Genomic DNA, 229,884 nt, shown 5'->3' with positions numbered 1-229,884 from the left:
CCACTGCTCCTCTGACGGCCATAACATCCCCTTGGACAATGGTTACCACACTGTATGTGGCAGTTACATCTGTTCAGACAGAGAAAATACATGACTATTTGTAGAAAAGAAGCACCATTGGATGATAGAAACACAATAAAAACCTTTGGCCGCTGGAAATAGCCCTCTCATCTCAAAGAGATTTGCCCCCTAGGGTCTTCGCAGAGGAGAGAGACAGGCGCTGGGTTGGTTTCTGGTTTAACCCCCTCAACAAAAAAAAAGAAAAGGCCTAAAAATGGCCAAAAATGCAGTAAATTTCCATAATAAATAAATAAATAAAAGCTAACAAACATGTGAGGAACAAGCATTTAGAAGCTGACATATGCCTTTTTGTCATGTAAGGGGGCATCGCATTTTGATGACAAAAATACTATAGTATATTATGGCACAAAATCCCATCATCCTCATTGTACAGTACACTTGTAGTCTTATTGATTAAGGAAGCTGTAGTATTTTTGGCATTACTATAGTACTTTTTGAAGAGGATTTGATAACTAAGAGAAGTGAGGTTGGCATAAAATATAAATATTACATACCAGTAATCACCAAGGTTTTGATTCAGTGCAAATTTGTGTTTAAAAAGTATTTAAGGTTGTAGCAGCTTCTTGTGTAATTGTTCTTGGTTTATATATCGTCACCTTCCTAAAATAATGTCCTAAGTCATTTTTTTTTTTTTTTTGCCTAAATCATCTCATGATGCTGGCCACCTCTGGTAACATTTCTGAAAAAAATTACTTAGGACATTATTTTAGGAAGGTGGCAATATGTTTATTTAGAAGTTACACAATTTTATGAAATGTTTCATGTTTCTCTAATAGTTGCAATACAATCCCCTGTCTCTCCCTGTACTGCAGCTTTAAGAGATACATAACTCATTGTGCTTTGTAAAAGTAATCATATTTTAGAGGGAGTAAATCGACAGTCTTAATATGTGAGTAGATACATAATCTAATACAAATCTATAGTATACTATAATCTATAGAAATAGTAATAATATAATCTGTATTGTAGTATTTCATGAAAAACCAAACACCCATGATGTCTTTAAAGGTCTGAAACTTCACTTTACTAATGCAAATTCATACCTTGCTCCACCTCAATCAAATCAAAATAATTTATTGCATGGTAAGCTAATATGAAATTTCCATTGTGGAACAAAATACGTCAAAATACAAGAAAGCTTGAAATGGTAACATTACTGTATTTGTCCGTACAACAGTATCAAGCAGATGAGCTTGAGGTGACTCTGAGGTATTTCTGGTCTAACTGGGGAAACCCTGTGATCTAATGAAAGGTATAGTAGCGAGGCTGAAACTCGAGAGTCTTAAAAGAATGGTTCACCCAAACATAAACATTCTTTTCCTCACCCACAGGTCATCCCAGATGTTTATGATGTTCTTTCTTTTACAGAACAAAAACACAAACTAAAATTTTCTTGAAGAATATCTCAGCTCTGTAGGTCCATAAAATGCAAGTGAATGGTGAACACAACTTTTACGTTTCTAAATGCACATAAAGGCAGCATAAATACAATCCATACCACTCCAGTGGTTAAATCCATGTCTTCAGAATTGAATAGGTGAAGGTGACAAACAAGTCTTTTTTACTATAAATCTCCACTTTCACATCGACATTCTTCTTCTTTATTTGGCAATTCATATTCTTCATGCATATCGCCACCTACTGGTCAGTCAAATATTTACAGAAAAAATTACTTAAATATCGATTCCACACCTATCATAGCAATTCTGAAGACATGGATTTAACCACTTGAATCATATTCATTATTTTTTGCTGCCTTTATGTGTTTTTTGGAACTTTAAAGTTCTGGCCACCATTTGTTTTGTATGGCCCTACAGAGTGGAGATATTCTTATGCAAATATTAATTTGTGTGCTGCAGAAGAAAGAAAGTCATACACATCTGGGATGTAATGAGGGTGAGTAAATAAGGAGAAAAAATAATTTTTGGGTGAACTATTCCTTTAAGAGTTGCTGATGCACTATCTGATAAATAAACTACCTGCCAAAGACAAGATAAAGCAATATTCTTTTGAAACTGCCAAAGATGACCAATCGTTGTGAATAGATGGTAAATGCACTGGAGCAAAACCTTGGAACACTTACAAACAGCATTACCTGTCTATTAAATACCCAGCTGAAAAGACCAGCATATATTGTGTTTTGGATGCTGGTCCCCAGGCCTCTTAATTAGCTTAACCATTGAGAAAACCTTGGTCAAGCTTGGACCAGCTTCATCAGAGATGTATTACTGGTGAACAGAAAGGATATGCTGGTCCATCAGCTAGACCAGCATCAAACAAGTTCTAAACAGCATAAATTAATGCTGGACTAAGCTGGACTTTCAGGGTAGTAAGTGTAAAAAAACAAGGAGGAGGAATAAACCATTGAAGTCAGGTGTGGACGTGAAGACGTTGGCTGGCTGAGCAACGGTGGAATGAGCTCAGAGTTTTGGGAGATTGTGGCCTGTTCTCTGGGACTTCAGATGAATGTGGCATGGTCTGGGTCTGCTGTGTCCATACTAGCCAAAATGGCTTTCTGGTCTTCTCGCAGTTGGCGACGGTAAAGGAGAGCGGAGAAGCGGGTGTACGGGTCCTGGCGGGTCAACTTTTTCTTCTTCTTGCGGAGGTAGAGTGCTTCTTCTAGCTGGAGGACCTGAGAGGTGTGGGGTTGCTGGGTCTGAGAGGCGGGCACACCTGTATACACAGAGCAAACGGAGGAACAGAGGCAAAGGTCAGATGATAGAACAGATGGTCCATTAAACAACTTCCTTAAAAGTATAGATCACCCCCGAAAAAATCTCTCATCATTTACTCACCCTCATGCCATCCTAAATGTGTATGACTTTCTTCTGGTTAACACACAAAAAAAAGATTATTAGAAAAAATATCTAAATTCCATTTAATACAAGTGAATGGTGACCCAGAATTGTAGCTCCAAAAAGCACATAAAGGCAGCATAAAAGCTATCCATACAAATCCAGTGGTTAAATTCATGTCTTCACAAGGTTTATAGGTGTGGGTAAGAAACAGATCAATATTGAAATCCTTTTTTATTATAAATTCTCCTCCCTGCCAAGTAGTTGGGTAGAATGGTAGAATGCAAATTTTCAAAAACAAAATAAAATGAATGTGAAAATTAAAGTGGACATTTATAGTAAATAAGGACTTAAATATTTATCTGTTTCTCACCCACACATATCATATTGCTTCTGAAGACATGGATTTAACAACTGGAGTTGTATGGATTACTTTTATGCTGACTTTATGTGCTTTTTTAAGCTTCAATGTTCTGGCCACCATTCACTTGCATTGTATGGACCAACAGAACTGGAATATTTCTCGAAAAATCTTTGTTTGCGTTCAGCAGAAGAAAGAAAGTCATACACCTCTGGGATGGCATGAGGAATGGTGTGAGAAAATGATGAGAGAATTGTAATTTTTGGGTGAACTATCCCTTTAATTTGAACTGTTTTCATTATTTATTTAATTAAATAATTTTAATCAGGTCTTTGACACTTAAACGTGTCACTAGTAACTGAACTTAAAAACTGTCCTTAAAGCTGATATTTTTTTAATTGGGAATTTGACATGGCAAAATTGGCTCAATCAATGGTGTGAGTTTAAAGCAGGAATATCAGTTTCTGACCAATGGCAGACAGAGGGACTGTTTGGGAAACCTGCCCAAAAATAATACAAGGTTAATGATACACTATGGTTTGTGATTAGTAACATGCTGGTGACCATTGTTATTGTAGAAAGTGTTTCATAGCATTACAGAGCACTCAGTGAGTATAGCTATTGTTATAAAGAGTCTCTCAAAATTACCATCTCACACTTCAGTGCTGTATAAACAGGATGTGGCCTGTTAAATGCCTCTAATAATATATTTTGAAAGATACTCGAGAGGATAAAATGGCTCATACTTGAATATGATGTTCACAGAACACAGTAAATTCAGAAATGCACATAAAAGCTCTGTTTTAAAACTTGAGCTCCCTTGCTGTCTACTGCCTACTAAGGCCTTCTACTCTAAGTCAGCATGCTAACTGAAATGGAACCTCATAAGTGATTGATTTGGAATGCTTTACATAGGCAGCAACTCATAACATCTTTACAGATTTGCCTTCATTTGAATTCATATTTTTTTTATTTAATTTTTAATTGCTAAAGAAGATGTACAAGCATCACACAAATCGAGCTCCTCACCTGAACAATACAAGACTCGAGTCACAATTAATTTCAATAGAGTTTAACGTTAGCATATCGCTGCGCTAATGCCGCAATATTTTAAAAGCACAAAAATACATAGCACACACATTAATATTGGGTAAAACAATTAATATTTAATTGCACTAACATATTGTTAGTCAAAAATTAACTGTAACTCTGTTGAGAAAAACAAGTTGAATGTAGCTGTTTTTTTCTTAAATGCCTGACCAGTTTAAAAGTGCCAAAAATCCTGACCAGTCTGCGAGACCAGCTAAAACCAGCCAATCAGCAGGATGTTTATAATCGTCATTTCTCTTGCCTCATCCACCATCTTGAATAATTTTTTTTCAGCTCATCACACTGCATTATTGCCTTCCTACATGAAGAATACATGATTAAGTGTAATTTAGTTTCCTACCTTTTGGAACAATGCTTATGGCTCCTTAAAATTCTACCTCCATTGTCAGTGTTTTATTTTTTAAAACAAATTTTATGTGTACAAATATATTCACCATATATTTTATATAGTATATACAGTACTGTGCAAAAGTCACAAGCATATTAGATGTTTCACAAATGTATGCTTTAAGATGGTTATTTTATATCGTCTGCTTTAGAGTGTCAAAAAGAAATATACATTTTACAGTGGACATCTAAACTTTCTTTTGCAATAGAATAGGAAAACATCAAGGAGTCCTGCAACAGATGTTATGGCCCACACAGAGCCCAAATCTCAACATCACTGAGTCAGTCTGGGATTACATAAAGAGACAGAGGCAATTAGGATGGCTTAAATCCATAGAAGAACTATGACAAGTTCTCCAAAAGCTTGGAACAACATATCTGCCTAAAACCAAGAAAAACTGTGAGCAAGTGTACCTTGGAGAATTGGTGCTGTTTTAAAGGCAAAGAGTGGTCACAACAGATATTCCTTTATTTTATTTTTTTATTATGTTTACTGCACTTTGTGTGCAGTTAGTTGATAAATAACTATTAATGGCATTATTTCTGAAAATATATCTACTTAACAGGTTTTTTTCCCCAAGTGCCTAAAACGTTTGCCCAGTACTGTGGCTTGTGAATTTGTCCTCACCCGTCTTTCGTCTGGTCTTCGAGTTGTTATTGTTGATACCAACTCTCTTTGCTTTTTTCACTTGTTGATATTTGAGTGCTTCTATCCTCTCAGACCCTGCAGAACCACTTGGTGCACCTCGATGTTTTCTGTGCAGGCAAAGAGAGGCAAAACCATTACACAGGGGAAGGGTGGTGTGATGGCTCACCATGTGTGTTAAACTGGTCATATTAATGACCACATGGCTGTGCTGCAGCTAGTGCAGGCCTGCTGATGCAGATGACCTATAAATGCATTACACTCAAATGTTCTGGACTAGACAGTCTGTTAAGCATTATAAGTATGGTGCAAAGCGTTTATTTGAGTCGAAAGAGGGGTTTACTCTGAACTTTTCAGGTCTTACGATTACAAGTTTTAATTGATTAGAGATTAAATCAACACCATCAGAACTCAAGCTTACACATCAGAAATCAAAATGCAAATGCGTGTAAGATTTCATAATATATTAGTAGTAAATTATGTTTTAAAATGTATACAGTACCTCGTATGGCAACATATTATATCTGTTTAAAGAGAATTTTTGAGAAATCATGACATAGATTGAGATAATTCCAATGGTTAAGCATACTGTACTTTAACACATGTTAAAATAATACTGTAGTGGTAATTTTCTAAATATACGATTGATTTAAATAAATGCATTCTTAGACAGTTAATTTAAATATAAAGTCTTCCCTTCCAAATAAAGTTCATTATAGAGGCCTTTAAACCGGCAACCCACATATTCTGTCTACCAGCCCCACCCACCCCACCCCAACACACACGTATATCAAAACTCTCATGAGGCACAGTAAAATAACAGAAATTGCATTATAGAGGGGCCGTCCTTCTGCTGAGGCTGCTGAGAGAAATTAAAGGCCATTAGTAGAGGGGAAAAATCACAGATCAGTGACAAAGCATTGTCAGAAATGTGCTCATAGACATGAATACTGCCTACAATGGGCTTCACCATGCTGACAGGGAGAGAGATGGCGGGAGGGAAAATGGCTTCTTGGGAACAGTCACATAATGAAAAATCAAACAAAGCACTTGGACAACAAATGCAACAATAATTTATTAAGAGATTTGATTGTTTTTCAACTGAAGAGCAATATTTAGCAATGGCATGCATGGCATTTTGCACATGGAACAGAACTTTAAAGGGGAATACTCTGAACAAGCACATCATTGGGTGAAATCCACAACTTAGAAAGGAGTGTTTTCTGGTGCCAACAGTACTTTCAACAGGAAGTGCATTAATGTTTTGGAAGAAAACTTGCTTCACATGATTGTGAAAAGTGTTCTGCTGTCCAAACTTATAAGTGCAGTGTTTACATTAGATCAATGCTGTTTACCTAAAAAAGTGCTGAAATGTTTTTTTTATGTTGTATTTTGATCATACAGCATGTTCTCATATGGTTCATGGGTTTTAAAAAACTTGAATTGTTTTCAAAAATAAAAAATAAATCTACACAAAATGAGTATTTTATGCAACTCAGTCTCCTGCTTGAGATGGTTTCTAAAGAATGGACAGCAATTTTCTGACCAAGTTAAAATTCACAGCCTCTGTGAGTTGAGTTAGTGTTGTCATTTATTATAAAACTTGACTTAGGAGCACATTTTTATTTCATAAACAGGAAGTTCTACGTAATCTTAAATCATGATAAGCAGTCCAATCAAGTTCATTAAAGCTGAAGTATGTCATTTCTGCGCCATTAATGGCACCAAATGGAACTGCAAAATGTAACATTGTTTTAAAACAACTTTCTCCCCCTGTCTGCAGTTGACTGCACAATAGGTTTGGGAACCGAGAACCCTCATTGGTTCTTGACCATAAGGCTAATCTTGACCTTATTCACGCTTGCGCCATCTTTGATTTTTAATGGGAATGACAACGAGGCTGTGAGGGATAGACTTATCATATATTCAACGGCACAAATGGTATAAAGCTGTGTAAAGCTTCTAGATCACATCTGATTTTCCTCAACTCATGTTGTCTTGAGTTCTTTGTTTACTGAATGTTCTTGGAAAGATATTTTATCAATGTTTTGTCTGTGGAATGATCCAAAAACACTTTAAACAGCTGTACGTCCCATTGAAGAGATGGTACGTCTATCCCTCAAAGCCTCGTTGTCATTTCCATTAAAAATCAAAGATGGCACTAGTGTGAATAAGGTCAATACTCTGACTCTGGTTTCCTGCTACTACTCAGTGACAGTGCAACACTGCTATTAAACTGATATTGACAAAATGTAATTTACAGCATGAAACATACAGGGAAACCAATATAATCTAATCACTGAACATGTTATTGTGTTGGTTCTTTTGAATCTACATCCAAAAAAAAAAAATAAAAAAAAATAAAAAATCCTATCGAACTAATGACTTTTATCAGCCATTCTTGATATTGAATCAAAAATGTATGAACTGCAAGTCATTTGTTTCATCGTGCCTGACTTAAAATAAACCAAGAATTCAAAGTAATTACTGAATGGTTGTTCATATTTCTAAAAAGTCTGCATAAACACACCATTTGCATGAATTTGTTCTGATAAAATATTAAATGATCTAAGGGGAACTGGTTAAGGGGAATCTGAACCGGAATCATTAAATTACTAACAATTACCATCCTTATTAATCAAACAGATTGTTGGGCACTCAGGACAAATATTTTTAAATCGTCACAGAGACAAAAAGTTAACAGTTTTCTAAAAAAATCTTTCTTATAATTTTCTCAACATATTAATCTGAATAAGATCATGCATTTTAACATTGAAATACACTCAGCTTGAAGTTACACACTCCAGCTTTAAATGTCCAATCCTCACTTAATCAATATTCAAACTAGATTTTGCATGTTGTTGACATATTCCATCTTCTTCAGGTCTCAAGCATGAGGTTGTGTTGAACAAATTATACATGCTGGTGTTCTTAGTCAATAACTGGGAAACTTACATATGCATACAAGAACAGAATGCATACTGGCTTCAAGACTGCTGATCTAAAATGTTCTCAAAATAAATGTCAAAATGCAAAAGAAAAATCAGTTTCAAACTAAAGGAAAGCAAGACCCAAAGACTTGTATTCCCCTTTAAAGGACAAGGTGAATAAAAGCCCCACCTGCTGCCCCCCCTCCTTTCAGACATGGATCCAACCCTTACCTATTGTGGTGTAGAAGACCTGGTCACAACAACGCTGCCCAGATAGCTGAGATCAATCAAAAACAAAGCAGGTAAGACTCCAGGAGTCATCAAGAATTACCAAATGCCCTAATTAAGATGATGACGACATTGCAACAGATGAGAGCAGACAGTCCCTGCAACACGATTCGCCCAACAAGCCTCCCCCTGGCAGTCAGAGCTGGGGTGACCTGGGTGACAGGAGGCGGGAGAGAGGGGGGGGAGTGTGGAAAAGGCAATCATGCGGTTTAGGTTACTTTGAAACAGGAGAGGAGCCCTGTGTCTGTTGTGCTGGACACACCAACCTCAGCCTCCACATCATATATTCTGTGAGTCGTCCTAAAAAGCCTGGAGTTGGTCAAAACATTGGGCTTCATTTGGACTAGGATTGATCAATTGTATTGCACATGTGGGGTTCCTCCTGTTGGGTGAAAGGCAGGGTAAAGCATGACAGTGATGGAAATGCTGAACTCCAGTAGTGGTGTCCCTCTGATTCCAGGCTTTTTAGGGGCTTTGTTATTGCATATTAAATTCTTCAAATGGAACTTCTTCACACATGTAGCCCTAAAAGGTCTGTCACCATGTCTGTGAAGCAGATAATTCATCAAGTCTTGACTTAGAAACTGTTACCCCAGAACCACATTTGATTAAATTCTTTCACTTTTGATCTAAGACAAGTGCCTTAAAGTGCTTCACAGACTTTATGAATGAAATTGGATGTTTGACATGAAAAGCAGCATTAGTGGCACAGAATACTTGAGCACAACTCATCTATGAAGAAAATGGTTTTGAATGGTTTTAAATAATGCAAGGCATCTAGGACAGTTTATTTAGGAAAGCATGAGTTTTAACATCGTTCAAACTAGCTGTAAGGTAAGCAGCAAAATGATTTATTGTGCCCTGGACAACACGTGAGCTAATTTAACTTTAGACAAAAATTCAATAAAGTCAAATAGATTTGTGAGTGTTTTTGCAGTACTGAAACCCCAGAAAGATCGTAGATGTTACACTTAGGCCATATGGTGCATGGTTTATCAGTCCACACACTATAAGCCTCGTGCACCTACCCTGAAGCTGATAACTGTGGTGGAGAAGGTTCTGAAGGAAGGATCTCCTCCTCAGTCCTCCTCTGGGTTGGCATCTGCCCAAAAATGTTGCCACTTTCTAACGGAGGTGAAGGGGATTGTGACGGATAGCTTGCTACGGAGGTGGAAAACGCCATGTGGGATCGGTAGCTGGGACTTGCCCTTCGGCTGCCTTGGCCTTGAGCAGGAGAGGAGGAGGGGGAAGACCTCTTAGAGAAGCTAACAGAAGAAGGGGGTTGGAGGGTGATCTCCGAAATCTCAGGGGGAATTGGGGGTTGAATGATGCTTGGGCGTGGCCTGGGGCGCACTACAATCTCAGGTGAGCCTTCGTGAGAGCTAATGGGGCTCTGAGTTAGAGGTGAGAGACGGGACGGCTGCAGAACAACCATGCTAGGTTCCATCCTACGGTGCTGCCTGGGGCTAAGCCTGGGTGTCAGCTCATACCATCGGGTGTCCAGGCTTCTGAATGAGCTCGGGCCAACCAGGTGAGACATTGGGTCAGGGTAAGGCAATACCGGTACACCCATACTGTGGCTTGTGTGTCTTAGCTGCCCTAGACTCTGTGCCTCTTGCATAGGTAAACGCTTGGCTGGAAGGCCCTGAGGCTTGACCTTGCTGGGGGACTTGCCTGGGCGGCTCTTTGGGGCCTCCAGCTGCAGGATACCAGGGTAAGGAGAAACCTGGAGGGCACTAGGAGGAAGAACAAGGGGGGGAGAAAAGGGAGATTCATGATGAAGATGCAAAGGGTGTGGGGGAGGAAAAATAAAGTGAGGACCCTCAATTGTAGCAAAGGAGAAATCGGGTCGCTGCCAGATGTCTGGAGAGCGCGAAGAGGAGGGGTGTGCCAAGGGAAGGGTGTAGCCAGAGACTGCATAATGCTGAATCTCTCCCTCACCAACTTCCTCGGGGATGGTGGGATGACCAAAAGACCCCTCCAGGTGGTAAGGGGGCGAAGACATTACAGAGCTGAGAGGGCTGGTGTCTGCCATGTAGAAGGGGGGTGGAGGCTCAGGTTCCCCTGGACTTCCCAAATAGCTGTAGAACTGGCCATGGGAAAAGGCTCGAAAGTGAGGAGCACCACGGATCTGCCCTGTAGCCTTTAGTCGACTAGTCTCCATGATGGTCATACCTTCCATGGGCCGCTGGAAACGGGGACTGTAGGCTGGGGGCTGCAAATAAGATTCCTGGCTAGAGGAGATGGGGGAGATCTGATGGGGTCTGAGGGTAGCCATCACTGGTGGCAGGGGGCCCGGATCATCATTCTCTTCATCTGACTGTCGAAATTCAGGATACAGGTCAGACTCTTCAACGAAGGGGAAGCCTTCAATGCGTCGTGCCTTAACTGGAGTCTCCATTTCTGAAGGATCCATGACAAAGCGCCCATCTGGGCCCCGGCTGATCAATTCAATAGGTGTGGTAGCCTCTGCCTCATGCTTGGAGACGTTGTATTTCTTGCTAATTATTGCTCTCTTGGTCTTCTTGTATAAGGACAGCTCCTTCTCCTTGGCTGGACTTTGAGGAAACCTCTTGGCTTGTAAACCATCCTCTGAAGACTCTAATGGAGGTCCCATGGAGTGCACACTTTCTGGACTTATTTTTCCAGAAGATGACCTAGAACAATGAGAAAGAAAGAAGAATACAGTTAATGTTATTCCCTATCCTTGTTTTTGCTAATTCAGGTCATTGTTGTGACACGCAGAATAAAAACTGGAATTGTTTATAAATTGTATGATGTTTCACCACTAATCTGAGAGGCCTTGTCCATTATCTAATGGTAAGGAACACCTGACAGTCAAACATATTTACAAGTACACCACAATAGTCCACTCCTCGGATGGACCATGGACCCAAGTTACTTTAAATACCAGAATGTAAATGTAGTTAAATGTAGTGCACAATAATGTGTGAATATGATGCACCAAGTTAATTTGTTGTTTAGTTGAAGCTTTCATACAAAGCACATCACAGTTCACTAATAACAAGGAACAGGCCACTGGAGCAACTTAAGGTGTTTTTCTCAAGGACATAATAATGATAGCTCAGGAATCACCCCTTATGAGGTTTGAACCATCAACTTTGTGGTTACCTGCACAGATTTTCAACTAATAGGCAACATCACCCTCCACAACCTCCCAAAGTGGCTATTAGCACTTTGCTCAGTACAATGGCCAATACAGTCCAACAGTGCATTTAGCACAGTCAGTCAGCAACTTTTTATTTTATACACTGGTGTCTAAAAGTTTGGAATATTGTAAATATTTTGCTGTTTCGGAAGGAAGTTGGTACTATGATTCACCAATGTAGCATTCAACTGATCACAAAGTATAGTCAGGACATTACTGATGTAAAAAACAGCACCATCACTATTTGAAAAAAAGTAATTTTTGATAAAATCTAGACAGGCCCCATTCCCAGCAGCCATCACTCCAACAACTTATCATTGAGTAGTCAGGCTAAATTGCTAATTTGGTACTAGAAAATCACTTGCCATTATATCAAACATAGCTGAAAGCTATTTTGTTTGTTAAATTAAGCTTAACATTATATTTGTGTTTATTTTTGAGTTGCCACAGTATGCAATATACTGGCATGTCTTAAGTTAGGTAAAAAAAAAACAGCTTTCTCAAGAAACTCATTAGTCAATCATTGTTTTGGGGAATGAAGGCTATGCAATTCTTGAAATTGCCAAAAAACTGAAGATTCCATACAAGGTTGTACAATACAGTCTTCAAAAACAAAGGACAACTGGCTCAAACAAGGACAGAAAGAGATGTGGAAGGCCCAGATACAACTAAACAAGAGGACAAGTACATCAGAGTCTCTAGTTTGAGAAATAGATGCCTCACATGTCCTCAGCTGACAGCTTAAATTAATTATATCTGTTCAACACCAGTTTCATGTACAACAGTAAAGAGAACACTCAGGGGTGCAGGCCTTATGGGAACAATTTCAAAGAAAAAGCCACTTTTGAAACAGAAAAAAAAGAAAAGGTTAGAGTGGCCAAAGAAACACAAACACTGGACAACAGATAATTGAAAAGCATGTTATGGACCTGAACCCCATTGAACTTTTGTGGGATCAGTTAGACTGTAAGGTGCGTGAGTAGTGCCCGACAAGACACATCTATGGCAAGTGCTACAGGAAGCGTGGGGTGAAATGTCACCTCAGTATCTGGACAAACTGACAGCTAGAATGCCAAGGATCTGCAAAGCTGTTATTGCTGCACATGGAGGATTTATTTGAGAACACTTTGAAGTTCTGACATTTTTTTTTCAAATTGTAATAGTAATTTTTCACATTATTAATGTCCTGACTGTACATTGTGATCAGTTGAATGCTACTTTGGTGAATAAAATTAACAATTTCTTTCCATAAGAGCAAAATCTGTACATTATTCTAAACTTTTGGCCGCCAGTGTATACTCTGTTAAAGAAATTTTTAAAAGCTGACAACAAGTTAAGCTTTATCGACAGCATTTGTGCCATACATATAGTATGTTAACATACAGTATAGTATCATAAAATTGCTTACTAAAATTGTCTGCAAAGTTATATCCATTATTACTATTTCCAACCCTGTCATCCTGGTATGTTGTTTGTAAAAGTATATCAAGAGAGAAGTAACTTTCTTGTTTCCACGGAGCTGACCGTGTATTTAGTCAAACTGCTTTTACACAAAATTATGCAACAAATGCTGTTGATTGAGCTCAACTTGAACCTTTATTAGTTAAGTACCTTTACTTAAGATCACTCAAGATCATCATAATGTCATAATGTTTTAAGTGAATCTTTCAAGAATTTTCACTCTTCTTTCTGGAGATATCTTGTCATAACTCATTCTTTTTAAGGCCTTATACTCTCTAGTCACCATTGTTTGAACATCATAACTAATTCATAAAAAATATTTTGTCAAGGAATTAATATATAATGTATGTGTGTGGTCTAAACATATATCAAAGTATTTACTACTTATTTAACATTGTGACATTTTCCATGACTTTCAAGTGAATTTTGTGTGGGATGAAGAGAGTATTAATTTGACCAAACAACGAGAAATAACAAATGTAGTCCAGAACAAAAGAGAGAAAATCAGTAGATGTTAGAGCCAAAATATTTTATTCAGTAACAAATGTACATGAAATGGCTGAAGCTTTGCTTTTGCTAAATCATTACAGCATTCACTTTCGCCTGTAATGACTGCTGTGATGGAGCTAGGTTTCCACGGGAACTACCTACTGATGACCATCATTCATGTGCTGATGTTATGCCTGCTCCAAGCAACAATACAGTGCACCATAAAGCAGGCCTGTCCCCAGAAACACACAATGCAGATTCATTGGCATAGAAACTACAAACTCGTCACAATTATTCTCACAAATATTTAAAGGCAGTACAACAGATATGTTAAAAATAAAAACAAAAATATTGAACTACATGTACAGATTTGAGCACCACTTTGAAGCTGATGAGATATTGACTTGCTTGTCAATAAGGCTGTGCTTTCATTTTGCAAGAACATTTTTATATTAAAATATTGATAAAACATCAGAGATTCAGTGTTGTGTTAGCTGTAAATATCCTTATCAGCTGGTTAAGTAGTTGTCTTGCTGAACATTGTGATTAATATTTCATTAAAAGCATATACTGAAAAGGTAATTCCAAATAACAAAAAGTATATAAGCTTAACCTTTGACTAAACTATAAGATTTCACACATTTACCATTTCTATTACAAAACAATAACTAACAAACAATAAGCATTTTGCAAGCAGGAATGGCAGTCACTGCAAGTTAACCTCTGGTGTGCATGGGTGTGTTGGCCACAAACAGGCAGTGGTTCAGAGGATGCTTGCGAGGGAGAAATCTGAAACAAATATTATGGAGTGATTAAGACACATGAAAGAGAGGTCAAAGCCACCTCACGGCAACCTGCATGCTGACTGTTTGCATCATTTTTTTAAGCAGCTTACAAATAAAAATATAATTATAATTACAGTATAAAGTTTGTATTTGTAGAATCCATAAAGTTAAAATTCAATAAAATAAGATTCATACAATGTTTAAAATACAGCAGGAAAGAAAATATTTTATAATTTTTAATGTTACCCTAAAACATAACACTAAAGCCATCATTATATGAATAGTGAATGTTAGAACGTCATTGTTGTATTTATCAGCTCATGTCACAGCGTGGTGAACAAGCTATACTTAAATATAGATATATTGTTAGGTTAGGGTTGTTTAGAAATAACTACTCGCTGCAAATACGGACAGGGCCGGCTCCTGCCAGATATGCTAGGGTGGGCTGAGGGGTATTATAGGTGTGTATTTAGGGACGGGGGCTGACATGGTTAATTGTCAAGATCATAAGGCCCAATATAACAATATTTTACACTTATTCCCCATATTAAAAAATATATTTAAATAAACTGATAAACTCTGTACATAATCATAAGATTGAAGTGGGCCCTTTCAGAGTAATTAGAATTACAGCCTTTGAGCAAATTACAAAGACAAATCATAGTCCCCACGAATGCAAGGATGGAGTGGAGAGAAATAATATCAAGGAGGAAAATAAGGATGGAGTGAAAGGAAATATATTTAATGGAGAGAACCTAAAATTTGATACAAATGGGAACCGCTTAAAGAAGTAATTATATAATATTAAATTATCATGATTCTTTCTGTTTGACAGAAATGTAATAAACAATGATCCTGCCCCACAAAGGCAAAATACAAAATAGAGTTTTGAATGAAACAGGTCTCTTATGACCTGTCCCGTGACAGATGAGTTTGTCTCGTCTGCTTGTGTGAAAATGCAGTAAGTACAAAATCCACATAAAAATAATTTAAGACATTTTTCTCAGTTTCAGTGTTATTTAATGAGTATGGCCTTTGCAGGGTAGTAAAGGGTATATATATATATTTTTTACCAGTGAAATGTGCAAAGTCATTTAGGGAATAAAGGAATTTGGATGGATGTAAAATATCTCTTATTACCATTCCTGATCGCGTGATGTCTCAGACTCTCTGGTTTGCAGAAGCCACTTCTTGAGTGTGTCGTTGCTTTTTGGCCAATGACATTTTTTTTAAAACACTACACATTTCTTGTGCTGTTTTTTTGATTGGTTGGGCAGTCTACAGCCCACCCTTACTGTTTGCAACACACAGCCCACCCCCATATTGCTTTTAACCAATACAAAAATTTGAATAAATATATTTTTTATTTATTTAAAACCATGTTTCCAAAATGTTTGATTGGGTGGGCTCAGCCCACCCTTGCCCATGCCTATATCCAGCCCCAAATACAGACCTGTGGCAAAAATGTTTAGCCGGAGTGAGTAAAAGCAGCAGACCACCCAGTGAGACTAAAGTAACAGGGTTGATTTACAAGAAAGTCAAAACTCTTCTTAAGAGTTTTCTTAAGTTTGATTCGGAGATATGTCTAAAACAGTTTATAATAAAATAAAATAAAAATTATTTGATGTTAAGCTGCTTACTTTATTAAAGATAAAGCAAGTGTTACGAAAAGCTTTCCTGGCCAACTTGACAGGGTTTTATGCCACATGGACACCATGGTTTTCAATTTGTTCCCTCAAAATTAAATCAAAGTGTTGCCCTCTGGTGGACATATTGAAAAAAGAAAATATTTTAAATTAAAAGGTATATTACAGATTATGGTCAACCATAAATCTATGGACAGACTGTAAATTACCACAGAAATAATTCTGAAAAATCTGTCAATTTATAAAGGTAACAGGCAGCACATTTGCAATAAATACACTTATAATTGAAGTCTCGCAGGCAAACAGGCAGCACCGGGAATAAATGTAACATAACAACTGTCATACTACTTTGAAGTAAAACCATAACCAAACCAAAAACCATTCTAAACATAACACATGTTAGCATGTGCACATGCCGGCAACCATTTCACCCTGTAGCTCGAGAATGGTTGCCCACTGAAGTTAAACAGGGCTGCGCCTGGTCAGAACCTGGATAGCAGACTTCCTGGGGAAAACTAAGGTTGCTGCTGGATGAGGTGTTAGAAGGGGATGCTCACCCTTCTGCCCGTGTGGGTCCTAACGCCCAGTATACTGCCCTGCAAAAGCAAAAGACCTTAACTCACTAGAGTGTGAAACTGAGAAAAATGACTTTGTCTGTATTGTCCAGACAAAAGTATTATAGGTAGGACTCCCAAAATTTCACAACTAGTTGCTATACTGAAGAAATGTTTGTATGCAAAAAATCTTGAGCTCAAAATTGACCTTTGACCCTTGTTTGGCAGTTACTGTACTCTGCCTTTGTATCATGTGCCAAAAATCAGGAGTCATGCAAAGGCAAAAGGCCGTAACTGACATATAATCAATATTTACTTGCTGTTCACCATACTTACATCCATTATAAGAACACCTAACCAAGGTCTAGTCATCATGGTATTTGTTTTAAATTATATAGAAGACCTTTGGTTGTTCCTATTTAGTGCTATAATGATCAGGATAGTGCGGCAACACTAACACAGTTAAACAGTATGACAGATAAGTTACTTTGCAGTACAGTATGTACAGTATGAATAAATACAATACATATTTTCACAATAAAGATAATTTAATTATAATTGAATACAAAGGTATATGTATTTAAATGCAAGATATAGAGTAATAATTAATTAAACATTGGACCAATACATTAGAGATTAGAGACTGCTCATTCCAAGTTTTTTACTGCGCCCAAATAAAATCTTACTGAAAGCTCATTTTTTGAGATATCAACCTAAAATTTGGAACACAACTTGTCCATAGGTATATATGACAAAGCATTCTTGAAATACAACCATTTAAGTTTGGATAGTGATTTTCATGTCTATGCGAAAAAAGGGGAAGGGGTGACAGTTAAGGGTTAAGGGCCACCAAACTGCTCAAGATGCTCAGTCAACGAACTCGACTTGGATTACTACTTTTTAATTCTGAGATAATATAGACAGAGTATACCGAAAAAACATTGGAATTACTTTTACTATTTAGGTTAGCCTACTTTGTACGGACGTTAGCGATAACCAGCTGTAAAATCTGACGTGAACACCTGCAAGAAGGAAATATGGCTCAAACACGTATGGATTGTTGTGGATACAGCAGATGACGTGCATTGCTATAGATTATATCTTCTATGGATTATATCGGATTGCATGGAAAGGTAGGATGCCTCTATATTTAATATTTGGTTTTCAGCATCTGATGTGAGGCGAGTGTCAGCTTCAACGTTAGCGCTAATTTACGTGACACAGATTAAATTTAGCTAGCTCCGGGCTGTCACTGACATCGACAGATCTGAACCATCGCCCTACCACATCGCTATCACACAGTAATAATACAGACAAGCAGTCGGCAGTCTACACTTTATTTCAAAGATGTGTCGTGTGTATGTTACGCGGTTTGGTGACAATAAAAGAGCGGTAATCTTTGACAGTATGACAAAGCCAGAGTACAGTAACATCACAGCGGCACCGTAACATCTCTCTTGATGCCAGGCGAAACAAAGTCAGAACACCTTAAACTCAAATTCAGCGTGCCAGAACAAAGGCTAAGAGCCGTAACAACTGTTACAGCGTTCTGCTGTGGTTTCTCGTATGGTTTTGGATGTTACGGTTGTCATAGCCCTTTAGTTTCTCGTTAAAACAATCAAACTGACTCACGATATTTATTCACATGATAAAGGAGGTCTTGAATACCCCAAAAATGACATTAACTCATTTTTTACCAAAATGAGTTACCGATGATACTGCGTTTTGCCTTTGTAGGGCAGTATAGTGATGGGGACACGATACTGTAAAAAGGCACAATCTTTCGGATGATAATTTACATAGAGATCCTTTCTGTGGTCATCAACAATCCTAGGGCACTTCTCGTAAAGAGTAGGAGTATAACCCGTGTGTCCTGGCCAATTTCCCCCCATTGGTCCTTATCAACCATAGCTTCCTAATAATCTCCATCCATGTATTGGCTCTATAACTGTTCTCTCTCCTCTCCACCAATAGCTAGTGTGTGGTGAGCATACTGGTGCACTATGGCTGCCGTCACATCATCCAGGTGGATTCTGCACAGTGGTGGTGGTTGAGGAGACCCCCCGTTCAATATGTAAAGCGCTTTGAGTGTAGTGTCAGAAAATTACTATGCAAGTGTAACATTCATTCATTCATTTATTCATATGACTAGTGTAAAATAATTGTTTACCAATACTGACTGTGCAAAGTTGTTTTCAATCTTTCACCTCATACTTAAAGAATTAAAGGTGCTGTAATAGATTTTTTTGTATTTAATGACATGCAGAAAACATCCTTATTACCTGTCAGATAACACTGAAAAATGTGCAATGAAATATCACCAGTTCTAGGCTTGGTAAACGGTGGTGAAAAAGATTTTCACAGGCTAGGTCAGATCGCTTTTTTAGCCAATCAGAGGACTTTCTGCCTGTCAATCGTGTGCGTTCACAGGGCAGCCTAGATATTATATGCTTGTGTAAGTGCCAGTATGGTGTCCTGCTCCAGCAAAATGTTTAGCTAAAACAGAAACACACGCTTCACATTTCTACTTCTACATTATTTGCTAGCTTGTTTGCCTGGCTTCCATTATAAATGAATACTGTAAACTTGACAGGGACATCCCTGAAACAGACGTTAAGTTAATAATAACCATTGCTTTTAGGAGTTTTAGTTTGTCTAGGTCTAGGCATAAATATGTGAGTCAGGCAGGATGCCAAAGGTGGCAAAGTCTTTAGATTTGGGTCTCCTGTGTGTACAGCACATGGGTCAACAGCCGGCAAAAATAACCATGCCCAGCAGCGCACATGAGATGTATGTGACAAACGGCAATGCACACTGCTGAACAAGGTGCAGGCACTCACAGAGGACTGGAGGGCGGAGGCCTGTAGATGCTCCTCTCCTGCCCTTCCCAGAAGGGTTCAATGCCAGGCAGTGGCGCTAGAGGACTTCTGCGGCAGGAAACACAAACGAGATGGGAGGGACGGGGAGGAGAGGTGTCACGTTGGCCAATGATGCTACGTTCCATTTAACCAACATAGAAGAAAAAACAGTGAAAGGACAGACAGAAATGAGAGAATGAAAAAGCCTGAGGACAAAAGAATTTATAATGATTGAGGGCACTGAATAGTTCCAGTTTATGACATTACATAGTTAATCAGTTGCATACACAGTATCTCACAAAAGTGAGTACACCTCTCACATTTTTGTAAATATTTGATTATATCTTTTCATGTGACAACACTGAAGAAATGACACTTTGCTACAATGTAAAGTAGTGAGTGTACAGCTTGTATAACAGCATAAATTTGCTGTCCCCTCAAAATAACTCAACACACAGCCATTAATGTCTAAACCGCTAGCAACAAACGTGAGTACACCCCTAAGTGAAAATGTCCAAATTGGGCCCAAAGTGTCAATATTTTGTGTGGCCACCATTATTTTACAGCACTTCTTTAACCCTCTTGGGCATGGAGTTCACCAGAGCGTCACAGGTTGCCACTGGAGTCCTCTTCCACCCCTCCATGATGACATCACGGAGCTGGTGGATGTTAGAGACCTTGTGCTCCTCCACCTTCCATTTGAGGATGCCCCACACATACTCAATAGGGTTTAGGTCTGGAGACATGCTTGGCCAGTCCATCACCTTCACCCTCAGCATCTTTAGCAAGGCAGTGGTCGTCTTGGAGGTGTGTTTGGGGTCGTTATCATGCTGGAATACTGCCCTGCACCCCAGTCTCTGAAGGGAGGGGATCATGCTCTGCTTCAGTATGTCACAGTACATGTTGGCATTCATGGTTCCCTCAATGAACTGTAGCTCCCCAGTGCTAGCAGCACTCATGCAGCCCCAGACCATGACACTCCCACCACCATGCTTGACTGTAGGCAAGACACACTTGTCTTTGTACTCCTCACCTGGTTTCCGCCACACGCTTAACACCATCTGAACCAAATAAGTTTATATTGGTCTCATCAGACCACAGGACATGGTTCCAGTAATCCATGTCCTTAGTCTGCTTGTCTTCAGCAAACTGTTTGTGGGCTTTCTTGTGCATCATCTTTAGAAGAGGCTTCCTTCTGGGACGACAGCCATGCAGACCAATTTGAAGTGTTCGGCGTATGGTCTGAGCACTGACAGGCTGACCCCCCACCCCTTCAACCTCTGCAGCAATGCTGGCAGCACTCATACGTCTATTTCCCAAAGACAACCTCTGGATATGACGCTGAGCACGTGCACTCAACTTCTTTGGTAGACCATGGTGAGGCCTGTTCTGAGTGGAACCTGTCCTGTTAAACCGCTGTATGGTCTTGACCACCGTGCTGCAGCTTAGTGTCAGGGTCTTGGCAATCTTCTTATAGCCTAGGCCATCTTTATGTAGAGCAACAATTCTTTTTTTCAGTTCCAGTTTCAGTGACCAGTTTGAGGGAGTGTGAGAGCGATGACACCAAATTTAACACACCTGCTCCCCATTCACACCTGAGATCTTGTAATACTAACGAGTCACATGACACCAGGGAGGAAAAATGGCTAATTGGGTCAAATTTGGACATTTTCACTTAGGGGTGTACTCACTGTGTATTCAGTTATTTTGAGGGGACAGCAAATTTACACTGTTATACAATCTGTAAACTCAATACTTTACATTGTAGCAAAGTATCAATTCTTTAGTGTTGTCACATAAAAATATATAATCAAATATTTAAAAATATGTGAGGGGTGTACTCACTTTTGTGAGATACTGTACATGGTTGTCATGGCCAGGTATGTAGCTTTTTTCTGCAGGCTCCTTGTTTTGGTATACCCAGTACCGCTCCCTATAAGCAGATTATGCAGTCTGCGTAGGGCATCAACTCCCTAGGGGGGCACCAATTCTTACCCTGGGAGGGCACCAGAAAGTCCACCGGCTGCCCTTACTTGCACGTTATATGTTATTCGAGGACCCAAAAGCAGTTGCGGAACACAGATGATCGCTTCACACTCATATCACCCGAACCTCCCCCGTCCCCCCGTCCATCTGGAACTCTGAGTAGGGCATCAATTTGGCCAGCGGCGGCCCTGAGTATACCAGTAGATCTTCAGTGGATTATTTTCATAATAAGAGTCCTAGTAATGTTTAAATGTTTGAATAAAAAGCAGCTTATAACACTAACCCACAAAAGTCTATGGCACTAACCCACAAAATCTATGTTGGGAAAACAAATTCATCCAAATGACCAATTAAGTCAAAGTCAGATCACTCTGCAGCCATTTAGGTAATTCCCCCAGGCAGCTGTATTTACCTTACAAGGTAAATGTAAGCTAAGGTATGTAGGCATAAAATTACTAACTACTTGCCTGGGGAAAGACCGAACTCTCCAAAAGTATTTGTCAAGATGGCGTTTCAGCAATAACGTTTAAAATGGTCTCAAAAATATTAAATAACTACTGTAATAACTTATATAGCTCAAATCAAATTACACTAAAAGGCTGTTGGTCCAGCTAATGCAAATGCATTAAAATAACAGGGGATGTTTATGTTTTAAAAAAGGCAATTGGCTCTTTTAACTGAAAGGCTGGACTTCCTCATATTGAGTTGCAATTTCTCCCATTAATTTTATGGAAGTGGCACATAACTGTCCCATAGTTATGTCAGTGTTTTAGTACAAAACTGTTGACTAAGAGGATGGATGGATGGATGGATGGATGGATAGATAGATAAATAAACACATAAATAAATAAAAGGTTAAAGCAATAGAGAAAAAGCTGAGGTTAGTTTTTCCCCCCATAACATTTCCCAGCATTGTGATAGCAGAATGTTTTTAACTGTCAGGACTATGAAAGTTTTGACATCACATCATATCAAAGCTAACCCACTTAGCTCAGATTGTTGAATCTAAGATTACAATTTACAATTGTCAAATTGTTAATTTTCTGCTCAAAACCCCATTTTGTTAATTAAATACCAAATCTATATTTCAAAATGCAAAAGAAAATTCTCTACATAGACAAACTCTATCAATATCTAATCATTCTGTCAAAACACTAGCACATTTTCTATCCAACAGGGACATGGTTAATCACAGTACAACGACTTTCAAAATACTAACAGTTGATGGCCTTACAAAATCTGCATTACTTGTCATGTTTCAGTTCTACCTGCATACAATAGACAATATGAAATCCATTGTTTCTTATAATTCAGTTTCCTTTTACTGTAAACAACTCTATATTTTTGGTTGAGTGTCGAATGTGTGCATTCTTGGCAACATACAATCTAAAAGTGAATGAGTCATCATTACTTTATAGAATACACAGTAGAAAAAATAGTAGGTGACAGAATTTCTGCAGTAAAAGCTTTACGTATTACAGTAGCAACATGAAATTGCTGCCAGTGATCAACAACAAATCCAACATACATGGCCTTTGGTTCCAAATATGTAAAAGTAAAACACAATTACAATAAATAAACTATTTCTCAATGTTTTAATGATCTGTTCATTCAAATATACTTATCAGCTGTTTCAATATAGCTTTTGAGCTGCTGTTGTTGCAGAAGTTGAGGCATTATACTATATTTACAATAAGGTTTGGAACATAAGGTCTTCATTTCTGGCATGCAGTGTGCAAGCATTTGTAAATAAGACAAAGATTTTGGTATTGGGTAAGCATGTATGCGAAGAAAATGTAATACTTTTAAAAACGTATTAATTGACTGCATATTCTGTGAAAACAACATGAATTGTGTTAATGGTATGGTCCACAACAGACGTATGTTGTGCTAAATGAGCACCGTTTTATGCTCTACCTTTTGTTTGCTCCTCTACAGCATTACATGACATCCATCAGATGTATCAAGTAAAATAGCTTCATAATATTTGATTGAAGACCCCATGAAATCACTTAATGAGTTCAGGTATCTGTCCTGTGTTGACAAATTTCATATTGAATTAAATGTATATGTTTCATATTGAAAGAAATAAGGGGTGACATGTTGTTCTGGATAAATGTGCGAGTACACCATTGTTAGCGCTCTCAGAGCGGTTCTTGTTAGAGATCCTCCGGGTTTGGGTCAGTTTTTTCAAGTAGGGATTTTAGTTTGGGTTTATAATTTCTGAAAAAATATAAACAGAACTTCTTTCACCCACGCGCTCTCACTCACAGATACGTGCGAATGGATGAGTTAGGGGCTGTTCACACCAAATGTGTTTTTGTGTGTATCTGCTCTGTTTTTCCTTTGTTTTTTGTATGTAAACATGCTGGATGAGGGTCCCGTCTCTCACTGGACCAGCACATTTTTAGACACTGTGTCAAGTTAAAAAGACCTTCAGCACTCAAAAAATGCATGTCGAGACACCTGCATTCTGTTTTATTCGTTGTGCTGGGTCTAGATTGTTCTTAGCACATGTGTCACAAAGATTTAACGTTCAGGTTGCAAAGAGGTGACTGTTACATTGTTTGTTCTGCACCAAGCAAAGATTCAGCGCTTGATAAACGGCAATGTTTTTTCCTTCTGCTCTAGTGTGCTGAGGGGCCGCTGAACTTGCCTTCTGTGTTCACTGTTTCAATACTGTTACTAATGTTGCCTACGATGCTTACATAAAATACAGCCTTTTGCAACATGGTGAACAATACGCTGCAGCATCAGAATATAAGCTCCAGGTGAAAGTAAACAAGATGGAAATATATTACTACTGTATATATTATATTGTATTATTACATCAAAGTAATAATAATAATACTGTATAATGACAAACTGAACAACAATAAATAATTGTTGTGTTATAATAATAAATAACAAATAAATTCCAGTTTTGTAAATTTTGATTTGTGTTTAATAAAAATATATGTAGGTAAATATATATATATATATATATTTATCACTGTTCTGTGGGAAACTGGAACACATGCATAGGCTATCCTTAACTAGATTTTTATTTCAGTAAACATATTGAATGTACTTTTCTACCATGGCTGATTTTAACAATATGATTTCAAATCAATTTTATGTTTCGAAATGGGGCCCTGGCTTGGTTGGATGCTTGGGGCCTCAGACCCGCCCCTGGTAGTTTGGTATTGTGAGGACAGACATTCATCCTCATTCTAGAAAATATTTGATTGGACAAAATGAGCTCAAGATTATTGAACAATATTTCTGGTCCATTATTCCAAAAGATAAAGACAATGTATTTCAAATGTGCCATCTGTTAAGTTTGTAAACTTTTAGAAGAACAAATGCATATAGATGGCCTTAAAGCTAATAGTCATGGACTATTTTTTGGAATCCAATTATAATTAGCAAGCCTGAACGGCAATAAAAAATATTAAATTCTTACAAACCTGTTTCGATGGTTATTATATTGCATTCAAGACTGTCTTTCTCCGTCACTTTATAACATATTATTAGATTCTGTTATCATTAAGTGTTCCATCTGCTTAATAAAACATCTAATTATATTTTTAAATGCAATTTAATTCATTATTCCTATTATAATGATGATCATTGAGTTTGTTATACGGATGTGGGTCAATTTAGGAAAGTCGGCTGTTCAGACCAGTATCTGATATGGGCTACATTTAAAATGTCATGTGAACAACCTAGAATAAATCAGATTTGAGCAGAAAATCAGATTTGGGTCACATTCAGCTGCAGTGTGAATGTAGCTCATAAGACTCAAAACACCCATTTTTATTTCACTACTTTAAAGTAGTATGTAATAATGTGATAGGATAAAACTTGGGGAAATTGCACATTACATTTTCAACATTGAATAAATTCTATGTAAATATCCAATAGATAACTAATATTTAATTAAATATCCAAGTCACCAAAGTCCATTGTTATTAGCACTAGGGAAGAAAGACAAGCAAAAGAGTTAGTGGAGAGTGTAAATGAACAATTAAAATAATAAAAAAAGAAAAGTAAATATGCTGTTTGAAAAACGAATTTAAATATTGGTGGAAAGTAACTCACAGTTGTGTAGCAGCACATTCAAATACCATGGTAAATGCAAGGTACAACACAGAAAGGTTTCAAATAAATGTGGCAAATTCTTGGTAGGTATCTTGGAAGCACAGAGAACACAGTGTGTCCATTTACCGTGGTAGAGAGTTAATAAATATTGCTGTTATTAAGGCTTAATGCAATTCCATAATTGCATTATTGATCAATAAACATCTTCACACATTTAAAATCACTGTGTGTTTGGACAAAAACAAACAAATGTATTATAAAAAGAACACCGTGATGTCTCCAAAGATGAACATGAACCATTGCCTACGCATGGACTGCCTTTGATCCTTCAGAATGTGGGAGTTTAAGTATAATTGTTGGACCCAGTGAACTTTATGCTCATTTAGTTGTTTAGAAAGTTCCACATCACGAGTACTCTGTCCTAATTGAATAATGCATTTCATTTATAGACCAGTATTTATCATTTAAAATGCTTGTATGAGCAATCTGTTTTAAAATCTCTCTTCTTTGCTGCTTGTTGCCTTGGTAACTCACAAGTTGAAGGTTTAATTAAAGGGCCACTTTGCATTCCTTCTCACTCTGACAGGGTCTGCACCATCATGTTCAGAGATTGACTTCTTTTAGGACTTCTAGTTTATTTACTGGGGGACAATGTTTTTAGCCACCTAGCAGTCTGAGATCCTCCAAACTTGAAATTTAGGACACGTCAACACTTTTCAATTGAACACTCTATATAACGTCATAATTTTCAATCTAGACGAGAGGCAGGGCTGGACTGGTAATCTGGCATAACGGGCATTTTCCCAGTGGGTTGACGCACTTTAGGGCCGATCAGGGACATAATGGCATAATGGAGAACCGAGCGGGTCGGTGGTTCAAATGCAGAACGGACCACAAAATGGTGCCGCAATATGACCCCAACCCCCACAGCCAATCAACAGATGGGCCATTTGCCATGTAAAATCCCAGGCCAATTTCTCTTCCCAGTTCAGCCCTGACGAGAGGCATAAACGTACCAAATTACTGTATTTTCTACCTAAATGTAATAGTTTGGATGTGGCCCTAGTCAGTAAAATGCTTGCAAGTGTCATCACATACAGTACATTAATTCATTTACAACATACATTCATTTACAACAGGTGAACATCAAATTCCATTCAGCTGCATAATTAGGATTTCACAAATAAAAAAGCACAAATAAATGAACAGCCTTTTTTACAAATAAGTATTATCTCAATCTCCCTGCAAAAACACAACAGGGAAGTGGAGATAAACTCAGCATCAAACCCCATCAATGCATGCTCTGAGGCACCAATGAAAATGCTGTAAATATTTAAAGAAGTGGCCTGGCAGGTAGCGCACAACATGTGGCACAGTGTTACTTATGTGCAGGTTACTGAAATCTGAATCTGTTTTAGGTCATTTGAATGGTCTTTAGGTCCTTAGTCCTAAGGTCATACATATATTATCTTCTTTGATTTATGATTGCTGGTACTTCTAAATGACTAACATTAAATCATCTTTATTCTTGGAACTAATTAAATCATCGCTACAGAGTTTAATTAGAATGAACGCAGTTAAAATGCACATAGATTCTAATACTACTGTACTCACTAGCAAACAGTTATACATGGTTATTATATGGTTACTACATGGTTATTACACTGTATTACAAACGTTATTACATGGATGCTATGTTTAGAAATATCTTAGTCCATTTATTATGTTGTGCCCATGATAAGCTGTTCTCCATGAATATCTTTAAATTTGCAAGCCATGTTGGAAGACGATAGTGACAACAGAGAAAACTGACATCAATATAATTGAAATTAAAACAATTATCATATATTATCGAGCCTATCATTTAACTCTTGTCTTACAACACTATAAAATATAAAAATGACTCATTTGAATAAATATATTGAATTATTCTGATTTGGAAGGTATTCATGTAGGGATTCTTGGGGAGTCATGTGTGCATATGATGTAATAATAAACAGTAGCTTTAGCGGCTACCAAAACCTTTTTTCTGCTGCCCTGAACTCTTTCCTACCATGATACCATCATCTTTTCATCATCATTTTATTAATGCATTAGAGTGGCCAAGTGCCACTGCAGTGACACTGTGAAAGGGAATGGAGCAGGGATAATATAGCGAGTTACAGCAGATAAATTATTTAAAACGTTGGGCATCTCCATCACAAAAACTCTGCTGAACCAGGTAAACTATGTTTGTGATATTTGTGGCCAGGTAAACATGTGATGCCCTGTTGTTTTGTTAGAAAAACCCAAGAGAAAGGAGATAACAGTGGGGGGGTGGGGGTTCGTTGTAAGGGGACTCTACAAGAGCTCTGACTCAATTCGAACATTATTACATACTAATGGAAAAATTAAGAAAACTGGTACTTGATGAAATTAACTTTGACTGGCCACTTCATGATCACTCTACAGTATGTTCATGAATTAATGGCCTATCGCTGAGCTATAATTAATGGTCTTTCTACTAGGAGAGGGCGTGACTGTCTGATGCCATGATTTATACAGCACATTCCACTCTCTGGTCTTGAGTGAACTGAGGTGCAAGGAGTAAGTTGCTAAAAGAGATAACTTACGGAGTCTCCACGCTTTTTCTGCAGTGTGTTATGGACAGAGGGGGATCTATCAAAGAGAAACCAGGAGAGAATGAACGTCATTAAACATTTAAGACAAAAATATGGTTTCCATACTTTCTGACCAATTAATTTACATAATTCTACTATGACCTTTCAAGTCTATCTTGAATACTCATTTTATAAAGATTGGTGGGTGTATTTTCATTGTTTTTCGGATACCAATCCTTGGAATTAATAGTATGAAAACAATTATACTTATTTAGTGTACAAATGTCTGTAATAAGACCCTCAACAGACAACCTGATTGTTCATGTTGCCTTGCAGAGAAGTTTTACTTAACAAAAGCACATATAGAGAGCAATATTTATCCAATTAAACATTTTGCAGCACAGTAAAACAACAAAATTGACTATTCACTGTAAACATTTCTATTACTTTTTAAGATTTTACTCATTTACTGGCATAATTCATCATGCACCAGACTTATTTTCAACTAATACACTCAAGTTATTACCACTTGACTCCATCCGTCCCATTTTTCTGCATATTGAAATTGCACACTGCCTAATTAAATTTATATTGCACTTTCACCTGGCACCATTACACACCCTGTGTGTGTACTGTATTGTATATTGTGATTGTATATCACAAACTATGTGTATTTATTGTATATGCAAGTATTGTATATTGTGATTTGTTTTAAAACAACCAACCAAGGCAAATTCCTAGTGAGTGTTTTAAAATTCCTTGAATAAGGTTCAGGTCTGGGCTTTGTGCAGGCCAACCAAGCAGTTTCCACAACAAACTCAATAAACCATATTTTTAAGGACATCGTTTTGTGCCCAGGGGACTGGCTGCATCTGAAACCAGGAAAATGCTGTATACAGAGGTAGGAAGGGATCAAGGCATGTCCGAATCCAATGTTCATGTCACATCCTGTCTACAGAGATACCTTCATCTGACCGATTTTTGATAGCAGCATAGATGTTTCCTTCGCTGCCTATGAAATCCCACAATCCTGTGAGCGCAGTTACACAACGGTTGAGCTGAAGAAAAAAATGATGGCTGAACAGGCAGTTGACAGCCAATTTGTGTATAATGTATGTTTTTTCCAACATTTTATTCCATTTCTAGCGAGAAAATAATATTGTAGTTATCATTAATTAGAAGAGGATGTGCACATACATTTGGCCATGTTGTGTCTCAACAGGGAGTTAATGGAGGTTTATTGGGTTTGGATGAGATACAGAAAGACATTTTGCCTGTGAGGGCACCACTGACCTCGTCTCCTCTTGAGCTTGCGCCGTCTCTGTTTGTTGACGAACCAGGCTGCCAGCGTGCTGAAGAGGATGGCTGCTGCTAGGAAACAGATGGTGGCCACAATGCCTGCCACCACCGGCCGCGCCAGACCCTCGTCTGCAACCTCAGGTGGTGGGAAGTAGTCTAAAATATGCAAACAACATTGTGTTACAGCAAACACACACAAGGTCTCTTTGTGCCCACAAATCCAACCTATTCTGGAGAATTTAATTGCTCTAGTATATTCGTTCTGTATGTGGAATGAAACAGAATAAAGACTTTCAAAATAAGATTCAAAATCACAGTTGGGTGTTCTTTGAGAAATGAAAGCAAGTATTAAATGCCAGCATCATGTTTATTTGGACTTCAAGCAGTGATTGAATTCTGATTGTAGTTGATCTATTAAGCAGGCTTGTAAAAACATTAGTAAATTAACTAATCTTAGGATTGAATTCTGAAAAGCATTAACAAAAATGTGCTTTGTGCTTCCCACAAATTTTGACCAATTCATTTATTTTTTAATGCGTTTTTCAGTCATTCATGAATACTGAGTTAAAAAAAAAAAACATTGCACATTCATTTATAAAAACGCTGATAAACACTGATTTCTTTTTTTTTTTTTAAAAGCTGATCATAATTAACAAAATGTGTATTTATACTCTAGAATGTTCCATGGCTTTTAAAAAATGTATAACATTTTCATGACAGTAAATCACAATTTTACAATTCCCTGATATTTCCAGGTTTGTCTGAAAGAGGACAGGACATGACTTGACTAGACTTGAATAGATTGTTTAGCATGAAAACTCTACTTAGACTAAAAGCCTAAATAAAGTTACTAAAGTACCAAAAACTATAAGAAACAAATAATTGTACAGTTACGTAACTGGATGACACATTCCCAAAAAATATTTACTGTAGGTATTTTAAGACCAAAATATGACTTTTAGTTATGTTATGCAATTTATGTTAATTCCTATAGTGAAGCAAAACTCATTTGGTGTATGTCACATTAAATTCAACAGATGGCAGCAGAACCTAATCAAAACCATTTAAACCCAGATTTAATTTATGTTTGTCTGTGACATATTCATTGAAAAGAGAATGTCACAGTACCATTTGAAATTATGTGTAGTAAATTTCACAGTACAGAAACAAAACCCATGATTACAATAAATATCCCCAGTAGGAAAAAGTATAAGCCATTTTGTACCAGGTTGTTTCCACTGACCTGTGCTAGAGACTCCCACTACATTACTGGGCTCGCTGATGAGGTCTTCCATTACCGCCATAACTCTGAACTCATACCAGGCCTCCTGTGGAAACAGGCATAGACATGTAAAGCTCATTAATAGCCACTAGTCAGTAGAAAATCAATCAATTGGCATGTTAAAGGTGATGTGTGTGTGATTTTTGATACTGAAATACTTTATTCCATCCCTGGATAGACAATTACGAGTAAGCCATTTGTAGGTTGCTTTCTCTAAAAAAGGTTGCTTTCTCTAATCACTGAGATGCTATAAAACATAAAAACTGTTTGCCTGAGCATCAAGACCATACAAAAGTAAAACTTTGGCTCAATAAATTGCGTTGGGACAGATCTATTTGTTTGCCCAACATCTGGAAGGCCTATGGTCTTTATTTTTGCAATTCCGTTTGGTGCCGCTAGTGGACAGAAACCAGGTATTTTTGTATTTGAGACCATTTGTATTTACAATTTTTAAGCAAGACACATTTAAGTGACATCATATGCTCTATAATATGGCTGTTAGTGAGGATAATTAATTAACAATAATCTAAAGAAAATTAATAATCTACATATTTAGATACAATTTGCCTCCACATACAAACTCTGTCAAACATCCAAAAAAATAAGCCTTAGGTAAAAAAGCATCATTGATTATTCAAACCCACCATAACCCACAGAGGCAGACAAATCTGCATTGCCTATCACTACAATGGAACAACCTGCAGGGAAATGTTCCAGTCACTTGCCTTTTTCCTTTAACTTCATACCTTAGCAAATGTTATGAAAATGTAACTGGCAAAAACTTAGGGAGAATGAGAATGACTTTTCAGTTATAGCTTTCACACTGTGCACTTCCTCACCAGGAGGACAGTCAACATAAAGTTAGTGTCAAACTTTAAAATAATCGGTTAATATCATTCATCACAGGCATACCTGAAGCAGGTCTCTAGCCAAAAGCTCAGTCTCTCCAGCAGGGATTGCATCATCAAGAACATCCCACTTCTCCCCGAGGCGGAACTCCATGATGTAATGATCAATTGGAGATGTGTGATTGGCTGGAGGGATCCATGTGAGTAGGACTCCCTGCTGTGTCCGGTTGGCTGTGAGGCACCGTGGTGTGGTAAGCAGCACAAGTGGTTCTGGGGTACTTATAGGAAATACTAGAGTAAAAAATGAGAAGTGTACATCACTTTACAGGCAATCGCCATGTTGCAAGTCATTCAGTCACTCAATCAGTCAGCATTTCTTTTACACCTTTTTCACAGAAATGGTGGTGGTTCTCATGCTAAAGGAGGTTGGCAGCTGGTGCTCAGCCTAATGATCTTTGAACTGCTCTTAGAACCACGTTTCCACTGATTTGAGAGCCCAATTGTGATGTAACTGACTGTTACAGCATCACATTCACATGTCTTAATGTCAACAGGAGCTGGCTTTAAAGTAACAGTCAGAAGTTATTTAAACATATAATTAATACAATTATTAGCAATCAATGCATATATATTTATTCTGATTAACCTAATTTTATTGTATATCTATAAGGAATATAGAAATAAAGTGGATATGCACTGTGCAACGTGACATACTTTATTTAGTAACAGGATGTCCATCAACAAAATGTGAAGTTTTCCGTTGTATGGATTACAATAGGAACAATTTAGTTTTCATTTGTGAGTTTTGCGAGTTGTTGTTCTAAAACCTTATTGGTGCTGACGATATACCACCCCACAGCTTTTGATGCTAGCAGCAGGGATTCGAAATGGTTCAAGAAACTTTAACCGAAACTGAACTAAATTTCTTTGCAGAGTGGAACAGAAAACACAAAGTGAGAATGTTATTTTTAAATGCTGGTAACCGGTTAATGTTACTATTTGCCTGAGTTTACTGGCGGAAAAGGGGTTATACACTATCAGGTATCAAGTGCTGAAATGATCTTGTAAATGTATAATGGATCACATTGGTAGCCAACCTAGTGTGTTCACAGTGACGACCTCGCTGAAAGGGCCCGTCCCCAGCTTGTTCTGGGCCAGGACGCTGAATTGGTAGGCCGTCTCAGGCTCAAGGCCTTGCACCAGGAGCCAGTGCTGCCCGCTGGGCGCAGACATGGACAGCCAGTCATGCGGTCCTAACATCTCCCTCTTCACCCTGCAGGAGGAGTCACAGGCACAGTTGGAAAGAGCTCAGGACAGCCACACACACACACACACACACACACACACACACACACACACACTCCAATAATGATTACCATGTCACTCACAATACTGATGAGAGCACTGCCTGCAGCTAGGCGAAAGAAAAGATAGCTTGTTTGGTTCAGCGTGAGTGCTCGATGATGTCCAATAATATAGAACTGTCTTCCGAATTGGAAGTTCCTAGTGGAACCAGAGAATTGTGCAATTGCAATTGCAACTGCCAATCCCGACAAAAAGATCTTCATATATAGTCTGCCTTGAATGCCTATAGCCCTTTTCAAATTCTCTTTGTAAAGCTGAGACTTTCTCTCTTGGAAATGACCTATGGATTGATGTACAATGTGTACAAGTACTGCTACAATACTAAACAAGAAGTGTAAGTGTGAAAGGGAAAAAAGACAATTAAATACAAATAAAATAAATTTGGACTTACACTTCTGCTCTAGCATTATAGTTTCATTTGGAAATTGTAAAATGTAGCACCACTTGTATTGTGTTATCCTTTGGATTGATTGTTTCTTCTTGTATTATTCGTAATTCGCTTCAGATAAAGTGTCTGCTAAATTAATAAATATAAATGTAAATGTGTGCATGCTCTTATAAAGAGCAGCCAGAATAAATAGAATGACATGAAATAGGATGGGCATAAGCCCAGGTTTCATAATCCACAGAGTTACAGACAATGGCATGTAAGCAAAGGTGTAATTCCAGAAGGAAAACATGCGTGGAGATTGTGGAGATTGTGTATGGAATAGGACGAAGGAACGTGGGGGGTCGTAACTCACTGTAAACTAATAGCCAGCATGCTCTGGTATACAACTGCCCATGGCATGAATGGACCTGATTCTCTGTAGATATGTTTTATCTGTGCTCAAAAACGTAAAACGTAGTTATAGCACATTGTGTTAGTATGACAGAGCTACTGACTTCAACTGTGTGTGTGTGTGTGTGTGTGTGTGTGTGTGTGTGTGTGTGTGGCAGGTTTCTGATTGGACGAGAGACGTTCCATGAGCACTGATGGTCTGACAGCATCAGCACTCGGATACTTCACTGTGTGTGTATCACTCCGCTTGTGTTTGTGCTGTTCCAAACTAAAGTGTAGGAGTAGTGCATATCTGTTAGGAGATACTGTCTTTATTTTTGAAATTACATATGCTAGCCAGCAGGTGGTGGCAAAAGATAATTTTTGTGTGTAATATGAGCCAGTTGGTGACATAAAGTGAATCAGTTAGTCATTGTTTACATAGAATAGCGTTCCGTGATCACTGGTATTACCACTACATTACTTAAGCTAGGACATTGTTTTAAACTGCTTTAAATGAACAATTTCAGGATTAAGGCTCATCGCAGCTGAGAGACACAACAGACTGTTTGATTTCAGAAATAGAGGCACTTACCGCATTTCCACATTGGATACACACTGTTTAAAATGGCGGAGGACATCGCTGTTTATATAGTGAATGACTCTTGCGTGGCTACCACGAAATAGGGAGAAATACCCCCGCTTGGATGCTATTTTTCCACGGAGAATGCTTCCACTGTCTTGTTCGAAACAACACAAGCTGTGAAACTATTTCTGAAGTTAACTTTTTGAAATACTAATGAAGGCTTGAACGCATCATTTGTTTTGAACCAGCAACGGCAGATTCTGATCCGTCACGTAAGAAAGTAGTTCCATGCACAAAAGCGTTTTTATGACCATACTCGTTTTTTCCCTAATTTTAAATTTACTTGTTCATTGAACTGTTGTATATAAGCAATATCACACTCGCAATCGTGCTATATGGCCCTACATCAGCACTGCTGTAATTAGCTATGGCACTTGGCCTGCGGCCTTGTGCCTACGGCCGAATCACAGCAGTGCTGATGTAGGGCCATATCAATGAACCAAGAACGTGACTAATATTCTTAAATTCAAAGAAAACAGTGAGGAATGAGATCTATATGTTTATTGCCCCATTTAATATTGGTGTGAGTCATATTTAGGTATAATTGATCTTGAACTTCACTACAATGGAACTTCCTCAGTGCCTTTACTGGATAAAAGTTCACAGGCTCTATAGATGTGTTATTCACAGAGTCTCAGCAGTCACCCAGAACCTCTCCTGCATAACACTGGAAGTATCAGGAACACGCCACATGTATCTACGTCAATGCAGCTGACTAGCTGTTGTTTAATCTCACATGGGGCACCTTTAAAGGCCATTCATACACAACCTTTGAAGCATGAGTCACACAAGCCAATCAGTCAATTAGTCAGCTCTTGGCAACCTAGTGGATACTTCAGGCCAGCGGATAATGATGATCTGTCAACTATGTTGATGGCAAGCCTATCCTCTGGGGGGTGGGGGTGTTTGCCATGAGTGATGCTTGTGGCCCTTTCATGTTTGTTGCTGCTAAGTTGAAGGAGTCAGGATAGGGCTCAATATAGGCTGTGACCAAAGGCATACTGCATATAGACAGTTTTTTACCAGCCTGCCACTCTGAGATGCAATATATCAAGTCAAGTCAAGTGGTTTTGATTGTAATTCTACCAAATTCAGTTAGTACAGTATACAGCGAAACGAGACAACATTCCTCCAGGACCATGGTGCTACATAAAACAACATAGGACAAACACAGAACCACATGAGACTACACACACTAGATAACATTTCTATATAATATTTCTACATAAAGTGCACGTGCAAACGTGTGCAAAAAAGTAAGGGACAGTACAATACATTACTTAAAGGAACAGGACAATAGACACAGTAAGAGACAGTGCAGCGCCGACCAGTAAACATTAGTAATGAATAGTGCAAAAAGATGACACTTTCTAAAAATGCCAAATGTAAACATAACATACTATAAAATAGTGTTCTATGGACATAGCAGTTATTGAGGTAGTTATGTGCAAACGTTGGATGGTGTACAGGTGTGTGTGTCAGTCCAGTCTCTGGGTATTGAGGAGCCTGATGCTTGGGGGAAGGAGCTGTTACACAGTCTGGCCGTGAGGGCCCGAATGCTTCAGTACCTCTTGCGAGATGGCAGGAGGGAGAAGAGTTTTTGAGAGGGGTGTGTGGGGTCATGCACAATGCTGGTTGCTTTTCGGATGCAGTGTTTTGTGTAAATGTCTTTGATGGAGGGAAGAGAGACCCAGATGATCTTCTCAGCTGTCCTGACTATCCTCTGAAGGGCTTTGCCAGGATACCAGGCAGTGATGCAGCTGCTCAGGATGCTCTCCCTCTATAGTCCCTCTATAGAATGTAGTGAGGATGGGGGGTGGGAGATGTGCTTTCCTCAGCCTTTGAAGAAAGTAGAGACACTGCTGGGCTTTCTTGGTAATAGAGCTGGTGTTGAGGGACCAGGTGAGGTTCTTCGCTAGGTGAACACCAAGGAATTTGGTGCTCTTGACGATCTCCACAGAGGAGCCGTCGATGTTCAGTGGAGAGTGGTCACTCTGTGCTCTCCTAAAGTCAACAACCATCTATTTTGTTTTGTCCACATTCAGAGACAGGTTGTTGGCTCTACACCAGTCCGTTAGCCGCTGCACCTCCTCTATGTATGCTGACTTGTCGTTCTTGCTGATGAGACCCACCACGGTAGTGTCATTGGCGAACCTGATGATGTGGTTCAAGCTGAGAACACAGCCTTGGGGGGCCCCAGTGGTCAGTGTGGTGGTGGTGGAGATGCTGTTCCAGATCCGGAATGACTGAGGTCTCCAAGACAGGAAGTCCAGAATTCAGTTGCAGAGGGAGGTGTCCAGGCCCAGTAGGTTCAGCTTTCCAATCAGGTGCTGAGGAATTATTGTGTTGAATGCTGAGCTGAAGTCTATGAACAGCATTTGAACGTATGAGTCCTTTTTAACTAGGTGGGTGAGTGCCAGATGGAGGGTGGTGGCGATGGCATCGTCTGTTGAATGGTTTGGACAATACACAAACTGCAGTGGGACTAGTGAGGGGGGCAGCTGGGACATAACGTGCCTCATGATGTGTCTCTCAAAGCACTTCATGATGATGGGACGGTAGTCGTTGAGGCAGGACACTGAAGACTTCTTTGGCATGGGGAAGATGGTGGTGGCCTTGAAGCACGTTGGATCGACGGCGCAGCTCAGAGAAATGTTGAAGATGTCGGTAAGAACATCTACCAGCTGGTCTGCACATCCTCTGAGCACTCTGCCAGGAATGTTGTCTGGTCCAGCCGCCTTCCGTGAGTTGACTCTATGTAGAGTTTTCCTCACATCAGCCAAGCCCCAGCGAAGAGTGCCTAGATTTCGGTTCGGAGGAATCTCACGTGATCCTGAGACCCCAACCGGGCTACGTGCCCAAGGTTCCCACGACCCCTTTTAGGGATCAAGTGGTGAGCCTACAAGCGCTGTCCCCAGAGGAGGCAGACCCAGCCTTATCATTGCTGTGTCCGGTGCGCACTTTGCACATCTATGTGGATTGCATGCAGAGCTTTAGACGCTCTGAGCAGCTCTTTGTCTGCTTTTGTGGATAGTGGAAAGGGAACACCTTTCTTTGCCTGCTGGCCTCCCTTTTATACCCGTATGTAGGGGGGAGTGCTGACTGCTGACCGCGAGCGGGGAGGGGCTCACTGCTGACCGCCTGGAGTGGGAGAACCACTGCCAGGGGCGAGGGAGACCCATTCTGTTCCCCGAGAACATAGCGGGGTGTTCCATTTGCCAGAGGCTGGAGGACGGCCTCCGATTTGTCCGGGAAGGCATGGCTGTTGTCCGTTAGAGGGTGGAGGAGTGGCCGAGTACCAAGCAACTGTGTATCGGAGACCCGGCGAGTAAGTGTTTTTTTTCTTTCTCTCTCTCTCTCTCTCTCTCTCTCCCACTGCCGCTCCGTGTTGGCCTTTTCCCTCTCTTTTAAATTTTACAGTGTTTTTTTGTTGGGGGGGTACTGCACTGTTACAGGAAGTACCGTTCCTTTTATTGTATTGTAGTATTGTTTCCCTCCCCCTGTCCCCTCCTAGATTCAGGAAGGCGGGGATGACCTGCCGGCAGATGGGGCATAAGGCATGCCTTCCCCCAGGGAAAGGGGGGGGGGTGTACGTCATGCCGTGGGGCTTCCCGGCCTGAGAGAACAAGGGAGGAATATGACAGGGCAGAGGGCTAATCAAGACTCCGAGAGGAATAAAGGTCGACTGCGGACGTTGGTGCGACATAGAGAGAATGTTTACGTGCAGATGTCCGTCCTATGTGTGTGTTTGTGTAATTTGGTTTCAGTTTTACATTAAAATATTATATATATTGTCAAGCTGGTTCTCGCCTCCTTCTTTCCATTGTTTCCTTTACAGGAGGTTATGACAGTAACCAAGACGTTTTATTGCTAATGCCAATTTTATGACTACAATTCGTGTTTTTCACATACTACATGTGGTAACCATGGTATAAGCTGACTTTGCACATTTAATTATTGAAAATACATTCACATCGGGAAGGTATTAAGGCAGAATCACCAAGCAACTCTGTGTGAATTAATTTTGTACAAAAATCAGTGGTCCAACCATCATCGTTGTCAAACTCAAGAGGTTCAAAGTTTAGATTATTTTTTTAAAGAATAAACTAAAAGCACCAACTTAAGCTATTTTAATGATTCAAGAATAGCAAATTATCTGCACAACTGTGCAGAATTAGCAGCAAAAGTAAAGGATATTTTGTTGTGGCTTGCTTCTATTTCACAAATTTGTTCAGTTCCATTAATTGATTAGTTCAGTGACCACTTCTGGAGATGCCTCTGGGTGGCAACAAATCCTCTTATGTGCATGAGTTCACGACCAAAATCTGCAGAGAGACTATAATATTTAAGCATTATAAGAACAAAGCATGTCTATAATTTCGCGTCAATTTTGTGAACTAGTGTTACGTTCCCCACGTGTATATGTTTTTGTTTTCATTATTCCCTCCCTCTTTGGTACGCTCTCTATCTGCTCTTAGGTGGCCGTGATTGGCTGTGTCAGATGTCCATCATCATTAAGGCGGTTCTTCGACGTCCATTCTGATGGAGCGCGTGTCTGTTCGGTGTCTTGAGAGGTGTACGTGTATGCAGTTTATTATGTGTAATCTAGCAATTCATTGCTTAGCCCTTTTTGTGTCTTGCAATACTGTTCGGAGTCTAATGGTTGTTACGCTAATGGGAAAGGAGTACAGGTTAGTATATTGCGATATACACTGTGCCCGTAGTATGTATAAGTGTCAGACACACTAGGGAAGAATTGTGCGCCACTCTTTGTATTTTTGCTTTTCTTAGTTTAGGTTTATCTGGGCGTCGGATGCGCTGAAGAACTCGGTTTATTTTCTACATTTTACTTTGGCAGATTAGGAGTAGATTTAGGGGATTGTTTTGGTTATATTTGTTTTGTTCCTTTGGCGCCACTTAAGTTCCTTTTCCCATTTATTTATCCATTTATTGTATTGTTTTCTCATGAGTATTGTCATCATTGTACATAGCGCATTTACTGGATCTAGTGGCTCCAGCTTTTTTGTAATAAATTATCCAGTTGATTCCACTTCAAACAGTTTGTCATGTGTCTTTCTGCTGCGGCCCATTTACCAGTGGTGATATAATATCTAAATGTTGCGGTACATCCCTTAGACCTTTATTTATCGTAACATTTAATGGGGGCTCGTCCGGGATCGCAGTTATATTTTTCCCGTGATATTGATTACTGCTGGTATGGGTAGTAGAAGGACCATGTTTGATATTTTTCTTGAAGTATTTTAGTGTTGCGAGAGGCAGTGAATATCGGATGGGCTGGTGGGTCGTATGGTTAGTTAGCTTGTGACTGGTGTAAGCATGGCTGATTTTGATTTAGAAATTTTTGTTAATGCACCTACAGCTGAGCAGCTTGTGAATTGTAGGAAAGATGATTTGCTGCGTATCGCTGCTCATTACCAGATTGCTGTTTCGAGGCAGCGGCTTAAAAGGGAGATTAGGTTTACTATGTCCCAAAGGTTGGCGGAATTGGGTGTTCTGGTTCTGCCTGCAGTAGTCGGTGAAGGTTCTCTTGGGGCTGACGGTCGCCCTGGTGAAGAGGAGCAGGGTGGAATGGCTGAGGCGGAGGGTTCTGAGGCCAAGGTCGTTTTGCCGCCCTTCGATCCTTATTCTGCAGCATTGGCCAAAGGGACACCGGTTCCAGTTGAGCAACCCTCGCAGCCCGCTGTTGCTCCGATGGGGGCCGGGTCGGTGGGAACCACCTTTGAGGTCAGTAAACATATATCCCTTGTACCGCAGTTTCAAGAAGCGGAAGTCGATTCATATTTTAGTGTGTCTGAGCGTATTGCCTCCGCACTCCATTGGCCTAGAGAAGTATGGCGTTTGCTGTTGCAGTGCAAGTTAACTGGTAAGGCTCAGGATGTTTGCGCTACGTTGTCCTTAGAGGATAGCTTGAATTATGAGGTAGTGAAAGCTGCAATTTTGCGGGCGTACGAGTTGGTACCAGAAGCCTATAGGCAGCGGTTTAGGGGCCATAAAAAAAATTCAAGCCAGACCTTCGTTGAATTTGCTAGGGAGAAGGGCATTTTGTTCGAAAAGTGGTGCATGTCGAGTAAGGTAGGCGATTTTAAAACCTTGCGAGAATTAATTCTCTTGGAAGAGTTTAAGATCTGTATACCTGAACGTGTGGTCGTTTATTTAAACGAGCAGAAAGTGACATCCTTGACTCAAGCTTCTGTTTTCGCAGATGAAGTTGCACTGACACATAAAAATGTATTTACACCTGCGCGTCCTGAGAGAGCTGCGTCTTTTCAAGTGAACTCGAATGAGCCGCCACGACCGAAGCCAACTAACTTAAAGTCAAAGGAAGGTCAAGAATGTTTTTATTGCCACAAGCCTGGCCACTTAATTGCTGACTGTCTCGTGTTGAAACGAAAACAGTCGGGTTCTGCACCTAAAAGTGTGGGATTTGTGAAACGGGTTGATGTGGTTAAAGTTGAGCATCGTGACAAGCTCGATTCTGGCTATGAACCTTTTCTAATGGAAGGGTTCATTTCCGTTACTGGAAGGTTTACGGAACAGAGAAAGGTTAAAATGCTCCGTGATACTGGAGCAATGCAATCTTTCATAGTTGCAGATGTACTGCCGTTCTGCGGCAGTAATGTGTTAGTACAGGGCATAGAGATGGGCCTTGTTGAAGTTCCGTTACATCAGATTTACTTAAAATCAGAATTGTGTACAGGACTTGTGAAAGTAGGTGTTCGTGAGCGTTTGCCTGTGAATGGGGTAGAATTTATCCTTGGCAATGATTTAGCTGGTGGGAAGGTCATGCCTTTGTTGGAAGTCTTTGATAACCCAGTTTTGTTAGATCAGCCCGATGAATTATCAAAGTCTTATCCTGAAACTTTTTCGGTCTGTGTGATTACGCGGGCTCAGGCTCGTAAAACGGATGCTGCTGATGATTTGGCTACATCTTTTATGGCACCTATATTTGTCAATGATGTTCTATCTGACGAGAGTAAGACCGTTGAAAAATCGCTGGTTCCTTGTCAATGATGTTCTATCTGACGAGAGTAAGACCGTTGAAAAATCGCTGGTTCCGGGTACCACGAGTGTAAAGCTGCGTGTGACACGTGAGAGAATTATTTCTGCACAAAAGGAGGATAAAAGTTTGCAAAAGTGTTGGGCTGCTGTTGTTTCCTCCGATAGAGCCCAAGAGAGAAAAGCTGTCTATTATGTTGAGAATGGGTAACTGATGCGTAAATGGTGCCCTGATATTGCAGATGATTCTGAATGGTGTGTGGTGTATCAGATTGTTATTCCTTCGTGTTACCGACAGCAGGTTTTATCCTTAGCTCATGATCCCGATTTGTCGGGACATCTAGGGATTCAAAAAACCTATCACTGAATTTTGAGACACTTTTTTTGGCCTAGATTAAAAACTGACGTCACAAAATTTTGTCGCACCTGCTACACCTGTCAGATTATGGGTAAACCGAATCAGGTAATTCCATATGCTCCACTTGTTCCCATCCCAGTCTTAGGGGAACCGTTCGAACATGTTATCGTTGATTGTGTTGGTCCTCTGCCCAAGTCTAAGGCCGGGAATCAATTTTTGTTGACTGGTATGTGCACTGCTACACGATTTCCTGAGGCGATTCCTTTGAGGAAAATTACAGCACCGGTTGTAATTAAAGGACTTGTGAAATTTTTTTCCACGTTTGGTCTACCGAAAATTGTGCAAACAGATCAAGGCACTAATTTTCTTTCAAAGATTTTTTCACAAGTATTGTCAACTTTGAATATTTCTCATAGGATCGCAAGCGCTTACCATCCAGAGAGTCAGGGCGCTCTCGAGCGTTTTCATCAGACTTTGAAGGCAATGCTGAGGAAGTACTGCACGGATACGGGTAAGGATTGGGATGAGGGGGTACCATTGGTATTGTTTGCGATCCGAGAGGCAGTTCAGGAAAGCCTTGGTTTCAGTCCTGCTGAGTTGGTATTCGGACACACCGTAAGAGGTCCTTTGAAAATGTTTAAAGAGAATTTGTTGTCTTTTGAGTCTAGCCCTAAAGTAAGTGTGTTGGATTATGTTAGTAAATTTCGTGAACGACTGCACAAAGCCTGTTCCATGGCAAGGGATTCATTGGAGATTGCACAAAGAAAGATGAAATGTCATTTCGACCGTAAATCTGTACAGCGCTCTTTTAATAAGGGTGATCAGGTGTTGGTTCTGCTGCCGATTGCGGGCTCTGCTTTATCAGCGCGATTTTCTGGACCATATGAGGTGGTAAGAAAATTGAGTAATACAGATTATGTAATCGGTACTCCCGATAGGAAGAGAAAAACTTGTGTGTGTCATGTGAATATGTTAAAGACATTTCACAACAGAGAAACTGTCCAGGCGAATGTTTCACCTGCAGCTGAAATTGCTGTCCCCGTGTCATCTCCTGTTATGGTAGCTTGCGCTGCGGTAGAGATCACCGATCCTGAGGATGATGGAGTAATCTTACGTCACACTCATCAACAATGTGCTCGACTTATGAACTCTGAGGTATTAAATGACTTTGCATCTCAAGTATCTCATTTACCTGAACAACAAAGTTTTGATATTATGCAGCTGATTGATGATTTCCCTGCTCTGTTTAATGATGTACCTTCTCGCACCACAGTTTTACAGCATGATATTAACATGGGTGATGCTGTTCCGATCAAGCAGCATGCGTATCGCGTGAATGCAGCTAAGAGAGCTCTTATGAGATCTGAGGTTGATTATTTGTTAGAGCATGGACTTGCTCAGTTCAGTTGTAGTCCTTGGAGTTCTCCGTGCTTGTTGGTATCTAAGAGTGATGGTACTGCTAGATTTTGTACTGACTATCGAAAGATAAATGCAGTAACTGTGCCAGACTGCTTTCCGTTACCACGCATGGAGGACTGTGTTGATAACCTTGGTTCAGCTCGGTATGTCAGTAAATTAGACTTACTAAAAGGGTACTGGCAAGTGCCTCTTACTTCTCGTGCTTCTGATATCTCTGCATTTGTAACCCCTGATAGTTTTTTACAGTATTCCGTTATGGCTTTCGGAATGCGCAACGCACCGGCTACCTTCCAGCGACTCATTAATATCGTGTTGTCTGGAGTGCCAAAATGCAATGCGTATTTGGACGATCTAGTGGTTTATTCCACCGATTGGTCAGAACATGTTTCAATACTACGGACTGTATTCAAACGTCTTGATAAAGCCTCTCTGACCTTAAACTTAGCCAAATGTGAATTCGGCCAGGCCACTATCACATATCTTGGAAAAGAAGTCGGTCAAGGTCAAGTGCGTCCACTAGAAGCGAATGTTACCGCTATAGCGGAGTTCCCTGTTCCAACCACTCGACGAGAACTTCGTCGATTTTTAGGGATGGCTGGCTATTACCGTAGTTTTTGTAAAAACTTTTCAACTATCGCGCAGCCCTTGACTTCGCTACTTAGCCCATCCCGATCGTTCTTATGGTCTGACGAATGTCAGCATGCTTTTAATTTGATCAAATCCCTTTTGTGTAACGCGCCTGTTTTGGCCGCGCCAGACTGTGACTCTGCTTTTAAACTGGAGGTGGATGCGAGTGCCATTGGTGCTGGAGTTGTGTTAATTCAGGAGGATAAAGATGGCATCGATCATCCTATCTGTTACTTCTCACGTAAATTCAATAAACATCAACTGAATTATTCAACAATTGAGAAGGAGGCATTGGCATTATTACTGGCCCTCCAATATTTTGACGTGTATGTTGGATCGAGTAGCGTCCCAGTCACCGTGTTCACGGATCATAACCCTCTAGTTTTCTTGTCACGAATGTATAATCAGAATCAATGTTTAATGCATTGGTCTCTGATTGTACAGGGTTATAATTTGATTATTAAACATAAAAAGGGCGTAGAGAACGTGATAGCGGATGCACTGTCTAGAGTCAGCTATTGCGTTGCATGAAGGTAACTGTTGAAACAACTATATGTATGATTTATTCCATATAGTGTCCTCTTAAGGGTGGGAGTGTTACATTCCCCACGTGTATATGTTTTTGTTTTCATTATTCCCTCCCTCTTTGGTACGCTCTCTATCTGCTCTTAGGTGGCCGTGATTGGCTGTGTCAGATGTCCATCATCATTAAGGCGGTTCTTCGACGTCCATTCTGATGGCGCCCAGCTGTTTTAAAAGACAGCGTGTCTCATTCAAGAAGGAGCGCGTGTCTGTTCGGTGTGTTGAGAGATGTACGTGTATGCAGTTTTCTTATGTGTAATCTAGCAATTAATTGCTTAGCCCTTTTTGTGTCTTGCAATACTGTTCGGAGTCTAATGGTTGACGCTAATGGGAAAGGAGTACAGGTTAGTATATTGCGATATACACTGTGCCCGTAGTATGTATAAGTGTCAGACACACTAGGGAAGAATTGTGCGCCACTCTTTGTATTTTTGCTTTTCTTAGTTTAGGTTTATCTGGGCGTCGGATGCGCTGAAGAACTCGGTTTATTTTCTACATTTTACTTTGGCAGATTAGGAGTAGATTTAGGGGATTGTTTTGGTAATATTTATTTTGTTCCTTTGGCGCCACTTAAGTTCCTTTTCCTATTTATTTACTTATTTATTTATCCATTTATTGTATTGTTTTCTCATGAGTATTGTCATCATTGTACATAGCGCATTTACTGGATCTAGTGGCTCCGGCTTTTTTGTAATAAATTATCCAGTTGATTCCACTTCAAACAGTTTGTCATGTGTCCTTCTGCCAGTGGTGATATAATATCTAAATGTTGCGGTACATCCCTTAGACCTTTATTTATCGTAACAACTAGGGAGCATGATTTTCGTTCCAAAAAGACAACAATAATGGTCTAAATATAATTATTAATATTTATAACATCCTTACCTTCTCATTTACTAAAATTTGCTGACTTCAGTAGAATGTTTAAGCATTATAAGAAAAAAGCAGATGTACTGTATCATTTTCCTACAGCATTTAAAATGCTGAGCATGACTTTGATCAGAAAAGACAACAATAATAGCCTAATAATAATAATTTTGAGTTTCAATAATGCCCTTTCATCATTGTAAAGCGCATTTCACATGAGTTGAGTTGAGCTATCAACGCTCCCCTCAACGCCAGCGTCAAGCAGCGCTTTGCCCTTCAAATGACAATCATTGCACTAAGCATCACGGAGGAAGTTTGTCATGCAAGAAAGTGGGAGTTGTACACGATAAATAATATATTAATTTGGAAGAGAATAAATGGCAAATGCTTTGATCGCAGAAAGTAAAAGAGACTTGTTTATGTGTAGTTCTTAGCATTTAAACAAGTTTTTGTTAATGTAATTACTGTAGTTCAATAAGTGGGGGCTCTGGATACTCGGAAACAATAAGGTAATAATTAATTTAAATAAATTATGAGACATAAAACATTTCTTTATAACAAGGTTAACCCTGTTCAGGCTATATTCTCACACAAACACTGCTGCCATCTGTCACCTGGTGTGACACTGCAGAAATATGTTCTAAAATGTTCCAAAAATAGTTAATCTCAGTTAACAAACATATATAACCTTACATTTCTGATTTTGGTAACAACCATTTTGACACTTTTAAAGAGATAGTCCACCCAAAAATCTTTTATTTACCTTAATGTTTTTCTTAACCCATTTGTCTTTCTTCCATGGAACACAAACTGAGATGTTAGTCACCATTCTGCCTTAAATCCCCTTTTGCGTTGCATGGAGGAAAGAAAGTAATAAAAGTTTGGAACAACATCAGGGTGAGTAAATGATGGCAGAATTGTCATTTTTGGGTGAAAGGCTTCTTTAAATTAGCTTTAAGGCCAAACATGGCCTTACATCTTGCTCGAACCCACCGTAACAAACAAACACAAGGTTATTGCAAAGCATAGGTCATTCTATAGGGGCAGCAGAGCACACAGAGCTATAAAATGCTGACATTCAGGTTGAATATCACAGAGGACAGCAGTGGAGAGGTAGCAGAATCACAAGGATGCAAAAGCTCTGGTATGGGCAGCAGAGACATGACAGAGAGAGGCAGAGGAGATGAATGCTGCTAATTAAGCAAGAGGCAAGAGTTAGCAATAATGAATCCATTCAAGAACACACTTTGACCTCTTCAAACCCTGGTTGTGTCTCATCAAAACAAATGAAGTAAGAACTACTGCAAACTTATAAAATGCAGTGAATACTTACAATAGATACTTGCAATTGTGGCCACTGTGTACTGTTCAAATTCCAAAAAAACAGTCTATCATTAAACTGTGAGAAGGCACAAGACAAAAGTCTTCATATTAATATATACCTTTTCTAATTTAAAGGAAGAAAGCAAGTCATACGTGTTTGGAAAAACATGAATATGAATAAAAGACATCATTTTAATTTTGGCTGAACTAGCGCTTTAAACTATACAAACTTAATCTGATACTTTGTCATTTGCCATTACAATATTAAAAAATTAAAAATGTCATAAGTGTTAAAATTCTAATCAAAAAAAGGTTTGAGCCATGGAGTGGTGGTGGTGTAGTGGGCTAAAGCACATAACTGTTAATCAGAAGGTTGCTGGTTCAATCCCCACAGCCACCACCATCGTGTCCTTGAGCAAGGCACTTAACTCCAGGTTGCTCCGGGGGGGATTGTCTCTGTAATAAGTGCACCGTAAGTCGCTTTGGATAAAACCGTCTGCCAAATGCATAAACGTAAAATGTAAATGTAAGTTCTTTAATGATATTCCAACTGATGGCAAGGCTCAGGCTCTAGTCCCTTCTAGATCACATGTACACATTATTTTTTGTGTGCTGGAGTGTTTAAAATGCAGTCTAAATGCACACCAAAATGGTCCTCTCGTCTTAATAAGGTACTTTGTAACCACCTTGGTTCATAATGACTCTGTAAAGGGATTTTATAGACTGATCATCCCATTCCAATGTTATCGTTATGAGCAGTGTTGGGGTAATGCGTTACATGTAACGTGCCTTGCATTATCAGGTTACTTTTTTCGAGTAAATTAACAATTATTATTTATTTTAGATAATATCAGAGCTACTTTTTAATAAAGTAAGGTGTTGCTTTTGTACACCTCTACTTTCCCTGTACTGCAAAGAATCAGGAGTAAATGTGTGCAAACTTCAGGGAGGAGATATATTGCATGATGGGCATTGAAGTTATATGGAGTTTGAGGCCAGAGACTATTTAGCAGAGAAGAGTCACTTCTATTTAAATGAATGGGAGAAATTGGAATGCCCAACCAAGAAGCTCTAGCACCCAACAGTCAATGGATGCAGAAAGGAAGTCCCGCATTGCAGGTAAAATGGCCAATCACCTTTAAGATACACACATCGCCTGTCAATCAACTAATTAACGTACATGCATATTAGCTATACAAGCCGTAAAAAAATGTGTTTTAGCGTAATATGAGGTCAACATTCAGTTTAGTGGAATGCAAATGATTTATGTGTGAATACACACCATTAAAAAAATCAGTAAATGCATTTAGAAAGAGGGATTATAAGACTAGTCTTCCACTGGCCACAAAATGATTTCACAGGGTGAAATACTCGCTCAACTCACTGACTTATGCAGCTGAACTGCTCCGTGTTACAGCTCCCCGTACCTGGGAGAATGGGATGAGAAAAGCTGACTCTGGATCAGTGGCTCCAAGCAACGCTCTACATCGATTGTGTATGCAGAGAAAATGGCTTAGTTTCTAAAAAAGATTCAACATTTTAGTTTTATAATAAACAATTAGTTTGATTCATGAAACAAAACATTTTTATGAAATTTTGGTAGCATTAAAAACAATTCCATTTAAGTTGTATCAACATGCGCATTTGAAGTTGTATGCGTTCAATCATTTGCATTTGTACGCATCGTGGATCAACTCAAAATAAGCTTGCACTGAGATGACTTAAGTGAAAAATGTTCTTTTGTTATCAGACACGTTTATTGAACATGTTAGGCTGGCATTTCCCACTGAATTTTATCCTGACTTTTGAAAAACATCTTAAGTTGACTCAAGTTGACATTGTCGATGGGTACAGAACACGATGACAAATATGATGTAGGTTCAAGTGTTGGACTTTGCTGCTTTAGTTAAGACAGTGGTTATTCTTCATTATTCATGTTGGCTGCCATGTTGATGGAAAAACAAATAATGTTAATCATGTTATTGATTCTTTATTATAAATATGCTGTGAAGATATACGTACTTTCTAAATATCTGTTTGTTTACTATGTTGTTTTGACATGAGTGTTGTACAGTAGCTAGCATCACCTGTAATGTCTCTTGTATGCAATGCATGGCTTATTTGTATGGAATACATACAGTAGCATAGTAGAAGAGAAAGTGGCTGTGAGAAAAAGTTACGCAAAAATAAAGAAAAGGTAATGTAATGCTTTACTTTCCATCAAATTTAACATTTTAATTAATTAAGTTACTTTTTTATGGAGTAACGCAATATTCTAACAAGTTACTTTTAAAAGAATGTTACCCAACACTGGTTATGAGCAATTTTAACATAACCAGCATGCTAGCGAACTGCTCTGAGAAAATCATAAAAACACAAATTTTAAAAAGTGGATATGGGCTAGTCATGGAATGATTATCTTTGCTCAAGACCTCCTGTACTGAAGTAATTTGGAACTTATGTATAAGACTCTAGTTACAGTAAAAGTGGCAGGTCTACTGTAGTCGTGAAGCATTTTATGAGTATATGCATTGAAAAAGTATGGAAAATTATATTACATTTATAATTTTCTCCTTAAAGACCCCACAAAAAAAATTGCTGTTTTGTGGCTTTAAGTTTATGTCCTTTAGATTTTTTAGGTCCCCCTCCCCAAAGCTTGATTGTTGACGTACATCTACGACTTTGTTGAGCAATAACTTGCTACAAATAAATAAATAAGTAAATCGTTCTGCCCACCGCGGTCCCGTTTTTTTTTTTTGTTTTTTTTTTTGTGGGTGGTATTTTATTTTTAGCAGATAAAGACATTTAAAATGTAGTATTTCCCTTCCTGGGAAATTAACCAACAATACTGATGACACATCCTTCACAAAATTGTCCAACTTATTTCTGACTAGCAATAGCAAGTAGCAAATCCTGGTCCACTGCATTTGGCTATTTAAAATAAAAAAGCCCCCACAAAAAAGCACTCATCAAGCCGAGGGGTATTTCATGGGGTATTTAATATTTTAGCTATACTGGCATTAGAATTTAAATTATTTCTGACTTAGGTCACAGATTGGTGGGACCAGCTGGGCATCTCACCCCTGGGGAGAAAAGTGTTGGCCCATCCCACCCCTGCCCCCAGATGTAGCAGCCTCACAGCAGAGCTCAGGCCAAACACTTAGGAGAAGAAGCAGAAAGCAAAGCATGCTGGGATGACTCACACATGGCCGTACCAGACTGAGAATGTCTGCTCAAAGCCACCGTTATAACCGGGTTCCCAGGAGATGTTGGATGAGGTCGTCGAGACTGAAACGTGGATGTTTGCAGGGGCGTGTGGGCTTGTGCCTGTGGGGAGAGGACATCTTGTATCATAACACACATATGTTATATGCAAAAGCCAAAACAAGACCACACAGACTGTTTGCTTTTTTCCTGTCAGGCCTTAAGCATTGCCTGCACACAGAAAGCCCTCATTCAAAGAAATAAGATCACTTATCTTAACACAAACACATACAAAGAAACAGACGCACATGCACAAACAAACAAATACACATTGAGACACAATGGGAAACAGATACAGAGTGCATCATTTATCATTTATCTCTTATTCAACAGCTAACGGTTAGCCTGTGTGGACTCTTTAGAGTCTGAAAAATCCATCCATGCTAAGACACACGAACAACTCTGGGTACACTCACAGCAACTAATACTCTGTGGAACATAAAGGGAGATGTTAGCCAGCATCTTAGTCTTCATCTCCATTCACTTCCTTTTGCAGATTTTTTCTAAACAATGAAAGTGAATGGCTAACATTCTGCTTGACATCTCCTTTTTAGAACAACATGAGTATATGTTGGGTGAGTACATTTACATTTGTTGGTGAACTATCCATTTAATGGAAATGACTGCATATAATATAACAAAATATATTTCTGCAAGGAAAAATGTAAGAATATCATCCTTGTGAATCATTGTGTTGCGCCATTTGCGGTGATGCTTCCTACCGATTACTAGGAGGTGCGTGCTGGCAGTGATGCTCGTGGCGACATTGGAGGCGACACACTCCCACTCCCCATGGTCCTCTTTGCTGAGAGATTTGAACTGTAAGCTGCCTCTCGGTAGGACGTTGTGCTTGCTTCTGCTGGGCTTCCCTACCTTCAACAAAAAACAAAGCAGGTCTAGCAAGCAGTTCAAAGTTTGATATTACTTTTCAGATCTAATCTTTGCTGGTCAAACAGGGAACAGATTTGACCTTTGTTATGCAGACACCCACAGAGTATTGACTCAACTCTTATGCAGATTACCTTTCTCCATGTAATGTTGGGGAATGGGTCTCCTTCTGCCTCACAGGGGATGACCAGCTCTCGACCAGCCCCCTGCCTATACTCTCCTCCAGGAACCACCAGGAATTTTGGTGGGTCCTATGCGCCGCCAAACACCACATGTTAAGTACATACTGTATATTAAGTTTGCCAATTACAAATTCTTTGATATATTCCTTAAATTGATAACATTTTACAAAATTTTAAGAGGACACATGCAAGTTATAAGAACCTTTTTTATACTGGTTGGGCCCACTTCTCTACTTCCCTTCTCTTTTTGGAAGACTTTTACATTTGGCATTAAATTACGCTTACCTTTAGCACCAGAGGGGCGGGAGGGGACTGTCCCATGGTACCGAGGCTATTGTAAGGCACACAGGTGTAGGTGCCGAGAGAGTCCTCTGTCACCTCAGACACTCGAATGCTACCGTCTTCCATTTGGCTCCAGCCAGGGTACTGCAACAGAGAGAACCATCACACAATCACTGCAATTAACAAAACAAAGCAAAGCGGAGCAAAGCACAAAAAAAAAACTAAAAACAAAGAGCCCGTTTACATGCAAGCCAATATACTGATTAATCTCTAAAATCAGTTTATTTAAAAAATCTGACAAGGCAAGAAATCCACGTTTACATGGCATTTGAAATAATCGTGTTATTTGCTACTTTTGACATCAAATCATGAAGAGGCATGTGCTCAACACGGGTGCACATTGAAAGAGCTGATAAGGACACGTGGTAAGTGTTTACATGGTACGTTGTTGTCTTATTAAGCATAATTGCTGTAAGAACATGCATGTAAACGCACTCATAGTCCACATGAAATTCAATCACTTTCGGTAAAATCACCATATGAAAATCACTCATACTTTGTGAAATACCTGACAGGAAATGAATAATGTTCTAGTAGATTAGATAATTTTTTTTATAGATTAGAATAGACTAGAATCAGGGTTCCCACACTTTTGGAACAATTGATTAGATGACTTTCCCAGTCGTCTGTGGTTACTAGATAAGGATTTATTATACAGTCATTTTATAGAAACTGAACTCACAACAAGTAATTTCTAGCCAAATAAATATTTTAGAACTAAGCCAAATTAAATTACGGTATATTCACTATTAATGTTGAAACCCTGTAGAATAATCTACAAGAATATTCCACAATGATGTCAATAACTGAGATTCTTAACAGACATTCTAAATCACATTCCATGAAATATCCACAGCAAATCACATTTTCATTTAGTAATATTGTGGACACTAGCTGTAAAGCTACTCCATTCAATAAGATGACTTCATTCAGGATGCTGATACAAGCAGTAAGATGTGAATAGAGTTTATAGAGTGTATTTGCTCTCGGGACACTTGGGATGTAATGTGATAAGTCTCTCCGCACTTCTGGTCACTATCCTTGAAAGCAAACTACATTGAAAAACAAGGTTTGAAAATGAAAGTGATATCCAATTTCTTGGTTAAGGTCCTTCACTCCCATTTGGCTTTTGTCCAAGATGAGCCAATGATCTCTTTATCTGTCTGTGTGGAAGTACAAGATCAATGTAAACTGTGAATAAAGCTCCCACCCCTGTCACTTCAAACGGCTGGGAAATATCTTTGAACCCATTCAGATATTTCTGAGGTCTGACTGCAGGAAAAGAGCCCATGTAGCATCATCCATTAAAACAGAAGGCAGTCACACTGAGTTCACTGTGTGCCTGAACTCACCTTTTCAATCCGCAGAGGCAGGCCGTCTTTTTTCCACTTCACTGAAGTGACAGGTGGGTTGGCATCCACCGGGCAGCGAATGTACCCCGGCAGTCCGATGGCCACATATATGACTGGCGGCATGTTGACCACACGGGCAGGGTCTACAGGACACAACAAAAGTTACAACTTAAAGGGATAGTTCATTAAAAAAGAAAATTCTGTCATCATTTACTCACCCTCATGTCTTTCCACAACTGTATGACTTTTGTTTTCTTGTGTGAAACACAACAGGAGTTATCTAGTAGAATGTCCAAATAGCTCTTTTACATACAATACAATGAAAGTGAATGGTGATTCACTTTAAAAAGCTCCATGTAAGTATCTGAAAAGTGGTCCACACAACTTGTGAGGTACATTCCACTATACTTGTGCTTGACGCATGCAAGGTAGAAGTGAAGATTTTTGGTGAATTCGGACAAAATATTTGCTTGGTTTCTTACCCCAAACCATCAAATCACATCAGAAGCAGTGGCGGACCTAGGGGGTGGCCAGGGGTGGCTGTGGCCACCATGGATCGAAGCCTGGCCACCCCATTGGCAACCCCACTCACAATTTCTGTTTTAGTCATTTTTTGGGTCATTTGGGTCAAACTTAACATGTGCGCACAAGAAGGTCCCCAAACCGCTCTGTCCCGGGTGTCATTGTATCCAGAGATACAGTTGCGTGTGTCTCATAAATCATTCTCTCTTAGAAGTAGTAAGTGGGGAAAGAGAGCGGATGTCGGAATGAACACTTATTTTTAGCAGAAGTGGAGCCAGGGTGGGGGTGGGGGGGATTGGTTGGGAAGAATACAGAACAAAAGAGGAGAGAGTGAGAGTATGGCATTGTAGGATGAACACGTAAGACTGGTAGAGGGAAAAAATACAGATGTGAAGCAAAAGGAAGGGCACACTCTGATCTGTAATGCCGTCAGCCACCAACGGGGGCCGCCAGCGCCCACACCAATGGCCTGCCAGTGTCTGAAGATGATTTCACTGCAGAGGAGAGGGTTTCCACACAGAATGATGTCATCCCTTTAGATTCCCCCTCCCTTTCTGTTTTCTCACATACTGTCTCCCTGTGGGAAATAAATGTGTGCATTTATCTCTCTCTGTCTCAGTTTGCTACACACATGCGTTATATGGCCAGAATGGATTCACTGCGAAAAATAATGTATTATTCATATTTTGTCTTGCAGTAAAAATATCCAAATATCCTTAAAACAAGCTAAATTTACTTGAAAAGTAGAAGTAGTAAGATTTGTTTTTCAGTAAATGCTGCTTATACTGAATTATAGGAATAGTTCACCTAAAAATTTTCGCCACACACGCTTGACACCATCTGAACCAAATAAGTTTATCTTGGTCTCATCAGACCACAGGGCATGGTTCCAGTAATCCATGTCCTTAGTCTGCTTGTCTTCAGCAAACTGTTTGCGGGCTTTCTTGTGCATCATCTTTAGAAGAGGCTTCCTTCAGGGACGACAGCCATGCAGACCAATTTGATGCAGTGTGCGGCGTATGGTCTGAGCACTGACAGGCTGACCCCCCACCCCTTCAACCTCTGCAGAAATGCTGGCAGCACTCATACGTCTATTTCCCAAAGACAACCTCTGGATATGACGCTGAGCACGTGCACTCAACTTCTTTGGTCGACCATGGCGAGGCCTGTTCTGAGTGGAACCTGTCCTGTTAAACCGCTGTATGGTCCTGGCCACCGTGCTCCAGCTCAGTGTCAGGGTCTTGGCAATCTTCTTATAGCCTAGGCCATCTTTATGTAGAGCAACAATTCTTTTTTTCAGATCCTCAGAGAGTTCTTTGCCATGAGGTGCCATTGAACTTCCAGTGACCAGTTTGAGGGAGTGTGAGACCGATGACACCAAATTTAACACACCTGCTCCCCATTCACACCTGAGACCTTGTAAAACTAATGAGTCACACGACACCGGGGAGGGGAAATGGCTAATTGGGCCAAATTTGGACATTTTCACCAAGGGGTGTACTCACTTTTGTTGCCAGCGGTTTAGACATTAATGGCTGTGTGTTGAGTTATTTTGAGGTGACAGCAAATTTACACTGTTATACAAGCTGTACAATTCTTTACATTGTAGCAAAGTGTCATTTCTTCAGTGTTGTCACATGAAAAGATATAATCAAATATTTACAAAAATGTGAGGGGTGTACTCACTTTTGTGAGATACTGTATATATATAGTGAGTTTTATGCCTATTTGTCAATGTGGTGAAAATAAAATCCTCTGAAAACAACTCTTAATTTACCTGCAAACAAGACAAAATTACAAAGAACATTAATATTATTGTTATTATTATTTTGCTGTGTAGGGAGGGATTCCCTACACAACAAGGGATTCCTTCTAGGAATTCAACTATGATGTAACTTCTTTTCGCCACTAGTGTTAAGCCAAGCCAGTACAACACAGGCTGATCTCCTTCCTCCAAGCGAGGGAAATTGAAATGTCTGTTGCCTTGGATACCACAGTCACTTTCGTAGTTCTCATTCCCTTCACTATTTAATACAAATCAACCTGTTTAAGTTTTATTACAGTTTTTTTGAGCAACGCTTTGAAAACAAAATGTTAACGTCTAGAATAGCCACTTCACACGGCTTCTTCAAATCAGTCTGTCAGCGTGGCGGATGTGACTGAGTGATCTGCTAGCTTACTGACTCAAGGTCGCTGTTTTAATTCTACATCAGACTGCAGGGACACAAGGCCATTCCAAAATCCCGGCTGCAAATAGAAAGCATCAGCCAGCCCAAGGGTGACAGTTGAAGCTAATAAACCTTTGTGACTGTGTATTGAAATGGAATTCACTGGGAGACTAAAGTTTCCCTCTCATTAATTACAAAAGTTCTCCCTGCAAGAAAAATCTGTTATCCATCTATTATTCTGCATACTGCAGTGAGCCAGCCAGTATATTTAAACATCATCTGACATATAATAAGACATAATCTTTTTGTAAATGTTGTTACTCAACATCCCTACTCCTTATTCGGATCACATATTCAGGCTGTGTTCTTCCACAATACTTGAGCAATATACAAGCATTACATCATGCATTACATAATGGAATTGAAATGCTCAAATACTATTCTATTTTTATCAGTACTTGGTAATCATTGCTCCATCGAAGCTGAATTTACTGTTGTGAAAATGTATTATGCCTTATCACACATCAATCTGGAATACTTGATTCTGATTGGTCAATCGCAGGCAAACGATCTCCTACACTGCGCTAGTTTCACACAAATAAGAAGTTTGATAATGTACAATCGGCCAGTCGTGAAAACAAAATAAACCAATATAGGATTATAAAATATCACCCTGTATGGGTTTATTTAGCACAAAACTCAGGACATAATTTCTTATACCACAACCAATGATCAACAACATATCTTGATAAGGAATATAGGGAATCTGATTCTGTTCTGACTGCACGTCCAGCATATGCGCAGGGTAATGCGAAGAGGTCTTGATTTTTTAAGGGGCACCAGCAAAGGATAAATATATTCAGGTGAAAGGGGAATAGAATTTGTGGTGTATCAGCAGATTTCTCAATGAACTGACTCACAATGCACTGTCAGGTACGCTGATGCGGAGGGGGGGCGGCCAAGGCTGTTACTAGGGCTGCAGGTGTATCTCCCAGCATCGTCAGGTTTCACCTGGGAGATGATGAGCGAACCATCGATTAGAATACTAACTCTGCGCTTGAGGTCACTGGATAGAGAGAAAGACAGAGTGACAGGATGAATAGAGAGAGAAACAGAGTTGAATTAGCATCAATGTTTATGTAGTTGATCGCCACAATTTAAAACACCAGTGTTTCTCAAATTTTTTCAGTCACAGAACCCTTTGAGAATGTACAAAATCTTGTGGCACCACACGGGGTAGGGAATAAATCACGTAATATAAAACATCTGAAATTTTACAATAGTCTCATCTAAATCTAACAGGGGACTATTTTTCTTACATCTTCTGTTTTATTCAGAAGAAACCACAAACAAAAGAACATATTTTGAAGATTTCTTTGCAGCTCTTTTGCCATACAACGGTCACTAACACTAAACTAATCCTAGTGACCATGGCTAACAAGTTCTATAAAAATACACCTAAAAATGCCATAAAAGTAGTCCATACAACTTGTGCGCTATATACCAAGTCTTCTAAAAGTCATTCAATAGCTTTGTGTGAGGAACAGACTAAAACTGAAGTCACTAGAAATATTTCCACATTTAAACAAATGTTTTTTTTTGGTTTGAAAATGCATTAATTTCACTACATTTACACCTCTCACCCACACTAGATCTGTATTTTCCAAAAGCGTTTCCAAAATGCTCTCTTATATCATTATATTATCTCTTTTTTTTTGGAAAACATCTCGGTTACTGTCATAACCTCCATTCCATGATGGAGGGAACGAGACAATGTGTCGATGTAGTGACAATAGGGGTCCCTATTTAAAAACGCCACAACATTGTTGTGTAGGTGCGCCACAACGATGTAAGTGCAAGCAAGCTGTTGAAAATAGCAGGTGCATCAGACTGCACGTAACCTTCTCCAACGCCCCAAGAGACATCATATAGTTCCCCACATCCCTGAGGGAGGGAAGCTCTATCTATGTTTTCTCTCCATAGAGTGTTGGATGTGGCTGGGGCCATCTAACACTATACACGTATCGGGGAAGGCATTCTTTTCCAGTCCTATTCTTTCAGGGGAAAGGACCCAGCGGAGACTACATCCTGCCCAACAGGGGAGGTTAACATGTGGCAAATACATCACATGGGCTTACCAGCCACACATGGAAGTGCCTCAACGGGGAGGAGCTGTACAACCACAGCAACCGGGAAGCAGAGGGAGCTCTGCCCAAGGGATACGCGGGTCCACTGACAGTGGAAAATACATCACAGGGGATATTGGAATAATCAGAACCTGTGGAGCACCTATTCCACTCCGCTAACAGAGAATGCTTGCAAGGTCCCCAACCCTCTTGATTGAAGTGAGCTTGATCAGGAGGGCCATCTTCATTGAGACTGAGTCTAACATGCAGAGAAAAGTGATGCTATGAACCGTGGAGAGCTTACACTTTTCCCAGTTGACCCGATGTCCTAAATGGCTGAAGGGCATGAGCACCAGGTCCCTGTGCACATAGAGCAACTGTCGAGAGTGTGCTAAGATTAGCCAGTCGTTGAAGTAGTTGAGTATGTGAATGCCCACTTCTGTTAATGGGGCAAGAGTTACCTCTGCGACTTTTGTGAAGACGTGAGGGGACAGGGACAGACTGAAGGGAAGGACCTTGTACTAATACGCCTGGCCGTCGAAAGCAAACCGTAGAAAGGGTCTGTGACGGGGTAATATTGAGATGTGAAAGTACGGATCCTTCAGGTCTACCGCCGCAAACCAATCTTGATGCCGGACGCATGTCAGAATAAGTTTCTGTGTCAGCATCTTGAACGGGAGTCGGTGCAAGTCCCGGTTAAGAACTCGTGGGTCCAAGATTGGCCGCAACCCACCGCCTTTCTTGGGTACGATGGAGAGAGGGCTGTAGAAACCTTTCTCCATCTCGGCTGGAGGGACAGGCTCTATTGCGTTCTTGCACAGAAGGGTTGCGATCTCCGCATGCAGGGTGGAGGCGTTTTTGCCTGCCCTGAGGTAATGCAGACACCACTGAAACGAGGCGGGCGCCTGACAAACTAAATCGCGTAGCCGAGTTGGATGGTCCTGGCCAGCCACCGCTATGGGTTGCAAAGCGTAAGCCAAACATCCAAGCTCCGGGCACTAAGGTGACAATCACGTGTGACGTACCTGGAGGTGGGGCCTCACGGTGGTGGGAAAGTGGCGACGTCACATCAGGGAGCATTGCTTCGTCCTGAGGTGGTTGTGATGAGGAGAGGCTATCTGGCCTGGGGCAGATAGACGACTGAGGAGGAGGTTCTGCAGCAATGACCTCTTGACTCGTCACCACCTGCCACCCTGAGGCACGAGTGTGGTACAGTTGGGCACGTGAAGGCAGAGGTTCTGCGTTCATGGGGGCCTGACTGTAAGTGCTCAGTATCTGATCGCCGTGAGAACGGGGGTTGTGGGCACCAGTTAAGTTACCCAGGGAGTGAGGAAACTGCTTCCTTTGCGATAACATGGATACCGCAGCCTATTGGGGGTGTGGCAGACTCTACCCGGCCCACCACCAGGGAATGGAGTGGTCTGGATACATGCTCCATGGCAGACGTCTCTCTCCCTGGGTTGCCCATCTCTGGTGCGCATAGGAGCCTTCTGGGTCCGGAAGGTGGTCCATGAGATGCCGGGCGTCTGCTTCCTGCGGGGAGCTCTAGGCTGGGGCTGAGAGCTGGGCCTGGGCTGGGGCGGAACTGCCTGGGGTTTCACCGTCACAGGGGAGTCAGACGGATGGAATGCGGGATCTTGAGCCACGGCGGGGCAAGATGTGTTGAATGGCCGCCGTCTGTTCCTTCACTGTTGAGAGCTGCTGTGCAAAGCCCTCTACGGTTTCACCAAATAGGCTGATCTGGGAGATGGGGGCATTGAGAAAGCTAGACTTGTCGGGGTCCCGCATCTCGACCAGATTCAGCCAAAGATGGCGTTCCTGGACCACAAGAGTGGCCATTGCCTGTCCGAGTGCATGTGCTGTGACCTTCACGGCCCGTTGCTGTGAGCGGTGCCCCAAACCCAGGAACCAATCGTCTAGCAACAACCCGAGTAAGCGGCCCTGGTAAGCATAGCGGACAGCTCAGCATAAGACTGGGCCGGCACACCCATAGGCACTAGCTCAGTTGAGCCAAGACGCTCTGCGATGCAGCAGCAGAACTCTCACCCAGCTCAGGGGCTCCGAGAGAGACATCAGACTAGCCGGTCTCATCTCGGACCCGGAAGGAGGCAGACGAGCGTGTGGAGGAACAGGTGGTCCACAGGGTTTTACCTGGCGAAACCGCACCTGTTGAACTCCCGAAATCACCCACAGCACCAGCCACGCTGGCCCTATACACGTGGGTAGAAGGCACAATGCGGGGGGAGGCTGGAGCGGCTTTCCCCCAGAAGACGGAAAGCTGTGACCCCAACGTTGCCATGGTCATGTTCTCACAATGAGAACATGAACCATCCACAAATGCTGCTTCAGTGTGTTCTCTGCCCAGACACATAAGGACACTGCCCAGACACGTGAGGACTCTGCCCAGACACGTTAACAACCGCATCCAGAAATAACACAAGGAATCTTGAAAAAGACCCGTCTTTAAAAAGACATACAATGTCCAAGTGCTTGCTCTTTTAGAAAAATATACTCTTTTAGAGAAATAAAACTCTTTTAGGTGGCTGTCGAAGCACCCAGGGGCGTAGTGGGATGCAGAGAAGAGAAAAGCCACTGATTTGCACCATATTTCCAACAGCGTATGCCCTTGTAGAGGTGAGTGGAACAGCAGTAGATTTATTCAGCTCGCTGAAACACAACCGCTCGGCTCCGAAGAAAAAATCTGTTTCAACAGACACACGCTTCCCTCCTTTTATACCAGTATGTCTGGGGAAGGTGCATGCAAATTCTGTTCACCTATTCTCATTGGCCTTCTCTCAAAGATAAGAGGTAACCAAGGCTCTCAAGAGAAACCCCTAGTGTCACTACATCGACACAACGTCGAGTGAGTGACAGAAAGGGAACTATGACCTTAGAAAACTGAAAACTGGGTTTCCAAATGAAAAGGGATTAGTGTGGATCTGACCTAAAATGACATAAGCTGCTGGGCATCAGATTAAACGTCAGTGACATTTGGTCAAGAGCCACACAGAGAGCAATGGCATTGGATGATGTAATTGACCTCCAACATGACGTGATATGAAAACATTTGCCATAATGTGTTTGACGATTTTCAGTGAAAAGACCTTAATGGTCTGTTTCTCACACAAAGCTTTGTATGGCTTCAGAAGATTTTAAACATAGTTTATGAGTGCTTTTATGGTGATTTTTTTTAACTCTGGAGCACGTCAGACATGGTCAGTACACAGTAATATGAAGTATCATTGCAGGGCTGGCGCTGGACAAATTTATGCCCTACGCAGACCTCCACAATAATCGGAACAGGGTTTGGTCGATGGGGGGTTTTAGCGATCGTCAGACAGTGTTAGCAAGGTGTGGTGTGATCTTCTGCTTCCCACAACTGCTACCGGGTCATTTAATAATGTATCGTGCAAGTAAGGACAGCCGGTGGAGTTTCTGGTGCCCCCTATGGTAAGACAGTGTACCCCTAGAGAGTAGATGCCCTATGCAGACTACGTAATATGCATATAGGGAATGGCGGTACAGTATCATCGTATCGAAAGAGCTGTGTAAAAATCCTCCTTGTTTTGTTAAACAAAAAACATGAGGGTGAGGATGAGTAAATAATGACACAATTTTCATTTTGGTGTGAGCTATTCCTTTAACTGTGTATGCCTATATAACTTAATAACTGTAAATCCAGCAAACAAATCCTACAAAATAATCAGGAATTACAGTCCTCTTTCAACAAGAACAGATGGAGTGTCAAAAGCAGAGATCATAGAAGAAAAAAAACACATGCTCCAACAGGCAAATGGCCTCTATTCTTGCCTGTGCTTTCACCTGCCCTGCTTCACCGAGCCTCTATTAGAAAGAAAAAAGACATATGATCCTTTTTCTATAGAGTGTACATTCCACGCATGAGGGAGTCTTGGATGGCTCAGGGCACCGTTACTTATAATCAGTGTTAGTGGAGCATATGATGACACAAGCGCCATATCACTAGATATACTTGTCATGGGGGAGCGAGGGAGGAGAGCATACCATGACAACCTGAGAGGGTCTAAGGTGAGGAATAGGAAGGTCAGAGGAGCCTGAATAGAATTAGACTCAAAGTGCTGTGACAAGTCAAGTTATTATGATTATATGCACTTATGCCATGGTCTGTTCGAATACTCATTTCTGATTGGATGAAATGCGTGTGTTAAAACCTTTTAATGCACAGGTAGTTCCAGGCGGTTTTAATCACCCTTCTATATTAATGTGCCAACTCTGCTAGGTAATGAGACATAACCAGAGTTTTATGCCTCTGTTTAAATGACCCCTGGACGCAAAAATAGTCTCAGACCTGGGATTAACCACCATATCACGGAAAAACATAATCAAGTCATGCAGTGCCGTCTTAACTCTCTTTACTGTGAAGTGCTATAGGAAACACGGAAAACAACAGTGTTGATTTTTAAATGCGTCTTTCACTCTCCGGCAAGACGATTTGAATAGCAATATGATAAAACATAATCTAATATTGTTGCTGGCAAGGGATCAATGGAAAGGAGGAGGCAAGAACCGGCTTGTCAATATAAATAACAGTTTAATTTTAAACTCAAACAAAAGACAAACACACACACATGACGGACATGTCCGTTAACGATCTCTCTCTGCCGCACGATCCTCTGCAGTCGACCTTTATCCCTCTCGGGAGGCTTGATTAGCCCAATAGGGGACCGGGTGTGTAGGATCACGACCCAGCCCCGCCCTCCACCCTGCCACATTCCTCCCTCTTTTTCTCAGGCTGGGGAGCCCCCAGCATGACGTACACCCCCCCCCCTTTCCCTGGGGGAGGGCGTGCCCTAAGCCCCGTCTGCTGGCAGGTCATCCCCGTCTACCTGGACGAGGGAGGGGACAAAGGGAGGGAAACAGAAATAATTAAACTGCGGGGTACGTCCTGTAACAGTAAAGTACCCCCCAAAAAACACTGTAAAATTTAAGAGAGAGAAAAGGCCAACGCAGAGCGGCAGTGAGAGAGAGAGAGGAGAGAGAGATGGAAAAAAAACTCTTACTCGCCAGTTCTCCGATACGCCGTAGCTTGTTCTTCGGCCACTCCTCCACCCTCTATCGGACGACAGCCATGCCTCTCCGGGCGGATCAGAGGCAGACCTCCAGCCCCTGGCAGACGGAACGCCCCGCCGCATTCTCGGGAACAGAAGGGGTCTCCCCCGCCACTGGCAGCGGTTCTCCCGCTCCAGGCGGTCGGCAGCGAGCCCCTCCCCACTCGCGGTTGGCGGCCATCGTTCTCTTTCAGGCGGCTGGGGATCCTCGTCCCCCGGCAGATGGCCGCGGCTGCTCCGTTGGGGTGAACGGTAGTGGCGAGAACTCTACTACGGCGTATCCCTCCTCCTTCCCGGGTTTTCAGCACCAGTGTCAAGGGATCAATGGAAAGGAGGAGGCGAGAACCGGCTTGTGAATATAAATAATATTTTAAGTTTAAACTCAAACAAAAGACAAACACACACACGACGGACATGTCCGTTAACGATCGCTCTCTCCCACACAAACCTCTGCAGTCGACCTTTATCCCTGTCGGGAGGCTTGATTAGCCCAATACGGGACCGGGTGTGTAGGATCACGACCCGGCCCCACCCTCCGCCCTGCCACAGTTGCCCTGCTCAACATGTGCACTAGAAGGTACCCCACGATCACAAATCACTTAATGAAGTTTCATAAAACGTGTAATCATGCAAGGCCAAATCTCGATTTAATTCTTAATTCAATCAATTGTGCAGCCTTAATGGATACCAGATGGATGTTTCAGATGTCAAAGCCTGCAATTTAGAATTATTTGGATGGTTTTCCCTCATCATGTACAAGTATGTGCCACTTTTACAACTGTCACATCAGCTACGCTGATTTTTCATAATTAATGTGAAAATTATTATGAATTATGAAAAAAGGATAGCATATGAATACAAATTGAATTAGAGAATTAAATATGGCATGTTCTCACGAGTGCCAACTGATTTCTCAGAACTGCTCTCTGATTTGGTTTTAAAATACAGTAAAATGGTTATTGTTGGGGATTATATGTTTCATGTAGACAGGGCTGATGATGTGTTAAACTAAATGTTAAATATCACAGTCTTTTAATTTGGAGCAGTATGTTTCTGGTCCATCACAAAAATCGAAGCCATTCGTTGGATCTGGTGTTTACTCTTGGATTAATTCAGAGTAATCTGAAAATAGAAGACACTTTTGTGTAATATAATAAAAGCATTCTGTGGCAGCGGGGGCGTGGTCAAGCGCCCGTCCGGGAGAGAAAAGCGGTAAGGGCGCCCACACCTGAGCTAAATTATGTCTAACACCTGTCTCTAATTGCAGTAGTGTGAGGAGAGCGGATAAAAAGCCAGCAGCCACAGAGCATGGGGAGAGAGCCTGACACGAAGCACAGAATAGTTGTAAACTAATAATAAAGCTTACCCCTTAAGCTGACATCTGTTTCCGTCCCTTCCTTGGTCCACTTCACACTGGTGCCGAAACCCGGGACTAGAAGGAACATCTTTTTTCCCCAAGTTATGGAGCAGAGTCGCCCCATAGAGTCCTCCCAGCTGGCGGAAGTCCTCCAGTCCCTCGCTACTCTCCATCAGGGACACCAACAGGCTCTGGTGGAGCTCCGACAGGACCAGGATCGCCAGTTCTTTGAAATAATGCGGGCTCAAGCAGAAGACCGGCTTGCCATCCGGAGCCACCTCAGCCAGGAGGCTGCTCCAGACGCAGCCGCGACCCCGGACTCCCGCGCCACACTGCCCCCACCCTCGCTACAGAAGATGGGGCCGGCAGATGATCCAGAGGCGTTCCTGGACCTCTTTGAACGCACGGCGGAAATTTGGGGATGGCCGCGCGACCAGTGGGCAGCCCGCCTCGTCCCTCTCTTGTCCGGGGAAGCACAGCTCGCGGCACAACAGCTTCCGGCAGCAAGCCTCCTGGCTTATACCTACCTGAGGAGAGCCATCCTGCAACGGGTTGGTCGGAGTCCGGAAGAAAGTCGCCAGCTCTTCCGGGCCTTGAAACTGGATAAATCCGACCGCCCGTTTGCGTTCGCCCAGCGGCTCCGTGATGCCTGTCGGAGGTTCCCCTGTTTTTCTCCCCTCCCCTCTTCCCTCTCGTTCTGCTCTCTCCCCAGGGTCCGTTCCTGCCCCCCGCAGGCGCGGAGGATTCACGAGACCAGCTTCCCGGCCGTGGGAAAACCCGCCTACCCCTTCCCCGTCCTTCAGCCGCTCTCCTCCTCAGGTGGGGGCGCCCGCCAGCACGGGTGCGGCCGTGGCGCCTGGGCCGGTCTGCTGGAGGTGCGGAGACCCGGACCACTTCCGGGATCAGTGTCCGCTGATGGAAATAGGGACGGTGGTGCGGGTCTCCGACTTCCAGCAGGCTGCCCCCGATCGGGCTGGAGCGTACCGTGTTCCGGTTCCGGTTCCGGGGGGTACATACCAAGCATTGTTGGATACCGGCTGTAACCAGACCACCATCCACCAACGCTTGGTTCAACCCGGGGCTTTGGGTGTGGCTAAACTGGTGAGGGTGAGGTGTGTGCATGGGGATGTTCACAAGTATCCCATGGTGACCTTGGCGATTAAATTCAGGAGAAAAAAACCATAGTGTGGAGGCAGCGGTTAGTCCCCGCCTCACCCATCCGCTAATCTTGGGTAACGATTGGCCGAATTTGAAAGATATTTTAGAGGGTATTTGTGCGGATGGGTCCTGCATAAAGAGGTGTGCGGTGTGCGATGCTTTGGCAGGGGAGGCGGAGCCGGGGCCGTCCTCGGCTGCTCTGAATGATGAGGGAAGGGGCGAGGTGGCCGCCCCTCCTCTCAGGGAATTCCCTAAGGGGGACTTTCCTCTGGAGCAGTCGCGGGACGAATCCCTCAAACATGCTCTTGACCAAGTGAGAGTAATTGATGGTCAACAGCTCCGGCCGGGCATCGCCATTTCATACCCATATTTTGCCATGATTAGAGATCGGTTATATAGAGTGACGCAGGACGCTCAAACAAAGGAGGAAGTAACGCAATTGTTGGTTCCACGGAGCCGCCGGGAAATGGTCTTCCAGGCGGCTCACTATAATCCTATGGCCGGTCACCTAGGGGAACGGAAAACACTTCTCCGTCCAATAGCCCGTTTCTATTGGCCGGGCATTGGCGGTGACGTCCGCAGGTGGTGTGCGGCGTGCCGTGAATGTCAGCTGGTAAACCCACCGGCCACCCCAAAAGCGCCATTGCGCCCTCTACCATTAATCGAGGTCCCCTTCGAAAGAATTGGGATGGACCTCGTCGGGCCATTAGAACGGTCAGCACGCGGACATCCCTTCGTGTTAGTCCTAGTGGATTACGCGACGTGATATCCGGAAGCAGTGCCTCTGAGCAACATCTCAGCACGTAGTGTTGCAGGGGCACTCTTCAAGATAATCTCCCGGGTGGGGATTCCGAAAGAAATCCTCACCGATCAAGGCACGACTTTTATTTCACGAACACTTTGCGAACTTTACGAGCTCTTGGGCATTAAATCGATTCGCACTAGCGTTTACCACCCACAGACTGATGGCCTAGTGGAGCGATTTAATAAAACGCTCAAGAACATGATTCGTAAATTCGTACACGATGATGCTAGAAATTGGGATAAGTGGCTAGACCCCTGTTGTTTGCGGTACGAGAGGTCCCACAAGCCTCCACAGGGTTCTCCCCGTTTGAGCTACTGTACGGGCGACGCCCGCGGTGTCCTTGACGTCATCCGCGAGCGTGGGAGGAGGACCTTCTAATAGCAAAAATGAAATTCAGTTCGTTCTCGATCTTAGAGCAAAACTCCACACACTGGGGCGACTAACACAGGAGAATTTGCTCCAAGCTCAAGAACGCCAACGCCGGCTGTATGACAGGGGTGCTCGGCTACGGGAATTTGCACCGGGAGATAAGGCACTCGTATTATTCCCAACATCGAGCTCTAAATTACTCGCCAAGTGGCAAGGACCCTTTGAGGTCACACGACGGGTAGGGGATCTCGATTTTGAAGTTAAACGTACCGATAGAGGGGGCGCACGTCAAATTTATCACCTCAACCTCCTGAAATTATGGAGAGAGGAGGCGGCCTCTGTGACGTTGGCCACGGTAGTTCCGGAGAGTGTGGAGCTCGGACCGGAGGTAAACAAAAACTACAATCTTAACACTCCGGTTACTTGTGGAGACCAACTCTCACCGCGGCAACTCACAGAGGTTTCTGGATTACAAAAGGAATTTGCGGATGTGTTTTCCCCTCTACCGGGCCGTACAGACATCATACAGCACCACATCGAGACCGAGCCGGGCGCGGTGGTGCGTTGCCGCCCCTATCGCTTACCCGAACATAAAAAGAAAATAGTACGGGAGGAATTAGATGCAATGCTTGATATGGGCGTAATAGAGGAATCCCACAGTGATTGGTCCAGCCCGGTTGTTCTTGTTCCCAAGAGTGATGGGTCTGTTCGATTCTGTGTGGATTATAGAAAAGTCAACGCGGTGTCTAAATTTGACGCGTACCCAATGCCCCGTGTTGATGAACTGCTCGATCGGTTAGGTACTGCTCGATTTTATTCGACCTTGGATTTAACAAAGGGTTATTGGCAGATCCCCTTGACACCAATATCCCGTGAGAAAACAGCCTTCACTACGCCGTTTGGATTACACCAATTTGTGACACTTCCTTTAGGTTTGTTTGGGGCCCCGGCCACGTTTCAGCGACTCATGGATCGGATCCTCAGACCGCACACCGCGTACACCGCTGCCTATTTAGATGATATTATCATTTATAGCAATGATTGGCAGCGGCACATGCAACATCTAAGGGCCGTCCTGAGATCGCTGCGGCGGGCAGGGCTCACAGCAAACCCTAAGAAGTGCGCGATTGGGCGTGTGGAGGTACGGTATCTGGGGTTCCACTTGGGTCATGGCCAGGTGCCTCCCCAAATTGATAAGACCGCGGCGATTGCGACTTGCCCTAGACCTAAGACCAAAAAGGGGGTGAGGCAGTTCCCGGGGCTGGCTGGCTATTACAGAAGATTTGTGCCTAATTATTCGGACGTCACCAGCCCGCTGACTGACCTCACTAAAATGGGGGCTCCAGATCCGGTCCAATGGTCAGAGCAGTGCCAACAGGCGTTTACACAGATTAAAGCTGCACTTTGTGGGGGGCCGCTTTTGCATGCACCTGACTTCTCTCTCCCTTTTGTTTTGCAGACGGACGCTTCAGACAGAGGGCTGGGGGCCGTACTCTCGCAGGTGGTGGAGGGAGAGGAGCGCCCGGTGCTGTACATTAGCCGGAAGCTCTCCTTAAGGGAGACTAAGTACAGCACCATGGAGAAGGAGTGTCTGGCCATCAAGTGGGCGGTCCTCACCCTCCGATACTACCTGCTGGGGTGGGCCTTCACCCTCTGCTCGGATCATGCCCCACTGCAGTGGCTCCACCGCATGAAAGATACTAACGCCCGGATCACCCGTTGGTATCTGGCCCTCCAGCCTTTTAAGTTCAAGGTGGTCCACAGTCCGGGGGTGCAGATGGCTGCCGCTGACTTCCTCTCCAGAAATGGGGGGGGAGTGGTATGCAGGCCGGATGACGCCCCGGCCTGAGTCGGGCGGTGGGGGTATGTGGCAGCGGGGGCGTGGTCAAGCGCCCGTCCAGGAGAGAAAAGCAGTAAGGGCGCCCACACCTGAGCTAAATTATGTCTAACACCTGTCTCTAATTGCAGTAGCATGAGGAGAGCGGATAAAAAGCCAGCAGCCACAGAGCATGGGGAGAGAGCCTGACACGAAGCACAGAATAGTTGTAAACTAATAATAAAGCTTACCCCTTAAGCTGACATCTGTTTCCGTCCCTTCCTTGGTCCACTTCACACATTCTTTTTGACATTATATTAACTGCAGAGAAACGCTGCTAGAACTGCATATTTTAATTAATTAATAACTACTAACTGCAATAATACAAAGTTATTATTCAATACAATTAATAATCGTATCAATCCTGTGTCTAATGCTACTTTTTCTCCTATAGATTTTAACACGTTTACATAAAATATGAGCATCAGTTATTCCTCTGTTACCACGTGAGGACAAATTGGGTAGTAGGGAGATTTTGATTTTGATTATTTCAGAGCAGGATATTTATAAAATTGTACATCAGTTGAAACAGTCTAGTAGCCATACAGATGGTGTTCCGATTCAAGGAAGTTATTGGGCCCTACTTTGTTGTCTATAGTAAATAACTTGCTTATGTCAGGATGTGTACCTGATAAGTTAAAGACTGTGATAGTTCAACCACTTCTGAAGAAGCCCTCATTAGATTCTTTGCTTGCAAATAACTATAGACCCATCTCAAAATTACCTTTCAGCTTTAAAATAATCGAGAAAGCAGTAGTTAAGCAACTGCTGCAGGTTGTGAAGGATACTGTAACCTCCATTCCCTGATGGAGGGAATGAGACTTTGTGTCGAAAGTAGTGACAAAAGGGATATCCCTGAGAGCCTTGCGTACCTCTGAACTTGAGAAAAGGCCAATGAGAAATTGGCAGACAGAATCCTGCCCCCGGACATAGCGGTATAAAGGGAAGCGGGCGTGTGGTCAGGTTTGTGCACTGAGGAGCTGAGAATAAGGTACAGCCAATCACAGTGGTTGGTCTAGTGTCGTGGCAAAGGGGACACAATGTCTCGTTCCCTCCATCAGGGAACCAAGGTTACAACAGTAACCATGAGGTTCCCCTTCTGTCACTCACTCGACGTTGTGTCGAATGTAGGTCCCCCTTCTGTCACTCACTCGACGTTGTGTCGAATGTAGTGACACAAGGGGTCCCATTTCAAAGCGCCATGCACTAGACCGTGTTATGTGAACTGCTGACACGGGTGCAAGCAGGCTGCTGCGTGCTAGAAGCAACTGTATCGGCTGCACGTAACCCTCTCCAATGCCCCCAGAAAAAGGTGTAATATACAGACCTTAGGTTCCCAGCACCCCTAAGGGGGGAACAGGCGCTACATGAACATCATGGGAACAAGCTGTGCAAGCCATGGCCTTTTCTCTCTTTATGTTTCTCGCATAGAGCGTAAAGCAGCTGGGGCTATCTTAACGCTATGAAATGCGTCGGGGAAGGCGATCTTTCCCGATCCTATTCTTTCAGGGGGAAAAGACCCTGCGGAGACCACATCCTGCCCAGACTAGGGGGAGGTGATATGTGGCCAATACACCACATGGGTTGTCACATGAGGTATTTAAATTTTGAATATCATGTTAGGAAGTTAGTTCAGTCTTGTTTTTATAAGTTAAGGAAGATTTCCAAAGTAAGACATGCTTTGAGTTTTAGGGATACAGAGAAGCTTATTCATGCTGTTATTTAATCTTCCCTTTTCAACACTAAATCAATGCACTTTAGCACGGCTACAATCAGTGCAAAATGCTACAGCCAGACTTGTGACACTAACTAGGTCATTAAATCATTTAACTCCAGCTTAATTTCTTGGCATTAGTGACCAATTAATTTTAGGGTTTATTTTAAGATTTTATTAATTATTTATAAGGCATTACATTGTTTGGCACCAGATTATTTAGCAGAACTTTTAAGACCTTACGAAACATTTAGACCACAATCTTCTTGTTGTGAACTGCTGGCTGTTCCAAGATCCAGATATAAAGCTAAAGGTGATAGAGCTTTTGTAATGAAGGCCCCACAGTTATGGAACAGCCTGGCCTGGGAGATTAGATCTGCTGAATCTATGTCTATTTTTAGGTCTTGTTTAAAAACTCTTTGTATCGACTTGCTTTTACTACTTTGTGATTTATTTTTTCTTGTGTTTTACTGAGTGTGTTTTGATTTTAGATTGTGTGAAGCACTTTGTGCTTGTTTTACTAAGTGTGTTTTGATTGTACTTTTTTAAAGTACTATGTGCTAATGAGCTAAAAGGTGCTATAAAAATAAAATAATTATTAAAGTTATTATTTTAACTCTTCTACATTAGGTGGCTATTTTTATTATTGGATTGAGTATTCATACAGCTTTTTATTTAATTCATTGACATAATCGTGACATTATTGCACTAATTTATCTCACTGTGTCTGATTTAGAACTGACAGAACTATAGATCTAACGACCCATACATGAAGTTAACAGTTGTTTTTTTCCTTCCAGTTAAAATTTGTGCTGTAAATATCAATGCCATCTATAACTAATCAATGCTGGCAAGTGACCATGATATAAGCAGGATAATCCATGGCTAGGTGTGCACTACAGACGCACTTCGAGGAGGCCACCACCTCTGCTTTACGTAGGATGGTTACTCGCATCCACCACCCACATAGTGCATTAAAATTGTTCAATGCACACCTGTGGATTATTCCTTAATTACTTGTGCCCTTTCCTATCCTATAGGTTATATAACTATAGGCAAGTATTTTGTGTTCTTCTGAGCAACAGATTTTACTGAAGTTCAATCCATTAATCAACTCTCACATAATTATATTGCACTATTAACTAATTCACAACATTAACATAATTTTTTTTTTTTCCTTGATTACTGGATAATGATTTTTCCCCCAAATAATTCTATTGAGATTGCACTCACAAAAAGCAATTTCTAGCCAATAAAATATGCTTGAGCTGAGCATAACTACAAAAAACTTAGTCACTATAGAAATGTATGACTCTTCTGTGATTGTTAAGGATTTAGTCAAAAGCATAGTTCACCCAAAAATGAAAATTCTGTCATCATTTACTCAATCTTCTGTCATTCCAAACCAGGCCTTCTTCTGAGGAACACAATAGGAAACTATTTTTATGAATGCCCTGTTTGCTATATTCATTACAATGGCAGTACATATTAAGAGTCACATGTCATAAAAGTAGTCCATGAAATTTGTGCATTATTTATAATTCTTCTGAAGGTTTTCTGTAATTTTATGATGATCAGAATGTAATTCAAGTCATTATTCACTATCAAATCATAAATTAAGTCCACAAACTGTGCTGAAATCTAATATTTAATTTCTTTGCTGTTTATGGACTTTATTAATGATTTGAAAGTGAATAACATTTATTGTTAACATTTAAGTATTAAAGTGAGTCACAATGTACTGTACAGGTTTCTGCAACCCGAAGAAACTGCTGGGTTTCGGGTCAGATTTCAAGTATGAATTCGGTTTCAGATTTGAGTTTGTAATAAATGAAAAAATAACCAGGCCTACCTGGTATAGTTTTGCCATGCATGCGCTCTCACTCAAAGACATGCGCGAACAGTGGAGTTAAGGGCCATTCATACCGAACGTTCTCTGTTTTTCTATTGTTTTCCTTTGTAAACATATGCCTGGACGACCGCCTTTGACTGTTGCAATGCATCTCGCAGTTTCTTCAGTAAGTTTAAGAAACACATGCCAAGACACAAGTGTTCTGTTTCATTCATTGCACTGTGTCTAGCTTGATTTTAGCACAGAAGTCACAAAGATTCAATGTTCTGAACTGAAATATTCAGTCTGCATATATTTATCTGTTACATTGTTTCCAATTATTCCAGATTTGTTTTTCACCACGCAAAGTTTAGGTGATTAATAAACGGTAAGCCAATGTTTTTTCCCCTTCTGCTCTAGTGTGCTGAGGGGCTGCCATGCCATGTTAAAACTGTGCATGTTTACTGTTATAATACTGTTACGAATGTTGCCTATGATGCTTACATACAATACAGCCTATTGCAACAATACTAGCTAGTTCAGGCTTAATATCTGATGGTACCGTTTGGGCCTGATAGGGTCAGGACACATTGTCTCGGGTTTCATTTTAAGGCCAATAATGAACTGCCATTTTATTGAATTCAGCCAATGGGACATTCAATAAATTATTTCCTTTTGTGTTTCATAGAAGAAAGAAAGTCATATGGTTCTGGAATTACACAAGTGTGAGTAAATAATGACAGAATTTTCATTTTTGGTTTAACAATCCCTTTAACTTCAATTACTTTTCCAAGCGTCAAAATCACAGTTTTAAAAATGGTCACATGGTGCAGATATGCATACAGGGATACAAAGACACACATACGGTGTGTGAGCTCCAAATAAATGTAATAACACAATGACACATGCACACAACGTAAACACACAACAAACTGCCATACTGAACTTGAAATTAAGTTAACTTTTAACTAGATATAATTAACAACATTTAAGTTCTAAAACCTTTTCACTCCAGTAAAATCTGCCCTTCATTCAAGATAATTGTGGCCAACTACAATGAAACTGTGCAATCATGTAGACTACATGTTGTCAAATGTACTGTACATACATTTCACAACACAAACAACCAGATGTTTGTCAAAACATTAAAGGTTTACAAAAATGTTGAGCAAAACCTAAAACAGTATGACAAATAGTCCCTAATGTCAAACTCACTGAAGCCTGAATGGTGATGACGAAACTACATGGACTGTGACAAACTCCACAAGGACACAGGACTCAGACAGTGGGGGGTATGGTACAGTAATGAACCCGATCATAACTTTACTTCTTGAAGAAGACGTTATCTTCCTCCCAGAACCAGGTGTACGTTAGGTTGCCAGGATACGCCTCAGCCTGACAAGTGAAGAATGCATCCTGGGATATGTTTACGGTTATGTTCTCTGGTGGCGAAACAATAAATGGGGGTCCTGAAATAGAAAAGAGACATAAAATAAATCAGCATTGTATATAGGTTTGTGTCATGTCTTATTAGAGCATATAGCAATCTTGGTAAGCATTGAATGATTAAAGATGAAATGGAATTGCTCCTAATCATTTGCTTTTAAATTCTAATGCGGAGCATTTTTGAATTAATATTCTGTATTGATAACAACAGCTGTAAGATCGTGCCAATCTATTAGGGACATCAGTCACAAAGCACAAATATATACATGAAATGACTGCATATTGTATCCAGTCAATATACCTTATTTACTGTGCTGTTCACACAAAACAAGCTGAATCAAGATAACAAGTCTTTAGAAAGTGTGCAGAATCAGAGACCGTGCCCTTCTCACACAAAATCTGATGCAGCAGCCAAATGTTTTAAATATTTGCAAACAATTTTAAAAACAGAATTTCTCTAAAAAGAAGTTTAGGCTCTCTATAAAAATGTATGCATCGTCGCAGTACTATATATTAGACTAGGTGTTCGAGAGTTCATAGAGGCCATGTCCATACTGCAAAGTTTTAAAAACAGGAGAGAACTCCCTAAATAATCGTTTTGTTTGTGTATGGAATACACAAGGAGTGAATCCTGAAATTACAATGGCTAAAATTGCGAATTACGAATAGCAAGAGTTTAAAGTTTTTGGGACGTTCAATGCCGCTGTGTATTGCTCTTTTAGAGGGAATTACTCTTTTAGAGAAAATCACTCTTTTATAACTCTTTTAAGTTTTGCGCTGTCGAAAGTGCCCAGGGGAAAACTGCACTGCCATGCAGAGAAGGAGAAAGCCGCTAAAGTGCGCCGTAGATCCAACAGCAGTATCGCTCAGAGGTAGAGGAACAGGTGTGTGACTCACAGCTCGCTACTACATACACTACCATCGGCTCCGGAAAACAATTCTGAACGAAACAGACGCATTTCCCCGCCTTTATACCCCTATGTCCGGGGGCGGGATATGCAAATTCTGTCCGGCAACTTCTCATTGGACTTTCTTCATAGAAAAAGTTTTTTCAGAGGTATATTCGGCACTCAAGAGAGACCCCTAGTGTCGCCTCTTCGACACAACGTCGAAGTGAGCGACAGACGGGGAACTGTGATTCAGATCTACTGTATTTGCAAATTAATCATTGAGACCAGCACTAGTCAACACTTTGGCCGCATGTGGTTCTCAAGCCATCCTCATAGAGTTATCAATATTAATATTATTGTATATCAATATTAAATGTGTATAAATTGTCGGTTGTATATTTTCAAGAGTATTTAATGTAGTTCTCTGTATCATTGAATTGCAGTACAAAGAAAGTGTTTTTCTTGAATTTCAAAGCTCATCAGAGATATATGCTTGTTGTTCTTAATTATTGATATTTTTCACACCAAAAGTGATTGTGTCACTTTAGAAGACATTCATTTAACCGCTGGAGTTGTATGGATGATGTTTATGCTGACTGTCTGTGATTTATGGAGCTTCACAAGAAAAATATCCATTCACTTGCATTTTAAGGACCTAGTGAGCAAAGATATTTTCATTTTTCTTCAAATGTGTTCTGGTGAAGAAAGAAAGTCATACACACCTGGAGTATTATGTGTATGAGTAAATACTGGCATAATTTTAATTTTTGGTTGAACTATCCCTTTAATGACAAGTTAGATATCACTATGATTTGCAAGCAAACTTCACTCAGTCAAATCAAATCATAATTAAATCAAATCCCTTTATTGTCACTCACCATATACATAACTACAACAGTGGGTGAAAGTCTTGGGTGCAGATTTGAGCAACATAGCATTCATGACAGTGATCAGAAATGTACCAATTTACCAATTTTGATCATGAGAGATCAAGAGTACAAAAGTCTGATTGCTTGGGGGAAGAAGCTGTCATGGAGTCAGCTGGTGTGGGACCTGATGCTGCAATACCGCCTGCCTGATGGTAGCAGTGAGAGTAGCCCATGGCTTGATGTCGCCGATAATCCTCTGAGCTTTTTTCACACACCGCCTGATATATATGTCTTGGAGGGAGGGAAGCTCACCTCCTATGATGTGTCTGGCGGTTCGCACCACCCATTGCAGGGCTTTGCAGTTGTGGGCGGTGCTGTTGCCATACCAGGCAGTGATGCAGCCAGTCAGGATGCTCTTACCATACTGGTGTAGAACTGTGTGAGGATGTGGCGATTCATTACAAACTTCCTCAGGAAGTCTCTGGAAGTAATCTCAGGAAGATGAGGCGCTGGTGAGCCTTCTTCACAATGGCATCAGTGTGGACGGACCATGTGAGTTCCCCAATTTTCTCCTGAAATCCACCACAAGCTCCTTGGTCTTGCTGATGTTGAGGGAGAGGCTGTGTTCCTGACACTAGCATGTCAGCGTGTGCACTTCCTCTCTGTAGGCTGTTTCATCATTGTCAGTGATCAGACCTACCACATCTTATTGTCAGCAAACATAATGATGGCATTGGAGCTATGTGTTGCCACACAGTCATGTGTGTACAGGGAATACAGGAGTGGGCTGAGGACACAGACCTGTGGGTCTCCAGTGTTGAGCATCAGTGATGAGGAGATGTTGCTGGTGTCTGCCTGACAGGAAGTCCAGGATCCAACTTCACAGCAAGCTGTTTAAGCCCAGAGCCCGGAGTTTCACATCAAGCTTGGAGGGCACTATGGGGTTGAATGCTGAGCTGTAGTCTACAAACAGTATTCTCACAAATATGTTCCTTTTTTCCAGGTGGGAGTGAGCAGTGTGTAGTGTAGATGCAATGGCATCATCAGTGGAGTGGTTGTTGTGGTAAGCAAACTGCAGTGGGTCCAGTGAGGTAGGCAGCACAGAGCAGATGTAATCTCTGATTAGTCTCTTAAAGCATTTGGTGATGATGGGGGTCAGAGCAACAGGACACCAGTCATTTAATCAAGTGATTTTGGATTGCTTTGGTACAGGCACAATGGTGGACATTTTAACACATCTTGGGACTACAGGCAAAGAGAGGGAAAGGTTGAAAATATCTGTAAAAACACCAGCCAGTTTGTTCGCGCACGCTCTGATGACGTGGCCCGGAATGCCGTCTGGACCCACAGCTTTACGGATATTCACCCATCGGAAGGATTGTGTTACATCCGCTACAGAGACGGAGAGTGAACTAACTTCTGTAGCTTCGACCGCGAGAGCTCTCTCTGCGAGGGCAGTGTTATTTCCCTCAAAACGAGAATAAAAAGTATTTAGCTCATCTGGGAGGGAGGCAGTGATGTTCACGGCAGAGTTTTTATTCCCTTTTAAGTCTGTGATGATATTAATTCCCTGCCACATTTTTCTAGAGTCGTGGTGTTGAACTGTCCTTCAATCCAATCTTGTCCTTGTACCGGTGTTTGGATACTCTGATAGTTTTGTGGAGGGCATAACTGGCTTGTTTATCCTCCTCTGCATTCCTAGAAATTAAAGTGGAGGTCCACGCACAAACATCGCTATTAATCCATGGTTTCTGTTTGGGGTAGATCCGTATTGTTTTGGTTGGTACAACTTCCTCTATGCACTTCCTGATGAAACAAGTTACGCTATAAGCGTAGACCTCGGTTTCGTCATCAGAGGTGGACCGGAACATCTACCAGTCCACGTGATCAAAACAGTCTTGTAGCATAGAATCTGATTGGTCCGACCAGCACTGGATCGTTCTGAGGGCGGGTGCTTCCTGTTTCAGTTTCTGCCTGTAAGCAGGCAGAAGGAGAACGGAAGAGTGGTCCAATTTGCCAAATGGTGGGCGGGGGAGGGATTTGTAGCCATCCTCGAAGGGGAGAGTAGCAATAGTCCAAAACCTGGTCCCCATGTGTATTGAAAGTGATGAGTTTGTAGTATTTCAGTGCTGTACTCTACTCAAGAGAAATTTCTAGCTCATGAAATACATTATGTATATATTAGCACAGAAAAACTAAATATACAATACTGTATATATACTGCGTTCACTATAGAAACTTACATACATTTTCCAAAACATTTGAGATTTTATCAATTGTCAAAAGTTTATACAGGCCTGGAAATCACAGTTTTAATATTCCCTGATATTTCCAGGTTTTTCATTTATATCTATGCATTTGGCAGATGCTTTTATCCAAAGCGACTTACAGAGCCCTTATTACAGGGACAATCCCCCCGGAGCAACCTGGAGTTAAGTGTCTTGCTCAAGGCCACAATGGTGGTGGCTGTGGGGGTCGAACCAGCGACCTTCTGATTACCAGTTATGTGCTTTAGACCACTACACCACCACCACTTTTTCATGTGGATACAGGAGTGACAACTGTATTTAGCTGCAGTGTGTACATGACCGAGATGTAGTTTTTAATTGTAACTTCTTGTTGTACTCAAGACTTGTTGTACTCCTCCACACTAGCACACATTAGCACAATACACCTACATGTTTCCTGTGCATGAACAAATCTCCAGCACATTAGCCCAGTTTAAACAAGTTAATGCAGGTGCCACGCAGAAGTACCTTGCGGTCTAGATTTGGAGCAGGCATCTCATTTGAATATCATTGGCTGTGATGATGAGAATTCTGCCCAGTGGGAATGGGAGGTATTGAGAAGATCTGCAGTTGCCTATTCACAGATCTAACTGTACCCTCCTCTGCGGGCACTACATCAGTTGGCAGTGAAAGTACAAAGAGAGAAATATTCTATTGGTAAAACCTGCAGAGAGCTCACTGTGAAGGCATGGACACTACAGATGCTCCCCGTCCTATTCCATATCACACATGCCCACTGGACAGCCATGAAGGTCTCAAACATGGCTCCTAAACCTTTATTTATGGTATAGATGTGTTGACACCTATAGCTTTTAAAATTCTCCTAAAATAAACCTCCTAGGAGCAGGAGGCATTCTGGCTCAAAACAAATGGTTCTTTTAAAAGGTGAGTGTCACCACTAGCATCACCAAATCGAATTGCAAAACAGAACAGTTTAAAGCTGATTCATATAATTTTTAGATGTTAACATACTTTCTCTCATTACAGCTTAAAGGTTTAATTCACCCAAAATTTAAAATGCTCTCATCATTTACTCACCCTCATGCCATACACTGACCTCATGACTTTCTCACTTCGGCAGAACACAAACAAAGATTTTTAGAAGAATATCTCAGCTCTGTAGGTCCATACAATGCAAGTGAATGGTGGCCAAAACTTTGAAGCTCCTGAAAGTAATAAAAATAATGCATACAACTCCAGTGGTTAAATTCATGTTTTCAGAAGCTATATGATAGGTGTGGGTGAAAACAGATTGATATTTAAGTAATTTTTTACTGTAAATCTCCACTTTCACTTTCACATTCTAAACCCAATGAAAATTCACAATCCTCCAAATTAGCAGAGTTTATCAATTAAATCAAAGATTGGATGTCCAGAAATTTCCTTCTACTCAATTCTGACAAAACAGAAGTTCTAATTATTGGACCACCAACCTCTAAAAATAAGCCGCTAAAATATCATTTGACTCTCGATGGAAATACTTTTATGTCTTCTACAGCGAAGGTGTTATATTTGATACCAATCTGTCCTTTGAAAATAAAATTTCCAATGTTTGTAGTTCATGACCTCAAGACTAGATTATTAAAATGCATTACTGGGAGGATGTCCAGCAAGTTCAATAAATAAACTATATTTGGTTCAAAATGCAGTTCCCAGAGTGCTGACTACAACCAAGAAATATGATCATATTAGCCTAATTTTAACGTCATTACATTGGCTACCTGTTCAATTTCATAATAATTTTAAAATTCTGTTAACTACATACAAAGCTTTGCATGGTCTAGCTCCACAGTTCTTAAGTGACATTCTGTTATGCTATATTCCCTCACATTCATTGCGATCACAAAATTCTGGCTTTTTAGTAATTACAAGAATATCAAAACCCACAAAAAGCACCTAAACTATGGAATAGTCCTAAGGGTGTCCTAAACTGTTCGGGATGCAGTCACACTCACTCAGTTTAAGTCTAGACTGTAGATTCATATTTAGCCAGGCATACACCTAATGGATACAAACTATGGAGTGGTGGTGGCGTAGTGGCTAAAGCACAGGGCTGTTAATCAGAAGGTCGCTGGTTCGAACCCCCAGCCACCACCATTGTGTCCTTGAGCAAGGCACTTAACTCCAGGTTGTTCTGGGGGGATTGTCCCTGTAATATGTGCTCTGTAAGTCGCTTTGGATAAAAGCGTCTGCCAAATGCATAAATGTAAATGTAAATGTAATTTATCGCTGAACTCACAATTAGGCTGCTTTAGTAAGGTATGCCAGAACCAGAAACATCTATCACAATCAATAACTCTGCATAAAATTGAATGGCATTTACGCTAATATTATTCTATTTGTTTCCATGTCTCAACCTCGGTATTCATATCCCGAGGTTACCAGAGCTTGCCAGATCCAGCTTCGTTCCTGCTTGGCATCGGACTCCACAGCTATGTGTTGCAGAGTGATGATGACAAACTACAGCCGGTGCTAGCCAGACATCATGTCAGTCTATTGACTTCAGAAGATGAATTTTTATACACAATTTACAATCTTATTTAATCAAACTATACAATGACCACTCAAAGACTTTTTTTTTAATGCATGATTTCCTGTAAAGCTGCTTTGAAACGATGTGTGTTGTGAAAAGTGCTTACAAATAAAAATGACGACTTGGCTTGAAATTCTTCTTTTGTTTTTGTTGATTTGCAATATTTGTGCATATAACCACCTACTGGGCAAGGAGAATAATTTACAGTAAAAAAGTATCATATGCGATAGTATCATTTTTCCTCAGACAACATTAATTAAACCAGAGTCGGTTGGATTACTTTTCTGCCTTTATGTGATTTTTGGAGCTTCACAGATCTGGCCACCATTGACTTGCATTGTATGGACCTACAGAGTTGAGATGTGTTCTGCAAAAGAAATAAAGTCATGCACACCTGGGAGGGCATGAGGGTGTGTAAATGATGAGAGAATTTTCATTTTTGGGTGACTTATCCCTTTAATATGCAGAGACAAATCATTTACTAAGCCTTTGTATATGCACATTTTATGTAAATGCAAAGGGCAGAGTGGATCACTGGCTTGGTTTAACAGATTGTTTCCATTAACGTGTTAATCATGTTAATAAGTAGAAACCACCAATCTTCTGTTTTATCACCACATTAATATTTGGTCTATTTGAAATTGGAACAATAATTTCAGCAATAAGGCTATATGGCATGTTAATAGCAGGAGACATCGGGCAGATTAGTGATCTGAGCAGAAAAAGCATCTTTGGCTGCTCTATGGTTAGAGAGAGCTCTGACAGTGAGCCCATTACTGCTTTATACTGCACCAGATAGTCAACATTATGGAGTCCAATTAGCTCTGCAGCATGGGTGCCATGCAGCATGCCTATTTGTAAGCATGACTACTCACACAAACACAGAGAGAACTGCTCAAACACAGCACAGCGCTTTGACATAAACAGACCCATACTATTAATATCAGTAGTAAAAAGATCAGGAAGAAAGTCATAAAGGTATTTCTATAACATGAAGGTATAACAACATGAGGCTGATGACAGAATTGAGGGTGAGCAGATTTAAAGGAATGCAGAACACTTTTACATATGCATACAAATCACACTGAATGGTACTACCTTGGACGAGTAGGCGTGTGGTGTGGACGGCCTCTCCCTGCTCGCTGTAAGCTCGGCATGTGTATGCTCCCCTGTCCTCACGGCTGATGGAAACAAGCATCAGGCTGCCATCACTCACCTGCGGAGAAAATAAACATCATTTCCTACTGAGATATGCATTAAAGAGCCCATGAAATTGATTTTTCTTTTTTTTTTTTGTCAATTCCTGTTGTTGATTTTGAAGCCATCTACATTATATGCTAGTGAACTCCTAAAAGTTGACAAAATGAAACTTTAGCAGGTGTACATATTTAAAATGTAGTCTTTCTCCTGCAGGAAAATAGACCAAAATATAATTACTGCATATTGAAAGGAATCACTTAAAAATGGGAATTTATGAATGTAATGAATGTTTATCAAGTTCTCTTATAAGTCAAAATAAATCATCTCCATTTGCTTATTAAACTGCTCAGCTTGATTTGATAAAAACAGTTTACTTCGTCAACAGTGGTGCAGTCACATTACAAACTTGTTCGTTACACAATATCTCATTTTTCAACCCTGTCATTTTCTTCTTTTTTTTTTCAAATCTAAACATACAGCAGCAAAAATAATGTGCTCAGGAACCCTACAGCCCGTTCAACGTCCCATGACACGTCAATTTCCTCACGCTGGCACACATGTACCACATTTACGAGTTCACAAACAGAAACATCACAAGTCGTAAAGAATAAAGATGCAACAATTTGTCTGCAACACAGTACAAACAAAAGTGCTCTGCAGTAAAAGCACTGTGAACTGAAGACATGGAGTCAGAGACTGCATAGGAGAGATCAAACAAACCAGGCCACTCCAACAAAGACTTCAAGATCAATGTACAGCTAGCTTTCTTCACCCACACAAGTGTTATTTCCATTTTACCAATGGCAGAACAGTTTGTATTATGCTCGAGATTTTTCTTGTATTAGATGAACTGGGACATAAGGTACATGGAGAGTTTGGCCTTTTTTTAAAGACAGAATGTAAGTAGTGGTAAATACTTATTGCATCCCAGTGTAAATACTAACATAAGCTACTTGTTATACTATTATAAAAAAGTGCATAAAATAACAATATAACAATAATATATCAATATACAGTATATGTACATTATATGTATGCATTTACTTACATTTCACATAAATGTTGTATATACATATATGCAAACTGTATGCAAATATAGCATATACTGTACAAAATGTATCATAAACATATGCAAATAAATACAGTATATATATATATATATATATATATATATATATATATATATATATATATATATATATATATATATATATATATATATATTAGGGCTGTCGATTTAACACGTTAATTCAGTGCGATTAATTTGACAAAAAATAACGCGTTCAAAAAATTAACGCCATTAATCGCATACCCCCGGACCGTAATATGGAAGATTCCTGAGAAATGCAAGCTTGTAGTACCACCTGTTTACTCCAGAGGGCAGTAAGTGAAACTTCAGCTGTGTGGCAATGCGCAGTTTATACAGTGAAGAAAAACACCCTTGAGCAGCAGAACAACCCAGACATGCGTTACGTTCTTGCATTCAAATCACTTGATGGAGCGCAAATCCGAACTAAGGGATCTCAAGATGTGTTCTAAGTATTAAACTATATTTAACTTGACACAGTGACCTAAAAATGTTATGTTTAATTTGCTGAAGTTTAAAAACACACCCGAGACGCTACACAAGCATGTCTGGCACAGGTGTTCATTGACGGGTCCTCATAATAAATCTCGAACTGATTGACAAATTCACTTGTGAAATATATATATATATATAAAAATTGTAAAATATTTAAAGATAACTATGTATAATTATTTCATCATTATATATTGAATTATATTTATATGAGGGGTCATATAATACATTTTATTTATTTGCTGGTCACCAGCTTATGCTGTGTTTTGGGTGCTGGTCCCCCACAATGGGATGCTGGTGTCCCGACTAGACTTTTAAACTAGCTTTACCAGCTTCATCAGAAAGACCATGCTGGTCAACCAGCATCACCAGCTAGGTTTTGCTGGTGAAAAGCATGGCTATGCTTGTCCACCATCTAGACCAGCACCAAACCAGCACCAGCCACAAACCAGCCTAAACAAGCATGGGAATTGCATGCTGGTTAAGCTGGTCTTCTTAGTAGGGTACTTTAATTAAGATTTTTAAAACCTCAATTGATCTTGAGATATGTATCTAAACAAGGGCTGGAATATTTATTGCATTAATTTCTGCGATTAATACTTCTGTTTAACATGTTAAAAAAATTATGCAATATATTTTTTTTTTATTCCTGAAACTTCACTAATGTTTTTCTATGCTTCCTGTGGCTAAAATTGGCAGTGTGTACTTAACGTACTTACACGTGACGCATGTCCTGGGCATAATAAACACATGAGTGGATATACTGTACAGAAAATGGAGACTTCATCCACAAGTGGTGAACCACGCGTGGGGTATCCCCTCACATCGCCCAAAAACACTCACTCACACTATCATATGAACAACTGTCAAAAGCAAAACCATGAAAGAGTCCCAGCATGTACACGACAGAGACTGAGATGGACCTGGCCATTCAGCAAGCTGCAGCCAGGTATACTTGTAGAGACTGAACGGCAGTTTGATGAAAGTTCTGAGATTTTAAACTTCAGCAAATTAAACTTCAGCATTCAATATGTGCTATATCTGTATGTGTAGTGTCTAATGATGCATTAGCAACGTGCATAACATTACAGAAGTAAAATGGGTTGCAAATGCAGTTTCATGCGGACTTTAAACAAGAACAATTGTGCCATATTTGAAGTGAAAGTGTTAAAAGCCACAACACGTCATCAAGGTAACAATCCATTTCAAAATAAAGTGTCAGTTACATATGTAACCTACAGTATTTGGCCAGTAGCACGAAATAGGTTGTACGAAACAGCCACATATGATATCGTAATGCCTTGCACCACGGCCGCTCCAGCTCTAAGATGTAAGATGGGCAATAGGTCTCTCAGGGTGGGCAATACTGTTGACATGATATACAGTATATATACACACACACAAATACTGTACATATGCCCTGCATTCCAAAACCAGGGCCATGGATGAGGCTGCAGCACTGAGCAGGAGATATCTCCCAAGCTACATTCGCTAAATTATCCAGTTATAGACTTTTTTATAGTTATATTTTATAGTTATATGGCTCCGCCATAGTGAAATATTTGGAAACTCAGAGATATTCAGACAAAAGGACTGTTCACAACTGATAGCTATCCTATGACACCTGCATTCAGTATAATGGGGCTTTTCCACTGCACGGTACAGCTCGACTCGACTCTGCTCACTTTTGGGGGGTTTTCTACTGTGGATAGTGCCTCGGTCGAGGTTCCAAGCGAGCCGAGCTGATACTAAATGTGATGTTGAAACCCTGCAGATCACTGATTGGTCTGAGAGAATCGTCACTACCAGCGTCACTGGATTTGCGACATGGGACATCAACCCGCTAGTTTTAAAGTAAGCAACAGCGATAGCAGTATCATTTGTTCACACGACTTTCGAATTGTAAAAAGAAATGGCAGTGTGCAAAACCACACCGTGATCAATAAACGAGGTACAGACGTTCCTCTCGTTAGCGATGAAAAAAATTACGCAAAATGAAAAAGTATTTCAGGAAGTGTCTCAGTTGTTGGCCGCACACAGCTACCACTGGACCTACCAACAGTGTAGGGAAAAGAAAAAATTAAAAAGTGACTACAGAACCATCAAGGACCACAACAGCCAGAGTGGTTCAAACAGAAGAAAGTGGAAGTGGTTCGACCAAATGGACGCAATCTATGGCAATAGACCAGCAAGCAATGGGAGGGAGAGTGCCCTGAACTCACAGCATTGTTGGGGTTCACGATGGAGGATGGTACGTTTTGTTATGTTAACTCTATTCTCCGCTTGAAAGCTTCACTTTATTTAGTTGACCGGGTACTGGAAAGCTTGCTTCTAAAACAACCAGGCAAATTTACACTTGTGTAAAATCATCATGCAACAACTGCTTTATGCAGCACAATGAGATAATAGCTAACAGCTAGCGGTTATCGTTTATGGTCAGTAATGTTTGTGTTGCGTTTAAGATGATGTCACAGCAGTAGAGGCAGCGCAACTATGATGATCAGCCTATAATCCCACCAACATTGAGGCACCTCATTTGCACTAAACTGCAGTGGAAAAGCAAGCTCATAAAAGGAAAGCGAGCAGAGCCGATTCGAGTCGAGTCGAACAGTAACGTGCAGTGGAAAAGTGTCATAAGTCTGCTACGCCTATGTTAGGAACTTGATTAATGTTGCGGCTCCCTAATTATTATTGTTTGCATGAAGGCAGATATAGAATATTTTATTTTGTTAACCTATCAGAATCTTAGAAATAACTGTGATGATGATACTTTGAAACCTATTTTGCATATGAATGTTATTACTGATGGCTCTTATGTTAACTCACTCTTTGCTTCTGACTTTTACCCTGTTCATGTATGATTGAAATGGCAGAGAACAATCCTCTATAGTGAGTTTGACAGAATGAAACACACTTTAAAATGGACTTTGCCATCAATATTAATCTCAAGAGAAATATGAAACCGGATAAAACTGGTCTCGAAATGTCTTAAAAGTTCAATCAGCAGTACTGCTGATCTCCTCAGACAGAGCACACAGGCGGGCATTAGGAAGTTAGCAGAGCATCTCTTCTACTTCCCATGTCAGAGCTAGATTGTAAATGATACATAAGGGTCACTTTACTGCTGCTGGCTGAGCAGGTGAGAAGTACTTCAAGAAAAAGTGCATGAGTACAGACAGATGACATATATCATGTTAAAGTAATGCACCCACTGAGAGGAGGAAGAGAAAGGCTTTGTTAAATTATTCAGTGCTCCATTAGAGACAGTGTAATAGCAAGGTAAATATATACAGTTTGTATGTGTGAGCCAAAACTGTATAAGGAGACAGAACACTCAAAGGAAAATTAATTGGAGAATAAGCAATGCTCAATATGGTAGCTATATGAATCTGTATAATCGATGTAGCTATATGAATGTATTTAAGTTAAAAGAGATCTAATTACATCAGAACACACATTTACTGGACCAGCCTGAAATAATAATTTTATTTGCATGATTTGGCCAGAAGAAGCAAAATGTATAATATCATTGCTGATTTGATATATGTAATTGAAATGTAATGGACAAGGAGTTTTATTTGTTCCCCATTCAAGTAGATAGCTGCACTAGTATGACTATTACCTATATAGAAATTAGCTGCCGAGGGGAATTGCCATGGTCAGAATCAGTAAACTGATTAGCCTCAAATGGATTTTGGTGTGAGTGAGTGGGGCACTTCCCCATAGAAGGCTCACAAACACAATGAGGCAATGATTTCTTTTGCTGTTAACTGCAAAGTCTGGTAACCCTTTCTTGTCCTGAACTGAGGCAGTGGCACATTTTCAAAATTGCTTCTGAAAAGAATCAGTCGAAGCTGTGATGTAGTGGTTAGTACAGTACATGTGCTCCAGACATTTTTAGCTGTGGTGCTCAATTGGTTTGTGAACGGAGAATCTTTTCTTTGTCTGATCCGGTTCCATATGGAAAAAAATGCAGGTACTGAATTACTTTTATGACTTCTTATTGCATTGACGGTTCTCAAATGTACAGTACATTCTTCCACCAATGCAGATGGGGCACCATGCTAAAATACTCTGACAGTGTTTCCTGCACTACCATTCAGCTGCACTGCAACACTTCAATTGAATCAGCAACGCGAAACATGGAGCATGACCTGTGTAGTCCGATACCTGAGTGAATGACTCGTATAAATCAGGACATTTACTACAAATGGGCAGCATGCAGATTTACTCAACAAAGAATGGCAGTCAAAGCCACCGCTGAGGATCCCAGACTCCATAATTACTTTAATTACACAGATGGAGATGCACAGCCAGGCTACAGCAGACCAAACAACAACACACAACCCTCTGGAGCCCACATGTGTCTAATAAATCATAACAAACAGCCTCCTGGGGGAAGAGGGGTGGGTTGACCTTATTATGTAGAAGATCTATTATTTAGCTTTAATCAAAGTCCCCCTCTCACTCTGAAGTCATGAATGACCCAAAATTGTTCACTTAACTGTCAACATTTATGTAATTGTTTGTCTACATGGTGGATCTTTGTCTATCTCTCTATTTCTCCTAGATTAGACGGCTCAGCAGCCATCTGACATAATTCACCATATTGATCTCAACCAAACTCAAGTCAGAGAGTTGCACTTAAAGAAGTAGTTCACCCAAAAAAAAAAAATTCTCTCATAATTTACTCACCCTTATGCCATCACAGATGTGTCTTTCATCTGCTGAACTCAAATGAAGATTTTTAGAAGAATTTCTCTGCTCTTTTGGTATTGCTTTACAATGCAAGTGAAGACAGATTATGATACTAGAGCTTAAAATGCCCTCTTTTCTCTTTAAACAACACTAGACTTTCAATTGCCATTTCTCTGCTGTTTGAGAGGAGATGAATTTCTCTCAATAGACTCTTGTAAATCAAACACTATTTTTCAGGTGGAGAACAAAGCCATCCATTCATGTTGGGAGCTCTTTGCTGAGTCTTCAGTGAACACATGGTTTATATTAAGGAAGCGTCTGATGTTCAGGTTCACCATGTTAATTTGGTGGTTTTAATGACAATCAGTGGCCTGCTTCTGAGAAAAGAGTCCATATTTAGCCAGAAAAGAAAGCCCATATGTAGCTGCTGGATTCGGCAATTACGCAATATCAGGCCAGCAAGTATGTTCCTGTTGTACTGAATATCAGTATGCCTTGCTTTGATACAATGGCTCTATAAAAAAGAAGTTTATGTCAAGTAACTTACATTTTAAACGTAATATGGCCAATTATTGTTTTTGCTCTAATGTTGTTGTAAATTCTATTTTATATCAATGGCTCATTTAATTAAATATAAAGTCTTTAAAAGACCATTCAGTTTCCATAATGCCTTATATGTGAATGCAAACATACTTTTTTTACACACATATGAATTTATAAAATTGTTCCAGTATGTTAACATATCAACTATTCTTACTTTAAATGCATGCCTATATCTTAAACACTTAACTTTTGAGAAAGTAAGTTCACTATAGCCCTATACCTCTTTAAAGTTAAGGACGATGAAATGGATTAAACGTTTTAGAAAGAGTAATTGGTAAAAGTATTTTTTTTTCTGCGATGGTTTATCATCTTATTTACTTTTTTCTTTATGCATTATTCTATTTGTATAATATTTATCCCCTTTTCACCACAATTTGGAATGCCCATTTCCCACTACTTAGTAGGTCCTTGTGGTGGCACAGTTACTCACCACAATCCGTGTGGCAGAGGACAAGTCTCAGTTGCCTCCGTTTCTGAGACAGTCAATCCACGCATCTTATCACGTTGCTCATTGTGCATGACACCGCGGAGACTTGTGGAGGCTCATGCTACTTTCCTCGATCCACGCACAACTTACCACACGCCCCATTGAGAGTGAGCGCAAGTGAGTACCAGACTAATCGTGACCACGAGGAAGTTACCCCATTTGACTCTACCCTCCCTAGCAACCGGCCCAATTTGGTTGCTTAGGAGACCCGGCTGGAGTCATATCACCTGATTTACTAAAGATGAAGGGCAATTTCAGTGCAGATTGAACTTGCTTAAACAAGATTGTGGGTGATAAGTAAAAAAAACTGAAATGCCATGCAAAATTTTAATAATACCACACACAGTTTGAATAAGTTTAAATACAACACAAACAGAATGTCACCAATCAGTGTTGACAGTATTCGCATATCCTCATGCTTTGCTTCACTATTGTAAAAAAAAGAAAAATGACTTATTGAATTGTGAATCAGCTTTCCAAACACAAAAATTTGTCATCCAGTTGACAAAAACTCCAGAAAGCATAGGTTATGATATTAAGACTTTTATTAAAACGTTTATATAGAATAAGCCATTTAGTCGACGTCGCATATCTATCCCTCACATCCTCTATCATGACAGGTCTATTGGATTGATTATGATATTTTTTTTTTTGGTGTTTATCCTGCCCCTGCACGTCACTTGCTTATAGTGCAGATATTTCTGATATCTACTGGAAAGCTTTCCCAAAGAAGATGTTATAGCAGCAATTAGTGACCATAGTTTTAAAAGTAAATGTTCAACAAACACAAATGGGTGTGGTGTTCGGGTGCCCACATACTTTTGGCCATGTAGTAACTCTGATGTATATTGATATGGCATCACTGTAGAAGGGAGCTGACAGAGATAGAAAGACAGAAAATCATAGGGACATAGAGTTAGACACAGCTCACTGATTGTACTGATACATCTCTGGACCAGTGACAAAAGAGCCAGTATCTTCAATAGAGACACGCACACACAACTCTCCCTTATGAGAGTGTAGATAATAGCTGAAAAGAACACAAGTGGCATGTTTTCTACTCCCAGAGTCTATACTAAAAGCATGCAGCGTTTTCCATCTGTCAGGACAACGAAGTGTGACACTCTGCCTTCTGATAGAAGAACACAGTCTTTGTCTGTCATGTCTAAAATATGCCTTCACTATACGCCATCCTGTTCTCTCCGCCAATACAGACATGACTCAATTACGCTACTTGAACCGATCTACAGTGCTCTGTTATGAAACCCTCTTAGATTTGCCGTAGGGATGGGCGATACCACTTATTTTCTTTTTGATCCGATACCAAGTACTTTTAGGCCAGTATCGGTGATACTGATACCGATACCTCTAATAAATTAAATTTGTACAAGTTCTTTGGATAAAATTAGTAACTTAATTATTATTACATTTTTATATATATTTATAAGAATAAGCATAAAATTATTAGGTTTCTTTGTTTACCCTTTAAAAATGAAAACCACAAAATTAACCATAGATATTATTATATGGTTACTATCACTAAAACCAAGTTACCATATGGATACTACAGTAATGCTGTAGCAAAACCATGGATAATTTCATCAAAACCTTGGTTACTGAAAAAAACAAAAAAAACATGGCTACTACAGTCGTGGTTACTAGTCATGGTTAATATTAATAATAATACTACAGTTAATCCATGGGTAGTTTTCATAAGGGTATCATTTATTAAAGAAGATTAAAGATCATTATCAATGTTTTAACACCTGAATAAAAATAAACCAGTAAAAATGGTCACACAAACCCATTATAATACATGTCATGTCTAGGTTTGTCATTACTTGGTGTGAATAACACCAGATGCTGTTATTCTGTCATTACCTCAGGAAAATACTGCTCCCTCTTTGAACGAGTGCAAGGACTGAAAGGGTGAGCGCTGTCTGTCTGCTACTGTATTTTAGCATTTCTGGTGCATCAAGTGAGGATCAATATTCTTGATACCACATAAGTATGGCCCATCCCTAGTTTGCACATCGTTTCTTAATGCTTAAGAGCCGGTGCTCATTTCCATATCTGATGAAGCCATTGCCTTAAAACACCAAATTGGTTGAAATATCACAAAAAAGAGTTGCATGTTACTGTAACTATTAAATATTACTGTGGACAAATTATTCTGTTTTTAAGGTAGTTAAAGGTGTTCTTCAAGCTATAATACATATGGATATCATCTTCTTTGTTAAAGGGGACATATCGATACAATACGCAGACATATGCCCTGTCCCAAATGGCATGCTTGATATGGGGAGATTTTTGGGACATTTGACAATCCTAACAGAGGTAATTTACATTTAGAAGCCTCAAAGTGATAGTTAATCCAAACTGAAAATTCTGTCATCATTTATTTTCCCTTATGTTGTTCCAAACCTGTATGATTTTCTTTTTTTCTGTGGAATCCAGCAGATGTTCAGCAGAATGTGAGGGACTGACATTCCCATTCACTTTCATTGCATCTTTTTTTATACAATGAATAGAATGGTGGCTGATATCAAACATTCTGCCTAACACATTTTTTGTTTCATGGAAGAAGGAAAGTCATATAGGTTAACAATTACATGAGGGTGAGTAAATGATGACATCATTTTTATTTTTTGGTGAACTATCCCTTTATAGGAACAGACTTGAATTCTAAAGGTAAAAACACATATATATATATATATATATATACATTTTTTTTTTATCATAAAAAACTAAAATGCTATAAAATCATAGAACGTAGCATTCTTATCATTTATAGCACCAGATTTAAGACCAGGTTATATTTTGAAGATTAGGATTCAGATATAGGAGGATGATCTGCAGAACATCTAAGATGTGTTTGCTCACCTTGTACTTGTTGCTGTCCTGTACGGGGTCTCCCTCTCTGAGCCAACTGACTGAGGGCTTGGGATTCCCAAAGGCCGTGCAGCTCAGAGTGATGCTGCCCCCCTCTTTGGCCTCCACATACTGCGGCGGTGTATCCGTGAAAGTCGGGGGAGCTGTGACACAGAGGAATAATGTGAAAATCTGCTCTCTAATCTTCCCGGAAATAAATCAGCTTGATGATAACAAGCCAGGTTCATTCATAACAATATTATCCACTATGATATACATGTCTTGTACCGACAGAGCTAAAGTATGATTCATTCCTCATTGCTAATGGGAGCCATCAAGTCTGGTTTATACTTTGAAAGAAGCCACATTTTTTTTCTCTTGGATGAAATAAAGCACCCTATGCAAAAGAAGCCACCATTTATACTATGCACAATGTCATTTAAAAATTAGTTAGTTTAGGGTGATGTCACTATGTTTAACATTCTGTTCCAGCCACAAGTAAAGCCAATAATCCAGGTTTTTCTCTCCATGGACTGCCACTTTTAGCGCTGTGTTGCTTCTTTGCTTTATTAAACTTGTCATGGCCCCTTCCACTTTTAAAAACTCGAATATCTCTCTACTCATTTGTCATGGCTGTGCTGTCTTTGTAGAGTTTGTGTTGCAAATCATATAAAAAGTACTCTTCCAAACAATCTCTGAGAGACAGGCTTAAAAGGTATCCATTTGATTGACAGTAACCTATGTAACAACTCCTCAGCTGGCACGTGCAATTATAAATAAAAACATGTCCAAACCAGACCCACGAATAGTTTTAACCAATCATCAATGCTCTTCGACCAGTCGAGATCTCATGAGTCAAGAATCTCAGAGATGTGCGTGAACAGGAGAAATCTCACCAAATTAACACCTTGGCAGAACAAAAACGTCACAGCATTTCATCATCATTTGTAGGCGAACTAAGCGAAGCCTGTTCACCCAGTAAGTATAAATCAGCCTTATAAGTTCAGAAGGCCTTCTGAGCCATTAGCTCATACCTGTGAATAAGAGATACTCCGACCATGGATATCCCTCCTGCATACATAATCGTGGCCAATTTTGAGCTCTTAGTATGACCTCTACGGCTGGCATCTTTCTGTTTTTTAATAATTCTACTCCTGCTCTGCATCCTTTGCTTGATTTAATAGCTAAAATAAGAATCTGATTCTTTATAATTCAGTCTGGGAGGCCATACCGTTGTTGTATATCACATAGCAAGTAAGGTTAGGGAATTAGTTTATGATGCAAGATATTTTAGACAAAACATACAAAATTAGTGGCTGCTGGCATGATTGTTTTTCCTAAGAAGGGATCTGTAAACTCTGATTGGCTGAAGCTGTTGTAAAATATCAAATCATATCATCTCAACTGTGCTTAAAATGTTTTGGGCAGCACTGTGATAGAATGACTTGTCAGGGTCACACATTACCACAGAGATAACAGGAACGGCCTTTCCAGGAACACAGAAGAGATGCAAAGCATCAGCAAAATTGAGTCCTCAAAATCATGCACAGAGATGTGGACAACATTCTCTTCTCAAGCTGTGCATCTATTATACAACTGGTTTTCTTGGACATGCAAATTGTTGATTGCACATTGTAAAGGAAAAGTTTATTTGCACCTTCATGTGTTCCAAACCATCATGTTTACTGTTGTAACCTTCATTCCCTGAAGGAGGGAACAAGACGTTGTGTTGATTGTAGTGACACAAGGGGTCTTTCTTGAGAGCCTCGCAAACCTCTGGATTTGAGAAAAGGCCAATGAGAAATTGGCAGACATAATTTGAATGTGCCGCCCCCGGACATACGGGTATAAATGGAAGCGGACATGTGTCTGTCAGTCAGGTTTTTGCACTGAGGAGCCGATAATAAGGTTCGGACGTTTACAGAGGTAGGTCTAGTGTCATGGCAAAGGGAATGGAGGTTACAACAGTAACCATGACGTTCCCCTTCTGTTACTCACTAGACGTTGTGTCGAGGTTGTGTCGAGGTCCCATTTAAAAACGGCATGCACTAAACCATGTGACATGAACCGCTGACACAGGTGCAAGCAAGCTACCGCATGCTAGAAGCAAACTGTATCAGGAACACGTCCTCCCCACCGCCCCCCAAAAAAAGTGTCATATCCAAATCCTTAGGATTGGTAGGGCCTACCTAGTGAGGGAGGAGCTCTACAAACACAGCGACCGGGGACAGAGTTACTGACCGAACTGCACATCTTTGCGGGTCTTCAGACCAGGAAGAACACCAATTTGCGAACAAGTGCCACTTTAGGGCATAAAGCTGCCTGGTAGATGGAGCTCTAACATGGTTGATCATGTCTACAACCGCAGATGGTAGGTCACTCAGATCCTCCACATCCCATCCAAGGGCCAGACGTGGAGGTTCCAGAGGTCTGGATGCGGATGCCAGAGGGTGCCCAGTCCATGGGAAAGAAGGTCCTTCCTCAGAGCAATGTGGTAGGGAGGTATTGTCGCGAGGAGCGTGAGATCCAAGAACCAAGTCCAAGTGGGCCAGTAATGAGCCACTAAGGTGACTTGTTCCCCGTCCTCCCTGACCTTACACCAGTGCAAGAAGGCTCACTGGGGGAAATGTGTACTTGCGCAGCCCCTGGGGCCAGCTGTGTGCCAGCGCGTCTGTCCCCAGAGGGGCCTCCCTTAGGGAGTACCAGAGCGGGCAGTGGGAATTGAATTGGGAGGGAAAGAGATCTACATGTGCCATGCCGAACCGGTCCCAAATCAGGCTGAATCCCAAGGCGGAGATGGCGGGCAAGTTGTGACATATTACGAGAGCGCACGCCGCCTTGGTGATTTATGTAGGCTACCATCGAGGTGCTGTCTGAACAAATCAAGATGTGCTTTCCCAGAATCAGCAGGAAAAAACTCTGCAGGATAAGTAATACAGCCAGCAACACTAGGCAGAGTGCGGCACCCTGACCCGAGGTACCAATCGTCAAGCCGTGAAGGCTGTGGGGAGGACGGAGGGTTCCAGTCCAACTTGACGCTCACGGCAGACCGGGAAAGCATGTTGGCCATCTGTGCATCAGCCTAAAACTGGGTGGGCTGACCATAAGGTGGCAGCCTAGTCCAGTCATCTGCGTCAGACACCTGGATGCTCTCCGATGCAGCGGCGATGTCATCATCCAACTCAAGGGGGCTCGAGGGATAACGCAGACTGGCCGTGAGGCGAGCCGCCCTCACCTGGAACCAAGATGGAAGCAAACGAACGTGCTGGGGGGCAGGTGGTTCGTGGGGACGTACCCGGTGAAACCGAGTCCGCTGCCATCCCCAAAATGCCTCCATCACCAACCTAGTCGTCCTCAATCCGTGGGAAGAAGGAGCAACGCGGGGGCGGCTGGAGTGGCATTCACTTCCAGAAATGAAAGCAACTTTGCCATGGTCATATGCTCGCAGTGCATGTACATCATACATGTACCATCCACAAATGCTGCCTTAGTGTGATCGCGGCCCAGACACTAGGCAGCGTCTATGACCATCGGATTTGGAGAGATATTGACCGCATCCAGGAACTACGCAGAGGCAGAAGAGCAGGACACATCCTGAAAAGGACGTTCAACGCCTGCTGTGTATTGCTCTTTTACTGTAATACTGAATTTTTATATAATTTTTAATAAATTAAATAATTTACTGAAAATACTTTCTTTTAGAGGGGAAAAAAACATTTCTTTTAGAGGGTATAAAGCTCTTTACAGAAGCGCTGTCGAAGCGCCCAGGGGCGTGGACTGCACAATGTATAGAGAAAGAAAAAGCAACTGGAAACGTGCCATAGATCCAACAGCAATGCTCTGACAGAGGTGAGTAATGAAACTCAGCTTGCTGCTGCACAACAGCTTGGCTCCAAAGAAAAAATTTGACTGACAGATGCACGTCTGCTTCCCTTCATACCTGTTTGTTTGGGGGCGGGACATGCAAATTCTACCTGCCAATTTCTCATTGGCCTTTTCTCAAATCCAGAGGTACGCAAGGTTCTCAAGAAAGAACCCTTGTGTCACTACAATCGACACAACGTCTAGTGAGTGACAGAAGGGGAACCATATGACTTTCTTTCACTGTGAAACAAAAAAGGATAAGTTCAGCAAAAAGCCTAAGCTGCTCTTTTCCATACACAAAATGGAATGGAAAAAAAAAGCACCATAAGTAGTCAATTATATTCCACATAACTATATTCCAAGTCTTCTGAAGCCATATGTTAGCTTTGTGCGTGGGACACACCAAAACTTAGCCTAAGTCGTTATTCATTGAACATATTCCCCATTGTTGAAACTCTTAAATCACATTCTATAAGGCCACATTTATACGATTTCAAAATTTACCGTGATAAAAAAATAAATAAAATCACGGTTAATTTGACCGCAAGAATTTTGAATCTATGGTTAAAAAAACGTACAATGTTTTATTTACACATGGCAAACATAAAATGTATACTGTATAATATATACATTTATAATAAAAAAGCGTTTTCGGTGTAAGCCCATCTATTTTCCTTGTGCTTGGGAGTTTAGGGCAGCTGGTACAATGGTTACAGAAAGTGGTCGCGTGGTTCCTGGCCAGGTGTTGCGAACTGAATGTGAACTTTCAATTCACGTGACACTGGGGCTTACACACTAACTCCAAAACATAAAAGTGGAACTCCATCTACTAGATACATGTCCACTGAAAAAGTGACTTTAATTGGCTGTGTTGGGAGCATTTCAATGACTGACTGAAGATGATGGATGGAAAACATGCAGATAAACATCATATAGCCTAAAGATACCCATCCTACACATAGGACAGGATGTTCCACAACTCGTCCAACAATCAACTAGTGAGTTCATTATTTTTAGCTGTGGTGCTGAATTGTGAGATGCAACTTTTTGTAATGTTTAAGCATGCTGACTGAATGTGTGCGGTGCATTTATGTGTAGTTCCTTTTGCATCTTAAATCATCCTCATTATTTAAAGCATTGCTTGAGTATGAATTCACCGCATTCAACAATAAATGTAAATTTTAGTCATTATTAGACTTTAAATAGCCTGCTTTAAGAAATATTCCCATTATTATTCACAGTCCACAAGTTTTTTTGTGAGTTGTTGTGGACCGATTAAAAGTCCTCAAAAGTATTTTTATGGAGTATTTTTATGTTGCTGATACTTTATCGTGGGGTGGCTGACAGATTGCTTTACGAAACTTTAAGAAACTGTTGTAGAAGAATATACTGTTGGGTGCCATGGACCCACAATAATCTTACAGTTATGCACTCCATGTACTCCTGTTACATTGAAGTGCATCATATGACAGTCTTGTGTCCAATGTTGGAGCATCTCTTATTACACCTCCTATTTATTTGTTTTGCATTTATCAGTTTTCCTATTGTTTGGCTGTGCTTAGAGTCCATATATTCCTAAGAAATGCATCCATTAACATGTTCAATTGTGATATGATATTTATCAGTGCTGTTGCATAATAAGAAAATTAGCAAATAATTGTAAAACGGGTTAACCACGATTTTTTTCTCAGATGGTAATCTAACCATCAAAAACTCCACCACAGCATCCCTACAGCAAAACAACTCCTTTTGTGTCATACAGGTTTGGAACAACGTGAGGGTGAGTAAATGATGAAAGAAATATCATATTAGGGTGAACTATTTATTTAGCCAATTGCTGACCACATAAAGTGTCCTTTGTTTGTCATCATACATTTTGAACTGATTATTAAATTACTGATAATGCTCTCATCAGGCTACTTTTTTCAACACATTTTCAGCATTGCTTAATTCTACTTAATTAAAACTTAAATGTTTGTAATTTTTTGGAGGCAACAATTAACAAGGCCAGCCGCTAGGACATCTGTGCAAAATACGGATCCATCTGCTCCTGTCTGAGTCTCCATTTACTGCCTTACGCACTCAAAACTGCTGACCTATGATGTTTATAAAAAAAAAAAAAAAACACATGCTCGCTAAAAAAATGCTGAACTTGCTGCAGGCTAAAGCAGAGGGGGTGAAAAGGAAAAGTGTATTGTACCAAACATTTTGATAGTCTCATCTTTCACAGTCATCTAAAACAACTAATTGGTGTGGATGTCAAAGTTTTCTTTTGCTTTTCAATCTACACTTGCATTAGCAGACCTGCCAACCTTCAAAAACTTTTTTGAGTAGCAACTTACTGATTTATTGTCGAAGTTCTGGTTCATGAACATGGCGGCACGCACACGGAAAAAATGTGCCATTACCACTATCTTTGATGTCATTTTGGCTGGTTGGGCATCAGTATAGTGTATCGTTTTGTTCAAATGCTTACCAATCACTTCACCTGGTCATAGGACATAGTCATTTCCCCACTCACCACCATATTTAGTTATTCAACATATAAATCCACTATGAAGGAAGCAAGAACATTTTTAATGAAAAGACATACATTTACATCACTCATCACATTCACTTCAACTTGGACATTTGACAAAAGGGAAGTGAAAATTCAAAAAGGTTTATGACCCTTATCATAGACCTTCAACATCATATAAATAACTCAAAATCACAAAAGAAAATATGTCCTTTTGAAAATTGACAACTGGCAAACTATTGAAAGAAAGATAAAATTACTGAAGCCATGCCATGTCCTTTCTAAATAAACATTTTACTGTTGAGATTTATCACTTGTGGCAGTGACAGCTGCTCTAGACTGTTTTGCCTCATAGGTAGCGGACTTGGCCTTCCTGAGAAGTCTGTCGCTGAAGCCCTCCATGTGGCAGACAGTCCCCTTAGCAGCCATGCTCACCTTTTTCATAACCAAAGCACTGATCATATCAGTGCTCAGGCTGGCTCTGTATTGGGTCTTGTTCTTGGTAACAAGACTGAAAACCCTCTCACAGTCAGCATTGCTATGGAATATTACTAGTATTCCAAGCATGACTGCTGAGAGGTTGGCGAAGACCTCCTGGCCTCCCCTCTTCAAAAGGCTGATGTCTCTCCATGCCTCATCAATACGTTTCCTGAGGATGCTGGAATCAAAGCTGGTGGTTTGATACATCCTGAACTCATCCTCTACCTGATCCACTGTTACACTATCCGGCAAAATAGAAGGAAAGCGACTGATGAAGAACTCAACAGAACAGAATTTCACAGATAGCTTCTTCTCTATGTTGGCCACAACAGCATGCATAAGCAGCTCATCTCCAAATGGAAATTTGGAAAGCATGTAGTCAGCTGCAGATGAAAAGAACTTCCTCACATCCCTATAGAAAGGCTTCAGCTCTAGGTTACCCTGGCTTTGGATAAAAACTTGGGTCTCATGCCCAATTGAGAGTTCCTCATCAGGCAGCTGCTTTTCACTTGTGATGGTTGGCCTGATACCTCTACCAATTTCATTCAACATAGTGATCACATGCTCAGGCTTGCAGAATGAAAGCAATATCTTTTGCAGTTGCAGCTCCAAAGTTGGAAGCAGGATATGAATGCATGGCTCCTCTTTTGAAGTATTTGGTTGCTGATGTCAAAAACTGGTATGACCCTCTTCAGAAAGAGTGAATACACTTTTGACATAGGGTTGGTGAGGAACTGAAGTACCTTCTCAGGTTTTGTCAGATCCTTTTCTCTTCTTTCTCGGTTCTTTCTGCCTTTGTTTTTTCTTTTTCTTTTGCAGCTCTTTTTCCAATTTCGTTTTGCTTGAAGAGGAAATTTGTTAGGTCAAACTCTGCAGCAAGATGTGCAGGAGCTTTAGGCTTCTGAGTAGGACCAGGTGGAGGTGCAGACAGCTTTGGTAGGATAGAGGAGAGCTTGGGCTGCACTTTAGCTGGCATGCTGCTGGAGGGTGTGGCTTTAGGCTTCTGTGTAGGACCAGGTGGAAGCTTTGCCAGATTGGAGGAACCTGATAACTTTGTCCTCTTTTTCTTCCCTGCATCTACCTCATTACCAAAGAAAACAGTAAGAGCATCCCACTGTTGCAGTAAACGGTTCACACACTGCCCCAGAGACAGCCATCTTGTGGAGGCCAGCTTGAGGATCTTCCTCACCTCTGTGTCACACATGATTTGAATATCACGTAGGTTCAACTTTCTCTTGCTGCTTTTGTCTAGATAGTAATAGATGGTAATGAGGAAGTCTTCGATGTTCACACTAAGCTGCCTGGATGCCCTCTCTGCAGCTAGGTGTATCAGGTGGCAGGGACAACCAACTAGGTAGATATGCGGATGTTGTGCCTTGAAAAAGCCGCTACACCTTTCCCCAAACCTTGCATAACTGCAGCATTGTCAGCTGCAAGACTGACACAATTTGACTATGGTATGCCTCTCTTTGTCAGTTCACCATCAAGCAATTCAAATATTGCTCTCCCAGTAGATTCTCTTGATTCACAAATCTTAAGCAACATCACAACTACCCTACCTAGATTGGCATTAAAAATCTTCACTACAATGGGGTAAATTTTTATGTCCTCCATATCTGTGCTCCCATCTGTAGCAAGGCTGTATGGAGAGTGCTTCATTGCTTCTGTAATGCACTCATCATCATGCCAGGCCAGTGTTTTTATTATGGCAGCAGTCTTAGTTCTGCCACAGCCATACTGTTTGGCTATCTCACTATCAGGAAACATCTTCTTAAACAGAGGTCCGGCATGGTCTGCAGCAGCTAATGGCAAGTTGTGTTCTACAATGAATGTAGTGTAAAGGGTTTCGGCGCGGATTGGTCTCAAATCCTGTGGTTGTACGAAGAATGAGTTCATTCTAGGCACTGAGTCTGTAGCAGCCACATTTTTTAAATGTTTTTTGCCCTCCACATGCCGTCGACAGTCTGCAAAAAACATACGTACACACACTCTAAAGCCTCTCTTCGTAATTATAGGGTAGACTGTAAAAGTGATTAGGCAAAACTATGATTTCACCGGATTCTAAAAATATCACTTGCTCTGCACTACTACGCTATACTTTTTTTCAGTACACCTGCTTAAAAATATTTTTTTCATGATCAATATTTAATTGTATGTGTGCTTATATTAACTGATATCCATAAATGAATTGCATTCAATTGTTTAATTAGCCATATATATGATAGCTACATTATTACCTGTAGCTCCTTGGTGGCCAATGTCAAAATCATAATTACACAAAGTGCAAAAGGCATGATTGGGCAGTTTAGAGGGGCGGAGGCATGGCCACTGCTCTTGATATTTTTTCAGGAATTTCTGAGGGGCAAAGACCCGCTTCTTTTTAGGTTTGCTGCCTTCTCTCTCCCTGTCAGTGTCCTCATCTGAAGCCATTTTGATTAACTGCAAGGTGCGAGCGCATACACACACACACACACACACACACACACACACACACACACACACACACACACACACACACAATATATCCTCTTAACATCATGTAGGCCATCTGTCTGCCATAATCTGTTCCTATATACAAGTAATACTATAAGATTTTTAGTGATGTGTAGCCCAGGTCACTTATGATCTCTATAATGACCTTACCCTCCTACAGTAGCCTACAGTCTTATAATACTTCTATAGTCTGTCCCAAAATACTGTAATACTTCTATAGTATGTCCCAAAATAATAGGCCTATAGCCTATTTCTATAAGATTACTATAACATATAATATACTACATATATAGAACAATATATTGGCATATATTTTTTGAGAATGCAAGAGACACACAAACACATGTCTTTGGAAGTATACGCATACGCATGTATGCCTATCTTCATAATTCTAGTTTTGACTTCTAAGGTTTTTTAAATTCGACCCAAATCAGAAAATTTCTCTTGCACTGCAATTTACAGTGAGAGTCCAGTTTCAATAGTACTGCTCAAAACCATTTTTATTCATGATTAACATTGCATTGTAATGTGTGCTGGTCAACTAGTCTAAAATTAAGAAACCCCTAAAAAAAACAGTAAAAAAAAATAAATAAATAAATAAAAACAGGAACATTGTGTGTACATTTAAGATAAATTGTCATTTATTATTCCAATTTCCAAATATGATACTAAATCTCAAAGAAAATGCTTTTATTTGTGACGAGCTGTCTTTGCATTTGAACATTACACATTTTAAACAGGACACGCATTACTTAATAAACGTTAGCCAATACAAACATATTTATAGAAAATAGTTGACAATGAATAGACAGGAGTCCAATAATAGCAAAACGAATCACTTATTCTAAAAAGAATATCAAGTTAGACGAATCCGATATAGGAAGGTCTGTTAACAGTAAAACGTACGTCATTTAACGAATTCTAAAAACACGGGTGGATAATACAAATTTAAACTTAGCCCGTCAATTTTCATTTTACAGTTATCTTCTCTCTGCGCGCGCGTCAGTGTTTGTGAGAGAGCTCGCGCTGCAATGATATAACGGTACTTTTAAATCCGCAAGTAACGAACGCGCTAATTTTCATACAAAATAAATATGTAACATAATTAGGTACTTTAGCTATTATTAACACAATAATGTAACACATGCAAGCTACGTATTTCAATCATGAGAATGAGTAAATGTACGCCTGTTTCTCCAGACTCACGCTTATCAGTCATCCACAAATCACAGAACTTTCATAATCAATAAACCATAATGATTCATTTTATTAAGATTTATTCTTCAGCTTTACTTATGGATTTTATAATTTGCATGGCTAAATTATGTTTTCCTCTTTTCTGAGTGACCATGAATACCGGAGTATTTTGAGTGAGATATATAATCCATGCGATCACTCCCGTGTGATAATCGAATCCAGATCAACTCAATACAATATTTCAACTTTCCACATCCACCCCAGCCGGTTTACCTTTAGGAGTCAAAAGTACCGTGACTGTAGCCTACTGTCCTCGCTCAAATCAGTCAGACGGCAGGCCGCGGGAGTGGAAGCGGGATTGAGCGGGATTCTTTATTGCCTTACGTATCTGTCAATCATCCCCGCTTGCTAGTTTGAGAAATGAACCCAGCGCTATGATTGGTCAAACTCTTATTCATTTGCTGTTGCTTGATTTGAGGACTGCGCGTGAAAAGAGGCGGGTCACCAGGTTATGCGTAGTTTTAGAGTGACAAATCGTATCAGCGTAATTTGAGTTCAAAATGCGTAACCGCTACGCAAAATGCGTACAGGTTGGCAGGTCTGCATTAGTGGAAACACATTCAGGCGAACCAACTTGACATTAGCTAAATGCCTGACTCTGAGCACCAAATGGAGGCAAAGTAGGGCCTGTTTGGCAACTGCAGCTGTACTGGTCTCTGTCATAATGCCCGACACCTGCTGTGTGTACAGATCAAAGACAACATGTGTGAACTGCTCAGATTCAACTAGAGCTTGGCAATAAATCAAATATTCACTAAATATTTATAATGATTATTCTGCTGCCTGGTGATGTAAATATTGTCTAATGTGCAATAGACAATATTTGCATCACCAGGCAGCAGTATAATCATTGTGATTATTTAAATGGTCAAAATAGGTTCCTAAAAATAGGTAACCCACAGTAACCATCATAAAATGGTAAAATTTTACAGTGTGAACTCAGCATGCTTTAATATTACAGCTAACACACCGGAAAACAGAGACAGTACTGGAATAGAGCTGTTGAACTTGACAAACGATCACTAGCCCCCCCTTTGCAGGTTGCCACACACACACACACACACACACACACACACACACACACACACACACACACACACACAAACCTTTACAAAAAAAGACCAGGAGTAAAACAAATCCCATTTTTTCAGAGGCTTTGAGAAAAGATGACATCATCTCTATTGCAATGAGCGTGAGTGTCAGCTGACAGTCGGTGACAAAATCACAAGCTCATCTCACAGCCACAGATTGTGAGAAGAATGCGGCTATAATAAGACTCTGTGGCAACACCTGCCACACAGGCAGATGTTTTAGTGTATACACACTAACACACAAATTGTGCATTTGAGAGCTAATTGGCAGCAGAATCATGGAGAGAGAGCTGCATGGAACTCATCTCACAGGAACAGCTTCATCTTACTCATCTTCAACTGAGCTTCCAGTACTGAGGCGGCATGTGAATGTGGTTTGATGGATTATACCTCATCAAATCACACTGTCTATTTGCACACACTCAAATATATATCACATCTCAACTGCAGTCTCCGGCACTGATCAGGAAGAATTGAAACCAAAGTAAAAGTCTGGCTTAAAAGCCTTACTTTTTAAATCTGTCTATTAAGGTCTAAATGACACCACTAAATGCCCTAAAAAGTCTAAATGTAATAAAAATTGAATAGAAACAGTATAATGAACATTTAGAGCTGTAAAGAAGAAACATTTAATCAACAGTCTTGATGTGAACAACAAATATAAATCATTTGGTGCATGTTGTCAAGATTGTTTGTGATAAATCTTGATGTTAATTTGACATTTCACTTTTAATGTTCATCTCGTTAAGTGTCACTTTCAGCATAAGACAGCATGCCCACAAACCCTTTGATTTATATTGTAAAAAAAACTGAAAAGCGCATTCTCAAAATCACAAGCTCCAATCTGATTGGCTGGCTTAATGCAATTTCAGGGAAATTGAGAGTGTAGGAGGACCTACTCAATTACACCATTCACTGTGCGCCATGGAAATGGGAATCGCTGCAGAACACTTTTGGTGCACTTTGTTGGCCGTGATTCTCTGATTGGTGGATCTTTTCTCTGCAGAATAATGGGGAGTGTAGATCCTAACCAGCAATTCGGCTTTTAAACACAATTAAAAAAAATAAAGGTTAAAAATTCTGTGGATCGATGGCTTAATACCATCGATTAATAACCTCAGAGCTCACTGTAGGTGTTTCTTTTGTTCCCCGTCTCTCGCTCACTCGACGTTGTGTCGAATTAAGCGACACTAGGGGTCTTTCTTGAAGGCCTCGGTTACCTCTGAACTTGAGAAAAGGCCAATGAGTTTAACTCCATGGCAGATGAGCAAAAGACCCTGGTTCATCCAGACTAACATTAAGTCTTGTTGCTTAGCTCCCCAGTGACCTGAGCTTTTACAGTTAAGTCCTGTTCAGAAGAACAGTAATACTACACCATAAATTGATTTGGGTTTAAAATGCATGCTACAGTCATGTGACCTTCACAGGAAGCTGGGTTTTAATCCAGAGGATGTTGCTGCTGTCATAGCCAAAAGATCTACTCAAGTGAATCAAGGAAGACATTCAATACAGCATTTTACCTCATTATCACATTAACGTCCATGAAGAAACACACCGAATCAGACTGGATTCAGATCAGTACACTCAGATCATAATTCATGTTATTTGTAGCACTTTTCAAAATACATATTGTTCCAATGCAGCTTTACAAAGTAACGCAACTTAGATTTCCCTTTAAGAGCTGTTTATGCCGCTGAGATGTGAATATGGTTTACATAACACTGTAACTAAAGTGTTTTCCTTCTTTCAGATCAAAAAGAACACACTTGAACAGACATAAAAATGGCTTAAATGAATGTAGCTTTATAAAGCATGGCTTCTTTGTTAACAATGGCAGATAAGAGGCATTTCAAAAGCCCAATTAAAGCTGCAGCAAAGTGCTTTTCAACAAAAGGCAAACTTATTTTGAATATTTGATATGTGCTCTTGTGACGGTAACCAAATTGCAAGTCTAGGCACACAAAGAGGGCCCATCAGTGACCAAAACCCATTTCCTTATCTCTCAGACACTTAGTTACACAAAGATTAAATATGAGCCACTGCATACTGAGATGGGAGCCTCAGAAGAAGGAGGAAATGAGAGAACTAAAAGTCAACACATGTTACTTTTTAATTGTTATTCTATGAACAAATACAGTGGGGTTCAACAGCCATTTTATGATATCATGGGCTATGAAAGACTGGCATAGACTCCACAAGTTTGAGCAAAACTTGATGATCCATGTTATCCCAGCATGTATTGAGAATGTTCCAAAGGGCATCTTGTGTGCTCCTATTGTGTAACATATGTTCTGGACCAGTGGTTCCCAACCCTGTTCCTGGAGGCCCCAAATACTGAATTCTTTTGTGTATCTCCCTTTTCTGACACATCCAATTCAGGTCTTGGGAGTCTCCACTAATGAGCTGATGAGTTGAATCAGGTGTGTTTGATTTGGGAGATATAAAAAAATGTGTAGTGTTGGGGGCCTCCCAGAACTGGGTTGGGAACCACTGTTCTGGACTTTAGTCTTGTGTGGACTCTTATTTTGAAATCTTGTTTTAGTAATTGGTCTTGTCTCTGTTCCTTGTTCCCCTCTAATTGTTCACCAGGTGTTTCTTGTTAACCTTGTTAGTCCCTCTGTATATATTGCCCTCACGTGCTATGACCTTGTCAGTTATTTTCCATACTTGGCTGTAATGAAAAATTAATTAAATACAATAAAAAAATAAAAAAAATGTAAGAAAAAAGCCCTGCACCATGGTATTGTGGTGGAGGTATTTTGCGGTGCATGGAAGGATAGTGTCTGTAGCTACAGACAGGCACTAAAACTGCCAGGTCAGCATATTTAAGGAACCTCATAGAAAATAACCACAACAATCCTAGGTGTTTATTCAGTACTGTGGCTTAATTGGTTAGGAAAAAAGCCTCAATAGAACCAGATATTCCATCGCTGCACAAGAGTAATGACTTCATTAATTTCTTTACTGATAAAATTGAAATAATCAGAAATAAAATTGGAATTATGCAATCATCTGTCACAGTACCTCAGAAAACAATGTCTCATAATTTTCCTCATGTGCAACTTTAATCATTTGCTGTCATAGGTCAAGAAGAGCTAACAAAACTTACTGAAACATAAAAAGCCACAACATGTATGTTAGATCCAATACCAACCAAGCTCTTAAAAAAGGTATTCCCTGTAATCTCAGAACCTCTTCTTAATATTATTAACTCCTCGCTATCCTTAGGACACGTCCCAAGAAACTTTAAAATGGCAGTTATCAAACTGCTTATTAAGAAGCCACAACTTGATCCTGGAGAACTGGCGAATATAGACTGATTTCAAATCTCCTGTTTATGTCGAAAATACTAGAAAAGGCAGTAGCCACCCAAATATGTTTATTTCTACAGAGAAATAGTCTATATGAACAATTTCAGTCAGGATTTAGGCCTTATCACAGTACAGAAACTGCACTTATCAGAGTTACAATTTGACTTGCTCTTATCATCTGATCAACGGCATCCAAAACATTGATAACAAACTAAATTTAACAGACCACATCTCAAAGAGATCACCGCAAGATCATGTTGATTTACACTCTACAATATCAGGAAGATTAGATCCTTCCTCTCTGAACATGCCACACAACGTATCGTTCAGTTATTTGTCATAATTAAACTGGACTACTGTAACGCTCTCATTGCAGGCCTCCCTGCATGTGAAATTAGACCCCTGCAAATGATCCAGAATGCAGCATCACGTCTGGTCTTTAATCAACCACAGATAGTGCATGTTATACCACTACTTGTCTCTCTTCACTGCCTGCTGGTTGATGCACATATCAAGTTCAAGGCTCTGATGCTGGCATACAGAACTGTCACTGGGTCTGCTCCAGCATACCTAAAATCATTTCTGCAGAGCTACACGCCCACCAGAAGCCTGTGGTCGGCTAAGGAATTTCGCCTTGTTGTACCAACACAAAGAGGCACCAAAACACTTTCCCAGACTTTTGGCTTCATCATACCACGTTGGTGGAATTACCCTCCCAACTCCATCCGTGTTCATTTTAAACCATGACTTGCACTATACATAAGTAATATTGGCATTATATTCGTATTGTTAAACCAGAGGGGAACTGGCCCAGTGAGTCTGAGTTCTTCCAAGGTTATTTTTCTCCATTAACCAACACATCATGGAGTTTTGTGTTCCTTGCAACAGTTGCCTTCGGCTTGCTCAAATAATTATTTAATTACTTATTTTTAAACACAATTTACAATCATATTTTATCAAACTACACAATGATGATTCTAAGACATTATGGATATAAAAATTTTATTTTCTGTTAATGCCTAATCTTCTGTAAAGCTGCTTCGAAAAGATATGTGTTGTGAAAGGCACTATACAAATAAAAATTACTTGACTTGACTTGACTAATGGTTTGGTTGTTCTGCTCTCCAGAGTTATGCATTCCTCAGACTTCCTGAGTTTTTGTTTAAGGTGTCATTGGTTTTATTTAAGTTGTCAATAAATAGCCTGCATTTAGATCCACCTTCTCTCGCTTTGATTCTCCACCTACGTAACAGAAAAACTGACCTTCTGATGGATATAGCGGCTTTTGATTTGGTAAATTGTGTGAGCTGGAGTGACATTGAACTAAAAGACATTTTCCATTTCGGCCTAAATAAGTCTCGTCTACCAGGGGGAAAATGTGAACTATCTTCGGTCGAATAAATTGACTATGCTTTAAGGTTTGCTTTCTCCTCCTACACAGTGGGGTGTGGCAGTAACCCCACTGCGGCACCCAACACTCACTTGACAGAAGTGGTCTCAACTTCAGTGGTCCCAACCTCTGTGATCCCAAATCCGGCCCTCTGATTCTCCAGTGCCAGGCCCTCTGATTCCCCCAGTGCCTGGCCCTCTGATTCCCCCATCTGCTCTGACCTCTGAGTACCATGTTGCCTTGCCCTCTGAGTCTCCCAGCTGCTCTGCCCTCTGAGTCCTCTGAGTCTCATGTTGCCTTGCCCACTGAGTCCTTTGAGTATCAAGCTGCTCTAACCTCTGAGCTATCTGAGTCCCCTGTTGCCTGGACCCTGCCAACCTCTCATAGCCATCTGCCAGGTTCCCAGTGTTCTCCTGCTGTCTCGCCTGGTCCCCCATGGTCTCCTGGCCTTCCACCTGGTCCGCCCTGGTCTCCTGGTCATACGCCTGGTCTGTCCTGGTCTCTTGGCCATCCGCCTAGTCCACCCTGGTCTCCTGGCTGTCTGCCTGGTCTGCCCTGGTCTCTTGGCTGTCCTCTTGATCCCTGTGGTCTGCAGTGGCCTCTCCTGCTCCCCTGTGGCCCCCAGCATCCTCCCCTGACCCTTAGTGGTCGCCAGCAGTCTCCCCTGATCCCTGTGGTCTCCATCTTGCCCACTGGCACCCTGTCATCACCTGCCCTACACTGCCTCGCTCATTTTTTGGTGTTGTTTTGGGCTGTCGCCCATTAAAGGGGGACTTTAGTCTGGTATGAACACTTATTTTGAAATAATTTTCAGTTCTTGGTCTTGTCTCGGTTGCTTGTACCCCTCTGATTGTTCCTCAGGTGTTTCTTGTTAACCTTTTTAGTCCCTGTGTATATATTGTCCTCATGTGCTCTGTCTTTGTCAGTTCTTTTCTGTGCTTGGCTGTAATGGTTTGTTTGTTCTGCTCTCCTGTGTTATGGCTTCCAGTATTATGTTTTTGTGTTTTGTTTAGGTTTTCATTTAAATATCCTGCTTTAAGATCCACCTTTCTCTCGCCTTGATTCTCCACCTATTTACAGATAGCTGTGCTTCTATCCCATCTATTCTATTTTGGAATTTTGCATAAAAAATGCTGGATGGAAACACCAAGATGTGAATACATTTTCCAAAATGTGCATAAAAATACTAGAGATAAATAAAATTGTTTGAGGTGGATAATTTTTTTATTTGGTAAGACATACGCATGACTAAAATGGAAACACACTGTGTCATGTGTCATGCTATGTGACATGACTTTGCATCAACAAGTCATGTGAAAAATTTGCTCATAAATATAACTAAACTAACCGGTGGAACTCATAGCATCTCAAATTTTGCTCTGATCGAAGAACGTGATAGAAAACGGGAACAAAATCAAGTTATTCCAATTTGTGATTATAAGTGATTACATGTAATTGCAATTAAACATTAAATTCCTAAATTAAATGAGTAACTTGGCTAATGAAAGTAAGGAAATCTGACCTTTTGTACAAAGGTTAACATGGTCAATAACACAAATGAATGACCATGAAATGAACTGCTTTTGAACCCCACTTCACATCAGAATTTGCCATTTCATTGTACCTTGCCGTTTTTCAGCATCTCACTGCATGAGCATCACATTAAGACAATTAAAAACCAGCTAAGCTCGACATTACTGCTCCAGGCTGAAAATCACTGAGTTCAATGTCGACACAAATTGCCCTCTGCTGAAGCTTGTCGGATCACAAGGCACTGCCAAAATTTTACAATTAAAATAAAAATATGGCCCCCTTGTGACACACTTGCATAAACTTGTGACTGGATTTTGACTGGTGTAAAATGTCTTGAAGACAAGTCATGCAATTATGGTGTTTTTATGATCCATTACTGCTGTCACAGTAATGGATCATAAAAACTCACTTCCTGTTTCTAATTCTCTGTCACTTCATCTCATTTCTGCGTATATCAAATGTGAAGAATAAAGCTCAGTCTAGCTCAGCTCACTGCAACAGAAAGTGGCTGCATTCTGTTTCCAAATCTGCATTAAAACACGGTTAATAAATAAGCTTGTATAAACCACTCAATCACTGAACTGCATTCAGATTTACCTTCAAAATACAGTACAATTCATCAAGTGGATAATATCGCCCAGGGTGATTTTGGAAAAACTAATCTTGCTCACCACAACACAACACAAAAAGCAAGCCTGCATTAATGAAGAGCAATCAAAAAACATAGAGGAAATTTTCCCTCAGTTCCGATTGTTTATCTAGGTGATGATGGCACTACTGTGACAATCAAGGGCTTCCCAAAACTACACTAAGTCAAAACAGAGCTAAAATGGTGAAGAGTCTAAAGGGAGATGGGCTCATAACCATAGCTAATTAAATACAACACAAAAGCCATCACCAACCCCCAGATTGCTCTTGTGAAATAGAAATAGTCTTTATCTCATGCTGATTCAGATCTAGATTATGAACCAAAATGTACAAAAAACTACTGGCCCCTGACTCCAGTACTCAAACACACACAACAGCTCATAGCATAAGCAGATTTTAGGATTTTTTCTCCTTTTCCATATTTAACACAAATATAATCACCTTAAACACTTTTATCTGTTTACATATGTAATCCTTAGCCTTGTCCTCCATTGTTATCTTGTGCAACCACTCCTGACATTGTTTACACATGTAATCCTTAACATTGTCCTCCATTGTTATCTTGTGCAGCCACTCCTGACATATAGCCTAAGGCTAATTGCACATATGCAGTCCAGGTTTAATCTACATAGATGGTGTGCTATAGCAAATTCATTTATAGGTTCACACAGGTTGTGTCAAACTCAGTGCCAAATTAGATCTTTGCAGTGGGCAATAGCTGCAAAGTCACAGAATAAATTCAAAAGGGTTCAACCATCAAATATTCTCTCACACACATGCAACATTCAAAAGAAAGTCAATGGAATGACTTAGACAGAGTGGAATGAGGGCAGAAAGTCATTAGTAATGGTAGTGCCCTGTGGCACCTACTCTTACCAATAATTATGGCACTTTAGTGGCTGGCCTGTTGTCAGCTTCATTTTCACTCAATAACAACATACCAAGGTCCATTCCTTAACTATTTAAAACTGAACAACTAGGCTTGTCTGCTGCCTGTAACTTGGCTCATTCTTCTAAACTAACACCTACTAACCAACCATAGCTTCAGTCTACTTTTTGTTTACTTCACATTGTAAGTAGCTTTTAGCTTGAGAAGCTTACAGTTTCAAAATAGCTTCCTCAAAACTGGTTCCGATAACCAACTAAATTTAGTTACCACATGCTGTATAAAGGTGTACTAGTGAGTTTTTGCTAATTAAAAACGTTTTACGCATAAAGACATGAATAGCATTTTTTTTTTTAAATATGTTGAAAATGATGTACACTCACAATAGAAGAAGACTCATATCAGAAACCCAATAACAGCTATTTAATTTTAAATGCACCTGATAGCACCCTCATAGCGCAGCCATATTGACAGCACATGACACTGTGTCATGCAAGTTACTACCGCTAATAATGACAAAATTAAAAACATTTACTTATATAGTGCTTTCAGCCAATGCTCAAAAATAAAAGTACACATCAACAAAACAAGAAAACCAAACAATAAACATGATATACTTACTACAAACAACAATGGAGCCCAAGTCAACAGTACAGTCCAGAGAGATGGTATGGTGAATGTTCAACAGGAGTGTGACCATGCTCCGTGATAAGCACTTGCACCCCGCAGTAATGCATCTGAACAATCAAATGCACATTTGGGTCAAAATGCCCATATCGGCTAGTACTAAGTAAACAGAACATCTGTTATGTCTTCAGATATCAACAGGTGTGTAAAGGGATTAATGGAAAGGAGGAGGCGAGAACCGGCTTGACAATATAAATTATATTTTAATATAAAACTGAAACAAAAAGACAAACACACACAAACAGGTGTCGGACAGCTGCCCGTAACTCTCTCTCTCTGTCGCACTGCAGTCTCCAGTCAGCCTTTATCCCTCTCGGAGGCTTGATTAGCCTGATTAGGGGCTGGGTGTGTGGAATCATGACCCGGCCCCACCTTATGAGATATTAAAAATGTATATTTGTCCTTGCAGTGTAACTGCAGCCTAACAAACCTGCTGCTGTCTGTTGTTTCAATAATATTGGAGGTGCTGTAAACGATTTTAATAGTTCTAGAACTTCCGCCAGACTTAATCACAGAATAAGATGCGCTCCTTCTTTCCACAAAACACATGCGCATACACTCCTGTAGCGTATTTTTTTCTCACTGTTTCCAGAGATTAGAGCAGTTACAGAGACAAGTGTGATATTTCATGGCAACTATTTCAATGACAACTTTCAGGGAACAGGAACATTTTCTGCATGTAATTTCATAATAGTTTTTTTTTATCGCTTACAGCAACTTTAAAGAAACAACAATATTAACAAGAAAATTAATGTTCATTGTCAGTGTTTATTTTAACATTTAACTTTTTAAATACAGTAGAGAATGTGTTTGTGAATCATGAAATTTCACTGGTAATGGTATCAACTACTGAAACTCTGGTATCATGACAACCCTGTTCTAAACTTATATCCATCAACAAACCAACAAACATATTGTTGTTCAACAGACTATCACAAGTAGAGCGCCAAATATCAGTTTTGCCAGTACCGGAATTGTGTTTTATTGCTGTCGTGCTGTACTCATTTAAAAGTCTTTATCTCATGCCATGTTGCCATCTGCATTGTAGCACAAGCATATGGCCTCACAGTGCACAGTATTCAGCACTCACACAAGACTGTGAGGCCATCAATCCCATGGCCAGCTCCATGGCCTGAAAGTATCAGGACCATGGACAGCTCCTTAACTCAAGAGCCAGGCCTGCAGTTAGTGTGCTATAGGATCAGTTTGGCTAATCACAGACCTGTTAATGGACCAATTAAAATGGCAGCATACAGCAGCTTGAATTTCCAAAGAGCCACACTGGATCCTGTAGATCAATGAGGACAATAGCAGACTTCCAAAATTGCTGTTGTGCTCATTTGTCCCCATAGCTTTATCTGGATTTGTGCTCTTTCTAAAGAGCCTATAACTTAACATGCTTTGTAGAAAAGAAGATTTGTAATGTTTTTATCAAAATTGAGGTTCTGCAGACATAAGCCGAATGACATCTAATAGTGGTTTATAAATGTCTAGAAAACAATTTACACCTCTCTGACCAGACAATGACTTCATCTTTTAGGCTAAAGATAAGAGACAGTGAAACACCAGAGACTTGAATCCTGTTCCATTCAAGGCTCCAGATGAACACTGTGAACATACTAAAATCTTCAGGACAACTGCTGTGTCATAGCTGGAAGAATTCTACAAAACATCATGTAGCCAGTGGGCTATATGAATGACTAGTTGGCTTATCTGTCTTAAAAAAAAAAAGCCCTGTATAATTAAACTGGTTCTGTTTCATCTGACCCAATCGGACACATTTTTTAGGGGCCGTTTTCATTAGACAGTTCTTGCAGAGTGCACCTAGATGGAGCGCAAACAAATGAAAAGCACGTTTAAATGTATTTGACTATTTTTAACTTGATTCAAAATCATAACAATTATAGCATTCATTATGGAATGCTCCAAGAACAGCACAAATCAACAAACCGGCCAAAAACCTGCATCTGAATATGGACATATATGGCTGTAGCAGCTGTGCTACATTTAAATTTAGTGGATGAATGGATGGATGGATGATGGATGGTATATATATATATATATATATATATATATATATATATATATATATATATATATATAAACTAGTCAAAATCGCTAATCGCTAATCTAGTTGGTTGTTGGGCAAATGGTCGACAATCGTAATTTGTGACCCATTCCATATCTTCAGCAGTGTTAGTTGCTAAACAATTTCTTCTTTCTTTCAAAATAAACAGTTTATAAAATAACATCATTACCTGTCTGGACTATTTAGAGGTTATTCCTTAAAATATAAAAATGTCTCGACCTCATTTAGGTCAGTTTGTGAATATTTCACCTTTAAGTTTGAAGGTGTTCACAGTAATTTGCCAACAGCAGTATTATGGTCACAGCATGAGAAGCATTGTTTTGCCATACAGTCAATGCAGAATGCATATATATATATATATATATATATATATATATATATATATATATATATATATATCACAAACATCTGGGACTAAAAACGGTTCAAGGAATGAAAACTGAAAGCAGAATATAACCAAATACCAGAACAAAGTGATTTTAAATTGTTCCGGAGTTTACATATTTTTAAATGCTGGTGTCCGGTTATAACCAGTTCATTTTGTTCAGATAATTTTTTAATTAAACCAAAGGCCAAAGGGTTTACTACAGTACATTTTTGGAACTACACTACTTCATCTTGCCTGAAAGAATTAAACCTGTGCTTTGATTTTGAAAGAAACCCTCTTCAATCACACATGTCTATGCCTAGTTGCCCGTTGTGGATGTTAAATTATCTGAATGAAGACCTTTGTAACAATTATGTATGTATAATTACTACATATACATGAATGGCTAGACCAGGTACAAGGTAAAAAGTTATTTTCTCAATGTTTCCAAGTCTTCACTGAATTATTCTTAGATATGATTGTAACGTTTGGTGTCCAAGGACTGGGAGAGGAAGAGAGGAGACGCAGGAGTAGAATCCTTTAAATACTTTAATAACAAAGTGGAGTGGAACATACGCTGGAGTGGAACAGAATGCTGGGACAAACACTAAATCTAAACTAGCACAACTTAACACTTCAAACATCCCAATACAAACATAATTCAAGGATTGACAAATCATGAACAAAACTAGAAGGTTTATATACACATGGAAACTAATGAGGGAATGGCATACAGGTAGATGAAGTGATTAGGGCAGTTGATTCTGGGAAATGAAGTCCAGGAGAAAACTTCAAAATAAGAGTCCTTGAACATGGTGGAGACAAACTGTGACAATAATTTGATTACATTATGCATTAACACAGATTTGATGCTGCCGCATTTTGACTCAGAAGCAGATCAGTAAATACAATTATATTTAACAGTTAATTAACTGTACGCTGTTATGATTTCTATGCTGATAAATCCACCACACAGGAAAAAAAAATGAATTGGTTATTTACACTTATTTTGTTGAGGCAAGTGGCTTATTTTGGGCTTGTTATTCCAAACCAGGTTGCTTATTTCACTTGCGAGATCTGGCAACACTGCAATTTATATTTCACCCACCCCTTAACACAGAGTACTGTCATTTTAAAAAGAACATTATTAACCGTTCTTTAATTTTGTTCTAACTGGTAACCTAAAGGAGACTGCAGAACTTCTGAACCGAAATGAAAAAAGTTTTGTTTTTGTCCCTGATAAACATAAAAGTGACCATTAGGTGTTTGCGCCCTGCTACTTGGGAGTCTAGTAAAAAAAATTGCTTCCTCTCTCCAACTTTGCAACAATTTTAATCTTAAATCCAGAGGATTAGTGATGACCACGAGTTGAGAGTAAATGTGCTCTGATATCACAGAGGAAGCAGAGAGTCTCACACTCTGCTCTGTGCTAGAGTTTTATTCTCCCCACACAGATTCAGCCTTGCAACAGAGCACTGAAGAGAAGGAGACAAAGTTGTTTGAGGATTGGGACTATATTTACACAGTATGGACATTAGACACATTCAAAGAAATAGTTCACCCAAAAAGCATCAACAGTTTATTAACTCATGCCGTTTCACACTAATGTCTTTCCTTCTTTTGTGAAACAGAAGGAGATGTTTTGAAGAATGTTCAAGCTGCTCTTTTCCTTACAACGAAAGCATATAAAGACCAGTGGCAGTCAAGAAACATACAGGACACAAAAATTGCATATAGCACCATAAGAAATGCTTGAGTTTATTCGCACATTCCGTGTCGCGATTGGTCACAAGAAATGTAGGAACCAATAGCGTTAGGTGTCACTAAAATCAAACCTTGCTCGACTCATTTTTACGTTTTAAGCTTATATACACGCAAGTGTGAATATATATTTGAGAGCTACAACAGAGGGGATTATTTCAGCGAATAACAACTTAAATTTCAGTCTGATTTTCACTTAAAGCTATCGTATTGTATGAAAAGAATAGCATGAGAAAACATGTAATGGTGCTTTTTTTTTTTGTCCATTTAAGAGCTAGATAACTCCTGGTCGCTGTATGCTTCTGTTGTGTGGAAAAGAGCAGCATTCACACTCTTCAGAACATCTTCTTTTGTGTTCCACAGAAAGAAAGTAATACAGGTTTGTGACAACATTAGGATGAGTAAATAACAACCTATTTTTATTATTGTCGCTGTAACAATCACCTGTATGAGTGCTTAAAATGTTTTGCTGCATTGATATACCATTACATCACCTCCCCCCCATTCTTAGCACTTTTGACATATGCCTCACACCTCAAGCAACACAAGTGTGTGTGTGTGTGTGTGTGTGTGTGTGTGTGTGTGTGTGTGTGTGTGTGTGTGTGAGAGAGAAAGAGAGAGAGAGAGTGTGAAAATATCAAAGGAAATGTAAAAACTGCAGCTCTGAGGCATGAAGCGACAGCAGCTAACACAGAGCTAATTTCTTTCCAGAGAGCCACTTGATCATCATTAATTTACCCCCCACACATGCAAACTGCCCCCTAAATGGCCCCAAACACACAATAACTGTGTTCACTGACAACAAACAATGTCAGCAATTACATTTTTTACTCAAAGCACTTCATCAGTGTTGCATGCAAATATTCACAGATATATGAAAAAATATATTTTTTTTTTACAAAAGTCTGCAGTAATATAAGAGAAATTCTAATGGGGGATGAGGACCTGCCAGTCACACAGAAGAGATGTAAACATATTACAGTACAGCCTAATGTATCATTTAATCTCTAATTAAATTCTAATGTTGTGTAAAAAAGTTTGAAAGTGTGCTCTGAATAACTGTAAGGTGGTACATCCATTCCTGTAGCCGCCATATTGAGCCTTGAGACGCCTATATCAAAAAGCCGATTGGCTCTTTTAAACTGTTAGGCGGGAAACAAGCCACCATATTTTGCATTATGGTTTCTCCTATCCATATGCCAGCCAGGTCTCATGAAATTTAGGTGAACATTGCAACATTTTGCAAAAATTACGTTCTTCGTTCCACGTTTGGCTGCAGTTTTCAAGTTAAATGTCCAGCAGAGGGCGCCAAATCCGAGCCAAATGATGTTGTAATCAAACAAAGTTTATAAGGTGAATTTTAGGTTTTAATGAGTAAAATATACCTCTCTAACCTAAAACTTTTCCCTTAACCTAACCAATAGTGTCCGGACTGATAAATGAGAGTTTAACAAAACAAACATCCTTACCCTGAACCAACATCTAATCCTAACAGATAGTGTTTTAAAATGTTAAATGAAAAACAGTTTAAGCAACCATGTCATTCTGTTTCACAATTATCAAAATCAGCAATTTTACTCATGATATCTGTGACAATGAATAGATCGCACAGTTGTAGTGACTCTAGCGTTCATTTCCCCTGGAAACTGCAGCGAAATGTAGAAAGCGGCACGTAAAAGTCAGTTTGCAAAAATGTACATATATAGAGTAACATTCATTATATGAGACTAGGTTGCCATATGTATACGAGTGTGCCCTCTCATCCTCTTACAGTATGATGTCTCATGAATGGCTTTATCTGGCTGGATTGTGGTGTTTTTCCCTGCTCTGTGCAGAAAATAATACTAAATAGTTTGTCTGGTTGTGTGTTCTCATAGACGAAACACTACTGATATTAGTGTGTTAGTCACACAGGACTGCAAGGCACAGTCACACACACACACACACACACACACACACACACACACACACACACACACACACACACACACACACACACACCAACATGCAGCTGATAAACTGGCCTGTCAACACTCCAACTTGTGTGTGCTGAGCTGCTAGGTTTAAGATTTTACACACATTTTCAAATTCACTTTTGCAACAGGGCCGTGTGGTCTCATGTAGCTGATTAGGCACAGCTACATTTACAAGCTGCCCTCATGATAGCCACAATAGCTCCCACCCACTGTCCAAAAAAAATGGCATGGCATTAACATACATTTTAATGTTCAGATCAAATTCGAATAGCACTCAATTTCATTAAAAGACAGGATTAAATGCACTGTGGCATTTTCTATTTTTCGTTGCAGCAAATTAAACTGAAGTGAGGTCATGTGCGCGTATAGAGTATCAACTATTTTACAGTGGCTTAAATGTGGCTCATCCAATCAGAAACTGAAGTCTGCACTATCCATTTAGTAGTAAAGTTTTATAGTTTTATATGATTTTAACTCCAGCAAGGGCTGCACAATTATGACGAAAATCACAATTATTAATTTTGATTAATAGAATTTATATTAAAATACTTATTTTGTTCAGGGCAGCTGCATCCCATATTCTTTATGTGGGCTATGCATCAAAACAAGCTAAGAAATGTAAGCGCAGCGCAGTTCTAGCGGGAAGACTAGCAGCTGTACATCATTGCACCAGTAATTCCCAGCCAATCACATGTAAGCCATTGCTTTATAAGTCTGCTCACAATCTATCACATTGCTGTTTCAGTGTGCTAACGCGGCAACCTCCACCACCCCACCACCACCAGTTAAGGCTCATCGCCCCTGCCTCCTATCTCAGGCAGGATATGACGGTTCCGAGAACAATAATGGAGATAGGAGGCAGGCTATGCCAAAGAGAGACATTACTTTTCTGTTTTATATTCATCAAATAAATGTCATCTTAAATTTCACTCAAGTCTGTGAGTCTTCCTGATAGAACTGTGTTTCTGAATTGCTTTATTATTTTAGTTGCATGAAAAATAAAGTGTTATTCATATTTTGAATAAATTCTGCATAGTATAATTTAGATAGTGAGCATTACTGATATTTCTTGAGGCAAATTTAAACACTTCTGATTTGCCTTTGCATTCATGCACACAACGGCTCAAAAAATATGTTTGTAAAGAGAAAATGCTGAAATTGGCACTTTTCACGATTATATAGTTTAATTCCGACCGCTGTAATTGTAATCTCGATAATTTTTTCGCCAATTCATAATGTGAAGGGTTTTTGCACTGGTGCCACACTTTCATTTTGGATGAAATTATTATTTTTAATTTACATTTTTAATAAGATAAAATAATGCACCTTTCTTCTGAAAAGTGTTCAATTAATTAAATATTAAATTACCATATGGCAATTTAATATGCAACACTTTTTTACATTTCATTTTCAGCAAAATACCTGTATTGTGATATATTCTGTTACCAGTTACCACCATGATATAAAAATACTCATACCATGAGATTTTGGTCATCCTGTGTCACACCATTGAGCTTACCCAATAAGTTACCTACACTTTAACTATCACAATCAGTTCAAGCTCTCTATAACTGTGAATCTAAATACCAGAAAGAGCAATCTAACTCACTGCTGTTGATTTAATGGGAGTTTACTAAAGCTGTTGTCTATTACAGGAGTTTAACCGCATAGAGGCAGAGTAGATATCACACAGCCATGAGCCAGAGTTAATGTACTGCAACCAGTTTGGGGATTTGAATGTCGGCTACCTAGGCAACACAACCCAGGAGGCATGGTGACACTGTGTCATAGCTACAGGCAGAAAGAGACTAAAGATGCTCTGGGCTGAGCTTAATCTTTATAAGATGATCCAGGCACACTGTTCTCAGACCAAGATCTGAAATTGACCACTATAAGCAACAAGGGTAACTGATCTGAGATTGTAAACTCACCATTGACTGTGAGGTGAACCCAGCTGCCATTGTGAAAAGTGTGGTACTGTTGCTCCAGCATCAGGACCTTGCACTCGTACCAGCCCTGGTCCTCCGATCGAACCCTCTCAATGCGAAGAGATGACTTGCCATGCAGGCTGGCTCGGCCTGTCGGTTTCAAAAACAACAAAAAAACAGATACACAAAACACATGAGAGAGATTGTAGCAAACGATTGTAGCTCTAATAGTATAGAACACACCGAGAATTCACATTCATATTCATAATGTAAATTGCTAGAATATGCCAGTCTAAGATCTCAAAATAATCTCTTTACAAAAAGAGATAAAATATAAGTCACTATTCACTGATAATCTTGCCCTCCCCCGAAGCTCACGGATGAGTCACAAGGACTACTTTTAAGTGCTTTTATGTTATGTTTGGAGCTTTACAGCCCCAGGTCACTCTGAAATGTAGCGGAATGTCAAGAGCTATGAAACTATTCTGTTTTTGCTTCTGTACTTTTCAGACTTCTATTTGTAAATAAACTCTGGCATGATTGGCTAACCTCATTGCATGTGAAATGAGTAACAAGTTGTTTAATAATAAATAGGCCATGATATGAAAAAAAGGGCAGTCATACGTTCATGTGCTGATTGTTCTGACATCTTGTACATGACAATATCTGAATGACCCATTTCTGCAACAACAAATCTATTAATGGTCCTGGACTTTACATTTACATTTAAGCATTTGGCAGATTACAGTGCATTCAAGGTATATATATTTCATATCACTTTGCATTGTGAATTTTTCAGTATGCCTTTATTGTAGATTTTATTTCAAAAGAGCAAAGAAAAATCCTGTTTTCCTTGATATGTCCCCTTAAACACAACATTACGCAGTTATTATGTTACAGCAAAGTCCATTGGTGCAGTAAACAAAGGAGTCAGAGGCTCCATTTCACACTTAATTCCTTTAAGTATATTAAATACAAATGTTTATCTTTACTCTTGAAATTATGCACATAGCCTGGGTGCTCCACTCATGCATCACTCATGACCGTGTTGTTTTGGCCAGAGTAGCATCATGTCCATGAAAAATGAAGGCTGAATTGAGAGCCGACACAGCCCACAGTGCTGCTGTGAGCAACATGGATAAACACATATCTCAACCACGTCAGACAGGGTAAATCCATCATGACACTCTGTGATATAGCTGGCTAGGTTGCCTGCAGGGCTGCGACCCTTGCTGTCATGGATGGGTTGGGATTAAAAAACAGCCGAGACCTATGCCAGCCTAATGTTATACAAACTATTGCCTGCTTTTATCTATTATCTGGTTCATATATGTAGATTTTCACTGTATTTTCATTATGGATGTGCAAATCTAAATGTTTTCTAAATTGACATTGAAATTCTAAATTCTTTGCCTGAAGATAATGTTGGCTAATCAATATTATGGAAGCTCTGTATAATTAGGTTGACCTGATTTCATTCGGATGCCTTTCTTAGGGATGTTCACATAAAAAGCATTATTGTGTTCAAAAACAGCAAGATAGAACAGCAACAGAATACAACAGAATGCAGATTGGAATGTCTCAAGCCGCATTGATAAAATGTACAATATTTTTAACTGACACACTATTTTAAAAATGTAAAGCTTGTGGCAGGATGCTCAAAAAACAGCATGAGTTGCAACATAACTGTCAAAGTTGCCTTCTGCCAAAGTATATTGCTGTAGCGGGGGTCCTTTAAAAGGGATGAGTTGAAAGACAAAACTTTTACCATGCAAACTAACACATAAAGCTGGCATGCTGTCAGCACACTACATAAAGCACCACCAAGAAATTATCAAAACAAACAAAATATGAGAAAAAAATCTACCAAGTCGACCTCTCAAATAGCATAGTCGGTTGTACTAGTTGACTCATTTACCATCATGACCCTTGCATAGGCAGCTGCTCAGAAAAATTTACCAATCTTTTGGACACACAGTTCATTTTTAATGAGAGGGGCAGGCTGAACTTAGATTGGCGCAATCCCTAAAAACTGTTAATGCACAATAGTGTCCTCTACTGCGGCTTACAAAGGCCAGCCTAACAAAAACTGAAATTGTTGTTCCTTTAAAATCTTTGTATATTAGATTGCCGACGGTTCGACTGTTGACTGGCCCACCAGGAAAGCCCTGGAACCCTTGATGTCTTTGAGGGTTATTCAGGAAAAAGGGAATTTAAGTCTTTGTCTTTGCAATCTAGCACCAGTGCTAACAGATGGCAGGAAATTATATCAACACTGGCAGAGGGATTGCTAGACAACATAGGATGTATAAGGCCATTATAAAGCTGTGTTCATCCTTTTAAAACAATATTTTTAAGAAAATGTGACTCTGAAAGGAAACTTTTATGGTCCCACAGCGAACAACATAAAACTATTACACTCAATTGCTGAAGTGAATTTAGATGATGCATATGCATACTGTATGAATCTGTCATTGTGTGTATAGTGGAGAATTCACAGTATAGTCCTATAGTTCCAGTATAGTTCCAAAGAGGCAAAAATGCCCATAGTTAAAGAAACACCCATTTATATAATTAATCAGTATTGTTTTGGCATACAGGCCATTTAAATTCTATCAAATACTGTAGTATTTGCTGAGCGAAGTGATTAGCATGGCCAACCTTCAGTACACGTACAAAGCCAAAAATTAAAACAATACAAAAAAAAACTGAAACTTAACCATGACCTATATATAGTTTAACATAAATCTCATAAATTTTTGTTTTGTAAAACGGCTATGACAGTGATTGTCAGGGAATTAATTTGATGTTCCACTATATTTATAGAGGTTGGACATGAACTTTATTTCCACCTGCTAGTGGAATCTCAAAACTGCAAATGCAGGAACTGAGTTTAAACTTTGCACTGAGATTAGATGTGGTTTTGAAACATCTTGACCTATGATTAGCTATTTCTAAGAAAAATGCACATTGCGTTTTGCGCCACTTCATAAACATTCAATACACCCACAGATTGCGCAAACACTCCCACCCACGCCCACTTGCAATTTGCTCAGGCAAGAAAATTCCACTTTAAATTAGCGGTCTCATGAAAATTGGATAAGATGTTGATTTTAAAACTCATGAAAATAGAGCCCTTAGAAACACACACTTAGGGAATCTCGTAACTGCAGCATTCTTAGAAAATATTCAGAAGTCATGAAAATGAGTAAACATATTACAATAACTTCACAGGAAAAAGAAGAAACTTATAAACACATCGTGATCGGTACATGATTAATGTTTGATTCATAAATCTATATAAGCTTAAATAACTCAACCATAAAACATAACCCAGCATTTTAGCAGGTAATTACTTCAACAAGGAGTTAAAAACAGTAAAAAAATAAATTAGGAGTGTGATGTCATGCCGCTGCTGCTTCCCACTTTCCCGACACACGCACGACACAGCGGGACCTTCTTTCTGAGCTTCTGGACATGATGTAAACACACAAGGATGAATGATATATGCATGCGCATTTGCGCCAAATCTGACCCAAAAGCTTGAAATAAAAATACATTTTGTAGGCTTTCCATAGTGAATCGGGGTGAGACAATTACAGGGTTTTTAACATGGATTTTTAATGTATTTTCTCAATAATCGTATGTAGGTCAGCTTTAATTAATCACCTGTTATATGGCCACAAAGTGCATACATAATTTGTCCATGAAGGGAACACACAATGTGCAACCTCTCTAGTAACACCATATACCTAATGGAAATAGATGCTGGTATAAGCTGGTCTTTTCAACTGGGTTGACAGCATTAGTACCTGGCTGCCCCAGTAAAGAGCTAAACGCTGTATAACTGCAGGTGTTTCTCTTGTTTCTATACAGATTAGATTAAGAACTCTTAAGATACCACTATGCACACACTTTTTGACACTGAACATGTTTCTGAATGCCTATCAAACTAATTCCATATCAGTCGCAATTATGAAATAAACACCAGCATCAATAAAAACACAGAAGCTTTTGTGGAGGAAAAACAGAGGCAAATGAGAGCGGTCAAGCATCTGGCCTATTTTTACAGCCATGTAAGTGTGTTGAGGGTGCAGCAAAAACAAAATGATGACTCGTGATGGCGGATAAAGGGATAGTTCACCCAAAAATGCAAATTCTATCATGATTTACTCACATTTTTTACCCTCCTGGCATCCCGATGTGTTTGACTTTCTTCTGCAGAACAAAAATGTACATTTTTAGAAGAATATGTCAGCTCTGTAGGTCTTCACAATGCAAGTGAATGGGTGCCAACATTTTGAAGCTCCAAAAGGGAGCATAAAAGTAATCCATATGACTCCAGTAGTTAAAGCCATGTGTTCAGACATGATATGATAGGTGTGGGTGAGAAACAGATCAATTTGTAAGTCATTGTTTTGTCACAAATTCTCCAATATGCACAAAGAATGTGAATCAACAAAAGCAGGAGGAGAAAGTGAAAGGAAAAAGGACATACATATTGATATGTCTCTCACCCACCCCTAGCATATAGCTTCAGAAGGTATGGATTTAACCACCAGAGTCGTCTGGAGTACTTTTATGTTGCCCTGTGGATTTTGGCGCTTCCAAATTTTGGCACCAATTCACTTGCATTGTATGGACCTACAGAGCTGAGATATTCTTTGTTTGTGTGCAGCAGATATAAGAATGTCAGCCATCTAGGATGGCATGAGGGTGAGTAAATGATGAGAGAATTTAAATTTTTGGGTGAACTAACCCTTTAAGGATATTCCTCAAGTAGTGGAGGTCAATAAAGTATGGCAGCATGAAACTGCCTTTTCCACTTTTGTTTTATTTTCATTTTTCTCTTTTGCTCTATGAAAGGCCAGGCTGCCACGCTGCCCAGACATTCAATCACCTCACAGAATGTGTTTTTGAATGAGGGAAACTATTTTTAGACTATTTTTTGCCTTACAAAGTCAACATAATGTTGTGTCCAATGATCTAAAACAATAATTGTGTGCTTTAGTGCAGAGATTACCATGTAAATATTTAATAAATCATAAGTTCACTGTGTTTTCAAGTTATTCACTGTGTATTTTCTTTTCTTACAAAGCATCGAGTCTTATGTAGATATGTGCCATCTCTATCTCTTCAGCCATAAAGTGGCCTCTTTATCGCCTCCTATTCATATACTTACACAAAGGCCCGTTAAGGGGATTCATACAGTCATTTGTTGGCAAGCAGGCTTTTTGCAGCTCTCATCCAGTATAGGGAGTCTGGGTTTTACACACCAAGACACAGTGCTACTGTGGCCAAGCTGAGTGGAGCCATTAGTTTGGAGAACGCAGTGCCCACTATGGGGCCAAGGGTCGGAGGAAATATGGTGCTGTATGAGATCTCATGTATTCACAGGTCATTGAAGCACACAAGCTTCCTCTGCTACAATTCTGAATTATGCTCAGTGGAGCACTGACAGCTATAGTGCTTCCTACTGTAAGTGATATTGATATTATGCACAACAGCTATTTAAATAGCTTAACCAGCTTCAGTCAACCAGCTTCACCAAAAAAGATGATGCTGGTTGAATAGTGTTGCAAGTAAAAGCATGGTTATTCTGGTTTACAAAACCAGTACTAACTAGCATATGCAAATTGATACTGGCCTAATCTGGTCTTTTAAGCAAACAACATTTTCAAAACAAATTTCTAATAGTTGATACATTTTAAATTCATATTCAATACTTTGGTAGCATTTTAATTAGGACTTACCTAAGGTTTATCACGTTAATAAAGTGTGATTAATTATATAAAAAACAATGAGTTAAAAATGGAACGGCATTCATATTTATTTACCAGACAGTAATCCGGAATTTTCCTATGACCAGAGCAATTCAAGCTTGCAGTACTGTACCACCTACATGTTTTAGGAGACAGTAGGGGGCAGTTAGCACAACTGCAGTGGTACAGGCAACAAACTAGGGCTGCACAAACAAAATCAATTATTCAGTTTACAATGACAGCTAACACAGTTAACTATCATGAAAAAAACTTCAATTATAACAGTCTATGCAGTTCAACTCATGATGCGTATTTAAAAAAAAAAACATTTCAGTGGTTAAGCCTTTTTGTAACCGATTATAGACATGACCCTTGCTCAGTTTTGTCTCTAATTTATTAAAAATGTGAACAACAGCTTTGTTTTTAGTGCTTTTAATAGGGCCAACATGAAGTTGACTGTTTATGATTAGTTTACTGATAAAACAGCAATAAATTCAGAAACACTTTTCGGCTTGGTTTGGATGTGCAGCCTACATTTAAAAATACGGGTTGCATTTGATCCACCCCAAAATAATATTTAAATGTAAATTGTATTCATGTTAATTAATCGCAATTACAATATAAAAGCAAATAAGAGACAATTGTGATTTTTGTCATAATCGTGCAGCCCTACAACAAACCACACTGGACGGCTGGACAGAGTGCAACTCCATATGCAGCGGTCTCACGACAAGTTTTTTTATGTTTCAAAATACACTTAACACAACATTATAAAGTTGCTGTTAATGATCCAACGCAAACGAAGTGAGACACTCAGAAGTGTCCATCTGATGCATATGTACATACAGTATACGTGTCTTTAGAAAGGCCCTTATAAAAAGTCGCACTTGAACAGGTTAACAAATTAAATGGCAAAATGGATTGCTGTGAACTGTTGGCCAATAATAGGCTAATGTTCAATGATATGGAAATCAAAAGCCACTTTTTGTTTTGTCTAATCAATGTTTTACTCATCTGCCATAACAATGTAATGTACTGTATTTTAATTATTGAATTTATATTTATTATATAGTGTATATTATTTTATAATTATTTAAAAAAATGTAATCATTATACAGTATATAAAAAAAATTGGAGGCCTATCTCTGCAAATATTGATGTATGCAATTAATTGCGATTAATTTGATTAATTCATCGGCATATCATGTAATGATGATTTTCAGCGAGTGACAGCCCTAATTTAAGATAATTTTTTTCACCAAAAACAGCTGTAATTTAGTCTTACATAATCATTTCTTCATCATGTTTAAAGTGTAGTATAAAATATTAAAATATATACAAATATATAAGCAATTTGAGAGTGCAGAGAGGCTGATTTGATTACCGTATGTCATTCAAAATGCTTTATGGGAGTGGTCAGTCACTGTCTAGTTAGATCACCATGATTCCTCTATTCCATGGTAACAGGGTCTTCTCTGATTGGTGGATCTTACAACAGGTTTGTGGATAATGTAGTATTTCTCCTGGAATTCACATTAACTAGGTTTGTCTTTGCTTCTTAGTTAATCCTGCATTGTAAAAATGGAATGTAATTCTTAATAGAGCTTTCACATTATTGAATATCTTAATCTGTGAAATAAAAACAACTCAGCACTGCACAATGTGTTAAAATCACTGTTGGAAACTCAGCTGAGGTTTCAGAATGAGAGGAATGGAGATTGAAAACAGCCTTTCCCATCTCATTACCATTCACTGTGAGTGAGAGCCATTAAAATTGTATATCCTGCCTCCAGCCATGTCTGATAAACTATCACAGTTTCTTTGCTTTTCTAAATCTTACATGCTCTTTATTCTGTCTGTTCCTTATCAATTATATCATTTCAGATCTCAATTAGGAAGAAAAGGATCATATTTTATCTGCTTCACTCTTCTCCTTCTCCTGCCCACCCCAAAAGCTCTTTCGTGTTTTCAGCTGATGCTCTGTTCTGGGTATCAGTGCCTCATCCACCTGTCCATAGATCTGGACCTCAAGCTTTATTTTTTCACATTTATAGTCTGTTTACACAGACCGACTCTTGACCTGTGATAAAGTGAGATTAAATAATGTGTTGAGGTTTTAAATTTGTGTGTGTGTGTGTGTGTGTGTGTGTGTGTGTGTGTGCGTGTGTGTGTGTGTGTGTGTGTGTGAGCGTGTATTTATCACTTTGTGGGGACCAAATGTCCCCATAAGGATAGTAAAACCCGAAATGTTTGACCTTGTGGGGACATTTTGTCGGTCTCCATGAGGAAAACAGCTTATAAATCATACTAAATTATGTTTTTTGAAAATGTAAAAATGCAGAAAGTTTTCTGTGAGGGTTAGGTTTAGGGGTTGGGTTAGGTTTAGGGGATAGAATATAAAGTTTGTACAGTATAAAAACCATTATGTCTATGGAAAGTCCCCATAAAACATGGAAACACAACATGTGTGTGTGTGTGTGTGTGTGTGTGTGTGTGTGTGTGTGTGTGTGTGTGTGTGTGTGTGTGTGTGTGTATTCTGAGAAAATATTGTGTAAAGTAAGCATTCGTTTAATTCGATTCATTAAAAAATGATATTGGTGGATCACACATTCGACAAAGGTGTAAATTATAACGTGTTCATTATCTGCATACAACAATGCAAGTAATACTATGTAAGTGGTGTTTTTCATTTTAAGTAGGTAAGTGCGATCAGATCTCAATGCTATCACAGTTTATTGGACAACAAGGCTTAAATGCAACCCAACTAAAAATAAGTGTCTCAATTTCAGGGGTCAACCAAATGGCTGAAGCAACTGCTGCAATACACTGTACATGAAAAAAAAAACACAATCCTCTTTATGGGGTAATAACACAGGTCAACTGGAAATGTTCACAAAAGGCAATAGTGTAAATGTTTTTTTGCAATGGATCGTGAACAGGATAGGATGAGTTTGTTTATTGTAAAAAATAACTTTCATCCTAAAAATGAAAATTCTCCTATAATTTACTCACCCTAAGATGAGTATGACTTTCTTTCATCTGCAAAACACAAACAAATATTTATTTTTTATTTTTTTTAGCTCTGTGGGTTCATACAAAGCAAGTTTGTGGTTACCAGACCTTTGAAGCTCAAAAACGCCAGTCAGCATATACAGAATTAATCAACTTCCAGTGGTTAAATCAATTTCTTCTGAAGTGATCCAGTTGGTCTTGGGAGAGACCTGGCAAAATGCAACTCCTTTTTCACTGTAAATACTGTTTCATCTCTTGACAGCAGTCTCCTTGGAGTTCCTGATTTGAAGCTTGATTACACTTCTAGCGCCATCTAGCGCTCTGCACATGCATGAAGTACTAGGAAGTTTAATCGAGCTTGAAATTATGATCATACCTAGAGACTGCAAGGGCAAGATGTACAGTGAAAAAGGAGTAATATTTTGGTCTGTTCTAATCCAAAACCAACTCGATCGCTTCAGAAATCTTTGATTGACCACTGGAGTGGTATGGATTACTTTTATTCTGACTTTATGTCCTTTTTTGAGCTTCAATGTTCTGGCCTCCATTCACTTGCATTGTCTGGACCTGAGGAGTTGAGATATTCTTCTAAAAGTCTTAATTTGCGTTCAACAGAAGAAATAAAGTCATACACATCTGGGATGGCATTTGGGTGAGCAAATTATGAGATAATTTTCTTTTTTGGGGGAAGTATTATTTTAACCGTTCCATGTTTTAAAACGAGAATAAAATAAGCACAATTATGGGAAAATTCCACTTGTTGTGCTAAAACCATCCAGGCATTGTTCAGACTCAGAGACTCTTTTTTTTTCTCTTGCAGACTGCAGCTAATGAACAATAATTGGAAAGAAGCAATTTCAAAATGATCTCAGACCCAAAACAATTTGCGTTTCAATGCATTTTAATGTGCATATCGGTGCATGAAAAAGTTTCATTGATGTGAAGAGAAAAAAATGATCATTCACCCCATGGGTTAAATTTCAGTATGCAAGAAATTCACCAATGCAAAACACTGCCTGAACAAAGAATATGTTTAAAAGTGATGTTAAATGTATGTTTTTCCTTTGAAAAACTTTATAACAGCGCTTGCAAGGTAGAAATGTTCTGATATTCCTGCATTCTGGTTAGTTTTTTTTTTTTTAAACCTAAACCCATATTACATGTCTGCAATTCATTTAGCCCGAACAGCTTAACATACAAGATCTATTCAGAATTTATCTTGTGGACAGTTTCAGCCATAAGCATAATAATATTGAAGTTTGTAGGCTAAATGTTAAATCTACCACTAGCATTCAGTATTCAAAATGAAACCAGCAGTGACATCAAAACATTTGCACACCAAATTGCAATTGGTCTCATTTCTTGCATCTGTTTAAAAATAAATTGTGATTGGTCTCATCTTCCATGATTGTGTTCAACCATGTTTAGCCAGCGTTACAATCCACATTGACAATGTGTTGATTCCCACATGCAGTCAACTGAAAACAATGCACCTTATGTGTCATGACAACAGCATTGCGCTCCAAAGTTTTGCATGCACTGGTATTTCCTTCGGGAAATGCAAATCTAGTTAAACTTACCACATGATAAAACATGGTCTAATCCATGAAAACATCAAATAATATTGAAGTTTACATTCAATAGAATTTAGGTCCAGTATTTCACAGAGTATGCTTCTGCTTGTACTAAGAAACTAAGCTTTTTCTGCTTTACATAGAGTACAGATAGCCAATGAATGTCTGTGTGTGTCAGTCTCTGTCTGTGCTTTTGTGAATGATGTCATACAGTGGAGAGGAAATCTGAGCTTACCGGCATACTCGGGGTCCACATGGGGAGGGTAGAAGCGGAAGTTGATGAAGAAGGGGATGGGCACTCCAAACTTGAACCACTCCACCACGTAGGGCTGGCCGTTGAGTGGGTGGGCCACGTCACATCCCAATATCACGGTCTCCCCAGAGCGGGCCGTCACAAACTGGGGCTCCTCTCTGACTTCGTGGGCACCTGGAAGAATAAAAGGACTTTGATGAGCAATTACACATAGAGGACTGTAAGAATCACACATTGTAACTTCGCTGTGTAGCAATAATTCATAGGAGGAACGATTTTGGCTTAAAGTAGCCCTGCATCTGAAAAATAGATACAGTATAGGCGAAAAATACCAAGATGAAGTACTGCATCATCTGCTGAGATTCTGAAGTGTGCAAACAGTGGACTCTATGAGACCATGTAAGTGAATTCGGTACCAAATTGTTTCTTGTGGTTGAATTTCACTTTAATGATGCCCAAGTATATTGTTTCTGCAGTTGTTGTATGTCATAGGTCAAAGAAGACACGGCGGATCCAATACAGAATGTCCAGGGTTAACACCTGCATACTGTACCTACAGAACATGCTGTATCAATCAATGTTCGAGAGTTGAAATCATCAGTATATACCATGAAAGTAATTTGAAATTTATTCGGATGCAGTCTAGATTTTGAATAGTGGATCTACAACATCACTAAGACTCAAGGCTATGTACTTCACTGTTGATACATCATGATGGAGCCACGGATGGCAGCCTCGGTGTGGAGCGCTCATTTTCTTTTGTTGTTTTTGTTTGTTTGTCCTGTGTTTAGTAATCTTTTTCAATCAGTTTTACCAGGGACGAACAGCTAAACATTTGGCAGCAAATACCAGACAATCTTTTCCCGGTTTTTGAATATTCAGACGCTTTGCTGGACATTTCAGTTGGAGGTGCAGCTTTGATGTTCAAGAGATGCAGGCGAGGGAGACAAGCAGGCACACTGGTAAAGCTCCGTTGACGCGGATTTCAAACAGCGCTGCCGAGCATTCATCTAGAGAATCTCTGCACTCTCCCTAACAAAAGAGATGAACTACATCTCCTCACCCAAACAAACAAGGACTTTTCAACCTCTGCTGCCTTGTGCTTCACAGAAACCTGGCTGAGTGAAGCCATTCTGGTCAGCGCATTACATCTTCCAGGATTTCAGCTGTTCAGAGCAGATCGCATTGCGGATTTAATGGGGAAAATGAGAGGTGGTGGAACATGTTTTTACTTCATTGAGAGACTCTCTGATCTCTGTCAGGTTCATCTTCTTCCAACCTACAGACAGAAACTAAAATCTGCTAAGCCTGTAATAAAGAGTCCTACAAGCCTGCTTTGACTGCACTGTTTGGAGTCTTTTTGAGGCTGCAGCCACTGATCTGGACAGATACTGTCACATCATTAATCAATTTCTGTGAGGATATATGCATTCCTACAAGGACTTATTTAACATTCAACAACAAAAAAACATGGTTTACAGCAGAACTCAGACAGCTTCTTCAGGCCAAAGAGGATGCTTACAGAGGTGGGGATAGAGTCTTGTACAATCAGACCAGGAACACACTGAATAAGGAAATCAGAGTGGCTAAAAGAAGATACTCTGAGAAGCTGAAAAACTAGTTATCAGCTAATAACCCAGCATCAGTGTGGAGTGGCCTGAAACAACTTACTAATTACAGGACTCCTACCCCAAACCCTGTGGTGGACCAACGACTGGCTGACGACCTGAATGTGTTTTACTGCAGATTTGAAAGGCCCAATCTCACACCCCACACCTGCTCTGACCTTCACTTCACACAAACATCAACACCTCCTGCAACCCCCCTCCTCCCCCCTAATGCTACTCAACCTGTCCTTAAGATCTGTGAAGAAGAGGTGTGCCGTGTCTTCCGAAAAAAAAAAAGACAAGGAAAGCACAGGGCCCAGATAGTGTTTCACCCGCATCTCTTAGATCCCGTGCTGACCAGCTGGCCCACATCTTCACACTGATTTTCAAAAGATCACTGGAGCAGTGTAAAATTTCAAGCTGCTTCAAATGCTCAATCATCAATCCTGAAGGACTTAATGACTACAGATCCGTCGCCCTGACGTCTGTGGTCATGAAATAATTTGGGAGACTGGTGTTGGAAAACCTGAAGGACATCACTGGACCCTTTCTAAATCTCCATCAATTTGCTTATCAAGCAAACAGTCTGTGGATGATGCAGTCAACATGGGATTGCATCATATCCTGCAACATCTGGACAGACCAGGGACATATGCATGGATCCTTTTTGTGGACTTCAGTTCGGCTTTCAACACAATCATCCCAGCTATTCTCCAGACTAAATTACACCAACTCTCTGTTCCCACGTCTATCTGTCAGTGGTTTACCAGCTTTCTGATGGACAGTCAGCAGTTTGTGAGACTGGGGAAATTCACTTCCACCACCTGTACCATCAGCACTGGTGCCCCCAAAGGATGTGTGCTCTCCCCACTACTCTTCTCCCTCTACACTAATGACTGCATCACCAAGGACCCCAATATGTATATATATTATCTTATTGTGTATTCTATATATAATTATTTTTTGTTTTTATTTCATTTTTAATAATATTTTTTTTTTATTATTATCTATGTCTTGTTGCTGTTTTGTATTGTTGTGCACTGGAAGCTCCTGTCACCAAGACAAATTCCTTGCATGTGTAAGCATTCTTGACAATAAAGCTCATTCTGATTTTGATTCATTGCAACATTGAAATAAGATTATAATTTTGTATAAATTAACTCTACATCTGGATATCTTTCAACTGTTTTACTCATCAATATACACACACTTTGACCCAAACTATGTTCTGATCATACTGAGGTTTCAGCTTTGCCGTTTACAGCAAATCTCAATCACAACTTTCTAGATAGGAATCTCATGCTAATTTCACATCAAAGGCAGTGCAGAAGCTTCAAATGAAGCAGCATATATGAAAAGGTGCTTACATACAGACTCTTTGAGGCTGCACATAGGCAGCATACATTTTCACATACAAACAATTGCATTAGAAGTTTCACTGTACTGAGTCATTGCTTAAAGGAATAGTTTACACAATAATACATAAATAATAAATAATAAAACCTCTCATCATTACCTCTCCCTCACACCATCCTAGATGTGTATGACTTTCTTTCTTCTGCAGAACACTGATTTTTATAAGAATAGCTCAACTCTGTAGGTCCATAAAATGCAAGTGAAAAGTAAACAGAACTTTGAAGCTCCAAAAAGCACATACAGGCAGCATATAAGTAATCCATTAGACTCCTGTGGTTAAATCCATGTCTTCAGAAATGATATGATAGGTGTGGGTGAGAAACAAATAAATATTTAAGTCCTTGTTCACTATAAATCTTTCACTTCCACATTCTTCTTTTTTAGTTTTTTGGTGATTCACATTCTTTGTGCATATCGCCCCCTACTGGTCCGGGCTGGTGAAAGGTGGAGATTTATAGTAAAAAAGGACTTAAATATTGACCTGTTTCACACCCCCACCTGCCGTATCGCTTCTCAAGACTTATTTTTATGCTTCCTTTATGTGCTGTTTGGACATAAACATAATGCACTCACTTGAATTGTATGGACCTACAGAGCTGATATATTTTTCTAAAACTCTTAATTTGTGTTTAGCATAAGATAGAAAGTCATGTACATCTGGGATGGCATGAGGGTAAATAAATAATGAAAGAATTTTCATTTTTGGGTGAACTATCCCTTTAAGTAATGACTACACTGCAAAACTCATTTTCTAACTTTTGTTTTCCCAGTAAAAATATATTAGCATTCTTAAAACAAGATCAGTTTACTTGGGAATCAAAAATAACATGAGATATTTTGATTCAAAGGGGAACAAAAAAAAAATTTCTTACCCCACTGGTAAACAGCTTTTTCTTGTTTTAAGCATAAATCCCAACACATTTTGTTCGATTTCTTTAAAAGCAAGATTTAATATATCATGCCTTTTTGCTTCTCAAGTAATTTATTCTTGTTTTAAGGATGCTAATATATATTTTACAGAAACATAAGTCAATTGCTCTTGAGTGATCAGTTATAACTTTTTGCAGTGTAAAACTACAGCAGTGCTACTCTAACTGTGTCATACAGTTAAGATTATTAATCTTAACTTTTAATTAATAAGATTATCTTGCACTCTCAGCAAATAAACAGGTAATAAAAAAGGAAACTATAAACAACTGCATTTTTTTTCTAGAGTGGACACAAACAAAAATAATAATCAAAATAAATAAGTCTTCATGCAATCTGCTTTCTCCTCAAGAGCTGTAACGATCCCCGTGTTCTCTGTTTTCCGCTTCTGTCACTTTTTGCACTCCATAGGTTCACTTTTGTCCCGTGTTTAGCTCCACTGTCTCTCTGTCGGCTTTCCCGCTCACTGTTCATGATTATCACCTGTCTTCGTTAATCTGTCATTGGTTCTGTTTGCTCATTGGTTCCTTTGTTCTCTGTCTGTGTATTTAAGCCCTGTCTGTTTGTTCTGTGATTGTCGTTCGTTAATGGTAGTACAGCGTTTCCGTGTTCCAGTTCAGTTGTCTGTTTAAGGCTCTCTGTCCGTGTTTCCCTTCCAGTCTGTCTTCTCGTTCGTGGTTACCCTGTTGTCCGTCAGCCTGTCCAAGGTTCCCCTGCTGTTCCTGCGTTCCTGCCGGGTTTCCCATTGTGGACTTTGCTTTGTTCTTATGTTTGTTTATTTTGTCCTTAACCTTAATAAAGCCCGCGTTTGGATCCGCACCTTGGTCTCTCTTCCCTATTCATCACAAGAGCAAAACTGACCTTAGCTTAAGATCACTGGCTAATGAATGACTGATTGACATTCACTATGTAAATAAGTGGAATAGGTTCTTTGAGAGGTGCATAACATGGCATTTGAAAAGTCTAGCTTAATCTAAACCTAGGTATGCTTAAATTGATTTATTCACTATGTAGTTTCCTTTGTGATGCTCGTCACATACAATAAGGTGTGGAATCATATGACTGACTCATAACTGTGATTAGATATTCTCAGATGCTGCTTTTTCTCTCTATCTCTCCCTCCCCTCCTCTCAAGCCCTGTAATGATGTGATGAGAGCCAGAGTGCCGCCAGCACGTCCCCATGCATATACCCAAGACTCTCGCTGCACCCGCTACCAACTACAGCAGCGCCTGCTGATTGGCTGCTGATGACATCACCGGTGATCAAAATAAGCCTTGGAAGGTATGACTTCACTGTTTGCATGGCTGAGAGCAACAAGCGGTTAACAAGCTGCTCTCTCTCTTCGTCCCTTCAGGATTACTCCTGTTTACAATGAAAGACACAGGGGAGAGAGCAGGTCAAACCATTTAATCCCTGGGAGAAAAAGGATGCACAATTACGACACAGAGGGCTCGAGCATTCCACCTAAATTCTGCTACAATTCGAAGCATAATGTGTTTTTTATCCTGTGATAAAAGATAGCAAAATGGTTTTTCTGTGTTTTGTAACTGTAACTTTTGTTTCTTAAATGATTTTGCTTAATAACATAAATCATATGTTCTTTATCTGTTTAAGATCATAAACTGTTTTAAGGAATAGTTCACCCAAAAATTATAATTCTCTTATATGACTTGTTTTTGTCCATATATATTAGGGATGCACCGAAATTAAAATTCTGGGCCGAAACCGAAAATCCAGGATGCACTTGGCCGAAAACCGAAACCGAAATGTACTTTTTTTTTTACCTATTTTTTTGTGTATAATTGTATTCATATTATACTTTTTCATTAATTTCATGAATTTAATGAATCTGAATTGAAAAACTACAAACCAATAAAATAAATCACACTTTTATTGAAATTAACACACCAAAATTGGACAAAAATATATTAAAACTATATTAAATATTATTCTTCATTCAGTTCTGTACAAATCTAATTTTACAGATTTTATTAACAATTATCCAAATAATGTAAAGTTTTAGAAAACTATTATATGCACAACAACAGTCAAGTAATGAACTTAGCTAGCATCTTTCAAAAAGTTTAAATATGCAACAGTAATTTTAATTAAAACAAAAGGCAGAACGGCAGAATGGCAGAGGGTCTCTATTCCACTGATCTATATATAACTATAATATATAATTATATATATATATAGATCAGTGCTCTATTCTGTTTATGTAAACGTATGTACACTTTAAGTGAAATTATTGTGCAAAACAACAGTGCAAAACAGCAGTAATTGAACTAAATCCAACCTCAACTGTAAACGACAGATGTATCCTCAAGTGAAGAACAAGTGTAATGTAATTGCTATACACATCAAATTGGACCGCTTTCTATTTAAGTACAAGTGACAAGTTTCTCTTCAAGAACAAAAGTTGCTAAACTTTCTGACAGTCTCTCCTGCATAACATGGCATTTGAAAGTCTAGCTTAATCTAAACATAGGTATGCGTAAATTGATTTATTCACTATGTAGTTTCCTTTGTGACGCTCGTCACATACAATAAGGTGTGGAATCATATGACTGACTCATAACTGTGGTTAGATATTCTCAGATGCTGCTTTTTCTCTCTATCTCTCCCTCCCCTCCTCTCAAGCCCTGTAATGATGTGATGAGAGCCAGAGTGCCACCAGCACGTCCCCATGCATATACCCAAGACTTTTCAGCTGAAAATTTTTGGCGGCCGAAACTTCGGTGCATCCCTAATATATATATATATATATATATATATATATATATATATATATATATATATATATATATATATATATATATGATGTGTTTTTGTCCATACAGTACAAGTCTAAATGGGTCCAAAGCAAGAAGTGGTGCACCGATCAGGAAATTTGAGGCTTATACCGATTTTTTAACACTAATATTGGCCGACACCAATTTCTTTTTTAAAGTGCCCTCTGCCACACTTTTGCAAGTTATATGTTTACATTTTGAAAGTTTTCATCTGTGAATGCTTAGAATTGCCAACAACTCACCCTCCAAAGGCTCATGCATCAAGGGAAATCTCTCATTCATTAGAGTAGCAGTATGTTTGATTTGCGTGCTGCAAAAAAGATCGACTAAGAGTTACCAAGAACAAGATGGTCACTCTGGTTGAGCTCCAGAGATCATGTGTGTAGAATCGAGAAACTTGCAGAAGGACAACCATCACTGTAACGCTCCACCGATCTGGGCTTTATGTTAGAGTGGCCAGATGGAAGCCTTTCCTCAGTGCAAGACACTTGAAAGCCCACGTGGAATTTGCAAAAAAAGCACCTAAAGGACTCTCAGATTGTGAGAAACAAGATTCTCTGGTCTGATGAAATGAAGATTGAACTGTTTGGCCTCAATTACAAGCATCATGTCTGGAAGAAACCAGGCACTGCACATCACCTGTGCAATACCATCCCAACAGTGAAGCATGGTGGTGGTAGCATCATGCTCTTGGGGAATGTTGTTTGGGGTTTCAGCGGCAGGGACTGGTCAGGGTTGAAGAAAAGCTGAACGCAGCAAAATACAGAAATATCCTTAATGAAAACCTGGTCCAGAGCACTCAGGACCTCAGACTGGGTCGAAGATTCACCTTCCAACAGGACAATGACCCTAATCACACAGCCAAGACAACATAAGAGGGGCTTATGGACAACTCTAATGGCCCAGCCACAGCTTTGACTTGAACCCAATTGAACATCTCTGGAGAGACCTGAAAATGGCTGTCCACCAATGGTCACCTGAAAGAGCTTGAGATGATCTGCAGAGAAGAATGGCAGAAAATCCCCAAATCCAGGTGTGCAAAGCTTGTCGCATCATACACAAATAGACTTGAGGCTGTAATCGCTACCAACTTCTTCAACTAAGTACTGAGATGACGGTCTGTATACTTAAGTCTAGAAGTATCTCAAAGATGATCCAGAGAAATGGGATGTACCTGATCTAAATTTCAAGTGTCAAAACAAAGGGTCTGAATACTTATGTCAATTTGATATTTAAGTTTTTTAAAGTTAACAAAAATCTGGTTTTTGCTTTGTCATTATGGGGTATGGAGCCTAGATTGATGTGAAGAAAAAAATTATTTAAAGCATTTTAGCATAAGGCAGCAAAATAACAAAATGTGAAAATATTGATGGGTCTGAATACTTTATGAATGCACTGTACCTTCAATGTGCTGCAATGTGGGATGCGACAGAAGCCTTCTTCAAGTGTTAAATGAAGCCCTTAAACCCAGTTCACACTGCCAGTGGCATCGCAAGACAAAGCGACACAATCCCATTCATTTTAAATAAGAGCACAGTGACTTCGGCGACACAAGCAGTCACGACCGTTGCTGAAAGAGATCGCCAAGTGACAAGACAGTTGAAAAAATTTAAACTTTATGTAAACTATGAGCAATTTTCACAAGCGACTACCAATGAGAGTGAAGACAGAGGAGCTCACATCATCTGTCTCCAGGCAGTGAATGTGATACTGGAGTCGAGTGAGTGCAGGCAAGATGGAAAAGTTAAAAGTTTCTGTGACTGATACTGTTCTATATCATTTTTCTGTAACACATATATTTATATGGGCTAATAAAATTAAGTGGAAAACTGTGTCTGCATTCTGAGTGATTTTGATTCATAGATTGATATAACATTCGTCTTGTTTAATGATATGATGCATTAAGCACTGCTGCAGGTTAAATAAATATATAAATGCTCTACCCTGCAGAATGTGCATTTATAGAGGCAAAATAAATGATTCCTTGTCAAATTAGAATGATAACTTAGTTTTATCTGTGATCAGCATGTCAAACGCTACTATGGCCAGTTTTGCAGTGGCAGCAGAAGGAACGCCCACCAAAGAAGGATGCGACAATTCCACACGTTGTGTGAACGGGGCTTTACATTCATACAGATGGGATCACAGAGGTTTTGTGACTAAATCAGTCATATTGTTTTACTGCAGCGGTTCACGCATCAATTTGCATTTGCCTCTTGTAAGATCTACAGTCAGGTCCATAAATATTGGGACATCAACACAATTCTAATCTTTTTGGCTCTATACACCACCACAATGGATTTGAAATGAAACGAACAAGATGTCCTTTAACTGCAGACTTTCAGCTTTAATTTGAGGGTATTTACATCCAAATCAGGTGAACGGAGTAGGAATTACAACAGTTTGTATATGTGCCTCCCCATTGACTTTTACTATATAAACGAAAACTTTGTATGTCCTTCAAAAAAATCTTCATTTGTGTTCCGCAGAAGTAATTTTATGATGGCATAAGGGAGTAAATGATTATAGAACTATAATTTTATAGGCACACACAAGATTTTTGCCCATTACCCTGATTTAATTTTGCATGTAAACACATTCATCTGTGTTCTTACCAGCTTATCCGGTCTTTTATGGTTATCAGTGTAGTATTGTGTGTGTAAACAGACACAGTGCATGTAAACAGACACAGACACAAATTAGGCATGTGCTAATATGGCAACATATCATCCTGCACACTTCACAATGAACTTTCAAAATGAAAATGGAGACTGGAGGTATCATTCTGTTCCTTGGAAAATCCCATTTAGCAAAGTAGGTCAAAGTAAACCCTTAGTGCTCTGAGATTCTGAAGGATTTGATTCAGGTTAGTACTCTGAAAACACTTGAGTCAACACCCAGGATGATAACATTAATTGCTTAAATTTGCACCACAAATCAATATCCCAGGACAAAAGAGATATCCATACCAAATTCTTTCTAGTAAGTCAGTCCAATGTTGGCCATCTTTGGAACGCTCCCGGGAGGCTATTTCCAGTCATGAAAGTGCAGAACTTATACTTGAATGGGGGAACACTGAAATCTCAAAAAAAAGTTGGTCAAGATTACGATCAATGAAGGAATTTCAAATCGGCAGTAAAATCTAACAACATTGGTATCATAAATTGTGCTTCTTTACCTCAGTTTATGCTAAAAAACGCAATTTTACCAGCTTGTACAGCTAATGCGCAAGTGTGTTCTCGAGATGATGGACAAGGAATGTCTGTATCTAAAAGGTGATTGGCTCTTTTACCTGTATGGCGGTACTTCCTTTCTACAACCGTTGGGTGCTAGAGCTTCTTGGTTGGGTGTTCCAATTTCTCCCATACATTTTAATAGATGTGGCCTGTCTCTGTTAAATAGCCTCTGTCTATACACAGGAAATGCTCCAAACAATAATGTCTCATCTCATCATCATGTCAGCTCTTTTAATAGCCAAAATATTTGGAGTAAAATATTATATACAAATATTATACCACAGGTCTTTTGAATGCATGATTCTGATTGGTTGACAGAAGTACTTAGGTGTGCAATTATTTTTCAGTAAAGAACATCCAGGTCTTGACCGCATAATGGTTCAATATCACTTTGCCAAATTATCTTTTGAACTGTACAGGCTACCACAGCAAAATAACCTATTTAAACAAAGACACTGGCTAAGTACATTGTCTAAGAGTGACAAACAATGCTTAGACTTTTCTAAATTTTGTTCAGTTTCTGTAGAAAAGCCCCATTGCGCTCACTCTCTCTATGTCTCTCTCTATGTCTCTCTCTCTCTCTCTTTCTCTCTCTCTCATTTGCTCTAACCCACACCCAAACTCACACACAATGACACACATGTACGTTTGTTCGAACACACACACATAGAGACTGGAGTCGAAACCAACAAACAGAGCCTTGATGTAAACGCACTACCGTGACCTGATAAATACAAAAGTTTATATATTATCCAAAATAACTTTTAATATCAGTGGAAAGCACCCTTCTGTTCCCCCTTTCTCACACATACAAGCAACACAGCCTTCATGCCAGCACACCCCTGTGACTCAGTGGGGCTATAAACAGTTATTTAGTAACAAAAGCTATATACAAGAATGGTGACACTAAGAAGTATACTTCAACTGACATCTTGGAAATTAGAAGCAATATCACTACTGACAAAAGCCAGTAATCTCAAAAGAGATCTCTCTCAGTTTCTCTCTCGCCCCTCCAACACACATACACACACACAACCTTGTTCCACCAATAAGTGCTTAACAGTAGCGCAAGCCAACGTTGATAGTTCTAAAGTGATGTTTCGAACTAGCAATGGAGGCTTGGACTGTACCAAAACAGAAAATGTCTTGAGATAAAACCCTGAACGATGTATTTAGGAGTGATAACCGTGGTATAAGTGGAATAATTTACTACAGCCTGTTGAATTATTGAAAAATAATGCACACTTCGCTGCGCATCGTTTACCACCTCGGGTGTATATTGTTTTTCAATAATTCAACGGTCCGTCGTCAAGTGTTCCTTAATTATTACTTGTCTCATCTGTTTGTTTAAATACATTTCTATTTAATTGATTGCTGCATAACTTAAAGCTTCCTATAGAAACATCAAACAGAATTGCCAAATTTTTATTGTTTTCAAACAGGTTTCCAGAACACTCCCTCTCAAACATCCCCCCTTCCCATCCTTGTTTGGGCAGGCAAACAGGTTGATCCTATATCAAACAAACACAATTTGATTTGGTATAGCCATTATGGTTACAGAGCTTGTAAAGTAAGAAAACAAGTGCAAAAAAAGCAAAAACGGGCAAATATGAAGCAAGAAGTAAAAAAACCTAAACTCTACAAAGCATTTTAAATGACATTCCCTTCCTTTGGTTAACAGCAGACTGTATCTTTCCCATTCATATGCTTCAGAACGTTCTGACATGGCTGATCAAAACCAAAAAAATTATGCTCTAACGGAAGGACAGGACTTGACCAAGGTCGGTTGGAACACACACCACCCCTGCCATGGATCACTGACTGCGTTCACACAAAACCCTGAGAGAGGTGAAGTTTCTCTGTGAAATGTGCTCTCTGTTTTCAAAGCGTCCCAACTGAACTCTGAACAATCCTCTGTCAAAGCTGCTCTTTCATTTCAGGTGACTTGGTACAGCTGGAGCAGACAGCAGAATGAATTGGTCCTTAGGCTAAATAGCTAATGGTTCTTTAAATCACATTATAGATAGAAAGATTAATTCAAACATATATTTGACATTTATTTCTTGTTTATCAATATGTGCACCATACAGTAGATAATTTAGATTCAGTATAACCTTCATAATCATTCAAATGGCAAGACATTTAAGAGATACAATAGATTAATGATTAGTGGTCTAGTGACATGTTAAAATAATAAAGTCTGTAAATACTAATTAAAATGATGCCCCTAAAAAAAGAAATTTTTGATGGTGTAACAACACTCATGAGCCATCGGACATTTGTGAGCTTACAGTAGGAAAGAACAAAATAATAAATGTCCTTTGTCTGCCACCGTTGTACTGAGTTCTTGCACACAAGTCACCATCCGATGTACCCTCGAAATTATGGACACATCTGTGTGATTTCCTGCAACCTCACTTGCTTTCTTGAGGATTGGAATTTGAACTTTGGCAGTGGATAGTGATGTAGAACAAAAAGTCAAGAACACAAAAGAATGCAAATTCAGAAGCAGACAGTATTTGTCCTGTGTAACATGCACCTTAATGTGACATCCACATCTGGGATGGAATGAGCATGGGTAAATGATGAGAGAGTGTGACATGCAATACTCCATCTAAAAAGACTTTAATTCAATTTATTTAAAAATTATTACTCATGTAGTTTTAGGACCTCATATTAATAAAGATTATATGTTTTTTTGTTTTTTATAAAGAAATATTTGCCACACCAAAGGACCATGTCCTGGTTGCAAAAATGGTGACTAAAATGGTTACAAAATACATAGCAACCATTCCCATCTTAAATCGAAATGAAAAAGTTTGCTCATATTACAGTATGTCAACTACTTTATTTATTTTAAAAATCCTTCAAAATCCAATTATAATGAGTAAAATCAAATAAACTGCAAGTGGCGATGGTTGTTTTTGTGAATTAATAGGCCTCCAGAAATCTGTAGAGCTTTAGAGTTGTGTTGCCACACATTCCATGAGGGCCTAGCTAACAGGAATACACTGAATCCCTGACTAGTTAACTAGCGAGGCAAAGGCCAGGTAACCACAGCCAAGAAACAGCTTCAATAAAGAAAGCCACTCCATCATATTGCATTTCCCATTTCCAACCCAGTTCACCCTCAATCACTTTATCATTGTTATTGATGAGCAGGTATTGAGCTCCCCTGACCAGCCTCATAAAAACAACACTTCCCTTTGAGCAGTTTGCTTTCTCAATTCTACTTCACCTTGCATCTATAAATAACTATAAATTACTCCTAAGTAATGACAGGAGAGTGAGATGCTAGAGTCTATGAACCTCTAATTGCAAAGGAGGAACAGTGGGCAGTGCATAACTCAATGGCTTTAACCGGACATATCACGTAAACAGAATCAATAATGATCCAGCTGCCACAGCTACTCATTCATATATTCAGGATGGATAATGAATATCACATCTGACAGCTCCCTTAATGGTTTGACATTATTGATTGGGACTCGTAATATAGCCATTTACTTCCTTTATTTAACTGATCACTTAAAGTTTTAAGGCAGATTCTGTTCTTTATTTCTTAAGTATTTATCAGTGTAGATTCTAACAGTGACCATCCTGGTAAAATAATTAGTTACTGTATCTACTGTAAGGGTTCCCACATTTAATGAATTTCCATGACTTATTTGCTCATGCATGATTACTGCATACAGATTTTTAAAATACATTTGAAGAGGTTGCACTCACAAAGAGCAATTTTTTGCCAATTAAATATTTTAGACCAAAGCATAACTAAACAAATTGTATTCACAAATACATTTCCATTCACCTTTAAGAACTACTTTAAAATCCCCTGATATCTCCAAGTTTTCTTTGACTGTGAGAACGTCATGTTACTGTTGTAACCTTCGTTCCCTGAGGGATGGAACGAGACGTTGTGTCGAATGAAGTGACACAAGGTGTCTTCCTGGGACGCCAAACGTTCCTCTGAAACTGAGCAAAGGCCAATGTCAAGTTGACAGAGAGAATTTGAATGCCCCGCCCCGGACATATGGGTATAAAGGGAAGCAGGGCAGCGAGTGCCAGTCAGGATTTTGCACTGAGGAGACAAAAATAAGGTACGGCCGTTTACAGTGGTAGGTCTAGTGCTGTGGCAGGAGGGACACGACATCACGTTCCTTCCCTCGGGGAACGGAGGTTACAACAGTAACCATGACAAATTAAGTGACACAAGGGCTCCCATATAAAAACGCCACGCACTGACCGTGTTACGTGAAATGCCGAGACAGGTGCAAGCAGGCTACTGCGTGCTAGAGGCAACTGTGTCGGCTGCACGTAGCCCCCAAAGAGGTGTCACATACAGACCTTAGGTTCCCTGCACCCCTGTGGGGGGGAACAGGCGCTACATGACTAGCATGGGAGAAAGTCTGGCAGCCGCACCTTTTCTCTCACTATGTCTCACACATAGGATGTGAAGCGACTGGGGCTTTCATAACACTATGAAATGCGTTGAGGAAGGCGGTCTTTCCCGGTCCTATTCTTTCAGGGGGAAAAGACCTTGCGGAGGCCATATCCTGCCCAGTCTAGGGGAGGTAACATATGGCAAATACACCATGAGGGTTGTGAAGCCGTACGTGGGAAATGACGCGGTGGTAGGTCCAGCCTAATGAGGGGGGACTCTACAAGCACGGCGACCGGGTACCGGGGCTGCCCAAGGGAAATGTGGGTCCGCCGACAGGGGGACCGTACCCTGGGAAATACAACACGGGGAGTTTGCCTGAAAATAGAACTAAGCCCGTGGAGCCCGACCCCAGTACACAGCACCTGTGACTCGCAGTGGGTCTGGTCACGTATTGCTCCGCTGAATTCGCCGTCCAGAAGGCTAGGGTGGAGAACTTCCAGGGAGCGACGCTTAGTGGCTAACCTGGGATAGAAAGCGCACTGGATCAACTTGGTGAAGGGTGCTGTGTGCAAGCAGAACACCTTGTTGGTTGTGCCACGTTACCGAGCTGATAAAACACGCGACTCAACCCTGAGATTGTAAAATCAAATACCAAAGGTATTGGGTGTTGCCCAGCCCACTGCTCTGCAGATGTCTGCTAAGGAGGTGCTATGGGCCAGTGCCCACGAGGATGCCACACTTCACGTAAGTGTGCTCGAACCCGCAAGGGGGCGGGCACGGCCTGGGTGTGATAAGCTAAGGACCCAGTGAGTTAACCTCTGTTTGGAGACGGCGTTCCCTTTCCGCCATCCACTGAAGCAGACAAAGAGCTGCTCAGAACATCTAGAGCTCTGCGTGCAGTCCAAATAGATACGCAAAGCACGTACCGGACACAGCAATGAGAAGGTCCCTGAAGGGGATCATAGGAACCTAGGGGACGTGGCCCGGTCGCGGCCTCAGGATAACGTGAGAATGTTCTGGACCGAAGTCCAGGCAGGTGTCGCTGACAGAGAACGCATGTAGGTCCCCAACCATCTTGATGGAGGCTAACACAGTCAAGGGGTGTCTGTGGTCACCACGACACGTCTGGACACCTGCTGCAAGGGGACTCCGGTCCGCAGAAAGCAGAGGTCTGTCCAAGGGTTGACGCCAAGAAGGGGTGATTGTCATACGGTATGTGCCGTGGCGCCATACCCATCTCGGGACTCGAGTCTGTAGCCAGTGCTGAAGTGGTCTCAAATGCATCAACCAGAGCGGTGCGGCCGCGGCTGCCATATGCCCCAGAAGCCTCTGGAATTGTTTTAGAGGAACCACTGTGTGGCTCGAAGAGAGCAAGGCACCTGAGCACTGACTGAGAATGCTTGTTGGTGAGACGCGCTGTCATTGAGACTGAGTCTAACACCATGCCTGGAAAAGAGATGCTCTGAGCCGGTACAAGCTTGCTCTTTACCCAGTTGACCTGAAGCACTAGACGGCTGAGGTGCCTGAGCACCTGGTCCCTGTGAGCGCACAGTAACTCAGTGAGAGCCAGGATGAGTCAGTCGTCGGGTGGAGCTTCGTGGCAGGGGGGGAGCAGGTAATAGCGCGTCGGGAGGCAGAAGAGCGTCCCGAGGCTTGGGTGATGAGAAAAGACTCAAAGCACTTACCTTGCTCCGTGCACCCGGCAGGGGGCGGGTTAGAGACTGAGGAAGAGGTCCTAGAGAGGCGTCTTCAGAACTCGTCAGCGCTGGCCTGCCGTGGAGAGCAGTCATGGGGCTGGAGGCAAGGGAACTGCATCTGGGGAGCCAGGACTGTAGAGTTTTGGGGCCGGGGTGCCATGAGAATGGCACCCAGGGAGTGAGGAAATCGCTCTTTATTGAGAATGTGGGTGCCGCAGCCCGAAGTCGGTGCGGCAAATAAAACAAGGATTCTCCTCCCGGCCCTCCACCGGGGAACGGAGGTTTCCAGTCCAGCTGGCAAGCCGCACTCATCCCGAGCTCGGATGGAAGAAAGCAATCAATCTCGGGGAAAAAGGAACGATGCGGGGGGCGGCTGAAGTGGTTGTCTCTCATGAATTGCCATGGCTATGTTCTCGCACTGAGAACATGAACCATTCATAAAACGCTGCCTGCATGTGATCGCGAGGCAGCTTTTATGACCGTCAGAAGTGGAGAGAAATCAACCGCATCCAGGAACTACACAGAGGCGTCTTTAAAAAGACGCGTCCTGAAAAGGATGCACAACACCTGCTGTGTATTGCTCATTTATGAGTGGGAGCTCAAACTCTTTTAGAGGAAATAAACTCTTTTTAGGAGGAGAAACACTCTTTCAGGCAATGAAAGCGCTGTCGAAGCGCCCAGGGGCGTAAACTGCACAGCGTGCAGAGAGAGAGAACGCCAGCTGGAAACGCGCAGTAGATCCAACAGCAGTGCTTATTGCCAGTAGAGGAGAGTAAAACAGTGGTGAACTCAGCTTGCTGTTGCACAACCGTTCGGCTCCGAAGAAAAATTCTGACTGGCACACGCTGCCCTGCTTCTCTTTATACCCGTATGTCCGGGCCGCCACTGCATGCAAATTCTGTCTGCCAACTTGACATTGGCCTTTTCTCAGGTTCAGAGGTACGTTTGGCATCCCAGGAAGACCCCTTGTGTCACTTCAATCAACAAAACATCGAGTGAGTGACAGAAGGGGAACCCTATACAGTTTTTTGAATGAAAAACGGCTGGCTAAGTACAAAATGGAATTCAAGCTGATGTGAAAATATTTTCCATGCATTTTCATGGTTGTCAGGTTTTTTTATGTTTGCATGAGTACACATAGCTGTTTCTTACAATGAAAGCATGTGAAAGTCATTTTTGTAAAGATTTTTGTTTCATGCTTATGAAATTAAAAAGGCAGAATTGGGTCACTTTGGGTCAAAACCAGTATATTCAGTATACTGCATATATAACTTCACATACTTCTCTTTTTAAAGTGAGAAAACTCAGGTATTATAATGCAAATATTAGACCCACTGTATCTGGCCTCCTGGTTTAAAGTGGGCTTTTAAATTGGGTGCTAAGCCATGCTTCTTACCCCCTGCTGACATTAATGGTGTGCAAACCACATTTACAGCTTCACACTAAGAATGTGATATTAACCTTAGTGGTCAGCTGGAGTCTGAAGTTTCAAGAGGAATATAAGCCCCAAATACTTATTTCGAAGTTCTGAATTGAAGTATAGTTCAATGCCTACTACTGTACTTCAGTGCACATAGGTGTCTGCCCTCATATGACTACAAAATGCAAATGGTTTGTTTAACTTTTGATTGATATGACAGAGATAAAACAACTTGATCACACGACAAGTCGGCATGCTGTTTCCAAGAGTTCCGGTATATTTGTCACGACCGGCTCAGAGCTGTGGCAAATTAAAGGAGGAATACGGCGAAACGCTGAGTTTAAGTTAATTGAAACATGTATAATAAATGAAACAGAATAATTTTAAACAGTAAGCAACATGTTTTTCTGTGGTGTTGGAGATTGCATGGATGTAAGTTAATGTGTAAAGCATTTAAAAAAAAGCAGAAAACCATACTTGCTGATGAAAACTTAATCAACTCAAAATAAACCAAAACCTGATCAGAACCACTGGAAGAACCCCTCAAGGAGATGAAGAATATAATTAAAATAGTGTTGTGTGTTCTCTGGAGGGGCACAATGGCGGAGGCCTTTCAGACTCGCTGGTGGCTTTTTCAAGCACGGAGGGGGAAAAAGGAGATACAGTACACACTGAACCAGTTTTGAATAATGGATGGAATATAATTCCAGACAAACACATAAATAAGTAACTCACAAACATGAAAAGTTGTTTCAGCAGTTTCCTCCTTTGGTGTGATGCTATACTTGATCAAAAACAATTATAAACAATTATAAACCTACAATCACAATGTAGTCCGATTTTTTTGCATTTATGACATCTGGCGCTTCGTGGGTGAAGCGGTCTTTATAATCGTCTTCGATGGCGGCATCTCAGTCTCCACTGAGCACAGGTATCATTATAATAATGTGGGATACAGATGAGGCATAATTCAAAATCTTTATTAAATGACTCCCAAGCAAACTACATAAACAGAAGCACCTGTTGAGAACACAGGAATGCCTTCTTTCTCCGGTCTTCTCTTCCTCACCGCTGCAATACAAGTAAGGTGCCATCCGTTATTCCTGGCAGGCTACTCTGTCTCACAGCCTCCATATCGTTAGGATTAGGCTGGGCATTGATTAGTTACAGCTGTCATTGGTTTTTACAGTGCAAATTTTGACTGCAAGAACAACAATAAGGGTTAACTTGATCTACAGGTCATTAGATCTAGATTTCTGCCCATTCTAAATAAGACACAGAGATAGTGCAATCATTTTACAGTTTTTTGGAGAACAAATACTATTTTAAAAAAAATGTTATTTCAATACTCAATCCAGATATAATAATAGCTGCATAATGTAGAAGGTTTGGCACTCCTCAGAACATTTAATATTTAATTCCTATTTTTTGTCATTTTCACATTAATGAGGAAAAAACTGCGTTGCTGTCATGACAGTTGTAAAAGTAACACTTACTGTTCATGATGAGGAGAAAAATAATCGAAAACACTCCAAAACTGTAGACTTTGAGCTCTGAGACATCTATATCCATTAAGGCTGCAAGATTGACTGAATGAATGAAATCGCGATGTAGCTCCCTCTACCTGTTAGCACTAGCAGCACAGGTTGGCAGTGCAGATTATGTTTTCATATTAAAGAGCAAAGGTAAAATTTGAAATAAAAAACATAATAGGTGTTCTTTAATATATCAATTGTCTTGACTTTTCATGCCAGCGAAAGATTAATTTGATGGGTCCTGGTTACCTTCATCTCCCCCTCTGTGCAAAACAGCTGAATGTCAAACCATACTTTCCTCACAAGCACTATGGGTGATTAATACTGTGGCAGGGTGGAGGGCGGGGCCGGGTCGTGATCCTGCGCGCCCGGTCCCGTATTAGGCTAATTATCTGTCCCTGAGGTTTAAAGGCCGACAGCGGAGGGCTGTGCGAGAGAGAGAGATCGCTAGTGACATGTCCGCCATGTGTGTTTGTTTATGTGTACTGTTAAGTTTTTCATTAAAATATTATTTATGTTGAAAAGCCGGTTCTCGCCTCCTCCTTGCCCCATCCTTGAGCTGTTTTACACTGGTGCCGAAAGCCCGGAGGGAGGAGGGATACGCCGCAGTAGAGTTCTCGCCACTACCGCCCACTCTAACGGAGCAGCCGCGCCATCTGCCGGGGACGAGGAGCCCAGCCGCCTGAGCGAGGACGATGGCCGCCGACCGCAGGGGAGGAGGGGCTCCTAGCCGACCGCCTGGAGCGAGAGAACCGCTGCCAGGGGCGGAGGAGTCGCCACCGCCGCTGAAACGCGGGCGGGTTGGAGATCGCCGACCGCGAAGCGGGAGGGGCTCACTGCCGACCGCCTGGAGCGGAGAACCGCTGCCAGGGGCGGGAGACCCCTTCTAGTCCCCGGAACGCGGGCGGGTGTTCCGTCCGGCCAGGGGCTGGAGGACTGCCGCGATCCGCCCGAGAGGCGCGGCTGTCGTCCGACAAAGGGTGGAGGAGTGGCCGAGGAACAAGCTGCGCGCGATCGGAGAACTGGCGAGTAAGAGTTTTTTTTTTTTCTCATCTCTCTCTCTCTCTCTCTCTCACTGTCGCTCTGCGCTGGCCTTTACCTCTCTTAAAATTTATAGTTTTGGGGGTACTACACTCTTACAGGAAGTACCCCCCATTTTAATTAGTTCTGTTTCCTCCCTTGTCCCTCCCTCGCCCAGGTAGATGGGGATGACCTGCCGGCAGACAGCTGAAGGCCGCTCTTCCCCAGGGAAAGAGGGGGATGTACGTCAGGCCGGGGCTCCCCAGCCTGAGAGAACGGGGAGGAATGTGGCAGGGTGGAGGGCGGGCCGGGTCGTGATCCTGCGCTACCGGTCCCGTAGATAGGCTAATTATCTGTCCCTGAGGTTTAAAGGCCGACAGCGGAGGGCTGTGCGGAGAGAGAGATCGTAGCATGACATGTCCGCCATGTGTGTTTGTTTATGTGTACTGTTAAGTTTTTCATTAAAATATTATTTATGTTGAAAAGCCGGTTCTCGCCTCCTCCTTGCCCCATCCTTGAGCTGTTTTACAAATACATAGCTGATCGATGAACATTTTTGTATTTTCCGTATTTCCTGTAGCACTTCACAGTTGAATTTAAGACTGCACTGCATGATTTCATGATGTTGTTTTGTGATGTGATGGGTCATTTGAACCGAGGCATAAAACTCTTGCAATGTCTCATTACGGAGGACAGCAGAGTAGGCGCATTTATATAGAACAATGATGAAAACTGACTAGCACTACCTGTGCGTTCAACGGTGTGAACCGCACGCATTCCAGACAATTAACATTGAGTTTTCGAACAGACCATGTTATAAAATAAAATTATAAATAAAATTAATAAAATAAAATAGTGACAATTAGTAAATAACCTTTAATAACACCAATGGTTCATCAGTTCAACTTCAGTTTGAAACTAGCCTTGTTCTTTATAGGGCTCTCTATTTACAGTAGATCATATTTTGTATAAGCCTAATTGTTTTTAAGGCCTGTTAAAAAAAATCATAGAAAAATATTTTTTGTGTTTAATTGATTATCAACCAACCTACAGTACTTTTGTCAGCAAAAACATGGCAACAAGTATGAAATATTTTAAATAATTGTAATATAATTTCTTGTCTAAATCGTGCAGCTCTAACACTTTCCCTTATACAAGTATGTATTTTTATGTAGTAGGTCTACATACAGTAGCTATATACAATATATTTAAATCTAAAATCTTGATTGAATAAACAAAAAGTTCTAAGACATGTTATATGTCAACTAACCTCAGACAGTATTTTCTCATTTTGAGGAGGAGCAATCAGGAGTTTGATTTCATTCATACGTTTTAATGTGTAGAAATACCACAAATTGATTTTGGCAAGCTAATGGATTTCATGTTGTTTTGAGGGTGAACTGTTGTGAATCTGATCTTCAGAAACCTCAGCACACTCAAAAAAGGGCTGAAAAAGTCCCTTCAATAAAAATTATAATTACAGCAAAACTGCTCCCTATATGGTCAAAGTAGCCTACAGAGACTACAATTTCGTTTTTTTTTTTTTTTTGAGCATGTGGTACAGTATCACCACATGATAAAACATGGTTTAATAACAATCAAGCTGAAAAGTTAATATTCTGAAAATAAAGATGTACCTGTACCGTAATTTCCGGACTATTGAGCACACCTGAATATAAGCCGCACCCACTGATTTTTAAATAAAATATTATTTTAAACATAAATAAGCCGCACCTGTCTATAAGCCGCAGGTGCCTACCGGTACATTGAAATAAATTAACTTTACTCAGGCTTTAACGAAACACAGCTTGTAACAAAAATAAATAGGCTTTAACGAAACACGGCTTGTAACAAAAATAAATAGGCTTTAACGAAACACGGTGTGGCAGCGGGGGCGTAGTCAAGCGCCCGTCCGGGACAGAAAAGGGGTAAGGGCGCTTACACCTGAGCTAAATTATGTGTAACACCGGTGTCTAATTTCAGTAAGCATGGGGAGAGCGGCATAAAAATGCAGCAGCCACAGAGCTGAGAGAGTGACACACGTCAGTCTAGTGTTGGCGCATAGAAGAATTGAGAAACTTTATAAAATTGATTGTAAACATTGCTGTGGCCATTAACTTTCCTCACGCTGCTGTTTCAAACGTCTTATCATCGACTCATTAAGACCAAGCTCCCGTGCAACAGCCAGATCAATCGCCTTCAGTGCAAAAAGTTAATTACCTCCGACTGTTTTGCAAACGTTCGCCAAAAACTCAAGGTAAACATGAACCTCTTGATGGTTAAGACATATTTAATTATCAGTTACATCTGACATAACATTAAAGGGTCAGCAAGCAGCCAATATTATAACCGGAGAGCTAAGAGCTCAAGAAGAACGGCATGTAATAGAAATAAGATTATACTATCAAAGAACATAGGCTATCAAACAGAGCAGAGTTATAATGTACATAAACATCATACAGATTTACTTCTGCAGGAGTAGCCAACACACACACACACACACACACACACCCTCCCCACATGTGTATTTACAAAACCACATGTGCCCTAGTCATCTTCAAGTGACTCATTGTCACAGTTTACACACTGACAGAGGTTTGTACATGGCAGCTCATGCAGTTTACATGTGCATCTCCCCTTAACACAATTTGTTTTTTTACATGAGCAGTGCACAAGTTCCAGTATGGCCTCTGGAGCTGGCAGAAGTGTCATCCAGTCCACTCCGTAGAAATCTCCTACCATCTTCCAGCCATGATTTACAGGAGGAATGTCTGGCATGCACTCCAGACTCCTCCTGTGTACTGCAGCCTGATAGCTTGCCTGCTGGACCTTCATTTGCAGTTTCTTCAACTAATACTGCCTTCTCTCTTCTCCTTTGTGCTCGTTCTATCTTCGTGATATTTGTGAAATGGCTGTAGCACTCCCTGTGGTAGCCAATGTTAGCTGGTTTGACTAACTGGTTTGTAGGTTCCTGGCTTTGTAACTTGTATGCCTGTACTGCCTCTTCTGCTATAAGACTTTCTCTGCATTCAAGGTCTTTCCACAGAAACACCGATTTAATAAATTTCTCCCAACTTATGTCTGTGAAGGGAATGGTGGGTCCATTTCCCTCACATATATGCATGCAGCACTTCATGATTTTGCCATTTCTTCCACAGTAAAAATGTGTGCGAAAAAGAGTATTGTCTGGCTCATTTTTATCATAGACATAATAAATACATAGACGCCCAATTGCCCGCTGGAGCGTACGTCAAAGGTGCTGCCACATTGCGGAGGGCAACTTTCCCATAACTTTCATACTAGGAATTGAGAAAAATGTGTTTCGTGTGCTGCTTGGGGCTGTACAAATCGCCACACAATTGAAAACAGGTCTCGAGGAATTACCTTTCACAAGCAAGACTGAACATTTGTTTCTGGTTGTATTTGGCCAGAAATTTCAAAATACTACTGTTATTCAAAATACTACTGTCACGAAATGTAGTTTTAATAGTTTTTCAGTGGACAATGTAGCTGTCTAAAGCTCAAATCTATGGTTTATTCATAAAGATAGAGCCTATTTAAAATTTTTATCTGACGTTTTCGGAGTGAGAGATCCAGGCGCTCAGCGCTCATGTACCCCACCTGGAACAGCCTTACCTCGGCTAGTGCTTCTGACGTTTGCCGCTGGCTCTGATGTCTAGTGGTTAAACATGAGATATAATTTGTCTTGTGTATATCTAACGGGCGATCTTTGGTCTCATTAATCTATAATTTGATCCTTGGCAAATTGTTTTGGCTGAGGGCAAAGTGAAGTTTCATAACTTTATATTTAGGCTATTTTAACGTTGTATCCTGCTGTAGATGTCTATGGTTTTTATGATGTTGTGTTTCCAAGCAATACCATGGATCAAATGTGTGAAATCAGAATGGTATATTTATTAAAGATTACAACGAAATGACAGGACATCGTATGACAAAAGATGGTTACATAAAATAAAAACAGTGAAAATGCATAACGTTACCTCTACATTCACATTTTGTGCCAAACTGAATATGTAGCATAAGTGGGCAAAATGAGTTAACAAGTTCAATCTTTCCTGGGCTAAAATCACTTCTCGAAAAGATGTGCACAGACTTCATATCAGCGCGCCAGTGTGTTGACAAACGCGTCACCAACACCGACACTTTCCCACGCACGCTATTGTATGAAGGCAACAAATACGTCATGCATGTCGGACCCCACACGTAGCCGCCTGCTCTATTCGCCGGGAAAATAACCTGGAGAAAGTTACCAATATTATAGTAATGTGCAAAGTATGTGAGTGGCAACAATTTTTATTTGCTTTGTTGAGAAGTGTAGTGGTTATATATAAAAAACTGGGTTATCCATCCCCACAGATCGTCTGAAAACATGAAATCTCCCCTCAGCCCACCGTCTATAAGCACTGGGCATTGTGCTTGTTTGTAATGTTCAATTTCTCATTTTACTTATGTGGTGTGGTGGTAATTTTCTTACTGTTGTGGTCCACCACTTTAAGGAATGTAAAGGAAACACTGTAGTAATGGCTCAATGTGTGTGTATGTATGTAAGGCACTAAATAAATGTTTCCAGTAAAGCATAATGATTAAGGGGTGCCTCACACAAAGAGCATCCTAGGGGCCTCTGACCACCTTAATCCGCCTCTGCGTGAACCGATGTATATTTCCAAGTAAGACCAGGAACATGCATTAAGAAAGTAAATATTGTCCATCTTGATTTCATGTTTTATGATTTAACTTTGAAGATGTTTTTATGAGGTTTGTGACAGAAGCTTAGAGCTGATATTTTATTAAGGAAAAACGTGTTATGCTAAAAGCAAACAAATGGCTCATAGAATAATTATTCAATTTCTTTTTTGACGTATCATCTGTTAGATGAGTTTAAATTCTATTTTCGCTGTCAATTCTCTTTTTAATATCCTGCAGCTGTTGTGAGCTTGCATTGTCAGGGCTACAGAGGTTAATATCCTCCAGATAGGGGACACATGATTAAGATCCAGCTCTGGAAAATCCTCAGAGATACAGTCTGAATTCCTCCCCTAATCTCCCAAGCAGCATTCCCTTCTCCTTTAGGCCTGTATGCAAATTACTCTGTGTATAATGATGTTAGAGGCTAACTCAACACCAGGTGGAAAAAGAAAGAAAAAATGTAATTCCACTAATGACGTTTTTAAAGCTTCTGCCTTTTTTTGATAGTTAGAAAGTAACCAAAATCAAGCAGACTGACAGATGTGCTGGTTAAATCTAGATTTTACAATCAGAAATAATTCATTAGTTACAGTGTTTGAAAGGGCAGCATTGAATCCTCATTTTTCTTCAACAAACTTTTCTGGAGTTAATTCACCCTGAACTGCTAAAGACACCATTAAAACTTTTTGTAGATTATTTAGGTAAGCTACATTTTGTGGGTTTTATATTACTTTTATTATAAAAATGTTTAATTTTTGTAATACATTTTGCATACTTTGAAAGGAATTTAAGCATTTTTAAAGTCATTTTAAAATTGTAAGTATGTTTAACATTCAAAATGTTAATAAAATTAAGCACAGAAATATAACAGAAATGTAATATGAATCTTTTTACTGCATTATTCATATACTAATAACTATTATCAATGGAATAATATGGTATGGTAATATGGTATCATGATGATCAATATCAGATGTCCTAGACAGGAATCATAATTGAGTATATGAAATTGTCTGTGAGACATTTCATCAAGTACAGCCTTTCACAGCCCTAACTGACCCTAACATAATTCAACATAAATCTAATGAGAATTTGTATGTATTCTTACATTGTTTTATGTTTGCACAGACACCGAAAACATACAATATTGATGTATGGACAGCATCTAAACGTCATCATTTTACATATTAATGCCTAAAGAAATTTACAAATGTTTACATGTACTGTTTGAATTGTTTAATATAGAATAATTCATAGAATTAATCATTTAATTACATTTAATTGATAATCAATGAGATTAGGTAAATGCCATCACATTTATTTAATCAAAACTTTAAAATGTTAAAATGAATATAATCTCTGTAATCATTAAATCATATATTAACCTTTTTTTTTTTGACATGGGACACAAAAGGAATTTTCAGAATATGCCAAAAGCAAAATAAACCACAAAAAACACCATAAAATAAATATTAACAAATAAAATGAATCCATAAACTTGAGAATCTTCAGACAGCTTTCTTTGAAGAACAGACTCAAAGTAAAGCCTTTTATTCAGCAATCTCCATCTCCTTCCACTGCAGCGCCGTCACGCCCACTGTAACCTTCAACTTGCTTTGGATTTGTTTTCAAAATTTAAAAATTGTCGCCTCAAGCATTACGACCAGCGGTTTTACGCCAGCAATGTTGAATGCTCATTGACTCTCAAGTGTCTCGTGACCATTTGCGACATGCCGTATTCTGCGATGTATATGTTTGAATGAGATATGACAGCGCCGTTATGGAGTGCATCAGGAGAAGATTTACACTACTTTTGCTACTTTTATCTGAATTTTGCAGTTTTTCTGAATAAATTATTGTGACTAAATATAGCTGCATTTTACATGTTTTATATGCTTAATAAATTGTTATGGTTAGGTTTAGTAGTTGCTGTGGGATTAGCACTGTAAAATCTATTTAAATTAATACATTGTAACAAAAATTATTGCTACTGTACATTAGTCTACTTGTTCCATATTTTTATATTGTTGTTCAGGGCTCCAGATTAAAAAATTACTAAGGAGCCATTGGCTCCTAAACTGAAACATTAAGGAGCCAAATGGATGTTTTTAGTTGCCAAATCACAGAATTGCTCGATTTAGATTGCTGTTCAGAAACAAGATAGAAAGCCCAAGAAAATGAAGTCAGCTGATAACCCATTCATTGAAGGTTTAATAAACAGTATATAGTTGAGATAAAATATTGTTTTATTTAGTCCTGCTCTTCAGAATCTACATTACAGATATTTACATAAAGTATGGTATGCATATTGTAGTGTGTTGTCATATATATATATATATATATATACAGTCAGGTCCATACATATTGGGACATTGACACAATTCTAATCTTTTTGGCTCTATACACCACCACAATGGATTTGAAATTAAACCAACAAGATGTGCTTTAACTGCAGACTTTCAGCTTTAATTTGAGGGTATTTACATCCAAATCAGGTGAACGATGTAGGAATTACAACAGTTTGTATATGTGCCTCCCACTTTTTAAGGGACCAAAAGTAATGGGACAATTGGCTGCTCAGCTGTTCCATGGCCAGGTGTGTGTTATTCCCTCATTATCCCATTTACAAGGAGCAGATAAAAGGTCCAGAGTTCATTTCAAATGTGCTATTTGTATTTGGAATCTGTTGCTGTCAACTCTCAATATGAGATCCAAAGAGCTGTCACTATCAGTGAAGCAAGCCATCATTAGGCTGAAAAATCAAAACAAACCCATCAGAGAGATAGCAAAAACATTAGGTGTGGCCAAATCAACTGTTTGGAACATTCTTAAAAAGAAAGAACGCACCGGTGAGCCCAGCAACACCAAAAGACCCGGAAGACCACGGAAAACAACTGTGGTGGATGACCAAAGAATTCTTTCCCTGGTGAAGAAAACACCCTTCACAACAGTTGGCCAGATCAAGAACACTCTCCAGGAGGTAGGTGTATGTGTGTCAAAGTCAACAATCAAGAGAAGAATTCACCAGGGTGAATACAGAGGGTTCACCACAAGATGTAAACCATTGGTGAGCCTCAAAAACAGGAAGGCCAGATTAGAGTTTGCCAAACAACATCTAAAAATGCCTTCGCAGTTCTGGAACAACATCCTATGGACAGATGAGACAAAGATCAACTTGTACCAGAGTGATGGGAAGAGAAGAGTATGGAGAAGGAAAGTAACTGCTCATGATCCAAAGCATACCACCTAATCAGTGAAGCATGGTGGTGGTAGTGTCATGGCGTGGGCATGTATGGCTGCCAATGGAACTGGTTCTCTTGTATTTATTGATAAAAAGCAGCAGGATGAATTCTGAAGTGTTTCGGGCAATATTATCTGCTCATATTCAGCCAAATGCTTCAGAACTCATTGGACGGCGCTTCACAGTACAGATGGACAATGACCCGAAGCATACTGCGAAAGCAACCAAAGAGTTTTTTAAGGGAAAGAAGTGGAATGTTATGCAATGGCCAAGTCAATCACCTGACCTGAATCCGATTGAGCATGCATTTCACTTATTGTAGACAAAACTGAAGGGAAAATGCCCCAAGAACAAGCAGGAACTGAAGACAGTTGCAGTAGAGGCCTGGCAGAGCATCACCAGGGATGAAACCCAGCGTCTGGTGATGTCTATGCGTTCCAGACTTCAGGATGTAATTGACTGCAAAGGATTTGCAACCAAGTATTAAAAAGTGAAAGTTTGATTTATGATTGTTAATCTGTCCCATTACTTTTGGTCCCTTAAAAAGTGGGCGGCACATATACAAACTGTTGTAATTCCTACACCGTTCACCTGATTTGGATGTAAATACCCTCAAATTAAAGCTGAAAGTCTGCAGTTAAAGCACATCTTGTTTGCTTAATTTCAAATCCATTGTGGTGGTGTATAGAGCCAAAAAGATTAGAATTGTGTTGATGTCCCAATATTTATGGACCAGACTGTATATACTGTATATAAAATAAAAAATATTCAGATAATTAAAATGCATTACATTCCTGTAGCAGAAGAGTTAATCATTGATAAGACCATACAATAGCGGCTTTAGAATACAATGTATTCTTGATCATAAGTCAATCATTGGCATACAGTTCACAGCAATCCATTTCACAAGTGAATTTGTCAATCAGTTGGAGATTTATTATGAGGGCTTGTTTAAGAACCCAGTCAATTTACACCTACGATAGACATGCTTGTGTAGCATCTCGGGTGAGTTGTGTCATAAACATAAAATGTTTAGACCACTGTATCAAGTTAAATATAGTTTAATACTCAATCTTGAGATCCCTTAGTTTCGGATTTGCGCTCCATCAAGTGTTTTGAACGCAAGAACGTAACGCATGTTTGTGTTGTTCTGCCTACTGAAGTGTTTTCTTCACTGTATAAACTGTGTGTTGCTCATACAGCTGGAATTTCACTTACTGCCCTCTGGAGTAAACAGGTGGTACTACAAGCTTGCATTTTTCAGGACTCTTCCTTATTATGGTTCGGGGGCATGCGATTAACCGCGGAAATTTTTTTAACACGTTATTTTTTTTATATTAATCGTACTGAATTAATGTGTTAAATCAACAGCCCTAATATATATATTATATATATCAGCTTTTCGGGTGATTCATGAAAATGATCCGGATCAAAAGAGTAATTTGTTTACGAATCTCTCGCACTGGTTTGTTGTTGTGTGCGGTGCCGCGAGCTCATCAGAAACAGAACGGGTGAAAAGCGGCGTGAGACACACTGATTGTGGGCATTTAAAAACATATTCAATAACTCACAAGATGATATTTAACCAACCTACATATGAATGCACAAAACCTGACTGTCGCCAGTGGCAACTAGATTTTAAATTATTGTTGCAATCAATTTTTGGTCACATTTGCGTGCATTTTTGTCACAGTCTGGAGCCCTGTGGTTATGTTTAGTGGTTGGGGTAGGGTTAAGGGATTTAAAATGTCTATAAAACAGTAAAAATTTGCTAATATATTTATAAACAATTCATGTATTAAAATATATTTGTAATGTATTTGTCATATTTTACGTATCTAAAGCTGTAAATAAATAAAATGTTTACATTTTATATGCTTTCAAAAGTCCATATTATACATTTTAGTGTCAATCCAAACGTACAAACATGCACATTTAAATGTTACAAATATTAACGTACAAATAGCTACTTATATTAATAAGATCAGGCTGCATAATTTACGTCTATAGTCACCATAAGTTAAACAGTAGGTATGGTAGTAGATCCTGCCTAACAAGGGAATAGTTGCTAAAGACACGGCGACTGGGGGGCAGCAAGGACTGCCCAAGTGAGACAAGGGTCCTGCCAGCGGGGGGGGACCGTACCGCGGAAAATACGTCACAGAGTTGCCTGAAGCAGGAACTATGCTTGTTGAGCCCAAGTCCAGCACGGAGAACTCGACTCTTGGTGGGTCTGGCAGCGAAGCGTCAGGAGTGTTTAGGGGTCTTATGGGCCCTAGAGGAGGTCCTGGAGACGGGGGGTGTATGCCGCCTGCAGGGCGCTCGACGCTGGGGATGAGAGTTGGGCCGATTAAAGAAAGTTAAAGAGAAAAATCCTGAATCGTGGTACAATGATCGCACTCATGCTCTCAAGAGTGCAGCTTGGAAAATGGAGCGTAAATGGAAGAACCCAAATTAGAGGTATTTTGCGGTGCATGGAAGGATAGTGTCTCTAAGTACATACAGACTCTAAAAACTGCCAGGTCTGCATATTTGAATAAACTCATAGAAAATATGTGTTTATTCAGTACTGTGGCTAATTTTGTTAGGAATAAAACTTCTATTGAACCAGATATTCCATCGCTGTACAGTAGTATTGACTTTATGAAATCATCAGAAACAAAATTTGAATTATGCATTTGTCTGCCACAGCACCCCAGAGACTGCACTTATAAGATTTGCAAATGACATGCTCTTATCATTTGATCGTGGCTGCATTTCTCTTCAAGTGCTTTTAGATCTTAGTGCTGCATTTGACACCATAAATCATGACATTCTCTTGGATAGACTTGAGAATTATGTTGGTATTTGTGGACAGGCATTAGCTTGGTTTAGGTCCGCTACCTCTTTGTCTGTGTAAATGAGAAACTGTCAGATCAAATTAAAGTTAAGTATGGAGTTCCACAGGGATCAGTTTTAGGGCTTTTTCTTTTCACCCTACATATGCTCCCCCTGGGAGACATTATAAGGAACCATATAATTCGTTTTTACTGTAATGCAGATGATACACTACTTTATATTTCTTTAAAACCAGATGAAATTTAATAATTTTCAAATTAACAGAATATATAAATGAAATCAGAGTGGATGGCTAGAAATGTCCTTCTACTCACTTCCGATAAAACAGAAGTACTAATTATTGGAATGAAAACCTAAAAAAATTTAAATGCTAAAATATAATCTGACCCTTCTTGGATGTACTGTAATGTTAACTTCTATAGCAAAAAATTAAGGTGTTGTATTTGATAGCAATCTAACCTTTGAAAAACTAATTTCCAATATTAGTAGAACTGCATTCTTCCACCTCAAAAATATTGCCAAGTTACGACACATGCGACACATCTGTTTCTGATGCCAAAAAAATATATTAATGCAATCATGCTATCATGACCTCAAGACTTGATTAATGTAATACATTACTTGGTGGATGTCTTGCAGGTTTAATAAATAAACATCAGTTGTTTCAACATGCAGCAGTGAGAGTAATAACATGACTAAGGAATATGATCATATCAGCCACAATTTATTGGCGTTACATTAGCTACCTGGATACAGAACCTTAAGTTCTTTATTAATTTTAAATTCTGTTAATTACTTACAAAGCTTAGAATGGTCTAGCTCCAAAGTACTTAAGTGACTTCAGTCACACTATAATCAATCATGCTCATTACGATCACAAAACTCCGGCCTGTTAACGATACCGAGAATATCAATATCCACAAAAGGAGGGAGATCATTTTTATATTTGTCTCCTAAACTATGGAATAGTCTTCCTAGCAGTGTTCGGAACTCAGACACACTCTCTCAGTTTAAGTCTAGACTAAAGACTTCTCTATTCAGCCAGGCATACACCTGATTTATACCTCAATTCAGAGCTATGCTGCTTTAGTTGGGTCTGCCGGTACCGACAACACTTCTCTTATTCATTAACCCTGCTTTAAACTGAATGGCATCTATTCTAATTTTATTCTATTTCTATCCCGAGGTTACTAGAGCATGCCAGATCCATCTCCGGTCCTGCCTCATCTGCAATTCCCACTGTGTCGCTGAGTGATGATGACCAACTGTGGCATGTGCCAGCCAGACTTCACTTCAGTCTACTAAAACAGACTTAGTACTGGATTAATTGATTCAAACTCTAAGACGTGGGCCATTGTATTTTTGTTCTTTCTGTTACTAAAATGCTCTTACACACAAAGAATCTATATGCATGAAATCCCAGCTGATGTGGCAAGATGGGTTGGCTCTTGTTTGGCCTGTGAGACCTGGTTCATTGTGAGAGCTTATTCATGCAGCATAACAGCCGTTTGCAATGCATAAATGTTCTTTGCCAGTAGGCCAAAAATTAACACACACACATAACAAATGTCCCCTTCATCTCTACAATATGGGTGCTAAAATATGACTTTGTCTCAATCTGTCAGATGATTAGACTTTCTGAGAGTTTGCACATGGCAAGATGGCACAGCGGATGTCTCTTGACATAAAGTCTTTCCCACAGTTTGGCTCCAGGTGCAGGGCTTTCTGGCAAAGTGATGATGAACATAAAAGTGTCACCTTAAAAAAGTTGGCCTAAATTTCTTCCTTGTTCTGAAATGTGTCTTGATTAATGTCTGTAATTACTGGACAAGTTGGTAAAAACTATTTAGTAGTAGTTCATCCAAATAATGAACATTCAGTAATAATTTAATCACCCTCTCCACATCAAAGAAGGGCTGGGCGATATGGCAAAACATTTAATGTTAGTTTTTATCTAACTTATGGACGATTCACAATTTGATTTCTTGAACTTTTAAATGTACTCCAACATTATTCAAATGTTATGTTCTTTATTAGAAAGCAAGGCATCCTGGTTAGAGATATCCAAGTTATTTTCATTGTAGAAAACAAAATGTACAAATGCACCACAGGGGGACATTGTCAACAGAGTGTAAATGTAAAATAAATTTAAATCTAATATACCCAGATGTTCAGAAATAATAGAATAAGAAAACTGCAAAATAATTCTTAGCCAGTGTGGGTATACATTTTATCTAAACAAATTTAGAGCAATATCAATCCAATGCAGCCTTGTAAGTGCTGCACTGTAATTACAGTACCGTGGTCAACTTAGTGCACTAGCTCTCAAAATTTTCAGGTTATTTGGCACAGATTCACATGTTAAACTTGATTTATTGCCCTGCTGACCTTTAAGTTAGATGGGTGAGAGGCAGGGCAGATGCTGTATTATTGGAAAGGGAGGATGGATAGATTCGATTTGAAGGACTTGATCGAAGAATGGCACCATGCCACTAGGAACAGGAAGAGGGGAAGTCAGAGGACAAGAAGGAGAAGCAGTCAGCTCAAGAGAGCCTAATCCATCAGGCCTAACCTTCAGAATCCTGTCTGTGCCACGTCCCGAGCCAGGCACATGGAGTCATCCGAGGCTTACCGCAGTACACAGAGTGAGCAAACACGTAGACTCATGGCAAATAATAAATCAAATTTTCAAAGATAGTGCAACCAGACAGGTTGAAATAGATGAATGCACAGATAGAGATGGCTTTGAATTGACTGTCTTCCTAAGGAGTGTTGCTGAGGAGAGGAAAACGAGGCTGGGCCTGCACTGCAAAAAAAAAAAATCATTTTCTTCCAATATTTTTGGCAGATTTGGTTGGATTTTTCAAACTGACAGAAGAAAAGTTTGGAGCAATGTCTTATGGCCAATTATATATAGCTTAATTATTAATTATGAACCGTTGCAAAATGATGCGTTATTAAGAGGGATGTGCACTGTATTCAAATACCAAATTCACTATTCGGTTATTCTGCACATGTAAGGTCTTCAACCCGATCTGAGTTCGACGGTACCCGACAAACCTTCGGGTCAGTTTTTCAAGTAGGCTATAAAGCGAATTATGGGCTGTTCACACATGCGTCTGTGCTGTTTTTCAATAGTTTTTCAAGGCCATGTAAACACGCACTGGAAGGGCGTCTTTGATTGTTGTGCTACAACACACTTTTTTCAGCATACCACACAGACACTGTGTTAAGTTTAAAAGAACTTTAATATATATAAACACATCTCAAGACACCTGTTTTACAATTAGTTTTGCAGGATCGTCACATTTTTTTATAAACTGTTATCTTAAAAATAATTCCAATAATTATAAACACATCTCGAGACACCTGAATTCATTTTCATCATTTGTAGCACTGAATCATGCTTTATCAGTGCTGATGTAACAAACTGACATTCTGATGAAGTTCAGGTTGGATAGAGGACTTACTGTTACATATGATTCCAGATTGTTTTTCACTTGGCAAAAATTCAGCACTTGATAAAGGTGTCACAGTTTATTTCCCACTTTTGCTCTGGTGTGCAGACAATAATTACTCAAGTTAAATGATTAATCATTTTAAATCAAAGCATCCTGAAGAGGTTAATAAACCATCGCGTTCGCAGCCTCATGGAAAGTGAACCTGCCCGAGTGATTATTTTGTTTGACTTTACTGTGATTTTATCATTTAAAGATATATGTATTGTGCTATTTAGGCTCATAGCTCTCTGTGCACTATATTCCCTGCTAATCTGAGATTGTGTTTGACGCATCCATGGCAATAATCATTCTTTATTTCCGAGTCCCGACTCCTGACAAATAACAAAATAAACATTTGTGAACTCTCCATTTGTTAACCAAATATTACAAAATATTACAGTGCACTTACAGTATTTAGGGAATTAAGGGTTCTTTCGCTTTATCATTAAACATTAAATTCATGCAGGTCTTAACCATTTTAACGAATTTTGTTGCTTATATGAATTTAAACCTTCAGCTTTGTCCACAGCCAGGGAAAACTGCTACTTATCTCTGTATTTGGAAGCATTTTGTAAATCAGATGCTGTTCTCTGTAGTCCTTCAAATAAACGTGCTGCACCTGGGTGACACAGATTCCCTGAGAGCGCACTCGAGTGCCTGTGCTCGCGCTGCTGTTTTCCACACACCGAACAAATGGTATTTCAAATAAGGCTGACATTTACATGGATTTATAATAGGTATTTTAAAATAAATATATAAATAATTGATTCAGAACTTGGGGTCCTTTGGGTTTAGAGGCCCCTGGGCAATGACCCAATCAACCCGGAGGTTAATCCATCCCTGCTTTTATTTGGCTAGCAAAATGACAAAATATTGTCTTGTTTTCACAGAAATTGAACAAAATTCTGCAAGGTTTATGATTATAGTTTATAACAGTTCAGAGTTTACATTGTCAAATAGTTCCCCTTCTGTCACTCACTCGACATTGTGTCAATTGTAGTGACACAATGGGATTCTTTCGAGAGCCTCGGATACCTCTGAATATGAGAAAAGGCCAATGAAAAATTGGCGATCAGAATTTGCATGTCTCGCCCCCCGGACATGCGGGTATAAAAGAGGGGATTGTGCATCTGTTCAGTCAGGTTCTGCACTGAGGAGCCAAGAATAAGCTTCAGTGTTGTGGCAAGGGGGACACAACGTCTCGTTCCCTCCATTAGGGAACGGGGGTTACACTAGTAACCTAGACGTTCCCCTTCTGTCACTCACTCGACGTTGTGTCGTCTGTAGTGACACAAGTGGCACCTATTCAATCATGCCACCTACACTTAACCGTGTTACGTGATCTGTTGATGCTGGTACAAGCAAGTTGTAGCGTGCCAAAGGAGCATGGGCATCAGACTACACGTAACCTTCCCCAACGCCCCACTAAGACGTCATATTGTTTTTATTAGGTTCCCGACATCCAACCATGGTTTTCCCATGAGGGGTGGGAACAAGCAACGTGACAACAAGCATGGGAGCAGGCCGTGCAAGCCACAACATCTCATTCCCTCCATCAGGGAATGGGGGTTACACTAGTAACCTAGATGTTTATATACAATAATAAAATTGTTTATTCAAATTTTTTGCTTTGCTTTAAAGGGAAAAACACTTTTCATAAACCATTCCAACATATTCTCAGGACAAATCGTAAAAATTCATACAAGATGGCGATTTGGCTCATATGAACAGGTACAGCCATCGACAAAACAGAATTTCAAATCGACACAATACAGTACGGGTGGGTATAAATATTGTTTTTCCACTGCATCACAATATTCATTTGAAAGAAATCACTCACATTTGCAAACAAATTTTGCACTATGTGACTAAAGTGATTACTCAGTTTCACTCACCAGTAATTGTGTAGTTTAGTCGTGAAGTGTTCAACAGCGAGATCTTTTCACTGTGTGTTGAGAGTAAAAGTTGTTCCGTGTAATGTGTGTCCGAAGATGAGATTTATGGGTCTCTTTTATACCCATTCAGTTATTGATCAAAACCAACTACAAAAAAGAAACCATTTTAATTCTAATCATGCATCACCATCCTCGCTATGTTCTCATTTAAAGGATCTGTTAACAGACATGCAGTTTTTTGTTAAAAAGACAGTATTATAGTACCAGTTTTAACATGTGTTCAACAAATCAATGTAAATACTTGAAAATAGTACAAATTATGCAATTAAACAATAAATATGTAACAAAAATAATAAATGAAATATAATATCTTATTTATTGATTGAATACATTTATTTGTTCATTTTTGAAAAGCCAAAATGTGACCAAAATGGTGAAAAATAAAATATAATTAGTAAAATGTATATTTTCCTAATGAACCTAGTTAAAGTGTCCCCTATATAATCAACAAATTAGCCGGGAGAGAATGTATTTTATATGTAAGAAAAAGGGCCATTATAACTGAAATAAACCCATCTGAATCAGAATAATTTTGAATAGAAAGCTTGTGAATCGGAATCTAATTGAATTGAGAAATCTGTACCAATACCCAGCACTACAATACAGGCATCAAATTTGATCAATCAACACTTTGTTATTTCAGAGGGGGAGTTGCAACAGCGAAAAAGTGTTTCCTGATCAGACAACCGGTGGTACAGTACAGAAGTATCTCATAGCTAGAGTATAAATGTTAAATGGACGTGGAGGAGCTGGGCAGGAGGAAGTCGGGTATGCTGCATCAATGGGCAGCTGAAAGATGAGACGTGAGGGGAAGCGGTCCAGTCAAGGGGGCGGGGAGAGAGGAGAGAGGCGATCAGCACACAGCTTGGCTGCCTGCCGGGTCCATGCACTTCAGCAAAGTCACACACACAGACACACACTATGCATTCATTCTGGCTGTGTCTGAATTTTGAAACCAAAGCAGCTGCCTGCTACCCAGTCAGTCAATCATCTAACAGGAATGCACTATGTTAGGAAACAATTCAATTGAGCTACAAAGCAAATATTTAACAAGTTAGAAGTTATTGTGAAGGCCAGCAGCCTGTCCTGGCACATATGGTATAACAGGATCTGTAGTACATACTTTCTCTCTGAGTGATGATGACAGTGTTCTTACTGCTGATGATAAACCCAAACCTCAGTGTCCCACATGTATCTGTCAGAGCAGGTTGCAGATGAAGACAGAAAACTGACAGTGCTGATACAGTTCTCCCACCTAGATCCCACCCAGACACAGCAAAGCAGCTTCATTGTTAAGTCTCATGATAGCCATGCTGTATGACTTCATGATGTGAATAAGCAATTCAATTGCATTCTGTTTCTCACCCAAAGCTATCATATCTCTTCAGAAGACATGGATTAAACCACTTGAGTCATATGGATTACTTATATTTATTATATTATAAATATAAATTAGATATTATAAAATGAGAATTTACTCTGAATGGTGCCAAAAACAAAAAACATACTGTGAGCGACATTTCTGTGGACAGAAATGACTTGTTGATGAGAGAGGTCAACAGAGAATGGACAGACTGGTTTGAACTGACAAAGTCTACGATAACTCAGATAACCACTCTGTACAATTGTTGTGAGAATGCTATTCTGAGATGCAGGTTGGCACTAGTTTGGTGGCATGAGGGGGAGCTATACAATATTAGGCAGGTGGATTTAATGTTGTAGCTGATCGGTGTATATATATATATATATATATATATATATATATATATATATATATATATATATATATATATATATATATATATTTATTTATTTATTTTGTATTATTATTAATTTTAGACAATGTATGTGCCGACAATGTTTGTTTATAGTCCCATTTATCTTTGCATGTCTTCGCATTGCATGCCCTCACTTTAATTAGAACACTTGATTATCTTTATTAACTTCATTACCAAAATAACAAAATATGCATTGAAGTGAGAATAAAAAATAGAAAAGAGAACTGAAGTTGTCAGCCTTGGGATGGGACAACCTGTTTGTGCAAAAAATTCAGTTTGGTGCTATTAGTGGTGCAGAATAGTGATGGGAAGTCCGATTCTTTTCCACGAATTGGTTCTTTTGGACATTTTGTTTCGATTAACAGGTTCAAAAAACAATTCACCAAATTTGTCATTGTGTAATGATGTCTCTATACATAACACTAATACCCAGATGCCCCAGATCAGTGTACTGTTGACTGAAAACATTTTGCGACCGTATTATCTTCATATGTTGATAAAACGGTAATACAGTACAATCAAGTCATAAACATATTTCCAGTATGTTTTACATGTTATACTTTCTGCTGTTCAGCAAAATACACCAGAAACATACATTTCACCACTTAATCACATGCATACTAAGTATCAGCAGCTCATCAGTTCTCAGTGATTCGGACACCTCTGAAAGCGGCAAATCTCAGTTCAGTGTACTGTTGACTGAAGAACTGTTATGAGCGACTCGTTGTACTGTTGACTCGAAAACAGTTGCGACCGGAGCATTCAGTCTGATTTGTGAACTAGTTGGAGCAGTTCGCTGCAACGAAGACTTAGGAAAAGCAGATATCATCAGTTCTAGGAACATATTACTCCCGGTTATCGTCTCATTACGAGTCGGAGTGTTAGGCACGTCTGAGAGACAGTTTAAGATATTTCATTTTCAAAGAGTAAATTGTGGATCAGTGTTGACTCAAGATGCTAACTGTTTCAAACGATTTCGTGCAATTTGGTGAACTAGTTCAACTCGTTCAATAAAATTAACCGGTTCAAAAGAACGATTAGTTCAGGAACTGGACATCACTAGTGCAGAATTTACACATTTAACCAGTTTAAACTATCACAGACAATCACTAAGCCACAAACCCAAGAACTTATTTTTTCTCTACCAAATGTTGCACCATGATTCCTCCTCTGCTCCTGCCTACACTGAGTCAGAAACACCTCCACACAGTATCAATCTTCCATTAATCAGCACACACCACTGAATTACCTGGACATCTACCCAGCGATGGTCCATGTATGTCACCGTTTTCACTACTGAATCGCAAAAATTATGGCCTCCTTATTGTAGAACATTAGAACATGATCCACAAGCTAAGAAAAAAGACTCTCCTCACACAAAAGCCCTCTGAGATCACTTAGATTCCCTTTAGTGTGCTAAACACAATGGCCAAATTGCAGATGCAGATTAGAACAAGTGCAGCAAGAGTGTATGGATCAATAGGACCTCACAATTATTTAAATAGCAAAGGTTTTCTGTTGAGTGATTTCCAGAGATCTAAACCAGATGTTAAGCTGTAGCTATTACAGATGTATCTAAACACATAGTACAAGGAATGATGCCAACACCTACACTGTCGGTCTGGAGGATTACTACATCATGTAACCCACAGAGAAAATCACAAAGATCATCAGGTTCATTTAGTTGGGTTTAGTTGGGTTCCTCTTCAAGAATCAAAGAGAAAGGTAAAGAAAGCGCTAATTGCATTTACGATGTCTATGCTTTTTTTTCAGTAATAGAAATTTGGTTTATTTGTAAATCAGATCCTTGATACATTATAACAACCATAGCACATACATCTGGCATGTTCTCAAACACAAGAAGGGAATGTTTTTCATGAGTTGATGAGCCTGAATTACAAATATACTGACTTAACTCCAACGGCAGAGCTAAGTCATGCATAATTAACTGAATTCCACAGAGCTCTTTTGAAGGTCTCTGTATATGGAACATCTTCCACTAGTGTTGTCTTGCCTGCATGTACTGTATGTATCAGAAGGCTATAGTTGGGGGGAGGGGGATCTGAGTCAATGCTGGCCCAAAAACCAGCTGATTGACATATAAAGGCTTGTGATTTTCATTGAACAAGCAACTTGCCCAGGGCTAGTGGTGGCCTGTTACTTCATATCCACATCAATCGAACCACAAGCCTGCCTTAGGTTAAAAATGTATGAGCACTCAAGGTTTACGACATATCTACAGTGTGTCAGCAGTGACTGATGTCATTGAAAAAGACAATAAGGCCAAAAATACTTTACAAACATAGTGTGAATTCACTAAATTGAGAGTTGTATTGCTATTAAAGATTGGAGGGCTTTTCAGCATTTTTGGGAGATCAATTGGCTGACCAGCAAAACCAGCTGAACACCAGTTTGTCCAGGCTGGGAGATCAGGCAGAGCAGCTTAAACAATAATACACAGAGTAAAAGTAGACAGAGTAACTCAACAGCAAAGATCCAGTAATCATTCCATCTTGTCATTATTCTCCCAGGAAAGATGAATGGAGGCAATGTACTGTAGGCAGAGGACTGTGGACGATAGAAATATTCAGATCTGAAAGGCACTACCCACAAATTTCTGAATCAGACAAAATCTTCTTTTGTTTCAGTGGGTGCATGCTTTTAAACTGGCTGTGGTGGCAGATGAGACTGAGAGTGTTCGGGAGAAAGAGTATCATAGACAGGAAACAGCCTTTGAAGTGCTGAGAAAGAAGAAATGGAATCCATGCACAGACATAAATAAGACACTCACGCCAGGTTCTACAGATCCCCAGCCATTTCAAGTGGAAGGTATTTTTCTTCAGTTTTTACCCGTTTAAAATTGCACAAGATGTCCTGAATCAATTTGTGCAAGTCAATGAGAATTTAAGGTGTATATATTATTGGTTTATATTATAGAACTGTGTATTGGATTTAATTTTATGCAATTTGACAAGATAGGATGATTTATTCACCCATTACATCAGGAAAAAGTGTTGATTTTTCATAACTGTTAACATTTTCTCAATTTCCAAGCTTTCTATGCAGAGACAACTATAACTAAGCCATTTCATAGAAAAAATTTTTGGAAAACTGTTAACACTGTGGCACAATGGGGGGGGCCTGGGTAGCTCAGCGAGTAAAGACGCTGACTAATACCCCTGGAGTCGCAAGTTCAAATCCAGGGGATGCTGAGGTCAGCCAGGTCCCCTAAGCAACCAAATTGGCCCGGTTGCTAGAAAGGGTAGAGTCACATGGGGTTTTATACTGACCTCGTGGTCAGTATAATGTGTTTCTCGCTCTTGTGGGGTGTGTGGTGAGTTGTGCGTGGATGCTGTGGAGAATAGTGTGATGCCTTCACACGTGCTTTGTCTCCATGGTAACCCGTTCAACAAGCCACGTGATAAGATGCGCAGACTCACAGTCTCGGACTTGGAGGCAACTGAGATTTGTCCTCCGCCACCCATTCACAAAGCCACCATGAGGACTTTGGGAACACATTGGGGAAAAAAATAAAAATACAATTGTGTCCTCTGTTTGGGGGCCTGGTTAGCCCAGCGAGGAAATATGAAGGAAAATCATTAGCAAAAGTCAAGAGCTTGCATATTTAGATATGAGAACTTAAATCAGTAATATTGGTAACAATAATATTTGTACTCATAAGTTGAAATTTACACTTACAGCACCAATGTGAAAAATGTGAAGTTGAATGTTGCAATCTGCACTCACAGACAATAATTCAAAGCTTGTGTTCTGAATTTACAATTGCAGACAAGTAGTCACAAATGTGTAAAATTACATTCACATAAATACAACTACAGACACAAACTTGCATTACACATTATCTTTTGTATTTTAATTAATTTGGTACAACCACAAATCGGCACATACAACCTCTCAAATCTGGCACTGCAACTTTAAATCTTCACACCTTGAATTTTGTAACTAATTTTGTGAAAAACCTGTATCAAGACTCACTTGTAAAATCCTGATGTGAGAAGAGCAAGACCAGTGTTCAGTGGTCGAGGGGTCAATTAACCATTTGTCATGCCACCGGTGTGGATCGTGTTAACTGGGGATGTGCGCCTGAGGGGGAAACTTCAATGTGAATTGCCAAGGAGCAAAGAAAAGACGTTTTGCACATTTAAAAAAAAACATTGGTGACATTATTAACTTGCTTTGTTTCATCGATGGCTGTTCTATTGAATTTTACACAGATTAAGAGTGTGTGGGACATTGATTTGAATGGGAACTAGCGATTGCACTTGTCAAATGAGTAAATCACAAGTGGAAATATTTTATTTGCAAAATTAATACATCATAGGCTAAAATGTTTTTTCATAACTCCGTTGGTCTAGTGGTGACTGCTAACCATGCCTATTGACCTGGGTTCAAATCCCCTGTGAACATCTGTATTTTTATTTACATTGTTATAACAGCATGCTTTACTTTTCAACGGTTACAGTATTTGAATGACAATGTCGTATGTTTATAACTACCCATGACTGCCAAAAGATTATCTTTCAGAACAGAGCTTAATTTTTATACATTTTTGGTGGAGAGCAAGTACAAACACCAAATTGACCAATAGGTGAGAATAAATTAGAATAAACTCTGTGAAAGCATGAGAAATTTCTTCAGAAATTGTATAATTCTGATTGTTTGGCAAAATCGTCAATTGATCTTAAATTGGTTTGACAATTTAAAAAAAACTCTTAACTACGTATGGAAAACTTAGTAATTCAAGCATTCTCAGAATATTTAATAGACTATACTGTAATTGCTGGCTGTCAATTTCAGTTACAATTTTGATTTATTTATTTAAAACAATTCTATTAATTGTTTGTCTGTGTATGTGTGTTTTACAAACTTATTTTCATTATATCTGTAAAAAGATGCATCCTCTCTGATCTGGATTTGAACCTAGGTTGCTGAATGTACTGCTAGTAAGCCTAACCACTGGACAGTTTACCAGCTCTATTTGATCCGTCACTTTGTTGATTTTCAGGTTAATCAAGCCATTATTCATTCTAAAGATATAAAGGCAATTGAAAGTATATTATTGACCCACTTCAGCCTATTATAATGTTGCAAATAATATAATTCCACAATTTACTGCTCTGACAAGTGTAATCGCCAGTTTCTATTCAAATCAATGTCTCACGTTAACATAGATAACCATGTTACCGAAACTATTAAAATCGCTCTTAAACTGTGTCAAATTCATTAGAACAGACATCAATGAAACAATGCGGGTTAATAATGTTACCAATTTTTTTTATAATGTGTAAATCGTATTTTCTTTGCTCCTTGCTAATTCACATTGAACGAATCTGCTGAAAAGGCAAGTGAAATTATTCACATGCATGCACACATCTCCAGTTAACATGATCCATATCAGTGGCATTCATTGCCTAGGCATCAACCAATAAAACAAATTAATTGCACCCTCCCCCGCCAAACACTGGTCTTGCTCTTCTCGCATCAGGATTTTACAAGTGCACAAGTCAAGTTTTGCTACAGGTCTTTTGCAAAATTTGGCCAAAGTGAAGGCGTGAAGATTAAAATTTGCAGTGCCAGATTTTAAGTACAAAAGTTAATGTGTAATGCAAGTTTGTGTCTGTAGTTGTATTTATGTGAATGTAATTTTACACATTTGTGACTACTTGTCTGCAATTGTAAATTCAGAACACAACCTTTGAATTATTGTCTGTGAGTGCAGATTGCAACATTCAACTTAAAATCTTTATTTAACAAGTTTTCACATCAGTGATTTAAGTGTAAATTTCAACTTCCGAGAAAAAATATTTATTGTACAAGTTCTCAAATCAAAATATGCAAGCTCTCGAGTTTTGCTACTGATTTACCATCATAAGAAAAGACGCTGACTACTACCCCTTCGATTCTATAACCCAGAGTCACATAGGTTACCTTTCTCATGGTCGCTATATGGTGATTCTGCCTCTCGTTGCATTCACGATTCTCTCGTTCAGCAAGCCACATGATAAGATGTGCTGGCAATCTCAGAAGAGGAGGCAACTGAGATTCGTTCTCTGCCACCTGGATTGAGGCAAGTAACTGTGCCACCACAATTAATTCGAGAGCATTTGGAATTCAGCATGCCAAAATTGAGAAGAAAAGGGGATAAATCCCCCCAAAATTGGGTTTGGGTTTATTTGGAAGGCTGTTTGAAAACAATGTGTATTTTTGCAATTTAATGCGATGGCACTGGTGTTGGAAAAAAAATTACACTTCTGATTTTGAAGTTCCACGATTTTCAAAATGGAATATGCCAGAGAATGTCAAGGGAGGCACAGAGATGACAGACTGACAAATTCAACATGTAAGATAAAAAGATACATAACTACACTAAAAAATGTATTGCGAAGATGAATGCAATTTAATAGCTTAACGGACCATAGTCCAGCTTAATAGATCATAGCTCTATAGCGTTAAATGTTGAGAGCACATGCATATCATGCAAAATCATGCATCCATGTATCGGTTGCACATCTCTCAGCTCGTGCACATATTTCCTTCACTCTCAAAAAGGGCAGTCAAACCCTTCAGAGAAGTGGTGACATAAACTAAAGTTATTCAAATTGTGATACATTTTCCCACATTTTTTTTAACAATGTGTGTGTATTAAAAAATTAAATGCATTCAAATATTCAAATATTAGTGCAGTTGAAGTTAACACATTAACGCAAAGTTTGTTTAACGTAATATGACCCTTTGAATAAACCTAGTTCATGATAAGCTAATCAATAGCGTAAACAGCGCTAATGTCACATGCATTGGCATCGGACATTATGCTGAGACCTGTGCCATGCATTTAATCAATGTAGCACAGTGGTAGAACATGCCCGCAAAGCACAAATAGAGCTCCTAACATTGTAACATAATTGCAGCGGCAAGACAACTGCCATTTGAACACCAGCTTTGCACTGCGTGGCACGGTGCGAGCGCGAGGCAAAAGTTGCGAGGCATGGTGCAAGCGCAAGGCTAAAGTTGTGAGGCTTGGTGCAAGTGCGAGGCAAAAGTTGCAAGGCACAGTACGTAGTGAAAGTGTGAGCACAAGGCGATCGTCTGTGTTTCGCGACTGCAACTGGGTCCTTGAATAACATATAACATGCGAGTAAGGGTAGTCGGTGGAGTTTCTGGAGTCTGGGGAGTTGGTGTCCTATGCAGACTGCATAATATGTGTATAGGGAGCATAATTTGAGTTATGCTTTGTTCAATTCTGATGTTCAACTCTGCTGGTGGGGTAGGTTTTGTGTGGATGACTGAAAAATACATCCAGTGTTGCCAACTATTTTCAATGGAAAGTAGCTAAAGCCTGCTCGAAAAGTAGCTAAATGTCGCCAGATGACATCATGCGTCATTAGCATATTAATGACGTCATCGCGTCGTATTTGCATTCTGCCTAATTTGTCGGTACTGTAGCCTACTTCAGTTTATAATAACGGTTATCTCCCCTAAACCGTGCTCATACTGTTTTTATATAAGTATATAGCCGAATGTCCAGTAAAACCTTCTCAATTACATATTTTCTGTTAGACAACGGAACGGAACGGAACTTAGCTAACGTTACATGTTTATGAGTTTGAAGAAGGTTTATTGTTGTGTTTGGATAAGTAAAATGTATAGAGTCTGTAAATATACGATCTGAAGTCGGAGAGTTCAGAAACCGAACCGAATGAACTAAAACTCTGATTAGTAGTGAATATAAGCGCATGCCAAGAAAAAACGGTCAAATTAAATGTTTTGAATTAAAACAAAGGAGAAGGCAGCTGCTATGTGATCACTGATTGGTTCCTGCTAACACAGCGTGCACATGCGCAGCTCATTCATGTCTATGTCCGCTGGCGTGCAGTCAACGGAATGTGCTGCTCCTCTCAGCCGCTCACTGATCAGAGCAGACGCAGCGGGGAAGTAAGACCTCACGCTTGCAGTACTGGCGATATTTGGAATTTGGAAAGTTGCTAAGGTTTGTCCAAAAAGTCGCTAGATTTGTCGCTAGTCGCTTGTTTGTAAAAATGTCGCTAAAGGGGTCTGAAAAGTCGCTAAAAATAGTGACAAAGTCGCTAAGTTGGCAACAATGAATACATCTGGATGAAGCATATTTTGTCCACTCATGTTTATAAAGATATTGTGATTAATCATGATTAACTACAAAAAAAAATGTGCGATTAATCACGATTAAATGTTTTAATAATTTGACAGCCCAAATAAATAAACAACCTCAAAAACAACTTAAAGGTGACGTAGACCATAAATATCTTCGCATTCTTTCTGTTTGACTGAGTGTAAGCGGTCCGTTGCAGCCAATCAAAACGGCACATTTTCGTGCTTTAATTCTGCTGTTACTGCATCCCCCGAGATTTTGAATGGTTCTGTAATTAATTTGTGTTAGCAGAGTGACAGAAAATATGAACAATCATATGTATTATTGTCACCTTGGGGGTAGGGTATCAGAAATCCAATGAGAAGGGGTTATGCTTAATGTAAATCAGGAATGTTTCCTTCCTGTATCTGTGTTTCCGTCTCTACCTGAACTGGGATATGTCCAGCTACAGGCAGAGCAAGCAGTCTTTATCAGTAGATTCACAGTGAAGAATCAGAATTACATTCTTTTCATCAAATAAATTGACTAATTGACAACCCATCTTGCATTAACAATCAAGCCACAATCCAAATCACTAAGATCACATTTTTCCCCATTCTGATGGTTGATGTGAACATTAACTGAAGCTCCTGACCCATATCTGCATTATTTTATGCACTGCTGCCACACGATTGGCTGATTAGATAATTGCATTGAAGATGATTGTTGGTGCCATATGGGCTGATCTCCTGGGATTTTCACACACAACAGTCTTTAGAAATCACTCTGAATGGTGGCAAAAACAAAAAAAACATCCAGTGAGCGGCAGTTCTGTGGATGGAAAAGACTTGTTGATGAGAGCGGTCAACAGAGAATGGCCAGACTGGTTCGAACTGACAAAGTCTATGGTAACTCAGAAAACCGCTCTGTACAATTGCGGTGAGAAGATTAGCCTCTCAGAATGCTATTCTCAGAATGCTATTCTGAGATGTGGATAGGCACTGTTTTGGCAGCACAATGGAGACCTATACAATATTAGGCAGTCAACACTTGATGTATTGTAACAACCTGGCTCACAACTAATGATAAAAAACACATGAAAATAATTTAGATTGAGACATATTTACTAATCTTGGATTAGATTTCAAACCATATGTGTTTTGGTTTGGGATTGGTAAAATCATATTTCATTTTCCCCTGCTCAAGAGTCAAACTACTAAAAACTAAACAGATTAAAGACAGACAGATAAAAAAAATCTAAAGAAACTGAAAACACATGCCAACATCAAGATATATGTGTTCTTACAGTTGTTAGTTCCAATTTGTTCTGTATAGCTAGCCCAACCAATAACCCCTCACCCAGAATCACTGGAGCCAACATAATGCATTTATCGTCTGCCGCAGCTGTACCCTCTGTGGTTAGCATTCTGCAGCTTGCGACGCAATCAGCACAAGTTAGCTGCTTTTCATTGTTTGATTGTAATGCCTGTGGATGATTTGGCTGGATTATAGCTGACATTATAAATCATAATTGCAAGTCATTGAAAGTATTGGTCAAGTGAGCCAATGAGATGAAATATCCCGGTAACACTTTATTTTACGTAGTCCTTGATACAGAGTAATTACTTAGTTAATTACTTAGTAATAAACGTTGTAATTACATGTACCAAAATGTAATTAACATGTAACTAAGTTATGGTACAGCCTGTACTTACAGATTGTAATTACACACATGTAATAGGCAGCTACTGTTACAAATATGTAACAAGCCGAGTCTGTTACATACGTGTTACAAACTTGGTACACTGTAATTATGTAAGAAAGTACTTAGTACCACACAATGTAACAAGAAGTACTTAAATATATTAGGCTACTAAGGTCTGCAGTTACATATGGCAAATGTGTACGTTTTGTAGCATTACATGTATGTAACATAAAATAAAGTGAATCAAGATTGTACTTAAGTGGACTTCATGTGTATCTACATACCTTATCCATCTTAAATAACCCACTAGTTCACCGCTAAAATACATGTATTAGCTTCTTTATTACATTAAAATTACAGAAAATTACACAGGTATAAGCTACGTAAATAAAGTGTATCAAGACTGTACTTAAGTGGACTTCATGTGTATCTACATACCTTGTCCATATGTACCTTAGTTTGAATTAACTCTCTAGTTCACAGCTTAAATACATGCATTAGCTTCCTAATTACACTGCAACTACAGAATATTACACAGGTATAAGCTACGTAAAATAAAGTGTATCAAGACTGTACTTAAGTGGACTTCATTTCTATCTTACCTTATTCATATGTGCCTTAGTTTGGGTAAACTCACTAGTTCACAGCATAAATACATGCATTAGCTTCTTAATTACATTGCAACTACAGAATATTACACAGGTATAAGCTACGTAAAATAAAGTGTATCAAGACTGTACTTAAGTGGACTTCATGTGTATCTACATACCTTGTCCATATGTACCTTAGTTTGGGTAAACTCACTAGTTCACAGCATAAATACAAGCAGTAGCTTCCCAACTACATTACAATTACAGAATACTGTATTTTAACACTTTATTTTACGTAGCTTATACCTGTGTAATTTTCTGTAATTGTAATGTAATAAAGAAGCTAATGCATGTATTTAAGCTGTGAACTAGTGAGTTAATTCAAACTAAGGTACATATGGACAAGGTATGTAGATACACATGAAGTCCACTTAAGTACAGTCTTGATACACTTTATTTTACGTAGCTTATACCTGTGTAATTTTCTGTAATTTTAATGTAATAAAGAAGCTAATTAGGGCTGGGATAAATGATTATTTTTAAACGATTAATCTAGCGATTATTTTTCCGATGCATCGATTAATCTAACGATTCATTTTTCCAGTCCGATTCGATTTCGATTCGATTATCTACCCATGAATTGACTAATAGCAATTTATACATGTTGATTTACATATCTGAATGAAAAAAACATTAATTCCTTAACATTGCAATATATGTTTATTGCTCTTAAAATTCCAAAATAAAAGACTATACAAGTGCAAAGTAATGCATTCTTAGTCAGAGTTAGCATTCAATAAAACCTTGAAGCCTTGAAAACACATAGGCCTAGCTTACTGAAAAAGTGCATCTTGTAATTCTTCTTTCAGATTAAAATAACAACTTAATGTCTAGCATTCAATAAAAAAATAAAGGTCACCCAAAATACTTGTTTAGAGCAACTGAAAGAATACAGTAACCAATGTAAACTTGAGGGCTTTAAGCTAATACAGAAAGTGCTTTTCCAACAAAAAATAAATAATGAAAATAAACATTCAGAATTCAACATTTATGGGCCTAGCTTACTGAAAAAAAGCATCACATGCAAATAACAACTTACACTTTCCTTTCACCTTAAGAATAGTGTGTGTGTGCGTGCGTGCGTGTGTGCGTGCGCGCGCACGCCGGGTGGCGCCTCTTCAGGTGCTGGTGGTGCTAGAATGGAAGGCCATCTCCATTTTGCAAAGACGACATATCACGGAATTGTTTACTTTTAAATGAAAGAATTCCCATACTTTTGAGGAGCGAGTGCGTGCGCCTTGCACTTCTGATAGTCTGAGGAGCTACTCGTGTTGCTACTACGCTCCGGCGCCGCCATCTTTGTTTTGAGTCTGACGAATCGACGCGCATATTTTGCGTCGAAGTATTTTTTGCGTCGAGGTCATCGCGTTGTCCCAGCCCTAAAGCTAATGCATGTATTTAAGCTGTAAACTAGTGAGTTAATTCAAACTAAGGTACATATGGACAAGGTATGTAGATACACATGAAGTCCACTTAAGTACAGTCTTGATACACTTTATTTACGTAGCTTATACCTGTGTAATTTTCTGTAATTTTAATGTAATAAAGAAGCTAATGCATGTATTTTAGCAGTGAACTAGTGGGTTATTTAAGATGGATAAGGTATGTAGATACACATGAATTGCACTCAAGTACAATCTTGATACACTTTATTTTATGTTACATACATGTAATGCTACAAAACGTACACATTTGCCATGTGTAACTGCAGACCTTAGTAGCCTAATATATTTAAGTACTTCTTGTTACATTGTGTGGTACTAAGTACTTTCTTACATAATTACAGTGTACCAAGTTTGTAACACGTATGTAACAGACTCGGCTTGTTACATATGTGTAACAGTAGCTGCCTATTACATGTGTGATTACAATCTGTAAGTACAGGCTGTACCATAACTTAGTTACATGTTAATTACATTTTGGTACATGTAATTACAACGTTTATTACTAAGTAATTAACTAAGTAATTACTCTGTATCAAGGACTACGTAAAATAAAGTGTTACCAATATCCCCATTTGCAGTCACTTTCTCTGCAATCCCTAGTACCTATGAGACAGAAATTACTACATGAAAGAGACACACTGGGGTTGGGAACTTGGTCATATGACAGGCTGCTTGTTTGCTACATAAACAATTAGATTTTTTCCACAGGGAAAAGGCTAATACACTTATCAGTCTGCTGGATGAGGATCAAGCCATCAAGAGCCTGAGTTTGAAAGAAAAGTGATGAGTATTGGAAAACACATACTATGTTATCCAACACCGCTTAAAATGAGCAGCTGTCAGGTCCCTTACTAGCCCTCCTAATGTATAACAGGTTTCCATAATACAGACTCCAGCTAAATCCAAAGAGCAAGAGCAAGAACTTTCTTTAGCCTCTCCAGATGGCAGTGATACCTGCAATGTCTAAAGAGCAAGAACCCGGTAGCATAATTTCTGCTAGCAGGTGCTAACTGCTAAAACAGATCAACTTCATTTTATATTTCCATATCAACTGAAATCCTAGCACATCCTAGCGCTGTTTCAAAACCAAGTGAGCTGCCTAGTTAAGACGGCAACTGCCTTTTAATTACATCATCCTAATTAAAATAGAACCTCATTAGAGACCAAGGCCAAGTCCACACTTATAATGTTGCTGCTGGCGCTAGCAATGACAGTAAAGTGAAGAACCCATTTGCAATTAATAAATGTGAAATTCAAAAACCCTAACTATAAACATGAAACATAAACATTAACTTCACTATAAACTATGACTAGACATAAACTTTTCTTGACATTAACTTGACATTAACTTGACATTAACTTGACACGTTACCAAACACACACAATACCTCACATTGGACAATGGCAAACATAAGGCTTAAATACATAACATGGGAGAACAAGACAAACAAGTTAACCAATGAAAAGACAGAACTGATCACAAGAAAACAAGACAATAAACCAATGAAAACAAGACACATGAATATGGAGGGAAACAGGAATCACATGACCAGGGAACACATGATATGACACAGGAAATAAACTTTCAAAATAAAGTTCATAAAAAATTTCAAATAAGTTTTAAATAAAAATGTTTTGAAACTGCATTGATTTTGCTCTGTTTACACCTCTCATCCACACTGGAACAGCATTTTCCTCTACAGAAAAAGAAGACTTTCAAAGCCTTCTACACCTTCTAGTACAATTCACTTTGGAAAACTATGCCGTAAGGAAACAGTTGGATTTATTTTTTCCGTTGCATTCTGGGGTTGCCTTCTATATGAAGGATACATGTGATGATGCCCTAAAATTTGGCTAAAGCTAGGTATCTTAGGGGCCATATATATAAATATATTATCATATACTGTATAATATATTTATCTCAAATTCAATTCTACAAGTTCAAGCTCTCGAATTTAGTCAGCAGCATGGCAGACCCGGGTTCACATCCCGCATTAAAAGTAGGAATGTGCGAATCCTGTGCGAAGAGGGAAGAAGCATGCACAGACTGAGGTGAAATGAAAATTTGTATCTGCTCCAGATCTCCTCTTTTTTAATTGTATTTGTATTATTAATTATATTTAAAAATGTGTAACATTAACATGTATATAACATATATATGAGAAAATATAAAACCAAGTGTAAATGTGTAAAAAAAAATTGTTTTAGTTTAATGGGGAAAAATATTAACCAACTTGTAATTCCAGTGTCAACTAGCAGCATCAATACCTTTAGTCGATTAGTCGACTAGTCTCGCACATTTATAATTACAACCAGGAAGTAATCGAGTTTGCATAATAAGTAACAAGTGCGATTAGGAGGTTGCATTTTAACCCCCTAACAATTTTACTCAACTGTTAGTTAGGTTTAGGTGTGGGGGTACAGTTAATATAACATGCATTCCTCTTCACTGTATTACTGTCATAAAACTAGCTTTTGTGCCCATCCATGGACATTTCATTCTGGAAAAAGAGCTCAAACGTGCCCATACACCAAAAAACACTTACCACTTTCGCCACTGGGGGCAGTGTCTCGAATTTAGGTAAGCACAGACTGATTTTATCTAAAGGAAGTTAACCTACTGTTTCCGATTTCGCTGTGAGATCAGTCTGGTTGTGTTGCGTTTCGTTTCGCTGTCTTTTCAGCATCTTGCACAGGAGTCCTGTATTTTTAATACACTGTGTCATGTTTAAGGAATTTTAAAAAACTTTTAAAAATAACTTTTGAAAATGCATCTCGAGATACCTGGGTTCTGTTCCATTCGTTGTTATGCACCTTCTTTTTTTTTTTTTTTTTTTTTAAATGGCTCCATAGAAGGAGGCACAATTAAGCTGCCTACTTTCTGGAAAAGACTTTGCATCATAGGTGAACCAATAACACCTTAAAATGCTGCCAGCTTAGGCAGTACACTAGGTTTTGGAACAGAGCAGCTGTCTGCCTCAATCGGTGAGGACTAACGCCTGGGCATGATAAATTTAAATCCCTGCCAAAATGACATGTAGATTTGGCAACATTCATTTAAAAGGGACAGATGGTCCAGGGTGCATCCTAATATGATGATGGAAGATAGCCTGCTCCTCTGGTTACCTGCTGGAAGGTCACAACAAGTTCATTGCAGTCGGCAACCATTGAGCCTTGAGGGCTTTCCTGGAGAAGTGCATCAGCTCAATGCTGCCTGAAGAGACACTCCACTGCCTCTGTTAAAATAGAGCAACTGTGTATATAAATAGCACCTGTCCAGGTTTGTAGCTGCTGATAGCGGGCCTGTTTGCCAGCTGACAGCTTGAGACGGGAGTGTGAGGGCAGGGAGAGATGCAGTGGGGCTGGGATAGTGCTGCATGGCTTTGACACACAGGAGGGAGACACTGAGCATATGTAGCAAAGTGCACAGTCAGAACAGCAAGGATACAGACTCCACACTGTCACTGAGAGTAGGGGGATGACACCGTTGAAGCTTAGCAAAGGAAAGACGATCAGCTTGTTCTTTTGATACAATACAAATGAGGTGGGAAATAATACCTACAGTGTCATAACAAACCAGGTACGATTCCTCTCTAGATGCAGGTCAGGGCCATTTTTATTATCTGTTTGAACATGCTATGGAAGTTTTCAATGATGAAGCTCAAAAGTGACCCAAGATTAGACGCTCCTTGTTTTACAATCAACAGCCCTCTATGTTGCAAACTCCAGGGCTTTGTGAATACATGAAACGAGCATAAGAAATAAGAAATAAGATACACTACTTTTACCTTGTTATTCAAACTTAGTAGAGTGAAGATAGATATCACATCTTCAATCTCATTTACAGTGATTTGTCTCATAATTAAAATGCTAAAGTCACATTAAAAAGATTCAGAATGGATTTTGAAAATCAAAGAGCACATCAACTAGCATACAGTACAAGGTGAAAATGATAGAAACTCTACTGAGCACTATATATATATATCCCTAGTGACAGCAACTTCATATGTGTAATTAAAGCTTCTGCAGTAAGAGGTTCACCTGATACATGTATGGATGCTCATTCTCAGAGTATAGTTTAAAAGAATGACCTTAGCATGAGGTAGGTGAGCATAAAGTTGCTCATGGGACTGAAGAACATGTTTATATGGAATAGACAGCAACAGAGCACAGTAAAGCAACCCTCAAACCATTCATTAAACACTCACCAGTCCTGCAACCCCCATTAAAACAAGCACTTCCTCATAAATGTCAATTACAAATGACAAAGCAGCTCGACATAATTGTGTTAGGTATGAACAGAAAGTCAAATGCAATATTATAACAAGGAAATATTCACTTGAAACTATTCAACATGATCTTTTTAAGAATTAAATAGTTAAAATAAATAATTGAGAATGACTATCAGTGAAAAATTATTAAATGACTAAAGCAAAGTCAAGAATGTTTACAACAAACTTAAGCAAGAGGCTAAATATAATATATTGCACTTCAACTCACCTTGAGCAGCCGTTCCTCGGGTGCTGAATACACTTGCTATCAAAGTGGCCACATACCAAATCATAGTACTATTGCCAACCAGAGAGAAACCTTATCATATCTCAAAGTGCCCCTTTCAATAAATCATTCCGAGCCAAGCCCCAGGACATTAGACACACTGTCAGCTGCTGATGCCCTTTTATGCATGCCCCGCGCACTTTTCTCCAACGTTTCCCTTCATTCTTTCCCTCCCCTTCTTGCCTTTCGCATCCACTCTCGATGAAACAGAGCACCTGCACCAGCGCGAGGCAGCCAGACGAAGCTTGACAGCACTACCAACGTGAAACCAAGCTGACAATTTAGCTGTCGGCTCCGCCCCCGCTCGAAATTCATTGGTCAGTGGGGGCGGCTTCGAGGCGGGGATTGGTTGCCCCTCTGTCGCTCTCTGCGTAAAAACCAAGAGGTCCGTGTTTCAAGGTGAGTTGGAGCGTGAAGTGGTCGGAACCGCAGTATCATGCGCAAAAGCGAAGTCGTGTTAAGGATCGTTAAACAAAACACGTTACTGCGCTTAAGAGCTAGACCCATCGTAATGAAAAGAACAAAACATATATGATTCGAGACGCGTTTTTAAAAGTTGACGGGTTAGTTTGTTTTTAATCTAACAAGGCGTCTAAAAAATCGCGGCACTCCTGCGCGAGACGCGCAACGGTCAAAGACGTCCGTCTGGCACTAACACGTCCTGTGTGAACGCCCCCATACCTACTCAGCAGCCTGTAGGATGCCCGCCGTAATATGTTTCAGTTAAGTAAGTACAGGACTTCAAACGTTGTTCAACTCAAGGGAAAGATGCGAAGGGGTAGACGTCAGACTTTCATGTGTGTGGGGATCCCTGAAACGTGCGCTCACTCTCAACCTGTGTGCGTCATTCCATGTTCATCCCATACGCGCGGAGCATCGATTGCACTGCGTGATGTGGTGAGACATGAAACTGGAGCCACACTACATTTTCATCATTTCATTATGTTAGTGCAATCACATTGTTGAACCAATTTCAATATTCCTTTCATGTCAATTCTGGTGTTCTGCCAATGCTTATAGACTTTGAAAGTGCCATCCCCTCTGATAGTTTATGATAAGGCAGCATTGTCTGACAGCTCTGAACCATGCTGATTACACACTCAGATTTCAGGCAAATAAACATCCCCGCCATACAAATAATAAAGCTGGCAACATTTCTTCATCAGTAAAAATTACAAAAATTGTTCATGAATGTTGAACTAACAACAGCATGTACAGTCTGCTTTTATCTTTTTGATTTTCTTATAAGGTTTTGTTTCATACAATTGTATATTTTACTGATTTTATCAGTGATATCAAGTGCAGCAATAATGGAAAACTCTTTCAAAAATACTCAAAAAATGCCCATTCAAACCCTATTCAGACAATGAGTATGCTATACAGTATGATGTCCTTATCAATCGTGTATAAACCCCACATTCAATGACACACGTTGTTTAAAGGCAACTTTGAAAAACTCCCCTTCACTTTGGAGGGATGATTAAGTCTCAAAGCAATTCACTTCTCTTTTTAAGTTTGTAACCCACACTCACCCGTGACACTTTGACTCATCAACGTTGTGCATACAGTACATGCTGTAAATAGGTAAATATTTGAGGTAGGGGTAAATCAAAGCACAATTTTAAATGTATTTATTTTTTCTTTCAATATTTAAAGTAGGTGAATGTAAATTATATATTCAATATGTTGATGGGAAAGTCATGACAACTCTGCAAATATGAATCCATATTATATGTGCATGCATCATAAATTAGGTCCTCCAGGACATTAGGCTGTAGTGGCTCTGAGTAGTGAAATACTTTAAACTATTCACATGTACAAACAGGGGACCAGAAATAGGACTTCTGTGTTTTTCCGCTCCATTAGAAGATTTGCATATATCAGAAGGACACTAGATACATTGCACTATAGTTTGTCATTTCTCCATGCTTAAGGCACATTTCGACTGTCTGCCATTTCATGAAATGTTGTTGACTTGACAAATGCAAGAATGCAAATTAAACTAAACAAAGTGTCTGCTGAGACCACTATGCATTACATTTAACATGTAATATGTCTTACAAATCTATACAAGGTAGACACATGAATTAGTGCAACACTGAATACGAAACAAAAATATGGAAAAACACTGTGTATGATAAATAAGTACATATACAGAATACAACAATAAATAATGAATGCAGAAAAATTCTGATGTGTGCAGGCACCCATACTGAGCTGTGTGAGGCCGTAATTACTCTAGTATACTGTAGTGAAAGTTATTATATTCTTAATATGTGCAAAATGTATTACTTACTATTACTTACTAAGATTTAAGCACTTACTATTAGTGAAAAAGGACAGACAAGGATATATAAATATGTACAAATTAATTTTAACCAACCAAGAGTGTATGTAGGGGGGGGCAGATAATAAATAAAAAAATAAAAAAGACAGTGCAGTTCAGTAGCCTGATCACCTGGGGGAAGAAACTGTTTCTCAGTCTTGTGGTCCGTGCTCGGATGCTCTTTAGCCTTCTTCCAGATGGTAATGGGCAGAACAGTCCAGTGCAGGGAAGAGTGCTGTCCTTCACAATGTTTGTTGCTCTCCTTAAGCACCGCACTGTGTGGATGTCCATCACGGAGGGAAGTCTGGACCTGTGATGTTCTGAGCAGTCTTCACCCCCCTCTGTAGGGCCTTCCTGCCAGCAGCAGAGCAGCTTTCAAACAACACAGGGATGTAAGACACACAAAGACAACAGATAAATAGCTTGACAGCACACTGGCTAATACACACACCAATGTCCAAGGCTGATAGAGAGAAGCTCCTGGGCTGGTCATGTTTATAGCTTGATATTTCTAATCTCCAGTGCTGATGTCTGTTTGTTAAGCTGTCATTCAGGAAAAGGGCTTACAGACATTGGCTGCTTCCAAATTCCATTTCTTACATAGTTGTACTGAATTCGATCAACACCTTCTGTGTTAATTAAGTATTTTTTATACTTTAAATTTTTTTAGGTATAAAGACTACTACAAATACATTCAAGAACCTACATCCGCTACATTGCCATTGTCCTCTGACATGTTCTCTTTGACTTACAATGCAAATTATCAAAGGGAAATAACTTTCTAGGTACCTGTAGCACTTTTCGAATCTGATGGCTCCACAGCTCCTGAGGCCTTAATGGATAGCAAAGTGTCCACTGTATCGATGTACATGTTGGGATATTTTTCACCTACTGTATCATAAACACTGAGTTTTCGGACATCCTACTCATTTGACTTGCTTTTTGCATACTGTGTAGTAAAAAGTATGACCTTTACATGAATAGCCACCAATTGTTCTGCCCTCTTTAAGAGTTTTTTAATCTTATGCCATTTAGCTACTCTGATTTAACAATTATTTATCCATCCCTGTGGTTTTTCTTAAACGAAATTGCAATTGATCAAGACCAACTCATCTGGTCAATGCCATCGATTATTAAATTAGAAAGAAAAACAGATCTCCTCATTAGATGCTTTTCTGCTGTATGGTAAATTGAGGTTGGGAAAGTTAAATCCTGACACTACACTCATAGTCATAGTGTACACTTCCAAATAGAGGTGAGCTGAATTTGACCTCAAAGCAACGATGAGCCAAGGACACAGGCTAATTGCTAACTTATCCACAAGCACTGCTAGAAAGAAGGAGACAGCAAATGAGCCGTGTGAGAAACAAACACATGAGTAAACAATACTAAAGTAAAATTATATTAAATTACTCCCTTTATCTGATGCATTTCATTAATTAACAAATTAGGAAGATCTTTGGGCAAACAAAGGTACAGTAATGCAGAGCAAGAATGTATTGCATGCGTTAGCACAATATTAGGGCCATATTGACAAAATGCAGCACCTATGGGGTACAATGCAAAAAAAAATACAATGCAACTAACCGTATAATTGTGCATAGATAGGATTGCATAATAAATGGGCTCATCGGCTTTTAAAAGGAAAGAGAAAAGGCAAACTTTATGGTATTTAGGCACAAGTTCATCTGTTACTTGGTAATATGGCTAATAAACTGAAAAAAAAGTTTTCTTACTGATTTGTTTTTTTATATATTTGTATATATTTAAGGAATAGTTCACCCAAATTTGAAAATTCTCTCATCACTTAGTCAATCCTCATGCCATCCCAGATGTGCATGACATTTTTAGAACAATGTATAATTTCAGTAGGTCCATACAATGCAAATGAATGGTGACCAGAACTTTGAAGCTCCAAAAAGCACATAAATGCAGCATAAAATGAATCCATACGGCTCCAGTGGTTAAATCCATATCTTCAGAACTGATATGATAAGTGTGGATGAGAAACAGATCAATATTTAAGTAATAGAGGTTGATTAGTGGTCAGCTGATTTTCATTTGTACTTATTTTTCAACATGACATTGGACTACAATGAAGGACATCTTTTTTAAAAGAAAAAAAAACGTTTCAAATGAAACGTTCATACTGGTCAACTTTAAGAAAATAATTGCATAGCTGTTGGCTAGCACTACAGCCCTCTGCCCATGGCAAGCCTGGCATGCACGCCTGGCTATGACACTTTACATTTGGTGATGGAGAGGATGGAAAGTAGGTCAAATGGACCATACTCTTGTCAGCTACAGTCTGCCTGTGACTACCCCCCACCACCAGTAATTCTAATGAATGAATGCCCTAGTCCAAAGCATCAGCTCTCTCGCTCTATTTTGATTTGGACTCTAACCATAGTAACTGTAAATTCTTGTGTTGAGAGCACAGAATCTCCTCTTATAATCAATAGGTTGGGTCATTAGTGTTCAGCAGCACCACTGATCAGTCATCTGGCCTCTTTTAATCACTTACATATAAGATTTTATTCTAGTGAAAACGAACTGTGTGCATAATTCCTGGTCTCTGCGGTTATGTGACAATCACTGTATATATAAGAAGTCTTTTACACCCCGATCCCAGTGTGTAATTAGCGTCCAACCATTAGAGTGAACAGACTTTTTCAATATTTACACTTAAAAAAAAATCAAACATCTGTTCCCCATCATGAGTGATGGAAAATGAAGATAGGCCTTAGTAGTGTCTTTATTATATTTCATAAAAAATTACAAACATCTGTTTTGAGTTAATTATAGTTATGTTATACTGTATGTATGGCAGGCTAGAATTTTGATGATATTTTGTACTTCAAACAGCATTGAACGTCTGAAATGTATAATGGAATTATGTGATACAAAACCACTGTTATAAGCCAGGCCTTATCAATTTAATATTCATGTTACTTATAATAAGGGACTAGTTAATGATATACACTCACCTAAAGGATTATTAGGAACACCTGTTCAATTTCTCATTAATGCAATTATCTAATCAACCAGTCACATGGCAGTTGCTTCAATGCATTTAGGGGTGTGGTCCTGGTCAAGACAATCTCCTGAACTCCAAACTGAATGTCAGAATGGGAAAGAAAGGTGATTTAAGCAATTTTGAGCGTGGCATGGTTGTTGGTGCCAGACGGGCCGGTCTGAGTATTTCACAATCTGCTCAGTTATTGGGATTTTCACGCACAACCATTTCTAGGGTTTACAAAGAATGGCGTGAAAAGGGAAAAACATCCAGTATGCGGCAGTCCTGTGGGCGAAAATGCCTTGTTGATGCTAGAGGTCAAAGGAGAATGGGCCGACTGATTCAAGCTGATAGAAGAGCAACTTTGCCTGAAATAACCACTCGTTACAACCGAGGTATGCAGCAAAGCATTTGTGAAGCAACAACACACACAACCTTGAGGCAGATGGGCTACAACAACAAAAGACCCCACCGGGTACCACTCATCTCCACTACAAATAGGAAAAAGAGGCTACAATTTGCAAGAGCTCACCAAAATTTGACAGTTGAAGACTTCAAAAATGTCTCGATTTCTGTTGAGACATTCAGATGGTAGAGTCAGAATTTGGCGTAAACAGAATGAGAACATGGATCCATCATGCCTTGTTACCACTGTGCAGGCTGGTGGTGGTGGTGTAATGGTGTGGGGGATGTTTTCTTGGCACATTTTAGGCCCCTTAGTGCCAATTGGGCATCGTTTAAATGCCACGGCCTACCTGAGCATTGTTTCTGACCATGTCCATCCCTTTATGGCCACCATGTACCCATCCTCTGATGGCTACTTCCAGCAGGATAATGCACCATGTCACAAAGCTCGAATCATTTCAAACTGGTTTCTTGAACATGACAATGAATTCACTGTACTAAAATGGCCCCCACAGTCACCAGATCTCAACCCAATAGAGCATCTTTGGGATGTGGTGGAACGGGAGCTTCGTGCCCTGGATGTGCATCCCACAAATCTTCATGAATTCGCCTCTATCTCTCCAACAGTGACTGGAAGTCCAATTCATTTCCGCGAATCAGACTCTTTCGGACGGTTCATTTAGAACGTATTTCTTTTTTCTAACAAAAGTCTGCATTACATATGCTCGGATTCAAAGTGTCAGAAGCGAATTCAGTCCATCAACGGTGCTCGCGCTCTTTTGAACTGGAAATAACCGTCAAATGATCTATCTCAAAATGATGCTAATCGTTAGAATCAGTTTATTTTTTACAATATATTACAATCACTCAAAAATAGATGATACCTGAATCACGAGCTGCAATTTCTTTGCGTGCCTGCTTAGCCTTACGCTTAGCAGCCCCTGAAGGATGAGTTCGTTTCGGCGCCATCATATAAATTTGCAGAAAAGTTGGATTTTATTCATCTACAATCTCTTCATTCATAAATTCAGAGGTTGGGAGTGACTCGCATGTAAACGGTGATATTAATTGGTTTAACTACAGGTGAATGACAGTTGTTTTATCCAATGGACAAACAGCATAGTATTTTGCTGCTCTTGATTGGTGGATAAGCATGTGTATGTTTTGGAGGCCCCGCCTCCAAGGCCGAGGCCCCAGGCAACTGCCTAGTTCGCCTATAGGTAACGCCGGCCCTGCTTATATCACTCTACTGTGAAAGTTCTGAGGTGGAAATACTGTATGTGTAGATCCTACATGTGGCTGATGTGGACACATCTTTTATTTCAGAGTATGCCTGTACTGGCTGAGGGAAGACAGAGATTGGCCTGTAAGTTGGCATCTGGACAAAATCCCCTTGAAAGTGAAGTGCAGATATTTTGCACACTTGTGGCCGTCCAGCTTTTTCAGGGCATCTGTGTTTCTAAAATAGATTAATGTGGAATTGGCCCTAAAACTCTATTAGACCAAAAGCAAATCAAATTGACATTCCCTGACAGGACTGAAAGGCCTTGCCTGAGAGATGAGGCTTTTACCAGAGTTTAGATGATATAAAATCTATATCTCTGTTAAACTGTTGCAACAGTATCTAAATCCCCATCGAATAAGCACTCACAGTGGCTTTAGTTCTAAACACGAAACAAAACGTGTGGTTTAAGCATTAAACAACCTGCTAAAACTGGCCACCTCTGGTACCCTAAGCATTCAGATCGAAGGTGCACTAAAGATTTTTTAGTCAAGTGTATTGTGAATAAACTTCCAATATATATACTGTACATATAAATGGCCAGGTCATTTGCTTTAAACTGAAAATTCTGTCATTATTTTCCCAACCTCATGTCACTTAAAAATCATATGACTAAAAGAAGTTAGAATCATAAAGTCAAAATTGCTCTTTTCCATTCAATGAAAACGCATGGTGATCACTGGCTGTCAAGTTCATTTGCAACTTGGTTTATTAAAACATATTGTATATGACTTGCCCCATCATTTTAAGTCACTTTAGTTCAGAAACACATTTATAGTTTTATAAACAAAAATTATATCAAAACAAAATACTATATTATTAGAAAGCTACGACTTACCATTTTTAAGTAGGGCAAAGTTTAAATACAATAAAATGTGTTTCTGAGTCAAAGTGACTCAAAATGATGCAGAATTTCACACACATCAGGTTGGGACCTGAACTCTGTAAAATCAGAATAATAGGTCTGTGCTTACCAAATTCAAACCACTGCCCACAGTGGCACAAGCTGAAAGTATTGTTGAACATATGGGGCACATTTGAACTCAAGTTTCTGTATAAAATGTCCATAGAGTGGCACCAAAATCGAGTTGTAAAGCGAGTTGTGAATAATGCAATACAGTCAACAGTGGAGTAAAAAGGCAATTTAAGAGGGAAAATGCAACCTTCGAATCATGCAATGAGCTATTAGCACCACAGAAAGAAGTCAACACATTTCATTTGATGCAAAAATGTCTGATGGGAGATGCCGGTTGTCAGTAGTTTGGCATAATGGGGTCGATTTCAAACATTCTGTTACAACATGTTGATCATGTTGCCCCTTGCGTGCTAAATGAAAAACTGTTCCACTAGACTTACATGTTAAAAATGTATTTGGAGAACTAATACGTTTTTTTTTTTTTTTCTTTAGTCATGTCTTATTGCACTTAGTGTAAGACTCTTGTCTTACAGCACCTCAACAGAGATGTCAGCCTGTAAAGATGAATTAGTGGTTCCTCTGGCCTATATTTAGGTGCCAAGACTAATTGGTTTTTATTTAGAAGAAAAAAACTGCTGAGCCACAGAAAGATGAGGCAAGAAAGCTCTGAGAACAGAGCCAGAAGGGGTAAAAGAGAGAGTGAATGAGAAAGAGAGAGAGAGAGAGAGAGAGAGAGAGAGAAGAGACGGGGAGGGAGGGAGGGAGAGAGAGAGGATAGGTAATATACTGAATGTGCAACTATCTAACGAAAGCTTAAAGTGACTCCCCAGTGAGTGCTAGCATTTTTAATTCATAAAAATTATACAGTGCACTAATTAAAAAAGGAGGGAGCTGAATCAACTGCAATGGAATAATTGCCATGGATCTACAACCCAAAATCCCAAAAAGTTGGGACAGTATGTAAAATGCTAATAAAAACAAAAAGGAGTGATTTGTAAATTATTTTCACCATATGCTATCTTGAAAGCACTACAACTAAACATGATATGATGTTTTTCCTTCTGAATTTCATTGGGTTTTGTTTTTTATTTGTTTTGTTGTTCTTCAAATGTACAGTAATTTAAAATCAGATGATTGCAACACACTCCAAAAAAGTTGACACGGGGCAATTTAAGACTAATAACAATTTGACAAGTTGAAATAACAAGGACTGGCGACCTGTCCAGGGTGTCCCCCGCCTTTCGCCCAATATTAGCTGGGATAGGCTCCAGCCCCCCGCGACCCTGTACACAGGATAAGCGGTTGACGATGGATGGATGGATGGATGGATGGATGGATGGAAATAACAAGGTGATGTGAAACAGGAGATGTTAAACAGGTGAGGCAATCATGTCATAGTACTGTATACTGTATAAGGAGCCTCAAAAAACAGCCTAGTTCTTCAAGAGCAAGGATCGTTCAAGACTTGTCAATTTGTCAACGGATGCTTCCGAAAATAATCCAGCACTTTGAGAAAAATGCTCCCCAAAGACAAATTGGGAGAATTTGAGGCATTTCACCCTCTACAGTGCACAATATAGTTAAAGATTCAAGGAATCTGATCAAATCTCAGTGTGTAAAGGGCAAGAAGAAAACCACTTCTGAATGTGCGTGATCTCTGATCCCAGACGTCACACAGACACACACAGATGTCTTAAAAAATGCCATTCGTCTGTAATGAATATCATGAACATAGGCTTGGGATAACTTTAGTAAACCTTTGTTAGTCAACAACTATTTCCACTGCATCCACAGATGCAAGTTAAGACTTTAATATGCAAATCAGAAGTCCTACATCAACACTGTCCAGAAGTGCTGCCAAATTCTCTGGGCTCGGTCTCATCTTAGATGTACAGCAGAACAGTGGAACTGTGCTTATTGGTCTGAAGAGTCCACATTTAAAAAATTAACCCTAAATCATTCTGCTATCATAATAGGGGTAAGTAATATATAAAGGCAACTAAGTGTAACAGAGCATCAATCAGCATACACACAGAATTATGGTCCAAGGCAAGCTTAGCAATACACTAATCGGATAAAGCTCAGTGGCAGAGCTCAGTGCGTGTTTAAGCCAGGGGCATGATCTATAATTTGGCAGACACTGTGTATAAAACCAGCCTGATAAATAACTATTTTCTTCCCTTTGGGAAGGTAGCTTGATTGATGTGTAGAGATACAGCCAAATGAACCAATATTTTGCCCCATGTCATCTGGTTATACACTGGATATATAGCCATTACCAAAAGGAAAATGCCACAGATTGTTGCATTTCTTTTAATGCAGCATTTCAGTAGTTAATACAACATTAGATAATAAAATATGTGGCTGAGAGACACTCTTAGTGAGCACATAAGCATGTATATAGAAGAAATGAATCAATAAAAAGTGATTATCAGTCTCTGGAATGCTGCTGATGGTTTACGGAATATTCCAGGTGCAATGCAAGTTAAGTTCAATCGACAGCATTTGTTACATAATGTTGATTACTACAAAATAACAGACTCCTCCTTCGTTAATTTTTAAATAATATAAAATCTTAAAAAGGAAGTGAATGGGGCCAATCCGTAAATGTAAAGATCAGATTACAGGGTTGACCAGCATTATGTTGTTGTGACAAAAACTTGTAACTTTACACAGAATAGGTTAATAAGTAATTGTATCACACAAAAATCATGTTAACACACATAAAGTTTACATCTTGTGGCTTTATTTTTGAAACCCATTTACTTCCTTAATGTAATGACATTTTTTCAGTTTTTTACTAAATATAGGAGGGACGAGTCCTTTAATTTTTGTGGTAATCAAGATTATGCCACAAATTCTATCAATTGAGATTAACTTGTATTGAACATTGAACATGAATGTAATGCCTAGATACAAAAGAATGATAAACTAATTAATGTGGTCTGATTTAGTCAGGGTTATAATATCAGAATATATATTTTGTTTCTTGAGGACAAGATACTGCAGAATAAGCCTTTTACTTTTACCTTTCCTTTTTATTTCACCTCTACTTATTCTCATTTCTTTCTTGTTTGTCATTGTAATTGCAGAACTTTACCAGCAGAGGATGTATGAAATTATTGATGCCTTTGGTACTACTGGTCATACAAACATTTACAAGGAAGCTCAAAAAAGGTTTCCTGACAGTTTCTGAGTTAAAGGGTTAGTTCACCCAAAAATGAAAATTCTCTCATGATTTACTCACCCTCCTGGCATCCCAGATGTGTATGACTTTCTTTCTTCTGCAGAAAATATATTAAGATTTTTAAAAGAATATTTCAGCTCTGTTGGTCCAGTGAATAGGTGCCAAAATGTTGTAGCTCCACATAAAGGGAGCATAAAAGCAATCCTGTGAAAAACAGATCAATATTTAAGTCATTTTTATCATAAATTCTCCTCTCTGCCCAGTAGGGGGTGATATGCATATAGACTATGAATCATACAAACAGAAGAAGTAGTATGGGAAAGTGAAACTGAAGTGGAGATTGACTGATAAGGGAGGAAAATATATACGTAGTATAAAAGAAGGACTTAAATATTGATCTGTTTCTCACCCACACCTATCATATCACTTCAGAAGACATCAATTTAACCACTGGAGTCATCTGGAGTACTTTTATGTGGCCCTAATATGGATTTTGGAGCTTCAAAATTTTGGCACCCGTTCACTTGCATTGCATAGACCTACAGAGCTGACATATTCCTCTAAAAATCTTCATTTCTGTTCAGCAGAAGAAAGAAAGTCATACATTTCAGGGATGGGATGAGGTTAATAAATGATGAGAGAATTTTAATTTTTTGGTGAACTAAGTCACATATTTTTCAATAAACCAAGAAAACTTGCAAATGAGCTTGACAGCCATTATGATACGATAGTATGTTGGTAGAATAAAATGTGATGTGATGATTGTATGATAGTTATTGTATGTGGCTGCCTGTGGAGCCAAATTGTGTATCCGTTTGTTTTTATCTTCCCGTTATTCAGCATTTCTTAACACTACTCTATAATGCAAAACTCCTGTCTCATCAACAGTTAAATAGACTCGATCACATTTGGTTAGATCCCACCTCTGTACTCTCTGTCATTCTCTACCATTGCCATAGTTACAATATTCCCTTAACTGAGGGTGATGCTTCAGTATAATTGAAAATTTCACAACGCTCATTCCTAATAAAGCTGACACAAATGCTAGCATTTATGGATCTTTCCTCAGCAATATGCCCCTGGGTCTGGATTACAGTCCTGTATTTCTTATTGACAGGCTAGAGGTACAAGTGTGATTTATTCGGCTGAGGGGCAAAGTAGAAAAATAATTTCCTCAGACACCCCTTTGGCACCCTGAATGTGGGAATTTAAAATAAAGCACACAAGAAAAAACACAAATATACAGAAATCCCCAAATCATAAATTTGAGCCAAAGGAAAAACAACTACAGACAGACCATAAATAAATGTTTGTCAATGGATCCAAATAAATACGATTTTGTTTTTTTTCTAGATCCATTTAGTCATCTTTTTATAACAACTGTGATCATATAGTCTTGATAGCCACAAGTTGATTTTTTTGCAGTACAATTCCATGTAATTATTCAGTGTCAGCAAACTGCTGGTATATTTGTCATTTTAACCCAAGCTGTTTGATTCCTAAAGCAAGCATACTCATCATACTCAACCCGTTCAGTCACATTTTTAGTTTTATTTTAAGATATTAAAATGACTTCTCTCATCTCATTGATCCTCAGAGGAACACAAACACGCTTGTTTCTGCAATTTACAGTTTCTAGAATAGATAAATTTTTAATTACTAAATTCATGTTTTGTTCTGAGATTTAAACAGGCCCTGAGCATAGCTTCTGATTTGTTGGGGTAAACTGTGAATGGGAATTGGTTTTCTTGTTGGCACATGTCAACAACAGTCATCTACAAATATGCAATTAATTCAAGAGATGATTTAGAGTCCACAGTAACATTTAATGAAAAATAAATGCATAATACATGCACATTCTGTTGATTATCATTGATTATGATGCCTCTTCACACTATACACCTACTTTCAAATGTACATTTATAATGAAAGCAATTTTTTTCTGAAGGCCTGTTATTTATGTATTGAATAGCTTTTTTCATAACAAATTAACTTTGAAAAAAATAAATTTTAATCCACCATGGAGGCAAAACCGAGCATCTGGGTTTAATCTGTTTCATACGTAAATATGTCAGTAGGTAATTTATGCTGAGAAATGTATATATCTGTGTATAAATATCAGCTACATTGCAAGATGCATTGACATTAATATTTACATCTTTATGAAGTGTTTTGGGACATAAACATTAACGTCTTCATATGATTGTGAGGAAACATTTGAAAAGTGTTGCTGTAGCAGAAATTTCTGTATGTAATATAACATGATCAAACACTAAACACTATGTTATGATGTTTGGTTAATGATTTTTTTTTTCTCTTTTTTGGGGGGATATCTATTACAGTATACTTCAAATTTTGTATTTGTTGTCACATCTGAGGTGTGACTTTGGATCCCACACTTCTGACTAAAGAGTTAAAGGTTAACAGGGCCAGGCACAGCATGTGTGATGGACATACTGTTGACAGACTGTGCTGTGAATGAGTCACCTACAGAATCGTGATGATAGAACCACACAGTCAAGGTTTATCTGGAGGAGAAACATCTTGTTCAGAGTATAAGAGATGTGTCATCAAACTTTGTCAAACTATGTTTTTGTACACTGTGTACTACAGTTTAAGATGTTTGTTGGCGTTTTTAAGCAGATTTTTCCGACTTTAAATTCTGATTTGATGAGAAACTTTTGAAAACTTGTAAAATGCTAATAAGCTCACATATTTGATATTGGTAAGGGGTGTTCTAGTCATGGTGTGGCCTTACTGGTTGCCAGTTAAGTAGAGTCGACTTTAAAATGTTACTGTTTGTTTTTAAAGCACTATATGGCCAGTCTGCTCATTAAATCAATGACCTTCTTAAGCCCTATAATTCCTCTAGGCTATTGAGATTGTTCAACCAAATGCTCTTAGCAGTTCCAAGATCTAGACAGAAATCAAGCCTTTTCTAGGTTGCCCCATGTTAAGGAATGATCTCCCTATTCACGTCCTGTCTTCACCTTCAACTGAGATTTTTAAATCAAAGTTTAAGTTTTTTCTTTTTGAATTAGCTTTTAAGTCTGGGTAATGAATTCATTTTTAAGTGTGTAAAGACATTTTCAAGCGTGTTGTAAAGGTATGTCTCTGATGTTCTGTTGTTTTCTCACTTTTAATTGCTTCCACAAAAATTGTGAATGTAAACATTTTAAAAGTGCTATATAATTAAAGGTGAGTTGAGTTATTGCTTTTCCAAAGGTGCTGAATGCAATTTTTTTTTCTCCCCAATTTGGAATGCCCAATTTCCAATGCACTCTAAATCCTCGTGGTGGCGTAGTGACTCGCCTCAATCCAGGTAGCGAAGGACTAATCTCAGTTACGTGTGAAGGCTTCTACCGCAGCATCCACGCACAACTCACCACGCACCCAACCAAGAGTGAGAACCATATTATAGCAACCACGAGGAGGTTACCCCACATGACTCTACCCTCCCTAGCAACTGGGCCAATTTGGTTGCTTAGGAGACCTGGATGGATTCACTCAGCACGCCCTGGATTCGAACTTGCGATTCCAGGGGTGGTAGTCAGTGTCTTTACTCGCTGAGCTACCTAGGCCCACGTTGAACGCAATTTTAAGATTTTGCTTACTTCTGTGTATAAACACATTCGTGTTGTGTATTAACACACTTTTGGACTAAACTGTACACTGAGCCATGTTAATGATTGGTGGTACATTCACCCTGTATTGATTGGCTTTGTGAACATCGCATATAAGCACAGGATAGAGTCATTTGTTAAGGAGAGTGCGAATTGACAAGAAGCCATGACAGTGGTGCCTAGTGGTTGTCGATTCCCTTTTTCTTTTGTTCTAAGTTAGCAGTCAGCAAATAAAGATATCAATCTTTAAAAGAATCTGTCATTGTATTTTGACTATTTTGAGTGAATACATGACAACTTCCATCAGACTTGCTATGTTCCAATAAAAGTTAGATGTGGGAAATACATACTATACAGTATATCTTTGATCTCCAGCCATTGCCCATTGCTCGGAAGATGTCGCATATGGATACAAAACTGCAATGCTCTCATTGGCTAAGAAGGTGTTCAAATGATGACATAAATAGATGTTTCCTAGAAATTAAGTTGCAGAGGATTAACAATGCTGTATAATGCTAGCATTTGTTCAATTGGTGAACGATTATCAAAAAGAGAGAATAGTTTAAAGGATTTGACACACTTGTATCTACAAATGTTTGATAAACTCATTTTATTGTCATAAAAACATATCACAAATAATAACTATTTGGCTGATTTTGACTGTCATTGACAGTGGTTCCACATGTTTTAATCCGTTTTATTAAATTAAAATGACCATGTAATTTCAATTTAAATACATCAAGTATCGGATCCCTCAAGTAAACCTAACAAAATGTAACATCTCAAAATAACTCAAATTAAACTCTTTTAGTGATATGCTGGCTAGTGATAGGAAGTGCTAGCATGCTAAACACATGATGCTGGTTGGAATCACTACTGATCAGCGGTGTAGCTAGATCCTGGCTGAGAGGGCTGAAGCCCCGGATCTTTTGTTAATATCCCGAATATTTTTTTGTGATGAAAAAAGAGAGAAAAGAAGTAAGGCTTGATGTTCATTACATCAGGTTACAAAACCAATAAGAAAGGCAGCAATTCTGGCTTCAAATGTTCAAAATTTAAATTAATTCTGATCAGTGAGCCCAACTTGCATTAACTTTACCTGCTGCTCAAGTTTATCAGATAAGTAATGAATGCCTCGATTGGGAGCTTTCTATTTTCTCTAAGGTGGATGCAGCTTTTCTGTATAAGAGGCACTGAGGTTTTATTATTGTGGAATGGAGGGGGGCGGGGCCAGGCTAGAATGTCGCACGCCCGGTCCCTAATCGGCCTGATGGGGTGCGCGAGGGATAAAGGTGGCCGGTGACGACGGTTCGAGAGAGAGAGAGAATTACGGGCATGTACGTCATGTGTGTGTTTATGTTTGTGCGTTTGTTTTAAGTTTTCATTAAATTATTATTTATATTGACAAGCCGGTTCTCGCCTCCTCCTTGCCTATCTTAACCCCCTTACAATTATGTACGCATTATTTCTAAATATATAATTTATAAGCCTCATTTCTAATCTTCATTTGTTTTTAACAATCCACACACCAATTATATTTTTATGCATGCACCAGCCAACTTGTTCGGTTATTCGTGTTTGGTTGGGAGTTGGGACATGAGAATAAAGAATGTTTATTGCAGTGGAATTTCCTCAAACACAACTCAAAATAGCAGCACAGTGAGCTATAAGCCTAAATAGCACAATGTATAGGTCCTAAAATGATAAAATCCCACATTAAATTCAAACAAAAATTACTGCCTGAATATGTGATCTGCCAGTGCTGGTTCACATTTCCATGTCATGTGCGTGGAGTTAAACTGCAGCGTTTCAATAGCCTCTTTGGGATGCCTTGATTTTTAAATGTTTTAAAATCAAATGACATTGAACTTGTTTAGATATTGTATTTAAGTCTGCACACCAGAGCAAAAGGGAAAAGCACTGTCTTATCGTTTATCAAGCGCTGAAACTGTGCTTTGTTAAAAACAACCCGGAATCAGGTTTAATAGCAGTCACAAAACCCAACTCAGGTGTTTCGAGATGTATTTATAAAATGAAAGTTATTTTTTACTTTACTCGGTGATCCCACAAAGGCGCTTTATTGCCACGTTAAATAAAATGAAAAAATTTCCGATTTCGATTATAAAGTTGTAATATTTTGCAAATAGAGTAAAAATTACAAGAATAAAGTTGTAGCTTTATGAGATTAAAGTAATAATAGTTTAATAATAAAGTTGTTGCATTATGATATTACATTTCGTATGAGAATAAAGTTAAAATTATTTGAGTAAAGTCATAGCATTTTGAGATTTTAATCATAATATTTTGAGAAAAACTAAAAATTATTAGAAAAAAGTTGTAGCATTGTGAGAAAAATGTAGTAGCCTATATTAGAAACAAATCTCAATATTAGGCTAAACAGAGCATCATCACAACGATAGAACAGACGCCAAGTTAACAGGTTCATTAATGCAAGAGATGGATGTGGAGGATGTAGTAAAATCATACTTTAGGATAGGATTTAGCAATAAAGAAATCATTGGTCTTTTGGTGCATCAGCACAGAGTTGTTATTATCCACACTCTGCAGCAGTTATTTAGGACATTTTATTTATTCAGGAGAAAAAAAAAGACAGATTTGAGCAGTCCCACTCAGTGTTGGGTTTTCCTCTCTAAATACTACTGTAACTAAGGGGATGTACCACATACAAGATCTTGATATGGACTTACATAATTCACAGAAGTTCCAATTATTTTTTGCTTCACTTGAGTGTGAGCCTATATCTCGCGCCTCACTTGACAGGCGCCCACAGATTGAATACAGAGAGCAAAAACTCCCCTCAAATTCAGCCCTGAACTGTATGTATGTAAAGTGGTGTTGTATGTAAAGTCCCAGATGCTCCACTTTGCTGTTGTCCACCACATCACTTTGATGTTTATAACCTTTCAATTTATTTTCAAAATACAAAAGACTTGTTGAAGATCTCATAATGCTTGTTACGATCCCTGGTTGTCTGCCCCGTGTTTCTCGTGTCGCCGTCACGGACTTCAATTCCCATGATTCCCGGCCCTCATCACTGCCAGCACTGTGTTTTTGTTCTTACCTGATTGTCGTTTTGTCATTATCGTGTCTCTGTGTATTTAAACCCTGCTGTTCCTCCATTCATCTGTCGATCGTTGTTTGTGGATGTCTGAAGTAGATGTTACCTTGTTCACCCATTTCGTGTACCCTTGGATGTTTTTATGTTTTGGTTTCATTTTCCCCTCGTGGACGTTTCCTTTGTTCCTGTCTGTCTTGTTTTCACTTTTGCTCAATAAAGAACCCGCATTTAGATCCCCACTCCTCGTCTGCCTCTCCTACTTACGTTACAGAACGATCGACCAAATATGAATCTAGCGGTGTTACAAGCGAACTGTCGTCTGCTTAGCCTCATTCAAGAGGACCGCCCTGTGGAGGACCATTTCCTCGAGCTGGCGAGTGTCGCGGACTTCCCGGACTTCTCCCTGGTGGTTTTCTTCAGGGCTAACCTGAACAGTTTGCTCAAGGAGCGGATGCCACCGGTGATGCGCGGCTGGATGCTCCTTGAATTCGAGCCTGAGCCCACGCCAGCCACGGTCAGTGAGCCTGAGCCCATGCCTGCCACGGTCAGTGACCCAGCGTTGTCAGCTTCGTCCGACCGGAGGAGGAGGAGAAGAGGAAAGGCTTCTGCTCTCCAGCCTCCGCCTTCCACGGCTCCGTCCCCAGAACCTCCCATGGCTCTTCCTTCTATGTTCAGCAAACCAGAGCTCACGCATACCACGGCCAACAAATTAGTGCCTGCAGCCCCGACCGTCAGTGAGCCAATGCCTGCAGCCCCGACCGTCAGTGAGCCAGTGCCTGTAGCCTTGAAAGTCAGTGAGCCAGCACCTGTAGCCTCGACCGTCCCAGAGCCAGCGCCTGTAGCCGCGATCGTCCCAGAGCCAGCGCACCCCGAGCCTCCCAGGGCTTTGCCTCTCAAGCCTTCCAGGGCTCCGCCTCCCAAGCCTCCCAGGTCTCCACCTGTCGAGCCTTCCAGGGCTCTGCCTCTCGAGCCTTCCTCGGCACCACCCCTCGAGTCTTCCACGGCTTCAATCCCAGAGCCTTCCAGGGCTCCACCTCTCAAGCCATCCCAGGCTCCGCCTCTCAAGCCTTCCAGGGCTCATCTCCCGAGCCTTCCAGGGCTCAACCTCCCAGGGCTCCTCCTCTCGAGCCTCCCAGGGCTCCACCTCTCGAGCCACCCAGGGCTCCGCCTCCCGAGCCACCCAGGGCGCCGCCTCCCGAGCCTCCCAGGGCTCCGCCTCTCCAGCCTCCCAGGGCTCCGACTCTCCAGCCTCCTGTTCCTCCATTCCTCTGTCGATCGTTGTTTGTGGATGTCTGAAGTAGACGCTACCTTGTTTCATTTTCCCTCGTGGATGTTTCCTTTGTTCCTGTCTGTCTTGTTTTCACTTTTGCTCAATAAAGAACCCGCGTTTAGATCCCCACTCCTCGTCTGCCTCTCCTACTTACGTTACAATGCTTCAACATGCTTCTCGTGATTTTTACTTTATTCTCAATATATTATGGTAAATGACAATTGCTAATTTAAATTAAATTATTTATTTACTTTGATTTTATAATAATTTTTACTTTATTCTCAAAATATAATAGTAAATGACAATAGCAAATTTAAATGAAATTATTACATTACTTTGATTTTGTACTTGCTTGTTTGCTTGTTTTGATTCCATCCCCCCTGGAATCTATGCCCCTGTGCTTGGGATATAATTGGCAGGTCTTGATGAACAATCTCCTCCCAAATTTACATTTGGAACTTAATTTTGTGTAATTTCATGCACCTGCATTTTGTCGAAATTTGCTATATTCAGCATGCAGACAGCATTTCTGATTGGCTAGTTTTCAGGTTGGCTAAAATAGTCTGGGGATATTCACCTGACCCCTTTTTTGCTGATAAGAAGGTTTAGGGCTGTTCATTGAGTTTGACCTCCAAGAGATTACATAAAGGGGCAAGTGGAGTAAGACAGTCTTACCCCCCAACCCCAATATATTCTGGACTGACAATAAAAAGATAGACAGATGAGAGCAAGTTAACCTTGCACTCAGCTCTTATAAAGATATCACGAGTCAAGCCCTGAGTGACATGTCAGAACATTCATACTGACTCTCTCTCTCACTGGACAGGGGTCTGCACAATGCCTCAACCAAAAGTACTGCTCAATCCCCTCACTCACGCATAGCTTGATACTTTTACATGAGTACAAATGTGTTGAATGCTCGTACTGCAATGAAAGTGTACAGAAATGTTTTTTCTTCCGAAGTACTTTTTCTTGTTTTTGAGTGAAAACATTTAAAAACACTTAAAACAAAATTTTAATTGTTTATTTTTTTCGAAACAAAACCGCAGAGCAAGAAAATAAGTTCACGCAGAGTAAGCTGGTCTATACAGTGGAAACATTTCACAAATAAAGATGAGAGTAATTTTGCAACTGAAAATGCGGAAATCAGACGGCTTGTTTTTAAGAACTAAAATTGGTCGCTATGGGCCAGTGAACTTGGTAATTGAACTGAGCTCTTCTCACTTCTCACTAATAATGCTCAACAATCTTATTATATATGCTGCATTTAGAGAAGGTTTCGGCTTAATTTCTTAAACATTCTACATAAAAGTTGTAGTCTTGCTGTTTCAGCTTTCTTGTGCCAGAATTCTCTGCTTATACATAAAAAGGTATCATTCAGTAATGGAAGATAAATGGCTCAGTATTTTTCTACATTATCCACTCTCATTTCAAAAAAGTTGAAACAAGCCATTTAAAAAAAAAAAGAAAGAAAGAACATTCCGGGAGCTGATGCAAACCAATGTGAAATGTCTTAGCTGGTCCAGGATCAGTATCTCACCTTACACTGTCAAATGTCACAGACCTATGAAATGACAAACTAATTATGGCACTTCAGATGTGTTCCACAGTTATTTAATATCACATCTGCCATCATTAGCAGGTTAGGGAGTGTAATTAATCTTTTATCCTTGCTTGGAAAATATTGCAAAAGAACTTTGCAATATGAGACTGGATCAGTTTGACTGTGCCCTAAAGGTGATGTGTGTAATTTTTTGTTAAAATACTTTCTCTTTCCCCAGTTCAAAGTGCAGACAGACGCACACGCACGCACGCACGTGCACACACGATGATGAAACTTCAAAAGGTATAATTTGAGCATCCATAAAAGGGTAGTAACACATTTATTAATAAGACCATCTGAACTCTTCCATAATCATATTCTTTATTACTCATCTGAATTACATCAAGTCACACTGACCAAGGAATAAGTTACATTAATTTGCCACCTCCACAGCAACTGTGTCTATGTTAAGACTTCACGAGTATATGCACCATTATCTGTGCAACTGTAAAGTATGTAGAAATGATATGCTAAATGTGCTATAAATTGTTCACTTAATTTAATGACCAGCCAAACTGGAATAAACAAATACATACAATGAGGAAGTTCATTTGAATTGCATATCCAAGTATGAGACAGTATTATGTGTTTTATTTAAAAAGTATTGTCTATATAAGCTTGCCAGTTTGTACTGTGTGTTAATGATGCTTTAAGTGGAATAATAGTCACACAATACAATATGTGTGACACTTTGTTAGGAAAGAGTCTGGTTGACTGAAATGTACAGTAAATTTAAAATGCTACCATGCTTTAAATATAATAGATTACTCAATACAATATCCCCATTCTTGCCTTTTTATGGAAATCTTGGATAAAGTGTCCCATGTTTTTATCAGACAGATGGCAAGAGAGCCACGCATTGCAGAAAAATGTATTTCACCAAACCCACTAAGAAAAATATAAGATAGATAGAGAGATCACAGAAATGCAAAGAGCTCACTTTCTTGTTTCCAAAGATAAGCGAAGTTCATTTTTCATCTTAATGAAAACATAAGACATTCCAAAACAGATCACTCATAAAGATAAAATGTTTGCTCATCCTCACTCCCCACGATTCATGCTTTTCTTAATCTGTTTTCTCTTTGAATTAAAGAAGTATGACTTGTGACTAGTCTTTCACACTGTGCTCTCTGACGTTTGCTACCCAAGTCATCCTCATGTATAACTGGATGCAGGGTGGCCTGTAATTGAGTTAATGTTTCATTAAAACATTGCCTTCAGACTAGATTACTCTGAATGCGGCACATTAGTGCCACATGGAGGCAAGGTGCATCAAACAATCATCACTCAATGCTTTTATTGAGGACAACACTATCAAAACATCACTAATGCCCTGAAGTCAGATCACTCAAACCTTTTTATGACTGTATACAGCACATCATTTACACACTGTGGTTATTGCATGTACAGCTGTATGTTGTGTTTCAGCATCTGGGTGTTCCCGGCAGCAGTTTTGTTTGGCAAATGATGGTTAATTTGTTTTCTAATGTGTCAGCTATCTGGCTTTACTTGTGCTCTACTGAAGCCAGATAACTAAAATAAAACTTGAGCTTTGTTCAGCATAAGTGGTGTGAGGCTGGAGTGCCCTCATTAGTCGGCCTGATGCATAGAGGAACCTCTACCTCATACACATACTAATTTTCTCAAAGGAGAGCACCTGATAAATCAGAGCCCAACGTGCTTCTACCCCACTATTAATGCTTTATAGTGGTGCTCATGCTTAACTGCTGGCATACTGAGGACCTCTTGTTCATCTTAGTTGCTCTAGTATTTACCTGCACACAGGCCTCTAGTGCACACAGGCCTCTGGTGGAGGCATATAAAGGCTTATTGCTCAAAAGATTTTTACATGGGTTTGTGTGTGCATAATGAAGATCAAGAGTGTTTTAAGTAGATTGCAAGACACGTGTTTATTAAAGCTTACAAACATTAAAGATGTGTTTACATGGTACAATATTTCAAAGAGGCATCAGAGAAAATTCTTGCATAGCAACCTTAGGAAATACAGAAACAAAATCAGTTCATTTTAAAGATAAATTACACATAAACATGGTGTAAAAAGGCAGGCAAAACTGCTAAAAATAGATAGATTTGCCCCATGAAGGTCTGCGTTGTTCTGTCTTTTCTGAGCACTGAAGTACAGCAATTATTGTTAATCATTTGCACTTTACAAATTCATCCCATTATTAATTTTATCTGACTCCATCCATCCATCCATCCATCTTCAACCGCTTATCCGAAGTCGGGTCGCGGGGGCAGCTGCTCCAGCAGGGGGCCCCAAACTTCCCTACCCCGAGCCACATTAACCAGCTCTGACTGGGGGACCCCGAGGCATTCCCAGGCCAGTGTGGAGATGTAATCTCTCCCAGCTGGACGTGCCTGAAACACCTCCCAGGGGGCATCCTTACCAGATGCCCAAACCACCTCAACTGACTCCTTTCAACGCAAAGGAGCAGCGGCTCTACTCTGAGCTCCTCACGGATGACTGAGCTCCTCACCCTATCTCTAAGGGAGAAGCCCGCCACCCTTCTGAGGAAGCCCATTTCGGCCGCTTGTACTCGTGACCTAGTTCTTTCGGTCATGACCCAGCCTTCATGACCATAGGTGAGGGTAGGAACAAAAATTGACCGGTAGATCGAGAGCTTTGCCTTTTGGCTCAGCTCTCTTTTCATGACAACGGTGTGATAGAGCGAGTGCAATACCGCCCCCACTGCCCCGATTCTCCGGCCAACCTCCCGCTCCATTGTCCCCTCACTCGTGAACAAGACCCCGAGGTACTTGAACTCCTTCACTTGAGGCAATACCTCCTTCCCTACCTAGTCATATCTGACTCCAATTTTATATTACTCTGACTCCAATTTTAAGTTGACCTGTAATTTAGATTAAGGCTCCAATTACTTTCTGATCATTCCTTTATTTTAATCTATTAAGTTATTGATTAATCTGACTTCTCTTCTGCTCATTTACCTTTTGATTAGTTTCTAATGAGATTAGGCTTACTCCTACAATAAAGCTTCAGTTATGATATAAATGATTCTTAAAATGGTATTCTCCTGCTCGGTTCCTCCAGAGTGGGTTCTCCTATTTTAAAGACCCAGTATTGATATAAATTATTTCAGAGGAATACAGAATAAATCAAAAAGTAACAATTTATTTGCCAGGTAGGATTTAAAACGTCTCGGTTACTGACGTAACCTCCGTTCCCTTATGGAGGACACTAGGGGTCGCTCCTGCGGAGCCCAGACATCTCTGATTTTGAGAAAAGGCCAATGAGAATTGGCGTGTGGAATTTGCATGCCACTCCCCCGGACATGCGGGTATAAAAGGAGTGACGCTGCAAATACACATCAGGTATCGCACTGAGGAGCCGAGCCAAGGACCCGGCGCTTTCAGCGGATGGTTCAGTATTGTGGCTGGCGGGACACAACGTCTCGTTCCCTCCATCAGGGAACGGAGGTTACATCAGTAACCGAGACGTTCCCCATCTGTCACTCACTGGACGTTGTGTCGATGAGTTGACACTAAGGGTCCCCATGGAAAACGCCACAGAGCTGAACCGAGTTGCGCAGACTGGCGGTGCGAGACGGGCAAACCTCTGTGTGCCTCATAGCCAGCGCAGCAGGCCGTCGCATAACTACCCCCAACACACTGGCAGGCATGAAGCGGTCCCCTGCACCTAGGGGAATGGCTAACTGCTCAGAAGTATAAGGACTGGCTGTCCCAGCCGGGGCCTTCTCTCTATTATCATCCCCTGTATAAAGAACAAAATCGTTCGGCTGGGGGCCAAATATATGGTCCAAGGCTCTTAGTTTCCTTGGATGTTCAAGTCGGTCCATTTGGCTACAATGTAAGTACAACAAAATAACTTACTCAGTCCACTGACTTTATGAAGTACATTGCTTGTTGGGAACATGTAAATATTATAAGGCCATCCTTAGCATCTATTCTCAATTAGGCTGCAAACATCAGTTCAAAAGTTACCTTCCATTGATTAAGAGTTTCTTGCATTCCTTGAATCAAACACGTTTCTCTCTTGTCGAATTTGCAAGGTCTGGGAACAAGAAAATGCTGTGGTTCTTCTAAGAAAGCCTTCCTTTAATCCTCGCCTAACATGATATGAGATCTTTATTGGATGATCACTATGTCTGATGAAATTTTGCCAGAATTGATCAGGCCTGTGTCCCTCAGGGGATCGCCGAGCCGGAACTTTGTGAGCTCACTCGATTTCCAGTTCATGGCCTGTTATGTCGAGCAGACTCAGGAATTTCACCATATCCCAACCTTCTTCATCCTCAGGAATTCCAACAATTTGGACGTTATACTGCCGGCTACGATTCTCCAAGTCCTCCAACTTCATCCAGACGTCCTTTTGTCTTTGTGTTACTGGGTGTGGCCATTATCTCTCCCCACCGGATGGTCATAAAATCTGTCTCGAGTGCTTGGGTCGCCAGCACGCCAAGGCAGTTTTCTGGAGGGGTCATTTTCTCACTGTGAGAATGTGCCCATGAGAATATTGCACTCTTCCTTCTTCATGAAGCAGAGGACCACGGCGGCTGCTTCACGACCTGGTCTGTCCTGGGTTGAAACTCAGGGTCGACAAGCACCATGGGCAATCTGGATGTGCATATGGGAGTGTTTGCACCGGCTCAGCCCCAGCAGTCTTCCCATCCTCCAGCACTCTTGTTTTGCCCGGTAGAATTCATGAGTGATGCAGTTGGTCCATCTCTGGGCATATTTAATGTCTTATTCGAGGCTCGTGATGAGGATAAGTTATCGTTGCAGCATCAGAGGGGGGGCTCCTGCTTTTGGCAGCAGACAAATCTTATGAGCTCCCGCTTTAGGGTGGTAGAGCTCAGGATGAGGCGGACGTTGAGATGGTAGCCCTGCTTGCATGGGTGGCTGCGAACATCAGGCTTGAGTGGAACCCTCCGCCCTGGTGGAACTGAGGTTCCCTAAGAGCAGGTCCCCAGGCACGTCGTGGTCACACCAGATGCCTCAAATTCTGACTTGGGTGCCGTGTGCAACAGGCAGTATCGGGGCTCTTACTTGTTTGTTTCATTTCAAATCCATTGTGGTGGTGTATAGAGCCAAAAAGATTTGAATTTTATTTTAATATTGATAAATTATTGCCTTTAACTAATGTCTCATCATAATAACAGTGTGAGACAGTGTATAAAGGCATACTGTATTAACATTATAAATGTTCATATGTGAGACATGAGATTAAAGTTTGGAAACAAAACAATTAATTATAATGCGAGTGGGTTATTTTCAACAAAAAAGAATTAAAGTTATTTCTGTTTCATTTGCTTCAATGTTTGGCTGGGCTGGAAGGAGTCTTAAAATGGCATGCAATCCTATTAGCACATTTTATTTCTAAGAATGCAAAGATAGAGAGAGAGAGAGAGAGAGAGAGAGAGAGAGAGAGAGAGAGAGAGAGAGAGAGAGATAGGCAGCTCACATTAGAGAGAGCATTATTAGGCACTCACTCTTTTTAATTATGCAGAAAACAAACAGTGCTTACATGATTCTCCTGAGACACAGCACACCTCCATTAACATGTCAAGCTACACCATGGTCTGGTCCAGTTCTTTGGCATGGTCTCAGCAGTAAACAAGTCCTGCATCACTGCTGTATTATCATGAAACTCAATGTCATGATGGGCCTACATATGCTTTTCAAAGTGCAGGTTGATAGGAAAGAATAAATTGGTTTAAGTCATTCACACAAACTTGGAGCCGAACGATTCTGACATGGAGTGAAATTAGAGAAATAACAGCACTGGATGTGGCCATGAACTTTCACACTCCCCTGTCAAACATAAAGTGGGCCTCTAGAACACTTTCACACACACTTAATGCCCTCATCCACTGGTTATTAAACTCATACCCATGTGACTCAGCAGGGTACGAAGTGGCCAAAGTGTGCCACATATCCACTGACTAAACAAGCCACTATGTAATTGGAGAGGTGTGCCAATATGACGTTTCTGTGTGTGTGAGAGAGACACACACCAATTTGTTTCTGATACTAAGTGGCTTCAGAATGATGGGTTGACTTGTCTTAGCTGCTCTTCTATCATTAGAGTGATTACTATACTAAGCCTCAGTCCATCACTTCACTGCCTCACTTACTTACAACATAGGGAGGAGGTACCAACTGTGCATTCAGCCATGTGATTGGATGATTGATTCAGATATTTTAGAACCAACATTTAGAGTTTGTTACAATCTCTCTCTCTCTCTCTGTTAGGAAATATCATATTTTTTGTCTTATATTCAAAGTCAGTCAGCACTTAGATCCTTCAGATCCTTCAGCAGGTTGTTTTTCTCAACAAAAAAAAATTTCTTCAGCTGTAGGTTCTTATGGGTAACTTATGGGAATTAGTGATTTAAAATCTTAAGTGCATTAGATGGTTTTGGCAGCATCAAAACTTGTTTACCAAAGTACACTGGCTGAAATGGCCTTTAAAATTCTTTTCCAGTCCTGTCTAAGAAAATATTTGATTACATTTGTCTTTTGTTTTCAAAGTACATTTGAATCACTTTGTTAACAGGAAATGAACAGATCTACTTGACCACCATGAAATGGTGAAATTAAGCCTATTCCTATTATTTGCAACTGTTGTTTTGGGACATCCATGGTTAGTAAAGTATAATACTCACATTTGTTGGCTTAAGGGCTCCATCTCTTTGTGGAGTCCTTTCTGCCTTGAGCACTGTCTGGGAGCTGCATCCTCTCCTTTCTTGCCTTCTGTTTATCAGATCGAACCGGCTGATCTCACTGGGATTCTGGCAGATTACCACGGCCTGGCAAGAGTGTTCAGCAAGTCCCAGGCTGCATCTCTCCCTCCACATAGCCCGTATGACTGTGCAGTGTCTACTGCCAGGAACCTCATGGCTGACTGTTTTCACTGTCTGGACCTGAGTGAGAGGCCATGGATAAGTACTTCACTGAGCAAAATTGAAAAGAACTTGTGTAAAGTTTTTTTAATTTGTTAATTTTGAACGGGAGTGTAAATGTTTGATCACACTAGGGATTTGCAGTAAATCTGTTTAACTTCAGTGGACAGACCCCGTTGCGTATCCAGAAACGGACAAAATAATCTGCATTGATCAAATTATGTTGTTGTTTAAACATCCGCAGTGAACCTGCCGCTTAAATATAGACTAATCTCACTCTGAATGATGAATTATAAGCGCCTCTCCGTAAAACAATTACGTGAGTTGTCTGTAACTTGCATTGCTGAAGAATTGGTCTTTAAAAGAACTATAATACCATGATGCAAACTGCTAAGCATACTGTTATTTGTGCATTAAGGTTTGCCTTGAATGCATTGAAATCACAATTGTCATGTTGAGCTACGAGCTGGACGTGATGGCTGTGACTTGTACATTGTTGAACGTGCTGACATTTGTATTAATCAATTAAACTGTGTTTTCATTAGTGCTAGAGAAAGATCATGGTGTTGGTTGCTATGATGACGAAAGTTCATGGGAAGTCCTCCGGGGCAACTAACCACGTATGCGTAAACTGCCAACGCCATATTGTCAACACATGACAGCTAAGCTAATAGCATGGCACAGCTAAGCTAAGCTAAACTAACAAGTTAGCGGTCTTTCATTGAAAGCCTATACTAAACCCTAACATCCAAAGCTAGTAGTTAGCATCCAGCGCCTGTTACTGTTAAATACAGATTGTGTTTGAACAAACTTTAAGCAATTTAACCCTATAACTTCTTAAACTTTAAACACCATTTTGTCTCTTATGCATTTTATTCAATCTCTTCAATCTTCTTCAATCTTCAATCTCCCTCTCCTTTATCTCATAACACAAATTACTGTCTCTCAATGAGCAATTGAGTTAAAGATAATTTAAGCAGAGTTTGGAGAGCTGATTAAAATGGATCTTTTCTTCCAATTTCATTTATTTCCACTTATTAATTTATTATCATAGCTGAACTACTTGATGATAATAATAAGTCTGAAACAGTGACATTTACAGAAAACTTGCGGCTGCCTCTCATTCTTATTTATTAGCTACCACCCATTAGTTTCCAGCTTATTTTTAATTACTTATTTTCTGTTTTATTTTATTTCACTTGTTTGTGTTGGGCACTGAGTTGATTCTGTTCTATGTGGAGGGGCCCCCACTCTAGACATAATCGACTCAATCTCCTGGGCATACAGAATAATATTTCATCATTGTGGAATTTTCAAATTGATAAAATACCTCCAATAAAATTCTGTTACACAATCACGATCAACGAGCACTAAGCCTCAATCAGGATCCCTGTTATTGCTTTTAAGCATAACGACAGTTGGTGGATTTTGTTAATTTAGTCTTTGTTTACTTTCCATTTCATTTTAAATTCTCTGTCTCCCTCTAACTATTCTCTCCCTACTGTTTACAGTCTAGAGACAAAACCCATGGAACCACCAATAATTCTGTGTAAAATATTTGTCATCAATAAGAGTCATCTTGAAATGTCAAATCATTAACCAAATTGTGTGTGTTCTCCATAGTCTTAACCTCACGCAACTACTCTCTTTGTGTTTATCAACGTAATCCAAATTCTGGCATCCAAATGCAGGCACGTCCAGAAATAAATTGCAGAGAGAAGTACCAGGTACCCTACCCCCTGAGCGTGCCTTTGAGGCATCTTTGGTAAACAGTTCGACTGTACCGCAGACTGAAAAAGAAAGAAACATTTAATTACACTTCACTAGTTGTTCATAGTCACTGAAAACAACACTTAGCTGTTACTACTCTTCATTTGTGTCCTCACAAATTGAAGACATCTAGCTGTAACACTACACCTAGGCCCTTAACCCCATGCATATCTGTGTCAGCTCTCTCTCCCTAGCCTTCCATTACAGTGTGACAACATGTGGATGCATGAAGACTGACCCCACAGCCCACTGGAAAGTCTTGAAGGCAATACTGAGTGACATGCTGGAAAAATTCACCAACTACCTGGCCCACAGCCGCATAGGCCAGATGAAACCGAGCAACAAGAATGGCATCCATCTGACACAGGAAGTAAACGACCTAAAGATGGTTGTGTCCTCCTTGAAGTCGCTACAACCATCTTCCTCCAAAACCTGCATCCCACGGTGAAATGTCATCTAGGAGTAACAGCTTGTACTTGCATGATGACAACTCAAGGCATTTCCAGTCTCAAGCTTTACCTCTCAAATCCAAGGGCTGGCATCAGAAGACATTTGGCATCACAGCAAAGCCAGGTTCTTCAGCATAGAGCGAAGTAAACTATGTGGCATTCAAGAGCGTGACCCCACACATTAGTGCCAGACTCATATGCACATCCAACCACTGGGAGAAACCGTGGAACAGACCATGTCCATCAAGCAGTCCAAAAGAAAGGACGACATGGGAACACAGACGGACACTTAAAGGCAACCGAAGACGAAAACCATTGCAAAACCATGCAGACATATACAGAACTGAGCCTGCACACGAACACAGAACTAAGTCTGTTCATGTACCAGATGAGCCACCTGCAGAAAACTCACCAGAACTGCTGAAGCTACTGACAGCATACTTCAAGCAGAATCCATCCAAGGCTGACCATAAAAAACATTTTATACTCCTCATGTCACAACCAATGACAGGAATACAGGTGCCAGGCACATCAGTAACTGACACGGCACCGGCTTATGGACCGAAAACTCATTATCCTCAAACACATCCTAATTCAACATGACAGAAACTCAGTCATAAAGTAGCTCATGAAAAGTTATATACAGATATAAAGAACTGTGTGAAAGACTTCTATGAACTGTGGCTTCATCAGCACCCACAGTCACCAAGAGGACCCAGATTAGCCAAGACACAAAGCGTCAATCTTCATATGGGTCCACCAAAACCAAGTCGACAGAAAAGAGCTCCAAAACCAGAAAAGGGGGGAGCTTGAAACAGTCTGACACAGTTTGAAATGGTCTGTCACAGTTTACAACAGTCTCACGTACAGGTAAAACAGTATGACATAGTTTGAACTGTTCTTACAACACACCTTAAATGCACCCAAAACACTATAGGCAAATGTCAAACCGTTTTCCTCATAGATAAAGCACCCAACAGTATTTTAAGGTTCTCAAACCCTAGCTACCCTACACTTAGTCCATACAAGGACTCCTCCTAATCTCCGACAGGAGCATTTCTGGAGAGAGTTTTATCGGCAGCTAGGGGCCTCCGATAGTCTTTTTTTCTGGATTCCATCCTCAGACTAATGGCCAGACTGAGCAGACCAATCAAGATCTAGAATGGATGCTTCATTGTCTCACTTCCCAGAATACTGTCTCCTGGAGTTTCCATCACTTGTGGATTGAGAATGCTCAAAATTCTCTGCCGGTGTCATCTACAGGTATGTCTCCCTTCCAGTCTAGACTTGGTTACCAACCTCCTTTGTTTCCTTCCCAGGAGCCAGAAAACGCTGTTCCCTCTGCCCTGGCCTTTGTTAGATGCTGCCCTCAAACCTGTGCACGTGCTCGGAGGGCTCTACTCCAGGCCTGGAACCACACCAAGGCCCGTGCTGATTTGAGCCGCTTGGCTCCACCGGTTTACATCATTGGCCAGAAGGTCTGGTTGTCCACCATAAACCTTCCACTCAACACCTCGACCCGCAAGCTATCGCCTAGGTTTGTGGGCCCCTTTATCATATCTAAGGTTTTGAGTCCAGCAGTGGTGCAGCTACAACTCCCTCCCTCCCTGGGTAGAGTCCATCTGATCTTCCACATTTCCTGTGCCAATCCCTATGTACATTCCCCCTAAATCCCTCCAAAAACCCCGCTTCTCAACATCTTGTGGTTGACGGAGCACCTGCCTATATGGTTTGACGGCTGCTGGATACCAATCAGAGGAGTTGGGGATTCCATTACCTGGTTGACTGGGAGAAATATGGTCCTGAGAAGAGATGTTGGGTCCCAGCTTGGGACATCCTGGATCCGTCCTTCATTGATGATTTCCATCTTCGTCACAGGTCGGTCCATCAGGAAGTGCCAGGACTTTTGAGCTTTCTGCTCTGCTGCCGTTGGTGTTCAATAAACTGTTGAATCGCTTATCCTGTTTGGGTCCTCATTATACTGGTTGTGACATTATGAGTCTGCATAATGTAGCCAATCCAGAACTCTTTAAAACTACATGCAGACTTCACATGTGATCATGTTGCAATTAATATATTTAAATGCGTAAATAACGCATGTCAAGTCAGACATTTTTCTGTATTTGCACAGAAAAGGCAATTCTGTATTTGCCCTGTTTTTGAACCACATAAAAACAAATATCATGATGCCAATTTTGTCACGTTCACTGTTGTCTTTTGTTTTTGTACTGTTATTTTGAAGTTTAGTTTAGTTCCTGCTTCCTGTTTTGGTTTTTGTAGTCCTTTGTAGTTTCTTTTATGCTGTCATGTTCCCTGTTGTCTTTTGTTTTTGTACCGTTATTTTGAAGTTTAATTTAGTTCCTGTTTCCTGTTTGGTTTTTGTAGTCCTCTGTAGTTTCTTTGTATCATTGGTGTTCCCCCGATTGGTTATCTTTCCCTGATTGTTTCCTCCAGGTGTCCCTCATTCCCTTGTTTGTTCCCTCCTGTATTTAAACCTGGTTCTTTGTTCAGTCTTTGTCGATTGTTGTTGAATGTTGCTGTTTTGTTCATGTTCACTGCTCTTGACTCCTTCCTGGTCGTTCGAGGTTTCCCAACCAGTGTTTGGCCCTCTATGTTCTCCCGTGTTTTAGTTTCCTTTTCCCATTGTGGCCCTTTTATTTTGTTCCTGTGTTGTATTTTTATTGTTTGCCCATTAATAAAGCCGTGTCTGGATCCTCACCTCTTGTCTGCCTTCTCCTGACTTCCCTATTCGTGACAAATTTGAGCCAAATACTTCAAACCAATTCTAACTCACAACTAAGCCTAGAACTAAATATAATTATATTTATATAAATAAATCAAGTATAATATATAATAATTTATAAATATATTGAGTGTAAAATAACAGAACAAATAAACATACACCCCAATTTTAAATATTTAGGACACTTTTTTTGAGCCCATTTTCCCAACAGCCTTACTTTGCAGTAATGTAAAGTTATTGCTCCCTTGTTTCATTGCCTATGCATTGTAGTAATATTTGTGCTTAGAATGTTTCCTTATTGTTCTTGTCTTGAATGGTACTTGAGCTTGTTTGCTCAGCTGAAGTTTGGTTGAAAGACCTAAAAGTCTTTAAATTAAGAGGGAAACAACTGTTGAAATTCTAATTGGGTAACCTTTTGCAACCATGCAACGATTGGGTTCCATCATGTGTATAGTGCACAGCAGGTTCAACATACTTTCCACTGTAATTGAAGGCTATGGAGAATGTGGGGTTGCCAGACACTCCATAGACTGAGGAAAGGAAAACATGAGGAATGTTTCCCATGAGGGCGGGAAGAAAGGAGAAGACACTGTCAAGGAGAGCAGTCATCTTCATTATCCAGCAACTCTGTTAGTGACAAAGCATGTAACTTTTACACGACAGCATGCTTCATCTACTGTGATCCCTCACAAGAGCCTAACCACTGGAATATTAACAAGGCTGCCTGACATCGCCCCATGGGGCCTGACTGCCTCTGTAAGTGGTGAGCAAATATTGCCCTGTCATTCCTGTAAAAGGGGCCATTGAGGCACTTTGCTTAGATAAAGAAAGTTGAAGTTGAATAAATTCTTACATGTCTGGAGATCACAGATGATCTAAGTGAAGGAAAATACCATGTGTTAAGTATGGGCTGTTAAAAAAGATAGCTTTAATATGGATATAGAAATGTTTATACTCAGATTATATTCTCTAGAATGCAGTGGAAAGAATGTCAAGACTGTCAAGAGGTGGAAATGGATCCCTACAACAGGTTAAGGACTTTGAAGTGAAAGTGTATTTAAATAAGCATTTATCAAGGTAGAAATTATAGAGAAAATTTAAAGAATGTTGGTGCTGCTTATTTTTTGACACAACGAAAGCAAATGGGGACTGAGGCTGTCAGTCCTTAACATTCTTCCTAAAATATTTTATGTTTCTTGGAACAAAGAATGTCATACAGGTATGGAACAACATGAGGGTGAGTGATGTTGACAGATTTATAATTTTCTGGGTAAACATATCCCTTCAGAGGAATATTTCACCCAAAAATATTGCTTCAAGTCACATGATTTTCTTTGGAACTCAAAAGGAAAGATTGTGTAGAATGTACTGGTAGCTGTTTTCCTTGCAGAAACAATAAGTGGGATCAGATTTTTCATTTTTGGTAGAATATTTACTTTTAACTCATGAGGAATCCTCCTCTAGGGAGGTCATGTCCACACTAAAGCGTGTTTGTTTGAAAACACATTGATTTTGCTTTGTTTATGCATCTCATCCGCACTGCAACAGTCGCCTTCGGCTTGCTCATTGGGTTTATCAATACAATTATTATTAATCATTTATTTTTATTCACAATTTACAATCATATTTCATCAAACTACACAATCATGCCTCTAAGTCTCTATAGATATTACAGTTTCATTTTCTGTTAATGCACGATTTTCTGTAAAGCTGTTTTGAAACGATGTGTTTTGTTAAAAGCGCTATAAAAATAAAAATTACTTCACTTGAATGCAACAGCATTTTCCTTCACCGAAATTATCAATATTGCCACATACTTTGGAAAAAGGAAAGTTAAGAAAACTGAAAGAAAATTAGCTTGTATGTGTTGTAAGGAAGATGTGGCGTGGGGACGTGGTCATGTGTCTGCGGGAGAGAGAGAGCGAGCGGTAAGGCTTGTCACCTGGTTCATAATTAACTCTAACACCTATATCTTGTTATAGTGATGTGGAGGGAGACATAAAAGGCACGTAGAGTGTCCAAAGATGGAGAGAGAGAGAAAGCACAACAGCTACGAAAGAGAGAGTGCTTTTCCATTTAGTTGTAAAGTGTGTGTAAAGAAGTGTGTATCGACGGTTACCATTGTGCGCGTGCGTGCGTGCGTGCGTGCGCGCGCGCGTGTAAATCTGCAAATTAAAAACCCTGACCTTGAACTTGCTTTGCTGTCTCCTGACTCCTCCATTGCCCCGAACAAAGAGCTTTTTACAGAAGACTTTTCTGTCCTTTCCAGGGACTAGTTCTACTCCTTTCGTGCCAATCACTGAAAGTCATAACATTAATGTTTATCTGATTATGATAATGTTCATGGTGCTTTTGCCTTTCTTACTGTAATTTATTACGAAGAGTTCGACTGTTCAACTTTGTTTTTTGTTTGAACTGTAACACCACAGTAACTTAATTGTTCTCATAAAGATCTTGCCTTGGCAGATCTATGCTATAATATGTCATGTGTTGTGCTTTTGCTAGGGGCGTTAGTGTTGGTGTGTGCTTGTATTCTGTTAGAAGACAAAGTGGACACTAGGGGTTGTGGTGACTCAGTGAATGACTGTTCTTGTTTTAGCCATTTATACATCTGCCCACAGACATGACCTCTCACAGTGGGGTCCATAAGGGACCTTCATATACACACTAACCACCCAGTGTGAAGTGTCAGTTTACTGATGTTGACTGGGCAATGGAGCCAACTGCTTGGTTTATCTCGGGTCAAGTATTCTGTAATGCATTGGCAGAGGAGGAGCAGATGAAGATGAGATGACGAAGATGATGTAGAACCCAAGTGCAGTTTAATAACGTAAAGTGAAATCCAAAAACATGAAAGTAACAAAACAAAACATAAACATGAACTTGACATGACATGACTATTACCATAACAAAACCGTGAATTAGAAGCAAAAACAACATTTAGAGACAGAAATATGAGGACTATAAATACACAGACTGGGTAAACAAGTTAACCAGATAACCAACTAAATAAGATATCAAGACTGAACTAACAGAACTAATAACAAGATAACAAGACAATGAACACATGAACCAATGATAACAGAACTGATAACAAGGCTAATAAACAAACCAATGAGAAGACAAGGCTAATGCACATGATAACAAGACAATTACTAAGCACCAATGAGAACAAAAACACATGAAACATGAAGGTCACATGACAAGATAAGGACGTCAAGGAAGAAACTGGAACTAAATTTTAAAATAAAAGACAGGAAATCAAAACATGACAAAATGAAATTGAACAAAGTCAGTAAGTGCACTATTTTTTACCTTGACCTTAAATTTTTTGCCTGATTTTGAAACTTTTAGTTTGTTTGTTTTTTGTTTTAAATCAAAGTGCGTAATGTTGTGATTCACCTCGGAGCTGGTTGGTTTGGTTCTCAGAAATGTTTGAATTCTATGCAGGATTTGATGAAATCCCTGAAAACTGCAGTTGCCAAGCCCCTTCTTAAAAAGGGCAATCTAGGGGGGCCTGGGTAGCTCAGTGAGTAAAGACGCCAACTACCACCCCTGAAGTTCATGAGTTCGAATCCCAGGGCGTGCTGAGTGATTCCAGCCAGGTCTCCTAAGCAATCAAATTGGCCCAATTGCTAGGGAGGGTAGAACAGTGGGGATTTCTTTAAGACTGCAAGGGAAGCTCAGCTTCCCCTATAATGTCAAAAAAATAATGGTCAAATATGTACTATTGTGTAAACAATTTATTGACTAAAAATGCGTTAGAACATGTTCATCTCGAAGACGAGTTCGTTCAGAATCAGCTACATTACATATAGCAGGTCGGCTGACTCGATTTACTTCTCATACATTCCCGTAGCGTCAGTGCATTCTTAATCTCGATTGGCTACTAGGACACTTTCCTGTCTGGTTTCTGACAAGATGGCACTCATTAAGATCCTTAAAGATATTCGGTTAAATAATGTTTCAGGCAAAATATCAGTGCTGGTTTTGTTAGATCTCAATGCTGCTTTTTACACTGTTGACCACAACATTCTCCTAAACAGATTGGAAAACTGGGAAGGGCTCTCTGCGAAGGTCCTCAGCTGGTTCAGGTCTTATCTAGAAGGGAGGGGTTTTTCTGTGAACACAGGCAATTAAGAATCTGAGTGGACATCCATGATGTGTGGATAGTCCCAAAAGGCTCAATTCTTGCACCGCTCTTGATCAACATGTATATGCTCCCACTAGGCCAAATTATGAAAAAGAACCAAATTGCATACCATAGCTATGCAGACGACACCCATATCTATCTAGCCCGATCGCCAAATGACCACAGTCCCATAGACTCTCTGTGCCAGAGCATTTATGAAATTAACAGTTGGATGTGCCAAAATTACTTCAGTTAAACAGCAAGACAGAGGTCATTCTGTTTGGCGACAAAGATGAAATTCCCAAGGTGAATACATACCTTGTCTCTAAGGGTCTAAAGACAAAATAATCAGGTAAGGAATCTTGATGTCATTTTGGAGTCACATCAAACCAATAACTAAATCAGCCTACTATCATCTAAAAAATATAGGCAGTATTAGATGTTTTGTATCCAGTCAAGACTTGGGTAAACTTCATGCGTTCATTGCAGTAGGGTGGACTATTGAAATGCACTCCTCACCGGCATCTCAAAAAGACCATTAGACACCTGCAGCTCATTGAGAATGTCGCTGCCAAAATTCTCACCCAAACCAAAAACATCTTCGCATATTATTCCAGTCCTTGGGTCTTTACAATGGCTTCGAGTTATATTTAGAGTTGATTTTTAAGTACTATTACTTGTTTATAAATCGCTCAATAGCCTAGAACTTAAATTCTTTTCAGATATGCTTGTTGAATATAAATCGAACAGACCTATCAGATCATTAGGATCAAGTCAGTTAGACATACAGAGGATTCACACAAAGCAAGGTGACAGTGTTAAGGAGGTGACCCTACCACAATAGGGTGGCTATTATGCCACCTGCAGCTGGAAACAGCTTCCAGAAGAAGTCAGGTGTGCTCCAAAAGTAGCCACATTCAAATCCAGTCTGAAAACACACCTGTTTAACTGTGCATTACCTGACTGAGCACTGTGCTGCACTTACTGATTGTACTGCATCATTTTATTTCTGTATTCTTTTTTCTTCATTTTAATATGTAAAATGCTTTGAATTGCCATTTGTGTATAAAATGTGCTATAAAAATTTGTGTTGTCAAAAGTACTGGTACTTCGGTACCAAGTCGATAGTAAAATCAAAATATGTAATGATTCCAGTGTTTCTGCAGTACTGGTAGTACCGAGCACCAACTCTATCCGGTACCAGCACGCAGCATGACTGACACACAGCTGCTTTAAAATGCTCACAGGCTTATTTTGAATGCATGATCTGTTAGTCCTTGTACACCAAAATGGACAATTAATCAAATTAAACACGTCCTAGTGTGATTTATTAAACTGCTAAAGGCTGCAATCTTACTGTGGACGAGCAGTGTACTTTAATCAGAAAGCTCAAACACTAGAAATCTGACAGTCATTGAGAATAATTCACATTGTACAAGATGACAGAGCAGAAAACTTATCCATTGTGAACCACGCAGCTGTAATGTCTGAACAAGCTCCCATCCACCAGAGGGAGCCCTTACCTGAATACTGAACTCTGTCTCTTCCTGTTTCCTGCCACATCAGTTCCTGCCATATCACTTCCTGTTTGCTCTGTATATAAGTCTTGTATTCACTCTCCCATATTGTGAAGTATTGCCAGTTATCTGTCTTGCCAAGCATTTGTTTCTCTGCCGTTGTTTCTGACTACTGTTATGACCATTGCTTACGTTTATTGGATTTATGTCTCTGGATTAATGTTTTGGATTTGATTGCCTGTGGACCAATTTACCTGTGTTTTGACCCAAGCCTATGACCTGACTACATTTAAAGAATACTGCCTGTATTATTTGTTGAAGCCTTCCAATATATATCTGCAAATGGAATCCACTCTGCCTACCTCAACATTACAGAATACTTTGCCTGGCTCAGATCCAGCGGATGTCTCCCAAATCCTTTCTACCATCAAATATCAGAATGAGGTACACCAAGGTCCATCATCTGCTAATGCTACAAGCCAGCAATGACCAGCTAACAGTTTATTCTGTCTCTTCCTGCACCACGCCATGATCCGGTAAGGTTTACTCTTCCCGATAAGTTTGATGGCTCTCCTGATAACTGTACTGGTTTCCTATAACTGTTTTCAATTTATTTCTCAAACCAACCTGATGTGTTTAACCAAGATATGTTGAAATGCTCATTCATCGTGACTTTACTAACTGGAAGGGCATTAGACTGGGCTACGGCTGTTTGGGATCATGATGCTCTTGTTCAACAGTCATTTTACAACAGTCATTTTACATCAGTAAATCTGCTTCTGACCACGCAATACAGTTTCGCACTCTTGCAGCACAGAGCGGATTAAATGACATTGTTGAAACACATCTTTCGCTCTAGTCTGTCAACCAAACTCCAGACAGAATTAGTATGCAGAGATAACTCTGTTGGTTTCTCTCAGTATGTTACTCTCGCTATCAGACTAGACAATCTTTTGCAATCGCAACCATGATTCAACACCACATCGCCATGTACCTACAACCTCAGTTCAATCACCAAGTCAGCAGCAAACTACAGAGACTATGCAAATAGAACAAATTGCAGGACAAGATGAACGTAGAAGACGTTTACTTAATAACCTCTGCTTCTACTGTGGTGAACCAGGTCATCACTGTTCTAACTGCTCTGCTAAACCTACTACCACCTTCACAACGTTATCGAGTGAGTCACATATCTAACCCTCTAACAATCAGTCAAGGCTTGTCACTACCCATCATTTTGTCCATAGCTAACCAAGAATATATTTTGTCAGCATTAATAGACTCCGGAGCTGCTGCCAATGTGATACATCAAGACTTTGTGAAGCAATTGAACATCCCCACAACCAAGTGTAAACCACCTATTCCTGTAACCACTGTCGATGATGGTCCCATTGGGAAAGGCCATATCACTCACCAAACTCTTCCTATAAAGTTGGTTTGCTTCACATTGAAGAAATGAATGTAAATAACTCTGTCATTTTTTTTAAATGCGAAACCCAGTTATTCTCGGATATCCATGTTATCTGCTCCCAAACCTCAGTTTTCATGTAAGAACAAGGACTTAATCCATTGGTCGCTTCACTATCTTCACCATTGTTTTGAACTGCCACCCAAGTTTACTGTCTGCACATCTCACCAAGAACCTCCCTTCATTGCCAAACAATGTCCCCAATGAGTATGCTGACTTGGCAGAGGTTTTTAGTGAAGAGAGGGCCACCCAGTTACCTCCTCATCGATCCTGTGCCTGTGCCATCCATCTTCCAAACACTTCTCCACCCAAGAGCCGTGTTTGCCCATTGTCCATCCATGAGACCAAGGCCATGGAGGAGTACATTGATGAGGCCCTATCTTATGGATTTATTAGACCATCTACTTCTCCTGCTGCTTCCAGATTCTTCTTTGTTTGCAAAAAAAGATGCCGGTTTAAGACCTTGTATTGACTATCGTGCACTCGATGCAATTACTGTCATACTGTCAAAAATTGTCATCCACTACTACTCATTCCTTCTCTGAAACAATTATGAGAGGCCAAATACTTCATTAAACTGAACCTCAGGTCTGCTTACAACCTCATCAGAATATGAGAGGGTGATGAATGGAAGACACTACGAATACTTGGTAATGCTGTATAGATTATCCAACTCACCTTCCGTCTTCCAATCTTTCATCAATGAGGTCTTCAAGGATCTCCTATATCAATATGTGATTGCCTACATGGACAAGACCCTAATCTATTCACAGTCTTGAGGACCATATCTATCAAGTCTGAAACGTCTTGTCACGTCTACTCCAAAACAATCTTTTTGTCAAAGCAGAGAAGTGTGAATTTCGTGTCTTTCCACCACATTCCTAGGTTACAATATTAGCCACTCTAGAGTGGAGATGGATATCGTAAAGGTCAAAGCTATCATTGACTGGCCCACACCCACCACGGTAAAGAATTTGCAACAATTTCTACCGCAGATTAATTTGTAACTACTGCACATTTGCTGCACCTATCACTTCTCTCCAACCTCTTCCCAATCCTGTAAAATTAGCCTAAAACGCCTAATCAAGGCATACCCAAAGTAAATTTAAAGCTGTTCTTGAACCTTTTAGAGTACATGCATGGTTTTGGTCACATTTGAAAGGTGACACTCTGAAGTTGTTTCCCCAGCAGTCAGAATTATTGTAAGTACTTCTGATTTCGAGTAATAGGAGTTAGAACACAATGAAATAGAAGTTTGTTTTTCTGCCTGAATTTTCTATTTTATTTTATTTTTGTTGCATACAGATGCCTGCAGATGACTATAACTTGTAGCTAGAACACAATGGGATCACAGCATGAAGCCTTACCTTGTCCAAGTTCAAATTTTATAACCATACCATAAACAATTAATATTTTACACATGTTTTTCTAAGGGTACACCCAGGCATTTTACAAAAGTAAAATTTGGTAACCATGGACGTATACCTAGGACAAAAAGGTTACTACTTTTGAACGCTTCAACGTACAGTCATAATTTTGGGCTCTAATGAAAGATGACACTTTCCAGAACCACTATTAGTTTTGCTGACACAGAGTAACTGATGCATAAACGCATTAGTGCCTTTTCCCTTCTTGAAACTAAACGTTGTGCATATAAAAGTCAAAATTAGTGCTATGGTGGAAAATTTGTTTTATATAAAAAATACACCACAAACTATTTACATGAATTTTTACACAAAGTAATTACAAACAATTATACAATTTTACATGTTTCTAGCAACATGCCAGTCATTGTAGCGGTCACGTTTGAGTACAAAGGCGATACGGGTCTGGCTGTGGAGTGGAACCCCAACTCTGCCAGCTCCTCAGCAAGAGTCTCTCTGAAAGCCTTCTGGTTCATAGGGACCTCTCCTTTACATGGGGCTCCTCTCTTGATGAGGTGCTGTCCTGCTGCTCCACTCTGTGGCCGCTTGCTGAGTGGGGGAGAAGTATCCGGCTCCCAATCGCTATCCGATTCATCAGATAATTGCCTATAGTGAAAATAAAGAAATAAATATCATTTACAAAGCTAGACAACACTTTTCCATCTTTTCTGTATTCTATCTATATATTTCTTTTAGAGTGTGTAAATCTGTATTATTGTATGTATATTTACTCTATACTATACCAATGTACTATGGAACAAAGAGATCCACACACCTCCCCCAAAACTTCAGCATTGTAACAAAGAGACAAACAAACACAACATATATTCTTATTGCAACTTATTTATATAGATATATATCTATAAATATTTACAGTAAATGTACAAAACACCTATTTAGCATGTCACTAGATCTGAAATAAACAATGAACTAAAACCTCACACACGCACAAACCAATATAAAAAACTCTCACAAACAGTTCAAACACTCCCTGAGGAAACACACGACAAAGGGTAATTACAAAATGTGTATTCATTATTCAAACTAAAGCTTATTTATGTGGAATATACAGTAATATATGTTACAAAACACTTTTCCAGTGCAATGTCTCATCCCTCCATAATAATTTCCTCTGCCTCTGAATCATCTGTATTGTTTTCAGAAATTTCATCTCCAGACTCCTCGTTTTCACAGCGAATGCCTTCTTATATCACACACACTTCAGCTTTTACGCACAGATGCGCAAAACACTCAGTAATGGCAAGACAACTTTGAGCACACATATTACAGAACCATGTTCTAATCTTCCCACTAAAGCCGCATATCACTGTTTTCAGAATTTCATTGGCTATACGATACGCCAGTTATCCGCAAACTTGTGCCATAATTGGCTTGATCTTTACACAAAGGAAAGGGGGGAGGCCCTTACATTCGACACAGACTGTGGTTGGCTATTGAAGGCTTTGGACAGGACATGGAAGCTCATATTGGGTCAAATGAGGTGTCAATCGAAAGGTCAGAGTGCAGCATCCATTTTGATACCGGATATAGGAAATGTTTACATCTGAACTGAAGTTATTACCGATAATATGTGAAAGATTGGGCACTGCAGCCGGGTACTTTGAAATGATGCAACAAAAGTCCGTGGGTATTTATTGATGTAATGTGATTTGGACAAAAAATCGTACTTGATTTGATCGTTTGGACATTTGGCAATGTAACAACACCGTTTTTGTCGGGAAGTTATGGATCAGTGGACCACTATGAGGCTTCATAGGTGAGTTGCCTAAATTTTGTTTTGTTTATGTGGTGGTGGTCTGACAAAGATATAGATTGTACCTGCTGTTGTGATTGTATCTTAAAATGGTTTATATCAATAGAAAATCAATAAATGGAGCTTTCCAAAGATGTGTGGCATGTGTACCAATGTACACAGCAGTTGTGTACATCACATAGTTATTTTTGTAACATTCAGAGGCCTGCCCGTGTATGTTACAGTCAAGGGGAAAGCTAAGGAAAACCCAAGAAGTTGGCATGGACAAAAGCAGCATCAACCATCCTCAATGGACCAAGTCCAGTTTTACCTCTGCTCCTATTCTCAAGCATCCCGACCCTCCACTTTCCTTCATCATAGAGGTCGAAGCCACTGATACTGGAATTGGTGCAGTCCTTTCCCAACGTCATGGAAACCCAGGCAAACTACACCCTTGGGCATTCTTCTCCCGGAAATGAACATCAGCAGAGCGCAATTACGACATCGGGAACAAGGAGTTACTGTCTATCAAGGCCACTCTAGAGGAGTGGAGGCACTGGATAGAGGGCGCCCTGCATTTCTTTTAAGTCATCAACTATCACAAGAATCTAGAATATATCAAGGAGGCCAAGAGATTGAATCCACGCCAGGCCAGATGGGCACTCGTCAGTTGGTTCGATTTCACGGTCACATATCGCCCAGAGAGTAAGAATGGTAAAGCCGATGCTCTGTCATGCATCTATGAATCTGTTGAGACAAAAATTAGTCCAGAGGGAATTTTACCTTCATCTATCATCATTGCACCCATATGGTGGGCGATCATGAAGGAGATTCAACACGTTCAAAAAGAAGAACTTTCCCTCCCGAGTGTCCCACTGGCAAGGTGTACGTTCCTTCTAGTCTACGCAACCTAATTATTCAATGGGTTTACACATCACTCACCTCTGGACACCCTGAAATTAACCATATGAACACTTTAGTCAGGAACTCCTTCTGGTGGCCAACAATTTCCTCTGATGTCAAGAACTATGTAAGTGCCTATCAGACCTGTAAACAATCCCGAACACCACAGCTACCTGCAGGACTGTTAGAACCACTACCCATCCCTCAGTGACCCTGGTCCCACTTATCTATTGATTTCATCACTGATCTGCCTAAATCCCAAGGATCCCACCTCATTATGGTCATCATTGATTGCTTCATTAAGTCATGCCATCTTATACCATTGAAGGGTCTTCCCACTGCCATTGGAAACTACTCTGGTTTTTCGAATTTATGGATTAACTGATGACATAGTCATGGATCGAGGACCACAGCTCACTTCAAGAGTATGGAGTACTATGGAAGTACCTGCTGTAGACGACTGGATTAGAAGTGAGCAAGTCTGGAACAGTGCTCATGTCCGTCTTCAAATAGTCATTCGTTCTCAGTAGATCCACACTGACCGACGCCCTCATCCTAAGTATCAACCACCAGGTCAAATGATGTGGCTTTCTTATTGGGGACCAACGCCTGAAACTCCCCTGCAAAAAGCTAAGCCTCAGGTATGTATGTCCTTTCAAGATCTTACGTCAAGTCAATCCTGTCACATACTGTTTAGAATTGCCTGCCACTTACCGTATTCAGCTAAAGAGTTGCAAAAAACATAAAAATAATAATAAAATAATTAAAAAAATATATATATATATATATATTTTTTTTTTGAGACCTCTAACAAAGAACCTCCTTGTGCCCCCTTTTGTAAGCCCTCCTTACATTAGGCCCTTATGCGTTGCATAATTTGCATATGTTTTTTGCAACTCTCCAGCTGAATACTACTCCCTTAAATTCAGTATTTTTCTTGTTACTGGGCTCTTGGATTAAATTAATCATGGCTGATTGTGAATAGCAAATTTCTACAAATTTCTAAATTTCTGGCATCTGTAACTGAAAGCTATTGATTTTCACTGATCCTGCATCCACACCACTAGGTGTCACTGCAAGCAAAAAGTTAGTTAACAAAAAGATTTAATTTCCATATGAAAAGGAGATATATATATATATATTAGAACAAAGTGTAATATAAAGTTCACAGCTGGTTGGGATGAATTAATAGCAGCATAATAATTACTAAACATTTATTTATGTGTATATTTATATATTGTAACACCCCTCACAGGAAGTAGGACAGGAAACAAGTCCTCACTGCAAGGTAAGCCTTTAATGCCCGTTGTCTTTTCAACACTTTACAATCACACACAATATAACACAAGCACACTGGGTTAGCTTGTCATCTCCTTTTTCCCTGGAGGCCCTCTGGCTGCCCTTTTATGCCACTCTCCCCGTGCTCACTGAAATTAGAGACAGGTGTTAGACATAATTTAGCTCAGGTGTAAGCGCCCTTACCGCTTTTCTCTCCCGGACGGGCACTTGTTCTCCTTCTTGCTTCATAATCACCTTATTTAGTTTTTTTCTTGCACTATACTGCTGGTG

The 229,884-nt window shown here is 39.7% G+C and overlaps 1 protein-coding gene across 1 annotated transcript; it reads right to left on the bottom strand.

Annotated features, from left to right (window-relative positions):
* Positions 1 to 9,389: 9,389 nt before the first annotated feature.
* Positions 9,390 to 184,773, bottom strand: LOC127625230 (protein turtle homolog B-like). The gene is made up of 18 exons (XM_052100389.1): positions 184,491 to 184,773; positions 129,990 to 130,181; positions 119,410 to 119,556; positions 91,140 to 91,291; positions 80,788 to 80,905; positions 72,991 to 73,132; positions 56,261 to 56,406; positions 52,651 to 52,793; positions 51,242 to 51,382; positions 50,909 to 51,025; positions 50,609 to 50,759; positions 49,838 to 49,949; positions 32,756 to 32,931; positions 31,723 to 31,949; positions 30,772 to 30,856; positions 29,523 to 29,684; positions 28,242 to 28,287; positions 9,390 to 11,255 (listed from the first exon to the last, which is right to left on the bottom strand). Exons 1-18 carry the CDS (start codon positions 184,552 to 184,554, stop codon positions 9,623 to 9,625), a joined length of 3,954 nt encoding a protein of 1,317 aa, XP_051956349.1. The 5' UTR covers positions 184,555 to 184,773; the 3' UTR covers positions 9,390 to 9,622.
* Positions 184,774 to 229,884: the final 45,111 nt, after the last annotated feature.

This window comes from Xyrauchen texanus, chromosome 31, assembly GCF_025860055.1.
Source record: "Xyrauchen texanus isolate HMW12.3.18 chromosome 31, RBS_HiC_50CHRs, whole genome shotgun sequence".
Taxonomy (NCBI): Eukaryota; Metazoa; Chordata; class Actinopteri; order Cypriniformes; family Catostomidae; genus Xyrauchen; species Xyrauchen texanus.
The sequence above is the reverse complement of the archived record's forward strand: the minus strand, read 5'-3'. Positions and strand labels throughout refer to the sequence as shown.

Excerpts from the sequence above, each read along its gene's own strand:
- LOC127625230 (XM_052100389.1), bottom strand. The coding sequence starts at position 184,554 with ATGATTTGGTATGTGGCCACTTTGATAGCAAGTGTATTCAGCACCCGA. Across the intron at positions 130,182-184,490 it reads CCGAGGAACGGCTGCTCAAG|GTGCCCACGAAGTCAGAGAG; the intron begins GTGAGTTGAAGT and ends TTATTCTTCCAG. Across the intron at positions 30,857-31,722 it reads TGGCTAGAGACCTGCTTCAG|GAGGCCTGGTATGAGTTCAG; the intron begins GTATGCCTGTGA and ends CTGTTTCCACAG.